Raw genomic sequence first — 288,358 nt, 5'->3', positions numbered from 1 at the left:
GTTCTTGTCATGGTGCTTTTCTGCGTGTAGTTAGTTGTTAAAATTTGGTGTTCTTGCAGGGGGCATAAATGGTGTAGGCTTCTATTCTGCCTCCTTGCTCTGCCTGAAAACATTTTTAAATATCCTTTTCAAAATGCTCTTTTTGTAACATGAGTTTGTGGGGGAGCTTTCTTTTGTTTTTGTTTTGTTTTACAAAGCAGTTATTTTCTAATTATTTAGAACAACTTTTAACTTGAAGGTACAGATTAAGCATGTTTATCTCCTGAAAAGAGTGTACTTGATAAACACTTGTCTTCTTTCAATAAAAAGAAGTAAATTTGGAGCATTTGTCTCCTTTATAAAAGAAAAATGCCTAATATCATTAAGGTTAGTTTTTAATATTAAGTTTTTATTTTAAGTTGTTACAAGATAACGAAAAAAAATCTATGTTACAAAAAGTGTTCAAAGTCACTCCTCACCTCACTACATTTAAAGGCATTGTTTTTATAATGCTAACCCTACTGATGATTTGTAGCCAACAAAAAAATGCAATTAGGTACCGTACTCCAAAATCTGGCAAAGAGCTAATGTTGAGAATCTACAAGGAACTTAAACAAATTTACAAGAAAAAAACAACCCCATCAAAAAGTGGACAAGGGATATGAACAGATACTTCTCAAAAGAAGACATTTATGCATATGAAAAAAACTTCATCATCACTAGTCATTAGAGAAATGCAAATCAAAACCACAATGAGATACCCTCTCATGCCAGTTAAAATGGCAACCTTTAAAAAGTCAGGAAACAACAGATGCTGGAGAGGATGTGGAGAAATAGGAATGCTTTTACACTGTTGGTGGGAATGTAAATTAGTTCAACCATTGTGGAAGACAGTGTGGCGATTCCTCAAGGATCTAGAACCAGAAATACCGTTTGACCCAGTCATTCCATTACTGGGTATATACCCAAAGGATTATAAATCATGCTGCTATAAAGACACATGCACATGTATGTTTATTGCAGCCCTGTTCACAATAGCAAAGACTTGGAACAACCCAAATGCCCATCAATGATAGACTGGATAAAGAAAATGTGGCACATATACACCATGGAATACTATGCAGCCATAAAATGGATTAGTTCATGTCCTTTGCAGGGACATGGATGCAGCTGGAAACCATCATTCTCAGCAAACTAACACAGGAACAGAAAACCAAACACCACATATTCTCACTCATAAATAGTATTTGAACAATGAGAACACATGGACACACGGAGGAGAACATCGCACACCGGGGCCTGTGGCAGGGCAGTTTCAGCTGGGGAGGGATAGCATTAGGAGAAATATCTAACGTAGATGACAGGTTGATGGATGCAGCAAACCACAATGGCACGTGTATACCTGTGTAATAAACCTGCACATTCTGCACGTGTATCCCAGAACTTAAAGTAAAATTAAAGTGAAATTTAATTTTTTTTTTTAAAAAGCAAATGAAAATGAAGACACCATGCTCTCAACACCTCTGTGCTGGGGAATTACCCCCAACCTGTCAGAATTGTTCTCTGTTCTACAGATTATTATTAATACATATAATAAACTTATTTACTATATTGTATATAGACATTTTCTTCCCAGTATTTAAAGATCTCTTTAGAGACTACAGCACTAGCTTGTGATTAACTTAAGAGCAGAGACCAGGCGTTTTTCTTCTTTGTACTGCCTCTGTCACTAGCTCCTAAGGCAGGGTTTAGAGCATTGTAGGTATCTTAGGAAGGCTTATTAAGCAAAAATTTTAAGACTTTACTTAGAAGGCTTTAACTTTTTAGTCTTTGCTTTGGATGCTGTGACCATTAACATCTTGGCAACAGCAAAAATTTACTCCAGATGTTTTAAATTTAAAAAAAAAAAAAAAGATTAAGAAAAGGACTTGTCATAGAGGTGAGAGAGGGATTTAGGAAACAAGGGATGGTAAGCCACCACAGGCTAGCAATAGTGAGAAACTGATACCACCCACAAGACTTGGGAGAGCTGAACCAGCTACGGAGAAGGCACCCAGCAGATGCCGTCATTGTTGAGGAACCCAGCTGTTGCCAGTGATGTAGTGTAAAGACAGGGAAGCAATATCCCAACATCTTTCTCCTGTCCTGCTGGTATCTTCTGTTGGCCAAACCCACCTGGAAGACAGCCATCAGGTAAACAAGGAAGATATGGTAAGAAAAGATCAGCCTCTTGGGCACAGAGCAGGCAGAGCAGACAATGGATGGAAGAGACAAAGCAAGTGGGGAAATAGAGAACAACCAACATAGCTGAGAAAGTCAACGTTTTGATGTTGGTTTGAAGTCTTAAGACCAGCCCTTATCCACACTATAGATAACATACTTCCCTTCTTGGGGGGAAAATGGAATTATCTGTCTAATGCTGATAATTTCTATCAAACTACTTATTTCCTATGTCCACTGTGAATTCTTCATGCCTCATCCAACCTACTTTATCAATGGAAATTGAAAACCTAAACATTATAAAGCTGATGAACTTTTTTTTTTCTCTTTGTCCAGTTCCTTTATTGGGGGCAGGGCACCCAGAAGAGGCCCTCCGTTCCCCAAACCCAGAGCCAAAAGGGGTTGGCACGCTCCCTCCCAGCCTAGTCCTTGCGTCACTGTCCATGGGCAACTCCTCTGCCTTGCATCTTCAGGCCATGTCAAGTAGAGGTGTCCATCTCAGGGACCTCAGTGGACACTTCTGTGGGCACTGCTAGCCGCCTGGGAGGCACATAGGATCCCATACCCGCTGCCCTCTCCGCCTCTGCCTGACTGTAGGGCTTGACGCTCAGCTGCTTCCGCCTTTTCTTGTGGTCTTTGGATCGGAAGTGGGTCTTCAGATTGGCGGAATCGATGAAGTACCTCACGCAGGCCAGACAGCGGTGCAGGCCGCCCCCTGGCAGGTCGAGGTCGGGCTCAGCGTCTGGGTCAGGCTGGGGCCGTGCGGGTCCCAGAGGCCGCAGCTCGCGGTGAATCTCATCCAGGTCCGGCCGCCGCCGCTTCACCTTCATCTGCCGGGCTAGAGAGTGCGCTCGGTGTGCACCTGTCCGGCGGGAGCGACCCACGGCCAGAAACAGCCCGGCCGGCCAAGGGGCCAGGAGCAGGGGAGTGAGTATACGTGTGAGCGCTTCCGGGCCGATCCGAACTTTTTTAATGTCTATTTTTTCATATTTGAATTTCATCTATTTTAGGGAAAGCAACTCAGGTTGGTTTGCAAAGATGAATATTTTTCAATATTGTTAAAGCATGCGTCGTGTGTAGTGACACTGAAGTCCTATCAAGTGCTCAGGTGTCTTCAGCTCGATGCCACAAATATTTATTGAGCCGTCTACTATCTGCAAGGAAGGCATCATGAGGAATTCAAAATTGAATTACAGATGGTATTTGCCTCCCTCACACCAGCATCTGAAGACAGAGGATGATAAATGTTCTTATAAACATTAATTCTGGCAGTACTCTGAGAGGGCTGCAGGAAGTGGGACTTACTAGAATTTGAAAAGATGCATAAACTTTGGTGTCATTTTGTGAGGATGAGGAGTTGGAAAAATACTTGAATGACGGTCCCTTCCAAAACTCATGTTGAAATTTGATTGCCATTGTAACATTGAGGAGGTGGGACCTTTGAGAGGTGATTGGGTTGTGAGAAATGGATGAATTCCCTTATTGTGGGAGTGGGTTCATTATTAAGAAAGAAAATTTGTTATCAACAAGTGAGTTCCACCCCCTTTTTGTTCCACCCCCTCTCTCTCTGTCTTGCTTTCTCTCCCCCTACCTTCCATCATGTGAAAACACAGCAAGATGGCCCTCATCTGATGCCACAGAAGGGCCCTAATATGGAACTTCACAGCCTCCAGAATTGTGAGTCCAAAAATTTATGTCCATTATAAATTACCCAGTGTATGGTATTCTGTTATAGCTGCACAAAACATAGCTAGACACTTCAAGTGAAGGAGACATAATTTTAGTTGAGCTACTTTCTCAGACCAAAGACTTGTAAAGTCAACACAAGTCAATAACTTTAGTAAAGAATCTGATGGGGAAAATAATGATGGCAAATACTAACCTCTGACAAATTTGAAATACGGTATCTGGGTTAAATTAATACATAAACATCTCCCCTGTCAAAGCTGCAGTTACACCTCAGATTCATAGTTCCTCATGTAAAACATTCTCAGTGCCAAACACCTATATTTGAGAAACAGTTTTGAACAGTTTTGAAAGTAATAAAAAAACTCTTCAGACAAAGGAGGAAATGGCAATTTCGTTTCAGTTTCAACTCCAGCTCCGCACTGCTCCAGTAAGGAAAATTGCAGAAATAGAGAGTGAGGATTGAGTTTTCCTTGATGGTTATCAATCCTGTCATAAGAATTTATGGGAGAGTAAAAACCATTGAAGCCAAAAGGAGCTATTATAAGAATGGAGTCTCTTTTTATTTTAGTTTGAGATTGCATTTTTAAAGACAATTCCAAATGAAATGCTAAATGCAATAACAGGGAAACATAATTTTTAAAATTTCTCTCGAGTTGTAATAGATGTGAATTACCACCAGCAACTCACATTAACCAGACACAACCCCAACTGAATGGTAACAATTATTATAATACATAGAGCATTACTATGATTCAGTCATGGTTCTAAGTGTTTTCAATAACCCATTTAACAGATGAAGAAAGTGAGGTACAGAAAAATTAAGTAACTTGCCTAAGGTCCACAGCTACTAGGCTATTAGGGTTGCCAGACAAAATACAGAATTTGCAGCTGAATTTGAATTTCAGATAAAACACAAAATGTTTTAATATAAGTGTGTCCCATGCAATATTTAGGACATATTTACACTAAAAATATTGACTGCTTACCTGAAATTCAAATTTAACTGGGTATCCCGTATTTTTATTTGCTAAATCTAGCATTCCTGATAGTTAGTAATGGAGGAACTCAAAGAACAATTAAATAATGTTGCATCAATGAGTTTCTGACCCAAAGAACTACCAGTAGATTTATGTCATTGATTCTTTCTTGACTGTAATGATGACACTAAATGCACTGAGCTCTGTAGTTAGCACTTAACATAGATGATCTCATTCAGTCGTCACAAGGATTATAGCATTATTGGGCCCATTGTACAGATAAGGAGGCTCAAAATAAATTGAACTACTGCATGTCTAGTTTCATGAAACTAGTAAGCAATGGATCTTGATTAAATCTGGGATGTGCAGAGCCCAGTCCATAATGACTACTCTCTGCCACCTCATTAATACAAACTCATCTGCTCTGTGCTACATTGTTGGAATCATGGTATGTCCAAAGATCTGTCTTTCAGAGTTTCAAAAGATAATGAAATGTTTAATCTTAGTCTCTTTGATTCTAAACCACAAGCTTCTACTAAAAGAATTTATTGAAACCAAGGAAGTCATATTCATTCTCTGTACCCCCTACAGGGTCTAACATTGTTCTCAAAATGCAATAGGAGTTCTATGCATATTGTGAAATATGGCAAAGTTACCTTTCTCAGCATGCATAATTCACCAGGGTGTCTGGGTTTTATTTTTGGTCAATGACTACCAAGCTCTTCACTTTCTAGGTCCATGACCTTTTCTGTGAGGACGTTGGTGAAGAGAACTAAAAGTAGCATCAAAAAAAAGGTCTGGAAAATCCTTTCAGTAGTGCTCATTTAATTTCCATGTAGCTGAATTTACTAAATTGAATCTCAGTCTAGGTCCTCTGAGAATGCATTCTATAGATGCTGTGCAACTTCAAAATTCTGAAACCACTTATATTACAGGAACTTATTGCCTATTAGTAAACATGCCTTCCAAAGGAAAATCATCATTTATCAGGTGTTCACTGTAATTCAGACTTGATTAATTTAAGAGTCTTGAGATGGGGCTCAGAACAGGCTCTGTTCTGTTTTCTCACCCCAGTGTCATTCACTCTCCCCAAGTACTAACACAGCCTGACTACTCAATCTTCTTCAAACTCTAACTTCTGTTTGTTCCATGATATTGTGCTGTCTAGATTTAGCATCTTCTTTTGCCTTTTTCCAGCTTTTTCTCTCCTCAGTGACCAGTCTATGGGTTGATCCTTGGCTCAGTCCACGGACTTCTGCCTTTTTTTTTTTTTTTTTTGATACAGAAAAACAGGGTCTCACTCTGTTGCCCAGGCTGGAGTGCAGTGATGCGATCACAGCTCACTGCATTTTCTGCTTCCTGGGCTCAAGTGATCTTCCTGCCTCAGCCTTCAAAGTAGCTGGGACTAAAGGAGCATGCTACCACACCCAGCTAATTTTTTTGTTTTTAGTAGGGATGGGGTTTCACTGTGTTTCCCAGGCTGGTCTCAAACTCCTGAGCTCAAGAGATCCTCCAACCTCAGCCTCCCAAAGTGCTGGGATTACAGGCATGAGCCACCATGCCCAGCTTTACCTTTCTTTTTTCATAGTCCTTCTATTGATTCTTTCCCTTAATGACGTTATCTTTACAACCCTTACCTCTATATCTTCAGCTCTTACGTGTTCATGAGTCCTCTCAAATTCAACATGAGCAAAGCAAAACTGTCCCTGCATCCACATTCTCCTCAGTTATCCACCATTCTTTTGATTCTCTACAGATAAGAGACCTCAGAACTTATTTCTGGCTCTACTCTGTCATCCTTGGACTAAATCTGCACTGTAATCCTAGTGTTTCTTTAGATATCTCTCAGATTTATTCTATCCTCCCCATTCCCACTGCCATTATCTTCATCCTGGCATAAATTACTTCCACAGACTCTTCACTGGCCTCCTTGCTTTCCACATTCTTTTCATTTTATCCATTCTGTCCATCACTCCAAAATCTCCCCTGCCTTCTTGCACTGGATATGTAATTCCCCTAACCAGAACCAGCAGTGGCCTCATCATCACTACCATCCACAAATATTTACTGACTACTTACTCTGGATGCTTAATGTATAGATACAAAACTTCCTCCAGGAGCCTCTGATCCAATTGCTGCAATTATATAGAACATAAACTTTTAAAGATGCAAAACTATACACAAGGCAATGTAAGGTATCAAATTAACAATGCAAATCACAAGAGCCAGGAAAATTCTATGGAGGATGTAGTCACAAGGCTAGCGGTAGTTATAGGAAGGGAAGAAATAAGCACAGAGGCAAGGGAGAAAAGTAGTCTATAGAGGGTCCAGCATGAACAAAGATCCGAAATTCTAATGGCATTTTCAGGAAACATGGGGCAGCCAGGCTGGTGAAGACAGAGGGGAGGATATGCCATATGGACAAAATAGAAGGCAGAAAGGAACTTACCTAGTGTGCTTGGGGAAGAGTAACAAATAGTCACATTAGTCTAGAACCTGGAGTGTGGAAAAGAGAGCCAGAAGATGGGGTTGGAAATTAGGATAAGGAATTCATTGAAAGCTTTGGAACAAATGAGGAAGGCCATCAAAGAGGTGTTTTAGGGCCCAGACTGAGCTTGCTAACAGTGCTGAGGACATCAGAGATACTGAATCATGTTCATGGACTGATTAACATGATACTTGTCAAGGAGGAAAGTGATCCTTAGGGCAAGAGCTAAAATAAGGTTAAGGAGGATCATGATAGAAACATAAAACTGCATAGGACATGCCACCAACAAAACGCAGCTGTGCTGGACTGCATTTCTTATTTATACCCGTATACTTCAGGCATGTAACAGTGAGAGCAAAAGCTTATGGATGGGAATACATACAGCCATCATCAAACAATAACAATAATATTCAACTTTTAAAATAATAACAGGAACAGTAACTTACATTTATTGAGTAATTACTATATGCCAGACACTGTGCTATGTGCTTTCCTCCAAACAAAATGCTGATTATTAAAATATCGAAATGCTGTCATACACATTAGCAAATAATTGAAGCTCTGAGCATCCTTAGGGAGCCCCTAGTTCCCTGGTTATCTGAGCTTCTTTACTAGAACCCCCTGTGTCCCCTTCCCTGAGGAACTGAAAGCATGAAAAGGAGCCTCTGAGTACTCCTTCCAGCATTATGATCTGTGCCTCTTCTGACTGGTCGACCCCACTAAATATTTCTTAAATCACTCTAATATTACAAGCATTAAGCAACTTAATTCTTACATTATTGTTACATCCTGGGAGAAGAAACAAAGGCTCAAAGAGGTAGGAGTTTTGGCCAAGGTCACAGCATAAATGGCTGAGCATGAATTCTATTTTACTTTAGAACCCGAGTTTTTGTTTGCCTGGAAGGGCAGATTTTATGCTGGGTGTATTAGTCCATTCTCACACTGCTATAAAGAACTGCCTGAATCTGGGTAATTTACAAAGGAAAGAGGTTTAATTGACTCACAGTTCCACATGGTTGGGGAGGCCTCAGGGAATTTGCAATCATGGCGGAAGGGGAAGCAAACACATCCTTCTTCACAGGGCAGCAGGAGAGAGAAGTGCCCCTCTAAGGGGGAAAACCCCCTGTGAAACCATCAGATCTTGTGAGAACTCACTCACTATCATGAAAACAGCATGAGGATAACCACCCCCATGATTCAATGACCTCCCCCCAGGTCCCTTGCATGACAGATGAGGATTATGGGAACTACAATTCAAGATGAGATTTGGGTGGGGACACAGCCAAACCATATCACTGGGGATTGTGGGACTGAAGTTTAAGTAGGCTGGCCACACTAAGTAAATCAACAGGGGAAATGTGATTCCCAGAAACTTCCTGTTTTAATGGGTCAGATAAATTACCAAACTCAGGCCCTTTGGTCCCCAATCCATACTAAATGCTAAGCCTGCTGGGTGAGCCCAAACCCCCGGATTTATGCAGAGAGTAACATTTCCTTCAGTGGAGACATTTAGAATGGACTGTTACATCTTCATCTAGCAAAAAAAAAATCTCTAATTCTCTTCTTCCCTCCTGAAGTTTAACTGATCTCATCCCAGATGTTATGGTTATTTGCCTCTAGCTTCCAAAACAAAAGTAAATGGCAATACCATCTGTGACAGCCACTGTGTGGAAAGGTCTCCAGGTTCTTCCATTGTCTCTTTACTCCAAGCTAAGAGTTAACAAAACAGAAAGCTGTTTATTTAGTATAAACTCTGGAGTTTCTTTTGGTGGAAAAAGGAAGGTCAGAAGACAGGATTCGATTTGCATTCCCATGATATATAACTAAGAATTTAACCAAGATGTTAGAAAATGAACCACAAAAGCCTGAGGAAAAAGAAGGACTTAATATAGACCAAAAAAAAACCGAAATTAAGAAATTCAAAAACCAGACTGATAAATAAATCCAAAAGCAGTTTTTAAAGGGAAAAATATGCAGATAGATAAGTAATAGAAAAATACTCTTTTTCATTATTTCATTAGGTCAATATGAAAAATGCTTACTAGGTCATGTGAGAATTTTTTTTTTTTTTTTTTTTTTTGAGGCAGAGTCTCACTCTGTTGCCCAAGCTGGAGTGCAGTGGAGCGATCTTGGCTCACTACAACCTCTGCCTCCCGGGTTCAAGGGATTCTCTGGCCTCAGCCTCCTAAGTAGCTGAGACTACAGATGTGTGCCACCACGCCTAATTTTTGTAGTTTTAGTAGAGACAGGGATTTTGCCATGCTGGCCAGGCTGATCTCGAACTCCTGACCTCAGGTGATCTGCCTGCCTTGGCCTCCCAAAGTGCTGGGGTTATAGGCATCAGCCAGCACACCCAGCCTCATGTGAGAATTTTAAAAGACTCCAAAGGCGCTGGAGAAAAGGCAGCATTCATTCTTGCTCTTTTAGACAGATACATAGACATAGAAAAACATCCAAGACATTCATCAAAATGTTAACAGTATTTATCCCTGGATGACAGAATTTGGAGCACTTTTTTTTCTTTTTTACACTTCTCTATATTTTTTGAATCATTTACAATGAGCACTTATCATTTTTATAGTTAGAATAAATACTCAAACCATTTTCATTTTTCTGTCTCAAATATGATTGAATGTGAAATATGATAATACACGAGAAAAGCTATATAAAATGTGAAACAAATGATAGTCATATTTGCTTTATGACAATGTATCACATACTTTGTATCACAGTAGTTAGTGAAAACACAAATCTCATGAAATTACCTACTACTCTCCTATCAGATGCTGCTCAACATGTGGTCATTGTTATCCCACAATGGGTCCATTTCAATGAGTGAGTGAGTCCAGCGATATGGGAAAACCAATCTGGAAATCCAGTCCATGAGTTGACCTCACCTCAAAGGCTGGGCTACCCCAGCAACAATCCCCAACCTTTTTGGCACCAGAGACCAGTTTTGTGAAAGACAATTTTTCTATAAAGGGGTGGGAATGGGATGACTTTGGGATGATTTAAGTGCATTACACTTGTTATACACTAGATTTCTATTATTATTACATTGCAATATATAATGAAATAATTATACAACTCACCATAATGTAGAACTAGTGGGAACCTTGAGCTTGTTTCTCTGCAACTAGATGGTCCCATCTGGGGGTGATGGGAGACAGTGACAGATCATCAGGCATTAGAGTCTCACAAGGATTGTTCAACCTAGATCCCTCACATGCACTGGTCACAATAGGGTTCGCACTCCTATGAGAATCTAATGCACTACTAATCTGACAGGAGGTGGAGCTCAGGCAAGTGATCAAGAGTGGCTATAAATACATATGAAGCTTCACTTGCTTACCTGCTGCTCACCTCCTGCTGTGCAGCCCAGTTCCTAACACGGACTGACACCAGTCCATGGCCCAAGGGTTGGGGACTCCAGTACTAGAGCTCCTGGCGGACCTTGGCTTTCATGGCACCAGGCTAGCACCTTAAAAAAATGCCTCATGAGGTGGAGGTTGCAGTGAGCCGAGATCATGCCATTACACTCCAGTCTGGGCAACAGAGCAAGACTCTGTCTCAAAAAAAAAAAAAAGTCTCCTGATTGCCATTAACTTTATCTAGAACAAGTTCTATAGAATTGAAGAACAGTGGGTAAATTTGAAGAAGTCTAAACTACTTTTAAATTAACATGCAAATTTGGGAAAAACACTGCATCTCAGGTTTTTAAATGTATGTTTTGTTTTGTTTTGTCGTTTTGTTTTGTGAGACAGGGTCTCATTTTGTGGCCTAGGCTAGACTGCAGTGGCACCATCTTGGCTCACTGTACCCTTGACTTCCCAGGGCTCAAGCAATCCTCCCACCTCAGCACCCCCAGTAGCTGGGACTACAGGCTTGTGCCACTACACCAGGCTAACTTTTGTTTTGTTTTTTTTGTTTTTTGTTTTTTTTGGTAGAGGTGGTGTTTTACTACATTGCCCAGGCTAGTCTCGAACTCCTGGGCTCAAGTCTTTCACCTATCTCAGCCTCCCTTAAATGTATCTTTCTACTCACTAATGGAAAGTGCTCGAGGTAGGCATCTGTGAATTTGTATACATAAATTCATTCCTTAGGTGGGGGTCATGAAAATGGACACATGACCCAGACCTCACGTGAAAATAGTCATGGCACCCAATACAGGGATTAGTGCAAGAAGCAGACACACATCTAAAACAGGTCCAATCCAGGTCCCACCCAGAGACTGGAAATGTGGTGACGGAGGGACTCTGGGTTCACAAGCTTGAAGGAGCATGGACACCAGTAGCTGCTGGAGCCCATCTTGCCACCACTTAGAGAGCAAGTATTCACCACTGAGAATGAAGCAAAGGGAAACCAAGCAGGCTTGAGAAACACAAAAGACAGAGTCCCAATGATCCCAAGGATGTTTTAACCTCTAATTCCAGTGCTACCTGACTGAGTTGTGCTTCCTTCATTTGAAACAGATAGTGGTTAATAACTATTGGCTATTAATTTAGCCATCCTCAAATGTTCTCTTGAATTTAGACTGAAAGGGTGTCTACGTGACACTAGATTCTTCATTCCTGGAAGGTTGGCATCATATCTCTTCATCTCTATATTTTTGGTGCCTGTCACACTATATGTGTTTTGAATGAATGAATGAATTTTACAAAAATGCTTTTTAAAATTTAGCTCTATTTGATCAGTTATGACAATGTTTGTTGTTGTTGTTGTTGTTGTTGTTTTTGTTGTTTGAGATAGAGCCCCCACTGTTACCTAGGCTGGAGTGCATTGGCGCAATTTCGGCTCACTGCAACCTCCATCTCTCGGGTTCAAGTGATTCTCCTGCCTCACCCTCCCTAGTAGCTGGGATTACAGGCATCACCATGCCCGACTAATATTTGTAGTTTTAGTAGAGACAGCTTTTCACTATGTTGGCCAGGCTGGTCTCAAACTCCTGACCTCAGCAATTAAACTTAAAAAAGCACAAATGATCATTCCTTGAAGACACAGCATAGGTAAAGAAAAAAAAAAAGCTTTGTGAAACTAATATGTGGAAACAGCCAAATGGCTTCCCAAACTCTTGGTTTTCAAGAATCTTCAGATGTAGATGTGAGGAGGAGGAGGAGGAAGTGGAGGAAGAGGAGGAGGAGGAGGAGGATGTGGGATCAAGGTCCAAGGTTCCACTAAAGCCAGAGGAAGCACACTTAGAAGCAAATTCTGAGTGGGAGACTTGACAAAGTTCTCTGGTTTTAGTTTAGGCATTGCAAACTGGCAGTCCCAGAACTGAATTTGGCCCATAGAAATATGTTGTTTGGTCTGCACTCTGTTTCTTTAGAACTTTTTTAGAACTTTGCATTTGAATGTCATGAGCTGGGAATAATACTGACTGCAGCAGGTACTGTTCTGAGTACTTTGCATATTTGAATCCATTTAATCCTCTAGAGAACATTTGTTGAGGACTTGCGATATGCCGAGCACTATTTCAAGCACTTTATGTGCATTAACTCATGAGTTGCTTTCACAACCCTATCCGCATATTACCTAAGAGAAAACTGAGGCAGAGATAATTGAATAATTTGCCTGAAGTCCTACAAGTGATAAATAGCACAGTCAGGATTTAGATGTGGGCAAGCTGGCCGCAGAGTTTGGGAAGCTAGCTACACACTGCAGTTGCCTCCCTAATCCAATTTTACACTCTGCAAAACTCACACTTTGATATTTCCGACTTGGCTTGTCAGTATTGGGGCCTGTGGCTCCTGATCTGCACAGTGGCATAACTGGGTTACTGATCTGAGAGTAGCACAACTGCCTTCTACCAGATTTTAAGAAACTTCCTTAGAGTGGGCAAGTAAGAGGCCCTACCCACAGTGAAAAGAATTCAGAATATTCATGGCTAGTGATTACAGCAGTAGAGGCAGAGGCATCATTGTCACTGACTGTATGACACCTCACAGTTCTAAGAGAGTCACCATCCTACCTGAAACACAAAATGTATTAAGCCTTGCACAAGCCACAAAAGAAAAAACAAATCAGATTTCATCAAAATTTAAAACTTTCATGAATCACAAGGATATTATAAAAAAGAGCTTAAAAAATTAGCTTGGCATGGTGGCATGCACCTGTCATTTCAGGTACTTGGGAGGCTAAGACAGGAGGATCACTTGAACCTTGAAGTTTAATGTCACAGTGAACTGTGACCACACCTGTGAATAGCCACTGCATTCCAGCCACACCTGTGAATAGGCACTGCATTGCAGCCTGGACAACATAGCCAGACCCCATTTCTAAAAAAAAAAAAAAAAGCAAAAACAACTCAGAGAAAGAAAAAGAAACATATTTTCAAATCTTGTATCTGATAAGGAATTAATATCAAGAATGTGTAAAGAATTCTTAGAACTCAACAACAACAAAAAAACCATAACCAAATTAAAAATGAGCAAAGGACTTGAATAGACATTTCTCCAAAGGAGATATACAAATGGCCAATAAGCACATGAAATTATGTTCAACATCACTAGTCATTAGAGAAATGCCAATCAAAACTTTACCGTGACATACCACTCCACACATACTAGTATGGCAATTACAAAAAAGTGGAAAATAACAAGTATAAGTAAGGATGTGGAGAAATTGGAACCCTTGTGCATTGCTGGTGGGAATGTAAAATGGTGCAGGGGAGGAAAACAGTTTGACAATTCCTCAAAAAGTTAAAATAGAATGATCATATGACCTAGCAATTCCACTTCTAGGTATACAAAAGCTGAAACTCAAATGCATACGCCAATGTTCATAGTGGCATTATTCACAATGGCCAAAAGGCAGAAAAGACTTCAATGTCTACTAACAGATGCATGGAAAAATGAAATACAATATATACATACAATCAAGTATTACTCAGCCTTAAAAAAGAATAAAATTCTGAAATACACTATAACGTGGCCAAACATTGAAAACATTGTGTTAAGTGGAATAAACCAGACACAAAAGGAAAAATGTTGTATGACTCCACCTATATGAAGCACCTGGAATAGTCAAAATCATAGAGACAGAAAGTTAAATGAAGGTTAAATGGGGGAGGGAATGGGGAGTTATAATTTAATAGGAACAGAGTTTCTGTTTGAGATGACAAAAAGTTCTGGAAATGATTAATGAAATGATGGTTGCACAACATTGTGAATAATTCAATGTCACTGAATTGTACACATAAAAATGGTTAAAATAGTAAATAGTGTGATAAGTATATCTTGCCACAATTTTTTAATTGCCTCCAAGAGGTAATAAAGTTATATAGAAAACTAGATCCTTGTCCATTCAAAACCAAATAGTAAAGTTGAGAAAAAGTCAGGGCATTGGGAAGATGAGAAACTGTCTAGTTAGACAAAAAGGTAGGAAAAAATAAAATCAAGCAACAAATGGCCAGCAAAGATTGGTAAATCCACAGGAGGCATGAACAAAGCTTTCTTAAAAAGAAGCAAAATACTTTTTTAAAAAACTTTCAAAAAGAAGTAAAAATAACCATGTTTACCAGTTAGAAACATATTCACAAAGATATGTGCCAGGATAATAAAATGTCCAAATTCTCAGCTACTGAACAGTGGAATAGTGAAGTTAAAGTGTCTTCCTTCTGTGTGGGTATGAATGAAGAATAGAGCCCCAAAACATTAATTACAGCAAAGGTCTATCAGGGGTACCTGCAATGTCATTGGGAGTTTGCAATCCTCTCCAAAGGAATGATACAAAAAATTAAATACAAAAGTCTGCCAGAAAACTATCCACTGGAGACTAGCATATTTTAAATAAAATGAACCGCAAACTCCACAATTACAAAGCAGGGTCATGGGATTTTAAATTGCTCCATAGGTCTCTGTGTGCTCAACTGGAGCATTTTGCATTCTCCCAAAAGCTTAACGTGCTCCACGTTAGGGACACAGGGGCCACAGGAGTCATAACACCACAGGAATACTGGTTTATTAAAGAGGAAATTAGATTCAATTCCAGGATATGCTATTAAGTGTCTGGGTGACCTTGGGCAAGTCACTCAACCTTCCTGAACACCAGTTTCCTTTGTGTGAAATAAAAAGATTGGACAAAATAACCACTGAGGTCTCTTTAACGTACTATAAGTCACGTTTTGTTCCGTCTTTTCTTTTGATGACATCTTTTTGCTTCTCTTTTCCAAAATGTTGGTGCCCAAATTAAAAGGTGCAAAGTTTCATAAACTTCTCATAAATGACATTCATTCAATCCCTCCAAGGTTATTCCCTCTTATGTCCCACACCCTAGGATGGTTAGAGATACTCTGATCTCTGTTATATTTATTTCTACACTCACTTCAGTCCATAAAGGATTTGAGCCTGTCTAATTTCAGTTCTAAAAATTTCAAATTCTCTTGCGTGCATACTGTGCACAATATTATTTTAAGACTAAACCCTTTTTCACAATGTGCTTAACAATGTTTACTTGGGTTTTTTCTCCATTAAATGAGGAGAGTGACATATGTATAAAGAAGGATGCAAAACGAATGCAGACTGGATACGGGTGAGTTCCAGCCAACTGCCGCCCTTTCTCCTGGCTTGATGGCTAATCACCAAAATACATTCCTGAGCTGTTCTGTCTCCTCATACATTCATTTAAGAATGAATTCACTTCTGTTTCAAGTGGTCCCATTTGGGAAAACCTAGATTTCATCAACAACAGCTTGAAAAAAGAATTGAGAGGAGTAGAAAGGCAAGAAAGAAGTCCTACAAATTAAAATAATCTTTCTAAGGTCTAAGTCAAGAAAGGAAGCTCTGGCTGTCAGTGTACAGTCGGTCTATGCAAGGAAGATCCTATTCTTTTTTGTATTTAGTAACCAAGCATTTTAATAACACTGATTTGTCATTAGTATGGAGTGCAACATCAAACTCCACAGTTGACATCTTTCTTCTGACACAACCACAAATCCTGGCTGGATTGTTAGCACAGTCCTGGACTGACATGTGCCTCATAGACCTACCATGTTTTAGCTGGAATTCTCTCAATACAGATGAAACTTGTGTTTTGCAGAATTTTAAAAATAGAAGGACCCCAGGTTTTAATGGGTCTCCATTATACCAGCATCAATATTTTACATGATATTTCTTAAATATATATTCTTACAACATTTTAAATAATGAAGACTGCAAAGCTAGATATTTGGAAAAACAATATTGGACCAATCAGGGCCTGAACCAAAGTGGAACCCAAGTGTCAAAATGAATCCCACTGATTTGATTCATTCATTTTTTCAACAAACACATATCAAGTAACATCTCTTGGCAACTATTCTAGGCACTGTAGGGGATCTATAAAGCTTACAATGGTCACACCCCAGGCCAAGCATGAGCCTATAATCCCAGGGTTTTAGGAGGCTGAGGTGGGAGGATCACTTGAGGCCGAGAGTTTGAGATCAGCCTGAGCAACACGGCAAGACCTTGTCTCTAAAGAAATTTTACATTAGCCAGGTGTAGTGGCATACTGCTGTAGTCCCAGCTACCCAGAAGGCTGAGGTGGGAGGATTGCTTGAGCCCAGGAGTTCAAGACTGCAGTGAGCAGTGAGCCATGATCATACCACTACACTCTAGCCAGGGCAACAGAGAGAGACTCTATCTAAAAAAAAAAAAAAAAAAATATATATATATATATATATATATATATATATATATATATATTATACCCCAGAGCAGAGTGAAAAGTGGTACTACTGGAGAGGCATAAAGAGAGTGCTCTATTCCCTCTGACAAGCCTATTAAAAAAGGACCTGATAACCTGTGAAATAGAAGTAAGTTCTAACTCCTTCTGCCTCCTACTAAGGTCAGGACAGAGCAGGACATATGTAAGCTTTGACCCAAAAACATACAATAGTACAGGGCACTGGTATCCTCCCAGAGGGATGCCAATGTAGGTATGTGGCTAGAGGGGAAAGCTGAGCCTGCCTTAGGAAACAGGGCCTCTGGAGGTGGGGCCAGCCTCTCAGCTGTTCAGCCTTCACCTACCATGGAATCCCAGACACCAGGAAAAAATACCTCAGAGAAGAAGCCATTTTAGACTAGAGGGGAATAGAAAAACAAGAATGAAGACCAATAAATTAAAACAATCTTTCATCAACCCAAGACAGGAAAGGCTGATCTGGAGGAGAAAGTCTCTCTGATGGGTAGGAAAAGAAAGAGAAGTATCAAAGTGAGCCCACTCACTAGAACATTCTGCTTTGAACTGTGGGAAGAGATAAAGATAGAGAGAAGAATAGCTCAAGTGCTGATGAGTGACCAAGAGATTACACAGCCTGAGGAACTGATGACAGGAAGTGGATTTTAAAGTAAAGACAATATAATTGAGCACACAGGCTCACTTGCCCTCAAACACTAGAAAAAAGTCAATTCAGTCTGAAGCCAAGTCTACCCAAGAACCCACTAGTTGCTCTTATGAAAAATTCTGCCCCAGAGTTTCTTCTCCAGGCAGATCAAATGTGTGCCTCACAGCCAGGCAGCAGGAACAAGGAGTTTCAATAGGTAATGAGGGGTGGTTCAAAAATCCAGCCTCTAGAACCTGTAAGTACAGAAGTCTCACACAAGAAAGGAAGATTAGAAGAAATCAGGAATGAATAGATTCACCAGCTGGGCATTGTGAACATCAGATGCTGAAGAACTGGAAGAGAATAGAGAAGTCACAGGTGGAGGCCCAAAGCTACTGGACGTTGGGCAGAATTAACATTGAAAATGAAGGCAACGCTTTGAAATACCATAAAATCATAGACCTACAGTAAGGGCCAATGTCCCAGGGAATCTTCAGTGTTCAGCTGAAACCACCAAATGGATCCATGACTATCTTGTCTAGCAAAGCAAATGACATCAGCCCCATAGGACATAATCCCTGCACTGATGCTAGCTTTGATTCAATCCCATCCTCCCCGGTGTCTACTAGAATCATCTGAAACCCTTGTCAAAATAAAATTCTCAAAAAGTTAAAAACGTGATTCTCATACAAATATAAAATGAATATGAGTCAAGGATGTTATTTAATTCATTAATTAATGAGGAAACAAGATGACAAAGCTTCTTCAAAGAGCATTTTGAGATTGTAGGTTTTCATAAGTATTTGGAACAGTGTTAGAGCATGATTACTAGGTTAGACACAAAACTGGCTAATGACATACAAAGCAATAAACCATAACTTTTGGGGTTCTTTTCCACTAAATAGAAATGATATGAAAAATCTACATGTTAACGTGTAACTTCATTAAATCTGGAAACTAATTAATGGTAATGAGTGGGCTAAACAAACTTTATTCTTCTGCCTGGATAATTAAAAACTCTTTGGACAGGTCTGCTAAACCATGCTCCCATATGATCATAAAAGAACATATTACCAATCTTTCTGTCTCATTTCTGAGTTTCAAGTACTTTTTCTTAACTCCTCAATGCTTAATTTTGTAATAGAAGGTGGGTAAATCTTATTATTCCCAGAAGCTAGAGAAACATCACCCATAAATTTTTGAAAACTGGACTGTCCTTACAAAATTTTGACTTTGGCTTCACCTCTTAGCAAGAGGAATGGTGTGTGAGGAAAGAGAAGAAATTCTGGATAAGAAGGGTCAGCTAGGTGGCAAGAACAACTAACTCCTGCTGGCCTCAGCCATATGCCAGCCTGCCAGACTTTGCTGACTATGTCACACTGAAATCTGGAGTTCACCTCTCTCTGAGCCAGATGAACCACCTAAGTGTGGTTTCCTGGAGATGAAACCACTGCAGTTAGAAATCCAAAAGCATCCGCCGCAGAAATAGAAGTTCCTCAGGAGAGTGAGGACAAAGACTACCCTTTAACTGTGACACTAGCTTCAAGGTCCCCTGAAGAAAGCACTGCCTGAAGCAGGTGGCATGGCCCTTCAGGTGTGGCCTGTACAAGAAAATGCAGTTGACACAACCAACTCCACACAAGACCAAGAGTAATTAACAACCCCATCTAGAACCTACCCTGGAAGGAAGAATCAGTGTCTTACAGTGCATATTCACTGAAACCAAAATATTTCCCCCTTTATTCTTGGATTTCATACCCTGTTTTTGCATATGAGAGAAAAAAAGAAAAATGTCTATTATCTGTTAAGAAGGAGCAAAAGGGCTGGGCACAATGGCTTATGCCTGTAATCCTAACACTTTGGGAGGCCGCCACAGGCGAATTTAGCTCAAGAGTTCAAGACCAGCCTGGGCAACATGGTGAAACCTCATCTCTATAAAAAATACAAAAATTAGCTGGACATGGTGGTGCATGCCTGTAGTCCCAGCTACTTGGGGGACTGAGTTAAAAGGATCACTTGAGCCTGGGAGGTCAAGGCTTCAGTGAGCCATGAGTGTGCCACTTCACCCCAGCCTGGGCAATGGATCAAGACTCTGTCTCAAAAAAATAAAATGAGCAAAAGTAAGACATTTTCACACAAAGGCACAGAACTGTATCCTGGGAACAGGGTTGACACAAGCATGAAAGTAAGGCCCAGGTATATAAAACAGGGGAATAAGATCAGATTGGTGGTTCAAATGAATTTTACCAAAGGATTTGCCTGGTATCTATCTGCTCTTGTGCTGGGCTGAGGTGGTGGGAGTATGAAAGATACTCTGTGACCTCCTAAAGGTAAGAATCAAAACCACAATGAGACATCATTTCATACCTACTAGGAGGACTCTAAGCAAAAGGAGAAAATGGAAAATCACAAGAGTTGGCAAAGATGTGGAGAAATTGGAACTCTCACACATTGGTGGAAATACAAAATGGTGCAGCCGCTGTGGAAAATAGTTTGGCAGTTTCTCAAGAAGTTAAACATAGAATTACCATATGACTAAGCAATTGCACTCCTGGGTATATACCCAAAAGAATTGAAATCAAATACAAGTATATGAATGTTCACCTCAGCACTATCCATGATAGCCAGAGGTGGAAGCCAAATATTCATCAACAGATGAAAGGATAGACAATGTGATATGCACATAAGATGAAATAGAATATTATTTAGCCATTAAAAGGAATGAAGTGATGACACATGCTACAACATGATGAACCTCGAGAACATGATGCTAAGTGAAGGAAACCAGACACACGAGGTCACATTTTGTATGATTTCATTCACATGAAATATCAGAAAAGATAAATCCATCAATACAGATATCAGAATGATAGCTGCCAGAGCTGAAAGGAAAAGAGATTAGGGGAAAGCCGATTAATGGGTACAGGGTTTCACTTTGGGATGATGAAAATATTTTGGAACCAGATAGAACTGTTAGTTGCACAATACTCTGAACGTGCTAAATGTCACTGAATTGTACACTTGAAATGGCTAATTTTCTAGTTCTGTGAATTCCAACTCAATTTTTAAAAGTGAAACAGGAAATATCAGCAATGACAATAATAGCAAAGGTTGCAAACAGTAAAGTCCCAAGTTTGTACAATGACCTTCAAAATGTGAAAATATCCAGAGTAAACCAAAGTTTGGACAGAAGGGGGAGCAAGAAACACACAGAAATATAGAATTTATGTGGGGAAAAAAAAGATTCAGAAAATACATTGATTTTTTTTCCAGGATCATGTCACCACCACGCTTCTCCTTATATGAGTTATCTTCTGTAAAAATAGAAAAGAATAAGAAACCAAAGCCCTCAATACCAAAAAAGAAATATTGAAGTATGATAGAATTTACAGCAGGAAGGGTTGACCAGAGAGATCATTCAGTCCAAACACCCTTATTTTGCAGATGGAAAAACCAAGACTCAGAGAGATGAAATGCCTTTCCCAACATCACATGACAGAGCTGGACTAGCAACAAGGGTTGGTTGGGGACTGTGCTTTCCGTGATGGAAGCTCTAACTGTGTTCTCTGTGGTTTTACGGTATTTTTTTTTTCTCTTGAATCACATAACTAAAATGTTTCCAGGCCTGTCAAGTCAATGTCTGCCACCCCCTCCTCAGCTTTGCAGCATTCACAGCCAAGGAAAATCAGATTAAAATTAACATCTCTGGAGCAACCATAAATGGAAAAGTCCCAAATATGCAGCCCAGTGTGTCTAATAAGTCAGCAAAGTAAGGAGTACACTCTGCTTTGGTCCTGGGTAAGGGAATGAGTGACTGAAGAGACTGTATGTGTGTGCAACCTGAATGTCAACAGGGGCCACCACATCCTTTAAGAGTTAAACCACAGGGCCTGATCTCCTAACCCAGAGGCCTGTCTTCTAGATCATTTCTTCCAGCCCTTGCTTTCTGTAATCAAGGACTTAAACAAAGACCACTTCTCCTAAGGCCAGCTGTCAAAATAACATTTTCTCTTTCCCAACTGCATGTATGTTCTGGGAGTCCTTTTGAACTTGCAGGCACATTCCTTTCTTCCCCTGCTCCCTACACCAGTAACCAGTGTCGAAGAAAAGAGTCAAACTTCATAAAATATTTTAAGAGTCTTATTCTGAGCCAAATATGAGTGACCATGGCCGTGACACAGCCCTCAGGAGGTCCTGAGAACATGTGCCCCAGGTGTTCGGGGTGCAGCTTTGTTTTATCTATTTAAGGAGGCATGAGACATCAATCAAATACATTTAAGAAATACATTGGTTTTGTCCAGAAAGGTGGGGCAACTCAAAGCGGGGGCTTCCAGGGTATAGGTAACTTTAAACATTTTCTGGTTGATAACTGGTTATCTGAAGACCTGGGATCAAAGGAAACGTTCAGGTTGAGATAAAGGATTGTGGAGACCAAGTTTTATTGTGTACAGGAAGCTTTCAGATAGCAGACTTTACAGAGAGCAGGTTGTAAAATGTTTCCTATCTGACTTAAAAGGGTGTCTGCCTCTTAGTTGATTATCTCCTGGATCTGGAAAGGAAGGAAGGAAAACAAAGGGGAAAGGGGATTCTCTACAGAATGTGGATTTTTCCCACAAAAGACTTTGCAGGGCAATTTCAAGGTATGGCAAGAAAATGTATTTTGGGGTAAAACATTTTTATTTTTTCCCTTGTTATGCCAGAATCAGGTTGGAAAGTAAGTCACGATATACAGAGTAAAATAAAACTCATCTGATGAGAATTTATGGCTTGTAGGGCATGACTCCCCAGACACTTTAGTAAGGAATTTGGGCAAGATAAAAAAAAATCAGAGCTTAGTCCACACCAGAATGGGTCACTTCCTTGTGGGGCCTCCTCAAATAGTGGGGCCAGGAGTAGAGGCCCTAAAGGTGTCTGAATTCAAGATTATAATGCAGGTAAGTGGCAGTCACAGCTAGAACTAAACGAAAAGCTTCCTGCTCTGAGAGGATTACCACAAACTGAATGCCAGAACCAAACACATCATTATTTAATTTTGCTAAAAAGGGTTATTTGTCTTCATTAAATTTTCAAACTTTTAGTTCCTGAAATACAATTTTCTTATTAAATGTGGATTACATCAATGTTTTAGCCATTAGGAGCACCAATATACCACAATGTTATGCCAAAAAGGCTTCTCTCTCCTAATTATTTAATTTTGAATAAAATTCGGATTAACAGTGTGGGCTCTGGAATTTGAATATTTAACGTTCAGATCTTGGCATCACTTATTATCTGCGCAGTCTTAGGCATGGTATTTAACCTCCCTGGACCCAGTTTACTCATCTGTAAAATGAACATAACAATGAGCACCAACCTCTTAAAGTCGTTGTGAGGAAAAAAAATGAAAACATTTAAAGTACACAAATGAGTTCCTGGCACATTGGAAGAGCTCAATAAATGTTACCTATCATTACCTTTCCCCAAAATGGGGCATTCTCCAATTATAGAGAAGAATCTGTTCCCAGTCAGGAGTAGACTACTGCTGGTATGTTTGGGTAACTGATCTTCAGGAACACCTCATGCCCTGACCTGTCTCTTCTGAACTTCCGCAAACTCAAAAGGGATTCATGAGTCAGAAGAGCCTGACTAGAGCCCTATTAAGCCTTTATTCCCTCTCCAACATCCTAGAAACCCTCTGCTTGACTATCCCTAGCAACAGGAAATTCATCCCTTCTGCACGCTGTCCATGTCATTTTTGGATGGCTTATGGCTTCCATGCCCACTGGTTCTACCTCCATCCTGTGGGGCTATTCGGCAGAAGTCCCCCCAATTCCATATGTTTAACCCTTCAGACAAGTGAAGATGAGATAGGAGGTGGGATTGACTCCAGGTGTGGGGCCAAGACACTGGACCAGATTGAGGGCTAGCTAAAGCAGGGCAGGGTGCCAGGGGAGGTGGCGAAGCAGCTTTCAATCATGCCCACCAGTGTGTCATGTCGCCATGGCAACACCTGGGAGTTACCATCCCTTTCCATGGCAAGGACCCAATGATTACTACCCCTTCCCTAGACATTTCTGCATAAACTGTCCCTTAATCTGCATGCAATTAAAAGTGGATATAAATATGACTACAAAACTGCCCTGAGCTGCTACTTTCTGCCCACACAATAGCCTTGCTCTGCAGGAGCAGTCACAGAGCTGTAACACTCTCTCTTAGATAAAGCTGTTTCCTTCTACCTCTGGCTTGCCCTTGAGTTCTTTCCTGGACAAAGCCAAGAACCCAGTGGGCTAAACTCCACTTTGGGGCCTGCCTGCCCTGCATCAAAGACACTATCATATTCTGGGCTGAATACTTTTACATTTCCAACTTATTACCCCAAGGGCCTGATTTAAAGTTCCCTCCACAGGAACTCCTGCTTGTGAATATGCCTCAGAACTGCCCATACCTCACAGGGAGTCTGTCAAGAGAGGAGGTCAGGGTTGGAGAGAAACGTAAAGACAGGGAGACAAGGTCTTTTCCTCATCCTTCTAAGGCCACCCCTTCACCTTCATTTTCATCATTCTGTACTCCTGAGAATCTTCAAAAACACGGTATTGGCTTTTTTCAGACATTTCCCAAGTTGAATGAAATGTCAGCGATCTTTCAATGAAGACCTGTTGAAGCAATGTATGCTTACCATGTGACTTTAGGAAGGGAGGAAAGAGAAGAAACAAAATGTGTGCTCTAAGTACTATGCATCAAGCTCCATGCTGTCTATTTTTCATAAACAACAAACATAAGGGGCATTCTAATTATATTTTCCACTTTAAAGATGAGGAAACTGAGGCTCTGGGAGCTCTAGCAGCCCTTAATCACAGAGCAGTTGGACCAGGATGAACTCAGCAATCCCAGGTCAAGTATCGTGAGCTTTCTTCTGTTCTAGACATGCCTTCCAGGGCCCATCACCAATGTGCTCAGACTCAGCTACTGGGCAAACTGATGACTCACATTGAGCCTACAATTGCTGCCTTGACTGGGCTCCACCAAACTACCATAGCAATAAAGTATCTCCCTAGACCAAGGCTCAACAAGGTACAGCCATGGGCCACACCTCACCACCACCTATTTTTGTAAATAAAGTTTTATTGGGCCACAGCCACCCCCATTTGTTTACATATTGTCTGACTGTTCCACACTACAATGGCAGAGTTGAGTAGTCGCAACAGAGACTATATGGTCTACAAAACCTAAAACATTTACTATGTGGCCCTTACAGAAAAAGTTTGTCAGCTCCTGCCCAAGACCCACATTGGGCTGGCAAATATCTCATCACACCATAGACAATCCTAAAACCACTCTAAGAGGAACAGTAGAATCTTAATCCTTTCAAATAATGTTTCTCTCAATGAATATTTCTCCAATACATGTCTATGTGTCAGTACTTTTTCCACATTAACCATAATCACCTTTTCTAGGATAGGCTACCCTGCCTCAAAACTACCATATTACCTGCTTCAATCTTTATTTTCATGTGGTAACTTCCTGGCTGCCATTAAGAGTTGGTGTGTGGACAGTGGTTTCCATTTTTCCAGTATTCAGGGATATTACCTCTCCCACTGTGTGTAGGTTTGGTTGGACTCTCAGTCAAGGTCCCTGCCCTTCCCCAACCAAAGATAGGCTTGAGACTCAAAGAGCCTGTTAGAACTCCTTCCTCACAATTTCACATTTTGAGTACAGTGACTCATAGACAGAAATTTCATTAGAGCTGCTTTATACCTCCAGCCATCCCCTTCCAAGATGCTTGGCTTCTACTGCTCTGCAAATTGCCCATTCCAAGCCTGCTTCTTCAGATTTTTCTTCAGTCCTGTCAATTCTTTTTTAAAGTAAGTTGGCCAGATCACTGTCTGTCACTTATACCCAGATCCAGCTGATACAGTAGGTCCAGAAAACCCTGCAGGGTAGGAGAATTTGTCTCTAAGGAGTTTGATTCCTTCTGAATAAATTAGAATTAGGAAAGGAAGTTCATAATTGAACCTATAAAACTTTAGAAGGCTTTTTAAATTCAATTTCTTAAATGGAAAAACATATAATAAAAAGAATAGCAATGTCATGTTACAGATTTTTTTGTTCGTCTCAATGGTTAAAGTTCAGCAATTTCTGGTTGCTAATGTAATTTTACTTATCTGGGAGTAGCAGTTTACTTCTTTGTGACATTTAGTGATGAGCACCATTAGATTGCTCCCTATGGCTTCTACCCAGGTACATTTCCCAGTCTATGTAGGCAAAGGGGCACATGAAGTCTTTTAATGTATCCAACATGCCACTGACAAGATACCAAAGAACAGCTCACCACTTCTGATTTATGACCCTCACAACAGAGGGTGTGGGGGAAGAGAGGAACCAGAAGACCTAGGTAATCAATGCAAGCAATACAAAGGCTCCAGGCCTCAGCAGATGCACCCAAAGCCTCTGGTTCCAACATCAAATATCCACCAAGCAGTGAGAAAGTAATGGGCCAGAGGAAATGAAAAATATTCCTGCCTGAATAGAACTCTAGGAAGGGACTCTCAAGGTAATTTAATTCACCTACTATCTGATGAAGGAATCCCCTTCACAAAAACCCTTGACAAGTGGATGTCACTAAAGATGTCCAGCTGAATACCTTCAGTGATGGTGGACTCATTACCTTTTGGGCAGCTTGCTTCATTTTTAGACAGCACTATTTGTTGGAAACCTAACAATTCTGATTTGAAAGAAGCCACACAAAACCATGCTGCTCTCTCTTCCCTGTGGCCACCCTTTGCATTGATTTTCAATACAGTCAACATGCCTCACCTAAATCTTCTCAACTCCTGAGCTAACACTCCGAGATGATCCGAATCATTTTTCACTTGACATGAATGTGACTTTTACTTCTCTGCTTATAAAGGGTATATCATTCAGGTCGTGGCAGGAGTTAGATGATGCACTCCTATTTGGGAACTTGAGTTTAATAAAGGGATCATTTATAAAAGTGTGAGCAGAGTGTAGAAAAACTAAAAGGGATTGTGCCAAACCCCAGGGGTGTTACCATTCTGTCTTGAAAAAGCAAGGAAAGCAGCACCTGGAGACGGCGCAAACTGTGTAAAGAAGGTTGCCTTGTGGGCACTGTGAACTTTATTTACAAGTAGGGCCCTTTCTGGAAAGGGGCTGGTGGAATAAACACCCCTCCCTCACACTTCTGCTTGACTCTAATCTGCCAGATTCTAATCTGGCCAATCTCAATTGGCCAAATGCACTTGGAAGCTTGAGGGAAAGAAAGCTTATCGATGTAATATACATGAGTTAGACCCCAGAGGCACAGAGACGGGTGGTGAGTAGAACTGAGGGGCAAATGAGAAATATCCAGCACCGAGGGCATCTCAGGTCTTTGTCTGCCCGACAGGCATTACTTTTGTCCACAATTTTCTTCTGAGAAACCACTTTTCCCCGATTCTCCTGCCATGGAATTTAAGCCTGGTTGATTACACCTGTGGCTCCCTAGAGGGCATATGCCTCAGACCCTCCCAATTAGAGCATCCCAAGCCTCTGACCACAGTGATTGGTTCAGAGGCAAACATATAACCCAATTGGAGACAATGAGAAGCAAGTTCTGTCCTTCTGCCAGAAGGGGCATGTTCTCCTTTCCTCTGAATTGAAGGTTATTGGCCTAGAGCTGTTAGAAGCCATACTGCCCTTCAAGGGAAGAGCCTGGATAAAGGGAAAATCAACTCAGAGGAAGGCAGAGCCAAAAGAGAAGGAAGACTAGGCCCTGACAGCATTGTTTGAGTTCCTGGATTCAATTGCTCCTGCAACCTACAGTGTCCTTCCCAGCCTGAAATTGAAATGATATTAAAAAGACAGAATTCTGTAGCATGAAGAGCACTGGTGGGACATGAGTTCAAACCCTTTCTCCATCACCTTCTATCTGGGCAACATTGGGAAAATACTTAACTTTATGATCTCAAGTTCCTTGACTTTAAAACAGGCATATAATGCCCTGCCACCCTCATAGGCTTATTGTAAGCACTAAGAAAGACCACGTACTTAAAGGTCCTCTGTAACTTGTAAGGCACTGTACAAATGTCACAGATTCTTCTTCAGGTCATCTCCACATCCTTCAGATGCACCACCCTTGGGACACAGTGTTCCAGAGGCAGGGGTACAAGACATTCTAAAATTACTTCCAAGTCTGAGTAATGACATACTGAATAGCAGCTGTCAAGAGCAGTGGCAATCTCAACATTGCCAAATAGAAAAAAGAAAGAAATGGACAAAATTGGCTTTATTTTAAAGAGACAGACTGGAATCAGCATCTAAGAATTACAAGAAAAACTCTGTTGAATTAAAAACTATGTCTGAAACAATGTCAAGGCAGAGGAAGATGAGAAGCAGACACAGCTAAAGAAAAATAACCCACACTGTGATTCAAGTGGCAACTGTCACAGCTGGCTAGCAACAGAGTCAAAATCAAAAACCATGAAACAGACAAGACAGAGTGCTTCCCCGAGGACAGAGAACTGTTGAAAGAAAAAGTTCACAGGTTACAACCATGAAATATTGGGAGAGAATAAAGGCAAAGAAGCCAGTGAGGTGGGACAGTGAAGGCAGGTTCAAAGAACCAGAAAAATACCAACAATCTTATGGCTGAAGCTGACTCTGATAGTATGCAGGGGATCTGGGAGCAGTTCACCAAGTGGCTAAATCTCATGTGGAAATTTCAAAACTGGAATGGGAAAAATCCAAAGCACAGCTAGGAAAATGCCTTACCACAGAGGCAAAAGAGAAAAACAGATGTGCGAAATGTTTCAGTGTGCTCGTCAGTAGTTCTCGCCTCACAGATATGAATACCAGATTTGGATGAGGCACTGGGCTTTTTACTGGTCCAACAACTTGATTCTACTATACACTAAAATCAAAGAGCAAAGGAAAAATTCACTTGAATGTATAACCAATATGCCAAATGCACTGTAGTTTACCAGTAGGCTAAAAACTGAAAGACTAAAGGAAAATAAAATTTTTCTTGTGCAGCTGAAGAAAAATATATTTCTTACAAAGCACTCAAAATAAATGTATTTCAGAAATGATTTTCAGCATCTGCTTTGAGCAAAGCACTGTGCTAGGTGCTATGTAGGACAGGAGATGAAAGCAACACAGTTCTCTCCCTCACACAATTTAACAATCCAATTGGAAAGGAAAATTCCACTAGCCCAAGATAGAATGCAGAATGGAATACTTCAGGTGGGACAACCAGGTTTAGGTGGCTGTATGGTAGGTGCTTGCTCAAAGAAAATCACAAAAGAAAGACCCATGAGACCATTTTCCTCCTTCATTTAAGTGGGCGAAGGAAATGAATAAATCAGTTTAAGAAGGATTTGTTGCCACCTTCCCCTCCTCCACCACCCCTCCTCCACCACCCCTCCTCCACCACCCCTCCTCCACCACCCCTCCTCCAGACATGGTGTTTCCAAGTCCTGCTACTTCCACCTCCAGACTGCATCTTGAGTCCCTCCTCTTCCCTCTCTCCCCATGGCTACCACGCTGTTCCAGGCCAGTCATTTCTTGCCAGGGCTGCTTCCAGTTATCGGTTTATTCCCATTCTCTCTCCCTTATAATCAGTCCTTTGCCCGGAATCCAGAGAAATGTTTTTAAGTGCAAACTAAATCAAAATCCCTTAGTGGCTGCCAAAACTAGAATGAGATATCAGATCTTTCAAGACGCTGTATCTTTGGGCCTCTGACAACTCCTCCAGGCTCATTTCACACCAGTTTCCACTTCACTCACCACACTCAACCTAACTGACCTTCACTTAGTTCTGTGAACGCACCATGCTCTTTGCCGCTGATTTTAGCCTATGCTGTTCCATGTCTGCAGTGGTCTTCCCTTCCACTCTTCACCTAACTCCTATTCAGCCATCAAGTCTCAGCCGAAAAATCACTTCCTCAGAGAAGTCTTTCTGAGGTCCCAATATAAATTAAGTCTCAGAGTGCCCTGTACTTTTCTTTATCATAATTACATATTTATTCTGTTTGTTTGATGTCCAGCTCCCCACAATACTAAAGAGTGGGAAACTTTTCTGCTCGTTCCCCACTATGCACTTACTTCCTAGTACAGTTCCTGGCACCCACTAGGGGCTCAGAAAATAATTGTTCAAAGAGAAAATATGCTCAGCACTAACATGGTGTACAAAAGTAGAAGTCATGTCCTCTTTCTTCAAGGGACTTTCAGTCTAATAGATACAAATCAATAGGAAACAGAATAAAATAGATGGAAATCCTGTGTATAACATGTTATATGGTAAGTGCCACGGGGCAAGACAAGATTACTATAACAAAAAGACCCAGCCTGGGTGACATAGGGAGACCCTGTCTCTACAAAAAAAATAATTTAAAAAATTAGCTGGACATGGTGGTTTGTGTCTGTAGTCCCAGCTACTTGGAAGGCTGAAGTGAGAGGATCACCTGAGCCCAAAGGGTGGAGGATGCAGTGAGCGATGATTGCACTACTCCACTCCAGTCTGGGTGATGAAGTGAGATCTTGTCTCAAATAAAAAGTAAAAAGATCCAACAATAATCTAATGGCTTAAAGAATACAATACAGCAGAAGTCAGTGCTCTAAATCAATGGGCAACTCAGTTACACAGTCCATCCAGAGATCCAACTTCTTTCCATTTCACTTGCCTACCATCCTTCACAGTGTTGTCCTCATCTGCATACTTGAAGATACGAAAATGCATATCTAAGTTCTGACTCAAAAGGCATACAAGCAAAGCCAGCAAATGCAGATATCACCTCTACTCAAATTTCACTGGCAACAACTTAGAATTCAAGCTGCAAAAGGAGGCTGGGAAATGTAACTCCTCATTGGATAGCAACAGCCCAGTTACAATTTTATTACTGTAGAAGAATAGAAAAATAGATTTTGGTGGATAAGAAACAGTTTCCAAGCCTGGCACAGTGGCTCACTCTTGTAATCCCAGCACTTTGGGAAGCCAAAGTGGGAAGATGGCCACATAGGAAGATGCTGTATCTTTGGGCCTCTGACAACTCCTCCAGGCTCATTTCACACCAGTTTCCACTTCACTCACCACACTCAACCTAACTGACCTTCACTTAGTTCTGTGAACACACCACACTCTTTGCCACTGATTTTAGCCTATGCTGTTCCATGCCTGCAGTGGTCTTCCCTTCCACTCTTCACCTAACTCCTATTCAGCCATCAAGTCTCAACTGAAAAATCACTTCCTCAGAGAAGTATTTCTGAGCTCCCAATATAAATTAGGTCTCAGAGTGCCCGGTACTTTTCTTTATCATAATTACATATTTATTCTGTTTATCTGTTTACATATTTATTCTGTTTATCCTCTATCTACAAAAAAATACAAAAATTAGCTAGTATGGTGGCATGGCATGCCCCTGTCGTTCTAGCTACTCCAGGAGGCTGAGGTGGGAGGATCACTTAAGCCCAGGAAATCAGGGCGGCAGCGAATTATGATCAGACCACTGCAGTCCAGCTTGGGTGATAGAGACCCTGTCCCTTAAAAAGAAGAAAGAAAAGAAAAAAGAGAAGACAAGAGAAGAGGAGAGGAGAGGAGAGGAAGGATTTCCAAACCTTTGAATTAGATGAAAAAATAAAACCCAGCTATATAATATTTATCTCGAAGGTTGAAAATAAAAAGTAGGAAAATGATATAAAGTATAAAATAAATGTTAATCAAAAATGATTTAATGTAGGAATATTAATATCAGATATATAAGAAGGTGAAGAGCTTAAGAAGAGATGTGACACATTGTTATGAAAACAATTCGTACTTTAAAAAATGTCTCTGATGATCCTTGTAATTGGATTAGTTCGTCACATTGTTTATGTAAAATACCAGTGCTCTCTTATATGAAATTTATAACTTATTTTCAGTTATTTCTGATTTGAATTCAACCCCAACAAAAGGAAAATCAGGAATAACTGAAAACGAGTTATACAGGCTAATGTATTTCTAAATGTGGCAACACATCTGAGCAATCAATTAGACAGTGCCCTCCCTTAAAGACCTCTAGTTTGGGTATTTTCTAAGCATTCTGCCTATAAAACAGCGCCATCATGTCATTCTATAGCACACACTTTATCTTGGTGACTAATAGTGATGTCACAGCACAGTAAAATGTCCAAGGATTTTTTTTTTTTTTTTTTTGAGACAGGGTCTCATGCTGCCACCCAGCCTGGAGTGCAGTGGCACAATCATAGCTCACTGAAACCTTGAACTCCTGGGCTCAAGCATTCCTCCCACCTCAGCCTCCTGAGTAACTGGAACTACAGGTATATGTCACCATGACTGACTAATTTTTTAATTTTTTGTAGAGACTGGGTCTTGCTTTGTTGCCCAGGATCGTCCTGAACTCCCCTGGGTTCAAGAGATCCTCCTGCCTCAGCCTCCTGAAGTGTTGGGATTACAGGCATGAGCCACTGTGTCTAGCCCCAGTGATTTTTGAAAGATTGCTTTACAGTGTTTCACTGATAATTAACCTCCTACATCTGCACAAAGTTTTCTCATCTTCATTTTCAATTCACTTATTTACTGTCAGTATGGGCATGGGTGGACCAAGCCATCGCCCTATTTTTCTGGTGGATTTTCACTTTCAATACTTCCATATCATGAGAATGGAAGTTCATTTTTTGCCCCTAGACTTTTTCTTTTTTTTTTTTTTTAGACGGAGTCTGGCTCTGTCGCCCGGGCTGGAGTGTGGTGGCACGAACTCGGCTCACTGCAAGCTCCACCTCCTGAGTTCACACCATTCTCCTGCCTCAGCCTCCCGAGTTGCTGGGACTGCAGGTGCCCGCCACCATGCCCGGCTAATTTTTTTTATTTTTAGTAGAAATGGGGTTTCACTGTGTTAGCCAGGATGGTCTCGATCTCCTGACGTCGTGATTCGCCCACCTCAGACTCCCAAAGTGCTGGGATTACAGGCATGAGCCACTGCGCCCAGCCGCTCCTAGACTCTTTCTACTCAAACATTTTTTTAAATGAACATTTTTGCTACAAATACTTGTTTGCAAAATGCCTGCATATTGATAAGAAGCACTGGTGTTTTAGATAATTTCAGTTGTTTCCTTATAACTGATTTTAAAACTTTTTTTAAAGAATAGAGTTAATATTTTTATCTTAAAAAATTAACTGATAATTATGTCTGTAATTCTCTCAGAAATATCAGAAATATGAGTGAAATGGCAAAAGTTAAATTGCACAATATTCAGCATTTAGAGGTAATGCATATTTGTCAGACTAATGGCTATATTATCTTCTTTAAGGAAGGCTATGTTATCTTCTTCATTTTTAAAATAGAAATTTTATTTTTAGTTAAATTGGACATCCACAGTTATTTAAAAAATTGTCTTTGCAACTTTTTCCATATGATTCTAAAATGTCTTTTATTTAAAACACAAGCAGTCACAATAAGAACCAGGTTCCAGTATTTGTCTCTGCAAACAGACAGTTTTTAAAAGACTATGGTTAGGACAAAGAAAAACCCCAGCTAGGGACCGGGCGCGGTGGCTCACACCTGTAATCCCAACACTTTGGGAGGCCGAGGCGGGCGGATCACAAGATCAGGAGATCAAGACCATCCTGGCTAACATGGTGAAACCCCGTCTCTACTAAAAATATAAAAAATTAGCCGGGCATAGTGGCGGGCGCCTGTAGTCCCAGCTACTCCGGAGGCTTAGGGAGGAGAATGGCATGAACCCGGGAGGCAGAGCTTGCAGTGAGCCGAGATCGCACCACTGCACTCCAGCCTGGGTGACAGAGGGAGACTCTGTCTCAAAAACAAAAAAAGAAAAAAAGAAAAATCCCAGCTAGATTCTGTAACTGTTTCCACTCTGGGATTTAACAAGTTTTTCTATTTGTAGACAGGTGAGGTTCGGAAATACTTTTTTTTTTTTTTTTTGAAATGGAATCTCACTCTGTCACCCAGGCTGGAGTGCAGTGGCACGGTCGGCTCACTGCAACCTCCATTTCCGGGGTTCAAGCAATTCTCCTGCCTCAGCCTCCCAAGTAGCTGGGATTATAGGCGCGTGCCACCACGCCCAGCTCATTTTTTTTATTTTTAGTAGAGACGGGGTTTTGCATGTTGGCCAGGCTCAGCCTCCCAAAGTACTGGGATTACAGGTGTGAGCCACCACGCCTGGTCCCTGAAAGACTTTTAAGTCAATCTGTAGGTAAACCTAAGGAACAGCAGATTGCTGGGAATGGGTAGAGTGAGCATGCTTTCGCTCCGGTGTTGTTTGTTGTTCCTGTCTCTGAATGTTCATAAATACGGAAGCTTCTGTGCAAGAAATTAATCATGTCACTCTCAACCTGCCTTCCAAGCAAAGACCTTGTGATCAGCTATGCATTCTATTTCATTACAGCTGCCTAACTCTGGGAGAAGTCCACACCAGTTCCCAAACTACTCTCCCAACTCCGGTGTTAAAGGCAGCTGAGCTATATGAGCAGACAAATGACTTATAAGAAAGTCAGTGTGATCCAGGAGAGCCCCATGAGCACTTCATACTTGCTAGTCCCTGTTCTAAGCACTTAATATGAATTAACTAATTTAATCCTTAGAATGACCTTTAATTTCAGCATCTGTTTTATAAAGCAAGAAACTAGGGCCCAGGGAAGTTATTAACTCTCTCTTTGCAGGAAGGAAAAGTCCAAGATCACAGAGCTAGAAAGTAGTAAGGGCTGAGATTTGAACCCAGGCTGGCTGACTTCAGGGGCCACGTTAGACAAATCAGCTATATTGCCTTTCAAGGCTGAGCAATGAACTAGCAAGAGCAATGGTCTGAAAATCAGGCAATTTGGGTGCTAGTTTTAATTCTTCTAATAATTTGTTGGGTGTCCTTGAGCCCTTCATCTTTTTTTTTTTTTAAAGGGGGTTGTGAGTTAATAAAGAATTGCAAATTAAAGCGAGCACCATTTTCATCTATCAGGCTAGAAATGCTTTTTTTGTCACTATTATCAAAGGCAGAGGAAAATGGGCACTTTTCTGTACTGCTAAGAAGAATGTGATAATGACAACAGTAATAGTAATAATAGTTGAACTTTACTGAATGCTTAATGTGTGTTAGCACTGTAATAAATTCTTTGCAGAGATTATCCATTGTAATCCTAACGGCCACTCCATGGTACAGGCATGATAGATGATGACCCAAAGCTGAGATTCTCCATTGCCAATAAAAAGCAAAAGCTTAGAAAGATACAGGATCTGCCAACTGGCGAGAATTAGTAATGGTGGACAGTAGCAAAAACTCGGCAATCTACTCCAGAGCTTAGGCTTTCAAATATAAACACAATCTTTCCATCTTTGTTAACATTAGTCAAAGCCCTTAAAATAATCATTTTCTTTAAATTTGCATTCTCATCTTGGAGTTTATTCTAATCTACTTCAAAGAAATAATCATGAGCATTTGCAAGAATTTAGTTACAAAATATTCATGACAGTTTAGAATAGGATTAAAGGTGAATTTTTTCCTTCTTTTGCTTATCTAAATGTTCTACATTAAATATGTATTACCTTGGTATTTTTAAAAGGTTTTTCATATTGGAAATAAACTAAAAAGATGCTAAATGTCCTTTTATGTTCCAGAATTCTGACTCTACAGAAGGCAAATATTGGATTTTAAAATAAGCCTGTTGAAAACATTAGCGATTGAAAATTTTTAATTATTAGATATTACAGTCATGATTATCATATTGTACTGTGGTGATTACAAACATTGACAAATTGCTGCTGATCTTACTCCCCTACCCCCACTTCCTGCTTGCTTTTGCTCTGCAAACTTTCCCTATCTCTCAAATTTCACATCCTTCAAGAAGTATTCCCTGGCCCTTGGTCTGGTTTTTTGAGGGAGGCCTGGGAATTTCAGTTTTTTAAACAATTTTTTACTGATGCATAACAGATGTACGGTGAAGATCTCATCAGTGTAGTTGGAATATTAATCACCTTAAATATTTGTCTTTAAGCTAGAGACTTGAATTATTCTCTCCTAGCTATCTTTTTGTTTGTTTGTTTTGCGGTGGCTGGGGGTGTTTTTTGTTTTGTTTTTTGAGATGGAGTCTCTCTCTGTCACCCAGGCTGGAGTACAGTGGCTCCATCTTGGCTGAGTGCAACCTCCACCTCCAGGTTCAAGCAATTCTCCTGCCTCAGCCTTCTGAGTAGCTGGGATTACAGGCACGCAGCACCACGCCTGGCTAATTTTTGTATTAGAAGCAGAGTTTCACCATGTTGGTCAGGCTCATCTCAAACTCCTGACCTCAAGTGATCCTCCCACCTCGGCCTCCCAAAGTGCTGGGATTACAGGTATAAACCACCATGCCTGGCCTCTCCTAGCTATTTGAAATGTACAATAGGTTGTTGTAAACTATAGTCACCTACTGATCTATCAAAAACTGGTCTTCCTTATTCTATCAAATCATATGTTTATACCCATTGGTCTGATTGTTATGATTGTTTCTGGGGGGGCTTCCCTAGGATCTGAGGCATACCTGAATCTTAGCCCTGGATAACACTATCTATATTCGTTTACCTGTTTATCTATGATACTGAAAGATCCCTGAGGGCAGAAGCTAATTCTCAATAGACCTTTTATTTCCCAGTCCCTAACACAGTACATCTGTGAATAAAAGAGAATAAAATACTCTTTAACAATCAACAGGCTGGACGCAGTGGCTCAGGTCCGTAATCCCAGCACTTTGGAAGGCCTAGGCAGGAGGATCACTTAGCACAGGAGTTGGAGGCCAGCCTAGGCAATATAGTGAGACCCCATCTCTATAAAAAATTTAAAAATTAGCCAGGCATGGGGGTACACACCTGTATTCCCAGCTACTTGCGAGGCTGAGGCAGAAGGATTGATTGAGCCAGGGAGATCGAGGCTGTAGTGAGCTGTGATTGTGCCACTACAAAAGCCCGGGCAACAGAGTAAGACCCTGTCTCAAAAATAAATAAACAAATAAATAAATAAATAGAAGATATGTCATAACAATTACCATCACTTTTACCTGATGGACGGTCTTAACTGAGTTGTCCAGGTTCTTGGTGTGTTGAGCAAAGAGTGGAACAAAACGCACAAACAAAGCAACAAGAGAATGAAGCAACAAGGGAACAAAGCAACAAAAGGCAAACAAAGCAACTAAAGAATAGAGTAACGAAGGCACAAATTTATGAAGAGGCAGAAGTACAATTACCAAATGGGAGCGAGCTCAAGCAAGTGACTGGAGAGCCACTTCTGTTGCAATGCTCCTCAGGATTTGTATAAAGCCAAAAGAATTTGGTAACACACCTAAGTGCCCTTTAGGGGCCTCCAATTGGTGATATCCTATAAAGGACTGGCCTGAAACCAATCAGAGGCTGAAGTGGAGACTTCTGTCTTATCACAGGAGTGAAGATGAGGCCTGTGTGCTGCCCAGTCTTGCCTAGAACTGGCTGCACCTGCTGTTCTCTTGTTTATGCCCCAGCCCGTGGCTACCCTAATTCCCCATTCTCCTGCCTCATTACCATGAACAATATGAATTAAATGTTTTTAAGCTTTCATGGTCAAGGTTTTAAAATATTTTGCATTTCAGATCATTTCTAAATTAATCTGCTTTAAATTAAGAGAGAGTTTATTGACACTTCCTGAGGTCTCTGAACAAATTATAAGAATGGGTGCAGTCACCATGGTTTTTTTACCTGACTGTAATAAGGCTTAATATTGTTTTGAAAAATGTATCTGCATTTGTCCTACTTACATTCATTGTGCTAACAGAAATACCCTACATGAATTCTGTTTCCAAAGTTAATTTGGCAAACATCTGCTGCAAGAAAATGGTCCAGATGGTTTCTGACATGTAGTGATAATAAATAAGTGGTCCTTTTCACATATTGCATGGTATTTGCTGTAGTTTTCTATTAAAAGGATGTGGTTTTTAAGGGACAAAAAAAAAATCACTTAATTTCATGGCAACTCAAGGCACATGGAAACATATGTGACTCGTGTGTCTAAATGCCAGGCCACTCATTATAGATTCCCGTGGGGTCACATTGCCAGGAATATGTCATATGTTACTGACCCATGTCGCTTTCTGATATTTTAATATCACTTGCCACATGCTTTACATGTATTATCTTACTTAATCTTTTCAACTGTCCTACGTAGTAGGTACTATCATTATATCTATTTTCTTTTTTTTTTTTTTTTTTTTTTTTTTTTTTTTTTTGAGATGGAGTTTCACTCTTGTTGCCCAGGCTGGAGTGCAATGGCACGATCTCAGCTCACTGCAACCTCTGCCTCCCTGGTTCAAGCAACTCTCCTGCCTCAGCGTCTGGAGTAGCTGGGATTACAGGTGCCTGCCACCACACCCAGCTAATTTTTTGTATTTTCAGTAGAGATGGAGTTTCACCATGGCGGCCAGGCTGGTTGAAAAATCCTGACCTCAGGTGATCCACCCGCCTGGCCTCCCAAAGTTCTGGGATTACAGGTGTGAGCCACCACGCCCAGCCCATTGTCTCTATAATATAGATGAAGAAATAGTCCAAGGGTTTTAGTAAGCCAGAGAGCACCAGACACCAAAGCCCCATGTTCCTAATATCCACACACTCTCCACCTCAATAGTTTCGGGGCTGTGCTACCTTGTTGCATTCCCACTGGACAAACTCCTGGGTGAGGTTTATTGGCCGAGTCTTCTTCACCTGCAAAATTGCACAAAGACACCTTGCCACACCTCTGAAGCCCATTGTCAGTCCCTTTCCCTCAAAGTGGCACATTTGTTGCCCACCCTCCAAGTTGCCAAACACCGAAGCCACAGGGAGAATGACATAGCTGGGGAAAGGCCTCTCTCACCCCACAAGCTGTCCCTCATTAACATCCAAAGGACAGTTTATCACGTATCTCACAGAGCGCCTTCTGAAATACCTTCATCTCTGCTTGCCATCCCTCTCTCCATAGGCTGGACCAGAGGACCAAATCTGAGACAGACTCTCTGCATTGCCCTCTCCAAGGGGATAAGGCTTTTATTCTCCTTTTGTCAAAACCTACTAGCAACTTGATTTCTACAAACTGAGTGGGGTTATGAGGGAGGTGAGCACTAAGATATCACAGGAAATGTAACCAGGTAAGAGAATAGGGCTGTGTTTACTGAAATTCCTTGCATGAAGAGTATGTCTTGTGGTTGGAAGGAATACATTAGTAAGTCACTTGGAGATTGATATGGTTTGGCTGTGTGTCCTCACCCAAATCTCATCTCGAATTGTAATCCCCACGTGTCGAGGGAGGCAGGTAATTCGATCATGGGGGCAGTTTTCCCCATGCTGTTCTCATGATAGGAGTTCTCACAAGAGCTGATGGTTTTATAAGCATTTGGAAGTTCCTCCTTTGCACCTGTCTCTCACCTGCCATCGTGTAAGATGTGCCTGCTTCCCCTTCTGCCATAATTGTAAGTTTCCTGAGGCTTTCCTATCTAGGCAGAATTATGAGTCAATTAAACCTATTTCCTTTATAAATGACCTACTCTTGGGTATATCTTTATAGCAGTGTGAAAATGGACTAATACAGAGATGTTTAGTAAGATCCCATGTGGGTGTGTAAAGGTAGAAGCAGGTGGTCACTAAACTGCCTATTAAGTAGAGTAAGTCTAGTTCACGTCTAAATTCAATTTGTTGGGAGAGTTGAACAAGTTTGAGGCAAGAGTGGAAATACTCTTGATAACAGAGAAGAGTCTGAGTGGGTGGCTCTGCCTCTCCCACAAAGAGTGTTTAATCTTTCCCCTACTGAAGAGATCTTAAAATACTTAAATACAAATACTTAATACAAATACTTAAAAGAATAGGGCTGTGAAGAAGCACTAAATTGAGAGCCTGAAACTGCCTTACAACCCTGCCCTATCAGTTTCAGCACTTGGTACAGCCTGGCTGCTGCTACAATTCCTGCCTCCCACATAACTGTTTGTAGACATTTTTAATTTTTCTTTCTTTTTTCTGAGATATTGCCCAGACTGGTCCTGAACTCCTGGGATCAGGCAATCCTCCCTCCTTGGCCTCCCAAAGTTCTGGGATTACAGGCATCAGCTACCGCATCCAAGCTGATTTTCTTAAATGTAACTAATTTTTGATGTCAATATTTATAGCACCTGCTTTAGGTAGAGCCCTAGGCTATTGGTGTTGTGAGAACATAAGAAAAATATCAGAGGAAGGTTTAAATGAACAAGCAAAACTATTATAAAGCAGTTAAATAATATTCACTATCTTAAATAACATCAGTGAGCAGTTAAAGTAAGTCTGGCACTGTGCTAAGTGCTTTACATGCACTATCTCATGTAGTGCACATAGACACACCATACCTTGAGGTCAGTACTAGTATTATCCCCATCTTCCAAGTGAGAAGCAATTGCCCAAGGTCTCTCAGCTAACAAAGGGCAGAACTACCATAAGTCATCATGGGAAGGAGATCTACCTAGAGTGTTTGAGCAAAACTCAGTGAGGAGATGAGAGTAGAAGATCTTTTAAAAAGAGGAGGCCAGCCGCAATGGCTCACGCCTGTAATCCCAACACTTTGTGGGGGAGGATCACTTGAGGTCAGGAGTTCAGGACCAGCCTGGCCAACATGGCAAAACTTCATCTCTACTAAAAATACAAAAATTAGCCGGGCATGGTAGAGGGTGCCTGTAACCCAACTACCAGGGAGGCTAAGGCAGGAGAACCGCTTGAACCAGAGAGGTGGAGGTTGCAGTGAGCAGAGATTGCGCCACTGCACTCCAGCCTGGGAAACAGAACAAGACTCTGTCTCAAAATAAATAAATAAATAAATAAATAAAATAAAGAAGAGAAAGAGTCAGAAGCATGCGAAAGGGCCAGGAGGCCAGGACATGCAATGAAAACTGCTTGAGACAGAACAAAGAAAGCCATGGAACTCAAACTGTGACCTGTGGAATAAACCCTGCCCACCTGTTTCTGTACAGCTTGCTTTCGCAATCTGTTAAGAATGATTTTTACCTTTTTAAATGTTTGGGGTGGGGGGGAATCAAAACAAGAATAATATTTTTCGACCCAATAAATCATATGAATTCATTTAATCTTTTTTTTTCCACTTTTATTTTAGATTCAAAGGGTACATGTGCAGGTTTGTTATCAGAGTACATTGCCTGATGCCGAGGTTTGGGGTACAATTGAACCTGTCACCCAGGTAGTGAGCATGGTACCCAATAGGTAGTTTTTCAATCCTTGCCCCGCTCCTTCCGTCACCCATCTTGTAGTCCCCAGTCCCCATTGTTCCCATCTTCATGTCCATGAGCACCCAACGTTTAACTCCCACCTATAAGTAAGAATGTGCAATATTTGGCTTTCTGTTTCTGCATTCATTCACTTAAGATAATGGCCTCCAGCTGCTTCCATGTTGCTGCAAAGGACATGATTGATTTCATTCTTTTGTATGACTACATAGTATTCTGTGGTGTATATGTACCACATTTTCCTTACTCAATCCATTGTTGACGGGCACCTAGGTTGATTCCCTGTCTTTGTTATTGTGAATAGTGCTGCAATGAACGTATGTTTCTTTTTGGTAGGACAGTTTATTTTCTTTTGGGTATATACCCAGTACTGAGATCAAATGGGTCAAATGGTAGTTCCGTTTTTAATTCTTGTCTTCTTTCTTTTTTTAGAGACAGGGTCTCACTCTGTCACCCAGGCTGCAGTGCAGTGATGCAGTTATAGCTCACTGCCACCTTGAATTCCTGAGTTCAAGGGATCCTCCTAACTCAGCCTCCCAAGTAGTCGAACAACAGACACACACTACCAGCACCCAGCTAATTTTTAAATTTTTTGTAGAGATAGGGTCCCACCATCTTCCCCAGGCTAATCTTGAGCTCCTGGGCTCAAGCAAGCCTCCTGCCTCAGCCTCTCGAGATGCTGGAATTACAGGCATAAGCCACTATGCTCAGCCTGTTTTTAGTTCTTTGAGAAATCTTCAAAGTGCTTTCCACAGTGGCTTAACTAATTTACATTCTAATTAAATAAGCATTTCCTTTTCTCTGTAGCCTTGCCAACATCTATTATTTTTTTGACTTTGTTTTTGAAACGGAATCTCTCTCTGTTGCCCAGGCTGGAGCACAGTAGCCCAATCTCAGCTCACTACAAACCTCTGCCTCCCGAGTTCAAACAGTTCTCTGCCTCAGCCTCCCAAGTAGCTGGGATTACCAGTGCCTACCACCACGCCTGGCTAATTTTCGTACTTTTGGTAGAGATGGGGTCTCTACTAAATCTTGGCCAGGCTGGTCTTGAACTCCTGACCTCGTGATCCACCCGCCTAGGCCTCTCAAGGTGCTGGGATTACAGGCGTGAGCCACCGTGCCTGTCATTTTTTGACTTTTTAATAATAGCCATCCTGACAAGTGTGAGGTGGTATCTCATGGGTCTGGTTTGCATTGCTCTGATAATTAGTGATGATGAGAACTTTTTCATATGTTTTTGACTGCCTGTATGTCTTCTTTTGAGAAGTGTCTGTTCATGTCCTTTGCTCATTTTTTAATCGGGTTATTTGGGTTTTTTCTCGTTGATTTGTTTAATTTCCATATAGATTTCGGATATTAGACCTCTGCAGGATGCATAGTTTGTGAATGTTTTCTCCTATTCTATAGGTTGTCTGTTTAATTTGTTGGTAGTTTATTTTGCTATGGAGAAACTCCTTAGTTTAATTGGGTCCTGTCAATTTCTGTTTTTGTTGCAATTGCTTTTGAGGATTTAGTCATAAATTATTTGCCAAAGCTGATGTTGAAAAGGGTATTTCCTAGGTTTTATTCTAGGATATTTATAGTTTGAGGTCTTACATTTAAATATTTGATCCATCTCGAGTTAATTTTTATATATGGTGATAGCAAGGGGTCCAGGTTCATTCTTTGGCATATGGATAGCCAGTTATCCCAGCACCATTTATTGAGTAAGGAGTCCTTTCTCCATTGCTTATTTTTGTCAACTTTGTTGAACATCAGATGGTTATAGGTGTGTAACTTTATTTCTGAGTTCTCTATTCTGTTCCATTTGTCTATGACTGCTTTTACTGTGCTGTTTTGGTTACTAAAGCCTTGTAGTATACTTTGAAGTTGGGTAAGGTGATGCCTCCAACTTTATTCTTTTTGTTTAGGATTGCCCTGGCTATTCAGGCCCATTTTTGGTTGCATACAATTTTAGGATAGTTTTTCTAATCCTGTGAAAAATGAGGCCAGGCACAGTGGCTCACACCTGTAATATCAGCCCTTTGGGAGGCCAAGGTAGGCAGAGCTTGAAGTCAGGAGTTCAGGACCAGCCTGGCTAACATGGCAAAACCCCATCTCTACTAAAAAATACAAAAATCAGCCAGGCGTGGTGGTGTGCGTCTGTAATTCCAGATACTTGGGAGACTGAGGCAGGGGAATGCCTTGAACCTGGGAGGCAGAGGTTGCAGTAGGCCAAGATCACATCACTGCACTCCAGCCTGGGCAACAGAGCAAAACTCTGTCTCAAAAAAAAAAAAAGAAAGAAAGAAAGAAAGAAAAATGACTGGTAGTTTGATATGAAGAGTATTTAATCTATAGATTGCTTCGGGTAGTATGGCCATGTTAACAATATTGATTTTTCCAACCCATGAGTGTGGAATGGTTTTTCATTTGTTCGTGTCGTCTATGATTTCTTTCAGCAGTGTTTTGTAGTTCTCCTTACAGAAATATTTCATCTCCTTGGTTAGATATACTCCTAGGTATTTTTGTGTGTAACTATTGTAAATGAGATTGTATTCTTAATTTGACTCTCAGCTTGAAAGTTATCGATGTATAGAAATGCTACTGGTTTTCGTACATGGATTTTTGTATCCTGAAACTTTACCGATGTCATTTATCAGTTCTAGGAGACTTTTCACAGAGTCCTCAGGATTTTCTAGGTGTAGAATCATTTCATCAGTGAAGAGAGATAATTTGACTTCCTCTTTTCCTATCTGGATGACTTTTATTTCTTTCTCTTGCCTGATTGCTCTAGCTAGGACTTCCAGTATTACGTTAAATAGAAGTGGTGAGAGCAGATATCCTTGTTTGTTTCAGTTCTTGGAGAAATGCTTCCAACTTTTTCCTGATGAATATGATGTTGGCTCTGGGTAGTCATGGATAGCTCTTATTATTTCGAGGTAATTTCCTGTAATGCCTTATTTGTTGAGGATTTTTATCATGAAGGGATGTTGGATTTTATCAAATGCTTTTTCTGCATCTGATCATATGGTTTTTGTTTTTAATTCTGTTTATGTGGTGAATCACATTTATTGATTTGTGTATGTTCAGTCAACCTTGCATCCCAGGAATGAAGCCTACTTGATCATGGTGAACTAACTTTTTGATGTGCTGTTGAATTCCCTTTGCTAGTATTTTGTTGAGGATTTTTGTGTCTGTGTTCATCAGAAATATTTGCCTATAGTTTTCTTTTTTCATTATGTCTTTGTGAAATTTTTGTATCAAGATGATGCTGTTTATGTAGAATGTGTTAGGGAGGAGTCTCTCCTCCTTGATATTTTGGAATAGTTGGATTGCTACCAGTTCTTTTTTGTACGTCTCACAAAATTTGGCTGTGAGTCCATCTGGTTCAAGGCTTTTTTTGGTTGGTAGGTTTTTTATTACTGATTCAATTTCAGAGTTCATTATTGGTGTGTTCAGGGTTTAATGAATTCTGATTCAATCTGGGGAAGTTTTGTGTTTCCAGGACTTTATCTATTTCCTCTAGATTTTTTAGTTTGTGTGCATAAATGTTCATAATGGTCTTGATAATCTAGGGGTAATGTCACCTTTGTCATTTCTAATTGTTCTTATTTGGAACATCTTTCCTTTTTTCTTTGTTAATCTAGGTAGTGGTCTATCAATCTTGTTTATCCTTTCAAATAACCAACTTTTCCTTTCATCGATATTTTTTATAAATTTTTGGGTCTCAATTTTGTTCAATTTTGCTCAATCATTGCAATTTTAGTGTCCTCAAATAAGGTTTTAGTGGAACACAGCCATTCTCATTCATTTGCATTTTTTCCATAGCTGCTTTCATGCTACAATGGCAGAATTGAGTAGTTGCAACAGAAAACATGGCCCCCAAAGCTTAAGACATTTATTTTCTTACCCTTTATGGAAAAAGCCAACCTCTGGACTAGAACAGTAGTCCCTCTCAACATCAGACAGTGATGAATTTTGTTTTTACCAATTCACAGAAAAATCCCCAAAAAAAGTATTTAAAAAGTGGCTTTTTCATAAAGTTAAACTTACTCAGTTTAAAGAAGAGTCCTTTATCCTCAGTTAACATCCTTCCTACTTTTTGTTGAAGTGAAGAGATGTCCTTTCTCTTATTCAGTGATGGTGAATGATGGTTTGGTTCTATTTTATTCCTTTATCCACTCTGGTTGATGGGGATAGAAGGAGCAGTGACCTTTTTCCTCTCTCTGGCCTTTTTCTCAGCTTCTTTCTTTGGTTTTCATCTGCTCCACCCACCCACCTTCATTCTTCCCAACTCAAGTTCTGTCCCTCTCCTGCAAAGTTACTGACCTCAAAAGGAATTCACACTCATAGCAGAAGAGAAATACTGCAGGTTATCTGCTATCTGTGTTTAAAGGTAAATGCCTTGTTTCACGTAATTAAGTCCCAAGCAGTTTGACTGCTTTAAGTCAGCTTTAAGAGACGGCTCTTCTTTCTTACCATCAAACCATGATGCTCAGTATTTCTCCCACATGGCAGGTACTCAATAACTGCCTGTGTTGAATTTTTAGGGATTGATTCTCAAACTATTGGTTATAAGCAATTACGATGGAAATTTCCATTGAGGCAGACAGAAGTTTTTTTTTTTTTCTTCCTAAAATCAAGCCAGAAATACATTCCTGGGCAAAACTGTAATTCTTAACTATATCTACATTCTTTAATGTGTAATAACTTTCTTAAAAACTTTATGTTGGTGCCAGGAGCAGCGGCTCACGCCTGTAATCCCAACACTTTGGGAGGCCAGGGTGGGCAGACCACTTGAGGTCAGGAGTTCAAGACCAGCCTGCCCAACATGGTGAAATCCCATCTCTACTAAAAGTACAAAAATTAGCCGGGCATGGTGGCATATGCCTGTAATCCCAGCTACTCTACTCAGGAGGCTGAGGCAGGAGAATCTCTTGAACCCAGGAGGTGGAGGTTGCAGTAGCCGAGATTGTGCCATTGCACTCCAGCCTGGGCAACAGAGCCAGAATCCTCAAAAAAAAAAAAAAAAAAAAAAAAAACTTTATGTTGGAATATAACATACAAGAAGTGCACAGATAATAAGGGTACAATTCAGTGAATTTTAACACATTTAACACGCCCTTATAACCAATATCCAGGGCATTTCCAGCTTCTAGAATCCCTTCATGCTTCATTCCAGTCAACATCTCAAAGCCTTAAAAAGCTATCCTGAATGCTAACAGCATAGATTAGTTTTGCCTGGTTTTGTACTTTAAAATGAAATCATGTAGTATGTAAACAATTTTTTTTTTTTTTTTTTTTTTTTTTTTTTGGAGATGGAGTCTCACTCTGTCACCAGGCTGGAGTACAGTGGCACTTTTTCAGCTCACTGCAACCTCCGCCTCCTGGGTTCAGGCAATTCTCCTGCCACAGCCTCCTGAGTAGCTGAGACTACAGGCATGCACCACCACACCCAGCTAATTTTTGTATTTTTAGTAGAGACGGGGTTTCACCATGTTGGCCAGGATGGTCTCGATCTCTTGACCTCATGATCTACCCATTTCAGCCTCCCAAAGTGCTGGGATTACAGGTGTGAGCCACCACACCTGGCCATAGTATGTACACTATTATGGCAAGCTTCTTTCACTCCAATGATGGGGTAGGGGTCAGGAATGGGAAAGGGTGCTCTGCCCCAGCAGGAAGAAATATTTTATCACTCATTGAATCAACAGCACATGGAACTCAAAAAGAAGAAAAATGACTGGGCACAGTGGCTCACACCTGTAATCCCAGCACTTTAGGAGGCCAAAACAGACAGATTGCATTGCTTTAGTTCAGGAGTTTGAGACCAGGCTGGGCAACATGGTGAAACCCTGTCTCTACTAACAATACAAAAATTAGCCAGATGTGGTGGCTTGTGCCTATAGTCCCAGCTACTCAGAAGGCTGCAGGTGGGAGGATCACTTGAGCCTGGGAGGCAGAGGTTACAGTGAGCCAAGATCATGCCACTGCACTGCAGCCTGGGTGACAGAGCAAGACCTTGTCTCAAAAAAGATAAAAGAAAAGAAAAAGAAAAAAAAAAAAAAGAAGAGAAACTAGTTTTAGTCCGTTTTACAATTATTTTTAAATTGTCTACAGCCAATGCACACTCATTGCCTACACCTGGGGTGGACAGTTCTCACCACCCACTGGTATCAGTACACTCCTCTTTCATTTAACATATATTTAGAAGATTCATCCATATGGTTGCAGATAGATGTAGATCATTCCTTTTCATTGCTGTGTAGGGTGTTGATATGGTTTGGATCTGTTCCCACCCAAATCTTATGTCAAATTGCAATCCCCAATGTTGGAGGTGGGGCCTGATGGGACGTCATTGGATCATGGGGACAGTTTCTCATGGTTTAACACCATCCCCCTTGGTGCTGTCATGGCAATAGTGAGTTTGGATGATATCTGCTTATTTAAAAGCATGTAGTACCTTCTCCCTCTCTCTATTCCTCCTGCTCCAGCCATGTAAGATGTGCCTGCTTCCCCTTTGCCTTCTGCCATAATTGTAAGTTTCCTGAGGCTTCCCCAAAAGCAGAAGCTGCTATGCTTCCTGTGCAGCCTGCAGAACTCTGGGCCAATTAAACCTCTTCTCTTTATAAGTTACTCAGTCTGGGGGGGGGGGTTGTTTTCTTGTTTGTTTGTTTGTTTGTTTGAGACAAGGTCTCACTCTGTCACCCAGGCTGTAGTTCAGTGGCACAATCACAGCTCACTGCAGCCTCAGCCTCCACAGGCTCAGGTGATCTCCCACCTCAGCCTCCTGAGTAGCTGGGGCTACAGGCACTCACCATCATGTCTGGCTAATTTTTGTATTTTAGTAGAGACAGGTTTTTGACATGTTGCCCAGGCTGGTCTTGAACTCCTGGGCTCAAGAGATCCACCTGCCTTGGCCTCCCAAAGTGCTAGGATTACAGGTGTGAACCACTGCACCCAGCCAAGTATTTCTTTACAGCAGTGTAAGAAGGGACTAATACAGATGTCACTGAATGAAATACCACAAACTGATTTATTCATCTATATTTTTTTGATGAACATTTCTCTGGGCTGGGGCCATAATCCTGAGAGACACAATCCCAAACACCATAATCCCAAATGTTGAAATACCAAAAGATGAAAATCCAGAAAACCTAATTCTGGAAAAAGTAGTTTTTTTAAATTCCTTTTTAAATATTTACTTATGTGCCGGGTGACTCATGCCTGTAATCCCAGCACTTTAGGAGGCCGAGGTGGGCAGATCACAAGGTCAGGAGATCGAGACCATCCTGGTTAATATGGTAAAACCCCGTCTCTACTAAAGATACAAAAAATTAGCCAGGCGTGGTGGCACGCACCTGTAGTCCCAGCTACTTAGGAGGCTGAGGCAGGAGAATCACTTGAACCCGGGAGGCGGAGGTTGCAGTGAACTGAGTTCATGCCACTGCACTCCAGCCTGGTGACAGAGCGAGACTCCATCTTAAAATTAAAAAAATTTTTAAATTAAAAAAAAATAATAAATAAATATTTACTTATATTTTTAAAAGGAGATTTATTTGAGAAACATAAAAACATTACAGGGCTGGGCACAGTGGCTCACACCTGTAATCCCAACACTTCGAGAAGCCAAGGGGGATGGATCACTTGAGGTCAGAAATTCAGGACCAGCCTAACCAACATGGTGAAACCCTGTCTCTACTAAAAATACAAAAAAATTAGCCAGGCGTAGTGGCATACGCCTGTAATCCCAGCTACTTGGGAGGCTGATGAAACATGAGAATTGCTTGAACCCAGGAGGTGGAGGTTACAGTGAACCAAGATTGTGTCACTGCACTCCAGCCTGGGCAACAAGAGTGAAACTCTATCTCAAAAAAAAAAAAAAGACATAATATTTCATAGACCACTTTATATACTATACTAATAATACAAAAATAACATATATATATTTGCAAGTATAAACACAGGTATACCAATGACAGTCACATGACTATAAGTCATGAGCAGACAAATCATATTCCTAAAGAAATGGGTCCAAAAGTGAAATGTATCAATGCATAGCACTATAGTCAGTAACTGTGTGTACTCAGCTTTATAACTGCAATCATCTGAAATACCATGACAGACAGCCTATGTTTTTTGACAATATCAATCTAAAACTTCAATGGGTCACCAACGCATATGCTATCACTGCAAAGCTGAGATCTTGAGAAATTTATCATTCACAAATGCAGATGTGCAAAAAGCATGTCTTTTTATTTACTGAGAAAGTCTCGACATTTTTATGTATATGCACAATTCTTACACACAGTTAACATCGTGATAATGCACTTTTGTGGAGCCAAATTTGCAAAAAACAAAAATGCATAAAACAAACTAGAACACTGTAAAAGTCTTTGCACAACTTTTACTTCCAGTATTGGAAATAATGTGAAGATGAAATACATAGTATAGTAAATTGGTGCTGTGTGTGAAGGGGCAGAAGTTGCACATGATTGAGTAACTTGGCAGGGGAGATTTCTCGTGTTTTTCGCCTGCATTTTCAATTATTCTGTGATCTTTAAAATACTCACTGCACTTGTGTTTGGAGAGTGGTTGCATTCTACAAATTTTGAAGTTATATATTGTCCATTTGAAAGTCTGATCATTGCTCAACCCTTGCAATTAAATGATTTTTCTGCTTTCTCAGCACCAATAATAATTCGCTTTTAAACTTTTATCTTTCACTATTGATTAGCTTTCCACACTTAACTTATCACAGCCTATTTATGAGGGAACAATTTCACAGATCTCTTTCAGTGCGTTGTAAAGAATACAATAAGAAGGAATGATATTCAGTTTCCCCAATAACAAATCTGCATTAGTCAAGGTTCTTCAGAGAGACAGAACTAATAGAATATACTGGTATATCATATATACACACACATATATATACATATATGACATATATGTATATATATACACACACATATATATGACAAGGTGATATTTCCTCTAACATGATACAACTATCATGGTATATCATATAAGTGTGTGTGTGTATATATATATATATGATATATGAGGGTATTTATTAGAGTCATTGGGAACTAGCTTACATGATTACGGTGGCTGAGAAGTCCATGACAAGCCATCTGCAAGCTGCAGACCATGGAATGCCGATAGCATGATTCAGTCCACGTCCAAAGGCCTCAGCACCAGGAAAGCCAATGGTGTAATTCTGAGTCCAAGGCCTCAGGCTCTGGGGGGCCACTGGTGTAAGTCCTGGAGTACAAAGGTCAAAGGGCCTAGAGTTCAGCTGTCCAAGGCCTTAGAAGAAAAATCTATTCCAGCCTTCAGGGAGAGACCAATTTACCTTCTGCAGTTGTTCTCTCAGGGCCCTTGGCCAACTGGATGGTGCCTGCCAGCATTCAGGGCAGATCTTCCTCAGCTAGTCCACTCTGACTCACACACACATCTCCTCTGAAAACACCCTCATAGACATATCCAAAATCATGTGTTACCAGGTTTCTAGGTATTCTTCAATCCAGTCAAGATGACATCTAAAATTAAGTCCACAAGTCTACCCCTTGTCAACTTGGCAGCTATAAGCATCTCCTTAAATTATGCTTAATTTCCAAATAAAGACAATGACAAGGTAATATTTTCTCTAACATGATACAGTTAACATGTTGCAACTGCCTTGCATGCAACCAAAAATGCACTAATCCCTCCCCCACAATTCAACTTTCAGGATTTCAACATTCAGGATTTCAACATTCAGGATTTTAGTATTTCGAGATTGTGAATTTTGGAATTTGGGGATGTTACAAATTTTACACTTTAGGGATTTTGACCTTTTGAGATTTCAACATTCAGGATTATGACATTTAGGACTGTGTCTTTAAGGATTATGATTGGCATCACATCTCCCAAACCCCTCTTTCTTCTAACCACCCCAGCTTCTGGTAACCACTATTCTACACTCTATGTCTATGAGATCAACTTTTTTAGATTGCATGTATGAATGAAATCACGCAGTATTTGTCTTTCTCTTCCTGGCTTATTTCTTTTGAATATAATGTCCTCCAGGTTCATCCATGTTGTCACAAATGACAGGATATTCACCTATTTTTGATGGGCATTTAGGCAGCTTCTCGTTTAGTGCTATTATGAATAGTGCTGCTCCGAATATTTTTCTCTGTGTCTTTGGTGAACATATGGATGAATTTCTGTTGGATAAATACCTAGGAGTAGACTATCTGGGTCATATGTATATATAGCATGGGGTATGCATATATTTAGCTTTGACATGCTGTCAAGGAGTTTGCCAGATGGTTGTACCAGCTTATACTCCCACCAACAGTGTATGAGCACTCCAGCTGCTTCACATCCTCGCCACCACTCAGTATTTTCTATCTATTCATTTTGGCTATTCTGGCAGGTGTATTGTATATATCTGTCTTAGTCTATTTTGTGTTGCTTTAAAGGAACACCTGAGGCTGGGTAATTTACTAAGAGAGATTTAGTTGGCTTACAGTTCTGCAGACTGTACAAGAAGCATGATGCCAGCATCTGCACCTGGTTAGGGTCTCACACTGCTTCCACTCATCGCAGAAGGCAAAGGAGAGATGGTATGTGCAGAGATTACATAACAGGAAAGGAAGCAGGGATATAAGAGGTGCCAGGCTGTTTTTAACAAACAGCTTTCACACAAGAGCTAAGAGCCTGAGAACTCACTCACACACACTCCAGGGAGGGCATATCTATTCAAATAAAGTCACCCTAAGGGTTAGGGCTTCAACATATCCATTGTTTTTGTTGGGGAGGACAAAATTCACTCATTATGCCCCCATAACCCGAACACTTCCCATTAGACCCCACCTTCAACACCAGGAATCAAATTTCAATATAAGATTTGGTAGGGACAAACAAACCATATCCAAGCTATAGCAATGTCCATAATCTTCTAGGTATTCTGAAGACCAGGGATGTCAATTTCTTCAGAAGGGACCCACAAAGGAAAGAAAAAGTCGAATTCAGACAGGCACAGGTCAACCTAAAAGATCAGCTCTAGATTATGTGAAGGGAATATGACCATCAGAAATAGGGGCACTCATGAAATAAAAGTGATATTAATGGAACATATATCTATTGAAGACCTGCTGTATGAGTGAATTTTGTCCTCCCCAACAAAAACAATGGATATGTTGAAGCCCTAACCCTTAGGGTGACTTTGTTTGAAAATGGGGCCTTTAAGGAGGTAATTAAGGTTAAATGAGGTTGTGAGGGTGGGGGCCTAATCTGATCAGACCGGTGTCCTTATAAGGAAAAGAAGAGCCACAAAGCTCTCTCACTCTCTGCCACGTGAGGACCCAGTGAGAACGTGAATGATTGTCTGCAAGTCAGGAAAAGAGGCCTCACCAGAAACCAACCTCGCTGATACCTTGATCTTGGGCTTCTAGCCTCCAGAACTGTGAGAAAATAGATTTCTGTTGTTTAAGCCACCCAGTCTATGGTATCTCGATATGGCAGCCTGAGCAGACAAATGGGCATGCTCTATACCAACCCCTATGCCAGGAACTGGGACACTGTGGTAAACAACATTTAGCCCTGAATTTCCAGAAGCTTGAGCTAGCCATGAGGCCACTGGGACATGTAAGAGTGTGAGCTTTTGCAAAGGGCACTGCTCCTGCACTTGTAGTGTGGACAGAGAGGGGATGAAGGACTCCTCGTCTATAGTTTGCATTTGCTTCCATCAATGCTGTCTCCTTCTTTTGTTTTCTACCTAGATATAGTTTTTTAAGCCTAGAGGCTTAATTTTAAGGCACATTGATCTGTTCTTCCCCAGGCAGTAATTGTATTTCTTGATTTCTATGTTGCATATTTTTTTCATATTTTAGTATCACTGAAAGTGAGATGTGGTTAGAGCCCATGAAGTCTTGTTAGTTGCTGTCAGCTTGGATCAAAGTCAAGTTTTTCTAAAGAGGATTTGAATTTGCTTCTGCCTGTCACATGGGTCCATACCAAACTGAGACCACTTTAAATTAAATTATCTCCTTGAAGTTTGTGGAGCCGCGTTGGTAAATTCAGATCACAAATAGCATGAGAACCTATGTGTGGTTCCAATTTTCAGGGGAAATTTACATGCCCTCCACCCAGGGCCAGGCTGAACCATCCAAAGTTTCTTCCTGAACTTCTATGCACAGAGGGTTTTTTTCTCACTTACATTTACACTGAGAATATAACTGTTTGGCATTTCTAATTTTTTCTCTTGAGGGTGATGACACCTGGAGACTCTCCATCCTAAATGTTTTCCCTTTCTTGAGAGTGCATAAAATGTGATGTCTTTCACATAGAAGGAATTCAATAGCAATAAAACAGGGTAGTTTCTCCCTCCTTTCTGTTTCCCTAATGTTTTATTACTTATCTGCTAACATACCTGTCTCTATCAATAACCTCTGGGGATGAGAATGAAGACAGAGAAAACGAGAAAACTCTGACTCAGATTTGTAACCCTAGATCTTAGCAATGTTCCTGAAACATAACTGACAATTTAAATAAGTGCAGCCAGGTGTGGTAGCTCCCACTTATAATTGCAGCACTTTGAGAGGCTGAGGCAGGCTGATTGCTTGAGGCTAGGAGTTTGAGACCAGTCTGAGCAACATAGCAAAACCCGGTCTCTATAAAAATTAAAATTAGGAGCCAGCGTGGTGGCTCATGCCTGTAATCCCAGCATTTTGGGAGGCCAAGGCGGGAGGATCATCTGAGGTCGGGAGTTCGAGACCAGCCTGACCAACATGGAGAAACCCCCCAACTCTGCTAAAAATACAAAATTAGCCAGGCATGGTGGTGCATGCCTGTAATACCAGCTACTTGGGAGGCTGAGGCAGGAGAACCTGGGAGGAGGAGGTTGCGGTGGGCCAAGATCACGCCATTGCTCTCCAGCCTGGGCAACAAAAGAGAAACTCCATCTCAAAAAAAAAAATTAAATTAAATTAAATTTTTAAAAAATTCCTGGGCATGGTAGTGCATTCCTGTAGTCCCAGCTCCTTGGGAGGCTGAGTGGGGAGGATGACTTGACCCCAGGAGTTCAAGGCTACGGTGAGCTAATCATGTCACTGCACTGCAGACCAGGAAACAGAGCAAGATCCTGCTTCAAAAAAAAAAAAAAAGAAGAAAGAAATGAATAAAGACACATATGACTCAGTCCTCTCCATCAATCTTCAGTGCAACTGAGGGAAGAGGGCTAAGATATTCTTAAATCCACACATGCTAGAGTTGACACTTAAAAACATGTTTTATTAAAAATACTTGTTGGGGCCGGGCGCGGTGGCTCAAGCCTGTAATCCCAGCACTTTGGGAGGCCGAGGCGGGCGGATCACAAGGTCAGGAGATCGAGACCACAGTGAAACCCCGTCTCTACTAAAAATACAAAAAAAAAAATTAGCCGGGCGCGGTGGCGGGCGCCTGTAGTCCCAGCTACTCAGGAGGCTGAGGCAGGAGAATGGCGGCAACCCGGGAGGCGGAGCTTGCAGTGAGCCGAGATCGCGCCACTGCACTCCAGAACAGCGTGAGACTCCGTCTCAAAAAAAAAAAAAAAAAAAAAAAAAAAAAAAATACTTGTTGGTATATGAAATATTCAAATTATATTACTAGTGAAAATGTAGGCCAAAACAGTATGTAGTAAATATACAACTTTTAAACAATTTCTACATATTAAAATGTACCAAAATATTAAGAGTTACTTCTAAGTTATAGGTTTCCGGGTAACTTCGTTTTCTTATTTCTGCTTTCCCAGACTTCTAAAATATCCTCAGTGATTATGTAATAAGCACACATGTGCATGATACATGTCATATTTTTAAAACTACAAGTGTGAGGAAAAGATGAGAAAGGAATCTTGTGTTCTTTCTGTCATGTGAAAGGAAAATCACCTTTCTTAATAAATCTCTGATGCACCAATATTAGTAATATTATTGGTGGATCAATAATATTGAGACCCCATAGGGGAAGAGGCAGCTAGACCTCATTTCCACTCAGTCATTCACAAATGACAGGGAGCAAAAATGTGTCATTATCTCCAGATGGGTAAGTATAGATTTAAAGTTTTTTCATATTATAGTTTAATATTATATGGGGATGGGGAGGGCATGACATTTGTTTTCATAATAGAAACTACAGAAAGTAAGGCCGGGCGCGGTGGCTCAAGCCTGTAATCCCAGCACTTTGGGAGGCCGAGGCGGGCGGATCACAAGGTCAGGAGATCGAGACCACAGTGAAACCCCGTCTCTACTAAAAATACAAAAAATTAGCGGGGCGCGGTGGCGGGCGCCTGTAGTCCCAGCTACTCAGGAGGCTGAGGCAGGAGAATGGCGGGAACTCGGGAGGCGGAGCTTGCAGTGAGCCGAGATCGCGCCACTGCACTCCAGCCTGGGCAACAGCGTGAGACTCCGTCTCAAAAAAAAAAAAAAAAAAAAAAGAAACTACAGAAAGTAAAGATTGACCAACTCTTAGCTGACATCAGGAACTTGATTTTAAAAGTTGAGAAAGTCAACACTTGTTTCCCAAGACTCACCTTCCCCTTCGAGATCTCACATGAATTACTGCAGCTACTACTTATACAGTCCTTATCCACCCCTTAACACTCAAGCCCAAATACAGATATGTGTCACTTCCATGATTTCTGTAGATCTCTGTAGACCAACTGTAGGTGAGTAGGTCAGCAAAAATCAAATACTCAGAGTAACTACAGGGGAAGAAACAATTTACTTGGGGAAAGAATAAAAGGTATCTAACAAGGCAAGGTATATACATATATACATAAAGAGAAAGAAGGTATGGATCTCTGATGCCTTCTTTATTTCTCACAATAGCCTGCCCTAGGTTGATGGAATTATGTGTCCGGCAGAGACTCCCAAGTTCCCTCCAGAACAAGAAGTACTGAATCTCATAGTATCTGGAATTTTATTCCCTAAAATCCCTGAAGGCTGCATCATTAATGTCTAGTTCAACCTTTATTACAAAATGATGAGTGTGGAATTGCCACATGCAGCCCTAACGTCTGAATTTTATGTTTAGAATTTCTAACTATGCCATAGAGACTGGGGGTTTCAACTTGATGAAAGGACTTCTCCATAGCTTAGGAGTTTTCAGGCTGAAAGGATTCCTGAGTGGCCCAGCCATAACCTATCCCAAAAGATACAGAAGATCAGAGTAAATGGAGAGTCATATTCATAAACAGAAAAACTCAATTTTAAAAAGATGTAACTTCCCCCCAATTAATCTATACATACAATACAATCTCAATAAAAATTTTGACAGCTGTTTTAAGATCTTATAAGCTGAATTTTTTTTTTTTTTTTTGAGATGGAGTCTCGCTCTGTAGCCCAGGCTGGAGTGCAGTGGCACAATCTCGGCTCACTGCAACCTCTGACTCCCACGTTCAATCGATTCTCCTGCCTCAGCCTCCCAAGTAGCTGGGATTACAGGCACCTGCCACTATACCCAGCTAATTTTTAGTATTTTTAGTAGAGACGAGTTTTCACCATGTTGGCCAGGCTGGCCTTAAACTCCTGACCTCATGATTCACCCGTCTCGGCCTCCCAAAGTGCTGAGATTACAGGCGTGAGCCACTGCACCCGGCCTATAAGCTTGATTTTAAAATGTATATGGACATGCAATGGATGAAGAACAGCCAAGTCAATTCTGGAGAAAAAAGAAGATGATGCAGAAAAGGAGGAGAGATTTATTCTACTATATATTATGACTTATTAAAAATCTATAGCAATTAAGACTGGTATTGACTGGGGAATAGAAAAATAGAGCAATAAACAGAATAGAAAGCCCAGATAGAGACTTATGCATCCATAAAAATTTCATATATGACAAAGGTTTCATTATAAATCAGTGAAAGAAATATAGATTATTTTGTAAACAGTACTGGAACAATTGCTTTAACTGTACATACAAAAAGGAGTGAATATTCCTTCCTCTTACCGCACATAAAAATAAATTAAAGATAGATTAAAGACCTAAGTCTAAAAAGAAAATCCTTTAACCTTTAGGAAGAAATGTAAAATAATATGGCTATGATCTTCAGGTTGGGGAAGATTTTTTTCAAAGGCACAAATCAAAAGGAAAAGATGGATAAATATGACTATATTTATATAAAAGCTTGTTATACAAAACACAATAAACGAAACTAAAAGACAAATCACACACTGTGGTAAAGTGTTCGCAATGTGTGCACATGAAAAAAAAGTCTTAGAAATCAATGAGGGGGGAAAAACAGAATAACAGAAAAACTGGCAAGATTTATGAAGAGGTAATTCACAGAATAGGAAACTCAAATGGCCAAAGAATAGATGAAAAGAAGCTCACTCACACTTACAGCCATGAAAGTGCAAATACAACTTAAAACTAGGATAAGATCATTGGAAAAAAATATATATATTGAATTCTACTACACTAAGTGTTGTTGAAAATTTGGATTTACTTGTACTAGTATAAAATAACGTGAGTGGGAAATCTGACAACATCTAGTAAAGACGTAAATTAGCATATCTTTCAAGCCAGCAATATTTCTATACCTCTTTTAAGTAGATATATTATAATCTATAAAGAGACAAGTACAAGGGTGTTCACTGTTGTATCATTTGCAGTTGCAAAAAAGAAGGAAAGGAAATCATTTAAATGTACAAGAGGGGAAATTTTTAAATAAAGCATATCATATTTATAAAATGAAATCCTATACAGTGGTTCAAATGAATAATTAGAAATTCAGGTTTTAACATGGATAAATGTCAAAAAACACACACACACACACACACACATAATATTGAGCCAAGCAAGCAAGTTCCAGAGTGACCCGTGTGGTAAAATACCATTTCCACATAGCTTAAAAGAATTCATACAGTATATCCTTTGTAGAGAAATGCATATATATACATCAGTATTTAAACATCCATGACATTGAAAAACACAAAATTCAATATGATAATTACTCTCTGAATAGATAAGAAGAAGAATGGAATTGAGAAATAGTGCACAGGGAGCTTCAAATAAATCTGTAAACTTCTAAATTTTAAAAATTTTTTAATTTTTTTTTTTTTTTTTTGAGACGAAGTCTCACTCTGCTGCCCAGTGGTGCAATCTCGGTTCACTGCAACCCCTGCCTCCCAGGTTCAAGCAATTCTCTGCCTCAGCCTCCTGGGATTACAGGCGCCCGCCACCACACCTGGGCAATTTTTGTATTTTTAGTAGAGACGGGGTTTCACCATCTTGTCCAGGCTACTCTTGAATTCCTGACCTCGTGATCCACCCGCCTCGGCCTCCCAAAGTTCTGGGATTACAGGCGTGAGCCACCACACCTGGCCAATTTTTAAATTTTTAATTGAGTGAAATTTAATAGTATGTTAAAAGGTATTTTCTCTTTTACTTTAGATTCAGGGTACATGAGTACAGGTTCAATATAAGGGTATATTGGGTGGTGCTGAGGTTTGGACTTCTAATGAACTGATTGCCTAACTAGTGAATATAGTACCCAATAGGTAGTTTTTGAACCCTTGCCCTTGCCTCTCACCTTCTCGAATTCCCAGTGTCTATTGTTCCCACCTTTGTGTCCATGTGTGCCCAGTGTTTAGCTCCCACTTGTATGTAAGAACATGTGATATTTTTGGTTTTCTGTTTCTATTTTAATCTGCTTAGGATTATGGCCATCAGCTGCATCTATGTGCTGCAAAGGATATTATTTTATTCCTTTTTATGGTTGTGTAGTATTCCATGGTGTATATGTACCACATTTTCTTTATCCAGTCCACCATTGATAGGTACCTAGGCTGACTCCATATCTTTGCTATTGTTAATAGCACTGTGATGAATATATGAGTCTTTTTAGTATAATGGTCTATATTCCTTTGGACATATACCCAGTAATGAGATTGCTGGGTTGAATGAATGGTAATTCCATTTTTAATTCTTTGGGAAATCTCCAAACTGCTTTTCACAGAGGCTCAATTTGCATTCCCACCAACAGTGTATTAGCATTTCCTTTTCTTTGCAAACTTACCAGTATGTTGCTTTTTGACTTTTTAACGATAGCCATTCTGACTAGTGTGAGATGATGTCTCATTGTGGCTTTGATTTGCATTTCTCTGATGGTTAGTGATAATGGGTATTTTTTCATATATTTGTTGGCTGCTTGTCTTCTTTTCGGAAGTGTCTGTTCATGTCGTTTGCCAACTTTTTAATGGGGCTATTTGGTTTTTGTTTGTTGATTCGTTTAAGTTCCTCATAGATTCTGGATATTAGACCTTTGTTAGATAGCTTGCAAAATATTTTCTCCCATTCTGTAGGTTTTCTGTTTACTCTGTTGGAAGTTTCTTTTGCTGTGCAGAAGCTCTTTAGTTTAATTAGGTCCCAACTGTCAATTTTTATTTTCGTTAAATTTGCTTTTAAGGACCTAATCACAAATTATTTGCCTAGACCAATGTCTAGAACAGTATTTCCTATGTTTTCTTCTAGTATTTTTATGGCTTGAGGTCTTACATTTAAATCTTTGATCCATCTTGAGTTAATATTTGTATATGGTGATAGGAAGGGTCCAGGTTCATTCTTTGGCATATGGATAGCCAGTTATCCCAGCACCACTTATTGAATAAGAAGTCCTTTCTCCATTGCATATTTTCGTCAACTTTGTCAAACATCAGATGGTTGTAGGTATGTGACTTTATTTCTAAGTCTGCTATTCCGTTCCATTGGTCTATGTGTCTGTTTGTTTTTTGTTGTTGTTGTTTTGTTTTGTTCTGTTTTGAGATGGAGTCTCGCTCTATCGCTCAGGCTGGAGTGCAGTGGCACAATCTCGGCTCACTGCAACCTCCACTTGCTGGGTTCAAGAGATTCTCGTGCTTCAGCCTCCCTGAATAGCTGGGATTACAGGTATCCGCCACCACACCTGGCTAATTTTTGTATTTTTAGTAGAGACGGGGTTTCGCCATGTTGACTAGGCTGGTTTCAAACTCCTGACCTCAGGTGATCCGCCCGCCTCAGCCTCCCAAAGTGCTGGGATTACTGGCGTGAGTACTGCACCTGGCCTGTGTCTGTTTTTAACACCAGTATCATGTTGTTTTGGTTAGTACAGCCTTGCAGTATAGCTTGAAGTTGGGTAAGGAGATGCTTCCAGATGTATTCTTTTTGCCTAGGATTGCCCTGGCTATTTGGGCTCTTTTTTTGGTTCCATATGAATTTTAGGATAGTTTTTCTAATCCTGTGAAAAATGACATTAGTAATTTCATAGGAATAGTGATGCATCTGTAGATTGCTTTGGGCAGTATGGCAATGTTAACAATATTGATTCTTCTAATCCATGAGTATGGAATGCTATTCCATTTGTTTGTGTCATGTATGGTTAATTTCAGCAGTGTGTTGTAGTTTTCCTTATAGAGATCTTTCACCTCTTTGGTTAGATGTATTCCTAGGTATATTATTTTTTGTGTGTCTATTGTAAATGGGACTTTTTTAATTTATTTTGTTCTCAGCTGGACCATTATTGGTGTATAGAAATGCTACGGCTTTCGTGCATTGATTTTGTATCCTGAGACTTTGTTGAAGTTGCTCATCAGATCTAGGAGTCTTTTGTGGAATCTTTAGGGTTTTCTAGATATAGAATATTATCATGGCTGGGCGCAGTGGCTCACACCTGTAATTCCAGCCCTTTGGGAGGCTGAGGCGGGCAGATCACCTGAGGTCAGGACTTGACTAGCCTGGCCAACATGGTGAAACCCCATCTCTACTAAAAATACAAAAATTAGCCGGGCATGGTGGCAGGCACCTGTAATGCCAGCTACTCGGGAGGGTGAGGCAGGAGAATTGCTTGAACCCAGGAGACAGAGGTTGCAGTGAGCTGAGATTCCGCCACTGGACTCCAGCCTGGGCGATTAGAGCGAAACTCCGTCTAAAAAAAAAAAAAGGAAGAAAGAAAGAATCTTATCATCAGTGAAGAGGAATAATTTGACTTCTTTGTTTCCTATTTGGATGTTTTCTATTTCTTTCTCTTGCCTGATTAATCTAGCTAGGACATTCAGTACTATGTTGAATAAGAGTGGTGAGAGTAGATATCCTGGTCTGATTCCAGCTCTTAGAGAGAATGCTTCCGATTTTTGCCTGTTAAATATGATGTTGGCTGTGGGTTGTTATAGATGGCTCCTATTTTGACACATGTTCCTTCAATGCCTAGTTTGTTGAGAATTTTTAATTATGAAGGGATGTTGGATTTTATCAAATGCTTTTTCTGAATCTATTAATATATGTTTTTTGTTTTTAATTGTTTGTGTAGTGAATCACATTTACTAATTTGCATGTATTAAACCATCCTTACATCATAGAAATAAAGCCCACTTGATCATTGTGAATTCACATTTTGATGTGCTGCTGGATTTGGTTTGTTAGTATTTTGTCAAGGATTTTTGCAACTATGTTAATCAGGGATATTAGCCTATAGTTTTTTGTTTTTTGGTTTTTTTTGGGGGGGGTGTGTGTCTTTGTGAGATTTTTGTATCACAAAATGATTTTGTATCAAAATTCTATCGAAATCATTTTGTGATACAAAAATCTGATGATGATGCTGGCTTTGTGGAATGAATTAGGGAGAAGTCTCTCCTTGATGTTTTGGAATAGTTTCAGTAGGACTGAGATCAGCTCTTCTTTGTACAGCTGATAGAGTTCGGCTGTGAATCCATCTGGTTCAAAGCTTTTTTTTTGGCTGGTAGGTTTTTTTATTACAATTCTATTTCAGAACTCAGTACTGGTCTGTTCAGGATTTCTGTTTCTTCCTGGTTCAATCTGGGGAAGTTGCATGTTTCCAGGAATTTATCTATTCCCTCTAGATTTTCTAATTTGTGTGCCTAGAGATGTTTGCAGTGGTCTCTGATTATCTTTTGTACTTCTGTGAGATCTGTTATAATGTGACCTTTGTCATTTCTGATTGTGCTTATTTGGATCTTCTCTCTGCTTTTCTTCATTAATCTAGCTAGCAGTCTATCACTCTTGTTTATCCTTTCAAAGAAGCAATGTTTTGTTTCACTGGACCTTTATATGTTTTTGGGGGGTCTCAATTTCAGTTAGTTCTGCTCTAATTTTAGTTATTTCTTTTCTTCTGCTACCTTTCAGTTTAGCTCATTCTTGTTTGTCTAGTTCCTTCAGGGGCGCAAAGTTAGCTTGTTAATTTGGAATCTTTCTGTCTTCTCGATGTAAGCATTTTGCTCTATAAACTTTCCACTTAACACTGCTTTTGCCTTATCCCAGAGATTTTGGTATATTGTGTCTCTGTCTTCATTTGCTTCTAATAATTTTTTTATTTCATCCTTGATTTAGTTGTTTGTCCAAAAGTTATTCGGGAGCAAGTTATTTAGTTTCCATGTGTTTGTGTGGTTTTGAGAGTTACTCCTGGTATTGATTTCTAATTTTATTCTACTATAGTTCATCAATATGCTGGTTATGACATCAATTTTTTAAAATTTATCTAGACTTACTTTATGACCAAGCATGTGGTCAGTCTTAGAGTATGTTCTATGTGGAGATGAGAATGTATATTCTGTGGTTGTTGGGTGAAGTATCCTGCAGATATCAAAAGTCAAATTTAGGTCAAAAATTTCTTTGTTAATTGTCTACCTTGATGATCTGTCTACTGATGTCAGTGGGGTGTGGAAGTGCCCCACTATTAGTGTGTGGCTATCAAAGTCTTTTCTTAGGTCTAGAAGTAATTGTTTTATCAATCTGGATGCTCCAATGTTGGGTATGTATATATTTAGGCTAGTTAAGTCTTCTTGTTGAATTGAACCCTTTATCATTATGTAATACCTTTCCTTGTCCTTTTGTACTGCTGTTAGATTAAAGTATATTTTATCTAATATGTAAATAGCAACCACTGCTCTTTTTTGTCTTCTATTTTCATTAAAGGCTCATCCCTTTACTTGGAGCCTATGGGTGTCATTGCATGTGAGAGAAGTCTCTTGAAGGCAACAGAAGTTTGAGTCTTTTTTAATCCAATCTGTGACTATGCCTTTTGTGGAACATTCTGGCTGTTTACATTAAAGGTTAATATTATGTGAGGTTTTGTTCCTGTCATAGTGTTGTCAGCTAGTTGCTTTGTAGTCTTCATTGTGTAGTTTCTGTATGGGTACACGGGCTATGTGCTTGCATGTGCTTTTACGGTAGTAAGTATCATTCTTTCATGTCTATGTTTAGATCTCCCTTGAGCATCTCTCATAGGTCCAGTCTGGTAGTGATGAATTCCCTTAGCAACTTTTTATTTGGGAAAAACTTTATTTTTCTTTTGTTTATGATCTGAGTTTGGCAGGATATGTAATTGGTTGGGATTTCTTTAAGAATGCCAGAAATGGGCTCTCAATTTCTTCTGTTTGTAAGGTTTCTGCTGAGAAGTCTCCTGTTAGTCTGATGGGTTTCTCTTTATAGGTAATATGACCTGTTCCTCTAGCTGCCTTTAAGATTTTTTCTTTTACATTGACTTTGGATAGTCTGATGACTATGTGCCTTACAAATAGTCATCTTATATGGTGTCTCAAAGGAGTCCTCTGGATTTCTTGTATCAGCATATCAACCTCTAGCAAGATTGGGGAAACTTTCCTGAATTATATCTTCAAAGATGTTTGCCAAGTTGCTTACTTTCTCTTCCTCTCTCAGGAACGCCAGTAAGTCATAGATTTGATCACTTTACATAATTCCATATTTCTCAAAGTCTTTGTTCTTTTTTTATTCTTTTTTCTTTATTTTTGTCTGACTGGGTTGATTCAAAAGACCAGTCTTTGAGCTCTGAAATTCTTTCTTCTACTTGCTCTAGACTATTGCTAAAACTTCTGACTGTATTTTGAAATTCCTGTAGTGAATTTTTCAATTCCAGAAGTTCTGTTTGGTTCTTTCTTAATATAGCTGTGTCATCTTTCAAATCTTGGATTGTTTTTCTGGCCTCTTTGTGTTGGATTTCAACTTTTTCTTGGATCTTGTTGAGTTTCTTTGCCATCTATATTCTAAGTTCTATATTTGTCATCTCAAACATTTCATTCTGGTTAGATCCATTGCTTAAGAGCTAGCGGGATCCTTTGGAGGTGATACAACACTGGCTTTTTGTATTTCTGGAGTTCTCATGCTGGTTTCTTCTCATATGAAAGAGCTGACACCTCTTTTTAAAAAAAAAAAATCCTATTGTTTAGATAGGGGTTCTTGTTTTTTCTTTTTTCCTCTGAGGGAGTATAACTGTAGTATATATTGTGTATGCCTGATTGGCTTCATTTCTGAGTGTTTTCATGATACCAAGGCTCTGTACAAGTTCCTTGTCTGCAGATAGGTTCATGCAGTGGTTATCTCAGACTGTTGCTTGTGGTAATCTAATTTTGTTTGGTGGTGTAGTTCAGACTGCAGGCCAGTAGGTGACACATAAGAGTAACAGCCAGCAGGTAGGAGAAGGGGTGAAAGCAATGGAGAACAGTGAAAAGCGTCCTCCCCCAATGCATATTTGCCTTCAGTTGGGGTGAAGCCATCGGAGAAACCGAGTAAGTGAACTTTTTCAGCCCACATTCCCCAGGCCTCAGTGACAATGCACTGAGAGGGGCCGGGGTGAGACAGAGAACCCCTTCTCCACATCTATTCCCAGGCTTCAGTGGTGCCACCTTCAGTGGCTGGCACCACACTCACATTTCCTTTGGGCTTTGGGAGGCTGTGCTTCCCCCTCCCATAGAGGCAGTCCGTGCTGAGGGTTGGATCTCTTGGGGAGTGGGGTTCGTCACCCTTCTGCTCCTCAGCGCTGGTGAGGCACTGTCTCCTAAGTGACCAAGGGAGCAAACTGGGGCACCCAGCAATGACATGCACAGACCAGTTCCAGGTCACAAAGCTGACCCTGGCTGCAAGTCTCACCACCTGGGAGAAACCTTGGCTTCAGCAACTCTCCTCCCACTGCAGTCCTGCGACAGGAGAGAGCCTAACTCCAGCGCCTACTGCTGGGGCACTCTTGACACTTGCTGCTCAGTGCTGGCTACAGAGTACCATCTCCCATTCCAGAGCAAGCGTTCCAGTCTCTGACCTGAGACTACAATGCCTGCTGTGGCCACTGTTGCCAGGTTGCCAAACAATGCCTCTAAACTCTCAAAATGGTGCCAGCTGTGGGCTTGTGACAGGAGAGGGTGGGGCCTCTTTGGTGGGCAGTGGCTGCAGCTATGGCTGCCCAGGCTCAGGCCAAGGGTGAGGGGCTGCCCAGTGTTAAACTCTCAAAATGTCACCTTGGACCTGGAACCAGAGAGGGCGTGGCACCACCCAGGCAAGCAGTATGGGCAAGAAGCTGTGGGGAGTGCAGTGTGATCACGTCTCAGTCTCACAGCAGCTCATTACAGGGCAGTGGGTATTGTCCTAGATAGGCGTAGGATGGCCTGATTTCCCTGTCAGTCCCTGCCCAGGCTAGCAGCATGGGGGAAGGCAGTTCACTCAGGTCTCAGTCTCCACAGCAGCTTACAGCAGAGTGGCAAGTACCTTCCCAAGGGTACATGGGAGCGCCCAGTCTTGCCTCTTCCTCTTTGGAGCAGCTGCAGCTGTGTTTGTAGATCCCTGGTATCCGGGCTGTCAAAGTGGCTCCCAGCTGAGGCTGCTCCAGGCTCAGATGCCCGTGGGATTCTGTGTGGGTTCCCTTTCTGGAGCAAGATTCCTGTGCAATCTTTAGGCAGCTCCATATGTCAGGCATGAGGCCTCAGTGAGTCAGGGGTTTCTCCCATAGCTAAGATCATAAAAGCCCATTCTGGAGCTCTGGGGATTTCTCTCTCACTGTTTCCCCAAGGCCAGAAACCTCTCAGCTCTCAGTCAGCTCTCAGCTGAGCAAGCTGCCTTGAACCCTCTCCTCAATTACTTCTGGCACTTATCATCTCTTCTCCGATGAATTCAAGTGTTCCTTACACACAATTATTCTGGGGGCTGAGAAGTCTAGGACTAAGGTGCTGGCAGATCTGGTGTCTGATGACAGCCTGCATCCTGGTTTGCAGATGACTATCTTCTTGTATCCTAACATGATTAAGAACAGAGAGAATGGGATTCTCTTATTATCTTTGAAATTCAGCTAAGACTCTGAAGCCAAAAGAGACCTACTAGGTACATTTCTGCAGAATTTTATTTTAAAATGCCCAAGCTGATCCTTAAAATACCAAACTTCAAAACAAAACACAGAAAATAACAAGTGTTGGCGAGGATGTGGAGAAAATGCCAAAAGACAGGCAATAACAAATAAATACATAAAAGTTCAATAATTACCTTCAGCCAATTTAAGAGAAGGCTATACATTCATTTACGGGGTGCTTTCGTTTTTGTTTTTTGGTTTTTTTTTTGAGACGGAGTCTTGCTCTGTTGCCCAGGCTGGAGTGCAGTGGCACGATCTTGGCTCACTGCAACCTCCGCCTCCTAGGTTCAAGTGATTCTCCTGCCTCAGCCTCCCGAGTAGCTGGGATTACAGGCGCCTACCTCCACACCTGGCTAATTTTTTATTTTTAGTAGACACAGGGTTTCACCATGTTGGCCAGGTTGGTCTCAAACTCCTGATCTCAGGTGATCCACCCACCTTGGTCTCCCAAAGTGCTGCGATTCCAGGTGTGAGCCTCTGTGCCCGGCCTATGGGGTGCTTTGAAAGGCATTTTTAGAACTAGAAAAGCTTTGGCTTTTTCCCTCCCTCCCCACTGCTGAGCCAAGTGAAGAGCTCCAAGCAAATCAGTCACAAGGACCAGGAGTGCCTACCAGAAAGGAGATTTGTATCTCACTTCCTGGCTGGATGTTTACAGAGCCCTGACATCACAGGCCCTGGTGCTGCTTCCAGACCATAGAGAACAACAAGTGTTCTTAGGAGAGCCAAAGAGCATCCACAGGCATTTGCTGGCATCTCTGCCTGGTTTCTACCCATCTCAAGAACACTGAAGGCAAGAGACTAGCTGGAGCAGCATGCAATTACAGGGTGGGAGAGAGGGTTTGTTAGATGGTTAAGCTTTGGGGAGGAAAAGGATGGTGTTTTCCCATTGACCAAGAGAACCTGAACACAGTAACAAGACATGCATCATCTGGAACAGACCCTGACCAAAAGAACTACTGCCTGAAGCCAGGGGTCCCCAGCAAGAAGAAGCTGTGTAGAGTGAAGCCCAGAACATGTGGGGCAAAAGCTGAGAAAGGATTTTCAGAAGCAACTGGAGAACGACCAGAATAGGAGGAAGCCCCTGCATCCCCACAGGGAGCCCTGGAGAAGCTGTATGTGAATTCTCAGATTAACAGAGGGAATGAGTCCCAGTCAATATTATCCAAGAGAGAACCACATACAATACTAGCTAAGTACAATGACATTTTGCTCCTCTTTCTCTGATCTGCATGCTGGATTTTATACTAGAGGAATTAAAAAGCAGGAAAGAGATGAGAAATAGTCAGAAAAACACTGAAAGAACAGTCGTGCTCTCCTTCCTCAGAGTCAGAAGTAAGAAGAGTTAAGGAGAGAAGATTCGAGCTACATATGAGACTGGACTAAGCTTTTATTTTTGGCAGGGGGGGATGGTTTTGTTTTGTTTTTTAATACAGGGTCTCACTCTGTCACCCAGGCTGGAGGACAGTGTGCACTCATAGCTCACTGTAACCTCAATCTCCTGAGCTCAAGTGATCCTCCCACCTCAGCCTCCTAAGTAGCTGGAACTACAGGCATGCACTACTGCACCCAGCTAATTTTTTTTTTAATACAGACAGGGTCTTGCTAGGTTGCTCAGGCTGGTCTCGAACTCCTGGCCTCAAGTGATCCTCCCACTCAGCCTCCCAAAAAGTGGAGTTACAGGTGTGAGCCACCATGCCCAGCCTGGACTAAGATTTTTAATATCTGAAAACAGGGACTAGGCACAGTGGCTCATGCCTGTAATCTCAGCGCTTTGGGAGGCCAAGGCAGGAGGATCATTTGAGCCCAGGAGTTCAAGACCAGCGTGGGCAACATAGTGGGACCTCATGTGTACCAAATACACACACACACACACACACACACACACACACACACACACACACAAAATTAGCTAGGCGTGGTGCATATTCCTATAGTCCCAGTTACCCGGGAGGCTGAGATTGGAGGATCACTTCAGCCCATGAGGTTAAGGCTGCAGTGAGGCAACAGAGTGAAACCATGTATTAAAAATAAGAAACAAACAAAAAAACAGGACCCTTCTTACAGCTGAATGTGAGCCAAAAGCTATGAGATCTACCAGAGATTCAAGTTACAGAGCACAGAAGGGAGATTTAGCATAGCATGGTTGAAAGCAACCATGGGAGAAAAAGTTGTTTCTCATTTGTACCTCTCAGAATTTAGCCTTGGGCTAAACTCATTTTATGAAGCAGTTACCCAAATTGGGCAAAACGTTACTATTTAATAAAGCTTGATGGTGGGTGTAGTCACCAGACTTCAAGATGGCCCCAAGGATCCCCACGTACTGTTATTCACAAGCTTGTGTAATTCTCTGCCACACAAGGGGACCAGGGCTGGTTTGGTTGATCAATAACGTATGAGAGTAAGATTAGATTATTTTAAAAGACTGGCTTCTTCTCTGTCTCTCACTCTCTTCCCCTCTCCTCTTGCTCTAGGGGGCACGTCCTATGAAGAGGCCCACATGTCAAGGAACTGAGCTGCTGGCCGACAGCAAGCAAGAAACCAAAACCTGCTAACGTGGGTGAAGCAGATTCTCCAGCCCCAGTTGAGCTTTGAGATGACTGCAGCTTCATCCCACACTTGACTTACCTTGCCAGATACACTTAGCCAGAACCACCCAGCTAAGCCACTCTCTGCTTCCTGACCCTCAGAAACAGTGTGAGATAAATTTTTGCTGTTTAAGCTGCTACATTTTGAGGCATTTTGATTTGTCACACAGCAGTAGATAACTATTATAGTGTACACATAAATACTTGATATATAAAAAGTATCTGGGCCAGGCACGGTGGCTCACGCCTATAATCCCAGCACTTGGGAGGCCGAGGTGGGCGGATCATGAGGTCAGGAAATCGAGATCATCCTGGCTAATACAGTGAAACCCCGTCTCTATTATAAATACAAAAAAATTAGCCGGGCATGGTGGTGGGTGCTGGTAGTACCAGTTACTCGGGAGACTGAGGCGGGAGATTGGCATGAACCCAGGAGGCGGAGCTTGCAATGAGCCGAGATTGTGCCACTGCACTCCAGCCTGGGCCACAGAGCGACACTCTGTCTCAAAAAAATAAATAAAAATAAAAATAAAATAAACTCATAATAATTTAAATATATAGCACGAAGTTTTCCCCCCACGTTTACCATCTCGAAGCTAAGGTAACAAGAGCTCTTAGAGGTGTGAGCACATTCAGAGAATTTAGAAACTATCCCTGACTTGGATGAAAAATTCTTATATTCCCCTGAGAGCACACTCATAAAATAAACCAGGATTTGGAAATGAGAAATGCCATGAAATTAGTTACTCTGAACTCAAATTATTGAAATAATCTATAAAATCAAAGGTCGCTGTTATAGGGATCAAACAGTGCCACCTGGGAGTGCTGCTTAATATTGCCATAGATACAGCAGGTAGCTACCAAAACAGATTGAAAAAGCAACAATCCTGCAATGCTCAAGACTAACACTAGATGGCGGTAAAGTTTTATCATGCAGTTAAATTTCAATTACTCAGTTTGGCCAGGGTTAAAATAATGAGCATAACGCGAAAAAACTAAAAGAACCCTTACTTAATTACTTAGTTAATACTATTTTTGAATTATTATTTCTAAGTTGGAATTAAAATTGAGTTGTTTATACTGATTTGTGACCTGAATACATTTTTGAAAGGTGGGTTAAAGTATATTTATTATTCATTTTATAAAAATGAATAGTTTAATAATTTTAATCACTGCAGTATTAGCATCCATTCAGCTATTCCTCATCTGAAATTTGAGATGATTTCAGCAGAACTGAGTCGCAGTTTACTTTTGAAAGATTGGTATTTATAAATAAAACTAGGAAAGTACTCCAATAATTGCAGGACATTTTTCATTTCTTTCCTTCAAATTATTCCCTATTATAAGAGGTTGTCTAGGCCAGGCGCGGTGGCTCAAGCCTGTAATCCCAGCACTTTGGGAGGCCGAGACGGGCGGATCACTAGGTCAGGAGATCGAGACCATCCTGGCTAACACGGTGAAACCCCGTCTCTACTAAAAAATACAAAAAAAACTAGCCGGGCGAGGTGGCGGGCGCCTGTAGTCCCAGCTACTCAGGAGGCTGAGACAGGAGAATGGCCCGAACCCGGGAGGCGGAGCTTGCAGTGAGCTGAGATCCGGCCACTGCACTCCAGCCTGGGCGACAGAGTGAGACTCCGTCTCAAAAAAAAAAAAAAAAAGGTTGTCTAGCTTAATAATTAATAGCACAGACCGAGGAACCAGACTGTGTAAGCTTAAATCCTAGCCCTACTTTAGATTATACCTCATTATCTACCTTATAAATGAGTCACAAATGAATTCATATACATAAAGTACTAGAAACAATACTTTTCCTTTAGAGATTTTGTTTAAATATTAACCATTATTATCACTTCACATAAGTTCCCTGAATCTGAGATAGAGCATGCTAAGGAAATATACAGTAAAAACTGAAGCATGAAATCTAGGTCAATTTCCCAATGTCACACAATCAGCAGAATCAAAGTCCACAGATAAAAAGAGACAAACACTACCACTTGGAATTGCCCTTTGCTATTGACATAGAGGGTCTGCTTCCAAAAACGACGAGTAAACTAGGAGTAGAACACAAACCTTCCCAATCACAAGCCAGTGACCTGACCGCTGCACATGACAAACCAGGCTGGCTGACTGACTGAAGAAACTCCTAAAAGACAAGTATTTGACAATATTGGCTGCTAGTTAAATGGCAGGTGAAATTCTAAAGTATTAACAGACACTTCAGACCATCTACTTCATTCTATTTATCACTTCATGAGGTTCTGACTTAATTGACTCAGAGAAGGGAGGATACAACAGAATCCAGAAAACAGAATCTTCTAAAGCTTAGGCCCCCGCAGTGAGGTAAAAGGTGTAGAAGGAAACCTGCCCTGTTAGGACAGAGCTCCCAAGACGCAGATTTATCTGATGGAGCGAACAGGGAAATTTGAAAGAAAAGTGAAGACACCAGTGGGCTCCTGAAAAGGGACCCTGGGTCTAACCTACTTTTATCTTAAGCTGAGCCTATGTTTGGGGTCACAGGGAGGAATAATAAAATGCCCAAACACGTTTGGGGATTCTAGAACTGAGTATCCTGCTCCCGTTTGGGTGGAATATGGGAGCTCCAGTTCCCCATATCCGGCTTGTGCAGAAGTGGAAGGAAAATCTGTAAGACATGTCTAGGCAGATGGTCCTCTAAGGGCCTCACCAAAGTTCCAAAGCCACAAAGTGGTGTGGTGGCAGAGAATGGTGCCAGAAATGCAAGATGAGCACAGACCAGAGTTCCTCACAGTGCAGCTGGCGAAGAAGCATTCGAATACCACCAACATGCAGAGCGCAGCACAAGCAAAGCTCCCAGAAGCCACAGACCGGAAGAGGCTTGGCCATCAGAAACAAGGGAGGAGTCAGGCGCGGTGGCTCACGCCTGTAATCCCAGCATTTTGGGAGGCAGAGGCAGGCGGATCACCTGAGGTCCGGAGTTCGAGAGCAGCCTGGGCAACACGGTGAAACCCCGTCTCTACTAAAAATACAAAATTAGCCGGGCCTGGTGGCACATTCCTGTAATCCTAGCTACTCGGGAGGCTGAGGCAGGAGAATCGCTTGAACCTGGAAGGCGGAGGATGCCGTGAGCCGAGATCGTGCCATTGCACTCCACCCTGGGCAACAAGAGTATATCTCCGTCTCACCAAAAAAGAAAAAGAAAAAAGAAACAAGGGAGGGTCCAGCAGGGACCCTCCTAGAAAATGGGGGTATCCTTTAGGATATCGGTTCAGCTGCTTTCAAAGAGACCAGAATGACTGAGCCTTAAAAAAGACAGAATGCTCATTTCTATGACATACAAGTTCAAGGTAGTACTGGTCAGGGGGCTAGAGCTGCTCTGCACCGCCAGATCACCCAGGAGCCCAGGTTCCTTTCAATATTTTTGTTTTGCCACCCCGCAGAACGCTGTCCTCGTGCCCGCACAGAAACAAAGCCAACTCATCATCACCACATCCTCATTCCAGCCTGGGAGAAAGAGAAAAAGGGATGTGCAAAGCTGAGGACTAAGAGATGCCATTTAAGGGCCTCAGCCAGAAGGAGACACGCCATTCCCACCCACTGCTGACCTGCCAGCCTTAAACACATGTCCACACCTCACTTCAGAGAGGCTGGGAAGTGGGCAGCCTGTGCCTAGGTAAAAATAAGATAGTTCTTTGACCAAAGAAAGAGTATATGGGTATCTGCAGATAAATGGTGATCTCTGCTATGATCAGTGTCACATGAAGGCCAAGGTGGATATATACACGGTACATACAGGGTAAGATTGTATTTTTTCCAATGCCTTAATGCTACATACACCACTTGAATCTTAGATACAACTCTGGGCAGGTGGGGGCAGGGGAGTGCCTGAAATTTAGCTGGTCAGTATTTATCATATGATTTAAAACAAAAACTCTGGCCAGATATGGTGGCTCATGCCTGTAACCCCAGCACTTTGGGAGGCTGAGGCGGTTGGATTGCTTGAGCTCAGGAGTTTAAGATCAGCCTGAACAATATGGTGAAACTCCATTTCTACTACAAATAGAAGAAAATTAACTGGGCGTGATGGCATGTGCCCGTAGTCCCAGCTCCTTGGGGGGTGCTGAGGCAGAAGGATAGCATGAAACCAGGATGTCAAGGCTGCAGTGAGCCATGACTGCACGACTGCACTCCAGCCTGGGTGACAAAGCAAGACACTGTCTGAATAAAAAGCTCTGTCCAAATGAGACTATGTTAATAAATAAACAAGCCAGGGCCGGGCGCGGTGGCTCAAGCCTGTAATCCCAGCACTTTGGGAGGCCGAGACAGGTGGATCACAAGGTCAGGAGATCGAGACCATCCTGGCTAACACGGTGAAGCCCCGTCTCTACTAAAAAATACAAAAAACTAGCCAGGCGAGGTGGCGGGCGCCTGTAGTTCCAGCTACTCGGGAGGCTGAGGCAGGAGAATGGCGTGAACCTGGGAGGCGGAGCTTGCAGTGAGCTGAGATCCGGCCACTGCCCCCCAGCCTGGGCCACAGAGCGAGACTCCGTCTCAAAAAATAAATAAATAAAAATAAAAAATAAACAAGCCAATCAGATTGTCTCTTTTGAGCATCTGAACCAGAAATAGATTGAAGAATGTGGTATGATAGAGCCATAAGAGAAGGAGATGCAAAGAAGTCATGGAATCAGGCCGTGAGTCAGCAGCAAAGGTTGCAAGTTGCCTTGAGTTAAATAAATTCATGATGTGAGATAGAAATCATCACCAGGGCTGTGCCTGCAAACTCACAAAATAATTGATGCTCTCCTACATTTTCAGTCCTCCCTTGCGGTGAGATTAGAGCAATGTATCTAGCTCTGGCCAGTGAAAGGTAAGCAGAAGCATCAAATGTCACTTCCAAGTCAAGCTCACTGAGAGCCAGGGAAATCCTCCAGCTCTCCCATCTCTTGTGCAGTGATTTTGGAAACCATGTGTTAATATGGCAGCATTACACACAGATGGAGAGGCATGGGGTCTCTGGGTAGAGGGGAATCCCTGCTGACTACATCATTTTATGTGAGCAAAAAATCAATTTTTGTTGTATAAAGCCCCTGAGATTTCAGAGTTGATCTATTGTGGCAGCTAATGGTTAATCTGACTGATACAATAACCAAAATGTTTTAGTACTTCCCCTACTGTAATTATTCTAGTGATCATAATTGCACAGTTGCACAGTTGCAACTTGTTGAGAACCATAAGTCTGAAACAGTTGTTTACAGCTGTTGTTTGTCTAGACTATGGCAGTGTCCATTCTGATTGTGCCTATGACATCTAACGTGGTAAAGATTTCTTCACACTTTGCCTTGCTCGTAGGAAAGCTATATGCATGTGCCCTTCAACATATTCTAAAGTGAAAGCGTAAAAGCATAAAATGTGTTTTAAAATTATCAGTTAATATTAGAAAGGAAAGATTTCTTTCCCTCACCTATTGCTGGTGTCATGGCTAAGGTACCTACAAAAGACATATTAACAAGAGAAAAGCATATGAATGTATTTAATATAAGTTTTATATGCCACAGGAGGCTTCAGAAAGAAAGACTCAAAGAAAAGGGAAATCCGTGTATTTTTATGCTAAGTTTGATGAGGAGGTGGATAGTCATGAAGTACGATTGGGCAAAGGGGGTATGATCTATTGAGGATTAACTGGGAGAACTTAGCAAGAACTGTTTGTTTAGATTCTTTGTGTTTCTGTGTCTTCAGAGGTAAGGATACCGCTTTCCTCTGGGTATAGGGTGGACACCTCTCACATGACACTACTATGATCTGCTTCCGAGGAAGGTCAGAGAATTCTTTTATGATCTGCTTCAAAGGAGAAGAGAGGGAGAAGGTCAGAGTCCTTCCTGCTTTTGTTTTCTCAAATGCTAAGATGCTCTATGTTGAGGCAGCGTGTTCTAAACTCCATCATCAGAAACTATACATTAATGAATCAAATCTATGAGACTATATACACGAGGCAAAAAGATAAAAAGCTTAAATACAAGGGAAGAAAATGAGAAAAACTCCAGAAAAAAAGATAAAGAAATGAAATATTTATGTCTTAAGTTGCTAAGATCAAGAAAAAAATTGAAAACAGAATTGTTATCTATCCATGTAAAAGCCAAAGCTTTATATTTAGGTACCATTTCCATTATTTTATTCTGAAATTATGGCATTTCAATATGGGAATCACTTTATCTTGTTTCCTAAATTATCACCTGTGCCTATTACTTGCACATCACTTAAATATATTGAAAACAACTGCAGTGTATATCATACACATTCCTGAAATTAAAATTTGTATTTCTTATACAGTTAAAAAAAGAAAAGTAATCTAGCTACTACCATGTATTTGTTGTTGTTGTTGTTGTTGTTTTTGAGATGGAGTCTCACTGCGTCACCCAGGCTGGAGTGCAGTGGCGCAATCTTGGCTCACTGCAAGCTCCGCCTCCTGGATTCACACCATTCTCCTGCCTCAGCCTCCCAAGTAGCTGGGACTACAGGCTCCCGCCACCACGCCCGGCTAATTTTTTGTATTTTTAGTAGAGACAGGGTTTCACCATGATAGCCAGGATGGTCTTGATCTCCTGACCTTGTGATCTGCCCACCTTGACCTCCCAAAGTGCTGGGATTACAGGTGTGAGCCACCCCGTCCAGCTACCATATATGTTTTAAAAGACTAAATTCATCTTTCATTTGATTCTTTCTCTCTCTGTTCTTCTGTCTGTCTTTCTGCAGATAAGGTTTAATAGTTTAGTATAAAGAAAATAGAACTTCTCTCATATTGCTTTTGTACTTTGCACACTTATTTTTGCAATTATTATAGTATTGTAGAAGATATACATTATATTCATGTGAATTCTAATGGCAGAAATATTGACTAAAATGGATATTACTCATATCACTTTTCCATATTCAATTTTATACTAAAATGATCCTTTCATTTAATCTGTTAATCATAACATAAAAAGCTGCACTTCCCACAGAATATAGAAATATGAAGTTCAAATATACATTATATTATAGCCTGCTTTTCCCCACAAGGCTAATAGTATGAAATCAATTTTTGATATGGAGGTAGAAATTATAAATTATTTTTAATCAACAAAAGAACAGAATCATTAACTCCCAGGCCATGACTTGATTTGGAAGTTGATTAGGGATCAAGTTATCTTCCTGAAACCTACCCTCCAGTGTAAAATTTCTATATTGAAAAATATGATGAACAACCTTTTAAGGTTCTGCTTTTTATGTCTCTAGTACTTTGCTGCAGCTTACAACACACTTTTAAATACATAGGTTTTCTGAGTAATTCTGAGACAGAAAAGACCTTATCTTCTTAAGGTCCATGAAGACCTGGCATACTGATCTTCAAGTTGAATTCAGCCCACAGATCTATTTATCTATTTTGTGAAGCACACACAGTTTTTCTTAATTCATTGCCAATATTTAAAAGTTTAGCACTTTGACGCTATAAAAAAGAACTGGGCAAGGCATGGTGGCTAATGCCTGTAATGCCAGCACTCTGGGAGGCTGAGGTGCATGGATCACTTGAGGTCAGGATTTCGAGAACAGCCTGGCTAACGTGGTGAAACCCCATCTCTACTAAAAATACAAAAAAGTAGCCAGGCATGGTGGCACATGTCTGTAATACTAGTTACTCGGGAGGCTGAGGCAGGAGAATAACTTGAACCCAGGAGGTGGAGGTTGCAGTGAGCCGAGATAGCACCAGTGCATTCCAGCCTGGGAGAAAGTGTGAGACTCCATCTCAAAAATAAGTAAATAAATAAAAATAAAAAACACCACACGAAGAACTGGCTGTCCCAGTGACCCACATTCCCAGTGGCAACAACTGACTTGAGTCAACTTGGGTAGAGGATGCCCCTTTTGGGGAAGACTGTTTCTCTTCAGTTTGCCACAATCCCCACCATTCTCTTATACCCCCTAAAACTGAGATACAAGGTCAGTTGCCACTTACCATGTTCTACTGGTCCTCCCTCTCTTATAATGTGACTGCTTGGCCCATGAGGTATATGGGAAAAGAGGCCAGGTCCTTCCAGTAACCCCAGGAATGGTGAGGATGCATTACTCATAGATGAGGCTTAGGGTATTTGCTGGAAAAGCATGCAGCTGAGTTTGGAGATAACTTGGAGGGTTAAATACGGAAAAGACTTTCAAAGATCATCTCATTCAAACTCTGAGGTCCCAGAGGCTGAGTGACTTGTATCACATCACACAGTGAATTTACAGAAAATCCCAGCTTAAAGCCCAGGTCTCTTAACTGCTGGCTCCTATCACTGTAATAACAGAAATAGGAAAAAGAAACAACTACAGAGAAAGGAAGGAGAGTGGGGACACAATCTCCCTTCCCCCTCTCCCAGGCTGTGGCAGGCAGCCAACTGGAGCTTTCTGCATATTTAATTTAAACCTTTGTCTGCCCTGGCAAGGACAAAGTACAATCTGTTTTATGTAAAAAGTCTTCCCTGAGGAAAGCCTCAGCCTCCAGCTGCGAAACTGATTGATGTTCTTCAAGTCCCCAGGAACCTCTGCTGGGATCCGAGGTTGTGGTTTCCAAAAAAAGAGTCTGTGAAAAGGGAAGCGCTGAAAACAACAACAAAAATTTTCCTTTATTGTGTTTTCTCTCAACCTGGGAGAATTAGACTAAAACAAGGAGGGGGGTGTTGGGACATGCAAATAAAGACTATATTTTAAAAGCAGATTTCAGAGTCCCAGATGGGAGGGGTTTGGGATGGCAAGCTGCTGCCAGAGGGAGACTGGAGCCTTGTCTAGAAGCTTTATTTGCATAGCAAGCACTTTGCTTTTACTTAGATTGCCTGTTCCAATCAATAAAGCTACTAAAATGTTCTGAAGATGCTTTATCCACACTTGAGGAAAGACTGAAAGCATCAATATCCAATAGTGTCACTAGTGATGTTTTATTTGGAATGTTTGGGAAATGTTCTAATAGAGATTAAAATCCATCTTATTTTGCGGGTTTCCTGATACTATGTTTTGGAGAACCAGATTTGGGGTGGCATTTCTTGCAAAACCAAAGCCAGGTTTGAAATCCAGTCTCGGAGTCATCTCTGAATGTTTCTGGATTGGTTAGAGCCAGGGGATCTCCTGCCAGATTTCTGCTCCATCCCGTCTGACTTCTACTTTAACCTGAGGCCCTATGCACAGATAGCAACACTGATGTGCCCCCAGATGACCCAGAGAGGGCAAAACCACTACAAAAGTTCTGAGGATGATGGAAGTTTCACCCTGGAGGACTGGTCTCTCCCACTGATCCCTGGCCCTGCCTGGGGCAGCCTGTGTATCAGGCTGGAAGGAGGCCATGGGTGACAGTGCAAGGTTCTGCCTTCATCTTCTGGCTCAGCAGCCAAACTTAAGCGTGGAGTTAGAACAAAGCTATTGCCAGGTCAGGGCTAAGGAGCTCGAGCCTGTCTTGGGGTAGAACCAGGACCCAGAAACCATTGCCATGAGCCACCAGCTGGCTCTGATCCCAGGAACATGTGCAGCTGCTGCACAGGCCAGACTAGTCCTGCAGACTGTCACTGTGCCAGCCCCTCCATTAGGCCTCCCGGTCTCTGCTCTCATCAGGCTCACACCCAGTGCCCCATGTGTACTTTGGCATCTGCCTGCCTTTAGATGTCCTGGGATGACTGAATAAACCTTCAGAAAAGCCATGTGACCTGCTGATTCTTATCTTTCTGGACATCACACCTTTGTTCTAAAACTCCATAGAGGCCAAAGTGTATAGATTCAAATCTCTGAAGTTCCTTGGTATGATGAAAACGAAGGAATAAACAATTTCCCTTAACTCTGTGTGGTCTAATTTAAAGGCCTTTCATTAGTACTCACAGGAAAAACACGGGCACCATAGCAGCGGAAACAGAAATCCCTCCCCACATGCCCTGATGGCGGGGGGAAATACCCATGAATGGCCACATTCACAGCTGTTTCTAGAAGTGCTTCCTGGTATCGTGGGCATTAAAGCTTCAGTAATAAAGTTAATAGCAATACAATCATACTGGAAAAAGGTCAAAAGGAGGAAACCCTTTTTTAAAAATATTATGCTGTTCTTTTTACAAACTAGGTCATCTTCTGTACCAGTAGCATTCCTCAAGGCATTGGGTCCCACTGACCCTTTAAGAACTTACTCTAAAAAATCGGGCTGCTTCTTACCCCAATTTTGTTTCTTCCCAAATGTGTTAGGCCCTCTCCAACCTGGATACAAATTCCAGCATTTTGACAAGCTGTACCTAGTCCTCTATAGATTCTCTTATCACCAGGGAAAGGCCTATACAACTGCTCAGTAAGCCTTGGCCATAAGGCATGCTCCCTAATACAGAATAAAGGGCAGAATGCCACAGTGCGGCCAGCAGGCTCAGTCCCATGGAGAGCAGCCCAGTAGGGCTTAAGCTGTAAAGACAAGTAAGACAAGGTCTCTGTGCTCAGGAAACTGGTAATCTAGGGGAGGCCATGGATGTGTTGCTTAACAAGGTGATAAGTGCATGCTAGCAGTGTGAACCAAGTGCCATGGGAACTCCAAGGAAGCAATGATTAATTATGCAGGGTATGGGGATTAAAGATCTGGGAATGTTTCCCAGAGGGAGAAACAGTGGAGCTGAAACATAGAGGATAAGCAGGCTTTGATCATGACAAAATTTGGGGGGCAGAGTTCTCAGCAAGATACTTTCCAGGAAGATGCATGGTGCAAAAGTCTTCCAGACACTGAGAGGTTTTATTACATGAAATGCTTGGAGCATAGCAGGTCATCCAAGACAGTTGGAGTTTACAGTATAAGGTGGAGGGTGACACAAAAAGACTAACTAGTTGGGTTGAGCCAGATGGTGACTCTCGGAAAACGAACTCCTTGGATTTTATCCTGAAGGCAATGGTGAAGTGGATGAAGGATTTTAAACAACCGGCTGGGTCAAGGGTTTAGTTTGGTGTATGACAAGCAAAGTTGTCTAAAAGTGACTCTGGGAGGTCACCTGGGGTGGCTTGGACAAGCCAACTGGAACAGGGGCTTCCCCCCTTCTCCCAGTGGGATGGGCTGTCCTAAATTCAGCTTGCCACAGAACTGGAAGCTTCTTTCCCACCCTACACATATGAGCTACCACTCCCCACAGGCCTCAAATCTCCAGAACTGGAAAGCTGGCTTTCCCAGACAACCTCTCAGAACATCTAACACATAACTCAGACTGCCTAGTGCCTCAGTACCTATTTGCACCCCCACTGATAAGTTCTGACCCTCTTTCCACATGGAAAGCAATAAGAAGGTAGAGTGCTTCCCCAAAAACGTAACTTGCCATATTCCAAAAGATTCATTTTTCTTGGATTCATGAAAGGCTGGGAGATTGTAGATGACTCTTTTTCCTGCTGACACTTGCTTTGTATGTTTCTATAATAAAGCCTGTTTCTAAATTCATACCAAGGGGTATTTTGGAATGCCTTTTAATCCTGGTGTTTTCTGACCAGGGTCACCTATGAAGGCACCCACATTGTACCAAAGTGGGATGGCCTAGAAATGGAATAAGGCATTTCCCCATTGTTGATTAAAACTCTTTGTGTTGTAACAGAAAATCCAACTAAAACTGGCTTTAAAATTGAAGGAAATTTATTGTTTCACATAATTGTTAGGGTGGGCATAGAGTAGTTAATCCAATGTTTTAATGATGCTATCAATGGCCCATTTTTCTCTCTCTGTCCTACCTTCACTAGTGTCAGCATTTTTTTCTTTTTTTTTTTTTTTTGAGACAGAGTTTCACTCTTGTTGCCCAGGCTGGAGTGCAATGGCACTATCTCAGTTCACAACAACCTCTGCCTCCTGGGTTCAAGCGATTCTCCTGCCTTAGCCTCCCAAGGAGCTGGGATTACAGGCGCCCGCCACCAAGCCCAGTTAATTTTTCTTGTATTTTTAGTAGAGATGAGATTTTGCCATGTCAGTCAGGCTGGTCTCAAACTCCTTACCTCAGGTGATCCACCTGCCGCAGCCTCCCAATGTGCTGGGATTACAGGCATGAGCCACTGCACCAGCCGTGTCAGCTTTTCTCTGTTTTCTTTTTTGTTTTTGTTTTTGAGATGGAGTCTCACTCTGTTGCCCAGGCTATAGTGCAGTGGCATGATCTCGGCTCACTGCAACCTCCACCTCCTGGGTTCAAGTAATTCTCTGCCTCAGCCTCCCTAGTAGTTGAGATTATAGGCACCCGCCACCACACCTGGCTAATTTTTGTATTTTTAGTAGAGACAGGGTTTCACCATCTTGCCCAGGCTGGTCTTGAACTCCTGACCTCGTGATCCACCCACCTTGGCCTCCCAAAGTGCTAGGATTACAGGCATGAGCCACCATGCCCAACTATGTCAGCCTTTTTTTAAGGCTGACTCTCCTAATGGTTGTAGAAATGCAGCCAGTCACAATTAAGTCTCTAATAATTTACATCCGATGGCAAAGAGGGCTTCTAGACCAGCATTCCAGCCAGTGTCCTGAGATTCACCTAAACCAAATAAGTTTAATTAACATATTTGTTGTTGTTGTTGTTGTTGTTTTGAGACAGGGTCTCACTCTGTCACCCAGGCTGGAGTGTAGTGGTATGATCTCGGCTCACTGTAACCTTCACCTCCCAGATTCAAGCAATCCTCCCACCTCAGCCTCCCAAGTAGCTGGGACCACAGTCACCCGCCACGATGCCTGGCTAATCTTTGTAATTTTTGTAGAGACAAGGTTTCACCATGTTGCCCAGGTTGGTCTTGAACTCCTGAGCTCAAGTGATCTGCCCACCTCAACTTCCCAAAGTTCTGTGATTACAGGTGTAAACCACCATGCCTGGCCCTTAATTCATGTATTTATGCTCACATCAACTCATGCATTTACTGAACAAATATTTTTGGAATACCTACTACATACTAGCCACTGTTTCAGGTTCTGGGACATTGAAATAACCTTGAATGACTGATTGGCTTAAAGCAATTGGTACCCATCACGAGCTCTAGGAGTGTGTTTAATTTTCCCAAAGCACATGGACTGTATAGGGATGGAAGTAGATCCTTAGATAAAAACTTCTCTGCTAGTAGGAAAGGGGCAGGAGAGAATAGATACTAGTTAGGCATCAAGAACATCTAATACAGGCTTGCTCCTGAAAATGCAGTTCCAGAACCGGCATCACCTGGTAATTTACTATAAATGCAGAATCTCAGGTAGCGCCCCAATTCTACTGGATGAAAATCTGCACTTTAACAAGATCCCCAGGTGACCCCTATAAATGTAGAACTTTGAATGCACTCATCTACAGGATAGATTAAAAACAGTGTTATGACTGGGGCTGGAAGAGAAGGAAGTTGGAGAACAAAACAGTCTCTGTACAGACACAAGTTGAGATGTGCTGCTCATAACAGTTCTCCAGAGGGAATTGTGCAGCTAACCCCTCAGTCAGGGATGATTGTTCCAAAGAGAGATGTACCTACTGAGTGCGGCCAATTAGTGGATCATCCTCTGGGAGTTTGAAACATAAATTATGAGAAACAGATACAGAAGGTTGTTGGAGCAGGGTTAGCAGTCAACAGAGCCATAGAAGGTCTAGAAGTATCTAATGAGGGGCCCCCAAAGTGTTCTGAGGCTTAGTTATTCTGCACCTCCTTTTATTCAACCATCCAATATTCCCTTTTTAGCTTATGTTAGCTAAAAGGGGTTTCTACTGCTTGCCATTAAAACAAATCTTATCTTATATAGCTTTGGCTTTCTTGGTATAGTTATCTACTGATGATGAGATTGGTCTGCCTTGAGGGGGTCACCAAAGTTAATCCATGTCACCGAATAATGTCTGAGATGCTTTAATTGCTTTTCTCCTCAGCCTCCAAACTTGATCGCCAACACAAGCCATGAACACTGAACTGCATTCACAGCTGACAAAGCCATTTTTATATAACAAAGCCATTTTTATACAGTATATTTTAAAATTCTACATATTTTGAAAATGCTTGTGGTTTTCATAAGAAACATTCCATTGTTGGTTACCTTCTGTGTGTAAATGAATGTATCTTTCTAGAAAGATCAATTTATGTGTTCTCTTTAATCTGACCATCTATTGTCAACTTTTTTCAAATGCAGCTGTCTTTTATAAATATATCTACCAAATAATTGAATTGTTGTGATAGCAATTCTTTTTCCTTTTACATGTGAAATGTTTTCAATCAAATGTTGGCTAATAGCTAGGCTGTTTGGAAATTAATAATCCGAATAGATGGGAACAACAATATAGGCGTTTAAAGTTTAATTATCCCTTCAGGCTCATTGAGAGAATATCAAGGCTTTATTTATTAGTCTGATTCTGTATTCCTTGGAGTATTTCATCTTATTCTACAACACTCTCCTTTTCTTCTTTTTAAAAAATACAACAAAACAATGAGGAGGTCGAATCTTATAAGGAACAAACATGACATCACATAGGGAAGTGAGTCACTGTGCATCATACTGGGAACTGAGTCAGGACTAAACTGACTCACATCTTTCTGGGCCAAGTACCAATTCTAGTTATATCATGCTGGAAAATGACTCATTTACTACCTTTATTAGCTCCCCTCAAGATCAAATCAACTGCAAATTGGAGTAGGTCTTATGAAACTCAAATGGCTCTGCTTGAGCCATTACTCTCTGCTGGTATAGAGAGGATTTCTGTGTCTGAAATTAACTGGTGGTTTTGCCACAAGAACTCAAGCCCAGCCTTGCCAACGGTGTATTGCACTTATCTGAGCTAACCACATCTAAACATTAGCATATCCACAATCTTTGTAGTCTGTACATGTAAGCACATTTTTAGATAATCAATTGGTTGATTGAAAGCCTATCATTACTCATATAATAATCGTTGTAAAAAATCATCTGAGAAAAACAACTACCCAGTCAGTGCTTTCATCAACAGAAAGTCAAAGCACAGTAATAGCTAACAGCTCTCTTTTTTGCCTTATGGTTACGCCACCTCTGCAAGTAAACTGAATGCAACAGAGAGCTGCACTGATAAAGTATTCCAGTGAAAACCGGAAAGGAAGACAGGGAAAATTAAAGCTCCAAAATCACATCGTAATTTCCAAAGCATCTTAAATGGGTGCCTTTATAAGAAATACTAACATTAACACCTGGGAGTATACAAGGGATTATTTTTTAATGCATGCATTGATATTAGCAGAATCTCCTAACTGGCTAATCTAGCCACAAACACAGATAAATTTTATGCATATCCTGAAGTTCAGGCCAGGCACGGTGGCTCACACCTGTAATCCCAGCACTTTAGGAGGCCGAGGTGGGCAGATAACCGGAGGTCAGGCGTTCCAGACCAGCCTGGCCAACATGGCAAAACCCCGTCTCTATTAAAAATACAAAATTTAGCCAGGTGTGCTGGCGGGCGCCTGTAATCCCAGCTGCTCAGAAGACTGAGGCAGGAGAATCACTTGAACCCGGGAGGTGGAGGTTGCAGTGAGCCAAGATGACGCCACTGCACTCCAACCTGCGCCACAGAGCAAGACTCCATCGCAAAACAAACAAACATATCCTGAAGTTCTGACAACATTGGAGCCATTCTTCCATATGACAATAATTGGTTAGGACAGAATGTCCGCTGCTCTTTAGTCAGGACATTTAATGTTCTCTTCAATAATCTCCAGTTCGCCACAGCCCCCATTACAGTCTTTCCTTGGTGTCCATAGGAGATTGGTTCCAGGACCTTTGTGGATACCAAAGTCCATAGCTGCTCAAGTCCCTTATTTAAAATAGTGTAGTATTTTCATGTAACCTATATACATCCTTCACACACTTTACCCGTAGATTTCTTGTAGTATTTAATACAAATGCAATGTAAATATTTGTTATATTGTATTTTTAAATGTGTTTTGCTGTATCACTATTTTTTATGGAGTTTTTTTTTCTGAATTATTTTTAATCCATGGTTGCTTGTATCTGTGGATGCAGAACCCGATAATACGGAGAGCCAACTATACTCCCTTTTGTCTTAACCAGCTCCGTTTCACATTACTTACTTGATTCTGATAGGCATTTGAGTTTGCAACCCCTGATAAGTAGATTCCTAAGTTACTCTTGCTGTTTAAATATAATAAACAAAAATAGAAAAACAGTTGTTTTTTGAGACGGAGTTTCACTCTTGTTGCCCAGGCTGGAGTGCAGTGGCGCCATCTTGGCTCACCGCAACCTCCGCCTCCCGGGTTCAAGTGATTCTCCTGCCTCAGCCTCCTAAGTAGTTTAAATTACAGGCGCCACCACCATGCCTGGCTAATTTTGTATTTTTAGTAGAGACGGGGTTTCTCCATGTTGGTCAGACTGGTCTTGAACTCCCGACCTCAGGTGATTCACCCACCTCGGCCTCTCAAAGTGCTGGGATTACAGGCGTGAGTCACTGCACCCGGCTCCAATCTATATGTTCTTCAAGGAAGAGCTGACCTCAACAGGTTGCCTTTCCTGAGCTCCAATGTCACTGGCTGCGCTCTGTGATTGGACAATGGGAGGCGCAGGCTTGGGAGTGTAAAGGAGACGAGGAGTGGGAAGAAACCTGAAGCCACAGCTCCGCCACACTGGATGGCTTCTCAGGTGACAGACAGGTCCCTTCTCTGGCTTCAGCTCCTGCTGGGCAGGCCTGCCATGGTTCTAGCCACTGCCAGCTGATCCCGGCTCCTGGGGCCTTACCTCCTTCACTTCTTTTTCTCTTGATAAACCCCTGTTTGGCTCCCAGCTTCTCCAGCACCTGTGTAAACAATTACCGTACCCAGACTGAGTAACTTCTCTTGTAAATACTTAAAGTGGTTTCTGATTTCTTTGCTAGATCCTAATTGATACATATATACATGAAGAATTGATGTATTAAATAGTGACTTGCCAAGTAGGGCAGTTACGATATTCGAAACTAGAACACAAACACTGTCTCCTCCTCGCCCCCAATATGCAGGAATTGCTTAGATGACTATTCAAGATTTCCCTCACTGAGCTTCAGGAAGAACTGGGCCACTGTCCGAGCAAGAGCAATCGTAATATGAATCCACTGTCCTTGAAGTGTGTTATAAGCAACCAAACACCCCGTGGTTGTCATGCCATTGGCTCAACTATGAAAAACATACGAGTATGTGATGGACATGCGGTGCAGCCCACAAACTCAGTGTGCCAAGAGCTCTTGCAGTTCTTGAGTTCATTTATATTAGCAGAAGGTTTTAAAGAGGTAGTGGGAGAAGATGAAAGCAGAAATGTTTATATTTTTTAAAAAGAGGAAGGCAGAGGTGAAAATCAGAAAGAGAAGGGGCGAGAGGAGCTAACTCATGGGACTACTGGTGTGAGGATGATGCAATCAATTCCCAACCCAGAGCAAGGCACAGAAAGGGAATGAACTAGTAGCCCAAAGAGGAAGTGGGACAAGCACTAGTTCCTCCTTCATCAGTCACTCTCGAGGCTTCATAGTCTAGTGGAAATGCTCACATTTTGGAAAGGCAGATATTCTTAGACAAATGCAAATTGAAAACTGCATTTCACATAAACAAAGAATGATTTGCAGGTTGACTTCCTTGTTACCAGTTCAAATATAAAAAGCTACTCTCCTTTAGCATATATAGTAAAGGATGGCTTACATACTAGATTTCTTCTGCTGCCTGGATTATAAATTATGAAAAATTACACAAGTGTTATTATTTTATATATATATTACACACACCATGTAAACATATATACAAAGTATCTATATATACAAAAATTATACAAATTCTAGAATTACACAATTTCTGAGCCATTAAACCAAATGTTCTATGCCCCATCTTCCAGGACCTGTTGTTTTTTTAAACAAGCCTAAATACACATACACCCTCCAAACACTTCTTGAGATATTTCAAATAAACTCATTTTATTAAATCAAGCTGAGTTTTATTTTTTTTAGAGATGGGGTTTTGCTATGTTGTCAACACTGGTCTCAAACATCTGGGCTCAAAGGATCCTTGGGCTTCACCCTCCTGAGTAGTTGGGACTACAGGCACACACTGCTGCACCCAATGTGGTTTTTTATATTCTATATTCACCTGCATTGTTCCATGAAAAATGTAATATAAATGCAAGCACATGCTGCAAATGATAAATTAGAAAAACATCTGTGCTTTTTACATCATCCTGCCCTGGAAAGAAGGCACCCAGGACAATCCTGGCAGCTGGCACACTCTACATGGTGTGCTCATTACCACAAGTAAATAAAGTCAGTAAATTACTGGCAGAGCACAGGGGGGCATGATGAGTCTAGGAAATAACCCTTTCATCAAACTCTCTGCACATTGTATATTGCCTGGGCAAAAAGCAAATAATGATGATCAATGGGGAATAAATATTTTAGTCAAAGAGGAATGGAGATGAATATATACTATAAATTATTAACCAGCACTTGTACTCTATCCCCTTGGCACAGCATGAAATAGGCTTCTAAAGAAACAGGATACATATCTTCTACTTACTTAGCAATGTTTTCTTCAACCAATGAATACTACTCATAAAGATGCACATCTCTAAGACATTCAAGAGAAAAAATACATACCTGAATTTCTCTACCTTTCTGAAACAGAATGTAAATCAAACATAAATATTCTTATGCTTATATAAATATATACGTTTTATGTGATATGTCCATAAATATTACTGTGCTACAGCAGAGAAACCGTCATTGGACTGGAAACTGAGACCCATCAGTTCTAGCTTGCCCTTGGCTATGACGGGTAGTGACATTTTAAACTCTCTGGGCCTTCGTTTTCTCAACATAAAATAAGGGGTTAAATCAGAGATGACTTTGAAGAACGCTTTCAGCTTTAAAATTCTTCATAAGGGCCTTATAATGAGCAACATGTAAGAAGGATTCGGAAAAAGTGAGGCGGGCTTCAGCATAAAAATGAAAAACATTATGTAAAAATTGCCAGGGAGGTGTGGTGGCCCATGCCTGTAATCCCAGCACTTTGGGAGGCCAAGGCAGGTGGAACACTTGAGGACAGGCGTTCAAGACCAGCCTGGCCAACATGGGGAAACCTCGTCTCTACTAAAAATGCAAAAATTAGCCAGGTGTGGTGGTGGGCACCTGTAATCCCGGCTACCTTGGGAAGCTGAGGCAAAAGAATTGCTTGAACCCAGGAGGCGGAGGTTGCAGTGAGCCGAGATTGTGCCACTGCACTCCAGCCTGGGTGACAGGGTGAGACTCCATCTCAAGAAAAACAAAATTGCCAATTCTTTAAGCCAAGGAAATATATACCGGTACAGGAGAAAAAACATATCTCTCTCCCTCTCTATACACACACACACACACACACACACACACAATCATATATATATATATAAGTTGCTGCTCTCTTAATAAAAAAATTATGAACCAATAATTGTACACATAAGCAAAGGAGTTCTGTATTTGCATAGTATCATGAAAGTTACACAGGGAATTATTCAATCATTTGCATTGAAAATTTGAGAAACAGTAATACTTGAAACATTGAGCAATCATAGACTTGTAATTTCCTGAATATGCAATTCTAATAAACAAAGGGGAAGGCAGCATTCACTACATGCTTTAGAAGAGCCTAAAATTAATTACTGGGTTACTGTTTGCCAAGAGCCCACAACAGGGAAACATAATATTCTTTATAATACAAAGCAGGCTGTGATGAGGCTACTTATAGGAAGGTATTCATAAGCTCAAGAGAACACAGAGGAGGGGCGAGGGGAACCATGAGAAGAGAAATCGTTCTAATTGTTTAGGAGTTGTTTTGAAAAATAAAGAGAAGCCTCTGAATGACCTCTGTGGCACAGGAAACAGTTTGTGCTTTTGGAAGAAATCCAGTAGATGTCAGAGCTTAAAGAAGTTCGGAGATCATCTAGTCTTATCTTCCCATTTTAGAGATAAAGAAATGAAGGCCAGAAAGGGTATCTAGTTTGCCCTGTGCTAAATATTTGGCAGTTAGACTAGAAATAAAGTCTTCTAACTCCCAATCCAGCTTGCTTTTCCTTACTGCCTCCCTTTTCTCTGTGTAGGTCCAAAACAAATCCTTTCCTCAGTGATTTATGGCAATGGTCCTCCTGGGATGAATAGAATATACTGTTACTTCTCCCTCCCTGAGAAGTTCTTCCCAACCCATGAAGTTTTTCCCAAGCTGACTAATGCTTTGCTTGGTCAGAATTGTTTTTGAGCCATCGTTCTAAATATCATCTCCCAGCTGAGTGATCTGAGACTCAAACTATTCATACTCACTGACATTACTGTGTTACTCCCGGGACTGGAAGAGCCAGCCTGGCCTGTGTGATGGAGGTTGGTGACTCACTGACCAAGTGTCATACAAGGGAATATGATCTCTCAGAAGGACTCGGGTTTTGATGTTAGGTGGCATATAAATCTCTCTGTATCTCAGTTTTCTTGTCTGTTACCTAGAGACAAATATTTATTTAAATTTTCTAAGACTGCAGAAATAAAAAATAATTGTTAATGGTTTTAATCTGGTTTCATAGACACAACTTTGATTCTTCAAGCAGGAAGCAGATCTTGAAAACTACCTAGTTTATTTCCTCTTTTCACCAGAGAGGGGAAAAAAAAGATAAGAAACATTTTGATTTCTTCAACATTATCCAGCTAGATGGTTTTAGAGTTGAAAAAACTGAGCTTTTTGACATGCAATTCACTGCTTTTGGCTCTATGCCACATTGCTCACCCTATTCAGAGTCCTTTATAAATGTGACTATCTAGAATATGTAAAATAATATACTCATATTGAGTCTTGGTGAGATACAAGATGGTGGTCTCCTATGCTATTAAAACAGTTATCCATCTCCCCCCAAATTAATGTTGATTTTTGTAAATTTTGTGGTAAGCCATACCATATAATTTCAGATATAGAAACATATTGGGGGTCATCTCCTACAACCTAACAATTCTGAGATGATCAAGCTGGGTCATGATGAACAAGGAAGTGAGGAAGAGGAGGAGCTCACTGTACTAAAATTGTGCTTTATAAAGCTGGAGCTTCACCGACACATAGAGGCAGTGCTAACTCTTCCTTTCCAATTTCTCCTTCTACAAGGGAAGTTAGTAGACTCTCTCCTCCCCACTTCCACACATAGCACTCAAACTTCAGGTTACTTTTTGGTGATTTGCTTCAGGCTCCTCATCACCTGACAATACCTGGATGAAAGTGACAGGTGTGGAGAAATTAGACCTAAGGCCTCAAGGGTCTAACTCGCCACTGGCTCTGGTCATTCTTTGGTACTTGCTCACTCAACTCTAATATTCTCTCGAGGTATAAATTCTACTTTACCAGCCTCTGCTGTGCTGTGCAGGAAAACAGCTTAAAATAACACAACTGGAAATGGATTCTGAAGGACCCAGAGGTCTGCAACTGGGGTGAGAGGAAGAAGGAAGCCAGGAAGAGAGCAGGACAGTTGCTAGCTGTCCATGGAGACTTGGGAAGAGCAGGGTAGTATAGAGTGGAAGCGCCTTGGAGGAGACAGGAGGAATTACACTGTTTCCCCATTGTTACACTGGGCTCAGAGACCAGCACTGCTTCTTAAACCATTCTCTGGACAAAACAATAACAACATTTCAAAATAAGAAAAGAAGGATTCTTCTCCAAGACAGGAGTCATTTCGCAGACTTGAAGCCAGACCACACTGAAGCTGCATCTGCAAAACTAATGGTTTTTCCTGACATTTTAAAGAGCACAGTTTAATGGCTCAGTGTTTCATTTGACATTTAAGAAGTCATCCATCTCCAAGAAGCTTATTGGCAAATCTCCATTTCAATTAGCAAATATGGTGTGCATATGAACACATCTACAAGAGGGGTCCAAAAAGCGTCTTTACAAAGGAAGCCCAGGACACGGTGAATGAATTGTTATTCATGCAGAGCAAGAACAACCCCTTACCTCAGGTCCTGCCAGTGCACCTTTGTGAAGCACTTCCCCTTTCTGTTAACCAGCCTCCTCACGACAAGAATGAAGAAAAATCAAAGTCCCTGCCTTAGTAAACTGTTGTAGTTAAGAAGATGGAGAGAGAGGGGATTAAATGACTTGATTCAGGCAGTGAAGAAGCAGGTATTCAGGAGCAAGACTGGCTGTGTTAGAACTGTGGCTACTCTGCGGCTTACAAGCTGTGTAACCTTGGGCACATTGCATAACCTCTCTTTGGCTGGGTTTTCTCATTTCCAAAATGGGGATAACAATAATACCTAACTCAATGAGTTGTTAAGATGATTAAATGAGTTAATATTTATAAAGTTCTTAGAACAAGCTGACATATAAGTGCTATAAAAGTTTTTGTTAGAAAATCATAAATAATATATATTTATTAACTTTTTTCAGACCATTTGTGTACTCATTCTCACTATATGTGACTCAGGCCAAAGCCAATCAATGTATCGCATTTCTCCTGGCCCCGGTGATTGCTTTGCAGATGGCACCATGGTCTCAATCAGAGCCAGCAGGATGATGTGAGTCTACTTTTGGGATTTCTGGGAAGGAGATATTGGTTCTTTTTTACTGGACTTACATCTTAGAGGATACAGAGCCTAGAGCAGCTTGCAACCATCTTTTAACTATGAGGGAAGAACCTATCTGAGAATAGGAGAGTGGAACAGATCCATGACAGAGAAATCATGCTCTGTTGATATTATTTGGGCTGTTGGACCACGGGATGCCTGAAGCCAAACCTTCTAGGTTTCTCAATTACATAATTACTTCATTTACATTTTTCCTTTTCCTTAAATGAATGTCTGCCGGGCTTTTCTTGACGTTGTTGTTTGTTTGTCTGTCTTTTTTGTTTTTTTTTTTTTTTTTTTTTGAGACGGAGTCTCGCTGTGTCACCCAGGCTGGAGTGCAGTGGCGCGATCTCGGCTCACTGCAAGCTCCGCCTCCCGGGTTTACGCCATTCTCCTGTCTCAGCCTCCGAGTAGCTGGGACTACAGGCGCCCGCCACCACGCCCGGCTAGTTTTTTTTTGTATTTTTAGTAGAGACGGGGTTTCACCATGTTAGCCAGGATGGTCTCGATCTCCTGACCTCGTGATCCACCCGCCTCGGCCTCCCAAAGTGCTGGGATTACAGGCTTGAGCCACCGCGCCCGGCCTGTTTGTCTTTTAATCACTTGCAACTGAGAGACAACAAACTGGTGCAATTTACAACATGTCTCCAGCCCGCAGTAAGTATTGTGGCCAAGGCAGAGGTGATATGATGGTCTCCGCACTCAGGGAGCACAGACCTTCCATCTTAGAAATACAAAAAATAGTACCCTCATCAGCACTGAAAATATCAAGTTCTGGCTTTGTGATTTTTTAAGATCAGGTCAATTCACTTTTCCCAGTCTGTTTCCTCACCTGAAAATATGGAAACTGGACTAAGTAATCCTTATGAACTCTTTCAGCTTAAAATTTTATAACTGTGTCTTAAATTAAGTTCTCCTTGGCTACTTTCAAGATTTCTCTGAAGCTCAGTTTTTCCATTAGCTACAAGGCCAAGGAGAATAATTTCAAAAGAACAGTTTATTTGTTTTCTGGTTATTGGACATTTTTAAGGTGGAAAGTGGAAAGGAATGGAGTGGAGTCAACCTGGTGATGATTTCTATGAGTTTTTGTTTGTTTGTTTGTTTGTTTGTTTGTTTTGAGACGCAGTCTTGTTCTGTCACCCAGGCTGGGGTGCTGTGGCACAATCTCAGCTCACTGCAACCTCCGCCTCCTTCAAGCGAGTCTCCTGTCTCAGCCTCTTGAGGAGCTGGGACTACAGACGGGCTCAACCACGCCAGGCTAATTTTTGTATTTTTAGCAGAGACAGGGTTTCACCATGTTGGCCAGGCTGGTGTCGAACTCCTGACCTCAGGTGATTTGCCTGCCTCGGCCTCCCAGAGTGCTACGATTATAGGCGTGAGCCACTGCACCCGGCCAATATGTGTGAGTTTTTAACAGCTTGTCTCGTTTCACACATCACAATTGGAGTCCGGCACCTCCTTTCATGTAGAAAAGATGCAGATTAGGTTAAAAAATACTTAGGAAGCATTGCCAGTCCAGAAGTGAGCAGAACTTTATGGCAGTTCTCTACAGTCAGCATAGAGAGCCGAATATAGAGAGGATCATCTAGCCATTATCCACCATGATAGCTGTTTCTCTTCCTCTTAGCCCAACATATTCCATGCTATCCCAGAATGATTTCTGCTGCATAGAAGCGTTTGTATAAATGGGGAGGAAAGGACAGGGAACTCTGATACTCAATGCAGAATGTATTTACAGAATAAAAGATGTGATAAACCCTGTTACCTAGAGAGCAGTTAGCAATTGACCTTAGTTATTTAGAACATTGGAAGAAGAGGAAAACTGACTATTTTTGATCAAGCCAGATAGAAGCCTCCTCATCCAAGGACTAAAGAACATATGCATGATTCATAAGAAAGCTCTTCAAACTATTCAATTCAAATTTAGACATGACTCAAATAATTGATTTTCTCATTACCCAGACCATCACAAAGTAGAAACAGTAGCTTAATTAAAATGTGAGGCTACGGCTGGGTGCAATAGCTCATGTCTGTAATTCTAGCACTTTGGGAGACTGAGATGTGTGGATCACTTGAGGTCAGGAGTTCAAGAGCAGCCTGAGCAACACAGCAAAACCCCTGTCTGTCCCTACAAAAAAATACAAAAATTAGCCGGGCATGGTGGCACACGCCTGTAGTCCCAGCTGCTCAGAAGGCTGAGGCACAAGCATCGTTTGACCCAGGGAGATGGAGGTTGCAATGAGCTGATATTGTACCACTGCACTCCAGCCTGGGTCACAGAATGAGACTCCTTCTCAAAAACAACAACAACAACAAAACCGTGAGGCTAAGTACTAGAAATGAACTTAACTGGCAGCCAATAGAAGAGAGAAGGCAGAAAAAGTATTAAAAGAAATCAACATAAGTTAAAATAAGAGCCACGCTATGGTCATTTATATATATATTTCAGTAACACTTGCTGAAGTACATTACTTTTATTTTTATTTAATTGACACAAAATGTTTACTATATGTCAGGTGGTTTTGTTGTTATTGTTGCTTTACAAAAACTACCTCATTCAGTCCTTATAAATAACTGTATAAAGTACAGGTCGGGTGCAGTGACTTACACCTGTAATCCCAGCACTTTGGGAGGCCAAGGCAGGCAGATCACTTGAGGTCAGGAGTTCGAGACCAGCCTGGCCAACATGGCGAAACCCTGTTTCTACTAAAAATACAAAAATTAGCCAAGAGTGATGGGGTGTGCCTGTAATCCCAGCTACTTGAGAGGCTGAGGCAGGAGAATCGCTTGAACCTGGGAAGTGGAGGTTGCAATGAGCCAAGATCAGGCCACTGCACTCCAGCCTGGGTGACAGAGCAAAGCCCTGTCTCAAAAAATAAAAAATAACTGTCTAAAGTACAAAGAGGCTAAATAACTTGCCCAAGACCATACTACGCATTACTGGCAGAGCCAGGATTCAACCCAGGTGGTCTAGTTCCAGAGTCTGTTTGCTGTACCACCAGGCCAGTCTGCTTCACCTTATAGTCCTTACAGCATGAAGGCCAGTTACCATTCGCTATTCATGATGACTGCCATCAACAAATGGAGAAGGGATACCAACATATTCTGTTCAATAATGCCAGGAAATAAAAAGTATCTTCTTCCAAGGTAATGATGTCAATACTACCAATGTCATAGTAGTGTAATAACATTATTAATATGTGGCCTTTGGGATAACTGGATTGACTTCTCATTCCCTATTAATAAAAGATAACTAAAAATAGCATTTTATAATTCAATTTTTTTCCATTCTAAGCAATAAACATTATCTTGGACTACTATATTGAAATTTGCTTACTGCATCAGTTTGTTCTCATGCTGCTGATAAAGACATACCAAAACTGGGCAATTTACAAAGGAAAGAGGTTTAATGGAGAACTCATAGTTCCATGTGGCTGGGGAAGCCTCACAATCATGGCAGAAGGCAAGAAGGAGCAAGTCACATGTTAAGTGGGTGGCAGCAGGCAAAAAGAGAGCTTGTGCAGAGAAACTCCCATCTTTGAAACCATCAGATCTTGTGAGACTCATTCACTATCATGATAACAGCACAAGAAAGATTCACTCCCATAATTCAATCACCCCCCACTGAGTTCCTCCCATGACATGTGGGAATTGTGGGAGTTACAATTCAAGATGAGATTTGGGTGCGGTCACAGCCAAACCATATTATTCCACCCGTGACCCCTCCCAAATCTCATATCCTCACCATTTCGAAACTAATCATGCCTTCCCAACAGTCCCCCAAAGTCTTAACTCATTTCGGCATGAACTCAAGAGTCCACAGTCCAATGTCTCATCTGAGACAAGGCAAGTCCCTTCCACCTATGAGCCTGTAAAATCAAAAGCAAGTTAGTTACTTCCTAGATACAATGGGGGTTACAGGCATTGGGTAAATACAGCTATTCCAAATGGGAGAAATTGGCCAAAACAAAAAGGCTACAGGGCCCATGCAGTCCAAAATCCAGCAGGGCAGTCAAATCTTAAAGCTCCAAAATGATCCCCCTTGACTCCATGTCTCACATCCAGGTCATGTGATGCAAGAGGTGTGTTCCCATGGCCTTGTGCACCTCTGCCCTTGTGGCTTTGCAGGGTACAGCCTCCCTCCCGGCTGCTTTCATGGACTGGCATTGAGTGTCTGTGGCTTTTCCAGACACATGGTGCAAGCTGTCAGTAGATCTACCATTCTAGGGTCTGGAGGATGGTGACCCTCTTCTCACAGATCCACTAGGTAGTGCCCCAGGAGGGACTGTGTGTGGGGGCTTCAACCCCACATTTCCCTTCTACACTGCCCGAGCAGAGGTTCTCCATGAGGGCCCTGCCTCTTCAGCAAACTTCTTCCTAGACATCCAGGTATTTCCATACATCCTCTGAAATCTAGGCAGAGGTTCCCAAACCCTAATTCTTGACTTCTGTGCACTGGCAGGCTCAACATCATATGGAAGCTGCCAAGGCTTGAGGTTTGCAACCTCTGAAGCCATGGCCTGAGCCCTGCATTGGCCCCTTTCAGCCATGGCTGGAGTGACTGGGATGCAGAACACCAAGTCCCTAGGCTGCATACAGCATGGGGACCCTGGGCCTGGCCCATGAAACCACTTTTTCCTCCTAGGCCTCTGGGCCTGTGATGGGAGGGGCTGTCATGAAGACCTCTGACATACCGTGGATACATTTTCCCCATTGTCTTGGGGATTAACATTCAGCTACTCATTACATATGCAAATTTCTGCAGCAGGCTTAAATATTGCCTCAGAAAATGGGATTTCCTTTTCTATCGAACTGTCCGGCTGCAAATTTTCTGAACTTTTACATTCTGCTTCCCTTATAAAACTGAATGCCTTTAACAGCACCCAAGTCACCTCTTGAATGCTTTGCTGCTTAGAAATTTCTTCCGCTAGATACCCTAAATCACCTCTCTCAAGTTCAAAGTTCCGTAGATCTTTAGGGCAGGGGCAAAATGCCACCAGTCTCTTTGCTAAAACATAACAAGAGTCACATTTGCTCCAGTTCCCAACAAGTTCCTCATCTCCATCTGAGACCACCTCAGCCTGGACTTTATTGTCCTTATCACTATCAGCATTTTGGGAAAAGCCATTCAACAAGTCTCTAAGAAGTTCCAAACTTCCCCACCCTTTCCTGTCTTCTTCTGAGCCCTTCAAACTGTTGCAACCTTTGCCTGTTACCCAGTTCCAAAGTTGCTTCCACATTTTCAGGTATCTTTTCAGTCTCTAAACATCAAGGCAAAAATCCCACAACCAAAAAAAAAAAATCATTAAGTTGTAGCCACAGAAAAAGTTGCTTGAAACTCAATCCCCTCCTTGTAATGAGATTTATGATTATCAGATAAAATATTAAATCCACCCTATATAGCAATATAATTTAAATGCTTAGATTTGAGCTATGGGAGTAGAGAATTGATAAAGAATAAGAAAAAAAGTTTGGTCCTTGCCATCTCTTTATTTATGAAACAAATAACTACTTGAAATTCTCTGGAACATTTTGTTCACATCATCAGATTTACACCACCCTTTCCACCCCTGTATGAAATGTCATTCCTAAACCACTAATTGTAGGGTTGGCTTTATTTGAAGTTTTAGGAGTAGCTCTGTGTGTGTGTGTGTGTGTGTGTGTGTGTGTGTGTGTGTGTAAGAGAGAGAGAAAGAGAGACAGAAAGAAAGAGAGAGAGAAAGATGGAGAGAGAGTTGAGTTTATACTGTGTGTGGCCAAAGAAGGAATTATTTACTTCTTTAAAAGAAATATCAATAATGTGCAGCCAAGACAGCAGCCAAAGGAAGAGGAAGCCCAGTCCTGGGCCAGAGAAAGTAGAGCCAAAGATAATCTGGCTGGAGGAAGGAAAGACTACAGAAATGATGAAGCTAGTGAGTATTCAATGCTGAGAACATTTAACCTTTCATTATTATCACATGCGGATTTCCTGTAAACTCTTCAAGACTCAAATGTGACCCATGTTCACACATGTGAATTGAGGAACTGGTTCTAGCACATATGTTCTAATTGCTTCCTTAAATTTATGTCTCTTTATTTTATCAGTAATTTTTATTTAATTTATTTATTTTTTTATTTTTATTTTTTATTTTTTTGAGACGTAGTCTCGCTCTGTCACCCAGGCTGGAGTGCAGTGGCGCAATCTCCACTCGCTGCAACCTCCACCTCCTGGGTTCAAGTGATTCTCATGCCTCAGCCTCCCAAGTAGCTGGGATTACAGGCATATGCCACCACAGCCTGGCTAATTTTTGTATTTTTAGTAGAGATGGGGTTTCACCATGTTTACCAGGGTGGTCTTGAACCACTGGCCTCAAGCAATCTGCCCACCTCAGCCTCTCAAAGTGCTGGGATTACAGGCATGAGCCACTGTGCCCAGCCATTTTGTCAGTAATTTTGAAGTGATGTGAAATCTGCCTCCTCTTATTGTATTAATTTTTAAAAATTGTTTCATACTTCATTTATTTCTTAGTTTATATTTCATACTATTCTCAGTCTACATTTTTCATTTTGACTCAATACAAGCCCATAGTCTTTTTTTTTTTTTTTTTTTTGAGACAGGGTCTCGCTCTGTCACCCAGGCTGAAGTACAGTGGCACAATCACAGCTCACTGCAGCCTCGACCTCCCAGGCTCAAGAGATCCTCCTACCTCAGCCTCCCAAGTAGCTGGGACTATAGGCACTCGTGCCACCACACCCGGCTAATTTTTGTATTTTTTGTAGAGACAGTTTTGACACGTTGCCCAGACTGGTCTTGAACTCCTGGACTCAAGTGATTCGCCTCCTCAACCTTCCAAAGCGCTTTGATTACAGGCATACGCCACCACGCCTGGCCTATGGTCATTCTTGAGTGAGCAAGCAACTTTGAAATTTTAACCTCAGGCCAGGCGCAGTGGCTCACACCTGTAATTCCAGCACTTTGGGAGGCCCAGGCAGGCAGATCATGAAGTCAAGAGATCGAGACCATCCTGGCCAACATGGTGAAACCCCGTCTCTACTAAAACTACAAAAATTAGCTGGGCATGGTGGCACATACCTGTAGTCCCAGCTACTCGGGAGGCTGAGGCAGGAGAATCGCTTGAACCTGGGAGGTGGAATTTTCAGTAAGCCAAGATTGTCCCACTGCACTCCAGCTTGGTGACAGAGTGAGACTCCGTCTCAAAAAAAAAAAAAAGAAATTTTAACCTCAAGTGCACAGAATGGAATTGGTCATATCTTTTATTTTATGACACCCTATATTTATTGGTTCATGCAAGGTCCTTCTCTTCACCACCATCCCCTTTCTTCCTTGATCTCCAGCCCCAACTGTAGTACTTGATATCTTTGATATATGTATTTAAATAATACATGTGAAGTGCATACTGTTGCTTTGTCTTAAAAAGCATGTTCTAAATTTATATTAATGACATTATACCATAGAACCAATATGTACCATAGAATCATATGTTTTTAAGATCTATCTACTTTGCAATATTTGCATCCAGTTTGGTGCTTCTAATAGTTGAATGACATCCCATGGTAACCATCCAACACAAATTATTTAGCCATTCTCCTGCTATGGTTCCCCAGGCTGCTTCCACCACCAGCACCCCTACCACCGCTATGAATAATACTGTGATAAACATTCCCATATATTAGTTCTCTGCAAAAATAAAATAAAATAAAAGTCACGGACTGTTTCAGAGTCCTAGGTGTAACACTTTCATTTCACAGCCAATGATCCTACATTGCAAGGAGCTAAGAATTTTGTAGCCTGCAGCCAAAGGAGAAAAATGATCAAATTTCAGAACATTAGTAATAGGGACATGACCAGGATTAGTTTTCTCCACTCTGAGCATGCTCTGGATCACTCAACATACTCACCAGGCTTATAAGATGCAATCTCTTTAAATTAAATAATTTTCATCACACAGGTATTGAAAATGGGCATTGATATGGCTTCAGATAATCCAATGTGCTAGATCTTAGAAATCAAAGTTCCGAATATGTTACTAAATTCTACTAGCTGATAAAAAAGGATAAAATCGCAAACTAAGAGGAAATATACTGGCATCAGTGCACACAGGTACATAGCAGGCTGCCATTATACAATGTATTTATAACGAAAATGTTGGGGAATTACCCAAACTCTACCTCCAACCACCTGTGGGGTCTGCTATTTTTGTTAGGAAATCTCCTAAGGGATACGAGGCTCGTGTCTTTGGGGAGCTACTCTGTGCTTCTGAGCTCACCCCTGGGACCTCATTTGTCATTGTGAACCTTCTGCACTAGGCGGTGAAAAGAGTCATTTTTGGAACCATTGGTGGGAGGTGGGGGTGATAGAGCGCAAATACCTGGGTCCCCTTGGACAGGCTGCTTAACTTTTATGAACCTTCGTTTCCTCATTTAAAATCTGAAATTTGGTACAAAACTGACAATGAATAAAACGTATCATTTTTCTTCATACTTATTTTTAGCCGACATCTATGTGTTCCATTATACGTTATAACAAATGTGAGTTTAGTTTTTAGTTATGATATAAAAATGAAATACAGATTTCTTCATTTTCTGCATTACACAGATTCTCACTTTGTTGATCAGTCTTAAAATTACTGAAATAGTGTGCATGATGTGTGCAGAGGCAGATTTACCTTAAAGCTGATGAAGTCATGAGTTCTGGAAGTTGTTGGGAGTTAAGAGTATTCTAGGTGGGGAGAGGAAGGCAGACTGTGCTTGGAAACATTACTATATGTGTTTCTGATAAATTGCCTAAAAAGAACTCAGAAGAAAGGGACTGGAATTCTAAATCTTCTTAATATGTTGTGATATTTTTTCTATTCTCTCTTTTTTTTTTTTTTGAGACAGAGTCTCACTCTGTCGCCCAGGCTAGAGTGTAATGGTGCAATCTTGGCTCACTGCAACCTCCACCTCCTGGATTCAAGCGATTCTCCCGCCTCAGCTTCCCAAGTAGCTGGGATTATGGACACCCACCATCATGCCCGGCTAATTTTTATATTTTTCTAGAGACAGTGTTTCACCCTGTTGGCCAGGCTGGTCCTGAACTCCTGACCTCAGGTGAGCCACCCACCTCAGCCTCTCAAAGTGCTGGGATTACAGGCGTGAGCCACTATATCATATGTTTTTAAGATTTTAAGGCCTATTTTTTCTATTCTAAATATATACATATATTTTTTACTTTATACTTAATTTTATGTTTGTAATTTGGAGTCCTTTTTATCCCCAAACTTCAGACTTTACAAAACCTAGTTTTGCCCTTCAATGTATATAACATTGTAATTTAACATTATGAACAAAAACACATAGATAAATTTCAACTTATCACACAGAAAAGTCTTCTAAATTAAATCCTTGGATAAGTCACTCTTCTATCTGGGCCTTAGCTTTCTCATCTTAAAACATGTAGATTTGACTGGCCCCATAAGATCCTTTCCAACTGAGAAAATCCTAACTTCATCATACCTGTCTTGCCATACTTTCAACAATATAATAAATAATATTTTAAACGAACTGCATAGTGAATCCTCATTTTAAAAAAATTTAAGCCTTCGGTAGTGTAAATAATTATATCGACCCTCCAATTAAGTATTCATTTTGTAAATGTAAATGAATGAAAATGGTTCTTTTTTTTTTTTTTTTTTTTTTTTTTTTTTTTTTTTTTTGAGACAGAGTCTTGCTCTGTCGCCCAGGCTGGGGTGCAGTGGCCGGATCTCAGCTCACTGCAAGCTCCGCCTCCCGGGTTTAGACCATTCTCCTGCCTCAGCCTCCCGAGTAGCTGCGACTACAGGCGCCCGCCACCTCGCCCGGCTAGTTTTTTTTTGTATTGTTTAGTAGAGACGGGGTTTCACCGTGTTAGCCAGGATGGTCTCGATCTCCTGACCTCGTGATCCGCCCGTCTCGGCCTCCCAAAGTGCTGGGATTACAGGCTTGAGCCACCGCGCCCGGCCTGGTTCTTTTTTTTTTTTTTTTGAGACGGAGTCTTGCCTTTTTGCCCAGGCTGGAGTACAGTGGTGCAATCTCAGCTAACTGCAACCTCTGCCTCCCGGATTCAAGCAATTCTCCTGCCTCAGCCTCCCGAGCAGCTGGGACTACAGGCACACGCCACCATGCCCGGCTAAATTTTGTATTTTTTTAGTGGAGACGGCATTTCACCAAGTTGGCCAGGCTGGTCTCGAACTCCTGACCTTGTGATCCACCCACCTCACCCTCCTAAAGTGCTGGGATTACAAGCATGAACTACAGTGCCTGGCCGAAAATTGTTCTTAACTTAAAGCATGCTAGTTATAGCATGTCACTGTACAACTCATTTGCTTTATAAGGATGGAAATGTTTCTTCTACTAAGTCTAGTTCAAACTGACCTTGATAAAACTACATGCTGATTTTCATTTAAATCACTACTCGAAATAATCCATTCTGAAAGAGGAAGAGGTATTTTTACAGTCCCAATGAGACCAACTAAAATCTCTGTGTAAATCAAATTGTTTTAGAAAGTATGAACAAAATAGACGAGACATTGTCATTGATGAAAAGTCAATGACAGTTGTTTCTCTTCTGAACTTAGATATTTGACAAGATCTGAGAAGACTTTAAAAGGAAAAAAAAAATGATAATGTAGTTCAGTTCTCAAGAACAAAAAAGAAATCGGCTTATTGGGCAATAGGGGTAGATTGTTAGAAATAAGACAAAATTGGTATGTTAGAGTCAGGATTTTCCGAGTTGGAAGGGACCCTATGGAGCCATTCAGATTTACACGTTCTTCCGAGTTGGAAGGGACCCTATGGAGCCATTCAGATTTACATGTTCTAAGACAAAAAAGCTGAGGCCCAGACAGAAGAATGACCTGCTCAAAGTCACATAACCAGATAGGCCAGAACTGGGCTGGATGCTGTGACTACAAATCGGGTACATTTTCTCCTTCATCGACCTGAGTTCATAGAACCATTTGAATGATTTCATGCTTCTGTGCACAACTGAGAATTTATGGCACAAAACAGGGAACAAATTTTGCTCTACCCAGTATTGAATTTTATGATGAAGTTACAGCAACTAAGGCCATGGGTATTAGTGCTGATGGGTTCAGAACATTCTACCTTAAAATGTGGCACCTTGGCATTTGAGGAAACAGCAGAAGCAGGAAGGTCATTCTCACCTTTCCCTCACCCTTCTCTCTTGAAGTAGCTCATAAAACCTTCATTCCAGAAGTATCCTCCCCTATACCCAGAGAAAAGAACAATCTTTACCCTTGAAGACACAGTCGCCAAGAAGAATCTGGACAGGCTTTGCTAAGTTCCTCCCAGTTTATTACCATTAGATCATACCCCTTTTGTCCAATCAGACTTCTGCAAGACTGACCACTCTTCATCAGACCTAAGCATAAAAATACGCAGGTTTCTCTGGTTTCTTTGGTTGGGTGGTGGCGGAGGGGGGGGTGCGGCGGCGGGGAGTTGGGGGCTTCATTTCCAAAGACAATTCTGTAAAACTTATATTAAGTAAATCTGTATGCTTTTCTCTTGTTAATCTATTTTTTATTATAGGTGTCACAACAATGAACTTTTTGATAGGTGAGAAAAAGATATTCCTGTAATTTTTGACAAGATCTGAGAAGACTTTAAAAGGAAAAAAAATAATAATAATCTAGTTCAGTTCTCAAGAACAAAAAAAATATCGGCTTATTGGGCCGATATTCCTGGAGTACCTTTTTCTCCCTCACAGCACAAAGCCAAAGAGATCCATGCAACACAATGGAGTGACCAGAAATTAGACCCACACACATATGGAATCTTCATGCACGAAAGTGGTCATTTGTAGATCAGAGGGTAATGATGGCTAATAAATAGTGCTTGAATAAATTCCATATTAAAAAACTGGATCACTACTTCAAATTGTACCCACATGTGCACATGCACACACACATATATACCAATTCCATATCCATGCAGTGAAATAAAATCAAAACTATTTAAAGTGTTTAGAAGAAAAGTAAGAGAACAGGTCTATGACATTAGGATAAAGGAGAATTTCTTAAACAAAACACAAACTCACAAAACATAAATGGAAAGGTTCTTTCATTCAACTACATTGTTAAAAATACATCAAAAGGGCTGAGCGTGGTGGTGCACACCTGTAATCCCAATAAGTTGGGGCTGAAGCAAGAGGACCACTTGAGCCCAGGAGTTCAAGGCCAACTTGGGTAAAATAGCAAGACTCAATCTAAAAAAAAATCATCAAAGGACACATAATATTTTTACATAGGTAGATTCATTTGTAAACATTTATAGAACTATACCCTTAAGACTTCTACCCTCTATGTCTATTATATATTAATTTTTTAAAAGTTTACCCAAAATAAGACACTATAATAAAAATCAAGGAGACAACTATACTCTGGGACAAGATATCTGCAACACTATAACCAACAAAGGATTATAATTCAAAATATATAAATTTTGAATATATAACTTTCTCAAATCTAGAGAAAAACATTGAATAACAAAATAGAAAAGTGTACCAAAAATGTGAATAGGCAAGTCATATAATAGGACACCTGAATGGCCAATAGACATTTAAAAAAAGTTCAATCTCATTGGTCATGTATAAATGAAAATAACAATGAGGAAACATTTTACACACATTTAACTAGCAAACTTCTTTTTTTTTTTTTTTGAGACGGAGTCTCGCTCTGTCGCCCAGGCTGGGGTGCAGTGGCGCGATCTCAGCTCACTGCAACCTCTGCCTCCTGGGTTCACGCCATTCTCCTGGCTCAGCCTCCCAAGTAGCTGGGACTACAGGCACCCACCACCGCGCCGGCTAATTTTTTGTATTTTTAGTAGAGACAGGGTTTCACTGTGTTAGCCAGGATGGTCTCAATCTCCTGACCTTGTGATCCGCCCACCTCAGCCTCCCAAAGTGCTGGGATTACAGGCGTGAGCCACCGTACCCGGCCACAAACTTCAATTAAAGTCTGGCAAGACCAAGTATTGGTGAGAATGCAGAGCATGAGAGGCTTTTATACATTGCTGGTGGGAGTAAAAATTGGTAAAAGTATTCAGGAAAATTTGGAAATATTCATTGTTACGAACAAATATTACAATCCAGCAGTACCCCTCTAAGTAAATACCAGAGAGAATATTACATGTTCACGGGGAGATATGTGGAAAGAGATTCCTAAAAGCATTGCCTGCTAATAACATAAAAAAACAAGCAACCTAAAAGTACAGCCAACAAAAGGCAGATTCGTAAGTTGTAGTGTAGTCAACCAATAGAATACTATATGGCTGAGAAAATCAATGAACTGGACCTAAATGTATAAACATGGATAAATTTCATTAAAATAATGTTAAGTGGAAAAGAGGAATTTACAGAAAAAGACTATGATTCTGGTTCATCGTCTGACTTTATCTTGACTGACAGTTTACCAAAACCTTTTGGAGGAGTCAGTGGACAGGGAATGAGCGAGTTCTGAGAAACACTGGGCTCACCACAATTGGGACATTTGGCAGGGGACAGTATAGGCCAGGTGCTGGACATCAGGCAGGAATCTTCCTCATATTTCCTACTTCTATTCTTACCTTGACCAACCTCCAGCTCTTAGGAATAGGTCCAAGCAGAACATCCCTATGGAGGGAATGAGTGTCCTCAGCTGACCCAAGAAAGAGAAGAAGAGATCGGTACTTCATCTATGTGTGACTCAGGAAAGCCAAGTACAGATAAGCACTGTGCCAGGTTCACACAGCCATTTTTAGTTCAAAAAGATGATTCCATATATATCTCTTGGGTCACGTGCTCCAATCTGGGTTTTAAGAGTGATGCACAGTTGTTATCCTAGCAACTCTCTTCACCACCATCCTGGGGAGTCCTTTTCATCTTTCCCCTGTGTTGTGCATCCTGTTACTTTGTCTCCCCTGGCTTACTCCTTCTTCATTCACTCATTTTTTTCAGCTGCCAGTATTTGGGGAGCTAAGTAGGAGGAGAGTGTTGAGGGGATTCAACAATCAATACATATGTTTATGTAATCGCCTTCTTTTATGTATGGTATTCATGCTCTCAATCGATTGTGTCTGGTTTCCTCCAGAGCAGAGGCTCTTGTTGGGAGCAGGCCCCCCAAAATCTGGCCATAAACTGGCCCCAAAACTGGCCATAAACAAAATCTCTGCAGCACTGTGACATGTTCATAATGGCCCTAACGCCCACGCTGGAAGGTTGTGGGTTTACGGGAATGAGGGCAAGGAACACCTGGCCAGCCCAGGGCAGAAAACTGCTTAAAGGTATTCTTAAGCCACAAACAATAGCACGAGCAATCTGTCTCAAGGACATGCTCCTGCTGCAGTTAACTAGCCCAACCTATTCCTTTAATTCGGCCCATCCTTCGTTTCCCATAAGGGATACTTTTAGTTAATTTAATATCTATAGAAACAATGCTAACGAGTGGCTTGCTGTTAATAAATACATGGGTAAATCTCTGTTCAGGGCTCTCAGCTTTGAAGGCTGTGAGACCCCTGATTTCCCACTTCACATCTCTATATTTCTGTGTGTGTGTCTTTAATTCCTCTAGTGCCACTGGGTTAAGGTCTCCCTGACCGAGCTGGTCTCGGCAGGCTCTTGTTTACCATTCGCAAAAAGCCAGCACGCAGACTTCAATTGGGTGGTAATGAGACTCCTTCCTAGGGTATGCAGTGCTAGGGGAACCTAGAGATCTGTATGCCTCTTACCAATTGACTTTAGCTCTCTATCAGTCTTCTTTATTTACTTATTTATTTATTTGAGATAGGGTCTCACTCTGTCACCCAGGCTATAGAGTGCAGTAGCATGAACATGTCTCACTGCAGCCTGCACCTCCTGGGCTCAAGCAATCTTCCCATCTCAGCTTCACGAGTAGCAGGGACTATGGGTGCAAGCCACCACGCCTGGCTTTATTTATCTATTTAGTAGAGACAGGGTCTCACTTTGTTGCCCAGGCTGATCTCAAATTCCTGGGTTCAAGTGTTCTGCTAGCCTCAGCCTCCCAAAGTGCTAGGGTTACAGGTGTGAGCCACTGCTGCTAGGCCTCTTTTTTTTTTGGAGACAGAATCTCACTCTGTCACCCAGGCTGAAATGCAGCAGCAAGATCTCGGCTCACTGCAACCTCCGCCTCCTGGGTTCAAGCAATTCTCCCGCCTCAGCCTCCCAAGTAGCTGGGACTACAGGCACCCGCCACCATGCCAGCTAATTTTTTGTATTTTATTAGAGTTGAGGTTTCACCATGTTGCCCAGGCTGGTCTCGAACTCCTGAACTCAGGCAATCTGCCCACCTCAGCCTCCCAAAGTGTTAGGATTACAGGTGTGAGCCATCATGCCCGGACTTAGTCCTCTTTATTTTAACCTCACTTCCCTTCTACTCCTGCAGCCCTGACGCCACCAATTTTGAGGCTTTTCAGGGTTGTGTGGCATAAATCCAGTTGGTTCTCATCTTCATAGTGTCAGTTTAGGATTTGGCGTCCTCAGGTTTACTAAGTCAGTTTCCACTACTGCATCGGCTTTCCAGCTTCTAAAATGCTGCTGCTGTGGATTCCCATTGGCAACAAATGGATTCCCATTTGTGCAACAAAACACAAACTAAGCCTAGGTGTTAAAAGAAAAATCAACTAGGAAGTGTCTGTTTTGTGTAATTTCTAGGTAGGTTCCTACAGTTCAGTTGGGGAGGCAATCACAGTGTTCTTGTTGCCGCAGGTTTATGCATTTAATTAAAGATTCCTCTATGTGTAACTGAAGTGGGCATGCAGGAGGAATTGAAATTATATCTGTGTATTCAAAGCACCATCTTTTTTTTTTTTAAATACTTTAAGTTCTAGGGTACATGTGCACAACTTGCAGGTTTGTTACATATGTATACATGTGCCATGTTGGTGTGCTGCACCCGTTAACTCGTCATTTACATTAGGTATATCTCCTAATGCTATTCCTACCCCCTCCCCCCACCCCACAACAGGCCCCGGTGTGTGATGTTCCCCACCCTGTGTTCAAGTGTTCTCATTGTTCAATTCCTATCTATAAGTGAGAACTTGCAGTGTTTGATTTTCTGTCCTTGCAATAGTTTGCTCAGAATTGTGGTTTCTAGCTTCATCCATGTCCCTACAGAGGACATGAACTCATCCTTTTTTATGGCTGCATAGTATTCCATGGTGTATATGTCAAAGCACCATCTTTACCTAACAGTTTATATAACTACAGTTTAATTCCGTATATCTTTTATAGATCTTAAATATGACATAATTAGTTAATGAAAAGGTTGAGAAACCACAGTATAGTTATGAAGGCATCATCCTGCCTCCCTATACAGAGAGATCTTGAAAACTTCATCTATGTTTAGACAGGACAGAATCATAGAGTTTGAGACCACAAAGTCAAACCCTCTCCTTCTTATTTTCAAGAAAAGGAAACTGTTCAGAGATTTGACACGATTTATTCATAAATGTTAGTAGCAGAACTCAAATTATCTGCAAAATCTCCTGATTGTGGGTTAAAGTTTTTTTGTTAAGGGTCCAAAGCCTGGAGCTAGCGTTTTTTTCATAGTTGACTAAACGGTTTCCTTATATATTCAATTATTATTTAGTTTAGGTTTTTCTCTACTGATAACATTTGCATTTCCTTTTTTTTTTTTTTTTTTTTTTTGAGACAAGGTCTCACTGTCACCCAGGCTGGAGTGTAGTGATGCGATATCAGCTAACCGCAACCTCTGTCTCCTGAGTTCAAGTGATTCTCATATCTCAGCCTCCCCAGTAACTGGGATTACAGGCACACACCACCACACCCAGCTCATTTCTTTGTATTTTTAGTAGAGACAGGGTTTCACCATGTTGGCCAGGCTGGTCTTGAACTCTTGACCTCAAATGATCCGCCTACCTCAGCCTCCCACAGTGCTGGGATTACAGATGTGAACCACCACGCCCGGCCAACATTCACATTTCTTAGAGGTCTCAGCAATCACACCACAAGCAAGAAAAACTAAATTTACAAATGTTACTTGAAACAGTTATCTCATCAAATATTTTTATGTGAAAAATCTATTCTTAAGTAAGTGACAAATAAGAAAATATTAATCAGTTTCTCATGTTTGGTTAATCTGAACTAGCTCAGGCCTTCTCCTTCACATTATCACTTAACCAGAGAGATAAAGATCAGATGACTGTACTCCAAGAAAGACCTGGGTGTTTCATTTGGTTTAGGGCACTTGTTGAGTTACTCATTGTTCCTACAGATGGATGTCTTCAATTTTATACTCAGACTTACATTTCCATTCCCTTGGGTGATGTGTTGCAACATCCCCTCTGATTTTCCATGTTGTCTTAGGAACACAGCCTTCTAAGGGATTCAGGAAGCACACACACCAAAAAGGATTCAATCATGAACATTCATTCCATTTGAGCAAAGTTGACTCCCTGCCTTTTCTCCTTTGCAAACCAATGTGCACAATAGCTTATAGGTAATTACGCATTCATTTGAAGACTTTAAGAATAGGGGACTCAGGCAGAATTTGTCAAAGCAAAGAAAATAATCAGATAGTTTTCACATCCCAGAGTTTTTAAACTCTGCCAAATAACTCCATAAAAATGTCCAATAAACACACACACACACACACACACACACACACACCCCCCCACCGCTGAGCTACTGATAAAGTATTTCTGAATAAGTGAGTCTTCCAGAATGTTTTTCACTTATTCTTCTTTTTTTCCCCACAGAAAAACTTTGTGAAATTAATTGATTTATTTTGACTTCAGAAATCTAAACTAAATTTATAAATGCTTGAGTAAGAAGCAGATAGGACAAATGGAGGGAAAGTTCCATTCTTCAGACACATTCTTTTTTTTTTTTTTTTTTTTTTTTTTGAGACGGAGTCTCGCTCTGTCACCCAGGCTGGAGTGCAGTGGCCGGATCTCAGCTCACTGCAAGCTCCGCCTCCCGGGTTCACGCCATTCTCCTGCCTCAGCCTCCCGAGTAGCTGGGACTACAGGCGCCGGCCACCTCGCCCAGCTAAGTTTTTGTATTTTTAGTAGAGATGGGGTTTCACTGTGTTAGCCAGGATGGTCTCGATCTCCTGACCTCGTGATCCGCCCGTCTCGGCCTCCCAAAGTGCTGGGATTACAGGCTTGAGCCACCGTGCCCGGCCTCAGACACATTCTTTAACTTAGCAGTAGCAACACTACCCTCAAACATACACTATTCTCTACTGATTGTGATAAAGGATCTTAAATACTGGATAGTTTGACATTAAATCTAATGTTAGAATCTGAAGTAACCAGATTGCAAGATGATTCACAGATCCTTGATTTGTGATTTTATTTTTTGATTTGTGATTTTAAAAGTGAGCATGACATAATATTTCCATGGGGCTTTATATTTACCTGTGCCTGATGTGGCCCAGAATTACCTGCCACAGTGAAGACAGGAAGGTAAATGGTTGCAGATCAGCTGCCTGCCATTAAAGTCATCTGCTTCTCAAAATCATTAGGACAAGTTGGGAATGCAGTACTGCTCAGCCCTGCGCTTCCCTTAGTCCAGTGTCTCAGGTTCAGTCCAACATCCCCAGTCTCCATTCTTCTGGGAATGGAGGACAACATTCCTTTCACGAGAGCCTTCTATTCGGCATGAAGGAAAAATGGAAACCAAGGAATAAACAGATGTATATCTGCATACACTCCTCCTTCCTGTATTCTTTCTTCTTTTTATCTCCATGTTGTTGTGAGAGGTGAAATCAGAAATAATAGCTCATATAGATGAAGCATTTTATATATATCCTGAGCTCTTTACATAGGCTGTCTAGTTTAATCTTTGTACACACTGTAACATTGAGACCATTGTTATCCCTATTTTCTACCTGACAAAATGGATGCTTAGAGAAGTTAAGTAACTTTCCCAAGGTCACTCAGCCAGCAGATGGTGAGCTAAATGAAAATCCTGACATCCTAAATCCAGCCATCACCCTTACCCAGTGCCTGACTGGGAATCGCCTCATTTGTTAGATTGTTAGAGCAGCTCCTCCCAGCATCAGTGGCCTACTTTTCGTTAAACTATAAAATGTTACCTAGTTTTCTGCCTGGCACTATGTTGAGGCCAATTTTGAACCTCTATGAAACAGTTATCTTGTGAAATAATTTTAGTGCAGAAATCATAATAAACACATGAATATTTTTCTTTTTAAATCAACTTGATTGAGGTATAATTTTTATACATGCACCATTTTCTGTGTATAGGTTGATGAGACAAATGCACATACTCATATACCCTCCACCCCACTCGAGATATACAATATTTCCATCACTCAAGAAATGCCCATCAATGATAGACTGGATAAGGAAAATGTGGCCCATATACACCATGGAATATTATGCAGCCACAAAAAAAGGATGCGTTCATGTCATTTGCAGGGACATAGATGAAGCTGGAAACCATCATTCTCAGCAAACTAACACAGCAACAGAAAACCAAACACCACATGTTCTCACTCCTAAGCGGGAGTTGAACAATGAGAACACATGGACACAGGGAGGGGAACATCACACACCGGGGCCTGTTGGTGCAGTGGGGGGCGAGGGGAGGGATAGCATTAGGAGAAATACCTAATGTAGATGATGGGTTGATGGGTGCAGCAAACCACCGCGGCACGTGTATACCTATGTAACAAGCCTGCACATTCTGCACATATATTCCAGAACTTAAGGTATAATAAAAAAAAGAAAAGAAAAAAAAGAAAAAGAAATTCCCTTGCTGTCTTTTGCAGTCAATCCCCCAACAACCCCCCATTTGCCAGCCTCACGAAACCACTCATCTGCTTCTTGACATTACTTGACTGTACTTGTTACTTTAGACTGATAGAATCATACAATATATACTCTTTTGGTCTAACTTTATTAGACCAATTTTATCTTTTTTAATATTCATCCATTTTTTGCATGCATCAATAATCAATTTTTATTACTATTAGTTTTCCGTTGAATGAACATGTTCCAAAATTTTTCATCCATATCATTCATTCAGTGATAAACATTTGGGTTGTTTACAGTTTGGGCTATCATGAATAAAGCTGCTAGGATCATTCAAGCGTAAGTCTTGCAGTAGAATTGGCTTAGTTATATGATATACATGAGCATTGCAGTTGCCCTACATCCTCACCAACACAGTATTATCAGCGTTTTTAATTTTCACCATTCTAGTGGATGAGTAGTGATCTTTTTGTTACTTACATTTGATTTCCTGATGATAATAATGTTGAGCATCTTTTCTCATGTTTATTGACTATACATATGCCTTGTTCTTTTAAAACTATTTTCATGTATACTACCAAGGTAGCAAACAGAGGCAATATTTTCTTTACAAACTACAGAAAACCAAAGAAATGTTATCCCTATATGTTGTGTCTCTCTCTGGAAGAGGCTGCTCATAGTCTTTCAAGTTACCATCTGTTTTAGAAGATGCTGGGCTTCTCTTCCATGTTGGGCCAATAGCTCTTGCTTCCTATCTCTGAAGCAAGCACAAAGTGAACATCCCCAAAATGTTTGAAATGAATTGAATTGAACTGAATTAAAGCAGCTACATGTATGCTCTTCAGGTAGAGCAAAAGACGCTTCACTGAGGTGGGGGTGAGGAGAATGGGACTCTGTTTTACCAAGGTTTACTTACAATTATCCATTCTAATCAAAACACCATTTTCTATGCCTTGTGTTGTTTCATATTTCACCATTGACTTTTTCTTTTAAGAGACTAGGTCTCTTGATGTTGCCCAGGCTGGTCTGGAACTCCTGGCCTCATGTGATCCCCCTGCCTTAGCCTCCCAAAGTGCTAGAATTACAAGAACGTGCCACCATGCCCAGCCTCATCATTGACTATTTAATGTTCTTGCACATCACGATGACAAAGACTAATAGATTATACTTGCTTCAAAATAAAATTAGTTACAATTTACCAGCTTCTGTTAGGTTGAAAAAATATATATACTTTAACTTTTCATGCTAGCTTCTATTAGACTCATTTCTCATATCACAGATTGTTTGACCTTCTGGGACTCATGCAGGGTGGGCTACCGTGGGAGTGTTTGTCTGTGACTTGTGCCTGACTTTTTGTTTTCCTTCCCATCTTCTAAACTACCAGGTGCCCTGTGAGTTCACACTGCTTCTCAGCTACATAAGCGTCTTGTCTGTAGATCTCTCTTTTTTTTTTTTTTTTCCTGAGACGGAGTCTCGCTCTGTCGCCCAGGCTGGAGTGCAGTGGCCGGATCTCAGCTCACTGCAAGCTCCACCTCCCGGGTTTACGCCATTCTCCTAGCTCAGCCTCCCAAGTAGCTGGGACTACAGGCGCCCACCACCTCGCCCGCTAGTTTTTTTGTATTTTTTTTTTTTTTAGTAGAGACGGGGTTTCACCGTGTTAGCCAGGATGGTCTCGATCTCCTGACCTCGTGATCCGCCCATCTCGGCCTCCCAAAGTGCTGGGATTACAGGCTTGAGCCACTGCGCCCGGCCTGTAGATCTCATTTTATTCAACCTTCTCAACCACAGAACTCACCCATGAGATAAAATTTAATATGATAAATTAATACAAAAATCTTAACTATTATTTTTATCCATCATCCTTAGTGGATAACATTTGAGCAATAGATGTCTTGTTTCAAAGAAATCATGATTGAAATTCATAGGCCCTGTGGGAGGACAGGATCATGAGTAGGAAAGTTATTGACTTGGACCACATTTTTCCATGCTTTGAATGTAACTGTGACTGACTATCCACAATAAGCCATGTTCAAACCTTCCTCCTAACTCCTTGTTTTTAAAAAGACAACAGCCAACCCTAGGAAAACTCATATGTGTGAGCCTTAGTTTACTCCATATGAATATTTCAATAACCTGAAAAGAAGTAGGAAGGAAAACACTCCAGAGGTTGTTTGACACATCTGCCAGGGTAGGCTGGTCATGATGCTATAACCTACCACTGCACAGAATTCCATATCATCTGCAATTTTCTAAGTAAATCTAAATATACAACAAAATTCATTTGAAATTGTTGGAAAAAGCCTACATAAAGCTTCTGCAAATAATAAAACACAATCTACAACCAGTACTAGGACCAATGTTTCTTTGAAATGTCTATTATTATGTTATAAAAGCATCTTCTTGCAATTACAGCAACAAAATGTACTACAAAGAACACTAAGATGAGCAACAAGAAGTCCTCATCTTAGTAAATCCTTACAAAATCCTTTTGTCTCACCTCCACCACTCATTAACTCTGAAACTCTGGACAAATCATTCATTCTCCACCTACAAAATTAGGACTGTAATAAATATTTCTCCCTCCTGAAAATAATAGAAAGATAAATATCTGCAACAGTGCCTTGAGTTATAGCATAAACTCAAGGTATTATTTAGTACAGAAAGACTAGAAATAAATACCATATTGTCCTAACATTTTTATTATTTTAATTAGTGCACATTGTATGTTTTTTGTGGGCTTTTATTTGGATCTTCATGCAAGAGGTAGGCAAAGAAAAAAGTCATGTGAAAAGAGAGAAATAAGAAGAGGAAATAAATGAGACAACTTTGATTAATGTATTATGCTAAAAATTACTGGTAGAAATGAAAGGGCAATTCTAAATTAGATAGCTACAAGACATGAAATCCCCTTCCTAAGCTATTTCAAACCAAAACCCTATGAGAAAGAATGAAGCTAAACAAAGAACACGTGGCATTGTAAAAATGAAGTATTGGAAAGCTCAAATAGCTAAATGGTCTCTGTGATTAGAAAGAGAGAAAGAATATTAGCTAATAAGTGGACCCCATTGTCGAGAAAGAATGTATGAATCTCCCAAAGGTTCCGGATGTTCTCTTCTGATTCTCTTTCAAAGTAAAAGACTAAGCATCAGAAGTTTCTGGTCCTTGATCTAATTTTGAAACCTTTTGGGGCCTGGGGCTAACCATGGAACCTCAACAGTCAGTTTCATCTTCTATCACTAAGAACAACTGTCTCCACAGGCAAATAATATCAATCTTAAGATTTTTATATCTAGTTAGTTGAAAACTCATTTAGCACATTTTAGGACTGTGAATAGCAGCCGATTGTTTATTTTCATGTTTAAAAATATGAAAAGATCTAGCACCTTTCATCTTAAAAAGATAAAGGCTAACAAGACACAAAGTTAATGAATTGTAAGGACAAATTTAAAAATCCCTTTCTTTAACATACTAGGATATTCTCTTTAGAAACTTGAGCAACCTGCACTTAGGACAAACAAAAGCAAGTTCTGTGTTAAGCCATGGGATTCATAGGCAGCAGGTATCATATCACTATCATACAAGTAGTACAATTTTCTTTTCTTTGTTGCTTTTTTGAGACAGATCCCATTTCGTTACCCAGTCTGGAGTGCAGTGGCGCCATCTTGGCTCACTGCAACCTCCACCTCCCGGGTTCAAGCGATCCTCTCAGCTCAGCCTCCCATGTAGCTGGGACTACAGGTACAGGCCACCATGCCCAGCTAACTTTTGTATTTTTTTGTAGAGATGAGTTTTCACCGTGTCGCCCAGGCCGGTCTTGAACTCCTGGACTCAAGCAATCCTCCTGCCTTGGCCTCCCAGAGTGCTGGGATTACAGTTGTAAGCCACTGTGCCCAGCCCACACGTAGTACAATTTTCTGATTTATTTGTCTAAATTATCAGTTTCTTGAGGGCTGGGCCTTAGTCATTGTTGTGTCCCTAGCAGTTGGAGAGTTCTTGATGAATTCTTTTACATCACCCTTCTTAGGCCCACTTCCCTGTTGGAGAGTCTGTGATCTACAACCCAAATATGAAGATTTCTTCCAGCATGGGAAGATTGTCCAATTACTTTCAAGTTCCAGGGGTAGCTGGAATAAAATAGGAAGAAATAAGCAATGCATATTCCAGTCACTTCTGCTTTATTTGTTCTCTGTTTCCATGACAATGAAACTTCACCCTGAGGCTTTATGATGGAGACAGACTGATAAGCAACAGTCCTGAGCGATATAGTGTGCAATTTGGGGTGCGTACCTCACATGTTATTTTCTTCATTTCTGAAGACAAATCGAAGTGTTTAGCTTACATTTTTTTTTATCAACAATGATAACTATAAACACTATTCATACCCAAAATAATTTTCATATTAGTGACATTATTCATAATTCCAACATAAAAGCACAACATAGGAAAGATTTAATTTGGGGAAAGTCTGAAACAGTTAAAAATGACATTAAAAGGCCAGGTGCAGTGGCTCAAGCTTGTGGGAGGCTAAGATAGGAGAATTGCTTGAGGCCAGGAGTTTGAGGCTGACCTGAGCAACATGGTGAGACCCTATCTCTACAAAAGATTTTTTTTTTTTTTTAAAGAAAATTAGCTGGGCATGGTGACATGCACCTGTGGTCCCAGTTACTTAGGAGGCTGAGGCAGGGGGATCCCCTGAGCCCAGGAGGTTGAGCTATGCTTGTGCCACTGCATTCCAGCCTGGACAACAGATGAGACTCTCTCTCAAAACAAAAAAAAAAAAAAAAAAAGACATAAAAAGAAATCCACAGCCACAGAAAATATATGAACAATTTATAATCTAAGTTGTGATTTGAATGCCACGGATATATTAAAAAACAAACAAACAAACAAACCTCTCGGTAGAAGCAAAAGTTAATATACCCTAGGCCACTGGTTCTCAAAGTATTGTCCTTAGACCAGCAACATTAGCATGACCAGAGAACTTGTAAAAAACACACATTCTCAGATTTCATTCCAGACCTACTGGTTCAGAAATCTTGGAGATGGGGCCCAAGAATCTGTGCTTTAACAGGCTCTCCAAGGGAATCCTATGCATCCTACAGTTTGGGAACAACTGCCCTAATATTATCAGCCTTATTTTACCAATAAGGGAACATGGGCTCATGCATAACCCAGCTAAGAGAGCCTGGGACAACAGCCAAGCCATGTAACTCCAAATCTCATGCCTAGTATTGAAAGGGAAAAAAAAAATGAGCTTAAGAATCAGAAAAATCTCTGATTCTTAAGATAGAAGCTTTTTTAGCTAAGGTTAGAAAAAATTATTTAAAACTTGTTAGCTCTCAGAGATTTCATCTGTGATACAGGGGTAGTAATAACATAACCCCAAAGAGTTTTTGGTGAGAAACAAATTGGATAAGGTATAAAACTGTGATTTTAGACCATAAAGAGTCATAAAATTTTGATCATCACTTCTATGTCTTTTTGATCTTCTGAGAAAACATGCTCTCGGTTGCTATATCATGTTTCTAGCTACAGGATATACAACGAACGTTTTAAACACAATCTACTTCCATTTTTGTTTCCTGCTCTGATAAGTTTGTCCTCCAAACTGCAAAATTACATGAGCTACAACTTTACTCAAGACAAAGTTATGATGACCCATTTTTTTTATAGGGAAAAGGGATAATGCTACATGGCATTTTTCTAGAAAATAATCAAGTGATGGCCGTGCGCGGGTGGCTCAAGCCTGTAATCCCAGCACTTTGGGAGGCCGAGATGGGCGGATCACGGGGTCAGGAGATGGAGACCATCCTGGCTAACACGGTGAAACCCCATCTCTACTAAAAAATACAGAAAACTAGCCTGGCGAGGTGGCGGGCGCCTGTAGTCCCAGCTACGTGGCAGGCTGAGGCAGGAGAATGGCGTAAACCCGGGAGGTGGAGCTTGCAGTGAGCTGAGATCCGGCCACTGCACTCCAGCCCAGGCTACAGAGCGAGACTCCGTCTCAAAAAAAAAAAAAGAAAAGAAAAGAAAAGAAAAGAATCAAGTGATTTTCATTTAACGAAGTATTTATTTAAGATAAGATGATGTGTATCTTATGCTTTCAGTTTATAGGGGTGACTTTCACAAGTAAATTATCATTCTACATTTATTTTATACAAATAATTTTTTTTTTTTTGAAACAGGATCTCACTCTGTGACCCAGGCTAGAATGCAGTGGCGTGATCATGGCTCACTGCAGCCTCGACCTCTCAGGCTCAAGTAATCCTTCTACCTCAGCCTCCGGAGTAGCTGGGACCACAGGTGTGTGCCAGCATGCTTGACTAATTGTTATTTTTTTGTAGAGATAGGGTCTCACCATGTTACCCAGGCTGGCCTCAAACTCCTGGCCTCAAGCAGTCTACCCAACTCAGCCTCCCAAAGTGTTGGGATTACAGGTGTGAGCCACCGCGCACAGCCTGGCATTTTTAATGTAACATTGCATCCTAAGTGACCTTTATATAGAAACCTCATAAACTATATATGCTTTCTTTAATACTATTACAAATAGTTCTGAAATTACAAAAAGACATAAAAAAAATTTTAAATACCTGTATTTCTACTGATCAGCAATAGCTGCCTTTAGCATTTTGGTTTTTGTCTTTCCAGAATTTTTCACATATGCATAACACACTCATATATATTGAAACAAAATAGAGCATTTGATGCTTCCACTTATCAGTATATTGTGAAAATATTTCCAGGTAATCACTTCTGCTGAATCAGCTTAAATACCTGCATTATATTCCATTGGATGGATGGATTAGATGGATGAATGAGGGATTAACCAATTACTTATTATTAAACATTTAGATTTTTCTAGTTATTTGTCTTTTTTAACGTGATCAGTGAACACTGCAGACTTGCCTAATTATCCTCTCGGAATACATTCTTAGAAGCAGACTTTCTGGATCTAAGAGAAGCACAATTTTAAGGGTTTTGATTCATATTCCAAATTGTCTTTACAGAAAGATTGTACTTTTACTCTTGCCAGCAGTATATAAGTGCCAGTTTTCCAACATTCTCCCCTTTGGAAAGAAAATCTTTTCCATTCAAATATGTCAAAATTATGTCAAAATATGTCAAAAATATTTCATTGTTATTTTAATATGCATGTATTTGATTACTAGTGAGACTGATCATCTTTTAATAGGAATAGCAGGCACTGTCAGGCCTTCCATATCCTCCAGCTTTCACCTCTGTAGCCACTGGCTGCTTACTCAGAGGACCTGTTGAAACGGGAAAGTTCCCTGACTCCCACCACACAGGATGTGCAACAGAGGTGTGGTTCCACTGTGTGTGCTCAAATGCCTTATGGGAGAGGGAGCACACATATGGGCAGGTGCAGGAGCCAGGGCAAGCGCCCCTGGGCTCTGGCCCCACAGCAGTGTCCAGGGGTGGGAGCCTGTGACTCCCAAAGCCCAAGGGTGCGTGTGTTACAGTGCGCTCCTTTAGCCTTGCTGCTCATGGATGACTTAAGTGTTAACCAGGTCAGTGCCCTCTTGGTACCCAGGTCATTGTCCGGAGTCCAGGAAGAATCCGGTGGCACATGGACTTGAAGGATGAATGCGGGGATTTTATTGAGTGGGGGAGATGGCTTTCAGCAGGATGGATGGGGAGCTGGAAGCAGAATGGACTGGAAAGATGATCTTCTTCCGAAGACTGACTGTCCAGTGGCCCATCTCCTCTCCAACCATCCCCAGCCAAAATTTTCTCGGCGTTCAGATGCCCCTTCTCTTCTCTCTGCCATGCCATGCTGCCATTCTTCTGCTCTTCTGTTCGCCTCCTTGTGGAGCCAGGGGTTTGAGGTATGGGTACACGATAGGGGGTGTGGTGGGCCAAAAGTCAACTTTTGGGTGTGAAAACAGGAATGCCTGTTCCCATTTAGGGTTGCAGGTTTCCAGGCTTGAGGGAGAGGCCTTTGCTGGGGAACTGCCCTCTTCTATCCAGCATTTCCCTGTCTCCTGTTCAGATCACTGTGACTGCTGAGAGTGTTTCTTTGGTTTAATAGCAGGAAGAAGCTGTGCAAGACTAGCAGGAAGTGCCAGAGAATTAACACCCCAAGGAGCAACCAAGTTGAGGAATAGGTGCCCAGTGGCACCCTGTCGAGGAGTAAATATCCTGCTTGTGAGCTGCAGTAACTCTGGGGAATGTTTTACACTGTCTCCCAGAGCTGCCTGGCAGGACTGAATCCCAGTTGCCCACAGAGAAAATGGCTTGAGGTACTCTTTGCTGGCTTCTTTCCTTTCCCTATTTCACTTCCCCACTTCCTATCAGTATTTTCTAGGATCATCTCCCAAGTAAACAACTTGAACCTGAATCCTTATCTCAGGGTCTCTTTCTGGGCTGGGGAACCCAAACCAAGACAATATGTTTTTTCTTTGTTTCCCTTATTTAGTCAATCACCTGATCATTCATGTATTTTTCCCATTTTGATATTGGAATTAGAATTACCTATTTCAAAATACTAAGGAAGGAAATATTAAGAAGGAAAAGATATTTGTGAAGGGCGACACTGATAGGTCACAAATCAGGAGCTTGCCAGATAATCAGTTAGCATCAAATTCAAACTGTCTTGACATAGGCTAAGATGTAAAGTATGATAAGTTATTAAAAACAACTATTATATTCCAAGTTAATTGTCCCCTTTTAATCTTAGATGTGCCTTTAGTGCCTATTGAACTAAAGATTTCTTGGAAATAAAAATGAACTAAAATGTAGGAAAAGGGAAAAAACTAGAAAACTATGGTGAGGAGAATATTTTAGCCAAGGTGTACTAAAATGTGTTGATTGAGTGCTATAAGCAAGCTACATTCAAAAGTGTAAATATGCTCAAAATAGACTCATTATTTTTAGGGAGTGATTACAGTTCAGTGAGAAAACTGTTGAGGAGGTTTAACATGGAGAGATATTTTGGGTCAGATGACATTTTCTAGTATCTAAAATCAATATGTTCTTAATTAAAGCACCAGTCTCCCAAGAAGGCTCTGAAAGGCATAAACAATGTTAAACTAAGCTGGATCAGAGCCCAGAAAGTCAGCCAGACTAGGAGTGCATACAAGGAGGCAGGCAAGAAAAAAAAAAGAAAGAAAAAACAACTTTCAAATGCAGCTAACGATTTGGAGTTGGGGGATGGAGAGAGAGGAGGGGGTAGAGACAACAAAAGAAAATTGCCAGTTTGCATCTTGCTCTGGGCCAGGAATCAATCACTCCAGAAGAATCTGTTCAGAGGCCATTCTTCCAGCTGCACAGTTGAAGCATTTGCAAAGGTAAAACAAGGACAGTCAGACAACCTAGCTAGCCTTGTATGGGCAATGAAAGCTTTTAAGGAGGACACACAGAATACAAATCCACAGGAGTTTAACTTAAAAGCCTCTGCAGGTCTGTGACTGCCCCCAGCTTCCATGCTACCTCTAGCAGAGTTAAATGAAAAAATGTGACTCAGTCATTTTAATGTGTTTTATCAGGACAGATCCCAATGTTTTTCTGAACTTACAAGGTATACTAAGGTTATGTGTCTACACAACAGAGACTATCCAGAAGAAATGTGGAAAATTCAGCACAGGTTAGAGTTAGTGCAAATGGTGACTGCTGGATCCCAAATCTGGTTGAGATTTATTAAAAGATAAATGCTCAATAATCCATCAGCTTTGTGTTAGATTCAAAGAGCTCACAGTCTAATTGGTCAGGAAGAGATTCCGCTGAACATATATGTCTCAAACTAAAGATTTATCTACTTAAGTACATTTATTAGGTGCCCCTCCAACCATTACCATTAAATAAAGACAATTTATTACATTGCCTGCCTTACCATATACAGAATTATTTAAGGCAGTCAGCAGCCATCAACTAAATAAGCAAGGATAGAGGTAACTTAGGGGAAACTCCATTAAAGTACATTACCAATGCATATTAGTCAGAATAGACTTTGGTTTTCTGTGATAGCAAACTACCCCTAAATCTCAGTGGATTCATCCAGCACAGTTTCTTTCTTGCTCACACTACGTGTTCCAGGTAAATCAAGAAAAATTGCTCCACATAGTCTCTGCAGGACTTGGGCTGATGAAGGCTCCACCAGCTCATCAGCTCATCGCTGCACCATCTGGAACACGTGGCCAGGAAGCGGAGGTGGAAGAAGAGAAACTAAAGGGAATCCCACACATGTCACTTCTGCTCATATTTCATTAGCCAGGATTAATCCCACGACTCCTTCCAAGCACTCGCAGTTGACAAGTGCTGTGTCATTTGTGCCTGAAAGAGGAAGGGGAAGGAGCTGGATATGGAAGTAATTTCCACATACGCATCTTAGTGATCTGGAATTCTGGAGGTTTTCCTAGCACAGTGTGATTTCCTAGCATAATTGAGGTCGAGAGGCAAAGCTAAGGATACATAACAAAAGGCATGAGCCCTGCTCAGACACCCCAAACCAAGGCCCGGAGCAAAAGTGGGAGGGAGGTTTGGACAGCCACGAACAAAGGAGGGAGCATCAAAATCCTGATAATGTCTTATGGCAAAACCAACCTGTCATAAAGCTATTTTAATTGACCTTGTTTTCGTGCAAAGTGACTTTTCCCTCAGGCATCTTAAATATGTCACTTGGTATCTGACATCACTCCATCTGCATTTTTCAAAGTATGGTCCTTGTATCATTGGGAACAGATGTATCTGAGGGGCTTCAGAGAAATACAGATTTCTAGGATCCAACTAAGATTTTATGGATTAGAATCTCCGAAGGAGGTTCCAGGAATCTGCTTTTTTTTTTTTTTTTTTTTTTTTTTTGAGATAGAATCTTGCTCTGTCATCCAGGTTGCTGGAATGCAGTGGCGCTGTCTCGGCTCACTGCAACCTCCGCCTCCTGCGTTCAAGCGATTCTCTGCCTCAGCCTCCTGAGTAGCTGGGACTATAGGCACCCGCCCCCACGCCTGGCTAATTTTTTGTATTCTTAGTAGAGACAGTGTTTCACCATCTTGGCCAGGCTGGTCTTGAACTCCTGGCCTCGTGATCTGAAAGGACACAAAGATAGATGTGTACCCACCCCCCACCCGCTACACCCTTGTTCTGCTCTCTAATCTTTGCACATACCAGAGATTTCGTAAGTTCTGTGAGTACCTGGTTTTCTGCACGTACCAGAGATTTTGTTTTGCACATACCAGAGATTTTGTAAGTTCTGAGGCAAGGTCACAAGACATGTTTAAGTAAGATAAACTCTTGCTGCCATAAACCTGCTCTCCCGCCTCAAAGTTTGAACCAAAATATCAGAAATGGCGGGAACCAATCATAGTTAGCCAAATCGCCTTGTTCAAACACTAGCCAATCATATATCTGATTTGTATAATAACTCTATGCCCACTTTTCTTAGACTATATAACACTGCTCGGAGCTCAGTGGGGGAGCTCTCCTGCCCGTCTCGTTTCACGAGCGAGGGAGAGTTCCAGGTTCGAACCTGTAATAAAGATCCTTGCTGCTTAGCTTTGACTCTGGACTCTGGTGGTCTTCTTCAGGGAATAAACGGTCTGGGCATAACAAATGGGGGCTCGTCTGGGATTTCCCCCAAGCCCACCAGACCCCCAAGTCAATGGATCTTAATCTGTAGGTAAGCCGGCTTTGTCACTGTCTCTGTCTTTGTCTCTGTCTCCCTGAAATTTCGCGAAATCCGTAATCTGTAATCTGTATTGGTCTGTTTTATAAGTGGCATGGTCTTGGCGGACGCGCTAAAAGACAGCCACTCGGGACTGGTGGGAGACGTCCCCCAGTGCCCATCTGGGGGCCTCCATCCTTGGTTGCCCCGTCTGACTCAGGTCGGAAGTCCGACACGCGCTCGCGAAGGCTCATCGTTTCTCACTGTCTGTCCGTTATTGTTAAGTGTTAAGTGTAAGTCCAAAACGAAACATAAAACCTTTTCTTCCCCTTCCAGGACCGGACCTGTCGGATACTCCCCTCTGCTTCCCACTCATTTTTGTCCCTCCTTCTCTTTGTAGGAGCAGTCCAAAGATGGGCAACAACCAGAGCATGCCGCTCTCACTCCTTGTTACCAATTTTAAGGATGTGAAGGCTCGGGGGCGTAACTTAAGCGTAGAACTAAAGAAGGGAAAGCTAGTTACTTTCTGCCGTTCGGAGTGGCCCTCTTTCGGCGTAGGGTGGCCCTCCGAAGGAACTTTCTGTCTCTATTATTACTAAGGTAAAAACTAAGATTTTCCTGCCAGGGCAGTCAGGACATCCTGATCAAATTCCTTATATTCTAGTGTGGCAAAATCTTGTGGAAGACCCACCGCCCTGGATAACTCCATTCATCCTTGAGCCTTGCAAGGTCCTAGTAATGCGACCTACAAGACAAAGGACTCCCTCTGCTCCCTCGGCCCCTGTGCTGCCAGACAGCCAGGACCCCCTAACGTTAGAACCCACACTTCCCCCACCATATCCGCACCTTATCCCACAGGACCCAGTCCCCCAGGGTGGTGCTTCCGTAGAGGGAAACCGAGAAGCGGAAGCAGCCGAGAGCGAAAGTAACCCGGGGGGGCCGGCCGGCCGAACGCGAGGCAGCGTACTGCGGGACCAAGCTTCCCGACTCCCTGACTACACCGTAGCCCTGCCTCTCAGAGAAATAGGATCGCTTGATGATACCGGGCTCTCCCGTCTCATGTATTGGCCTTTTTCCACTAGTGATTTATACAATTGGAAGTCCCAAAATGCTCGGTTCTCCGATAATCCCAAAGATCTAACCTCGTTGTTAGACAGTGTCATGTTTACTCACCAGCCAACCTGGGATGACTGTCAACAGCTCCTCCAAATCCTGTTCACAACGGAGGAGCGGTAAAGAATCCAAGTTGAGGCCAGAAAGCTGGTTCCAGGAGATGACGGCCAGCCAACTGCAAATCCTGACCTCATTAACGCGGCTTTTCCTTTGACCCGGCCCAGATGGGACTACAACACGGCAGAAGGTAGGGGACGACTGCTCATTTATCGCCAGACTCTAATGGCGGGTCTCCGGGCTGCAGCTCGCAAGCCCACCAATTTGGCTAAAGTATATTCTGTGTTACAAGGTAAGACAGAAAGCCCCGCTGTGTATTTAGAGAGATTAATGGAAGCTTTCAGACAGTATACCCCTATGGACCCGGAAGCACCGGAAAATCAGGCTGCGGTAGTAATGTCCTTTGTAAACCAGGCAGCATCAGATATTAGAAGAAAACTCCAGAAATTAGAAGGTTTAGAGGGAAAGCAGATTCAGGACCTCCTTCAGATGGCCCAGCGAGTTTATAATAATAGGGATACTCCAGAAGAAAAACAGTTCAAGGCAACCAAAGAAATGACCAAAGTTTTAGTAGCAGCTTTCCCCCAGGCAGGGAATGGCCAAAGCAGAAAGCAGACAAAGCAAGGCTCTAGGCAAGGATTAGAAAAGGATCAGTGTGCTTATTGCAAGGAACGTGGTCACTGGATTAAAGACTGCCCAAAGAAACGGAGACCAGCTAACCTTACCTCCGTACTCGTTACCCAGGACTCTGACTAGGGAAGACGGGGTTCGGACCCCCTCCCCGAACCCAGGGTAACTTTGCAAGTGGAGGGGTCCCCAGTTCGCTTCTTGGTCGATACTGGGGCGGAACACTCAGTCCTAACCAAACCAATTGGAAAAATGTCTAAGAAAACATCCTGGGTGCACGGGGCCACAGGCATCAAAAAATACCCCTGGACAACCCAGAGGACTGTAGACTTAGGAACGGGAAAAGTCTCCCATTCCTTCCTAGTCATCCCAGAGAGCCCCTGCCCTCTACTAGGGAGGGACTTGCTGACAAAAATGGGGGCCCAAATCCACTTTGAGCCAGAAGGGCCCAAGATAACTGATTCCCAAAACAGGCCAATATCTATCCTGACTGTCACCTTAGAAGATGAGTACAGACTCCATCAAGAGCAAAAGCCCCCCGATCAGGAAATTGACTCTTGGCTCCAGCGTTTCCCTGAAGCGTGGGCAGAAACTGGGGGCTTAGGGCTAGCTAAACATCGACCTGCCATATTTGTGGAAGTTAAGCCAGGGACGGACCCGGTTCGGGTTCGGCAATATCCTATGCCCCTGGAGGCAAAAGAAGGAATTACGCCCCATATCCGCCAACTCCTAGACCAGGGAGTCCTACGGGCTTGCCACTCATCCTGGAATACTCCACTGTTACCTGTTCGTAAACCCAACAGTACGGACTACAGGCCAGTACAGGATTTAAGAGAAGTTAATAAAAGGGTCATGGACATACATCCCACTGTGCCCAATCCATACACCCTTCTGAGTGCTTTACATCCCGAAAAACAGTGGTATACCGTTCTTGATCTAAAAGATGCTTTCTTCAGCCTTCCTCTGGCTCCCAAAAGTCAAGGACTCTTTGCATTTCAATGGACGGATCCTGAGAGGGGCATCAACGGTCAGCTAACATGGACCAGGCTGCCACAAGGGTTCAAGAACTCGCCAACCCTGTTCGATGAAGCCCTTCATGAAGATCTGGGTGAGTACCGGCGGCAACACCCTGAAATAACTCTTTTGCAATATGTTGATGATCTCTTAATAGCAGCCAGATCCCCGGAAACTTGTGTTCAAGGGACTGAGGACCTCTTGAAGACTCTGGGGGAGCTAGGCTACCGAGCCTCAGCAACAAAGGCTCAGATCTGCAAGTCGGAGGTAACTTATCTGGGGTACCTATTAAAAGGGGGGCAACGCTGGCTAACCAAAGCCCGAAAGGAAACAGTCCTATGCATCCCTAGACCCCAGTCGACACGGCAAGTGAGAGAATTCCTGGGATCGGCAGGGTTCTGTAGGTTATGGATACCTGGATTTGCTGAGTTAGCCAAGCCCCTATACCAGGCAACAAAGGAATGGCAGCCCTTCAATTGGACGGAAGAGGCTGAGCTGGCCTTTCAACAAATCAAAACTGCCTTGTTATCAGCCCCCGCGCTGGGGCTCCCTGATGTCTCCAAGCCCTTCCACTTATACGTAGATGAAAATAAGGGTGTTGCAAAAGCCGTGTTAACACAGTACCTAGGCCCCTGGCAGAGGCCAGTTGCCTATTTGTCAAAAAAATTAGATTCAGTGGCTGCTGGCTGGCCACCCTGCCTGCGGATAATCGCGGCGACCGCCCTAATGGTCCGAGACGCTGATAAACTTATCATGGGGCAAGAGTTGCGTGTTATAACCCCGCATGCCATTGAAGGCGTCCTCCGGCAGCCGCCGGACCGATGGATGAGTAACGCCCGGCTCACCCACTATCAAGGACTGCTGTTAAACCCCCTCAGAATAACTTTTCTGCCCCCAACCTCTTTAAACCCTGCTTCACTGCTGCCAAATCCAGACTTGGACGCCCTGTTCCATGAGTGCACTGAGATACTGGCTCTGGTGCATGGGGTGCGGGAGGACCTGCAAGATCGTCCGCTCCCCGACACAGAACTCACCTGGTTCACTGATGGCAGCAGCTACGTCCACCAAGGCCAGCGGTATGCAGGAGCGGCTGTAACGTCAGAGACTGAGATACTTTTTCAGGATGGACAGAAGCATTCCCAACTAAGAGAGAAACTGCTCAGGTTGTAGCAAAGAAAATTTTGGAAGAAATCCTCCCCAGGTATGGCTTTCCCGTCCAAATAGGGTCAGACAATGGACCAGCCTTCGTTGCTAAGGTAAGTCAGGATTTGGCTTCCATTCTTGGGGCAAATTGGAAATTACATTGTGCTTATAGGCCCCAAAGCTCAGGACAGGTAGAAAGGATGAATCGGACTCTGAAGGAGACCTTAACTAAATTGACCATGGAGACTGGCGCTAATTGGGTAGTACTTCTCCCCTACGCTCTGTTCCGGGCCCGAAATACCCCTTACAGACTGGGCCTCACACCATATGAAATCATGTATGGCAGACCCCCACCCCTGGTCCCCAGTCTAAAAGATGACTTACTCAAACCTGAAACTGAAAATGTCTCTGAGCTCCTGTTCTCCTTACAAGCCTTACAGAAAATTCACCAGGAAATTTGGCCCAGACTACGAGAACTGTACGAGGCAGGACCTCCGCCGACGCCTCATCCGTTCCAGCCGGGAGACTGGGTCCTAGTCAAGCGCCACCGGCAAGAAACTCTTCAACCCAGGTGGAAAGGACCACTGCAAGTACTCCTGACTACTCCCACTGCTCTCAAAGTAGAAGGCATCGCTTCGTGGATCCACTACACACACGTCAAACCAGTGGACCCAACATCCGACCTTCTCGAGCCGTCTGGAGCACCGGTTACATGGACTGTAGACAAAGCTAAGAACAATCCCTTAAAGCTAACCCTGCGCCGTCACCCACATAGCCGTAACCATGTCTAGCTTGCCTATGCTTTTATGCCTTATACATCTGACTCTCCTAACTGCTGCGCCGTCTAATCCCTATGTCTGGAGGTTCTGGCTCTATGAGAACAAAACTCACCCCGGGGAAACCCCCCAAGTGGGTAAACTGCTAGCTAGTGCAGACTGCCCCCCCTCCGGGTGCAATACTGCAATTTACCTCAATTTCACTAATTTCCAAATTGCCCAACTGGGGATACCCATGATTTGTTTTGAATATGATCAGACTGAATATAATTGTAAGAATTATTGGTGGCACCAGAATGCAGGTTGCCCATACCACTATTGTCAAATGCACTCAGCCAGGGTATGGGACGAATACCCGAGAAAGTCTAACCTCCTCAGGACTCGCTACCCGTCAGGGACTCCCAACATATTCACTTGGATAATAACAGATCCAGGGCACTCCCGGTGGACATCACCCCAACATGGGGCAGTCTACTACGATGCCAGTAGTAGCTGGCCTAGTAGCCACCTGTACTTGTGGCGGAGTCTAGTCCAGATTCGACCCTTAATCCATACACAAATCCACAGACAGGAAACCAAGCTATCACAAGACTTGCAGCTCTTCTCCTGGCTAACCCTATTACAAGAAGGGCTAGCATTCGCCAACCTCACCGGTTTAGGCGACCTGTCCTCTTGCTTTATGTGTGCAACCTTAGGAAGACCACCATTAACCGCTGTTCCCCTTTCCTCCCCACCCACAAACTATATGCCAGATTCTAATTCATCAACAGTTGCAATACCTGATGTAGCCCTGTACCGTGACCCATACCAAGAGAAATACCCCTACTGTTATTCAGCATTTAGTAGCAGCCTCTGCAACCAGACGGCTACATACCCTAATAGCCCCATACGTGCTCCCCCTGGTGTGTTCTTCTGTGTAATATGACTCTGTTAAAAACTGTCCAAAAGCATCTCTGACGGACAGTTGTGCATCCCTGTTACACTAGTTCCCCGACTGACCCTGCTGACCCCGGCAGAGTTCATAGGCTGGGCAGGGACTGCCCCAACTGAAACCGCGTGACATAGACGAGCAGTTTTTCTACCACTAATTGCCGGAATATCCTTAACCACCTCTGTCGTCGCAGTGGGGTTAGCAGGAGGGGCCCTACAACACTCCATGATAGAAAACGACAAGCTGTTACAACAGTTCTCTGTTGCTATGGAAGACTCCGCCTATTCCCTAGCCTCCCTTCAGCGGCAGCTCACCTCCCTAGCACAGGTCACCCTTCAAAACCGCAGAGCCTTAGACTTACTCACGGCTGAGAAAGGAGGTACCTGTATGTTCCTCAAAGAAGAATGCTGTTTCTATATAAATGAGTCAGGGTTAGTTGAGGAAAGAGTCCAATGCCTACACGAACTAAGCTTAGAAATGAAAAAGCAACAATTCACTACAGCCGCTAACAATTGGTGGAGCTCTTCAATGTTTTCCCTTCTGGCACCCCTTTTAGGCCCCCTAATGTCTTTACTACTTCTATTCACTATAGGCCCCTGTGTGGTAAATAAAATTTTACAATTTGTCAGAGAAAGGTTTGATACCATCCAACTAATGGTCCTCCGTAGCCATCACCAGCCTCTCCTGCACCCAGAAAGTGAGGCTATATTATAAGACTCTGGAAATCCAAGATTGGACATCCAGTTACTTATGAGAAGGGGGAAATGAAAGGACACAAAGATAGATGTGTACCCACCCCCACCCGCTACACCCTTGTTCTGCTCTCTAATCTTTGCACATACCAGAGATTTCGTAAGTTCTGTGAGTACCTGGTTTTCTGCACGTACCAGAGATTTTGTTTTGCACATACCAGAGATTTTGTAAGTTCTGAGGCAAGGTCACAAGACGTGTTTAAGTAAGATAAACTCTTGCTGCCATAAACCTGCTCTCCCGCCTCAAAGTTTGAACCAAAATATCAGAAATGGCGGGAACCAATCATAGTTAGCCAAATCGCCTTGTTCAAACACTAGCCAATCATATATCTGATTTGTATAATAACTCTATGCCCACTTTTCTTAGACTATATAACACTGCTCGGAGCTCAGTGGGGGAGCTCTCCTGCCCGTCTCGTTTCACGAGCGAGGGAGAGTTCCAGGTTCGAACCTGTAATAAAGATCCTTGCTGCTTAGCTTTGACTCTGGACTCTGGTGGTCTTCTTCGGGGAATAAACGGTCTGGGCATAACAGATCCACCTGCCTCAGCCTCCCGAAGTGCTGGGATTACAGGCGTAAACCACCATGCCTGGCCAGGAATCTACTTTTTAACAAGTATCCCCTAAGTAATTCTATGTATTCTAAGCCTTGGGATTCTATTTTTGACTTGTGCCAGTATCTAGGGCAAGTCTGAGATCTGGGTTGGGTTTAGGCCCTGGGAGAATGCCCTGCATAGTCCTGGTCACCAAGTAGGGCCTGCCCTACCACCAGAAGGCATTTGGTAAAGTCAACACCATGCATTTACGTTAAATGGGGGACTTTTCTGAAGGAGGAAGATTTAAGAGCATGTAAACTAGGCTGATTCTGAGATCCTGAAAAACTGGGTTTGAGAAGGACTGGTTAAACACAGAGTAGCTTCAAGGACAACAGAACTCGTAGGTAGGTATCCAGCGAATTGACAATGGTGGGGTTAAAGAAGGGTCCAGTTTCCGAGGTTGAGTTTTGGAAATGGTCAGGTGGGCCTTTGGATTTCTCTGGCACATGCTACAAGTGCTGCTCCTTAAACAGGCTGGGCTGGGCAGAGAGGGAACAGCTGGTGAATCCTGAACCCTTTTTGCTGAGATTATGGGAGGTGGGGTGTGGAAGGAGGGGAGACAAACTGTAAGAAACACTGTCATGGCTATTTTAGAATAGAGAGAAAAGTACCTACCAGACAATTCGAAAACAGGATATTACACACATTACAGGAGGGAGGAGTGAAAGCAAAATGGATGCACCACAAAGTTTTGCGACATCCACAACTCACAAAAATTAATGGGCATTTGTGGGTTGAACACCGAGGAGAAATTCAGATATCCAAACAAAAGTAAGAGTATGAATCTTGGGCTGGAAATTAAGAATATGGAAAGAAAGCAGAATGTATATATATATGGAGAACTCTCTCCAAAATGTCAACTGTCTAACCCTAAAAAGTTATTTCACAGTTGCAGAAGAAACCATTTTGCTTAAATGGAAACATTTATTACCTGCAAAATGTACAAGTCCCTGTGAGCTCTTCAAACATACGATCAGAAAGTGAGCTGTCTTTGGAAGTATAACATCATGCCCTACATGCTGTGGGGCTAAGGTCAACATCAGAGGTCTAAGAGTGGCTTAGTGGAATGTGCTCAGGATCTTGTGTGCATTCTGTTCAGATACCAGCATTTTATCTTTATATTCTAGGACAAGGAATTCCAACCAATGTTATTCACCACTAAATTTTGTGAGTTGCAGATGTCTCAAAACTTTCTGATGTGTGCATTTTGCTTTCATCCCTCTCCTTCCCTTTCTCTTCTTCCTCCTATCTGGTATGCAAAAGCTCTGATTTATAATTATCTGACATGTACTTTTCTTTTACTTTTAATAATCTTCCAAAAGCCATGACAGCATTTTAAAGCTTACACTGAGGGAGGCTATCTAAATGTGAAACAGATGAAAATATATATCTTGGGCAAAATAACTTGCAGATACGAGAGAGAAAATTAGAGTAGGCATATGTTTGTGGTTGAGAAAGCATATCTGTCCAAATATATGGTAGAGGATTAGTATGGAGACTGGACCTCTGCAGAGAAGGGTATTGTCTAGTTGTGATATAAGCAACTAAGGATTCTGGGATAACCCTCAACCTCTTTGGCTGACAAATCATCCTCAGCTAGATGCTTGGAGTTGGAAACAATTGATGCCAGGTGGGTAAAAGAGAAAGCTGATTCCATTTACTTTACCACCTCATTTATTTCTGGGGCAAGACAAGTAAAAACAGCCCATATGTCTTACCACCAAACGATTATTGCTTTTCACTTGTTTGCGAGGGTATTGGTATTGAAAACTCAAAATCTAAGTGTGAGCAGCCCTTTATACAAGAAATTAATGTAAACCATAGATTAGAACCAGTGTAGAAAGTATTAATATTATATTTCATATAAAAAACAAGAAAACCGTGAAAAAAATAGTTATAGAGACCCAACTATGAGATCTTACATGAAAGTGAAAAACAGTCCTACTATTTTGAGTCAATTATATGGTTACTTACAAAACTTTGGTCTGTAACAGCCTTTCATATAAAGCATTTTTATTTTTTCTCTGTGAAGATTTTCATTTTACATTTGTCATCTAATGCATTGTATTGATAGTTATTTAAAAGCTGATTTTTTTTTTTTTTTTTTTAAACAGAGTAGTGAGTCATCTTCATGCAGATGGCAGAGCCCTCCTTGGCTAGAACTGCTGCATTCTAAGTCATAATGTGGATTTCGACCTCTAACCACTTTTGGAGAGTAACCAAATCAAGACAGAAAAATCTGATCTTGCTGAAGACCACATAGGAAGTCCTTGGCAAAGTCAGATGAGAAAACAGAGTTCATGAACTCCCAGTACCAGTATTTTAACCACTGCCTTTGTCGCTTGTTTGGGAACCCCATTAAAATAAAAAAGTAGAAAATTCTGGAATTTTGGTTGCTGTTTTCCATGACCAATTTAATGGAGTGGTGGAAAGAGTTCTGCACTAAGAATCAGAGACTGTTTTTCAAAAATAACCAACTTTATGTAATGGAAACTTTCAGTGAACCCTTTTGACCCATCTCTCAGCTTCAAGAACGTTACTTATAACCTATCTCATTTTTCTATATTTCACTAAATTTATTTATCCCATATAATTTTGAGGCAAATACCACACATCATACCATATCATTTCCTCAATAAATATTTCAGGATATACCTCTAAAAGATGAATCTCAAAAAAAACTCATAATACCATTATTATATCTAAAACATTTGATAATAATTACTTAATGCCATCAAATATATACTGTTCAAAATTCCAACTGACTCATAAATATAATTTTTTTTGAGATAAGATTTCACTCTGTCACCCAGGCTGGAGGGCAGTGGTGTGATCATGGTTTACTATAGCCTCAACCTCCTGGGCCCAAGCCATCCTCCCATCTCAGCTTCCCAAGCAGCTGGAACTACATGCTACCATGCCTGGCTAATTTTTAATTTTGTTTTTGTAGAGACAAAGTCTTACTATGTTGCTCAGCTATGTTGCTCAGGCTGGTCTTGAACTCCTGGGCTCAAGCAATCCTCCCACTTCGGCCTCCCGAAGTACTGGGATTACAGACATGAGCCATCGCAGCCAGCGAATATAATTTTTAAGTTTGTTTGAATCGAGATCCAAGTAAAGTCTACTTGTTGTGATTCATCACGTTTCTTAGTTCTTTCTAAATTTCTGGGCTTTCCCTCCATCTCTTCTTTTTTTTCTTTCCTTTTCTTTTTTTTTTTTTTTTTTCTTTTTTGAGATAAGATCTCACACTCTGTCACTCAGGCTGAAGGGAAGTGGTGCAATTATGGCTCACTGCAGTCTTGAACTCCTGGGCTCAAGCAATCCTCCCACCTCAGACTCCTGAGTAACTGGGACTACAGGGTCACACCACCACACCTGGCTCTTTTTTTCCTTTGTAATTTATTTGTTGAAGGAGCAGGTAATTTGTCCTCTAGACACATACTGGCTTTTGCCGACGGCAACCTTGTGGTATTCTTTAACACATTCTTCAAGTCTCTGTTCTTAAATTGGTAACTGAATCTAAGAGGTTTGAAGGGATTCAGATTTGGTTGTCTTTGGCGAGGGTACTTGATGGATGTGGTGTGATTTTGTCAGAAGGCCCTAATGTCTGTTTATCTCTTGTTGTATTATGTTAGCAGATGTTGGTGCTTAATTTCTAAATGCATTAATTTGTTAAAGATTGTGAAATTGGTGACATTATAATTCTATTAGTCCTTCTTTTATCAGCTAGAATAAAAAGAAAGTTCCCCCTGCCTGCTATATAGCTCCCGGGAGTACAGTTCAAAAGCAAAGGCAGGATAAGTGCTTACATCTTCCTTTTTATTAACAGCTTTCAAAATACTAAGTTGGTTTTCTAGTACCCTACCATGATGACCAACTAGTCGCTGTTGTGTCTTAGTAACATTATGAACTAACAGAGTTAAACATATTTTGTATGTTTCAATCCATTGTAGTTATCATCTTTACTGATACTCAAATCATTCTGAGAGACAGGACTAACTGGATTTCCTAGGCCAACTAAGAATCCCTAAGCCTAGCTAGGAAGGTGACTAAATCCACCTTTAAACAGGGGGCTTGCAACTTAGCTCACACTCGACCAATCAGGTAGTAAAGTGAGCTCACTAAAATGCTAAATAGGCAAAAACAGGAGGTAAAGAAATAGCCAATCTTCTATCACCTGAGAGCACTGGGGGAGGGATAATGATCAGAATATAAACCCAGGCAGTCCAGCTGGCAATTGTTACCCTCTTTGGGTCCCCTCTCTTTGTATGGGAGCTCTGTTTTCACTCTTTTTTCACTTAAATCTTGCAACTGCACACTCTTCTGGTCCGTGTTTGTTACAGCTAGGGCTGAGCTTTCTCTCACCATCCACCACTGCTGTTTGCTTCCGTCACAGACCCAGGGCTGACTTCCACCCCTCTGGATCTGGCAGGGTGTCCACTGTGCTCCTGATTCAGTGAGGCGCCCATTGCAGCTCCCGATGAGGCTAAAGGTTTGCCATTGTTCCTGCACAGCTAGGTGTCCAGGTTCGTCCTAATCAAGCTGAACACTAGTTGCTGGGTTCCACGGTTCTCTTCTGTGACCCACAGCTTCTAATAGAGCTATAACACTCACTACATGGCCTCAGATGCCATTCCTTGGAATCCGCAAGGCTGAGAACCCCGGGTCAGAGAACAAGAGGCTTGCCACCATCTTGGAAGTGGCCGCCATCTTGAAAGCTCTGGGAGCAAGGACCCTGGGTAACAATCCCAGTAGGATGTAGTAAAACATGTTACTAATTCATACTGTTACTTTAAATTCAAATTTATGACTCCAGAGAAACGGAATCAATAGAATGTATGTTTACAGAGGTGTGTGTATGTGTGTGTGTATATTTGTCCTCAGGGTACATTCCATTATATAAAAGATTACTAGATTATAACGTCACATGGAATCGTTCCTCTCTGTGTGATCATGAGACCAATTAGATACACATTTTTATTTATTTATTTATTTTTATTTTAGGGGAATTTTTTTTTTTTTTTTTTTTTTTTTTTTTTTGAGACAGAGTCTCGGAGTCTCGCTCTGTCGCCCGGGCTGGAGTGCAGTGGCCGGATCTCAGCTCACTGCAAGCTCTGCCTCCCGGGTTTACGCCATTCTCCTGCCTCAGCCTCCCGAATAGCTGGGACTACAGGCGCCCGCCACCTCGTCCGGCTAGTTTTTTGTATTTTTTTTAGTAGAGACGGGGTTTCACCGTGTTAGCCAGGATGGTCTCGATCTCCTGACCTCGTGATCCGCCCGCCTCGGCCTCCCAGAGTGCTGGGATTACAGGCTTGAGCCACCGCGCCCGGCCAGGGGAAATTTTTTTAAAAAGTGATTTTGTTTTATAATTATGTAACATTCTTCATGATTTTTTTTTTTTTTTTTTTTTTTTTTTTTTGAGACGGAGTCTCGCTCTGTAGCCCAGGCTGGAGTGCAGTGGCCGGATCTCAGCTCACTGCAAGCTCCGCCTCCCGGGTTCACGCCATTCTCCGGCCTCAGCCTCCCGAGTAGCTAGGACTACAGGCGCCCGCCACCTCGCCCAGCTATTTTTTTGTATTTCTTAGTAGAGACGGGGTTTCACCGTGTTAGCCAGGATGGCATTCTTCATGATTCTTAACATCAAACCTATACATTTAGATTTTTATAAATTTAGATTTAGGCCGGGTGTGGTGGCTCATGCCTGTAATCCTAACACTTTAGAAGGCTGAGGCAGGTGATCACTTGAGGCCAGGAGTTTGAGACCTGAGACCAGCCTGGCCGAAATGGAGAAACTCTTGTCTCTACTAAAACACAAAAATTGGCCAGGCACAGCGGTGCATGCCTATAATCCCAGCTACTGGGGAGGCTAAGGCACAAGAATCTCTTGAACCCAGGAGGCGGAGGTTGCAGTGAGCTGACATCGTGCTACTGCACTCCGGTCTGGGCGAGAGAATGAGATTCTGTCTCCAAAAAAAAAAAAAAAGAAAGAAATCAGAATATGTGATTATGGAGGCAGGCAAGTCCCAAGATCCGCAGGGTGAGTCTGCAAGCTACAGACCTAGGAAAGCCAAAGATGCAGTTCCAGTCAGAAGGCTGGAAAAAAGCCGATATCCTGGTTCAAAGTATGTCAGGCAGGAAGAATTCTCTATTATTCAGGGAAGGGTCTGCTTTTTTGTTCTGGCCTTCAACTAATTGGATGAGACCCACTCACATTAAGAAAGGCAAGCTGGTTTACTCAGTCTACTGATTTTAATGTTAATCTCATTCAAAAACACCCTCACAGAAACACCCAGAATAATGTTTGACCAAATATCTGGGTCCCCTGTCGCTCAGTTGACACATAAAATTAACTATCACAATAACCGTAGGGTTTTTAATTAACCTTTCTTTCTTTTTTTCTTTTTTTTCTTTTTCTTTTTCTTTCTTTCTTTTTTTTTTTTTTTGAGGTGGAGTTTGGCTCTTTCACGCATGCTGGAAAGAAGTGGCGAGATCTTGGCTCACTGCAACCTCCACATCCCAGTTTCAAGCGGTTCTCCTGCCTCAGCCTCCCGAGTAGCTGGGATTACAGGCGTGCACCACCATACCTGGCTAATTTTTGTATTTTTAGTAGAGACAGAGTTTCGCCATGTTGGCCAGGATGGTCTCAAACTCCTGACCTCAGGTGATCTGCCCGCCTCGGCCTCCCCAAGTGCTGTTATTACAGGTGTAAGCCACTATGCCTGGCCAGTTATGTGTTATTTTGAGTCTGCCATTCTTGATGTTATTGAGAACTGAGATTCTGAGCATGGAAGGAAAGAAAATACAACAGTAATGTACAAAAGGTAATATAAGAAAGGAGATAATATAAGTAATATAAGAAAGGAGATACAACCGTAATATAGAAAGGTTGTATCTCCTTAGCCTCCCAAGTAGCTGGAACTGCAAGTGCTTGCCACCATGCCCAGCTAATGTTTTGTATTTTTAGTCGAGATGGGGTTTCGCTATGTTGGCCAGGATGGTCACGAACTCCTGACCTCAGGTGATCCGCTGAGTAGCTGGGACTACAGGCGCTGGGACTACAGGCGCACACCACGACACCCAGCTATTTTTTTTTTTTCTTTTGAGACAGGATTTTGCTCTTGTGGCCCAGACTGGAGTGCAATGGTGCAATCTTGGCTCACCGCAACCTCCACCTCCCGGGTTCAAGCAATTCTTCCGCCTCAGCCTCCCAAGTAGCTGGGATTGCAGGCATTGCACCACCATGTCCAGCTAATTTTGTATTTTTAGTAGAGACAGGGTTTCTCCTTGTTGGTCAGGCTGATCTCGAACTCCCGACCTCAGGTGATCTGCCCGCCTCAGCCTCCCAAAGTGCTGGGATTACAGGCGTGAGCCACCATGCCTGGCATGCCCAGCTAATTTTTGTATTTTATTTATTTTTTTAGGAGAGACGGGATTTCACCATATTGGCCAGGCTGGTCTTGAACTCCTGACTTCATGATCCACCTGCCTCAGCCTCCCAAAGTGCTGGGATTACAGGCATGAGCCACGACGCCCAGCCTCTTCTTGATGTTTTAATCCTTCCTGAGTTTGGTCAGTTCACTCTTAAGTTATTCTAATTCTAATCTATGTAATTACTTCATATATTTTAATTTTTTCCTGAATTTAAAAAGTCATTTTGAAATATTCACTTACCTCTTTTACCTGCCTTGTGGGCATGTTTATTTGGTGTGCTCTCATCTGTAAGAAAATTACTTTGTTCCTCATTATCTTTTTATGATAAAAAGTTTGTACAGAATTCAAATCCGTGTTTTTCTGTTGCTCACTTTTAGGTGAAGGCAGACTTTGTGAACTTTTAGGAAGGAACCGTGGGTCAGAACAGCTTTTCTACCTCATGACTCTAGAGCAGGTATTGGCAAACCATGGCTCATGGACTAAATTCAGCCCATCGTCTGCTTTTCTAAGTCGTATTGAAACATAGTCTTGAGGGCCGGGCATGGTGGCTCACGCCTGTAATCCCAGAACTTTTGCGGGGCTGAGGTAGGTGGATCGCCTGAGGTCCAGGAGTTCAAGACCGGCCTGGCCAACATGGTGAAACCCCGAGTCTACAAAAATACAAAAAGTAGCCAGGTGTGGTGACACACACCTGTAATCCCAGCTACTCAGGAGGCTGAGTTGGAGAATTGTTTGAACTCCGGAGACGGAGGTTGCAGTGAGCTGAGATCGTGCCACTACACTCCAGCCTAGGAGACGAAAAAAAAAGAAATATTGTCATGATTATTTGTTTACATATTATCTATGGTCACTTTTATGCTAAAATGGGAGAGTTGAGTCATTGTGACAGAGATCATGTAGGTCTCAAAGCTTAAAATACTTACTATTGGATCTCTGCTCTCCTTTGCTCAAAATTTTGACTTCTTATTTCTAATGTCTCCTGGCTCTGTTCTTCTCCCTTACTTCTATCTGAATCTTTTTCCTTTGCCCCTCCCAGGTCTGTCTGTCCTGCTCAATTTGGTCTACTCCCAGAAGTTTTTCCTCAATATGGAACATTGTCTTGAAAGGAAGCTTCTGCTGGTTAAGTTCTTTCTTTTTGTTGTCGATGTTGTTCATTTGTTTGTTTATTTTTTTGAGACAGAGTCTCACTTTTTCGCCCAGATTGGAGTACAGTGGCATGATCCCGGCTGACTGCAACCTCTACCTCCCGGGTTCAAGCAATTCTCTTGCTTCAGCCTCCCAAGTAGCTGGGATTACAGGTGCCCACCACCACACCCAGCTAGTTTTTGTATTTTTAGTAGAGGTAGGGTTTCACCATGTTGTCCAGGCTGGTCTCGAACTCTTGACCTCAAATGATGCGCCCACCTCGGCCTCCCAAAGTGCTGGGATTACAGGCCTGAGCCACCACGCTGGGCCCTGCTGGTTAATTTCAAGAGTTCACAAGGCCAAGACTACTCCATCCCTTTCAGAACTTATCACTGTATTGTCCTTTTACTAACCCACAAATTGAAGTTTGTACAAACTCCTCTCAGGTTAAGCTGTTTTTATCAAGTTGCCAACTATGCTTTCCAGTGAGTATCTCTCTAGTCGTTATTTTGAGATTCTGCTTTGCTTGGATCTGTCAGATGCCCAGTGCTTCCCATGCAAATGCTGATACCATACAGGTCTTATTGCTGGTATTTTGTCCCTATCTGCTTATACTTAGGGGTTGATGGCAGGACTTTTTCACTCAGCTTGTTTTGAGTTTGTTAATAGGTTTTGGCTTAGCTATCCTAGTTTTGTTTATTTTTGTGGGAGAGGGGTGTAGTTATGGGGCATTTAAGAACTAAAGAACTATTTCACTACTACTGCCATCTTGCCAGAATTCCTAAGATTTGTATTTTAGACCTAGATGAAGTACTAACTAGCTGGATGAAAAGCTATGCAGGGAATGAATTAGATTGTCAATAATCTCTCCCAGCTCTAAAACATTGTGATTCTAATTTTCACTCTTGCCAGTAACCAATCTGTTCATTCCAGAAACTAGCATTTATTGAGCTTCTATTATTTTTCAGTGTTTGGTTTAGGTTTTTATTAGTATAATGATGAACAATTCATATGCCTTGCTCCTAAGGAGTTCACAGTCCAGTGTAGGAAACAGATGTACACAGACAATTATAATGCAACATAATTTTGTGTGGTAGTGAGAGTAATGAAACATTTCTATGGGCATCTAGAGGTGAAAGTATCAAACTCTTGCTTTCTGGAATATGACAAAGGCTTTGGAAAAGAGACAATGCTTGAGATGAGTGCTGAAGGATAAAGGTCACGAAGCAGAGGAAATTGGCCTTTATTACCTTTTAAAAATAATACATTAAATATATGTGCATAATTTTAGAAAAGCAGGGAAACGTATGCTATTAAAAAAGAAATATAGGCCAGGCACGGTTGCTCATGTCTGTAATCCCAGCACTTTGGGAGGCCAAGGCGAGTGGATCACGAGGTTAAGAGATCGAGACCATCCTGGCCAACATGGTGAAACTCCATCTCTACCAAAAATACAAAAATTAGCTAGGTGTGGTGGCACGCACCTGTAGTCCCAGCTACTGGGGAGGCTGAGGCAGGAGAATCACTTGAACCCGGGAGGCAGAAGTTGTAGTGAGCCGAGATCACGCCACTGCACCCCAGCCTGGGTGAAAGAGTGAAACTGCATCTCAAAAAAAAAAAAAAATATAAAGTAAATCTGATGCATGAAACAAAAACAGTTCTGTGAATGAATATATTTAGAAGCCTTTAGATTAGGAATACAGCACAAGACTTTAGTATCTATTCATTATAAAAGATCAGGTTCCGTCCCTCTGAATATGGGAAGGATAATCACATTATCTTACTAGCCATAGGTAGATGAGTATGGATTCAGTACAGTATATTACAATAAGTGAATTCAACAAAATCAGCAATAGCCATTGCCATCCTAACTTCCAATGTGGAGGTCTCCTCCTCAGCCTTTTCTGCCCTCCCTTAACCTTCAACGAAGACTTTTCACATAGAACAAAAGTACACTCATAGTTTTAGAAATGGTTTTTCACTCTCCTGCTTTTCAGCAGCTTTCTCATCAGAGGCTACTTCAGATTGAAGTAGAGAATAAAAGTGACCACCAAAAAGACCATCGGGTTACGTAAGTGCTCTCTTTCGGCAGGATCCTGACCTGTGAGGAGTCTTTTCTTTTGCTGTCTCTCATGACTGCACTTTGAAATCCAGGAACCAGGTCTCAACACAGGCAAAGAAAAATGAAATGATGGGAGCACAGAGCCAAAAAGATACACGGTATATCTACATAAGAGGAGGAATAGTTGGAGGACACCACCTCTTCTCTACAGAGAGAATGTGTCTATTTACGTTTAATTCTATTATCTACAGTAGGGTTACAAATAAGAGGCCGAAGGTGATAAACAAGCAGAAAGACCTTAAGCAACACTGGCTACACCTGGCTTTTTCTTTCCTTGCTCCTGCTCGAGTGCTGCACCTCCCACAGGGACTGTTTGTTCTCCATGTGTTCTGGCAGGCGGTTCACACCAGGTGGAGGGTTAGGGGAGCCTTTTCCCTGGTCCTCATTCCCTAGATGGTTCTCAGATTGACCTCCATCAGTGGTCCATGGCCAGTGACTGCACTCTGACCAGAGAGTGGGCCTTCTTGGGCAGCAGGATGGGCCCAAATAAGCCTTTCAAATATATCAGGTGCAATGAACTGCAGGCCCATTCGTGAATTATATAATAATGTTCTTTCCTCTTGTGCCTGAGATCAGATGGTTAAGTAAATAAATAAGTTACAACCATGTCTGTTTTCCAATGTTATGACTGTGGAATTTCAGATGATTCCTTTAATCAGCCATCTAAACAGTTGAGTCTCCTTTGTGACCTGACCTAGAAGTGGATCTCATTCACCATGCCTTTCAGAATCCTCCAGTGATAAGAGATTTTCCATATCATTGATTAAAAATTTAAGTTCTACTGCTGAATTTCCTGGAGATTAATTAATGAAAATCTCTGGGTCCCATTTCACTGTGGAGGTAACTTCTGACATTTAGGAACTGAAGAATTTGGGAGAAAAATGTAAAGTTATGTCATTGTTTTACTTTTAAAATAAAGATATAAAAATAAACCAATATAGAATTCAAAAGGGAGCTTCAAAACTCAAACCCTCAACCCACACCTTTTTTGTTTGTTTGTTTTTTGAGACAGAGTCTTGCTCCATCGCCCAGGCTGGAGTGCAGTGGTGCAATCTTGGCTCACTGCAATCCCCGCCTCCCGGGTTCAAGCAATTCTCCTGTCTCAGCCTCTTGAGTAGCTGGGATTATAGGCACCCACCACCATGCCCAGCTAATTTTTGTATTTTTAGTGGAGACAGGGTTTCACCTTGTTAGTCAGGCTGGTGTCGAACTCCTGACCTCAGGTGATCCTCCCGCCTCAGCCTCCCAAAGTGCTGGGATTACCCCAGCTTTTTTTCAGACTGTCAGATGCTGCTTATCTTCCTTTCACATTACAAATATCTAGTACTCAGGGAACCATTCTACTTCTATAATTATTAAGGACTCAGAGATGAATATAGTCATTAAACAAATTATAATGGCTGACTTGAAATTGTTATTGAACAAGAAATATTTTGAACCTAACTTGTACTATTAGAATAAGGAACTATTGTTTGGGATTAATAATTGATGGTACATTAGATTCCTGTATTAGTTGACTCTTGAGAAGGCAGTTGAGCAATTATCAGAGATCATAGTGCAATAAACAATAATCTATTCTAGATGAGCAGTTATTAGGCTGGTGCAAAAGTACTTGCAGTGTATAACTATAATATAAACTTCAGCTACATATTAAAATAACGGGAGAGAGGGGCATGTTAAAAATATTGATGTCCAGTCCCCACTCCTGAGACTCTGATAAAATTGGTCTATTGCTCCAAGACCATTTTTTTGTTTGTCTGTTTTGAGATAGAGTCTTGCTCTGTCACCCAGGCTGGAGTACAGTGGAACAATCTTGGCTCACTGCAGCCTCTGCCTCCTGGGTTCGAGCAATTCTCCCACCTCAGCCTCCCAAGTAGCTGGGATTACAGGCACACATCACTACGCCCATTTAATTTTTATATTTTTAGTAGAGATGGGCTTTCACCATGTTGGCCAGGCTGGTCTCGAGCTCCTGGCCTCAAGTGATCCACCAGCCTCGGTCTCCCAAAGTGCTGGGATTACAGGCATGAGCCACCGTGCCTGGCCAAAGACCGTATTTTTTCAAAATTACCCCCATCTACCCCCACCATCCCCATCCAGGTGTTTATAATGTGCAGTCAAATTAAAAACTCCCGTCTTAGTCTGTTTGGGTTGCTGTTACAAAGTATTGTAAACTGAGTGGCTTCCAAACAATAGAAATTTATTTCTCATAGTCTGGAGGCTGGGAAGCCTTAGCTGGAGGAGCTGGTAGATTCTGTGCCTGGGGAGGGCGTGCTTGCTTTATAGATGGCCATCTTTTGCTGAGTCCTCACATGGCAGAAGGAGCAAAGGAACTCTCTGGCGTGTCTTATAAAGGCACAAATCCCATTCATGAGGGCTCTGCCTTCATGTCCCAATTTCCTCCCAAGGCCCCACCTCCTAATGCCATCATCTTGGGGGTTAAATTTTAGATGGACACAAAAATTCAGGCCATAGCACTGTTTATCTACATTAGTTCTTTTTTATGATAATTTATTCTAAATCACTATTCTCTGAAAATTACAAAACAAGTACAAAATAGCACTGACACAGTGATTACAACAAATTTTAAAAAGGTATGTGTACAGACAGGGTACAGATGAACCACTACATGACTTTTTAATTTTTCTGTAAAGTTGTTTGTAAGAGCCTTGGAATAAAATAATAAAATTTTTATCTAGATACCTAATTGAGAATAGAAATTAAGTAATTTCCAGGTTTCCCCTTATTCATGATAGGTGGTGGTTAGAACTCATGTTCCCAGATTCTTGTCAACATTATTTTAAATATTACCTTCATTTTATTTTTTTTAATGTAAAGGTAACTCTTCAAAAATAATTTTAAAAGCCACCACCAATTATTGTAAACTTTAATAAACATTAGAGGCAGTTTATAGTATATTTATCAAGACCACTGACTCTGGAATTAGATAAATTACAGTGTAAGCCTGACTTAAACATTTACTACCCATGGGACCTTAACTTCTTTGAACCTCAACTTCTTCATCAGGAAAATAAGGATATTATAATATGTATTAGTCCATTCTCAAACTACTATGAAGAAATTACAGAGACTAGGTTATTTATTTATTTATTTATTTATTCATTTATTTATTTATTTTTGAGATGGAGTCTGGCTCTGTAGCCCAGGCTGGAGTACAGCGGTGTGATCTTGGCTCACTGCAACCTCCACCTCCCTGGTTCAAGCAATTCCCCTGCCTCAGCCTCCCAAGTATCTGGGATTACAGGTGCACACCATCATGCCTGGCTAATTTTGTATTTTTAGTAGAGACGGGATTTCACCATGTTAGTCAGACTGGTCTGGAACTCCTGACCTCAGGCAATCCGCCCACCTCAGCCTCCCCAAGTGCTGGGATTACAGGTGTGAGCCACTGTGCCTGGCCTGAGACTGGGTAATTTATAAAGGAAAAAGGTTTAATTGACCCACAGTTCTGCGTGGCTTGGGAGGCCTCAGGAAATTTACAATCAGGGCAGAAGGAGAAGCAAACATGTCCTTCTTTACATGGTGGCAGGAGAGAGAAGTGCAGAGCAAAGTGGGGGAAAACCACTTATAAAACCATTCAGATCTCATGAGAACTCACTCAGTAACATGAGAACAGTATCGGGGTACCACTCCCATAATTTAATTACCTCCCATAAGGTCTCACCCATGACACATGGGGATTATGGGGACTACAGTTCAAGATGAGATGTGGGTGGGGGCACAGCCAAACCATATCATAATATAGGAGCATGAGATAGGAAAAGGGATGAAAGCAATTTCTATTCTGCTCACATGGCATTGTTTCCAACCCTAAGAAGTAAAGAAAAGGAAGGTGAAGATAGACTTCTCTGTTAAATGTGCTAATAAACAAACAATAAAATTATTTAACACAGTCCATTCACTACATTAGTTCTTCTATATACATTTCAATGGCTGGCATGCTACGGTAGAATAATAAGAGACTATACTGAATTATTTAGAGCAATGCCTAGCATAGACTATGCACTCAGCAATATCTTATTGGTTGTAATTATCATGCTTACTTAGTGTTTCTCAATGAAGAAGATGGGAATTTTTGTCTTTTGGGTTAAGAAAATTGTGTTTGCATCCTAAAGAATTTATATTACCTAAAATAGTCTTCCATAAAGTCCAAACCACTCCACAAGTATATAGTTAGTAATATTATCAATCAGCCAGGCAGTTGGCTTATATGTTTGCAAAACTGCAAAGGCAGAAGACAACATCCTTATTCCTGTAAAACCTATAACTTAGTGAAGCAGGGGAAGGAAAACAAGCTCTGCTGGCCAAGTTCAGTTCCAGGCTGATCAACTTACTGAGCTGATGTCATACTGGATGCTAACCTCCCCTGTGTTATTCATTCAATTCCTCAGACATGAGCAAGGGGAGCATTGAGGGAATTAGGAAAAACAGCATCTGCAGGTTTGACACATCAGATCCATTTATATTGTATTTCTGGTGAAGGGGAATCAATTTTACCAAGAAAAGAGACATGTTGATGTCCTTACCTATCAAATAAGCTGACTTTCTGCCAAATGGATGTGATCATAAGCCAAGGGTGAGCCTTCCAATCAGGAAACCAGTAAAGGACAAGATGACCCCAAATTCACTTCATGGGCCTTGTGTTTGATTAATAGCACTGTTAGAGATTAAAAAAAAAAAGATTGTAATAAGATGACGTCATCTACTTAAGAGGAGAAAGCTACACTGCAGCATACCTGTAGTAATTACAGTTGACAAAACAGATATTCCAGCCCTAAAAAAGAAAATGTATCATCTTCATTCTTTTCCTCAATTACCATACTTTAGCAATTGAAGTTTGAAGCCATTCTATTTTATTTCTGTGAAAAATTCCTGCAAATTGTAATTGTCCATAATTTCACTTGAGGCAAATAAAACTTTCAAGTAAAAAAAAAAATGACTTTACTGTATTAATTAATTCATTCAACAAATATTTATTGTCACGCTACTGAGTGCTAGGCACTGTGCTACGGAAAATAAGACAGGGTCTCTGCCCTCACAGACATACAACCCAGTAGGAAAAAAGAGACAGTAAACAAGTTAAAAAAAAAAAAAAAGAAAGAAAGAAAGAAAAGAAAGAAAACCACCGAGATGATTAATGAAGTACCGTGAAGGAAGTAAACATACGACTTTGGGAGAGAATAATAGGCCACCTGCTTTAGATGGGATGAGGGGGCTCCAGGAATTGGGCTAGGGGTGGATCACAAAAGTCCTTGCTAAAATTATTTATGCTAATGGCAGAAATCAGAGATGTTCCAGCAGAAGAGGCCACATTCTGGTGTGTGTGTGTGTGTGTGTGTGTGTGTGTGTAGTTGATTTAATCTTTAAGGAAAACCAAAGTTTCCTACAATATGTGAAAAATATCTGAGAGGTATTGAAATTGACTCAGATGTAAATAAGATTTTCCTTCTTGCTTGATTTGATCATTAACTATTTGTGGAATCTAAAAGTTAGGCAGATAGTGGACTAGTGAAGGGAAACTAGAGATGTAGCACTGAGGCTGCTAATAGAATAATCTAGGAAAAAGACATTAGATGTCTTAAGACTTTTTCAGACCATCCTGGAAACTTAGGTCTAAATTAAGGTGACTTCTTGAGAATCTGGCCCCTTGTTGAGAAGACACTCCACAGCTGTAAGCCTCATAAAGCCACTTACTTCTTCCAGGATCTTTCATTATTGGCATGGAAGGATATAGAGTCACAGAAAAATGTAATATTGGGTTTAGAAAGAAACCTAGAACAGTGTTTTTAAAACACAAAACCACCCTGAGATTTTGTTAGAAATGTAGATTTTGATTCAGGTGGACCAGAAATTCTGTACTTCTAACAAGCTCACAGGTGAAGCCCTATAATACTTTGAGGAGTAAAACAGGACATCGTGTTTAGGCCCTTCTTTGCCTCTTCCCTACCATCATCCAAACCTCTGTCTTCCAGACTAAGCTCCATGAATTTATATCCCCTTGTAAATGACACCATGCAGTGCCCCATTGTATTAACTACATATTGAGGATATAGTTAGTGCTCAATACACTTCTGATGAATAGGTCAATGAATAGGTGAGTAGAGGCCGGGCGCGGTGGCTCAAGCCTGTAATCCCAGCACTTTGGGAGGCCGAGATGGGCGGATCACGAGGTCAGGAGATCGAGACCATCCTGGCTAACATGGTGAAACCCCGTCTCTACTAAAAAATACAAAAACCTAGCTGGGCGAGGTGGTGGGCACCTGTAGTCCCAGCTACTCGGGAGGCTGAGGCAGGAGAATGGCGTAAACCCGGGAGGTGGAGCTTGCAGTGAGCCGAGATCGCGCCACTGCACTCCAGCCTGGGCGACAGAGCGAGACCCCGTCTCAAAAAAAAAAAAAAAAAAAAAAAAAGAATAGGTGAGTAGATGGATGAACATCACTAACATGTATCTATCCGCCTCTGACAAAAACCTCCTGACCTCAGGATTATCAACCAAGGAAGTATTTTTTGGACAGCTCTGACCATCAGAAATTTATACTGAGCCAGCATCTGTCTATGATTCAACTAATCAGTCCTAGATCTGCCATCTGTGGAAACAGATGGCAGTATTCTTTATTTTTATTTTTATTTTTTTTAAGACAGAGTCTTGCTCTGTCACTCAGACTGGAGTTCAGTGGCACAAACACGGCTCACTGCAGACTCAACCTCTTGGGCTCAAGCAACCCTCCTGCCTCAGCCTCCAAAGTAGCTGAGACTACAGGCATGACCCCCATGCCTGGCTCATTTTTAAAAATTTTTGTGCGGTGGCTTACACCTGTAATCCCAGCACTTTGGGAGGCCGAGGCAAGTGGATCACCTGAGGTCGGGAGTTCAAGACCAGCCTGACCAACATGGAGAAACCCCATCTCTACTAAAAATACAAAATTAACCAGGCGTGGTGGCACATGCCTGTAATCTGAGCTCCTCAGGAGGCTGAGGCAGGAGAATCGCTTGAATCCAGGAGGCAGAGGTTGTGGTGAGCCGAGATCGTGCCATTGCACTCCAGCCTGGGCGACAAAAGTGAAATTCTGTCTGAAAAAAAAAAAAATTGTAGAGACAGGGTCTCACTGTGTTGCCCAGGCTGGAGCAGCCTTCTTTATTGACACAATCAGGACTGGGAGTTGCTCAATTACCAAAAATAATTCACTTAACGTAAAGGGTCATGTTTTACAATGGCATATACATCCAACATTTTATCTTATCTTAAATGAATGCACCAATCCGTGTAGATGTGTTCATCCAACATTTTATCTTTAACTTAAATCAATGCACCAATCTGTGTAGATGCAAGCATGGGAACATAAGTTCTTTGATAAATTTCATCAGTTTATATTGTCTGTCAGCATAAACCACACCTCTAATAACACGTCACACGCATGTGAATTGATGCTGGAATGGGGAAAAGGTGCATCAGTGGGAAGAAATAGAAACTGGTTTGGGCCAGTCTGTGATGATATGGCTCATTCCAAGCAAAGGCACTGTGTTGTACAAAGCAGAGGAAAAGCTACAGAGAGCAAGAAAACCTGGAAGTGTGGCCATAGAGCCACTTTACTTACATTTAATCAAGTTCATTACCTGCATTAGATGATGAAAGTACTCACATTGTTTTCAGAGTGTCCTACCCATATCATAAGAACTAATAAAAAAATAAAAATAATCCTGGGCAGGTATGGTGGTTCACGCCTGTAATCCCAGCACTTTGGGAGGCCAAGGCAGGTGGATCACGGTGTCAAGAGATCGAGACCATCTTGGCCAACATGATGAAACCCCTTCTCTACTAAAAATACAAAAATTAGCTGGGCTTGGTGGTGCGCATCTATAGCCCCAGCTACTCAGGAGGCTGAGGCAGAAGAATTGCTTGAACCTGGGAAGTGGAGGTTGCAGTGAGCCGAGATCACACCACTGCACTCCAGCCTGGTGACAGTGAGATTCTGTCTAAAAAAAAAAAAAAAATCAGGCCAATATAAAGTATATGGTTGCTGGTTTTTCTGTGATTTAATAAGACACTCCAAGATTTATCAATTCACAGCATGCTCAGACTCTTCTTTGATTTTCATTTTGAGAATAATTTTCATCTTTGTCTAATAAATTATCATTTAGTATATACACTTCATATATTCTTTAATAAATTAATCTGTCCTAAAAAGTCATTTTTCCATGATCCATGATTTTTAGATCATGTTTCCCCTCTATAATTCTATTCCACAGAGTTCCTCTATTAATGCTCAACTTAAAATGTAAAGACAAAAAGGATATTTTCAAGTATGTATTTATTCTTAAAATGTAGTAAAGTATTTTATTTAACAGGTAGCACCAATCCCAAAACACGCATCCTTTCACAAAGGTTTTAAAAATGTTTTATGTTTGTGCATTCACAGGGTGCACTCACATTCATTCTCTCTCTTAAGTCTCAAAGCAACTTTGGGAGGTCAGTGGTGTCTTTTCCATTTTGAAGACAAAAGGAAACTCAGAGGTAGTCAGGGACTTGTAGTATATATAGGTCACCCAATGGGAAAGTGGCGGAACTAGGGCTAAAAGAAACCTAGCCTTTTGATTCTTTGGTCCTTCCTTTAAATCTCACAATAGTTTCATTTAAGGTCAAGAACAGTAAATGGGGTTTCTACCATTTTACCCCATGGCTCTGTGATGCCCAAACCTATTTAAACGATATTATTATTTGAGTTAAAAATGCCCTTCCTCCTTCTAAGAGTGTGTTAAAGGCTCCAAGATTAAAGTGAAATCAAATTAATTGGAAGGTTTCTGTTTTCATATTTACTTATTAATTAATTAATTAATTAATTTTTTGAGACAGGGTCTCGCTATGTTGACCAAGTTGGTCTTGAACTCCTGGCCTCAAGCAATCCTCCTGCTTCAGCCTCCCAAAGTGCTAGGATTACAGGTGTTAGCCACTGTGTCCGGCCTAAGTTTTTTTTTTTTAATTTGGTTAATTTGTTTTAGGATTTCATAACATATCTGGAAGTAGTTCTAGACAACATCAGAGAGTGTTTTGAAACTAGCATAGCTGGGTGCACTGACTCACGCCTGTAATCCCAGCACTTTGGGAGGGTGGGGTAGGAGTATTGGTGAATGTGAAGATACACCTATGTGGGTAGATCTTATGTCAAAGGATCTGAGTGCGTGCTGAGAGGTCTGCATGCTCAATATATGTGACCCTTCAGCCCCAAATTCTAACTCTAATCTCCATCTTCAGTTGGATGGCTAATAGGTATACTAAATATGTTGTGTCTAAAATATAACTCTAATATCCACCTCTCTAATACTCAAAGTCTGTTCCTCTCACTTTTTTTTCTTTCTTTTTTTTTGGGGGGGATGGAGTTTTGCTCTTAGTTGCCCAGACTGGAGTGCAATGGCACGATCTCGGCTCACCGCAACCTCTGCCTCCTAGGTTCAAGCAGTTCTCCTGCCTCAGCCTCCAGAGTAGCTGGGATTATAGGCATGCACCACCAGGCCTGGCTAATTTTGTGTTTCTAATAGAGACAGGGTTTCTCCATGTTGGTCAGGCTGGTCTCGAACTCCCGACCTCAGGTGATCTGCCCACCTTGGCCTCCCAAAGTGCTGCAATTACAGGCATGAGACACCATGCCTGGCCTCTCACTTTTAATAAATGTTACCGCTGGCTACTCACCTAACAGCTAGGCAAATAGCCTAAAGAATGTCCTTGATTCCTTCTTTTCCTCAACCCCTAGATCTAATTCATCAGAACTTTTTTTTTTTTTTTTTTCTGAGACAGAGACTCGCTCTGTCGCCCAGGCTGGAGTGCAGTGGCATGATTTCAGCTCACTGCAACCTCCACCTCCCTGGTTCAAGCGATTCTCCTCCCTCAGCCTCCTGAGTAACTTGGATTACAGGCGTCCCCCCACCATGCCCAGCTAATTTTTTTGTATTTTTAGTAGAGACAGGATTTCTCCATGTTGGCCAGGTTGGTCTTGAACTCCTGAGCTACAAGTGTACACCACCATGCCCTGCTAATATATATATATATTTTTTTTGTAGAAATGGTGTTTCACCATATTGGCCAGGGCTGGTCTCGAACTCCTGACCTCATGATCCACCCTCCTCGGCCTCCCAAAGTGCTGGGACTACAGGTACATGGCGCCACACCTGGCTAATTTTTTGTATTTTTAGTAGAGATGGGGTTTCACTGTGTTAGCCAGGACGGTCTTGATCTCCTGACCTTGTGATCTGCCCGCCTCAGCCTCCCAAAGTGCTGAGATTACAGGCGTGAGCCACCACGCCCAGCCTTCATCAGAACATTTTATCCATTCTACTCTAAACTCCATCCCAAGTCCTTCTACTCTTCTCCATCTCTACCACCATTATCACCACCATTACCACCACCATGCTAATCTAGGCCACTATAATCTCTACCTGAATGATGCAAAAGTCTGCTAACTGGGGTCCTCATTTAGAAATGAACTACCCCTGGATGGCCGGGCGTGGTGGCTCACGCCTGTAATCCCAACTGCAGCTACTCTGGAGGCTGAGGCAGGAGAATTGTTTGAACCTGGGAGGCAGAGGTTGCGGTGAGCCGAGATCACACCATTACACTCCAGCCTGGGCAATAAGAGTAAAACTCTGTCTCAAAAAAAAAAAAAAAAACGAAAAAGAAAAAAAAAAAAAAGAAAAAAAAGAAATGAACTGCCCCTGGATGTATCTACCTAGAGGAAAATAAGTCAGTATATGAAAAAGATACTTGCACATGCATGTTTATAGAAGCACAATTCGCAATTGTAAAAATGTGGAACCAACCCAAATGCCCATCAATCAATGGGTGGACAAAGAAACTGTGGTATATATATAAAATAGAATACTACTGAGCCATAAAAAGGAATTAATGACATTTGCAGCAACCTGGATGAAATTGGAGACTACTAACCTAAGTGAAGTAACTCAGGAATGGAAAACCAAACATCGTATGTCCTCACTCATAGGCGGGAGCTAAGCTATGAAGATGCAAAGGCATAAGAATAACACAACAGACTTTGGGGACTCAGGGCGAAAGGGTGGGAAGGGGGTGAGGGATGAAAGACTACAAATCGGGTTCAGCGTATACTGCTCGGGTGATGGGTGCACCAAAATCTTACAAATCACCACTAAATAACTTACTCATGGAACCAATTACCACCTGTTCCCCAAAAACCTATGGAAATAAAAACAAATTTTTTAAAAATGAACTACGCTTGGAGTTCTCTTCATTCAATTTTCCATTCAACAGGCAATTCAGTATCCCAGGAAGCCAGCAGACAATGTCACTGAACACCTGAGGTGTGGGTATTGGAGAGAATTCACCTCTTCCCAGTTTGAACCAAAGAACCCTAAACAGCACGCCACTAACGTCTACATCATCTTTTTACTTGTACTCTCATGTGTACTTGTAAATGGGCATCTAGATATATTGTGTTTAGTTGTGATCACTTGTAATGCAAATCTGTGATCTTGAAAAACTGAAGTAAATTTAATTATAGTTTACATATTACATATTCATAATAATTTTTATTGTCCTACAGTTAGCAGTGTATATAGTGAGAAGACATACGTGGATACATTTTGCAGGGCAACCTTTTAAACAAGTCAAACCTCAATTCCCTAGGTGAGAGAAACCATTGGTGGGGAGAGAGCTACGGGTGGAATCAGTCTGTAGTATGCATGACAAATAAAGAAGTCAAATAAAAACAATAAGAAATGTAGATCTTTAGTCAAACATAAATGGTGTATTCTTTTTCAAAAAGACTAAGGGTCTTATCAGTTTATGCTTATTACTTTGAGAGGTGTAGGACCAGGTGATCTTGACCATGAAGGAAGTTGTGCAAGTCATGAAAAGTTCACCAAGTATGTCCATGTTACAGAGGAAATGACATGTATAGTTAGTGAGAGGGGAACCTAAATGTTTCTGGCAAAATATGATTTTCTCAGACCTTTCTTATTTCGATCTTTATGTGGCGTTCCAAAAAAGTTACTGATGGTTGAATCTGGAAAGATCAGGCATACAATTAGAGATTACATTTTTCATACAAATAGGAATATGAGGAATATTCTTTATAAACAGAAAAGATCTGAAGCTAGGACATGCTCTTTTGACTATATTAATAATGAAACTTCTCTGACGTGGAATAAATTTAAACCAAATTCACACTAAATGATTTATAGGATTGCTCTTACATTTTTCCCTCTGAATTTTGAATTTCCCACCTTGAGTGTCAAGTGGGAATTTCCCACCTTGAGTGTCAAGAAAGGTCACTTGGATCAGAGAATGCTCCAGAGTTGCTGAATATGCTTTCCCCCTGCCCTCTCCACCCGCCGTTTGTAGGCTTCTATATTTATCCACTGACCTGGATAAAAAAAAAATTTACTGTTTTTAAATAGTCCTTTAGGGCCAGACGTGGTATCTGATGTCTGTAATCCCATCACTTTGGGAGGTTGAGGTGGGAGGATCGCTCGAGCCCAGGAGTTTGACATCGGCCTGGACAATCAAGCGAGACCCTGTCTCTACAAAAAATAAAAAAATAAAAAAATTTAGCCAGGCTAAGTGACATGCATCTGTATTCCCAGCTACTCAGGAGGCTGAGGTGTGAGGATCACTTGAGCCCAGGAGTTCGAGGCTGCAGTAAGCTATGATTGCACCACTGCACTCTGGCCCAGGTGACAGAGTGAGACTTTGTCTAAGAAACCAAAAAAGATACACTTATAGCGTCATGACTCTGGCAGAGTTGAGATATGAAGTAAGAGGGAAGAGTTTCTCCCACGGGTGCATGGGACACAGTATTTCCCATTTCTGGCTGTGCCTACATTGCCTTTAAATCACAGAACCATTTGGGAACATGGCTCAGAATTCTGAGAGTTGACCTGCCTGGTTTCAGAGGATGAAGGAGGCACCCAGATGGACCACTCAGCCCTCTCTGAGTGCTATGTAAATGTCCTGGAGGGTTTGGATTTTCCATGATAAATCTCTTTTAGCTTCACGACATTTCTCCTCCTTCAGGGGAAGGCAGGGAGTGCTGTCAGATGTCTCTCTATGTACATACTTGATTCATGAACACTGAAATTAGTAAAATTCACACATCAGCCTACTCCTCCTCCTTTAAGTTGGTCCCTAATGATCCTCACCTCCTTGTACTTATCTCTTTGCGTACTCTCCTCCCACAATGAATTAGGGCTGAGAACTGTTCTGAGCTACCAATAGAGTTATCAATGGGTGGCTTCTAAGGCTAGACCATAAGGGCATTGCAGCTTCCGTCTTGTCTTGGATTGCTCACCCTGGGTGAAGCCAGTTGCCGTACTCTGAGAACACTCAGGCAGCCCTGGAGAATTCATGTGGAAAGGAACAGAGATCTCCCACCAACAGCCAGCACCATCCTAACAGCCATGTGAGTGAGCCCCCTTGGACGTGGTTCCTCTAGCCTTGGTCAAGCATTCAAAAGGCTTTAGCTGACATCTGACTACAACCTTGCAAGTGACCCCCAACCACAAGCACCCATCCAAACTACACCAGACCCAGAGAAACTGTGAAAGAGAATTATTATTGTTTTAAGTTTGGGGTGATTTGTCATGCAACAAAGATGACTAATTCATCCTTTGAAAAGATAGTGGCAGTGGTGGTGGTGTTATGAACAACAAATTGGCTAGAGCTTTCTATTTTGTGATGTTAAAAGCATGGAATATAGGGCCGGGCGCGGTGGCTCAAGCCTGTAATCCCAGCACTTTGGGAGGCCGAGACGGGCGGATCACGAGGTCAGGAGATCGAGACCATCCTGGCTAACACAGTGAAACCCCGTCTCTACTAAAAATACAAAAACTTAGCCGGGCGAGGTGGCAGGCGCCTGTAGTCCCAGCTACTCGGGAGGCTGAGGCAGGAGAATGGCGTGAACCCGGGAGGCGGAGCTTGCAGTGAGCTGAGATCCGGCCACTGCACTCCAGCCTGGGTGACAGAGCGAGACTCTGTCTCAAAAAAAAAAAAAAAAAAAAAAAGCATGGAATATAAATTTACTCATAGTTTTCCAGAAGAGAAACATCCAAACAACCAGTCTATAGACCCTCTTAAAACCCAAACTCTGTGCTAAGGACTCAATACAGCAGAAGTTGTGATGTTGGTAGAAAAAGAAAGCAAATACTTTAACTCTGTTAAATTATTATGTTTTAGGAACTCAGCCTGCATGACAAAGGAAAGGACAAAAGTATTTTGGACCTTTTGTTTTTATGTCACAAACAGTTCTGAAGTTCAGAGGAAGGAACTTCAGTGTTTCCTTTACACCAAAGTAGGCTGAGCTGTGTTATTTTATTTATCAGAGAATAGGAAGTTACGTGATTATGAATTCTGAGTATCAGTCAGAATTATTCACAGCAAAAGCCTCTTAGGCTCTAACCGCTAATCCAAACTTTTCAGAAAGCAAGTTTTGTGTTCCCCCACAAACCCCGTGGAAACTTGTTTACCTTTCATAGGAATCTGAATTTAATAAAATCATTTATTAAATCAAAAACATTTTCTGTGCAAGCACCCCCAAAACTTAAAACGTAACACTGTGGCGTACAAGCCTGACCCTGCTGTTGTTAACAGCTGGAAGTCCTTCTTACTCCGAACATAGTGTCTAAATGGCAAAATACTGACCATTCTGTACCATTTAAATAAGTTTCAAGTTTATGTTGCATTTATTATCTCATTAGAGTCTTAAAACCCCTCTGTAGGTGGGCGGCTCATCCCATTTTAACTGATAAGAAAACTGAGGCACAGAGGTTATTAGTAGCCTCATTTCCTTGAACAATTTACCAAGTTACTTTATTTCTTTGAATAGTAAGTGGGTTGGACTGTTTTCGGAGGTCTCTTCCAGTCCTAAAATTTCTTTAATCCAAGCGATTTAGGCAAGATCAACTCAGTGTGTGAGTTACAAAAAGCACAGACGTGCAATTGGCAGATATGGATCTTACCTCCACCACTGGCTGGCCTTGAATACCTGCAGAAATCATTTAAGCTTTTTGAATCTCAGTGGTCTTGTCTTTAAAAGAAAGTTATTAAGCTATACCTGATCGAATTATTTGGAAGGCCAAATGACATAAAATACATACATCAGGTATTTGATCTGGAACTTTGATCTAATTAATCTCCCTGAGCCCTGGGTCCCCGTGCATAAAGTGCAATGACAGGCAGGAAGCAACTTCACTTTTGGTAATGTACAGTGGATTCTGTGGTGTGTCCCCTAGGTCCCCCTTCAGGACTGCGACACTCATTCTCCAGCTACCTGGGGTTTTCAGCTAAGGGTTCTCGGCTTAATCCCTCTAGAGAATTACTTGCAGCTGAAGGCAACTTATCCAATGTCACAGGCCCTTCCCAGTAAGCGACCCATATCCAATGCAGGGCTATGAAGGGCAGGCCCTCTTCCCTCAATCTGGGGAAAATATGAAAACTATCTCAGTCCAGAGCTCCTTTTGAGATGGGCTGAGTCTTTTGATATAACAGTCCTACCTCTCCCTCTGCCCCGTCTTGTTTCTTTCCCTTCCTCATAGATGCTGTTCCTGAGAACACTCGCTCCCAGGAACTTCTAGTGTGCAAATTTCCATCATCTCAGCATCTGTTTCCTGGAAACTCAACCATCATGTTGTAACATGATGACAGGGAGATAACAGACAAGGTAGTGCTTTGAACTGTAATGTTATCAGCAACATTAGATACTGTTTATCATAGCATAATGAAAATTATCTAGAAAATCCAGAACAATGTGTTTTTTATTCCTCCCATAAATTGTGCTTCTCTGCCACCATTCTACCATTATGGCCCCAAGGAAGAGAAAGGGCAAATGCCAGCTTGCACAGAAGTAGAAGACAATGTAGGAACAGCCTTCTAGTTAAAAAAGGAAAGTATAGGGAAACTTTCAGTTTAGGGAGAGAAAAGGAGAGATATGATGTTAGAGAAAGGAGTTCAGATGCTGGTGTCCACACCTTACCCCTCTTGGTGGTGGAAATCTGTGTGGGGAAGTGATAGAAATATCCAGATAGGCTGGGCATGGTGGCTCACACCTGTAATTCCAACACTTTGGGAGGCCGAGGCTGGCGGATCACCTGAAGTCGGGAATTCGAGACCAGCCTGACCAACATGGAGAAACCCAGTCTCTACTAAAAATACAAAAAAATTAGCTGGGCATGGTGGCACATGCCTGTAATCCCAGCTACTGAGGAGGCTGAGGCAGGAGAATCGCTTGAACCCGGGACGCGGAGGTTGAAGTGAGACAAGATTGCCCCACTGCACTCCAGCCTGAGCAATAACAGTGTCTCAAAAAAAAAAAAAAAAAAAAAAAAAGAAAAGAGAAAAGAAAGAAAGAAAAAAACCCAGATAGGTTCAGGCAAGACTGAGCTAGTGGCTGGATTCTCTGGAAACAGGCAGAGCAGAAAAGTTGTAAGAGAGGAGACACTCCATTAGCGCAGTACAGTTAGAAGCAATGGCTGAGCATTGGCAGAAAGAAGTCCAGATACACAAGCCCAGTGCTCCATACCTTTGTGCAACTGGTGTTTAACAGGCAATGCAGAAACTCAAGCAGGCCTTCCCTTTCTTCCACCCAGGGTGAGGACAGGAAACTGAGGATAGGAGCAGAAGCCTGGGTTAGGAGGAAGAGGAAAGAACTTTGTAAGACTCCAAAGCACTAAAGCCTGCTGAAAATATGACAAGTTGACTTCAGAGAGAAATCTTGATGAAAGAACGCCAGTCTGGGAGAGGGTTTGAAGACTGCATGGTAATCAGGGAGACATAAAAAAAATCACTGCATGCCACAGTGTAGAAATGTTTTCATCTTAAAAATAATTATTAAAAACATAGAGTTATAAACAAATATAAAGTGACTTACATGTTTTGGTTTGTGGTCTGTTTATATGTTCCAGAGATGTTTACTTCATATCTTAATCACTTTAACAGCCTTAAAGCTTTGACCTTGATAAAGTTTAGTATATAATATATTCCTCACTTATAGCTCTGATAGCTTTAATTTTCTGGAAATTATCACATTTTGCCATCTGATGCATTTCATGGGAAGTTTAGTGAAAACCTTCATTAGTAATCTAGTAGTTATGACTTGTTGACATTTCCGTTGTAAATTCTAATTTTGAATTATTTATGTATAACTGAGGTTTTATTTTACATTGGGCTGAAAGCTAAAATAATTTCAGATAGCCTTTGTGAATGCTGACTTAGATTCATTACATACAGCAGAAACATATTTTATAAAAACATGGGAAAAATTTGTAATTTGCTTTTACAATGAAAAGAACTTAGTATTTTAAGTATGAAGTTTAGCTAGTAATTAACGTGAATCAGATTATTTTGCTTTAAAAAATAAACTTTGGGGCTGGGCACAGTGGCTCACACTTGTAATCCCAGTACTTTGGGAGGCCAAGTTGGAGGATCACTTGAGGTCAGGAGTTCAAGATCAGCTTGGGCAACATGGTGAAACCCATTCTCTACAAAAATTAGCCAGGTGTGCCTGGCACCTTGGCTCACGCCTGTAATTCCAGCACTTTGGGAGGCTGAGGTGGGTGGATCAACTGAGGTTGGGAGTTCCAGACCAGCCTGACCAACATGGAGAAACCCCACCTCTACCAAAAATACAAAATTAGCTGGGTGTGGTGGCACATGCCTGTAATCTCAGCTACTTGGGAGGCTGAGGCAGGAGAATCCCTTGAATCTGGGAGATAGAGGTTGTGGTGAGCTGAGATTGTGCCACTACACTCCAGCCTGGGCAAAAAGAATGAAACTCCATCTCAAAAAAAGCCCAAAAAACAAAAATTAGCCAGGTGTGGTGGTGCACACCTGGAGTCCCAGCCACTTGGGAGACTGAGGTGGGAGAATCACTTGAGCCTCAGAGATTGAAGCTGCAGTGAGCTGAGATCACACCACTGCACTCCAGCCTGTGCGACTGAGTGAAACCCTGTTTCAAAAAATACATATATATCTAATATATGTGTGTATATATTTATGATTTTTAGATTGTTATCTAAGTTTATTTATTATTAATTATATTTAAAACAAAGCAGTAAAATATGTGTGTGTATATATATAAACTTTTGAAAACAGATTTTAAAAATAACTGCAATTTGAATATAATTGGAATTTTAGTATTTTCATTAAGAGTGTTATGCTTTGCTTTCTATGATTTAATACCTTTAATTGAAGGTCTAAGATAATAATATAATGTATAAAATAAAACATGACTAACAGCAATGTTTTTTCTAATTGTATTAAGTATTAATATGAATAAAATAACTTGAGTGCTTATCTAATGAACCTTAAGTAGTTCTGTAATAAATCACTAAACAAGAGATGTCTTTCATTTATAAATGTGTTAATATTTTCTCAAGGGTTTCCAGTTATTAAAAAGTTTAATGTCCCAAAATCAGAATCATAACCGTCTTTCTAAGGTCATTTTTGTATGATGCCATTTGTACCCTAAAAGTTTATATTCAAAATAATTCTTCAAAAAGTTAGGATAGTGTAGATTCTGTTCCTCTAATAGAAACTTGATGTGTTTTCATAATATTAATATAGGTTTGTTCTAATTTCATTATGTCTATACAAGCATTCATTTTTTAGTGGCTTAATTTTTTTTGTTTAAAGATGCTGTTGTAGTTTTAATAGGGTTTGGTGATTTTAAATATCAACTTCTGCTATTATTTTCAAATTCTAGTCTTGACTGTGTGATTTTTTTTTTTAACACATGGTATTTTTATCAACTACCATGGAAAGTTCATATTTCATAGGCTGACTGGGAGAAAAGAGTAATTTGTGATGCTAATACATCAATTTATTTATAATACAGTAAAAATATTATATTGGTATTTACAGAATCACAAACAATTTTTGTTAAGCTCAATTAATATAGGGCAAATTTTGTCTAGTTTTGGGCTATGAGGTAGCAAACAGTTTATTATAACTGCTTTAAATTTTCTCTTCCAATATAACAAAGCAAACATTAACAGTTGCATTTACAAATTTTAGATTGTTATCTAAGTTTATTTATTATTAAGTAATTGTATTTAAAACAAAGCAGTATTTGGGAAATATGTTGGGAAATAATTGGGAAAATATATTGGCAAAGGGTTATGTTTGTAGAGGGCTTCTTAATGTGTTATATTTCTAAAATGTAAACTTACCCTTTTTCATGCTTAAGTAGGGAAGACATAAAATAAAAAAAGTTAAAAATTGTAGTAAAATGCATTTATCAAATTGAACCATTTGGGTGGTCTTGACATACTTTTGGTTGAGTATTAACTTCAGTGCAGCAACTGTTAAAGTACAATTTTTATTTAAGATATGCCTCTGAGATTTCAAAAAAATGTACATATGTTCATAGAAAAAAATATGGCCAGGATATACTCCAAAATGTTAATAGAAGTTTCTTCCTCAAGGAAAGTGATTTTTATTTCCTTTTTCATATTTTCTGTATTTTCCAATTTTCCTATAATAAGTATATTACTTTAGAGTCATAAAATAAACCAATAGGCCGGGAGCGGTGGCTCAAGCTTATAATCCCAACACTTTGGGAGGCTGAGGTGGAAGGATCACCTGAGGTCAGGAGTTCGAGACCAGCCTGGCCAACGTGGCAAAACCCCGTCTCCACTAAAAATACAAAAAATAGGGTGTGGTGGTGAGTGCCTGTAATCCCAGCTACTTGGGAGGCTGAGGCACAAGAATCACTTGAACCCGGGAGGCAGAGGTTGCAGTGAGCCGAAATTGTGCCACTGCGCTCCAGCTTGGGTGACAGAGCAAGACTCTGTATCAAAAATAAAAATAAACCAATAAATGCTAACAAAGAGCTTGAGAGGAATGACCATCTGACTCAATTGGTAAAAATTCTCTGTAATAAGAGGACTGGAAAGCAGGCAAGGAGAGATCATAGAATGTATCCTAGAGTTTAAGGAGAGCTAGTGAAAGATTTGAGTCTGGCAAAGATCATCGTAGGTGCAGTGTAACAAATGGGTTAGAAGGGAGTAAGTGAGAGGTATAAAGTCCTCTTAGTAGATGTCTGCAAGAATCTGAAGGAAAAAACTCTGAGGTCTTTGTTTATATTGAGAAACAAACCTTGTGTACTTTCTGAGATCTCCAGAGTGCCTGTTGCTTTATTTTTGAAGTTGGAACAAGTACCACACCTTGGGCTTGGGATCGGCCTTCCTGAGAGCCACCAAGCGGCCAGATGACACAATCCAGTGCAGGGGTGTTTATCTCTACATGAGGTAAACCTTCACCAATGGCAAATGGATCCAGGAGAGAGACAGGAACACACACTCGCTCTTTTTTCTCATGTGGAATAGTCCAAGATGGAGTTCTTCCTTGTTAACCCTTCCAGGGATGTCCCATGCCTGCTGAGTGACTTGGTGTATGACTGCACAACAGTAAACAGTATAACAGTGCATCTCATTGCGTCCCATCTACCCCTCTTCCTCCCCCTCCTTAGCAGACTGCTTCCTGCCCTGCTTTCAGCAGTAGCTGGGCTTACACCACCTTTACCAACATAGTGGCACCAGAAGCGAGTGAAGAGGAGAACAAAACTTCAAGAGATATTTAGAAGGTAGTATTGGTGCCAGTTTGGTGGCTGATCTAACATGTGGGGAGTGAGTGAGGGGGGTATATTTAAGATGACTCCTAGGTTTCTTTTTTTTTGAGACAGAGTCATTCTGTTGCCCAGGCTGGAGTACAGTGGCATGATCTCGGCTCACTGCAGCCTCTGCCTCCCAGGTTTAAGTGATTCTCCTGCCTCAGCCTCCTGAGTAGCTGGGATTACAGGTACATACCACCACGTCTGGCTAATTTTTGTATTTTTACTAGAGACGGGGTTTCACCATGTTGGCCAGGCTGGTCTCGAACTCCTGACCTCAGGTGATTTTCCCACCTCGGCCTCCCAAAGTGCTGGGATTACAGGCATGAGCCACTGTGCCTGGCCCGACTCCTAGGTTTCTAACTTGGACAACTAAGTGACCAGCACCAGCACAATTCCTAGCACATATTAAGCCCTCAGTGAATATTTACTGATGAATAAATGCCTGACTTATGGGATCATAACTAAGGTAAAGACTGCAGAAGGTGTTTATTAATGAATCATATGTAGAATAACCTCAAGGAGGTTTTAACAAAACTAGTTGGGGGTGTTTGCAGTTCTTTCTAAAGAGGCATTCATACAGTTATATATGAATGAGTCAAGGCCCTAGAAAGAGAAGTGAAAAGCTGAGCCGGGAAGGGTGCTGATAGCCTGTTCACAGTTCAAACAGGTTTCACTCTTGTTAAACTTGAATATGGACCTAATCTGTTCCAAATAATATAGCTGAGTTTAAACTATTCCAATTGTCCATGATTCACAAAGCATCCAGGTCCAGTTCACATAGTGCAAAATCTAGAACCTCTCATTTCTGAGTTATTTTCATTTTATGAAAACCACAGAAAAACAGAGCTAAAAAGCCTTCCAAAGGTTATCTGGCCCACTCCCTTAGTTCAGGAATGATTTAGTACACAGGTTTAGCAAGATCACTGGTATTTATTTTTCTGTAGAGCTGACTGACAGTCAACTACCAAATAACAATATTATGTTATGGAAATGCCGGCCAAGAAAAGCCTACAGAATTAAAAAGGAAGAAACTTTTTTTTTTTTTTTTGAGACAGAGTCTTGCTCTGTTGCCCAGGCTGGAGTGCAGTGGCACGATCTTGGCTCACTGCAAGCTCCGCCTCCCAGGTTCACGCCATTCTGCTACCTCAGCCTCCCAAGTAGCTGAGACTACAGGCGCCTGCCACCACACCCGGCTAATTTTTGTATTTTTGGTAGAGACAGGGTTTCACCATATTGGCCAGGGTGGTCTTGAACTCCTGACCTTGTGATCCACCAGCCTTGGCCTCCCAAAGTGCTGGGATTACAGGCGTGAGCCACCACGCCCAGCCAGAAACATCTTTTGTTCAACTATAATTGGGTGGTGACCCCTGATGGTACAGTTTTTTGCAAAGTTAGGGGTATTTTGGCTTAAATGGAATCTATGGCTAAGCAAAAATGCTAGACTAGAAATGGTTATAAAGTAATTACTGCACTTGGTGCTAAAATTAATATTACTGGTCTAAAAGCATAATGAAAATTCCAGTGCCAGTCACTTCAGGGTAGTTTTTTTTGTTTTTTGTTTTGTTTTGTTTTTTGTTTTTTGAGACAGAGTCTTGCTCTGTCGCCCAGGCTGGAGTGCAGTGGTGCCATCTTGGCTCACTGCAAGCTCCACCTCCCAGGCTCACGCCATTCTGCTGCCTCAGCCTCCCCAGTAGCTGGGACTACAGGTGCCCGTCACCACACCCGGCTAATTTTTTTGTATTTTTAGTAGAGACGGGGTTTCACCATGTTAGCCAGGATGGTCTCAATCTGCTGACTTTATGATCCACCCGCCTCAGCCTCCCAAAGTGTTGGGCAGAGTAGTATCTTACAAGTACTCAAGTTATTAAGTCCCCAAGAAAGGGGAGAACCAAGTACAGCCAAATAGGTTTGCTTTAAAAATACTCAGACACCGCTTATTATGCTCCAGGCACTGTTCTAAGAAGTTTATATTATTAATTTAATCCTTATAACAATCCTACAGAGGTTGTACTATTATTGGCCCCATTTCACGGATGAAGAAACTGAGGCATTGAAAGGGTAAATAACTTCCCCAAGGTCACACACTAACGTGGTGAATCCAGGATTCAAACTCATTATGGAACTTCTCTGCATGTAAGGACCATGCTGTTCAAACTATCAGCATCTTTAAACACCCAGCATGGCACACTGATCATACTGTGAATAGCATAGGTGAACTAAGAGAGAAAGTAGATTCACATCTCCCATCTCATACCTGTTCTAGTGCATACACTTACTGAGCAAAAATAAACACACTTCCTCATACTATTTAAATTGTTCTCATTCTTTTTCTCTCTGTCACTGAGTGACCGTAGTTTGATTTGCATATTTACTGGCTGCCTTTTCCATGACAGGCACAGTTTTGGACTGGAGGTTCCTTGTTGAACAAGATTGACCAAGACCCTACACTCATAGAACGTGCATTCTAGAGGTAAAGCAAACAATCATCAAGTAAACAGGTAAACAGGATATTTGATAAGAGATGTGAAAGTGAATAAAGTAGGGCAATTGGTTAGGGAATGGCTATGGCTATGGTGCTTCATTTATTTTAGGTGTGGTGATGAGGGAAGTCCTCTCTGAGGCAACATTTGAGCAGAGACCTGAGTGAGGTAAGAGAGAAAGCCATGTGATGGTCTGGGGGTTGAAAACGGAGGAAACAGCAAATGCAAGACCCTAAAGTAGTAGCCCGCTTCATATTTCTGAGGAACAGTGACAAGGCCAGTTCCCGGAGATGAGTGAACAGGGAAGAAAGTGATAGAGGATGAGGTGAGAAGATTAGGCAAGAGTCCAGTCATATAGGCTGTGGTGAGGGAGTGTGGATTTTATCCAAGTGTGAAAAGAAACTACTAAAGGATTTTGAATAGGAGAGTGAGCACGTTTCATTTGTATTTTTTTAAAAAACCACTTTGGCTGCTGTGTGGAGAATGAAATATATGGTGAAGGAGTGGAAGCAGGGAAAATAATTAGGAGGTGATTGTAGCAGGTTGGCCAAGAAATGATGGTGGTTTGGACTAGTTGCTAGTGCAGGAGGTAGTAAGAAGGGATGGGGTTTGGGATACATCCATATCCATAAATTAGAGCTGAGAGGGATGGCTGCCTCTGCCTTTGCTGGTGCGGTGAGGGCAGCTTTAGGAATCCAATGGCCTTTGAATGTTTTGGCATCTTCAGCCTACCGAAACTGTGTCAAGAATGCCTCTCTTATTTCTGCATTGTCCACAGGACGTTTTAGTCATATTCAGACACCAGTTGTTTCCTCCACTCCGACTTATCACATCTGAGAGATACCTGACATGTGGGCATACTTCAGTGATCCTTAATAGAGTGGCCCCCTTGCTTCCAAGTGTCCTGAAGCTGCCAGTCAGATCTCTAACATACTTCAATACACGAAAAGGCAAGAGAAAGACTGTGAAAGCTGTCATCTACAGGTTTCTTCGACTTCATTGTGGCCTTTGGGTGAGGAGAAAGTCTGGTTATAAGAAAAAAATTATGGAAAAAGGCACCTGCAGGAAAAAAGCGATTGAGGGAATTTGTATTCTGCAATAAAACCCAGAGTAAACTCCAATGGCGACATCCTCTGAGAGAGGCGAAACTGGTATGTTGATGATCCTTATCAGAAGTAACAGGATTGAACAAACCGGAAAGTATAGATCAGAAGTTTCACTTGTTTCTCAGTTATTGAATATGTATCTTTGTGTACATGATATATTTGCAAAAAAGGATAAGTATAAAACTTGATGTAAATTGTACCAATGAATATGTAAACATACAGTGACAACATTAAACTTATAAAAGTTTAAAAAAAAAATTAGACCTGAGAGGAGGGGCTGATCCACTGGATGTGGAGTGTGAGAGAGATAATTTAGGGAGCTGAGGGAGCTGTGTTATTATTTGGGAAATATTTTTCAGGGAAGATGATGAGAAAAAAATTGCGGAGACATCTGAAGGTAAAATGGGACTAGAGCCCTGACCACAAAGGCCACAGTTCTATCTTGAGGAACTTTCTGAGAACATGACAGGCGACCCACAAGAGGGCACACTTCTCTCTTCCAGCCAAAATCATGGACACCTTCCATTCCAGTCCCTTCTGCTGCTGAAAAGTCATCCTTCAGGCCACAATCATAGACAGAAGAAGAAAATTCTACCTTTTTTGTAGGTAAGGTATTAGGAAAACTTACCGGGTGATTTGTGTGTATACAGAATCTCTACTATAGATATGCTAGAAATAAATACATATGTACCTCTTATTTTTAAAAAATATATAACGTATATATTAATATATCCACTATATATATAGAAATACGTTGGCCGGGCACTGTGGCTCATGCCTGTCATCCCAGCACTTTAGGAAGCTGAGCAAGCAGATCACAAGGTCAGGAGTTCCAGACAAGCCTGGCCAACATGGTGAAATCTCATCTCTACTAAAAATACAAAATTTAGCCTGGCGTGGTGGCATGCGCCTGCAGTCCCAGCCACTTGGGAGGCTGAGGCAGGAGAATCGCTTGAACTTGGGAGGTGGAAGTTGCACTGAGCCGAGATCGTGCCATTGCACTCCAGCCTGGGCGACAGAGTGAGACTTCATCTCAAAAAAAAAAAAAAGAAAAAAACTGAAGAAAGAAATACGGCCAGCGCGGTGGCTCATGCCTGTAATCCCAGCACTTTGCGAGACTGAGGTGGGTGGATCATGAGGTCAAGAGATCGAAACCATCCTGGCCAACATGGTGAAACCCTATCTCTACTAAAAATAAATTTTAAAAAATCTAGCTGGCATGGTGGCATGCACCTGTAGCCCCAGCTACTCAGGAGGCCAAGGCAGGAGAATCGCTTGAACCCCGGAGGTGGAGGTTGCAGTGAGCCGAGATTGTGCCACTGCACTCCAGTCTGGTGACAGGGCGTGACTCTGTCTCAAAACAAAAACAAACAAACAAAAAGAAATACGTTAGTACATACACCTGGTTATAATTCAGTACTGGTCTGAGTTCCTTAGCTTCTCTCATCACTCCACGATTTTTTTTTTCTCTTTCTTTTTTTTTTTTTTTTTTGGTTAAGAGACAGGGTCTCACTATGTTGCCCACTAATCTCAAACTCCTGGGCTCAAACGATCCTCTTGTGTCAGTCTCCCAAAGTCTGGGATTTCAGGTGTGAGCCATCACACTTGGCCATGATATTTTGTCAAGCCCAAAGCCTCTCAAAGTCCTTCCCTTCCTGGTCAGGGCTCTGGAATACACAGAAAATACCCCTTGGACACAGCTACCTTTGAAACCAAAGAGTTTGAGTGTAGGAAGGAAGAACTAGTCCAACCCTTCTTTAACTTTAAAGCAAAGGAAGCTGAGCCTGAAAAATTTAAAAGACTCCTATAGTTTCAGCAGCTCCCCTCTATACACAATAGCCCTGACCTTTTCAGAATTGCACTTTCTGTGCATCTAATATATTTTTGAGTTCCCAAATTTTCACTTAATACAGAGGTTGCCTTGATCAGATTCTTCTAAAATTCCAAAGGAAGAAGGGGCTATGCAGAAAAAGAGATGTTTTCAACATACATCTGTAATACCTTATCATCACCCTAGTGAAATATTCTGAAAGAACGAATAATCTTCTTTGGGAAGAGGTTATAATGGGAAACCCAGAAGTCAAATCCATGTTTTAAAAGGCTTTCACAGTATGATGAAAGACCATGTGTGCATCACTATCATTTCATCCAATTTCCTCTAGTTAGACTGAAAATTCTGCCAGGGGAAGGACTGGAGATGTGCCTAGAGTGTTGTGGGTTTTATTCATTCAACCAGTGTATTAAAACTCATACTCCTTTTAAAAAAGGATCTCTGGAGGCTACCTAGTTACCATTGCCCACACCTTTCATTTTGGTGGTAAACAGTCTAATTACATTGATAATGACAATTATGTCCTTCCTATGCATCAAACTTTGTGTTAAGCACTTGATTTGTACTATCATTAATCCTTAACCCTTACACCACCCCTATGCTACTCTAAAATGTACAGTTACATTTTAGAAATAATGAAGCTTGCCAGGCATGGTGGCTCACGCCTGTAATCCCAACACTTTGGGAGGCTGAGCTGGGAGGAATGCTTGAGGCTAGGAGTTTCAGGCGAGCCTGGGCAACACAGTGAGACTCCCTATCTCTAAAAAACAAAAATAAAAAATTAACCAGGTGTGGTGGCATGCGACTGTAACCCTAGCTCGTTGGAAGGCTGAGGCCAGAGGATAGTCTGAGCCCAGGAGTTTGAGACTGCAACGAGCTAGGATCGTGCCATTGTACTTTAGCCTGGGCAACACAGTGAGACCCTGTCTCTAAGCAGCACCAGGGGCATAAGAGATTGAGTAATTTGCCACGAGTCACAGAAGTAGGCAATGGAAGAGTTCATATTTGAAAACTAACCGCAGGCATTTAATACCCTATTTTCTTTTGATTCTCAGTGAAGCCTGGCAGTCTTTGGGAGAGGAAACCCCAAGGCTTGTTCACAGTTTCAGCTGGTGAATAAGGTGGGACCCATTCATGCACTTTGCCCCCAACGGGAGATTTGCCATAAATTGAAGACTCTGAATAGTCACTGGGTTTGAAAGAGAGTATGCGTCAACTGGGACCATCCAATGAAAAAGGACCAACATCATTTAACATAATTTTCTTGTTGGTTATGATTTTTTTCTCTAAGGATATTTTCCCCCCTCTGGTTTTCTAAATTGTCACAAAACATTTGCGCAACGACCTGGGGTGTTATGACACCCTTAAATGAAAATCTGAGGACAGCTTGGATGAAGGACAGCTTTTAAGTAAGAACACAGTCCGCCCTCGCCTTGGTTAAACAAATCGAATGGAAACGATTTGTTCAAGATGGGAGCATCCAATAAACGCAAGCTCTTCGAAACAGCCCTGATTCCCTGGCAAACGCTGTTGCTTAGCGAAACGTCAAAACCCCTACGTGCAAACAAACGTCTGAGGGGCGCCCCCGCCCTGCGCAGGCTTCTCCAGGCAGCTCGGGCTTTGGAGAACGTCTGGAGGACATTGGTAGCTTCTCCCTCTCCGGTTAAAGACTTGGGTAGGGGATCGAGGATCTCCGAGTCGGGTCATCTGGGCTGACCCGCATCCCGACTCCCAGGACTATGCAGGGGAGCTGGGGGGCGAGTCGCTCCGCGCCAGGAAACGCCTGCGTCTCAGCTCAGGAACAGAGGCGAGAAGCAGAGGGGAGCCCCGCCCTCGTTCCAGACCTGGAGCAGTGCGCCCCTCCCCCGCCCCGGAAACATCCCCGCCGCCCCTCCCTCCACCACCACCTCCCGGGGACCTAGGTTATAAAATCCCACGCAGTGGGGCGGGCACGGTGACGGCGGTTGGGGGGATGGCGCAAGCCGCCACCGCCCACTGGCACGGCACCAGCGCCCTCCAGCACCCAACCGCCGCCTTCCTCTCCCCGGCGAGGCTCCAGCTTCCCTCCCACCAGCCCAGCCCCCCAGCGCGGCTCCTGCCTCACTGCACCCACCCGCCCTGCACCACAACCTCCCAGCTCGGCCCTGGAGAGCGCCCCCCCCGCATCTGGACTCCCGCTGTCCGAGGGAGGAGCCGCAGCCGCGGCCGCCCCGCCCTTGGCGTTCTTTGATTCTCCCGGCCTCTGGGACATCTGGGTGCCGAGGGTTACGTGCATCAGATGTGGCTCCTGGGCCGCCAGATGTGCGCGTTCCCTGCCCGGGGCAGGCGGCCGGCGAGTCTGGGCGGACGCGTGGGAGGGGCTGGGAGTTTTCCCTCCTAGCTGACTTAAAAGCCCGCAGAACCTCAAGCCCCCTAGGCTCCCGGGGGGGGAGCCTGGGCCTCCTGGCTCTCCGGGACTCACTGCCCAAAGGAAAAGTTTCCAGCCCAGTCTGTGCCTCGCCGCCGAGCAGCCCTTGGGGCTTCTCAAAGTGGTAGAGAAAATAGGGCAGTTCTACAGGATGCCCCAAAGAAAACCCTCATATGTCGACCAGCCGACCTTAGTGCTGGCGTGGGACTACAGCTGCGTAGCCAGCAAACCCCAGGTGGGGGAGGGGGAGAAGTGGCGGTAGAGTTCGCATCTGGGGCTTGCTCTAAAGCGCTCTTTGACCGCTTTTGGATTCCATATTTGAAGTTGAGAGTCGTATTCCACCTGGTACAGGCAGTTCAGGGCACGAGAAAAGCCAAGTGAACTCTGTGACTCAATCCCCTTGGAATGTGCCTGGAATAATAATAGGGACTTGAAAGGGTTTTATGGCCGAGGTGGCTAGTGGAGACCAGGCTCCTATGCCTTGCAGTTGGCGGACGGCCGAGGGGGGCAGTATTGCCTTATGCAGAGCTTCTGCGCCTGCAAACGGGACAAAAATAGTCGGAGCATCTGGTTTAAATCAACCAAAAAGCATTTCTATCAGCTTAATCCACCGGCCTGCAGAACCGACAGAACAGGACAAGCCAAATATATTCCCGGTACTCTTTTAACACTCCTATAATAGCTGAGCCCAATCACACTTTACCGCTGGGATTTCTGTGTCCTACCATACAACTGTCGTTATTTTATAGATGTTGCAAATTAAACTTCCTTTTCTGGGGTTGTGTGTGGGCATGTGCTTAAGCAGTTACATTTGCAAGCAACGCTCGACTACGCTGCCCTTTTCGTTTTCCTTTTTCTTTCTCTCTTTTGGTATGAGATCTTAGAATAGTAAAAAGTATCTGAGGCCAACATATGGGTTGCTTACACCACTAAATATATAGCTGCATTACCCTCCCTTAACGCCCTAATCAGAATTCCAAAGGCAAGTTGGAACAAAAGAAAAACGTGTCTGAGTGTAAAGGGAGAACTTGTGCCAAGAATTACAGTCGCAGGGTAAATAACCTTGTTTTCTCCTTCATCAGTGGCCGCTACCAAGCCCCGTTCTTGGAAAGTGGCCAACAGTCTGTCTGGTGGAGGGTGCTGCTAATTAGAGAGAACCCATAAACCTCTCTGTCAAAGAGGGCATGTGACCTTCCCTTCAAGTCTGAACAATAAAGCTGGCGAACTGCAGACTGCACTCAACACTGGCTGCCCCGCGGATTCCCTAAATAGGAACAGGATGAAGGCTAGGCTCAAGAGGTTACCATAGCTCTGCTCCCACACTTTGAGGAATCGGTCACTCCACTTCCCCGTATAACTTGTTTCAATTACTCTCTACAGTCTATTTAGAGGAGAGAAGCTTGCAGAGAGCACTCATTGTCTAATCTAAATGAGGAAGCAATTATTACTTGCTGCAGTCTAATGTGTTTTGAGACTGGTGGGTCAAAGAGCAACCTGATTTCTTGTAACGTGTCTTTGCACTTTGGAAGATACACCTTTTTAATTACATTTATTTACTCCTGCTTTTATGAAACATTTGTCTATTAAGATTACAAAATTAAGGTGTTTTTCCCCTTCTCAGTCTTCAATGTCCTTTTTAATTTTAGAATTTAAGCTATTGTAAACACCCCAACTACTTTTGCATATTGCTTAATGTTAAATTTTTTTTAGTGCTATCTTATAGGCATGTTCTCTGATTATAGCAAAATAGAGTTCTCTAAGTCTTCCCTTCTTTGTTTAATTTACCTCTCTAGGAGCCCCCTTGCTAGCTTTAATTTTATACAACATGTTGTAAACTATAAATAATACAGCTCCACTTTCCTAGAACATATGGAAACTGTCGCCTGCTATATATCCTAACTGTACTTGCTTTCAGCTTAAAGACTGAATAAAGTTAATCTCCTGTGTAAAAAGGCATTTGGCCTTTTGTGTGTGTGTGCATTTTATCAGTTAAAACCCAGTATGGAACAGCACAAGAAATTCTTCTTGTTGTGAACAGAGCACATAAAAGGGTTTACAAGGTGTGGTTTGAAGAGAGGAAGCCATGGAACAAATGTTGGTGGAAAGGAGAGGAAGGAAGGAAAGTACTTCCTGAGAGGATACTCCTCCTGTTTCAGCATCCACTTTTCAGACTCTTCCTGTTTTAGTCCTTAACTGATTGTAAATTATTTGTCTTTATTTTTTCTATTCACTTTAAAAGCATCCTTTCTCTCTGTGCTAAACCAAATCCATTAACTTCCAATGACTTAACAACTTTACTTCATTTAACGTTCTCATAATCTGAAACTTTTTAAATTATATAATACATATATGGAAGGAATCATTTCCATGTTAACTTTCCAAGTATTCTTTGATCTCTAAGATAACCAACTGACGGAATTAACAACAGAGTCCACAGTCACAAACATTGCGGTTGCTTGGGTCGTAGGTTGGTCACTGTTTTTGTTTTTGAGACAGCATCTCACTGTGTCACCTAGGCTGAAGTGCAGTGGTGCGATCACAGCTCATTGCAGCCTCAATTTCCCGGGCTCAAGAGATCCTCTTGCCTTAGCCCCGCAAATAGCTGGGACTACAGGCGTGAGCCAGCCACCACGTTCAGCTAATTTTTGTATTTTTTGTAGAGACAGGGTTTTGCCATGTTGCCTAGGCTGGTCTCCAGCTGTGCTCAAGTGATTCACCCGCCTCAGCCTCCCAAACCGTTGGGATTACAGGCATGAGCCACTGCACCCGGTCACAGGTTGGTCAGTGATGAGTCTTTTGTGTATTTGTAAAATCGGGATGATGCCTCCTCGCAAAGTGTGAAAACAAACATATACTAATGTTGGTTATCACAGCTGAATATAAGGGGCATCACAAGCCTTATAAAGTATTAATTCTTCTTCCAAATACATCACGTGCTACATCCCCTTTACAAGATAAATTAATAAAATATTTATAATTTCTACATACTGAATTTATGACTTTATATTTTGAAGTTGAGTTTCTTTTGAATTTTTTTTTTTTTGAGACAAGGTCTCACTTTGTCACCCAGGCTGTAGTGCAGTGGCACAATCTCAGCTCACTGTAGCCTTAACCTCCTGAGGTTTAAGCAATCCTCCTGCCTCAGCCCCCCAATTAGCTGGGAATATGGGCATGCGCCATGACACCCAGCTAATTTTTGTATTTTTTCACAGAGATGGGGTTTTGCCATGTTGCCCAGGCTGGTATTGAACTCCTGGCCTCAAGCGACCCACCCACCTTGGCCTCCCAAAGTGCTAGGATTACAGCTGTGGGCCACCACTCCCAGCTTTTGGAATTTAGTTTTAAGGATACTGTGATAGTTAATTTTATGTGTCAAGTTTGGCTAGGCCATGGTACCCAGGCGTTTGATCAAACAGTAGTCTATGTTGCTGTGAAGGTATTTTCTACATGCAATTAGCAGTAGACTTTGAGTAAAACAGATTACTCTCCATAATGTGGATGCGCCTCATCCAACAGGTGAAGGGAGAATTCTACCAGCAGAATTGCCTTTGTACTTGAAACATCAGCTCTTCCTTGGGTCTCTGGTGTATTGGCCCACCCTGTAGATTTTGAACTTGTCAGTCTCCACAATCACCAGTCAATTCCTTGAAATAAATCTTTCTCTACATATCTTACTTGTTCTTTTTCTTTGGAGAACCCTAATTCAGATACTATTGACTCTTGGCACTACCATATCTATTTGTAGCCCTCAAATTGAGAGCATCGCAATGGGGGAAATGCCCACATATATCCCATGTTTCCTAGTAGTTTGAGATAACATCCTGTCAAAACACGTTAGAATTCAGCCAGATATTCTAACCTGGCTTCATTAACTCTCCTCACACATCTTTTCCAAATCTCAGCATTAAACAGTGATTGGAAGAGAAAAACACAAGACTGACGTGCAAAAGCATCTGATCCTGTTCTCTCCCTTCACAACTTTCTTCTTATGAGTATTCCCCAAGGCACCAGTTGAAAATATAAGAAACTGTGGCAGTCCTAAGGGACTCAAGGTTAAAAGACACCTTGAAAAATTTGCAAGGCTACTGAAAATGTAGTAAGGTGTCAAGAGTGGGATGGTCAGATTCAGGATGTATTTTGGAGATGAGGCAGCCAAAACAACTTACCAATGTCTTGGATGTAAGAGGTAGGACAAGGGGGCCCAGCGCAGTGGCTCACGCCTGTAATCACAGCACTTTGGGAGGCCGAGGCGGGAGGATCACGAGGTCAGGAGATTGAGACCATCCTGGCAAACACTGTCAAATCCCGTCTCTATTAAAAATACAAAAAATTAGCCGGGCGTGGTGGCGGCACCTGTAGTCCCAGCTACTCGGGAGGCTGAGGCAGGAGAATGGTGTGAACCCGGGAGGCGGAGCTTGCAGTGAGCCGAGATTGCACCACCGCACTCCAGCCTGGGAGACACAGCCAGACTCCGTCTCAAAAAAAAAAAAAAAAAAAAAAAAGAGGTAGGAGAAGGGAACCAATAATTAAAAATCAAAAACTGCTGCTCTGAGAGAACCACATGAATTATTCAGTATCCAAGAAGAAATTCTAGAACAAATACTACTCAAATAATCCAAACATTGATTTGGTTGGTAATGGTGAATTCATTTTATTAACAGCAAGAATTATTTCCCTTAAATTAATTCTATGCTACTTTACAGTGCTCTCATAAGAAATAGGTAATCAATGGATATTTCTGAATTAAAAAAAATAGAGGCTGATTTGATTTGCACATAACGGCAAAATAACATGCTTGCCTTTTTCTCTCTTAATCTGGGATTGTAAGGTAAACAGAGTACACATGGTTGACTTTCCTGCTTTTGTTGAGCACGGTCCTTTAGTAATTTACACTAACAATTATCAATCCTGTGCTTTAAAATTTCAATTCAAAGCATTCCCTTATAAAAAGCAGTTTAAAAAACATTACCAAAGACAGACCATAAGGAGAGTGTTTTAAGACTAAAATACTGATGGGTAGGTAAAGGGGTAATATGTTTTCCCAGGGAACAATTCATCAGCCTCTGACATGATGTTTGTTTTGTGAATCTCTTTTTTAAGAACAGTGAACGATTTAAAGGGAGACTAAAACACTGAAAAAAAAATGCTGTTCATATATTGTGTTCTTTTGAATTTTTATTTATATTTTTAACCTCTTTAGAACATTACAAGTATATACCTCATAATAAAAATGAAAATAATTCCATTTAAAATGCTATCTAGAAAGACCTTAACACATATTATGTGTCATAATGAAGTAACACAAAGAAACTTCTTAAAACATAGGATTTCTCTCTAAAGCTTAAATGTGAGGCAGACAGACGTCTAACTTTAAAACAGATGGAACCCCAGAACATTTCCAGGATACATAAATCTGAATTTTGTGTCACATTTTATGCCTGAGACAGCTAACCAATCCAAATTGATGGTGAGGATTTCTGTACTCATTGTTTTTCCTATCTTCCCTTTCTAACATCCAAATTTAACAATTCAGTATTTCTTTTTCATAATCCTATGGATGACCATACCAGAATGTTTATGATTTTCATAATTTGCTCTGTGATTTGTAATCCTAAGTGTGTGCATATATTTAATCAACACATAGTAATAAGTAATACCAATTCATATGTACTGTGACATAAAAAAAGAAACATGAATTGCCACAAATAAACTGAGTTTATTTTATATTAAAGTTATCAAAAAACACACCTATAAAATTACCCACATACTAGGTTTAGAGATAGCCTTTACAAAGAGATTATTAAAAATTGGAAAACTTATTTTCTCTTAACTATTAATGTACATAGATTTAAAAGGTGTTAGAAGACAAAAGGTTAAGTCATGGTCAATAGCTTAAAAAAGAGTTAATACACATTAAATCTGTAGCATACTACAAAAAGATTAAATCTTAAAAATATTTTGAGAAAAAAGCTATAATTTTCTTTCTGAAAAATTTAATCTTAAGTGATATTTACTAAGAAATATATACTACAAACCACAATAACAATGATCTCAAAATTTACCTAATTGCTTCACAAATGAGTCAACTTACAAAGAAAACACAGAAAATTGCTTTTAAATATATAACTCCTTAATTTTCCTGATAATCAAATGAAAATTTAGTCCATTCCAATTAAAAATACAAATTAGACTCATGCTTAATGTAAGATATCATTATATATTTCTTAACAACATAAAAGTTCAAGCATTTTTGTAAAGCACAGACTAGGTTATTCTAAAAAAGGAAAAAAAAGAAAAAATATTTAACCACAGAAATTTGGAATATTTATATACTTTATAACACTGTAGAAATCTTTGGTGGTAACATATGGAATACGATCCCTGAAAATACTTTAATCATTTTGTCCCATCAATCAGTGTAGTCAAGTATTTATAATCAGTAATATTGGCAGTATAATTTTTTAGCCAAATACACACACACACACACATATATATATTGTGATGTGAGGGGGATCTTATGCAGGACCTAGGTGGGCTTACATAATTAATTATTTAGCAATAAGGCTTATTTCTGGCTCCTTTTTATACCAGGAAAAATATGGTAAACTAAAGAATGGGTCAATTCTTACTTCTAAACAAACTCTGGAAATAGTTAAATACTAATGGACAAGTTGAGTAAATGTACGGCAAAATAAAATACCAGCTGCAATTTCTGGATAAACTCAAACAGCTACCAAAATAGTTCCCTAAATAGATTTGTGCATCTAATGCCCGTGCTCCATGTGCTGGCAGAGGAAAAAGCAAGGCACTGTGGTCTATGGATACATTTACCTCTTTAAAAACCAATAGACTTAAAAGGAGAAACAAAAAAAGATCTGTTCTATTTTAAAATAAACAAAAATGTATAGGCTAATTAGACAAAGTTCGAAGAAAAGGGCCCGCTAAAACACATGTAAGGGAAAAGAACCAAAATTTAAGAAATGTAAAAGAGAAAGAAGAGTAAAATGATATTAACTGTATAATGATGTGAGGAAGGATATCAGAGGAAGCACTGTGAATGTGAAAGAGTACAGTTAAACAGGACTTGTACTTCTTCTTTGAGACTATCTTTGATAAAGCATTTTGAGTCTAGAAGTACAGAGGAATAAATAATTTCTTCAGTTTAGAACAGTAATACGAGTTTACTAAAGAATAGGTTTAATACTGAGACTAGACTTTAAAGAGATAAAATGGCTGGGTGTGGTGGCTCATGCCTGTAATCCCAGCACTTTGGGAGGCCGAGGCGGGCAGATCACGAGGTCAAGAGATGGAGACCATCCTGGGCAACATGGTTAAACCCCCTCTCTACGAAAAAGACAAAAATTAGCTGGGCATGGTAGCACATGCCTATAGTCCCAGCTACTCGGGCGGCTGAGGCAGGAGAATCGCTGGAACCCGTGAGGCGGAGGTTGCAGTGAGCCAAGATCGCGCCACTGTACTCCAGCCTGGCGACAGAGCAAGATTCCGTCTCAAAAAAAAAAAAAAAAAAGGTGCAAATCAGCTCCCACAGATAAAGTTCTTGACTCACATGACCTTATTAGGAAACTTCAGATGATACTGCCTCTGAGTAGGAAACACAAGGAGAGTGTAACAGTTATATTAAGAAGTCTAGTACCAGGTCATATAAATAAAACTCTCTTCAGATAATTTACAATTAGGATTCATAGGAATTTGGAATACAAATTAGAGTCCTTCCAGAAACGAAGAGGCTAAAAATTAGTTAGGGTAAAGTAGATAGAGTTATTCAGAATTAAACTTTGGGGGAAAAAAAACTGAATTTTACTTATTGCTATATATGAAGAATGTGAAATTATCCATAAAATATTTTATGACTATTATCATGAGACAATGTATGCATTATACCAAGGTACTCCTGTGTAAACATTATATTCTTGGCCAATACTCTGAGGAGGTCCTGAATATACATTACCAGCTGGCTTCATTTCTTAAAAGGGAGACAGATCAAAGATCTCTCAAATCTCTCTCATCATTTTATCTTTTGGACAAACAAATAGAACAGTCAAATAAATTACCTGAACAAGCATAATAAGTACAAATTTGATTATTGATCACTACCACCAAAAATATATTGACTTAGGGTTCATAATGCATAGTTATCAGTTCAAGCTAAAAAAGCCTTAAGAGTTCGATAACTCAAAATCTCTTTGAGATTTACAGTTAAAAAGTAATATGTTTCTAATAATTTTTAATGTGTAGGATTAATGACAACTGTATTTTGCATTGGCAAATTATCTCAGCCAGAAGAGATTCAAATGATTTTCGTCAAAGCCAATTTATAAACTAGCAGCACATATCAATGCCAAGCTTGTGAATGGACTGGCTGAGAAAAATTGCATGAGTTAGAAGGGATATAAGTGCTATACTGGTCACTGATTCTATTTCACAAAAGCTACCATTTTTAAAAGCTGAAAACATAATTGGTGTTGACAAAAACATGTTAAATTCAACTACTCTGTATAGCTAAATATAGGTTAATTAAAGTAACTTCTTATTTGTTAAGAAGATAATTAAAAAGTTAAAACTGAACAATTAGGTATGCTTTTATATTATTAAAATCCAATGAATTTAACAAATGAAACCCACAGGAAAACAGATGATATAATTCAAGGCATAGATTTGACATGTCAGAATACGGCAAACAACAATAAAGATAGCATCAGTAAAACAGTTGTAAAATAAGTAAACAATTTTCAAGTGTGCAAAACTAGTCAGGAATAAAAGTGCTATGTGTGGATACCTGGTTTTCAAATATTTGTTTCAAAAACTTTCAGCTGATGGTGGAAAAACTAGAAAGTATTATACAAGTAAAAATTTAAAGAATATATAAAACATACTTTATTATATTACATTATGTCCTTATTATGTCACTGCTGGATCTGGGGCCTATTTAATTACCAGATATAACACAAAAGGAAGTAAACACAGTACATCACAAAGGCTGATTTATCCTGAACCATAAAAAGACTCCTTTCAAGTATACTGTGAATTTGTGTTTCATCTTATATCTCAGGCACTCTATGCTGTTGATGAATTTGAAAATGGACAACATGATTTTCTATAATTTCTAATATACATATTAGTACATCTTGCAGAACTGCCTTTAGTAGTCAATATTTGGAAGCAATTGTTAAAGAAATAAAAACGATTTAAATTCATGAAAGTAAATCCCATCACTGCCACAATTTAAATAATCATTTTAATGTGTAAATCCTGAATATATCATGTTAGAAGATGAAGTCGATGTATTTAGCATAATCTGTCTTAGGATATTTGAAGTGTAGATGACTAAAAATACACTTGTGGTCGCTTCTTCACTTTATATTTCAGTGACCCGTACCGTACCTGAAGAGACAAATGTTTTATTGTTAAGAATTAGATCAAAAAAAAAAAAAAAAGAATTAGGTGATTACTTTAAAAATTACATCAGATTTAATAGTTCATAGTGATTTTTTTACCTTTTTGATATAAAGAATAAATTATCCTAATAAATAAGCACTACTTATCAGCTCATAAAAATGTAGTTGGCACTAGATATATGTTACAGATTATTATTACTAATAACATGTTACATATATGTTACAGATTATTATTACTAATAACATAAAAACACTAATGTAACATAAAAACATTAATCCTATTATTTATGTTTTGCTTAGTACAATGTCAATGAACATTGATTATAATGATCAGAGGCCATTTGCAGTTCTCCACTGCTTTCTCGGTACAAAGACAGTATGTTATGGTTAACTGTTTACTATTTAATCTTCATGTAGCATTAGTTGAAAGCAAAACTGTGTGGTTAATTTTGTTCGTTGCTTTCTTTGTTTATGCATAGTTCTGGGACTGGGTATTTGAACTATGTGATTTGCTAAATGAGAATGCCATTTTCTACTTATAGCGGAAGATCAAGAGCTTACTATTTTCAAAATTTCCTGATATCCTGAAACATCGATCTGAATAAAGAATTTTAAATATAGCCTGGGCGCAGTGGCTCAAGCCTGTAATCCCAGCCCTTTGGGAGGCCGAGACAGGCGGATCACGAGGTCAGAAGATTGAGACCATCCTGGCTACCACGGTGAACCCCGTCTCTACTAAAAAATACAAAAAACGTTGCCGGGCGAGGTGGCGGGCGCCTGTAGTCCCAGCTACTCGGGAGGTTGAGGCAGGAGAATGGCGTAAACCCAGGAGGCGGAGCTTGCAGTAAGCTGAGATCAGGACACTGCACTCCAGCCTGGGCGACAGAGCAAGACTCTGTCTCAAAAAAAAAAAAATTAAATTAAATAAATAAATAAATAAAATAAACTGCTGGCCGGGTGAGATGGCTCACGCCTGGAATCCCAGCACTTCGAGAGGCAGAAGCGAGAGGATTGCTTGAGGCCAGGTGTTGGGAGACCAGCCTGGGCAACATGGTGAAACCCCATCTACAAACAATGAAAAAATGAGCCAGGTGTGGTGGCGTGTGCCTGTAGTTCCAGCTACTTGGGAGACTGAGGTGGGAGGACTGCTTGAGCCTAGGAATTTGAGGCTGCAGTAAACTGTGATTACACCACAATGCACTCCAATTTGGTTGACAGAGCAAAAAAGCTCTATCCCCAAAAAAGTTAAAAAAAAAAAAAAATCATCCAACTGCTGTTCTACCATTCCAATCCTTCATTTATGGATCATTAATACTCTAAATGATAATGCAGCAGAGAAATCATTTAATCATTAGGAAAACAGCTCTACACTTAACTAACCTCTTTGCGGCCTTTGGTGGTTTTCACAGATTTCATGCTTTGTGATCTTCGAAGTCCTTTGTGTGTTAACATCTCATCATCTGAATATGGCCCGTCTGCTTCCTCATCTGTTTTCTCATCTCCATCTTTCAGTGGAATTCCATAACCTAAACAAGTTGTCAAAAACAGCATGTTTTGGTAAAAGGACACCAGTCAGTGCTGGCTCTTTGCCCCATCTGTGTACAGTTCTTTGTATGGTTTGCATTTCCCCCAGTTACTCTTTTTGCATCTGGAATGTGCTGCATACCCTTTATCATTAAGCTTTGCCTCTTGCACTATTCCAGGTGAAACTCATAACTCATTTCCTCCAGGAAAATTTCCCTGATCATTCTTATTTTTACTATGCATTTTTAAAAATAATTATAAAATAATTTATTTTTGAGTAGGTAACACATCATCTTGTTAAAAAGTTCGAGACTATAAATAGATGTAGAGGAAAAAGTCTCTTCCCACCTTTTCTCCTCTTCATGAATTCAACCCAAGCATTTGTGTTTTAGTCTGTCATTTGCACTTTTGCCTTGAATTAGGAATTAAGGCTTTTCCCTTCTACGTGTCATCTTTTGTCAAGACTGGGAATGGTAGGGTTTACTTAAGGTGTTGAGGAAGACCCCAGGGCGCTAGAACTTTGGGCAAAATAAGGTCACCGGGGGCAGGTGATGAGGATGAGGATGTTAGCTGCTGTTGCAGTTGTTGAGAAAAAACTCAGCCAGGTAGGCTGCAGTAATTAGAAGTACCACAGACTATGTGACAGATATTAGTCAAACAAAATAGAATCAGGCAGAGCAATGAGAGATCATGCGAGTATGCTAGAAGGCTGTTATGTGTAGCTATAAAGACTTACTACGGGCCAATATGCAAACATCCACACAGTCAGGATGGTTATTGTCAGGAAGTATGAGAGCATCTTGAGGCTTGGCCTCAAGGACAAAAACTCTTTCAACCCTCAAGCTAAGGTTCTCAAACTTGAGCACGCTAGAATACCTAGAGAACCTGTTAATACAAGTTCTGACATCCCCAGAACTTCTGATTCAGCAGATTTGAGGTGGGGCTGAGAATCTGCATTTCTGACAAGTTCCCAGGTAATGCTTGTGCTCATGGTCTCTGGTCCATACTTTGAGAACCACCGCCTGAGGATGCTGGAGACAGCAAGACAGGGGCCCAAGTCTCAGGCAACCAGAGTACTAAGTAGGTTATAAAGAAAGGGGTGAGATTAGAAATCCCCATGAAGTGGCCAGGCGCGGTGGCTCACGCCTGCAATACCAGTACTTTGGGAGGCCAAGGCGGGCAGATCATGAGGTCAGGAGATCGAGACCATCCTGGCTAACATGGTGAAACCCCACCTCTACTAAAAATACAAAAAAAATAGCCAGGCGTGGTAGCAGGCAGCTGTAGTCCCAGCTGCTCGGGAGGCTGAGGCAGGATAATGGCGTGAATCCGGGAGGCAGAGTTTGCAGTGAGCTGAGATCGCGCCACTGCACTCCAGTCTGGATGACAGAGCGAGTCTCCATCTCAAAAAAAAAAAAAAAAAAAAAAAAAGAAAAGAAATCTCCATGAAGTTATAAATTCTCCTTTAACAAAGATAAGGAGCATAAATACTTAAATCTTCAGGTGAGGAGAAAGTGGAAGGACTTCCAGCCAGGTGCAGTGGCTCACACCTGTAATTCCAGCACTTTGGGAGGCCAAGGTGGGCAGATCACCTGAGGTCAGGAATTCGAGACCAGCCTGGCCAACATGGTGAAACACCCGAGTCTATTAAAAATACAGAAATTAGCTGGGTGTGGTGGCAGGAGCCTGTAATCCCAGCTACTTGGGAGGCTCACTTGAGCCCAGGAAGTGGAGGTTGCAGTGAATGGAGATTGTGTCACTGCACTCCAGCTTGGGTGACAGAGCAAGACTTCATCTCCACAAAAAAAAAAAAAAAAAAAAAAAAAAAAAAAAAAAAAAAGGAGAAGGATTTCCAGGCTCAGGAGAAGGCATGGGATAGATTCCATGCATGTGATAAAAAATAAAACTGGGCTGGGCTTGGTGGTGGCTCATGCCTGTAATGCCAGCACTATGGGAAGTCAGGCGGATCGCTTAAGCTTAGGAGTTCTTCAGCCTGGGCAACATGGTGAAAAAATACAAAAATTAGCTGGGCATGGTGTTGTGCACCTGTAGTCCTAGCTACTCCAAAGGCTGAGGTGGGAGGATCACCTGAGCCTGGGGAGTCAAGGCTGCAGTGAGCTGTGATCATGCCACTGCATTATAGCCTGTTTCAAAAAACACACATATTTAAAAAAATTGAATACATGTTTATTGGTCTGCTCTTCTAAGACATGAATAATTTGAGAATCACTAAGAAAACTACAAAGAGTCATGAATAAGCTTGTTACTCTCATAATAAGCAACTTGAATTGTATATTAGTCAAGTATAATTTTATGCTCTTAGACTTCTAGGCTAGAAGTCAGAGGAGATTTGGAAGTGGAATCAGTCATTATTTAGGCCAAGATCCTTTGTTTTCTTGCACTGGTCCAAGGAAGTGTGTGTGTTCTGGGTAGAAGAGACAGCATGCACAGAGGCACTGAGGAGAGTAGCTAGGGCTTGGGGATTGCTTAGAAGAACTGCAAGGAGGCCAGTGTGACCAGAAAGGGGATGGGTCAGTGGTCCTGGGAAAAAGCTCCTGAAATAATATTAAGTGTGGAAAAAAAATGTACGTAGAGAAACAAACAAAGGAAAAACATAAATGAAACGATTATATCTCATGGAAGTGAGCTTTTAGGTGTTTCTAAATTTTTTCATTTTTTCTTTTTTTACTTGCCAAATTCTTATTTTTAAAAAATGTTCATTTTATAATTGAGAAAAAACAAACGAGGTTTAAAGTTTAGGTTGTCATTTCTAGAGTTTTTTTTTTCTATTGATGTTGCTTATATAGTATTCCTGATCCCAATATGGTAAAACAGAATGAGGAATCAAGGAAAAAGTCAGAAAGGAAGTAACTGTGATAAACAATTTCTCTAAGGCCACAAATGTAGCATAAGAGCACAGTTCAACAAACACAGTCCTTGCTATTTTAATTGCCTCTTATTTTGTATGATTAGGAATTGGAATTTCGTTCAAAGGCTGATTATACATCTTATTTTTTTCTTTTTTCCTAATTCCGGCTAAAAAAAAATCTTATTAGCTTTCTAATTACAGCTTCAGGAAAAGTGATGGATTGATTCATTACTCCAAGTATTTTTAAAATTATATTATGAATAAGGCAGTGTACTGAATTATGAGGATACAAAGATGAAAAAGACATAGCTGTCTTTTTCTACCCTCAAAAAATTTAGGGTCCAATAGGGGAAACAGAATGCAATGGGCATTATGATACTGTAATAAATGCTATAAGCTAATGATAAGGTGCTGGGGGGGCATACAGTAAGAGAATGTAATCAGCATGGGGTGGGTTGGAAAGGGTGGGTTATGAGAGAAGGCCTTGTAGGAGGTGGTGGCTAAGCTAAATCCTCAAAGAGTCATGATTCTGTATGACTAGCACTCGATGGAGTAGGAGAACAAGGCTGGGGAGTTAATATACCATGCTATCTAGTTTGGACTTCATCAGAGAGCAGTGAAGCCTCTGGAGGCTCGGGGAAAGTACTGAAATGTTTTAAGCAGAAGAGTAACATGATTAGACTTGGGCTGTGTAAAATATTCTTCTTGCACTTTGGAAAATGAATCACAAATGGATAAGGCTGAGGGCAGGGAGCCTAACTGGGGAGGTTACTTAGTATAGCAGGTCAGAAATGACAGAGTCCACAGAGAGTGAGGACAGAGCAAGGAGCCAAAATTAGAATTTATTGGGAAATGAAATTAACAAGTTTAGGCCAGGTGCGGTGGCTCACGCCTGTAATCCCAGCACTTTGGGAGGCTGAGGCGGGTGGATGACTTGAGGCCAGTAGTTTGAGACTAGCCTGGCCAATATGGCAAAACCCCATCTCTACTAAAAAATACAAAAATTAGCTGGGTGTGATGGCACGTGCCTGTAATCCCAGCTACTCGGGAGGCTGGGGCAGAGAATCGCTTGAACCTGGGAGGTGGAGGCTGCAGTGAGCTGAGATCGCGCCACTGCACTCCAGCCTGGGGCGACAGAGTGAGACTCCACCTCAGAAAAAAAAAAAAAAAAAGTTTAATTTAGCAATTTATTAACCAATCTTTGAATCGAAGAGAGTGGAGACACTAGAATCAAGTCAAATATTTTCATTAAAATATACATTTTCTGGCTGGGCTTGGTTACTCATGCCTGTAATCCTAGCACTTTGGGAAGCAGAGGTGGGAAGATCACTTGAACTGAGGAATTTGAGACCAGCTTGGGCAACATACTGAGATCCCATCTCCATTAATATATTTAAAAAAAAAAAACATTTTCTGTTTAACTTAAAACCTGAAAATGAATAACTTATTTTTTTTAAAGGAGAGTACGGCTGATTTACTTCTGATTTTAAGATTAATAGGTTAATTTAAAAAACAATAACAAATGAAAAAGCTCACTACTCAGGGCTAAACACTGTTACTATTTTAGTAATACCCTTCCAAACTTTCTCTTATGTATATACATTAAACAAATTAGGTATATTAATCCATTTCATCATCTACTTATTATTGTTTTTTCCCTACAATCTGGATATATTTTCATATCATTAAGTATAGATTGACATTGTTATGTTTCACAGCTAATAAACCACCTTTTGCTTAATCATTTCTCCTAGGCATTTCGTTCATTCCAATATTTGTTATTATAAACAACGAGATGAACATTGTTGTACATGCATATTTGAACACTTGTCTGATTATTTCCTTATGACATATTCTTAAAAGTTTCTTGCTGAGCTAAAGGGAATAAATTATGATGATTACTGCCAGATTGTCATCCAAAAGGATTATTCCATTTTAAACTCATAAAAAGTGCCTAAGAGTGTTTCTCAACAGGCTTGCTGTAGTGGTTTTAAAACATGTCTACAGATTCTCTGACATTCCTCTTCCCTTCCCTTAACATTTCAGAGGCCTTTGTACTTGCCTCAACAAATCGCCACAAAACATGTGACGGAAGTGATGCTGCTTCTAGGACTTCTGCAAGTTTCTCTCGGCACACTGGCCTGGGAGGCTTCAGCTGCCAGGTAAGAAATCCAACCACCCTTAGAGACCACATGGAGAGAACATAGAGGGAGATGGCTGAGAGGCTCCAACCATTCTAGCCAGCAGCTGCTTGACTCTTTTCAGCTCAGACAGCAGATGTGTGAGCTCTCTTTGAGATTGTAACTCTAGCCCAGCTGCTGTCAGACCACAGCTGCAGGAGACCCTGAGCAAGAACTGCTTTGCCAAGTCAAGTCACCCCCAGATCTGTGGGCAAGATAAATGACCATGATTGTTTCAAGCTGCTGTTTTGGGGTGGCTTATTATGCAGCAATAGATAACTAGATAACTGAAACAGTTCCCAACACAGAGCACTGTGTTAAAAACATTTTTTTTTTTTGCCAATCTGGCAAATGACAATTATTATTATTACTACTTTTTGATTATCTGAGGCTGAGAATCTCTTTCATATATTTCTTGACCAATTGTATTCTTTGGTAGCATTGACAATAATTGGTTTGTGAGGGTTACTGGATTGTTGAATCTGAACTCTTTGCCTGTAACATATGATGGGAATACTTCTGACAGTTTGTAGTTTGTCATTTTTATGTTTTCCCCCCATATTATAATTTTATATATTTTTTATGTAGGAAAATCTTAAAAACTATTCCATTATGGTTTCTGGTTTTGATATCATGCTTAAGAAATTTTATCTATCTTAAGATTATAAAAAAATTCACAGGGACTTCCTACTACATAGTTTAATTTTTTTATACTTAAATCTTAATTTTTTAAGAATTTATTTTGATCTAAGATTTGAGGCAGAGATATAACTTCATTCTCTACTCCATCTTCTAGCAGTCTAACAGTTATCCCAGCATAACTTATTAAATAATCTGTCTTTCCTCCACTAATTTGAAAGATTGTCGTTCTCATTTGATAGATTTCCATGTACACCTGGGTTTGTGTCTATCTAGATGATCTATTATTAACTTCTCTTCACCTATTCCGGTCCTAGAACCATACTGCTTTGTTAAAAATATGGTCAAGAGAGAAAGTTTTGATGAAAGTGTTTCCTTAGGGAAGAAAGGCTCAGAATATATACCATTCTGTAGAAAAATTGGAAACTGCGCAGAGTTTATAACTCTGAACAAGTACCTTTCATAACTGAACAAGTATCTTTCTCATACTGCTACCACATACTTCATATTTTTATAAAACTTATTTAAATTCATGATTTGAAATTTAAGAACTAAACAGCAAGTCAATATTTTAAAATATTTTAGTCATAGATATAAAATTTGGTAGGTGGCCGGGTGCGATGGCTCATGCCTGTAATCCCAGCACTTTGGGAAGCTGAAGTGGGCGGATCACAAGGTCAGGAGTTCGAGACCAGCCTGACCAACATGGTGAAACCCTGTCTCTACTAAAAATATAAAAATTAACCAGGCGTGGTGGCGCACACCTGTAATCCCAGATACTCAGGAGGCTAAGGCAGGAGAATCTCATGAACCTGGGAGGCGGAGGTTGCAGTGAGTCGAGATCGTGCCACTGCACACCAGCCTGAGTCACAGAGATAGATTCCATCTCAAAAAAAAAAAAAAAAAAAAAGGTGAGCACCATAAAAATAGTATTATGAATTTTCACACTTATAAACCTGTTTTTATTTACCTACTTAGAACATAATTCTTAGCCAATCCTTGGGTATGATTATGAATAAACTGCTAAAAAAGGACTCTGGTCTAAGATACTGGGTCTAAATCAGCAAAATATAATACATACAGCAGATTCCATAATCAAAATCAATATACCTATTTTTTTTTTTTTTGAGGTAGAGTGTCTCTCTGTCACTCAGGCTGGAGTGCAGTGGCGTGATCTCAGCTCATAGCAACCTTTGTCTCCTGGGTTCAAGCAATTCTCCTGCCTCAGCCTCCCTGATAGCTGGGACTCCAGGCATACACAACCACATCTGGCTAATTTTTGTATTTTTGGTGGAGACAGGGTTTCGCCATGTTGGCCAGGCTGGTCTCGAACGCCTAACCTCAGGGAATCCACCCACCTTGGCCTCCCAAAGCTCTGGCATTACAGGTGTGAGCCACTGTGCCTGACCACCTAATTTTAAATGCATATTAAGAAATACCAAGGCCAGGTGGTGTGGCACATGCCTGCAATCCCACCCAGCACTCTGGGAGGCCGAGACATGCAGACTGCTTGAGCCCAGGAGTTTGAGGCCAGTCTGGGTAACGTGGTGAAGCCCCGTCTCTACAAAAAATGGAAAAATTAGCAGGGAATGGTGGTGCATACCTGTAGTCTCAGCTTCCTGGGAGGCTGAGACAGGCTCACTTGAACCTGGGAAGTCAAAGCTGCAGTGAGTAGAGATTGTACCACTGCACTCCAGCCTGAGTGACAGAGTGAGATCCTATTTCAAAATATATAAACAACAAAAACAAAAACAAAAAAAATAAAAAAAGGAAATGTCTACATTAGGAACTACTTTTACATTATTAATGTACTAATAAGACTGATGGTTCCTTGCTCTCAAAGGCATCGCTACCTTAATCAATGGCCAATGCTTGATCACTACCTCTTAGATAATAGTCAAAACTTTGTAAAGGTATTCATTTTTGGAAGAAAGCTCATTATTTTTTCTTTTTTCCTGAGAAAGGGTCTTGCTCTGTCACCTAGTCTGGAGTGCAGTGCTGTGATCATGGCTCACTGTAGCCTCGACTTCTGGGCTGAAGTGATTTTCCCATCTACCTCCCAAGTAGCTGGGTGAGTACCACCATGCTCGGCTAATAAAAAAAAAATTGTTTTTTGCAGAGGTATTTTTCCTTTTTAAGGAGGAACAGGTTTTTTTTTTTTTAATTTTTCAAATTGGTTTTAAAGATGATTTTCAATCTCTCTCAAAAGAAAACTTCTTTTTTAAATAAAAAGTCAAATAGCCCTGTACCTTATGGACTTAACACATTAATAAGGAATGTCTTGAAAATCTTAGTTCTCAGCCTTGCCTTTGAATTCAAACTTTCTTATTATATGTGATAAAATGACTAAGGAACCGTGTCTAATTTATATGTATGTTTCTAAGATCATGATAGTTTTTTAAAGTTTTAGAATATATTAACTATGACATGTTCATAATTTATACTAGAATATGCCTACAAGTTAGCTCTTGAACTAGAATATGTAATTTTAACACATTTTCCATGGGAGTAATCTTATTTTTAAATTGAGTCATCTTTTATCACGTGCTTAAAACTTTTAATCTGTGAGTCAATATCCTTATTTGTCCACAGCACTTACAGTGAAGAGTGTTCAACTATAAAACTCCTTAGATGTCAGTGCACAGTTTGAGTAGAAAGAGTATTTATTACAGGTTAGAACTAGTGCTGGTGGTAAGAAGGTATTGGTAACCACACCTACAGCTTCTAAAAATTAATGGCAGCAAAAAAGCCTACTTTGTTAGGTAGATGATCTCCAGAGTCAGCAAAAGGCAAGTACTAATCTTTTTTTTTTTTTTTTTCCTGAGACAAAGTCTCACTCTGTTGCCCAGGCTGGAGTGCAGTGGCACCATCTCAGCTCACTGCAACCTCCACCTCCAGGGTTCAAGCAATTCTCCTGCCTCAGCCTCCCAAGTAGCTGGGATTACAGGCATGTGCCACCATGCCCGGCTAATTTTTTTTGTATTGTTAGTAGAGACGGAGTTTCATCATGTTAGCCAGGCTGGTCTTGAACTCCTAACCTCATGATCCACCCGTCTCAGCCTCCCAAAATGCTGGGATTTATGGTGTGAGCCACTGCACCCAGCCTGAGCCACTGCGCCTGGCCTAGCAAGTACTAATTTAGAAAAAATTCAGAGGAAAAGAACTATGATTAAATGTAAAAGTAAAAAATACAAGCTTAGAAGTAAATTTTTTCTACCTAAATTCAGATAGTTATCATGTATCATTTTAGTATCTACAAGCCCAATTATGGAAGAATCATATATATATATACACTTTATATATAATTTTACTGTAAGTTCCAGGATCCATGTGCAGAATGTGCAGGTTTGTTACACAGGTATACATGTGCCATGGTGGTTTGTTGCACCCATCAACCCATCATCCAGGTTTTAAGCCCTGCATGCATTAGGTATTTGTCCTAATGCTCTCCCTCCTCTCCTTGTCCCCCACCCCCTGACAGGCCCCAGTGTGTGTTGTTCCCCTCCCTGTGTCCATGTAAAAGAACCATATATTAAAACAAACAAGCACACCTGCTGATTCACCGGGGGCTGGTTTACTTTTCTTTTTTGCTTCTGGTAGAGGTTGGTATGGTCTTTGTCCCACAGGCTCATCACCTTGGATAGCTGTTAAATCATGCATACTGAAGCTTCTTAAACGTTCAGTTATTGCTCCTTGGCTCTATTTAATACAGAAGTGATAGATCCAAGAAAAAAATACTTTAAAAATATTTAGTATGCTTACATTTAACTATCCCTGAACATTTTATTAAGATAACTTCAGAAAAGCTGAAAGAATTGTACAATGAACACCCAATATTGTTTACATTTTGCGGTATCTCCTTTCTCACATATCTACCATCTATCCATCCATGAATTCATTTTATTTTTTCATGCATTTCAAAGTAACTTGTAGACATCAGTACATTTCACCCCAAACATTTCAGCATCATATTTAATTTTAAAATGTAAAAAGATGTATGATGGGCTTACCCTCAGAGTAAACAGCATCCATAATGTTGCTGTCTCCTAAAACTAGCACTTTGGGGCTTAAACTTTAAGATTTAGCGCAACTTTTAATTAATTAATTAATTAATATTTATTTATTTATTTAGAGACAGAGTCTCACTCTGTTGCCCAGTCTGGAGTGCAGTGGCGCGATCTCGGCTACTGCAACCTCTGCCTCCCAGGTTCAAGCGTTTCTCCTGCCTCAGCCTCCTGAGTAGCTGGGATTACAGGCATGTGGCACCACATCCAGCTAATTTTTGTATTTTTAACAGAGATGGGGTTTCGTCATGTTGGCCAGGCTGGTCTTGAGCTCCTGACCTCAGGGGATCCTCCTGCCTTGGCCTCCCAAAGTGCTGAGATTACAGATGTGAGCCACTACGCCTGGCCAAGGGCAACTTTTTAAAGTAAAAGAGACATGACATTGTTTTAAAGCTAAGGTAAGTCAGGACTGGTAATGGCTCTTTCTAGAACAAGTTAGAAACATGTAAGAGCCAAAGAATGTGGAATACAAAATGATAGTCAATTAGTGAATTAACTATCTGGCAAGACATACCTACTACTCTACATTTGACTTTAAGTCCTTTCCCTTAACAATATGGCAGATACTAGGCACAGGTGGGTATTTAAATTGAAATTAAGTAAAGTTAAATAAAATACAATATTCACTTCTTTTAATTGCACTAGCCACTTTTCAAATGTTCAATAGCTGCATGTGGCTAGTGGCTACTGTATTGGATGGTGCAGATACAGAACATTTCCACCACGGCAGCTCTGAAAGAGACATTTTCTGAACTGTTCATATATAACTACACTTCCCCTCCTAAAGTATAAAGCTTTGTAAAAGCAAAAAAAGAAAAAAAAATTCTAAATTTACCTACTTTAAATTTGCATAGCATATAGATGAGTCACTTCTTATTTATAGCTAGATTAAAAATATTCTTCTAAGGGGGTTTTTATACTTATTATTTCTTCTTTTCACACATAGGAATTTATGATTTCCTCTAGTTACAGTGTTACCATAGAAACTAATCCATAATGCTTCATCTCTAAATTTCAAAGTCAAAGGTGCTACAAACATTTGGACATTACTATTAACTTGTATTTTACACTCAAGAAAAAGGTCTTAATGTCTGAGTCTTGATTCAGTTACTTTGGGTTAATAATACATTATGTCAAAACCAAATGCCATTTCCATATCCCACTTGAGCTGTTTATTTCTACCATATTTTTGAATTGTGATATGAAATCATTAAAGGTCTTTATTCTCAATAAAAATAATTGGATTTCACACATTTAAAAAACATTTGTGGCATGGTCTAATTTATTATACTTGCTTCCTCCTTATTAGATATCATTTACTTATCAAATAGATAGTTGACAGAAGACTCCAGAGACATACTACAAGGAAGTGACCAGTGTTCATCTGAAACAGATGCCTTGTTTCTCAGAAATGTCATTCTCTTTATTTCATCTTCGTAGTTATGTGCCCTCTCTCAGCAATTCCTGATTTCTTTTCTTCTTTTTTTTTTTTTTGAGACGGAGTCTCGCTCTGCCGCCCAGGCTGGAGTGCAGTGGCTGGATCTTAGCTCACTGCAAGCTCTGTCTCCCGGGTTCACACCATTCTCCTGCCTCAGCCTCCTGAGTAGCTGGGACTACAGGCGCCCGCCACCTCGCCCGGCTAGTTTTTTGTATTTTTTAGTAGAGACAGGGTTTCACCATATTAGCCAGGATGGTCTCGATCTCCTGACCTCGTGATCCGCCCGCCTCGGCCTCCCAAAGTGCTGGGATTACAGGCGTGAGCCACCGCACCCGGCCCCCTGATTTCTTTATCTACTGCCACACAGATGACAAACGACATGCATGTCCATGATACCCTTTACTCAATTCACATGCGATTTCCAAGGCTGGCTGTAATTCCCAAACCCTCCCACTCAAGAAGGTACATTTCAGGATACAAATGACTTAAAGTGTAACAGAATCAGTCTAATTTTATAATTATATCATCCCCAAACTTTGGTATGTTTAACAAGCATAATCAACAAATCTCTTGGGATAGACCTCACAAATGAATGCACATAATACTGTTACTTCTACTGTTGTGATAGGTATATTTTGCCTCCAGAGCAAGACTTTTAAGACACTAGAGGAGAGGGACAAATCTTAGGCTTCTTCTATTCTCCTGGTGCACCTGGTATGCTACTGATGTTGAATATGTAATAAGTAAACTAAATACTTTTTTATGTCCCTTCTTTTTCATTACTCTTGACTGTTAAAGAGTCCTCCATAGATGGCAGCATGTTTTAATGTAAACACTGTAGGTTTTATGCAGAGGTTCGGCAGCAAACTAGAGGTATGGCCACAGGCTTCTCCATGGGTAGACTACACCACCCACCAAGGGTTGCTTCAGGTTTAGATTAAACATGAGCAAGGCAAGGCCCAACCTTGAGGTATCTGGGTGATCTCTCTACAGGCTGGATTTAAATTTAGCTCTTGAGTAACCAATGCTACCATTATCAATACCCAAGTATTATCAACCTCTTCAAGGCTTTCCAGAAAGCCAGGTACTGTAGGGAAAAGCAAAAAGAGAATATGAGCCCTCTTTGAGAACCTCCAACACTTTAACAGCCATTATCACCTTGGAAAATTGGACTTTCCACTGTATATATATATATTTTTTTGAGACGGAGTCTCGCTCTGTAGCCCAGGCTGGAGTGCAGCGGCCGGATCTCAGCTCACTGCAAGCTCCGCCTCCCGGGTTCACGCCATTCTGGCCTCAGCCTCCCGAGTAGCTGGGACTACAGGCGCTGCCACCTCACCCGGCTATTTTTTGTATTTCTTAGTAGAGACGGGGTTTCACCGTGTTAGCCAGGATGGTCTCGATCTCCTGACCTCGTGATCCGCCCATCTCGGCCTCCCAAAGTGCTGGGATTACAGGCTTGAGCCACCGCGCCCGGCCATCCACTGTATATTTTTTATGGGCCTAGAATAAAACTAATATAAGAGAGAAATTGGTGCAGTATTATGGACTTTGAAAACATTATATAAATTACAAGTATCCAATGTAACCAGTTTAAAGGAAGGGTATAATTATAAAGTAATCACTTCTGAAGGCCACCATATTCCTTCCAGTTTTTACATCTTCAACACAAAAACTCCAGTAATAAAGGAACTATGTTTGCTATAATAATGGTAAGTGGAGATATCTTCCCTCTACCCCAGAATTCTATATCACATGCATAATATGGTTGCAAGTGTGCAGTATGGCTATAAGTAGGCAGGGAAAAATGCAAAACTAACAACAGTACAATGTTTAGGCAGATGGGATGGGTGACTTTTTTTCTTTTTAAAAATATTGTCTTTAATATTACAAAATTAGTCAATATGTGGTATACTCTAAGAATTTCTGATCCATTTCTCACCCATGTTTCCTGTATCTAATGCTTTAATCCCATCAGTAAAAGAAAAATGGTCTATTTTTGAGGTCACAAATAGAACGTTACAGTCACTTGTAAATAACAATGTTAAAAGGTATTGGTTTTGTTAAAATAAATAATGCTTTGTGTATCTATTTTCTTCTATTTAATTTATATAATGTTAAGACAAAAGTATAAAAAAATGAGAAAAGGACCCGGTGCAGTGGCTCACGCCTGCAATTCCAACACTTCGGGAGGCCAAGGTGGGAGGATCACGTGAGGCCAGGAGTTTGAGGCTTTAGTTAGCTGTGATCACAACTCTGCACTCCAGTCTGGGTGATAAAGCGAGACCCTGTTTCTAAAAAAGGAAAGAAGAAAGACAGACAGAAAGAAAGAAAGAGAGAGAGAAAGAGAGAAAGAAAAAGAGAAAGAGAAAGGAAGAGAGAGAAAGAATGAAAGAAAGACAGAAAGAGAAAAAGAAAGAAAGAAGGAAGAAAAGTTCTAGTCTAGTCTGCTGTATGGAAACAGTGGTCTTAGTCAATAAAGAGGAAAGGCAGGATTACCATTCACAAGATAATTTCATATTTCAGCACTTTAGTTCCTATTCTCTGCAGAATTGTCTGTACTCTGTGTATGTTAAAATTGATCCTAACAAAGTAACAGAGATTATGATGAAAATGTAAAAGTCAAAGTAATTAAGTATTCTGTAGAATATTTTACACATTGAAACTGATCATCATGAGCAGAATTGTTCCTGAACCATCTGAACTTCAGGTGGCACTGAATTCTCAGGGTTTGGATTTAGATGGGCCCAAATATGCGTCGGTAAGAAACTGAGAATACTGCAGGGACTGACTGGGCAGGAGGGCTGGGTCCAGAGCTAGCACACTCAGGCTCTGGAAGGGATTCTTCAGCTGAGAAGCAGCTCCCCACACTGGCTCCACAGAGAGCTCATTTACATCCAAGGGCACTAGGACATCTGAATGTCTACTCAAGTATCTAAGCACATGGTTGGCATCCATAAAAAGGGACCCTGCATGTATGAGTAATTCCAATTTCTTCACACTCAAATAATGCTGTCTTTGTTTAAATACTTCATTTCCTGGTTAAACACTACATTAAAATTACTATATTTTGTTTTAAATAAGGAGAATTTATTATGTTTATCAGCACCTTTGTATAAAACCTTCAATTTATTTTCTTCACATTTTAAATCACAGATTTAAAAACATATAACCAGCAATGCTTTATAATCTTACAAGCACAAAACATTCTTTTACAGAATAATTCTTATTATACTATTCAGTAAACAATAGTCACTAAGCTCTATTTCTTGTTGATCCTTGACATTACATTATAATTGCAGATAAGGTTAGTTCCTAGTTTTTAAGGAAATCTCATTTCCCTATGCACATTCAGCAATTGATCTGACCAAGCCCAGAATGGAACTGACTGCATTTACATTAGGTGAATAAAATATTTTAGTGTGTTTAAGATGAAAGCAATACATATTTATTGAAGAACACTGATAACATGGAGAAAAATTTTAAAAAGGAAGTAAAAATTATTTGTAACCTATCACTAAAACTACTTATATATATTTATATGTTCTCTTCAGTTTTTTCTGACTCATCATACTTTTAGAGCAGTTTCTCAACTTAACACTCCTGCTATTTTTCGTTAGATAATTTTTTGTTGTGGGGAACGTTCTGTGCTTTGTAGAATATTAAGCAGCATCCCTGACCTTTCTTTACCGACTAGATACCAGTAGCAGCCCCCTCTCAGTGGTGAAAACCTAAAATGTCCCATGGTAAGGGCAGGGGCACAAAATTGCCTCTAGTTGAGAACCACTGTTTTAGAGATATAAGGGGTTTTAGAAATCACGTTTCACCGCTTCGTTTTACAAGTGAGAAAAATTAATACTTAGATCAATGCAGATGATTTGTCCAAAATCTCACGGCTAATTTGTAGTGGAATCAACACTAAAAAAAATGCAGATTAACTCAATTGCTGTAGCATTCAATTTTTATTATACCATTCTGCTTCCTTAGATTGTAGGAAAAATAGTACAACCTTCTTTTTCCATTGTCTGGACAAAGGTTCTTTCCTTTTTTTTTTTTTTAAGTGTATAATACTAAGTTGTATATTCTCAAAGTCATTCACAAACAGAAAGTCATAAAAAAGACAGTAAGATGTTAGGATTTTTGACCTAATCGGGATCATTTAAAGTCAATTAGATTTCAACAATTTTACCTATAGAGCTCAAAAGTCTGTGGTAATTGAGTTCTTATATCTGCTAAAGAAATTCACCAAGAAAAGGCTGCCAGAGAAGTTCAAAGACATGGTTAATACAACGGACAGTACTTTTCTTCATCTGTCCTTCATCTGGCAGTAGTGTTGTTCATCTGCACGAAACCACCTACGTTTCTCATGTGGAAAGCTATGGAATGCTAAAAATCCTCAGCAAAATCCTTGAAGGTCCTTCAAATGTTTATGCTTTGCTCAGCCAAAATAAACTTGTACAGTGACCTTGTGAACAGATGCCTGGTAATGAGGTCATAGAACTGAGTAACATTTTCAGAAAATTGCTTTATGGTGTAATAAATGTTCTGATTAGATTCCTATTTTCACCTTTAACATGCTCAGGTGGTTCAACCTGGGAAACCTAGTCAGGTTATTACCCATTCTTCAAAGGTCACACCAAGAATCCAAGAATGTTTAGCCTCAAAGATACTTTAAACAAACTATATATTGTAAAAATTTTAAATAATTTTCAAATCTTACTGTTGGCTTTCTTGCAGCTTCTCCTTAAACCTGACCTATTTCCTATTTCACTTTCAATTTACTCTTCGGTATGAAGTGTCTGGTTCAGTGATTCTTCTATGACAATGCCCTTGTTTGACATCTGCAGAGATGAAACTAATTTCGTGTACTTTAAAATAAGTACAGTATAACTTGAGGCAAACAGGGTTAACATTATGCTATGTTCAGCATATTTAATGACCATTTCTAGTGAATAATATAGACTCCAGGATGGGATCTCCAACATTCCTGTACTCATGAGAATAGTGAAGGTTACCTCATATCCAGGGATGTTATGGATAAAAGAATCACAGCATTGCAAACAAATGGGGACGGTTCCAAATCCAGTATCCGATTTCATTTAAGGGATATGGGCTTCTATTTGTTTTGCAGGAGTGACTTAGATGATTTTTATCAATATTACTGCCTTTGGGGTGGACAGGTGATTTTAAGGTGTTAAACATATAAATTAAAAGAAACAAATCATAAGAGAGCCAGAAAAATAGCTATATGAAATAGATACATTTTTGTTTTCATGGCATTTTTACAGAAAAGTATTCCTGTGAGATAATGCTTATTTTAATAATGAAGAGTAATGGGTGGGGTCTTATCAACTAGAGGTGAAATACAATTTTCAGTTAGAAATAAAATTTTTGTGGGCTATTCCCTAGCTAATATAGACATTAGCTCCAGACAGACAGTAGATTGTGCAGGTGAGGGCTGTATCTATCTTGCTAATTGCTACATTCCCAGTACCTACTATGCAGAGGGCATTAAATAAACAGATGCTGAATAAATAGTATGTAGAATGCTAAACATCAATGGAGGCGAAGTGTAAGATAAAAATAAATGGGAAGGGAATGAGGATAAGATAATACAGTGGGGACTGCTGATTCCCTATGTGGGAGTAGTAAATACAAGTCAAAATAAAACAAGTACCGCACAAAATAGTCACAATATGTACAAAGGCATCTCACAAAATAGGAGAATAATATATTGTTGTATGCAAATACTAAAAATGAGGAGGAAAAATGGGATTTGTATGCTTGTTTTTTAAGACAATATTCTAAAATGTGTTCTCTAAATAATTTTTCAACTTGAAATTTAATTTCCAGTTTTTCTCCACAGAACCATGTTGAAGAATGCTTTTTTTTTTTTTTTTTTGAGACGGAGTCTCGCTCTGTCGCCCAGGCTGGGGTGCAGTGGCCAGATCTCAGCTCACTGCAAGCTCCGCCTCCCGGGTTCCCGCCATTCTCCTGCCTCAGCCTCCTGAGTAGCTGGGACTACAGGCGCCCGCCACCTCGCCCGGCTAGTTTTTTGTACTTTTTAGTAGAGACGGGGTTTCACCGTGTTAGCCAGGATGGTCTTGATCTCCTGACCTTGTGATCCGCCCGTCTCGGCCTCCCAAAGTGCTGGGATTACAGGCTTGAGCCACCGCGCCCGGCCAAGAATGCTTTTAAATAGGAAAAATTCAGACAGCATCTTCATTGGGTGTAAATAAATACATGTACTTGATTTGCAAAGTCAAAAATGCTAAATTTTGTAGCAAAAAGCAACAAGCTTAGTCCCCTTCTCCTCTTCATCCCCTGCTGATGCAGCCCCTTTAAACCCTCTACTTTCCTATTGTAACAGATGAGGATTTTAGTTCTCTTCTACTTTCCTTCTCTTTCCCCGATACCCTCAATATGGCAAAACCACAGTTGTTAAATCCTTAGTCTGTGTTCATTATTATAATGTAAATGCAGTCATACTCCATTATTTCCTTTCTTATGTAACTTTTGTTTTTTTTTGCCAGAGTTAATGATCATGCCTTTTTTTTCTTTTTCATCGTCTTACCTTCTTTCTCTTTACATTGCCGCCAATATATTTTTTCATGGTGCTCAGGGATCATGGGCAGCTGCATGGGCACCAGTGGCCTAGAGCCAATGTGTCATCTGGTTGAAGCATGCCCTCTCCCTGGTTTTATTACTTATTTATTTATTTATTTATTTTATTATTAGTATTTTTTGAGACAGAGTTTCACTCTTGTCACCTAGGCTGGAGTGCAATGGTGTGATCTTGGCTCACTGCAACTTCCACCTCCCAGGTTCAAGCAATTCTCCATGCCCAGCTAATTTTTTTGTATTTTAGTAGAAACGGGGATTCACCATGTTGGCCAGGCTGGTCTTGAACTCCTGACCTCAGATGATCCACCTACCACGGCCTCCCAAAGTGCTGGGATTACAGGTGTGAGCCACCACGCCCGGCCTCTCACCGGTTTTAGTATCATCTCTGTGCAGCACGAAAGATCCTCTTGGCTTTGTAGGTCTACCAGAGCCATCCCTCCTGGCACCTTTCATCCACCACATCCAGTTTCGGCTGGCTGCACTTTGGGCTTGCTGTGTGGTGTTCTCTCTGGGAATTTTTGTCATCTCCTTTCTGTGCTGAATAACTTGGTTCCCAGATCCCGTGGGTTTCCCATTTTATGGACCATTCCCTAGCTCTGGTGAACAAATCTGCCCTGACAAAAGATAACCAGGAGGTAAATCTTGTGACTCTGCATGCCTAGAATTAAGAAATTTCTTAATTCTAAGCTCACACAACCGAGAGCTTGACTGTTATAGTACTTGAGGGTGAAAATCATGATGGTATCATGGATGGTATTACTGTCTTCAAGCTTTCCTTGTCACTGTTTAGAAATTTAATGTCATTCTGATTCTACATCATTTGAATGTGGAATGCTTTTTTTTTTTGAGACAGAGTCTTGCTCTGTGACCCAGGCTGGAGTGTAGTGGCGCGATCTCAGCTCACTGCAGCCTCCGCCTTCTGGGTTCAAGCAATTCTCCTGCCTTAGCCTCCCAAGTAGCTGGGATTACAGGCGTCCGCTACCACGCCCAGCTAATCTTTGTGTTTTTAGTACAGACGGGGTTTCACCATGTTGGCCAGGCTGGTCTTGAACTCCTGACCTTAAGTGATCCGCCCGCCTTGGCCTCCCAAAATGCTGGGATTACAGGCGTGAGCCACTGTGCCCGGCCAAATGTGACATGCTTTTTATATTTGGAATCTTTATGAATTCTTTCCTTATCACTGGTGTTTTGGGATACCCAATAACTTCACTTAGAGTCAGTCATTCTTTTCATTCATTGTGCTAAGTACTTGGTGGGACCTTTCAATCTGAAGATTCATATCCTTCAGTTCTGGGAAATATTATTATATTATTTCTTTGATAATTGCATCTATTCCCTCTTTTTAGAATTCCCAGTGGCTGGATTATCTCCTGGATAATCTTTTTTTAGCAGATATGGAAATCAGGAATGCATTTTCACTAAGCAAGAAATAAAAAGCAAAATGAACTTCTAAAATAAAACGTAGCCCTTTAAGCTGAAAACTTTGCTATTTCTGTATTCATTTATAAACCTATCCTAATAAAAGAAAAAGCCTTTAGAGGCCAAATAACAGGAAAACTATGCTATATTAAAGTGCTGATCATTAATAATCATTAATAATATAGTTGTCTTAATAATATAGTGTATAGGCCGGGCGCGGTGGCTCAAGCCTGTAATCCTAGCACTTTGGGAGGCCGAGACAGGCGGATCACGAGGTCAGGAGATCGAGACCATCCTGGCTAACACGGTGAAACCCTGTCTCTACTAAAAAAAAAATACAAAAAACTAGCCGGGCGAGGTGGCGGGCGCCTGTAGTCTCAGTTACTCGGGAGGCTGAGGCAGGAGAATGGTCTAAACCCGGGAGGCGGAGCTTGCAGTGAGCTGAGATCCGGCCACTGCACCCCAGCCTGGGCGACAGAGCAAGACTCTGTCTCAAAAAAAAAAAAAAAAAAAAAAAAAATAGTAATATAGTGTATAGTGCTGCACAGTTAATAAATTTCCATTTAACCCTCAATGTAATGCTAATTTGAATTTTCCTTCTTATTCATTATATTCAGTTTGATACTTGAGCCAAAAACCTCTCTGAAAAGTGAAAGTGCCCTCATTTCATATCCCTTCGCCATTACAGTTATATAAAATCACCACTTAACTAGAATATTTGTTTCCATAGCATTGTTGTTTTAGTTCAAGATAACTAAGAGACTAACTTGAAAGCAGAATACTATTCAGTCTCAATTTAATTTAATAGCAAAAACCTTAAATTTTCACTTGAATCTTGAATGGAGATAGACACATGATATTTATGTTTATTGGGCTCCTACTATACGCAAGCAAGCACTGTGCTTTTATATATTCTCACAGGTATATTACCCCCATTTTATACATGAAGCAACTAAGGAACACAGAAGGCTATTTTCTTTCCATACCAAACACACCAAAATCAATTATGCTAAAGTATTTAAAATAAACCACACAAATTACAACATGCAAAGAAATCCAAAACCATAATGCAAATTTTTACGGAACACATTCATTTGATAACTTGGCTTGCAAACATAACAAATGACATTAGTAATTGGCTAAGTACCAAGTTTTAAGAACAGACTTTTTCATGCTTTATTTTGAATAATCAGTTACCTCAAATTGATTGAAGTAGAGGTGCAGAAGTAAGCCAGAAATCCTACCAAGATATTGCCATTGAGAAAGACACAGAAAAAAAGAGAGAGAAAGAACACCAAAGACAGAGAAAGAAACAATGGTCATCTTTACTTCAGGTGCTTTACTCAAACTACTTTAAGGTCATTAAGTGGGAACATTATGACTACATGACATTTTCAGGCATGTATTATTTATTAACTACCTCTCATTTTGTGATCAATTAAGAGATTCAAAATATCAAGTATAGAAAATATAAAATTAAAATATCTTTAAAATTATTTACTTGTTTTCCAGTATTAGAAAAATAAACATACAGCAAAATGCCAAAATTTTATAATGGTTTGAAATAAAAAGTCACTTTTCTTTATTTGTTAACTTAATGTGATACTGGATTAAAAAGGTAAATGAACAATTACCTTTACTGCTGCAGTAACAGCAGCAGTAGCCGCAAGGTTTAAACCTTGCCGTCCAAAGTTTACCATGGTTTCATAGCCTCGTTCCTTTGCTTGTACAATATAATCATCAATCTCCTGGGGGAAAAAGCCACAGATGTTAGTTTTACTTAAAAATAGTGTTAAGAAGCCCCAAAATAGAACATTCTCCCTATAATAGTTTCACAAATTTTATAGCATTAAGCATGTGTTGATAGGCATTTCTTTCTTTTCTTTTCTTTTTTTTGAGAGAGGGTCTCTTCCTTTTGCCTAAACTGGAATGCAGTGGCATGGGACAATAAGCGTGCACCACCGTGACCAAATAATTTTTAATTTTTTTGTAGAGATGGGGGTCTCACTATGTTGCCTAGGCTAGTCTCAAACTCCTGGGCTCAAGCAATCCTCCCACCTTGGCTTCCCAAAGTGTTGGGATTACAGGCATGAGCCACTGCACCCAGCCTAGGAGCTTCTTTTTTTTTTATTTATTTATTTTTTTTTGAGACAGTCTCGCTCTCTCACCCAGGATGGAGTGCAGTGGCACAATCTCAGCTCACTGCAAACTCCGCCTCCTGGGTTCACGCCATTCTCCTGCCTCAGGCTCCTGAGTAGCTGGGACTACGGGCGCCCGCCACCACGCCCAGCTAATTTTTTGTATTTTTAGTAGACACAGGGCTTCACCGTGTTAGCCAGGATGGTCTCGATCTCCGGACCTCGTGATCTGCCTGCCTCAGCCTCCCGAAGCGCTGGGATTACAGGCGTGAGCCACCGCGCCTGGCCTGTTTTTTTTTTTTTTTTTTTTTTGAGATGGAGTCTCGTTCTGTCGCTCAGACTAGAGTGCAGTGGTGAGATCTCAGCTCACTGCAATCTCCATCTCCTGGGTTCAAGCGATTCTCCTGCCTCAGCCTCCTAACTAACTGGTATTATAGGCATGCACCACCATACCTGGCTAACGTTTTTTTGTATTTTTAGTAGAGGTAGGGTTTCACCAAGTTGGTCAGGCTGGTCTCATATTCCTGGCCTCAAGTGATCCACCCACCTCAGCCTCCTAAAGTGCTGAGATTACAGGTATGAGCCACCATACCTGGCCTTGGCTTAGGCATTTCTTAAAAATTTATGGAAGTAATTTATATATCTTACCCTTTCCTTTGAAGAAAGAAGTGGATGAAGGAATTTTCTATATATTAAACTTGCTCCTTTGGTATAGGGAGAAAGCAGCCATACGACAAAAGCAATCTTCAGCTCATAGTACAGGGGAAACCTAATAAGAAAAACATTTGGAAATAAACTGCCAGTGAAAAATAAACCACTCTAGAAATCACAAAAACACCTTTTAAAAAGTTCAGTCGCTATGCTTTTTTTTTTTTTTTTTTTTTTTTCAGACAGAGTTTTGCTCTTGTCATCCAGGTTGGAGTGCAATGGCACCATCTAGGCTCACTGCAACCTCCGCCTCCTGGGTTCCAGTGATTCTCCTGCCTCAGCCTCCCCAGTAGTTAGGATTACAGGTGCGTGTCACCACTCCCGGCTAGTTTTTGTATTTTTAGTAGAGACAGGGTTTCACCATGTTGTCCAGGTCTGGTCTCGAACTCCTGACCTCATGTGATCTACCTGCCTTGGCCTCCCAAAGTGGTGGGATTACAGGCATGAGCCACCGTGCCTGGCCTATGCTAAGTTTTTAAATGTAAGAGTGATCAGAAGACAACTGTGTTTGAATAATATTGTTTCAACTACAGATCAGTTCATGAAAGTGTGACCTGAGAGATTCCCCCCTCCTTCTAATACAAGAATCTTCCTTTATAGTAAGCATAGGAAAGCTGCCAAACAATGCAGCAGTTAAAAGAAGGCACTAATACCATTTATCCACTGCACAAGGTATGGCCACCCTATCTGCAGAGCCAAACTGCCATGGAAGTACGTGACCTACCTCATATGATAGTTGTGCCTATCAGAGCATGACTTCATATGCTCCAAGTGTACAATGTCTACCCCATACACACATCTTCATCTTTTTCAGAACTCCCAAAAAATATCCCTTCCAATTTCATTTGGCCAGAATTGCAGCACTCTGCAGACCTAAATTGTTCACTTCCAAGGAACATACAAAGTGTTACAGTGGGCCTCCCCTGTTGGCCCAGTACACTTCCTCAACTGTGGCTTTAACCATGTGACTTGCTTGCTTTGGCCAGCAGAAAATGAACATGATACATGTCACACGCAAGCAGAAGCTTTAGAACACCCCTTGACTCCTTCACTCCATCACCCTCAACCTCTTGCTTTAAGCTTTTGCCCTCTGGCATGAGAATAGCTGCTTCTTCAGCCTTGGTTTAAGAGGCCAGGTGAGGTCCTCACACCTGTAATCCCAGCACTTTGGGAGGCCAAGTTGGGAGGATTGCCTTACTCCAGGAGTTCAAGGGTGTGGTGAGCTATCATCATGCCATTGCACTCCAGCTTGGGCAACAGAGCAAGGCCCTGTCTCTAAAACAACAACAAAAACAACAGCAAAAGTAACCTGACCCCAGTAAAAATGCAGTCAACCATTTGCCCTCATGTAGCTTGAGCAAGAAATAAGTTTGTTTTTCTAAGCCATTGTACTTTCATGGTTGTTTTTTTGTCACAGCGAAAGTTTGCTAATATATAATGGGAGGCTCAGTATCTTGTTGTGAGAACCACATAAATGTAGTCCATTTATTACTAGGATAAATGATAGCTGAGCAAATCTGAGTTCTTCTGGCAAGGCAGGCAGGTAGAGGGCAGTGAGGATGACTTACTGTGTCGTCAACAAAGAGGTCTCTGCCACACTGCAATTACAGGAGTTTCTGGATTCAGTTGTTCATGTTAGACATTTTCTACATCGTTCATTTTTAAATAACATATATAGGCTACATTTGCAATCAGAAAAAAATGAAATCTTACAAAAAGAACTTGGAAACTTAGAGGTAGCATGGTTTAGGATTTGTGCTCTGTCACTTAAAAACAAAGAGACCCCCGCACCAAACCCCTGTACCAAAAATGTAACAGAAAAATGAATGAGCTTTGGGGCACAGGAAGGGACATTTTTACGGTATTTCAAATCAGAAGAGAGATAGAGTGACATTTGCAAATAAAGGAAGGTTGCTAAAAATATTTTAGTTTGATGACTTCTATTTTTTTTCTAGCAAATCCAATAGGTCCTCAAGTGCTACATGAATAGGAGAATAGCAAAATGGGAAAGACAGCTTAAGGAGAGAATAGTAAAGGTTTGAAACAGACCCAGGCAAAATGTAAGTAGACACTGATCAGGAGCAAGTAAAAGGAATGAGGTTCAAACTGATACCTATGTGAGCAGTTGATTAATTTTTTCAGCTGAATTTAGCAGTTCAGTTAAAGAAGTAAAAAAGAGTCATTTTGGCTGGTTGCAGTGGCTAATGCCTGCAATCCCTGCACTTCGGGAGGCCGAGGTGGGCAGATAACCTGAGGCTGGGAGTTTGAGACAAGCCTGGCCAACATGGTGAAACCCCGTCTCTACTAAAAATACAAAAATTAGCCAGGCCATGGTGGCATGTGCCTATAATCCCAGCTACTGAGGAGGCTGAGGCAGGAGAATCGCTTGAACTCAGGAGTTAGAGGCTGCAGTGAGCCAAGATCGCGCCACTGCATTCCAGCCTAGGCAACAGAGCAAGACCCTATGTAAAAAAAAAAAAAAAAAGAAAAAAAAAAGACGAGTAATTGTTAGGCTAATTTAGACAGAAGGTTTGTGTGTCAAGGGCAGATGAAGATATCAGCAAGGTAGTAAACCAAAATGCTTTGAAAGGAGAAGTTCTCAGAGTGATGGCAGGGTTTAGATGGAAATGCACTACTGAAATACACCACAGGGAGATTCGAGTTGTCCAGTTAAGTACTGCTCCTTGGTAAAATGTCAAATCCCTGAGGATATAAACACACTTTAATTTTTGCCTCCTCTATTTGGAACAGAGCAGCCAGGAAGCTGGTGCTGAGTGGGTGTCCACGTGGGTGCTGACGTTTTCCAGTTCAAATGTTTGTAGATGAGAGTTTTAAGGATAGGACAGGGAGGGGGTGCTAAAACCAGATGCTGTGGGCTTCAAAAGCAGAGTCATTTAGGAAGTGATACAGGAAAATGTTCTGAAGTCATCAGTGCAGAAAAGGATGATGACAATCAACTTTCCCTATTCCAAGATACTGGGGGAAGGTGTGTGGGAGGTGAGCAGGGAGTGGCGTATGGGGAGGAAAATGAGCTGCCTTTATTTAATGGGGACTCAAAGGAAAGTAGTGTTCTATGGGAAAGCAGATGACAAAAACAAATGGCTGAATAATTAGGTAACTTGATGAAAATCACTTAGTTAATAGCAAGAGCAAGGATAAGAGCTCAGGACGCCTGATTATGAGTCTGCAATCTGGCCCCTTCTCAACAGCAAAACTTACCAAGCAACTGTTTGATCTGCTACTGTTTCAATCACAGTATAGAGAGCAAAAACAATCCAGTACATCATCCATCGAACCTGGAAATAATAAAAATACTCATGAAACAACAGAAGAAAATTATTTGCAACTCTGAATAATTACATGTATGTATGTATGTATGTATGTGTTTCTGTATACATAGTATGTTGGGTCAAATGCAGAAAGTGATGGTTTAATTTTCAACAGGTTTTATGTTTGAGTTCTTTACTACATCAACAGTCTTGGGATAGAAGGAGCAAAGATTAATAAATCTCTGGGGCTTGATACGATATAATCTAGGAATCTAAATCAAGGAATTGGGAAAACAGGAACTATTTTTCTTAATTGGAAGAAAGTTCTTTAAAAGATGTTATCTACTTGCTTCTTTATGAATACTGTAAGTTATTTATTTATTTTTATTTTTTGCAGAGATAGGGTCTCGCTCTGTTGCCCATGCTGAAGTGCAGTGGTACAATTACGATCATGGCTTACTGCAGCCTCGACCTTCAAGGCGCAAGTGATCCTCTTGCCTCAGCTGCCCGAGTAGCTGGGACTACAGGTGTGCACCACTACACTTGGCTAAACTTTTTTTTGTTTTTTTGTAGAGACGGGGTTTTGCCATGTTGCCCTGCTGGTATCGGACTCCTTGGGCTCAAGCTATCTGCCCGCCTTGGGCTCCCGACGTGCTGGGATTGCAGGCATGAGCCACCATGCCTGGCCTTAGGTATTTAATTGTTACATAGGTAATATAGTACAATATGATAAGACTACATTTAATCTTTATTAGTCTTTAAAACTGTATATTCCTTATTTCTCAATATATAGAAATTGTTCAGAAAGCAAAGAAGTTCTGGGCTTCTTACTTCTATTAATGATGCATCCATAATGCTAGTTACCCAGGTGGAGAGCGTAAGGTTGGTCTTCTTCCTCTTCCCCTGATATAAGTCTGTAATCTCCCACACATCTTTCTCCTTCCACTCTAATTCCACAATGGTAGTTCAGGATGTTTTAATCCCTGGTCCGAATCAGGGCATGCTGAATGGTCCCTGGCACTCTGCCTTCTCTTGGGACCTATCCTTCTCATAGAAGCATGCAAGATTAATGTTTTCTGAGTTGATTCTCCCAAATTTATACTTTTTCATTGACCTCAGTATATAGAGTTTCTTGTCTCTCAAGTGCACTGGAGTTTCACTTACGATTAAAATCTCTGCTTTTCTGTGCAATAATAATAGCAAATACACAATGCCATGCCAACCAGGGGGTGAGGAATCACGTTGATAAACATATAACATAAATTAATTCATTTAATCCCTGTAACAACCTTTACAAAGTAGGAAATGTAATTACTTCCATCATAGGTAAGAAAACAGTGGCACAGAGAGGTAAAAGAGAAGTCATTTGGCTAGGATTTGGGTCCAGGCTGCCTGACTCTGGAATTGGTTAACCCATTATACCAGGCAGAGAGAGAGGATGTAAGAAACTGCCCAACGTGGGGTCCAAGGATGACTACCACTTTCCTTGTTCTCACCTCATGAGTGACAAAAAAATCTAGGTCCTTATATATAACTGGGAAACTGACCTATTAGTTTTACTACAGATGCTTGTTTGGTTATTTCGTAGGCAATATAAAACGATAACTCAAGTAGCTTTTTCAATTGTCTATTTACATGAACAAACCAACAGAAAATAGCCATGAATAACTTCTGAAACAATTGTATTGTGAAATATGAATGCTACCAATTTGTTCTAATTTATAGAGAATCCTGAAAGCTTAAAAAATTTCCCAAAGCAAATAATAGGGTACACTATCTATATTTGAAATATGAGAAAATTGATTTATAAAATTATTATCTTAAATGTTAAAAAAGTTAAGACTAATGTTCTCTTTAGTTTTCCACTTTTCATGAGTTCTTTTCAATCTCTCACTGCTCCCAATCCCAAGCTTTTGTCCAAGTAGGGGGATTTTCTTCCAGGGCTAAAATCCTATGCGGGTCTCTGCGTGTGTTATCTTTTCTTTCCTCCCCTCTCCCTACCCATTTTTTTTTTTTTGAGACGGAGTGTCGCTCTGTCGCCCAGGCTGCAGTGCAGTGGCGCCATCTCGGCTCACTGCAAGCTCCGCCTCCTGGGTTCACGCCATTCTCCTGCCTCAGCCTCCCGAGTAGCTGGGACTACAGGCGCCCGCCACCACGACTGGCTAATTTTTTTTTGTATTTTTGGTAGAGACGGGGTGTCACCGTGTTAGCCAGGATGGTCTCGATCTCCTGACCTCGTGATCCGCCCGCCTTGGGCTCCCAAAGTGCTGGGATTACAGGCGTGAGCCACCGTGCCCAGCCCCTCCCTACCCATTTCTAAAAGAGGAAATGATGCTCTTGTATGGGTTCATTCCCTCAGTCTTTCCAAATCCAAACACTAATTCAGTACTTTCACTTCTCAGCTGTATTCATAAGGTAATCTTTTTTTTTTTTTCTGAGACAGAGTCTCACTCTGTCACCCAGGGTAGAGTGCAGTGGCACAATCTCGGTTTACTGCAACCTCCATCTTCCTGGTTCAAGCAATTCTCCTGCCTCAGCCTCCTGAGTAGTTGGGATTACAGGCGCGCGCCACCACGCCTGGCTAATTTTTTTTTTTTTGGGTAGAGATGGGGTTTCACCATGTTGGCCAGACTGGTCTCGAACTCCTGACCTCAGGCAATCTGCCCGCCTCAGCCTCTCAAAGTGTTGGGATTACACGCGTGAGCCACCGCACCCGGCCCATAAGGTTATCTTTTAGAGTCAGTCATGACTATAGGCCTCCCTCCCAAAAAGAAATGAAGGAAAAAATGACTACAAACTGAACAATGTGCTTTTGTTAAGCTAGCAGGGATGTGGGGAGTCATCATGCTTTTTTAAGTTAAACAACCCTTTACTGAAAAAAAAAAAAAAAAAAAAAAAAAAAAAAACCTGTAAATACATTACAAGAGAAACTGTTCTGGCTCAGTCTCCCATTCAACCTACCCTAGGACTCTTGGGGAGACTCCAAGAAACCCTTGTGCTCTATGAGAAAGGTTTGAAAATAAGTAATATGGTGAACTCCTCTCATTTTACGGAGGGCCAAAATCAATAAGTTGCTCAAGATCACTGCACTAGGAAATGGCTGAAGGAGGCACAGTCCACCTTGAAGCCCAAAGGATGCAGCTTTTTAAACAAGCGGCTGCCACCAGACCAGTCTCTCCAGTTCTCTAGGATTTCCTGGCTCTCTCCCTCTCCAGTACTCAGCACAGAGACCTCAGTGTAAATATTATCACCTCCTTTCCCAGGAAAGTGGAGGCTTAAGTGTGAAATACAGCTCTCTTCACAAAAAATTTAATACATTCTCAGAAAAATAAAAGCATTTAAGTAGCTGCTTGTTATTTTTCATTATTTCATGTTTTCATTATTTTACAACTGTCTTGATGGTTGTGATTTTCCAAGGGGATAACAACTATAAGTAATGCTCCACAAATTGTTTTAATTTATTTGTTAATAGGGTCGAGTAGAGGCAAAAGGACTGTACAGATAGTAGCCGTTTGCTGATATTCCCTGAATGACGAGTTATGGAATGAATTAGAGCTGCTGCACATTCCGAAGGTTTCAAAAGTAGCTGTGCTTCAGTTAAGTGCTTATTCAATTTTCAGATGAAGTCATCAAATTAATTTTAAAATTCACAAAGTAAATACGTGCTTTAAAATATATGGTTTTTTCTAACAAAGCAAAAATTATATCTGTTTAGGTTGTGAGAATATTTAATAATGTCAAAAATAAAAGAGGGAGAAAAGCCTTCAATTTTTTAGTGAAACACCCAACAGCAAACTCTCTCTCTGATCAATAGGGTATTTCTAGGCATGTTCCTGCTGAATTGACTACAGTTCTACATATGCAAACCCCATGGTTTATAAATTCTTTGACAATTTGGTCTCTTGAACCTATGAATTTTTTGTTCTCATCAGAAATATGAACCTTAAATATAGTTGAATACAGGCAAAAATTAAATAAATTCAATGACCATGTGTTATTCATGGAAGCAACCATAAAGAAAGTTAACCTTGAAAATATATTGCTTTCTTTTTTTTCCATTAATGTATCTGGTTGGGAGTTTATACCAAATGATTACTCAGTGAGCTTTTATTAAAACTACACCTCAAGGCCATTCAGCCTGCTGTTTAAGGTTTTGCTCAAAAGAAATAGCAGAAAGAAGTCAAGGTCAAAAAAAACCCAGAAAAACCTAAATGTATGTGAAGATAAAGGAAATATTCTTTAGATCAACAAAAAACTGATAACAAAATGCAGTATTAATACCAAAAAATTGAAAGGAAACCAATACACAAATTATCTTCTGAACGTATGTAACCAAATATAATAGAAAGAATTACTATTAAAATATGTAAATAAAAGTCAGTAATTTAACAGGTGACTTTAATAAATCACAATCCACCTTTTAAGCTACTTGGAAAAAAGGTAACTAACCTTATTGATAGAAATCTATCTATCTATCTATCTATCTATCTATCTATCTATCTATCTATCTATTTTTTTTCCCGAGATGGAGTCTTGCTCTGTCACCCAGGCTGGAGTGCAGTGGCGCGATCTCGGCTCACTGCAAGCTCTGCCTCCCGGGTTTACGCCATTCTCCTGCCTCAGCCTCCCGAGTAGCTGGGACTACAGGCGCCTGCCACCACGCCCGGCTAGTTGTTTTGTATTTTTTAGTAGAGACGGGGTTTCACCGTGTTAGCCAGGATGGTTTCGATCTCCTGATCTCGTGATCCGCCCGTCTCGGCCTCCCAAAGTGCCGGGATTACAGGCTTGAGCCACCGCGCCTGGCCTGATAGAAATATATTATCGGGGAAGTGAGAACAAACCTTATTTCTTTCCCATTTGGAAATAATTGGTAAAATCAATAAACTGTTGTTTAGATATCGTCACAAGAACAATGAATAATGAGAAAGCTACATCCAATATTTCCTTAAAAGTTCCTTTGGCCCTTGTCAGTCTACAAATCCCCCATTCCCAGTGGTGCTCAATTTCGACCCAGATGACAGTTCATTTTCAGAAAGGGTGCTTGTATTATAGGAGGCTCACATAACATAGGAATTGCCTGAATACTCTGCAACTCCCTTCTGTGTAGCCTAGTCGATAACTATACAAAACTCAAGGAAAGAAAAAAAATTTCCTTGATTTCAGAGAACTTAATTATCCAACAAGGTGAAGTTTACACCTAGAAGCACTAAGATGGGGACACATACACATATATCCTCCCTTTCGTTAATCTTTCATGTAAAACATAATTTAGTCAATTCTTGAGGACTCAGGTGGCAACATTAAAAATAACACTCATTGATTCAACTGTAAGCAAATCCTACCTGCCTCATGGCATGGGAATAGAAACATAAACATGACAGTTCCATCCTCAAGGATTCAATACTGGGCAGAAAAACAAGTAAATAACTGTGATTTTTAAAATGCTATGTGTGTGCACCTGTAGTTCAAGCTACATGGGAAGCTGAGGTGGGAGAATTGCTTTGGCCCAGGAATTCAAGACCAGCCTGGGCAATATAATGAGATCCTGTCCCTAATTTAAAAAGATGTTCTGGGCCAGGTGCGGTGGCTCGCGCCTGTAATCCTGGTGCTTTGGGAGGCTGAGGTGGGCGGATCACTTGAAGTCAGGAGTTTGACACCTGCCTGGCCAACATGGTGAAACTCCCTCTCCACTAAAAATATAAAAATTAGCTGGGCATGGTAGCACATGCCTGTAATCCCAGCTACTTGGGAAGCTGAGGCAGGAGAATCGCTTGAACCCAGGAGGTGGAGGTTGCAGTGAGGTGAGATCATGACACTATACTCCAACCTGGGCAACAGAGCAAGACTCTGTTTACAAAAAAAAAAAAAAAAAGTTCTGCTGTTTGTAGTACATTAGACATCCTAGCTCCCAGTATGGGTCAAAATCTCAATATTTGGAGGAAAGCTTACTAAAGGGATTATTTAGAAATCTGTGTGCAAGGTTCAAGAACACCAATCAAGGATAGTGGCGCATCCCTGAGCAAGCAACTGCAGGAACTGGTATTATACCTAGGTGAGAAGGAGGGAGGGGAGGAAAAGGCTTCCTGGAACCCAGAGATGGTAAGCAGGTGAAAGCTACAGTCACAGCTAACTGGTGGTGGCAGGGAGGGAGCTGGGAGAACATATATTGTGACCTCATGCTTTTCCTGTCTTCTGATCTTGTTCAGGGCCTCTCATGGGCAAAACCCAAAGGAGGCCAGAGATGGTCCAGCCTGTATAGATCAGTCTCCTGGGCCATAAGCAGCAGGGCAGAGACTTGTGGAGAGTAGAGGGGAAGCTCCACTGGAGGGGCAAATAGAAGGTTCCAGCACTACTAAACCTGTTAGCCCTTTGAAACACCCAGAATAGAAGTCATTTTTCACTACCTCCTCAGCCCAGATGACCATCACCTCCTGTCTGGATTATTTCAGTAGCATCCTAACTGGTCACTCCATTTTTTTGACTCTATCCTGCACACAGCAGTCAGGATGCCTACTTAAAACAGAAGCCAAATCATGTCATTCCTCTGCTCAAACCCCTCCCATGGTTCCCTATCATTGCTTACTACAGCCTGGAAAGCCCTGTGTATCTATGTGGCTCCAGCAATCTCTCTGGCCTCACCTGCTACTGCACCTCCTGTTCTGTTCTGCTCCAGCCACACCTGCTCTTTTACTGGCCCTGGTATGTGCTGATATGCTCCTGCCTCGAGCCCTTTTGCATGCTGTTTCCTTGTCTAAAATGCATTTCCCCCAGTTATCCATGTGAAGAGCTTGCTCACTTGCTTCAGGTCTGTGTTTGAGTATTTCCTATCAGAGAGGCCTTTTCTGACTACCCTGTTTGGCTTAATGTTCTCCTTTTTGTAAGAACTGCAAAAGGCTAGAAAGTAGATAGGAGGTAAAACCATGATGAGTACATATAAGTTAATCTTTTAAGAGATCTGGTTTTTTTTTTTTTTTTTTTTTTTTTTTTTTTTTTTAGAGGAGAAAGAATAAAAAATAGCATGAGGCAACACGAAAGCGTGTTTATATTCTCAAGGATTTAACATTATACTGGAGAGATAATGAGATTCAAATTATGAGAAAGCAGGAATATTTAATGGAACAAGATCCTGGATGAGATAGACAAGAATAAGATTAGGAACACAGAGGGAAAAAGAGTGGGCTCAAGAAAGAAGCAGTTGCTTGCTCAGGGGTGCTCAAGAAATAAGCAGGAATACATCTTCCTCTGGAACAGACAGAAAGGAAGAAGAGAGTGAAGGGGAAGGAGGGAAAGCAAATATTTTTTAGGTGTGCTTATGATATGTGATACATGCTAAAGAGAAAAATAAAGCAGAATAAAGGAGTTAGGATTTTGATATTTTAAACAGGGTAGTCAGGAAAGGCCTCTCTGATAGGAAATACTCAAACACAGACCTGAAGCAAGTGAGCAAGCTCTTCACATGGATAACTGGGGGAAATGCATTTTAGACAAGGAAACAGCATGCAAAAGGGCTCGAGGCAGGAGCATATCAGCACATACCAGGGCCAGTAAAAGAGCAGGTGTGGCTGGAGCAGAACAGAACAGGAGGTGCAGTAGCAGGTGAGGCCAGAGAGATTGCTGGAGCCACATAGATACACAGGGCTTTCCAGGCTGTAGTAAGCAATGATAGGGAACCATGGGAGGGGTTTGAGCAGAAAGGAAGAAGAGAGTAGCTGTGTCCAGAAGAGAGTTGAAGGGTTCACGGGTTAGGCCCTCTACCTTCACTCTGCAGTCGGGGGCACGTTAGCTGTTAAGGCTGGGCATGAGTGGGAAGGTGAGTGGATTTCAGAACAGCAGTAAATGTTTAGAAAAGATGTTTCTAAGGATGGGAAGGGGTGCTATCTAGGGAAGAGCTGGGACAGACTATGACCAATGGTGCCTTCACCAGTTCTGGGTGCTGGTGCAAGGGCTATAATGAAAGGTCTAGGACAATGAAACAAGAATGAAAAGTCTATGACGATGAAACAAGAGAAGTATGGATGTGATGTACTCCTGTCCATAAAAGGCAGAATGACAGAGCATGACTAGAAAATGGCTGAGCCAGGACCTGGGTTCCTCAGCCCCTCTTTGCAGGTAGATGAGGAATCTGTTGAGGTCTCACCAAAAGAATAAAAGGTGAGGCTTTTGAGAAGTGGGGGTGTCTCTTCCACTTGCTCTTCCTCCCTTCCTGCTGGTGGGATGGCAGGGAGCAGAGCGCCCTTGGAAGCTATGTGTTGAAGATGGGTAGAATCTGAGTTTTCAAATATTAATAGTTGCATGGGGAGAACTTCTTGATGAAATGAGCACCTAACCAGGACTTTTATGTGAAAAAGAAATGGATTTCTATAGTTCTTCAGTCATTGCATTATTGTTACATACTACGATCATAGTGGCTTAGCCTACCCCAGTATAAGAGGTTGCACTAATCTCTGTAATGAGAGAGCAAGGCCACAGCAGCAGTGGTTCCAGAATTAGGTAGGCACTGGTCATAGTACCATTAGCTTCCATCTGTGGCAGGGCTAACGCCCGGACTGGTCGTGACAGTACTACAATGATTGAGAAATGGAGAAGGGGATCACATTTTAAGCAACTGTGGTTGAGATATCCTCGGGGAAGTATTTTGGAAGGAAATGAAGGGTAGGAAGGATTGATGTTCTCATGCAGCAGACTAAGGCAGAGCCAGAGGAATACTATTTTAAATTATTATTGTGATCCCTTGGCAAGTGAGTCTGTGTGAATTTGTTAGCTATCATCTGAATTCAGTCTACATGGCTTCAGCAGCAATCCTCTTCTACTTTCAATAGGCCAAGAAATCAGATAAATGAACTTCTTAGAAATAGGCACAATATTTCAAGTAAATATATTCTGAGTGGGAGGCCAATAAATAAAATGCAAAAAATAACATGCATAAACTTCAGTAAGAAAACTCTATAAACAAAGATGTTTGATGTTTTATTTTGCTTACTTTGTTTCCTTTGCCAAGAGTGTATCTAATGCCTCATATAGTACCTGGCACAAAACAGATGCTCAAAAATACTTATTAAAAGAATTAATAAGCCGGGCACCGTGGCTCATGCCTTTAATCCCAGCACTTTGGGAAGTTTAGGTGGGAGGACTGCTTGAGCCCAGGAGTTCCAGACCAGCCTGGGCAACACAGCAAGACCCCATCTCTAACCCCACCATAAAAAATTAATTTTTTAAAAAAAAGAACGAATGAACTGGGTTAACTTAACAAGTGAGATTATTATTCCCATTTTTTCTAATTATTTGGTAATAAACTTCTCTAGAAAGTGGTCACAATGAAATGGCAATCATCTTCACTTCTGGAGCACTTTACCTACTATATTTTTTGTGACTAAAGAAATGTGATGAATATTTTCATTTAAAATAAATATATATAAATAAAATAATCCTCAAATGGAATCTTAAAATCATTTAAACATCAAAAGAAATCAATTTTCCAAGGAAATATACTCTTATAATTAGGCAAGTTCTTTTGAAGAATATGGAGTCATCTGCGACATAAAGTCATAGTACTTAAATTACATTCTGATTTATATAGTGCATGGATCAGATTATCCTACTTAACAAGCTAGCACTTGCTTTATTATTACTCAAATCCATAAGGCTTTTATAAAGACTTAGCATTTCAGAAATCCAGACGGTCATGTGATAGAGTTCTCAGCTTCACCCTCTCAAAGGAATTAGAGGATATTTAAAGCTGGAGTGAATACTGTAAAATGAACATACTCCTAGGCTAAATTTACTATCAAGAAAACCATGCTTCATTTAATAGGTATGCATTTACCTACCCTAATGCCAAATGAACAGCTAGCTTCATTTTATGATCTCAACGTTTTCAACAAAAGAAGATTCTATGATTTACATTCTTACAGAAAACTTTTATGAAATTATGATTTAGATTCCAGGATGGAATTATTATCGTAATTTTAAATTATGATTTAGATTCCAGGATGAACAAATAAAGCAAACAAAAAGTAAGCTGCAATTGTAAAATGATCCTCATGTTTTCCATCACAGAAACTGAGAGCAAAACACAGGCCCCAAGTATACAGGGAAATATGGTATGGTTGGAGGTACACTGCTGTAGATTTATAGGAGCCATAGATAATAGCGGTAATGCCATATTAACTTCAAAGTATTTTTCTTAAATGATACCTTTATATAACTTGTTATGCTATGACCAGTGAGATATTATGATAGCAATGATAATGTTAAATGTTATAATTGTAATAATTTACACTGGTATGATAAAAAGAAAAAAATTAATGTGATATATTAATTTGAAAAACACTACTTAGGGCCTACTACAAACAAAGCCTTTGACATGAGATAATCATAAACCTTGATGTCAAGGTTTTCCTACACCCACAAAGCTTTCATGGGGGGATTAGTATAACATAGAAGGATAAGAATAGGTGATTACCAGCACAATGTCTGATTCAACATATAAATACTAGTATTTTATTACATATTACATTACATATTATTCACTGCCTTGTATGAATAAAATTTCTTTACTTCCAAAAGAAAGCCTTTCCTAATTACCCCGACTCCCTCCAAAGATCATATATAATCTCTGTGTACTGTACTTTTCCTTTGTAACATATCCATATGGTTGGTTTATGTAACAACCACCCCTGCCATTTGACTGTAACAACAAATTGGGATCAAAAGTGTCTTGTTCATCTACATATTATCAGTACCTAGCACCCTGTGCCTGGAAAGCAAGCACAGAGGTTGGCTTCCACTTCTTACATTTTAAGGTCTGAATTGACACACGATCCTAGCAAGTAACTCTGAACTGCAAGCAGCAGTTTATCACATACAAAACAGTCTATTTTTTCAAAGTTAACAGAGATTAAACAACTCTTCAAACTCTCTTAATTACAGACTCTTTGAATCATAAAGCTATTCATGCTGGTCTTTAAGAAAAAATGAAAAAATCACACATGACTAATGATTCACTTAAAACCATACTAAGTAAATCCAGAGCATAACATGTTAAAATATGCTTCACTGGAAAAAAAAAAAAAATCTCTGCTGAGTCTAAAAAGAAATAAACACTGCTGAATTTCAGACCACCCAATGAGAACTTTATTTTCTGACCATTACTTGTTACCCACTCAAGTCAATTCACCCCAAACATTCATTCTACACCACATTTCAGAGACAACAGAGAGATCCTCTGATACAGATTTCTTCAGAGACAGTATGAGTTGAAAAAATCTATTCTTGATTCACTAACTTATCCAATAATCTGGTTACTTCATAATGATTCCCTCCCTCCGCCCCCCCCCATTAAAAACAAAGAGGAACAAAATGTGAGAAATCAAATAGAAAAGCTCCCTGTTTTATCCAACCCAGATGGCTTGGTTATGGGATTTTTCTCAGAGCTGTGCCAAGTTAGAAGCATGGTTGAAAAAAAGCTATTTGAAGTTAAATCCAAAGCAACTAGAGACTGTGGCTGAAAATAGTTTTTTTTTGTTTTTGTTTTTTTAAAGATGGGGCAATGTGTTGGGGGTGAGTATGTTAGCTTAGGATTGGTTTGAGCTCCCTCAACTTTGGGGTACTTCTTCCCCCACGCCCATCTAAGTAGGTTTTAACTGTCAGCGCCTCCTCAGTACTCCAATGACTGGGAGTTCTACTTTCAGATGCAGAACTGGCAGCAACATTGTTTACCTGCAGTTTCTAATTATCACTGCCAAAGACCTCACAGAATATCCTGTTGCTCTGAAGGAGAAAGCCTCACATTATATAAATGTATTTGGTGTTACAGTGAGTTAAAATGGGGCAGACTGTATGATACCTCTGTCCCAATATTGCACTGGTCTTCCCCAGTGCTGTTGAATCACAGCAGCCCTATATATCTCAACCCTGAACTCAGCAGAGTCTAAGAAACTTGAGAGATGGGAAAGTACAGATATGTTTAAAAATTAGATGATAATTAATTTAAAAGAAGTGTTGAAGCTGCAAAAATCAGGAACTGCTTAAGGGAACTGTTCCCAGGAGCAGAATTTAGGAAGGAATGACTTCTCAGTCCCAAAATAACTCTCTCCATCCACACTGGCTGAGAATTCACACTTCACTTTTTATATTATTTAAAGTTCTATTGATTTATTTGGGATAATAAGCATTTGTAAGAGACACAGTTCCCTTTTAACAGGACCACACAGAATTTCTCAGGATTTTAGTATGGGAAAATAGACTATTCAAATATAGACTGGGCTACACAGCCATCCTACTGGTTATCTTAGTTCCCATCCCAAACTGTCATCCTACTTTCTTCTTTCTCTTGGTCTTGGTCCCACTTCTTAGGCACCTAGGCCGTATCTAACTTCACATAGTTGACTCCATCTGGATCCTTCCACAAGGGACCTTAACCTAGCCACCAAAAGAAATGCTTCATTCTCTAGGTGTCTGGCAAGGCTATGGCTGACTTAGTAAATGAAAAATTCCATTCTCTAGGGAAGATAACACTCCCTATATACTACTGTCGCTTTATAGTAGATTTGACAGCATACTTTAAACCTACAGTAAATATTTAAATGTCAAGAACTGGCCCTTATAATAGTAGGACCACATGGTCTTCCTGAGAAAGCAAAGACTGACAGAAAAAAAACTCCAGGGGCTGGGCACCATGGCTCACGCCTGTAGTCCCAGTACTTTGGGAGGCCGAGGTGGGCGAATCACGAGGTCAGGAGATTGAGACCATCCTGGCTAACATGGTGAAAACCTGTCTCTACTAAAAATACAAAAAATTAGCCGGGCGTGGTGGCGGGTGCCTGAAGCCCCAGCTACTTGGGAGGCGGAGGCTGAGGCAGGAGAATGGTGTGAACCCAGGAGGTGGAGCTTGCAGTGAGCTGAGATCACACCACTGCGCTCCAGCCTGGGCAACAGAGCGAGACTCCATCTCAAAATAAACAAAAAAACAAAACAACGACGACAACAAAAAAACAAAAGCAAAAAGAAAAAAAACTCCGGGAAGACAAAATCTCCATCATGACTGAGAACAAACCTGTGTTATCAACTTACTTCTCTTCAAAGGTATGTGCAATCAACCACACAGAAAGAAAGTTCACATTTAGATGAGTGGGAAATAGGAGGAGGGCAGCAAATACAGAGCAGAGAATACGGGATACATGGGTAAAGAGGGGCTGCCTGAGTGCCACGGTGGAGGCCCTAAGGAAACAGAGGTGTACAGAGGCTGCAGAGAACTATGAAAGAAGGGTGGGTGATTATAAAGGGAAACTTCACTGACGGAGACATTTGGTCTAGAGCTAGCCACAAAAAATGGAAACTAGGAGGAAGTCCTACTTAATAGCCTTATTCCCCTAATTGTATCTTATAGTTAATTTTGCTAAAATATTATTTTTCTATAATATATTCCAAGTTGTTAATCAATCAATTTACATAAGATGTTTCTAAAATCAACTATTTGCTTACATAAACATATATGTTTTTAAAAGCACACAGCCTAGTGAACGTGTGGTGAAGGGCTGCCCGAGTGCCACAATAAAATAAGATACTGCTTAATGAGTGGTTTTCAACTTGGCTGTGGATAGGAATCACATGGTGATTACAAAGAGATTACATAGATTCTGAGTCCTCATCATCACAAGGTGCAGTAAAAGACAAGCTCCACCAGTGGTTTTGATGTGTCACCAGAGTTGAGGACATGCACAGAATCCTCACGATGTGAACTGTGATCTACAGACTAGCAGCACTGGCATCACCTGGAAGCCTGTTGGAAATGCAGAATCTCAAGCCCAGGCCAGAACTATTAAATCAGAATCTGCATTTTAGCAGAATCCCAGGGGATTGGCATGATCATTAAATTTTGAGAAGCACTGCAGTGAGAGGCTGCGCTGTGCATGTTCTGACAGTATCAACTAGAGGAAGGCGGTGCCATTTCCGAAGAGAATGTAAGAGCCTAGGGTTTAGAGAAAAGACGAACTCGGTATTGTGAGATAATTTGTTCAGTGTAAACATTTAAAATGTACCCTTACTTTCATAATACTGTTTGGGCACATCATCATTTAAAAGAAAAATACCAATAAGCTAAAAAAAAAAAAAAAAAGGAGCTGAGCCTTTAGCATACTTCTCAAGGCACTGTTCATAGCTATCAATTGAGCAGATAAAAGAATTTTAAAAGATACAATTTAAAAACTCTATTCTGATAGCAGAGAGAGAATTTTTTTTTTTTTTTTTTTTTTTGATACAGGGTCTTGCTCTGTCACCCAGGCTAGAGTGCAGCAGCATAATCATAGCTCACAGCAGCATGGAACTCTCGGGCTCAAGCAGACTTCCTCCCTCAGCCTCCTGAGTAGCTGGGACTACAGGCACATGCCACCACATCCAGCTAATTTTTCCTTTTTATTTTCTATAGAGACAGAGTCTTGCTATGTTGCCCAGGCTAGTCTCAAACTCCTGGGTTCAAGCAATCCTCCTACCTCAGCTTCCCAAAGTGCTGGGATTATAGGCATGAGTTGCCACACACAGCCAAGAGAAAAAATTTAAGGTAAATATTTGTATAATACATTTCAATGCATTTTAATTTTTTTATAGTTTTTCAAAAAATCTTTATCATTTTACATTTCCATTATATATCGGGTGCTTTTAAAGTTATGATGTTTTGGAGAGTGATTTTATTTCATGTATTTAGCTACAATCTTCAGGAATAGCTCTAGCTTTTATATTTTTAGGAGGACCTTTCACGGTGTGATGGCAGTCTGGTTGACAATCTGATTATTACAGCTGTAGTTGGTAAAGCACTATATTTTTAAAATTACATAATGGAAAGATGATGTACATGTCTGGGTATTCCAAAGACAGATCCTAGTATTGTGTGAAAGAGGAAACATCATTGCATAAATAATATAACCTTCAGCTGAAAAGGAAAAAATAGGTCTATCTGATGTTATTAGAAAACACTCTTTTTGTTTAGAGGCAGGATCTCACTCTGTCCCCCAGGCTGGAGTGCAGTGGCATAATTCGAGCTCACTGCAGCCTCAGCCTCCTGGGCTCAGGTGATTCTCTTGTCTTAGTCTCCCAAGCAGCTGGCACTATAGGTACATGTCTCTATGCCCGGCTATTTTTATTTTTTTTTGTAGAGATAGGGTCTTGCTATGTTACCCAGGCTGGTCTGCTGGGCTCAGGTGATCCTCCTGCCTTGGCCTCCAAAAGTGCTGGGATTACGGGCATGAGCCATTATGCCTGGCCCATTTTTTAATAAAAATTATAGGTAGTTTAATATTTTCTGTGTCACTTAAATTTAGTATTGCTTGATTAAACTCTTTTCTTGTTTTTCAGTTTTTTTCAGTCCTTTTCTACCTCATCTTATATCTTAGTTATTTCAAGTGTTTATTTTATTAAACTTATTCAAAGAAACTCCTAGATACACTAATTTACCTGATTTTGTTTTTATTGTTTGCTTTTATATTGCTTTATTCATCCTACATTTCTTACAGATTCTTTTAATTTTGATTTTTCTTCCTTCCTTTTCAAAATAGTCTTTAAAAGCTATCATAGCTGGATGCAGTGGCTCACACCTGTAATCCCAGCACTCTCAGAAGCTGAAGTGGGATGGATGGTCACTTAAGTCTAGGAGTTGAAACCTGCCGAGGCAACACAGTGAGATCCCCGTCTCTAGAAAAAAATCAAAAATTAGCTGGGCGTGGTGGCACACATCTGGAGTCCCAGCTACTGAGGAGGCTGAAATTGGAGGATAGCTGAAGCCCAGAGCATTGAGGCTGTGGTGAGCTTTGATCACACCACTGCACTCCAGCCTGGGTGACAAAGCAATACCACCCCCCACCTCAGAAAAAACAACAACAAAAACTCAGCTATTATAGTAAAGCATATAAATTATGATATATATTACTATCATTTCAATTTTTTATAATTTATTACTACATTGTTGATTTCTCTTATAGTCAATGATTATTTCTCCTGTGTGGAAATTACTGGTATTTTCTTCAAAGTAGTGAGCTTATGTTTTCTGAACAAGGGAAGGCAAACACTGGCTGCCTCTGAATTCAGGTCTCCCCGCAGTGAGGGTGATACCAGTTGAGTTTGCTGGTTATTGTAGCTTTTATGGTTTTAAACTATTCCATCACTAGGGATTAGGGTGGGGGTGGCTAGGCCTCCCTCCAACTTACTTCTTAGCAGCATTTCCTTTAATGGAAACAACTGTTTCGGTCCGGTTTAAAAAATCCATTTCCATTGGCACTACAGTTGGTAACATTCTTCCTAGATTTTAGCAAAAGCCTGATTGCGTAGCCTCTTAGGTTTAAGAATTACTGTGAGAATTTCTTTTTCTATGTGTATGTTTTCCAAAGCATTTTCATTGGAAGCTAAAAGAGGACAGGCAGCTGTGAGTTGGCTAGCTACATCCTAGTGTGAACACTGTGGAAATGCTTTCAATTTACTTCAGAAGGGTCAAGGGTTCCTTGAATTCACATTCTAAAATTTTGGATGAAACCCTGTTAGGCATTTATTTTAAATCCTCCTATTACATAATCTTATTCAAATGTAATACTTACTTTCCTAAAGTTAGATCTGTTGTAATAATCCCAAGGTGATCATAAAGAAATTGTTTTTAGAAAACACAATGAAGGGCCTGGTGTGGTGGCTCAGGCCTGTAATCCCAGCACTTTGGGAGGCTGAGGTGGGCAGATCACTTGAGGTGAGGAGTTTGAGATCAGCCTTGCCAACATGGTGAAACCCCATCTCTACTAAGAATATAAAATTGGCTGGGTGCGGTAGCTCAGCCTGTAATCCCAGCACTTTGGGAGGCCGAGGTGGGTGGATCACCTGAGGTCAGACGTTCAAGACCAGCCTGGCCAACATGGTGAAACTTCGTCTCTACTAAAAATACAAAAATTAGCCGGGTGTGGTGGCAGGCACCTGTAATCCCAGCTACTCGGGAGGCTGAGGCAGGATAATTGCTTGAACCCAGGAATTGGAGGGTGCGGTGAGCCGAGATCACACCACTGCACTCTAGCCTGGGCGACAGAGTGAGACTCCATCTCACGGAAAAAAAAAAAAAAAAAAGAAAAGAATATAAAATTATCCAGGCATGGTGGCGGGTGCCTGTAAACCTAGCTACTCGGGAGGCTGAGGCAGGATAACTGCTTGAACCAGGGAGACGGAGGTTGCAGTGAGCTGAGATGTGCCACTGCACTCTAGCCTGAGTGACAGAGCGAGACTCCATCTCCCAAAAAACAAAACAAAACAAAAAAAAAACCACATAATGAAGAATATAAAACACTTGATGATTATAACAGTACCAGTTATTTTACCAGTGAAGTGATATGCTGTATATATTATATATAAAATAGTAAACATATGAAAAATTAGGTTTATAAAGAAATAATAACCTAATTTAAGTAAGCACACATGAATTCAGTGTATGTCAGCTAAAATTAAATGTTAAAGTTATTTTCAAGCATTGAAAAAACAATAGTATATATTACTTTATTTTTATTTTTATGTTTCGAGATAGGGTCTTGCTCTCTTGCCCATGGTGGAGTGCAGTGGCATGATCTTGGGCTCACTGCAGCCTTGAACTGCTACACTTGAGTGATCCTCCCACATCAACCTCTCGAGTGGCTGGGACTACAGGCATGTACCATCACACCTGGCTAATTTTTGTATCCTTTTGGTAGAGACGGGGTTTCACCATGTTTTCCTAGGTGGTCTCAAACTCCTGGACTCAAGCAATTGATCCACCCACCTCGGCCTCCCAAAGTGCTGAGATATAGGTGTGAGCTACCATACCCGGCCATATATTACTTTAAATCTATTTTCTAAGTGAACACATTTAAAAACCAATGTTAATGGTATAATAAGTCTTACTTAATATCATAGAGTAACTTGGCTAGGCACAGTGGCCTAAGCCTGTAATCCCAGCACTTCGGGAGGCCGAGGCAGGTGGATCATGAGGTCAGGGGTTTGAGACCAGCCTTGCCAATATGGTGAAACCCTGTCTCTACAAAAAATATAAAAATTAGCTGGGCGTGGTGGCAGGTGCCTGTAATCCCAGCTACTCAGGAGGCTGAGGCCGGAGAATCACTTGAACCTGGGAGGTGGAGGTTGCAGTGAGCTGAGATTGTGCCACTGCACTCCAGCCTGGGTGACAGAGCAAGACTCTGTCTCTAAATAAAGAAATAAATATCGTAGAGTAAGTCAACTGCAAGTATCCCACTCACAAAGTCAATTTGGAAATTTGGGTAAAGATGGTAAACTGAATATACATATTCAGTTTCACTCCCTCTACAAATATTAAAACAACAGTAAAGTGATTTTTAAAGACGGCATAAGCTCAGAAGAATATAGAAGAGAACATAAGAATTTTGGAGCCATGAAGGAAATGGATAAGTAGTAACTGAGTTAGGAGACCTGAGAAAACTGAGCAGCAAGCTGGCAGGGGGAAAAACTGAGAAGCAACCTAACTCTACACTACAGAGCTTGCCAAAAAAAATGGTGGCAAAATTCCTGGTCAAAAGGGGTACAGAGGCTGGGTGCAGTGGTTCATGCCTAATAATCCTGGCAATTTCTGAGGCCCAGGTGGATGGATAGCTTGGACCCAGGAGCTCAAGAACAGCTTGGGCAACATAGCGAGATCTCATCTTTACTTAAAAGAAAAAAAAAGGTAAAAAAACCAAAAGAAAAATAGCCAGATACGGTGCCATGTGCCTGTAGTTGCAGCTACGGGGGAAGCCAAGGAGGGAGGATCGCATGAGCCCAGGAGTTGGAGCTTGCAGTGAGCTACGATGGCACCACTGCACTCCATCCTGGGCAACAGAGTAAGATCCTGTCTAACAAAACAAAAAGGACGGGGGTACTAAAGGTAGGAAGGATGGCTGTACATCTGCTCAAGGAGAAGGGAGACCCCAAGATACCTTCTCACTCCAGAAGCCTGTCAATGTCCCTTCTTCCCCAGGGAAACCCTTATGTTTATTCTCTGGAAAGGGTGAATCAGGGGGTTTATGGATTTGCAAATCTCCAGCACAACTGAGAGTGGGGCTAACAGGGATCTAGTAAAAGTTTATAAACTGAATGTTGAGCACCCCCAAGTCTTATTCTCCCAGTAGGACACTGGTAACCAAGTACCTTTCATAATGGAAGAGTCTTCTCTGAAGAATCTGACTGGCACAAGAGAAAATACCTAAAGATATAGACATTGATAACTTTCCAAGAAATGGTTGTTATGGGTTGAATGGTGTTCCCAAAACAGATGTGTTAAGGTCCACTCTAGACTGAATTAGGTCTTCCCAAAATTCATAGGTTGAAGTCCTAACTTCAAATGTGTCTATATTTGGAGTTAGGGCCTTTATGGTGGTAATTAAGGTTAAATGAGGTCACACTGTGAAGCTCTACTGTAGGGCTAGTGTCCTTACATGAAAAGGAAAAAGAGGAATATTTCTCGCCATGTGCACACATCAGAAAGACCATGTGATGACATATGGGAGGGTGGCTGCCTTACAAGCCAGGAAAAGAGCCCTCACAGGAAACCAACCCTGGCAGCAACTTGATGTTGGCCTTCCAGTCTCCAGAACTGTGAGAAAATAATTCCTGTTGTTCCAGTCAATCAGTCCAGGGTTTTTGTTATGGTAACACAAGCTGACTAACACACAGTCCTAAACCCCAATCCCTCAGAATGTGACCTTATTTGGAAATAGGGTCATTGAAGATGTAGTTAAATGAAGTTATGTGACTGGTGTCTTTTTAAGATGAAGAGACAAAACAGACACACAGAGACATGAGGGGCGAGTCCTATGTGACGATGGAGGTAGACTGTGGAGGTAGACTGAAGTGCTGGCAACAATCAGCAGCTAGGAATTCACAAGGAATGATTCTCCTCAACAGGTTTCTGAGGGAGTGTGGCCCTGTCAATATCTTATGAAATTAATGACTTCGAGCCTCCAGAAATTGTGAGACAATACATTTCTGTTGTTTTAATCCACACTGCTTGTGGTACGTCCTTATGGCAGCCATAGGAACATATACGATGGTCTAGTCAGATCACTCTACAGTGAAGATCACATTCAACAAGCCCTTTCATGGGCACAGAGCTCCAGGCAGATTTTCATTATTATCCTAAAAACTGAGCAGAAACCAGAGATCATCCAACATTTGAGGAAATTATACATGAAAGACAGAGGCTGAAACAAACGTAAAACGAATTCAAAGGAAAGACGATGTAGAAAGAAGAAAATGTCCGGCTGGGTGCAGTGGCTCAAGCCTGTAATTCCAGCACTTTGGGAGGCCGAGACAGGCGGATTACCTGAGGTCAGTAGTTAAAGACCAGCCTGACCAACATGGAGAAACCCCATCTCTACTGAAAACACAAAATTAGCTGGGTGTGGTGGCACATCCCTGTAATCCCAGTTACTTGGGAGGCTGAAACAGGAGAATAGCTTGAACCCTGGAGGCAGAGGTGGCGGTGAGCCGAGATTGCACTATTGCACTCCAGCCTGGGCAACAAGAGCAAAACTCCGCCTCAATAAATAAATAAATAAATAAATAAATAAATAAATAAGAACATGTCAGTCATATTCTCAGGAATTAAGCACATAGGTGCAGAAATTAAAAGATCAATTGAAGAGTTAGAAGGTAAAACTGAGAAACTCAATCAGAAAGTAGAACAAAAAGAGACAGGAAAGAGAAGGGAAAAGATTAAAAAAAAATTGGAGAATTAGTCCAAGTGCCTTATAAATGAATAAAAGGAATTCCAGACAGAACAACAGTGAAAATGGAGTACAGAACAGTATTAAAGAGATAATTTTAACCAAATTTCTCAGAGCTGAAGCAAAAAGGATTCCCAGATTAAAAGGGACTACTGAGGATTTAGCAAAATTGATTATAACGGATTCATGCACCAAAGCATATCATCATGAAATTTTAAAACAACAGGAAAATAGAAAATATCCCACAAGCTTCCTGAATGGGGAGAAAAACAGGTAAGAATCATAATGGCTTCAGCCTTCTCAAGAGCAATACCAGAAGTTAAAGACAATGAAGAAATGCTCCCAAAATTCTGAAAGAAAATGATTTCCAACCTAGCATCTCAAGCAATTGACCTCTTGGGGGCCAGGTGCGGTGGCTAACGCCTGTAATCCCAGCACTGTGGGAGGCTGAGGCGGGCAGATCACGAGGTCAGGAGTTCAAGACCAGACTAGCCAATATGGTGAAACCTCATCTCTACTAAAAATACAAAATTAGCCACGCATGGTGGCACATGCCTGTAATCTCAGCTACTTGGGAGGCTGAGGCAGAAGAATTGCTTGAATCCGGGAGGCAGAGGTTCCAGTGAGCCAAGTCACCCACTGCACTCTAGCCTGGGCGACAGAGCGAGGCTGTCTCAGAAAAAAAAAAAAAAGAAATTGACTCTCATTATAGACTTCTCAGGAAGGATGCATTTTATCAAAATGAAGAAATTAAGTAATTAAGAAATCAGAGAATCCAAAACAAGAACCAATCTGGAATGTCTAATGGAGGGGAATGCACTGAGAAGAAATGCACAGAACTCTAGGAAAGTGTGGGTCTGGATACACAGTAAGAACAGAGAATACCACACAAATGAAACAAGATAGCGAATAACACCAGAGTAAAGAATGGTAATGGCAGGACACTGTAGAGATCAGCTGTGAATAGTGTTTACATAATGAAAATGATTGTATGACAGGTACTATTATGTTTAAGGTACTGATATAAATGCTTTATGTGCATTCATATAATATAATGAAATAATATATTCATTATTTACTACTACTTACTGATTAGAAAATTGAGGCACAGAAAGGTCAAATAACTTGTCCAAAGGCACAGCTAGTAATGGGTAGGGCTAGGATGAAACCTAGGGAGCCTGTTTCCAGACATTGTGCACTTTAGCTCTATATTCGATTGCTTCTAATTTTGTCTAAATAATATAAATATTGAATATTGAGCTAACCAAATTATACTGCAATGATTCTGGGAAGCTATAAGAACAGAGAAATATGCATGTGTATAGTGGCATTGGGTAACTGCTAAATCATCTTTCATAGAAGGAAGTTAACTCATGACGTCCATCTGAAAAATTAAGAAACAGCAGAGTAAGCATGTTATTTGGAATATGGCAATAAATGCTAAAAGATTCAGATAAAAGAATTTGAAGTAATTGCCTCTAGAGAGTTAGACATAGGGACGGGAGCCTGGGGAACTATTGTTTTCCATAATAAGTCTTGTAACTAATTGACTTTTTACATTATAAGTAAATACTGCTTTGATAAAAATAAAAACTAAATTAGAATAGAAAATACACAGACAAGCAAGCAGCCTGACAAAACGAATTTTCAGTAAAAATCCCATCATAATTAGTAGACTAATCTCTAAACTTTCTAAATTATTAAAACCCTTAAATGAAATGAATACTTTTTATCAAAAATATCAAAAGATACCTAGGAAACACTTCTTGAGAACAAATAAAAGTTCTTTAGTATGTTTTTCCCCTTCTATTTCTACTCTAAAGTTAGTAGACAACATCAGATTTCATTATCAATAAGATCTGCAGAACTGGCATATTTGTTCTATATTTGTGGTAAATTTGTTCATTTTCATATCACCTAAATTGTCGAAATTAGGTCACTTTCAAAAACCAAGTCAGCAGACTTTTAGAGGGCCATTTCTAGGCCTTTTAAAGAGTAATCTCCCAGTTTTTCCTGTTCTTTGTTCTTGCTCACAGTAAATCTCAGAACCAAATGTCTGATTTTGATTTGTAAGTGCTGTTAGCCAATCTTTTCATTGCTGCTTTCTCCAGCATTCTTAGAATAAGAACACTGGTTTCCTAGAAAAGCTACAGCAATTACACATGACTTGGAAGTAAACACTCTATTTTCAAGTCATGAGATGGAATGAGCCTGAAAAAATTTGCAAAACCATACTAATTCTTCAGTAAGTTTACATTTCAATTACTGCAAGACTGAAAGTCTTTAAGTAGGCCATATCAGCCACACTATGCAGGAAATTATATCCTAGGAAAGCTCTGTTTTAAAAATAGGCAAAGGAAGAAAGGAAGGTTGCCAAAATACACAGTACTTTCCATTTGTTTTGATTTGAACACAGCATCTGTTTTATCAGGTGCAATCTACCATTTGCAGGCTTAAGGGGAATGGTAGTAGTTAGGGTGGGAAGAAGTAAATTAACTGAAAATGTTTGCTTTCTGAAAATAATTTTGAAGTAGAGAGCAGTGGAATTTAGGTCATAACCAAATACCACAAAGAAACTAGGTTTTGGGATAAATGTTAAGACTGGATTGTATTCTCCCTAACCCAGCAGAATCAAAGCTGGTAAACTACATCAATCCACTTAAGAAATGTACATGCTATTAAGCACAATATTTGATGTCTACTTAAAAGTCAACTTTTCTCATTTATTTATTCAAGAAATATTGAGTACCTATTATCAGCAGGTACTGTTCTAAGTACAGGCATATAGCAATTAATAAAACAACAAAACACTTCCCCATGGAGTTCATTCTGGTGGGAACACAAACATATACAAATAAAGAATATAACATCTGATACTATAAGGTGCTATTAAAAACATAACAGGGCAATTTAAGAAGGTTAATTTTACTAAGAAAATACCATGTATAAAACAAAGCAAATTTGGATAGGATTACTGTATAGGAAAACTTTATGAGGACAGAGTTCTGATAAAACTGTTAAGAGTCAGTTTAACAATGAGAACACATGGACACAGGGAGGGGAACATTACATACCAGGGCCTGTGGGAGGGTCGGGGGCAAGGAGAGGGAGAGCATTAGGACAAATACCTAATGCATGCAGGGCTTAAAACCTAGGTGACGGGTTGATGGGTGCAAACCACCATGGCACATGTATACCTATGTAACAAACCTGCACGTTCTGCACATGTATCCCAGAACTTAAAATATAATAAAAAAAAAAAAGTCAATTTAAATCAGATGGCTAAGTTTAGGACTTAGCCTTGCACTGGGTGCAAGCAAATAATGTTCAAAATTTTTGTCAGAGTAAAACTAGATTGGAAATACTTAGAAGACTGTCAAGATTTAAGGGATTTTCTTTATTTTTTTTTTCAAAGGAGGAACTTTACAGAATTTTCAAAAACTTGTATTTCATTTTGAACCTCTTTGTTCACACGTGATTTCAACGCTGGTGGGTCCTGCCCTGGTAAGCTGCCTGATTGTCCTTCTTGGAAAATATCTACATGGCTGTGGCCCATGAACGTCCAGCTTTGAATTAATCAGGTGCACATTCACTGGCTGGTTGTGAAGGTTGTTTCAACTTTTACATGAAGCTAGAATCTTCACCTGTGTTTCCAAAGGTAGCATGGTAGAATAGAATGAATAAAATACTAGAAACAGAAGATCTCTGATCTGGTACCAATTCTGTCTTTATAATCCATGTGACTCCAGGTAAATTCACTTCTCTAAGCCTGTAATACTGGAATATTTTCTATGCCAACTTCATAGGACTGCAGTAATAATCAGTGAGATATTATTGGAGTAGGCAGAAAAATGCCCTCTCTCCCCTGAAGATGTCTGTGTCTTAATCTCCGGAAACTGTAAATATGTTAGGTTACACTGTAAAGGAGAAATAAGGTTGCAGATGAAATTAGGGTTGCTTATCAGCTGACCTTGAAATGGGAAGTTTATCCTGGATTAATCAGGTGGGCCCAATGTAATCACAAAAGTCCTCATAAGTGGAAAAGAAGGCAGAAGAGAGAACCAGAGAGAGAGCATCATGAAAAGGTCTCAGTCCAACATTGCTGGGTTTGAGGATGGAAGAATAAAGCCGTAAGCCAAGGGATGTGGGCAGCCTGCAGAAACTGGAGGAGACAGGGAAACAGACTTTCCTCTAAACCCTCCAGAAGGTGCGAGGCTGTGAACTCATTTTAGGTTTCTGACCTCTAGGACTGTAAGAGAATAAATTTATGTTGTTCTAAGCCAGTAAGAGTGTGATAATTTGTTTCAAAAAATTATCTTATCCAGGGTAGCAAATGAAAACAATAGACAAAAGTACTTTGAAACTGGTAGGAAATCATATAAATGGAAAATATTATTATTCCAAGGTGACATCTCAACTTAGTCTCTCTAGCAGCCTCCCCGGGATCCCACCACCCCACCCGAGGGTCTCACTCTGTCTGTCATCCAGGCTGGAGTGCAGTGGTGCAATCAGGACTCACTGCAGCCTGGACCTCCCAGGCTCAGGTGATCCTCCCACCTCAGCCTCCTGAGTGGCTGGAACTACAGGCACACACCACCACCATGCCCTGCTAATTTTTGTGTTTTTTGTAGATACGGGGTTTCACCATGTTGCCCAGGTTGGTCTCAAACTCCTGGGCTCAAGAGATCTGCCTGCTTCAGCCTCCCAAAGGGCTGGGATTACAGGTGTAAGCCACTGCACGAGGCTTCTCTAGCAGCCTTGATAGCAGGCAGTATGGTTGCTGGGAGGTCTTTCCCTGTCAAAGGCAGATGCCCTGTCCTTGTTTCAGTGCCTGACCATTTATTTTGCTTTTAGTTCTCATTTTATTTGTGAAGTAGAGTTGATTACCATGTAATTATCAAACCAGTTCTAGCCACCTGCCTTTCACCTTCCCTAGTTTCTCCTCAATTACTCATTATTCTGGTCTTCTCAAACGGATGGTTAAGAAAACCTTTTTTCAGGGTACTAGGCTTAATACCTGGGTGATGAAAGAGTCTGTACCACACACCCCCATTACACAAATTTACCTATATAACAACCTGCCCAAACCCTAAACTTACAATCAAAGTTACATAAAAACAAATGCTTTTCAGAATCATAGTATTACTGCAAAATTATGTACAGATAATTCCAGCTTTATTAATGAGAATTCTCTAAAAACAACTGTGCAAAGCTGTATGCTCACTATGTAACTAAATATACACATATACATATATCTCAATACATATCATGTTTATAGTTTTCTCATCAGTTTGAATGCAATGGATTCTCTTTCATGGCTTAAATTATCTTCACACTTGATCTTAGCCAAAGTGCCAAGAAGCAATTAAATTATCTTTATGAAGTTGAATAAAAATTTCAGGGTTAGACCATCCTTACTAATCCCCAATTTACAAAATAATCTAGTAATGAAAATCTGAGTGTTGTATCAAGGGTAATAAGACACACAAATTCTTGTTTTTAAGTCTTTTTGTTGTTGTTGTTTTTAAGTCTTTAAAAATTAACATTCACAAAGTTGAATTGATGCACAACATTTATAAATGGATTAATCTTTCTGATTTTTATTTTATTATTATTGTATTTTTTTTTTTTTGACACAGGGTTTCATTCTGTTGTCCAGGTTGGAGTACAGTGGTGGGATCATGGCTCACTGCAGTCTCCATTCCTGGGCTCAGGTGATTCTCCCACTTCAGCCTCTCCAGTAGCTGGGACTACAGGCATGCGCCACCATACCCAGCTAATTTTTATATTTTTTGTAGAGACAGGGTTTCACCATGTTGGTCAGGCTGGTCTCAAACTCCTGGTCTCCAGTGATCCACCCGCCTTGGCCTCCCAAAGCGTTAGGATTACAGTTGCGAGCCACTGCACATGGCCAAACCTATTTTTTATTACAGTTTATTTACTATTTTTATATTTCTTATTGCTATCCCTTTACCTTTGACTTTTAGGGATGGTATTTCTGTGCTTACTGATAATATCCTCAAGTTATTAGAGCTTCGCATCTAAACATTTTAAATTTGTGCTTAGCTTTTTTCCTAAAAGAAAAAAAAAAAAGCAGATTTGGGAGAAAAGATGGGAGAATACCGTAAGCACAAATATATATACAATGCACACACACACAGCAGCACACCAAATTATTATATATCCTGGGCTTCTGGAATGCTTTCTAGGTGAAGTGGGCCCAATGTTGAGAGACATAATAATCTGTACTTCAACTGTACATTGAATTAGATTAAAAAAAAATCTAATTTAGTAACAATATAAAAAAGATTCCAAATAGGGAGATGGTTCCCATTTATTAAGCACTGGCCAGAAGTAGATTCTTCAACTCATATTTTCATGGTGTTTGGAAATTATGGCCAACTCTTACTTTTATCTTCCAAAAGATAATTCCAATTAAAATATCACACAGTAGGGCAGTGTTGTCTATGGGATTTTACAAGGCTGTAAAAGCACTACTATGTTACTGTAAGTATATTAATAATACAATAATGAAAACAATAGGCAAAAGTACATTATTTGACAGTAATTTCATGTCACTGAAGATAGTAAAAAAAAATTTGGGAGTTGGGCACCGTGGCTCATGCCTGTAATCCCAGCACTTTGAGAGGCTGAAGTAGGTGGATAACCTGGGGCCAGGAGTCCAAGACCAACCTGGGCAACATAGTTAAGACCCCGTCTCTATGAAAAATAATAAAAAAAAATTAGCTAGGCATGGTGTACAGGGCTGCAGTCCCAGCTACTCAGGAGGCTGAAGTGGGAGGATCGCTTGAGCCCATGAGGTCCAGGCTACAGTGAACTATGATGGTGCTACTGCATTCCAGCTTGGGTGATAACAGCAGGACCCTGTCTCAAAAAAAAAAAAAAAAAAAAAAAAAAAAAAAAAATTCTGGGTTGTATTTCAGGGTTAGGGGCTTTTCTCATTTCTTTATTTCTAGTGATTAGTATTTCATTTTATAAAAGTATTAGTTGGCTGGGCATGGTGGCTCACGCCTGTAATCCCAGCACTTTGGGAGGCCGAGGCGGGTGGATCCAGACGAGTGGATCCAGACGAGGTCAGGAGATCCAGACCATCCTGGCTAACACAGTGAAACCCCATCTTTACTAAAAATACAAAAAAATTAGCCGGGCGTGGTGGCGGGTGCCTGCAGTCCCACCTACTCAGGAGGCTGAGGCAAGAGAATGGCGTGAACTCGGGAGGCGGAGCTTCCAGTGAGCCAAGATCGCGCCACTGCACTCCAGCCTGGGTGACAGAGTGAGACTCCGTCTCAAAAAAAAAAAAAAAAAAAAAAAAAATTATTAGTCTATGACTTATTGGAAAAACAAAAGTGGTCTTGTACCACAGGCAGCTTGAGAAGCACTGTTAACAGACGCGCTGGCATCTAGAAACTAATGTGTGCCAGCACTGTAAAACAACATGCAAAGTATTTACTCCAACTTATATTAAAATATGAACCTTCAAGCCATGTATAAAATGAACTTAAATTACCAGGACTTAATATGGTTCCATCTCTTAAGATTAATTTCACCAATCCTAGGTCCAAAAGATACATATAATAAAAGGATAGAAAAATTTCAGAGCCCAACTACGTAACTTATTTACCTCTGCCAGATATATTCCACCATTTTGACTTGTATTAATATATACTTCACTTTAGAAGTTAGTTTTATATACAAGAGAAAAAAATAACTGTAAAAGTTTAATAAAATGAGTTAGTTATAAAAGTTTCAGAGTCTATCCCTTCCTCCCACCCCCAAAAACCCTGAAAATATAAAGAATCATGATCTAATCCCTGATCATTTGACCAACTGGATGACAAGACTATCATCCAAGATTCCTTACAAAGAACCACAGCTATACATCCCAAAGAATCAAACGCAGGTGCTCAAACAAATCCTTGTATGTGAATGCTTGTAGCAATACTATTCATAATAGCCAAAAGACAGAACAATTCATATGTCTGTCAACAGATGAATGGATAAGCAAAATGTCACATATCCATATAGTAGAATGTTACTCAGCCATAAAAAGGAATGTAAAACATTCGAAATAAAATACATACTAAGATATGTATGAACCTTAAAAACACGCTGAGTGAAAGAAGACAGACATAAAAGGTCACATATTATATGATTCTATTTGTATGAAATATCCAGGATATGTAAACACATACAGACAGCAGATTGGTGGTTGTCAGTGACTTGGGCACAGGGTTTTATTTGGAGTGATGAAAATATTTTGGAACTAGAGTTGTATTATATTGTATTATATATACGTGTAATATTGTGAATGCATCAAATGCCTCTGAAATGGTTAATTTTATGTTATGTGAATGTCACCTCAATTTTAAAGAAAGAGTCATAGTTATTGATGTGCTGTTATCTCAGTATTGACTGCTTATCCTGTTGATTACCACCACCAATACAATATGCTTTTGCTATTCTCTAAAAATTCACTCCATCACACATACCAAACTATATCAGGATTTATAGGTGGGGAAGGCCATTTACTATTACATAGTATGAATAAAATGGGAAATGAGGAGAACTTCAGAAATGATAAAAAATAAATATTAGTGACAGAAAAAGAAAATTAGGGAATAAGGAAGAGGAAACTAAAAACAAAGAAATACTGAGGACTCATCGCAAATCAGAACGAAACCATTACAAATGAAGTCTGACTCCAGAAGGAAAAAAGATGGCAGTTGTCAATGGTGATGGAGTATCTGTATATTTATATAGATTAGAAAGTGATGAAATACCTAAAAAAGAAGAAAAAGGCTTTGGGGCCAGAGAGATATTCTCAATGTACCTATAAATTTATAAGGCAAAAAGTCCCACAACTCTCCTCCCCAAGTCAAAGAAACAAAAGTTCTCCAACCCCTTATTACACGGGAATTTATAGACTAAATCAAGACCTATTCAGTTACTCATCTTGGGAACCATATACTTATTTTTATTGAAACTCCACTTTGGGGTTATCTTCAAAGATTTTTTTTTTTTTTTTTTTTTTTTTTTTTTTTGAGACGGAGTCTCGCTCTGTCGCCCAGGCTAGAGTGCAGTGGCGCGATCTCGGCTCACTGCAAGCTCCGCCTCCCGGGTTCACGCCATTCTCCTGCCTCAGCCTCCCGAGTAGCTGGGACTACAGGCGCCCACAACCGCGCCCGGCTAATTTTTTGTATTTTTAGTAGAGACGGGGTTTCACCGTGGTCTCGATCTCCTGACCTTGTGATCCGCCCGCCTCGGCCTCCCAAAGTGCTGGGATTACAGGCGTGAGCCACCGCGCCCGGCCAAAGATTTTTAAAAAGATTAGTTTTGTTACTTCACATTCATAACACCTTTTAACCCAAAACGTTACTCCAGCCGTTTCTCTTAATAGCAGTTTTTCAGTGTGTATCATTAAAATATTAAACTCAGATTAATCACTCATAAAACTATACTTACATATTCCTTCACGTTTTTTGTTTTCACAGCTTTGTATGAATAATATGCAGGATAAAGCATTCCAAACACCAGCCTAAAAGTAAAAAAAAATGAGAATACTGTTTAAACACAACAATGCCCTGCAGAAAGGCTGATCCATTTTACATTCCTATACATTGCCGATCATCAGCACCATCCTTAGGGAAAAAAACAAAACAAAACAACAACAACAGAAAAAACTTTTGCGAGCTAAATAGGAGAAAAACAATAACTTTATAGCTATTTTAATGTGCATTTCTCTTTTTTTTTTTTTTTTCTGAGACAGGGTCTCCTGTCGCCCAGACTGGAGTGCAGTGGTGTGGTATCAGCTCACTGCAGCCTCCGTCTCCCAGGTTCAAGCGATTCTCATGCCTCAGCCTCCCGAGTAGCTGGGATTACAGGCGTGTGCTACCATGTCTGGCTAATTTTTGTATTTTCAGTAGAGACAGGGTTTTGCCATGTTGCCCAGGCTGTCTCAAACTCCTGAGCTCAAGCAATCTGCCTGCCTCCGCCTCCCAAAGTGCTGGGATTATAGGCACAAGCCACAGCACCCGGCCTAATGTGTGTTTCTGAATACCAGTAAATTTGAAATTTTTCAAGTGCTGACTGGCCTTTTGATGAGTATATGATAACTTTTTGTCTATTTGTTTTCTGTTGTTTTAAATGGCCATTTTTGGAGAATATTTTACAGAAAAGTTGGAAAGACAGTACAGATAGTTCCCATATACTCCATATCCAGTTTCCCCTATTATTAACATCTTATATTGGCATGGTACACTCATTGCAATTAATGTACCAGTGCTGACTTTTGTTTATGAATTAAACTTTATTTAGGTTTCCTTAGTTTTTACCTAGTCTCCTTTCTCTGTTCTAGGATAGCACATTACACTCAGCTGCTCTCTTAGCTTTTTTGGCTGTAAATTTCTCAGACTTTGTTTTTTTTCACCTTGACAGTTTTCAGGCATGCTGGTCAAGTATGTTGTAGGATGCTTCTCTATTCATTCTAATCATGATTAGAGTGAGATATGGGTTTTTGGGAGGAAAACCACAGAGGTCAAATGCAATTCTTATCACATTATATCAAGGACACAGTCTATCAACCTGACTTATCAGTGCTGTTAGTCTTGACCACCACACTGAAGTAGGGCTTTGTCAGATTTTGCTGCTACTCTTTTTTGTTCACTTTTTAGTACTGTATTATTTGGAAAGAAGTCACCATGCACAGCCCATGCTTGAGTGGGGAGTTATTCTGTACACCTTGAGAGTGGAGTGTCTACATAAATTCCAGATAATTTAGTTGGAATTCTGCATGGGAGACTTGTGTATTCTTCCCCAGTATCAGTATGGATTAATGGATATTTATTTTATACACTGGGTTATAATCTAGTGTTACTTTATTTTGTTGCTCAAAGTTTTGGCCATTGGGAGATATTTCAGTTAGCTCCTGTGTCCCTTTGACATATCTCCATTGTTGTGAGGGTTTTTGAGTACTTTGTTACTTTTTGGTACTAAGTGATGCTCCAGGCTCATCTTGTATACAGTAGTCCCCTGTTATCTGCAATTTTGCTTTCTGCAGTCTCAGTTACCTGCTGTCAACTTCAGTTTGAAAATATTAACTGGAAAATTTTGGAAATAACTCATAGGTTTTAAATTGCATGCTATTCAGAGTACCATAATGAATTCATGCGTGATCTTGCTCTATTCTGCCGAGAATGCAAATCATCCCTTTGTTCAGTGTATTCATGCTGTATACATTACCTTCCCTGTAGTCGCTTATTCTTAGTAGCTGTTTTGGTTATCAGATTAAAAAAATACGGTATACATAGGCTTTGGTGCTATCCATGGTTTCAGGCATCTACCAGGAATCTTGGAACATATTTCCCTCTGATAAAGGGGAATTCCTGCCCCATTCCTGGAATCAGCCATTTCTACAAGGAGCCCCAGTTCCTTTTATTGGAGAACAGTATTTGAAACCAAGATCTGGGAGTTAAGTGTGCTCATTGCTACTGGAATGTTGTTGATTCTAGGTCCTTGTCTATTTTACATGTTAATCAATATTTTTGTAGGTTATGATCTTTTGATTTAATTTACGAATTTTGCAGAAATGCATGCATATTGTATTAGTGTGCTAGGGCTACCCTGACAAAATACCACAGACTGGGTGGCTTCAACAACAAAAATTTGCTTTCTCACAGTCCTGGAGGCTACAAGCCCAAGACCAAAATGTTGGCAGATCTGGTTTCTTCTGAGGCCTCTTTCCTTGGCTTGTAGCCTTCTAGCTGTGTCCTCACATAATGGCCCCTCAGTTTGTGTGTGTGGCCTAATCTCTTCTTAGAAGGAAGCCAATCATACTGGATTAAGGCCTTTCCTAAAGACCATACCTGATCTTAATCACACCTTTAAAGAACTTAACTCCAAATGTCATCACATTCTGATGCACAGGGCTTAGGACTTCAATATATGAATTTTGGGGAGACAGAATTCAGCCCATAACACATATATATTTGTGAACCTTTAAAGTAAGTGTTTGCATTTACGTAAGTCTTTCTTACACTGCAGCAAATATTTACATCTCTCCATATTTTTAGTTCATTTATAGTTAGTTTGTTTACTGACTGATTGACTGATTGGTGCAGAGGGTAGTACATGCCTGGTAGCTTCCTTATCCATCGGTTTGGGGCTTATGTCAACAAGTCACAGGAAGAATACCAAGTCTTCTCTTGCTTGGGATTTTATACTTACCAACTAGAGGCCACATCATTAACAATCTCTGCCTTAAGGCCGAGAGCAGTGGCTCATGCCTGTAATCCTAGCACCTTGGGAGGCCGAGGGGGACGGACTACCTGAAGTCAGGAGTTCGAGACCAGCTTGGCCAACATGGGAAAACCCTGTCTCCACTAAAATACAAAAATTAGTGGGTATGGTGATGTGTGCCTGTAATCCCAGCTACCCGGGAGGCTGAGGCAGGAGAATCGCTGGAACCTGGGAGGCGGAGGCTGCAGTGAGCTAAGATCGTGCCTGGGCTACAGAGTAAGACTCTATCTCTAAAAAAAAAAAAAAAAAAAATCTCTGCCTTATTTAACAATATTACCTGTGAAAGCGACTTCACTAAAGTGCCAACCCCCAGACTCTGGATACAGGATTTTTAGCTGTGCCACAAAGCTTGGGGCTTTTCAGTTTAACTTAGCATCCCCACTACCCCTCCATTGCACAGGAGCTTTTCAGTTTAGAGACATCTAAGAAAACAACTAACTAGGTGTAAACAAGAACAAAATTCCCAGTCTACTGTGTGTTCATCCACACTGCTTACACTAGATATAAACCCAAAGTTATGTTTTACATATTCAAGCTAATTATTTTAATTCACTTTATATTTCCCTTTAGAACTTGGATACAATCAAAGTATTATCTTCTGTATTCCCATACAATCTAGTACCATCAGATTTACATTCAATGTGGGATTCTTCACTTCTATCACTGAATGGGGCTTTGATACCTCCTTCCCCCAGTACAACATTCTTCCCAGTCTGTAACCTACTCCTGGTGGTTCTCCCTTGGTGAGAGTACATGCATCCATTCTCTTGTTTTATTTTCAAACTCGTGGCCAATAATACATTTGGGCTCATGCCATCTCATCGGACTTACTGAATAGTTTCCCAACACATTCCTCTATGTCCATTGTCAGATCAGTCTTTCTAATATACCTGCAGCACTGCCTCACTTAAAGACTTCACTAGCGGGCCTCCTCACCCCTTGCTGGCCAGCCCGTCTGGGGGCGGCATCAGAACATAATTTGAAAAGCACTGCCTTATATAAACCATCTGTTTCAACATGGTTTCCTCAATATGCCTCTTTATTTCTACTTCAATCTTGGAGCGTCTGCTTCATGCCTGGATTGCCTCCCTCCCTATCTTTCTTCCTCTTCTTTCTTCCCATTCTTTATTTCCTTCCTTAATTAAAACACATATTTTTCTTCAAGATCTACCCTTCCTCCATAAACTTCTAAATTACCGCTATTTTGCATGTTAGAAGAATTTGTCAGGAATTTGTCAGGACTAGTCATTTTCCATTTAATATATTCATTTTAGATTGCTTGACATATTTCTTAAATGTATGTAACTGGCTTCCAAAGCAGATCATTTTCTCTCACATAGGAAGGATTTGGTGCTAGTTGATACTGTTCATATATGTGCTTTGCCTTTATTTTTTAACTTCTGTATTAAAGAGAGTAAGTCAAACAAATAAACAGAATACCCTTAACACCTCTTTCTTGTAAGAGTAGAAAGTAGAAAACAATAATGCATTTCATTTGGAACATGGTTAAGATTGAATGTCTTAGTGACCAGTGGGACAATTTTTAAGGACTGCTACTATTAATATTTTATTACTGCTCCAACTGAATATTACAGAGAATTTATTATTAATAACTGTAATATTTTCTAGGGTTTTGGGGGGCTTGTTTTCTTTAACACTGGGGTCTACTGTAGATGTCTGCAGCCTGGGAGGTTGGGCATAAAGCCAAAGCATGAGCACAGTGTGTAAAATCAAATAAAGTATATTTTACAAGGCCACCTACAAGATAAATGGAGGGCTTATAAAGGAAATATTTGCTACAAGTAAAATTCACTTCTATTGAATATTGCTTCAGTTATAGAGACAGGAAGAAATAGTTACTCCTTTCCTCTTTGCCTCATTCCCATCTAAAGAGGGGGAATTTTGTCAAAATAAGATTCTGTTCACCCCCACTAATGTAAAGTTGACTTTTGAAACGTACGAATGCTGACTATGTTGAAAAACCTGCACTATTTTAAAAGATGAAAAATAAAACCACTTACGGGAATGCAGTAGTGGGAGATGGTCCTCATATCATTTTCAGATACGGAAAATACTTAAAACAGCTATTTTCTAGACAGATATTCAGACATAATTCATCCTTAACCAAACAAGTCTGATATATATCTCCCAAATGCTTTAAGAAACCATTAAAAAGTATAAATAATGGTTTAATAACAAAACTGGTCAAGAGTTAATTTACATCTAAACAGGTTACAAAGCACTAATATTAAGGATTTAATCTGTTTTTAATCTATTCTTCTTGTCATTCTTTTAAAAAAGTATTATGAAAAACAAAAATATATAGAAATAGAATAATATGAATATAATAAATCTCCATATGCCTATTACCTAGTTTTAAGAATTATTAACAGTGAGCCCCTCTTTTCCAGATTTTTTCTATATTTTTAAGAATCATTACTTGTAAACATAATTAACATATTTTAAAAACAATATTTTATAACATCATTAGAAGATAATTTAAAACATAATTAATACCTTAGAGCATATAGAGATTTTTATCCTGCTGTTTCACGCAATGCTACATTATCAGCATAACTGATTTCACAGATGCAAAGACTGAGGCTTAAAAAGGTAAGAAACTAACCCAAGGTCATACAATTTGTAAGTCTGTCAGCTGCATTCAAAGCCAGGCACTCTCACCCCAGAATCCACACTTCAAATCTCTACTTCCTAATGATATTTTCCTAGAAGTGAAATAACTGGGTCAAAGGTCTGAAATTTTGAAGGTCCTCTGCCAACGTGCTCTTTAGAAGGGTAACACCTATACATATTCTTACCAAGAATGTATGAAAATATCAATTTAAGGACTATTTAAAAAAATAAGATAAGAAAAAAGTCAACAGATGAATTAAGTAAAAGAGTAGCGAACAGACATTCTTTTCAAAAGATGAATTGTATTTCTAAGGTAATAAGGTATGGATTAGAACAATTATGCAGTGTATAAATCACTACTAAAATGGAAAAAAATCCATAAATATCATAGTTAGTAGTGTTAATAATTAATTTCTGAACTAGCTAAATTTTCCCCTGAAATTTTCTTTAGATTATAAATTCCCTCTCTAATATGATAAAAGAATTTAAATTGTACCTTGTTAAAAATAAATATAACAAATAATTTATTGCTGATAATCTACATATTACTAAATGTAATATGACCACACTTACACAGGAATTACTTGGCCAAATTCTCCTTATTTCATGGCTTTCAGAATCATGCTTCCAAACAACAAAAAAATGTAATTACAGTGTTCTATTAGATGAAGGGACAACAAACAACTCAATGAGACTAGAGATAAACTAAAATAGGATAGCTAATATTAAACAAAATAAACTAGAGGATCAAAAATGGGAATGATGGAAGACACGTCCCAAGCTCAATAGAATGAATTAGTCGCAATTCACACACACACACACACACACACACACACACACACACACACACACACTAAATACACTCTCAAAAATCAATACAAAATACAGCACTCCAGCCTCTTTTTAAAAACTATTTTTTATTTTTTTTTTTGAGACAGTCTTGCTCTGTCGCCTAGGCTGGAGTGTAGTGGCATGATCTTGGCTCATTGCAACCTCTGCCTCCTGGGTTCAAGCGCCACCATGCCTGGCTAATTTTTGTATTTTTTTTTTTTGGCGGGGGGGTCTTGCCATCTTGGCCAGGCTGGCCTTGAACTCCTGGCCTCAAGCGATCTGCCTGCCTCAGCCTCCCAAAGTGCTGGGATTGCAGGTGTGAACCACTGTGCCTGGCCTCCAGCCTCTTATTGAAGAGTATAAACTCCGTTAGTAATCCAGTTTATACTAGAGATGCCATCTAAGACCAATAAAATTTACATAAGATGTGAAGTAAGGATGGCAAAGATGCAGAGGTAACTGTGCTACTCCCCATTCTTGTGATCAAGTCAGAGATTGCTAGGCATTCCCTACGTTTGTTTCTGCTGACCCTGGTCTCAGAATCCTTGTCAACACAGCACCATAACCTCACGCTAACCAAGAACAGGAGCTAGGTAAACCTATCTGTCATCTTTTGCCAACATTGTTCTAAATCTTTATTCCTTTAGGTGATGTTATTCTAACTTGATTACTAGGTTATAATCCTGAACTATTACACCTGTCCCCTTTGGCAGGAAAGTCATACTACATTCTTGATTTTTTGGAAGTATATTATAATAATCTGCTCTATAAAATCCATAAGAAGTAAGAGAAATACGGCACTATTTTATTAGTCAGTATTCCTATATATGAAATTTCATGTGAGAGATTTACTCTGAAATTCAGTACAATGCAATGCTTAGCTTTCTTTGAGAAACTGATGTCTTCCTTCCATCTGAAAAGAATTATACTATTTCTTGTTTCCCTCCACGGGTTGCCAGGAAACTCAGAATCAAATCTGTTGTTCTACTATACCAACACTTGCGGTCCTCAGAATTGGCATATTTATATTTGTAATTCAGAGATTTTAATTTTCTTTGATTGCTATTTTCTAGTCTCAATTCTCTTATTTTTCTTTATAATTTAAAATATCAATTTGGTTAAAAAATTCTCAAATCATTTGAAAGAACATAACAGAGCATAAATAGTTAAAATGTAGTAGTCAGTGCAATTAAGCACAAAATGCAGCTCTAAGGTGTCAGGCAAACCAAGAAAAGGTCCCCAACCCTGTAACACATCAAAATCACCTGGATAGCTGCTTCTTTGTTGTTCATAAATTTAACATAGGTAATTAATTTAAACAATAGAATAAGGAAGAAAACGCTAAGCAAAAGCCCCCCATTTTGAAACAGTGGCATTTCCCAAAGATAAGCATGGAAACAGTTTATTTGGTATCCTAACAATAAGTCATACATATAAAATTTATTAAAGACAAAGGTAAATAGTGAAAAATTCATTATTTTCTAATTGTATTTATTCCTAATTATTTTACTCCTAATTATTTATTTATTCCTAATAATTTTACTATGCTCTTCAAGTTATGTACATCTATCTGTATGGCGGAAATACTAGAAATACTAAGTGTGCTGTGTGCATTTCTTTCCAGCTCCACATTTAGTGAGGTCACACTGGGAGTTTGAACTAGGCTATTGTAGGGAGTATTTTACATCATAGAAATTAGCAAATGGTATGAATCAGTCCTCTTTCCCTCAGTTGTCAAGCATTACCAGCACACCACTGCCTACATGGGTTTTGGCCAAGGGAAACTATAGTATGTTTTTATTGGGAGGACAATGGAACACTATACATAGGGAGAATTCACAGAATTTAGTGAAATCAAAAAGGCAGCCCATTATAACAACCAAGTTTTCTGGCTTGACCCTGGGATCAAAAACAAGCAAACAGAAAACAAAACAAAACCAAACCCCCACCAATTTTAAAAATGGTTTCATGTAAAATTAAGAAAGAGGGCAAATTTTTCTGTCATTTATAGTAGTTCACTCCAATTCTCTTTGAGTATTAGTTCTCTAATATTAATATAGACTGTAGTGAATTTAAAACACAGAATCATAGGCCAGGCATGGTGGCTCACGCCTGTAATCCCAGCACTTTGGGAGGCCAAGATGGGCAGATCCCTTGAGGTCAGGAGTTCGAGACCAGCCTGACCAACATGGTGAAACCCTGTCTCTACTAAAAATACAAAAAAATTAGTCAGGCATGGTGGCCCGCGCCCGTAATCCCAACTACTTGGGAGGGTGAGGCAGGAGAATCACCTAAACCTGGGAAGCAGAGGTTGCAGTGAGCTCTGTTGCAGTGGGCGACAGAGCGAGACTCTGTCTCAAATAAATAAATAAAAAATAAAATAAAATCAGAATCTTAATCTCAATGAGGAATCCCAGAAATAGTCTATAAACAATGGTTTTCTGAGTTTTTTGCAAGGTAATATTTTTCCCCCAGGGGAAATGTTTCTTAGGAACTTCATAAATAAAGAGATAAATGCAATTAACAGGTTCCTAAGACAACTTAATTTCATTGACTGTAGAGTCCTCTGACGAATTCTAAACCCTTGAGAATTATTTGAAAAGCACCCCTTACAAATGGTTCAATAGTTCCCAAACCTGTCTATGTATAAGAATCAACTGGGAAGGAGGATTTTTGGCAGTAGGGCTCAAGGATCTGAATTTCTAAATTTTGCATCTTCAACAAACCAATGTGTGACAATATTACGCTTATTTTGATGTTGGATTAAAACTGATTATGATTAAGCAAAATGTTGTCAGTATAGTATGCTGGTTTCAGTCTAACTAGATTTTTTAAAGTAATGTGAAAGTGATTATAGGTTATCTTGAGTTTTGCCACACTCTATCCTTCACTTAGATGCAAAAATAAATGTAAGACATCATGATAAAAGAGAGAGTTACAAAGAGTAAACTAAAATGACAACAACTTAATACATCTTTCAAAATAATAAATTTGTTCCTGCTTAAGACCAAATGATCACAAGTAGTGCAAAGTCTACTGATAACCAAGGTACCTGTGTATATTCTCCCTGTGATAAACTTCCTACTTGAGTTATTCTGCCACTGCAGCCATCAGGAAGCAAAAGTTCATGCATGATCACTACCAAAATAATATGTAACTTTGGTCTTACAGAAATTTTAAGAAAAAGAAATTTGTTGCTAAAAATCCCTGCTAGCAGAGAATTCCCATTTAGCAAAACAATGGCTAAGTGACTAAACCTTAAAGAAAAATATGAAAATTACATACAAGGAGAAAGAGTCAAACTCATGGGGAAAACAACAACAACCACCCCAAATTCTGAATTCTATAACCAAAGGTCCACGTTTAAAACCACGAAGGAGAGAAAAAGACAGTGGAAATTCCTTTGAAAGACTTTGTTTTTCATAATAGTCATCAAAAGCTATGAAGCTTGGAATTTTCATGTTACAGCTAAACTTAGCTAAATTGGAGCTACACTTCTAATTTTACTCCAGAGCCTATAATTTCTACTCGAAAAGGAAAGGTAAAGATGAAACTAGAGGGGAAAATAAATCAAGCTACAGCAACTCAGACTTGAACTTCCTCATCTCCTCACTCTCTCCCCACTAGCCACACCCCACTACAACCACAAGGGTCTACGATGTGGTAGACCCCAACAAAAAAATGTTTAGAAGAATGCTGAACTTGGAACACAGTACACTGTAGAACCAAGGGCTATAAACCCTTGAAGCACTCCAGTAACTCAGCATCCTGTGGGTAGAGTACCACAGAATGGCTCATACAGCTGAAAGAAGACAATGGTCCCTACAATCTACAGCACTCCACAGTTTTCCAGCTGCAATTTTTCCATCCTGATTGTCATTACACACAGAAAATTCATAGGCGAGGTAGGTGTTATTGTTCTAGTTCTACAGATGATGATAAAAGGCTCAGAGAGATTAATGATCTTATGAATTAAGTACCTAGCAAGTGTTAAAGCCAAAACATAGAGCTTCTAATTTGAAGACCTGTGCTGTTTCCTCTATACCAAAAAACTCTCCTCCAAACAAAACTTGTATTGCAAACAATGTATAGCTCATAGCAGATCCCCAATATTAACAGTTCAATGATGTCAATATTCCAAAGTTCTCTAAGCAATTGTAATTCCACAGGCGTAATACTGTCATATATAAAAAAGATATCTGAGACCCATTTGCTGATTGTATACTAAGTCTACATAAAGGAATATCCATGTCTTTAATCAACAACCACCATACCCTTTAATTCCTATCAAATGATTACTCATCATCTGACCAACTCCTGATTCCTGAGTAACTCTTGACTCAGAGGAATTGTTTATGTAGCCCCTTCAGCACAGGATGTGTAAAACCCGAACTTACCATTAGCCTCACTGACTTAACGAGAAAGTTCAATTGCAAGCTAAGGTTTTTTGTTTGTTTTTTGTTTTTTTTTTTGAGACGGAGTCTTGCTCTGTCGCCCAGGCTGGAGTGCAGTGGCGCGATCTCGGCTCACTGCAAGCTCCACTTCCCAGGTTCATGCCATTCTCCTGCCTCAGTCTCCTGAGTAGCTGGGACTACAGTCACCCGCCATCACGCCTGGCTAATTTTTTTTGTATTTTTAGTAGAGACGGGGTTTCACTGTGTTAGCCAGGATGGTCTCGATCTCCTGACCTCGTGATCTGCCCACCTTGGCCTCCCAAAGTGCTGGGATTACAAATAGGCATGAGCCACCGCGCCCGGCCAATCTAAGGTTTTTAAAGAAAGCTTCTGGTGAAGAAAAAACATGTACAAACAATTGTGAAAACGTTGCAAAAAAAATTTCCTCTCTTGAAATACACTCCTCTCTACAAATTAAAGGAAGATGAGTAAGGAAAGCCATAAACACAAATTCTACCCTATTCTGTGCAACTCTTTCAGTATCACATGACCACAAAGTGAACTTCTCTAAACTGAACTCAGATATAAAATTCTGGCCAAGCCTTCCCACAGAACATTCATACCTAACGTACAGTCTAAACTACAGTCACCTCCAGGCACTTCACCAATGAGCACGAAAATGCTTCACTAGGTGAATTTAATATTTCACTTTCAAACAATCTTTTAACTCTCCATTAAACAGTAACAGGTATCACTGATGGCATACTACATGTCAAGGTGCTGTGTTTTTCTATCACTAGGGACACATCAGTGAACTTGCTATCGCTTTTTAATTAAAATTAAATTTGTGATGATTTGGAAAGCAAAACATTCTATTTTCAAATTTCTTAAACCACTTCCTTCATTCCATTTATTCAAATCACTCTAATACCTCCAGGATCTCCAACACAGTAATTTTTTCCCATGCCACTCCCTGTAGCTAGAACAATCTTGCTCTTCATGTTGTGAGCTCTCCCTCCTCTCAGAGCCATACTGCCTATTTACTGTTTTTCATTAACAAGGGTTTAAAAAAAGGTTTGGTCTTCTTATTTTGTAAAGTAAGTGAACAGTAACAGAAATTTTATTACAGAAGTAACAATCAGAACATAAAAATTAAGCCATTCTAAAAGCATTTATGAGTATTCTCCATGTTCTCTTGAGATAGTCAACTGACAGAGAGAATGTCTAAGTACTTTCTTACTACAAGAAAATCAGAGAGGTGGGAACTTTATTTCTATCTAGGACAACCTGATAAAAAAGAAACAAACATGTGCCACAAGAACTACACTACCATCTAATTTAATTCTGACATCACTAATTACAGCACAAAACCAGCAGGCTGGCTGCTTGGCACTAGCAAGCCCCCTGCATCTAATGAAACGTCACTCAAGGGCAGTCTGGGATGATCCTACTTGAGAAATGGTATAATCTCCACCAATCCTAACTTTACTACTTTTTTCCTCCCTAAAGAAACATATACAAGTGATTACATGAAGGGCAGTCTGGTATATCAACTGAAAAGAAGGGGTGTTAAAATTCCTCATCATGAGGGCACTGTTCTGCTAGGGAGATAAAAGAGAAATGACAGTAAGATGCAATGCTATTTGATTGGATTCTGCATTAAAAACAATAAGCACGTAGCTACACAAGGCACTACCTGGGCAACCTGGGTATTCTGGATATGAACTACTTTAGTAGGTATTAATAGTTTATCAACGTTTTTTCTCTCTCTTTCTCTCTCTCTCTCTTTTAGATGGGAGTCTCGCTCTGTGGCCCAGGCTGGAGTGCAGTGCCGCAATCTCGGCTCACTGCAAGCTCCGCCTCTTGGGTTCACGCCATTCTCCTGCCTCAGCCTCCCGAGTAGCTGGGACCACGGCCGCGCGCCACCACGCCCAGCTAATTTTTGTGTGTGTTTTTTTGTATTTTTAGTAAACACGGGGTTTCACCGTGTTAGTCAGAATGGTCTCGATCTCCTGACCTCGTGATCTGCCCGCCTCGACTTCCCAAAGTGCTGGGATTACAGGCATGAGCCACCGTGTCCCGCTCCAATGTTATATTTCTTAAGTGGTATTTGTCTTGTGACTATATAAAATAATGCCTTATTTAGGAGATATAATAAGACAGAAATGCCATAATGTTGGCCACTTACTCCTTTAAAATAAAATTTTAATTTTAGAACAGTTCTGCAGAAACATTGTGAAGATAGTACAGATCCCATAAACTCCACACCCAATTTCTCTTATTCTTAAAATTTTACTCTGGTATGATACATTTGCCACAATTAAAAAACTAATAATAATATATCATTATTAATTGAAGTCCATACTTTATTCAAATTTGCCTGGTTTTTCCTAAGGTCTTGTTTCTTTTCCAGGATCCCATCTGGGATCCCATCCATTTACCATATTATGTTTACTCATCATGTTTCCCCAGGCTCCTCACAAAGTTTCTCAAGCCTGACTTTTGATAACCATGATAGTTTTGAGGAGTGCTACTTAGGTATTTTTTAGAATGTCCCTCAATTAGGGACATTTGTCTGAAATTTTTCTTAAGATTAGACTCAGGACATGGGTTTTTGGGAGAAATATCATGAAGATGATGTGTCATCTTCGTGATATTCTCTTTTTCTCATGTGAAAAACACAAGAAATACCGTATTTCATTATATATCAAGACGTACATAGTATTAACATAACTTATCACTGATGATGAACTGGGTCACCTGGCTGAGGTAGTACATGTTAGGTGAAGTTACTGATGCCCCTCCCCAGATTTACATACCACATTTTTTGGCAGAAAGTCACTTATGTACAGCCTATACTTAAGGAGTGGGGAGTGATGCTCTATTTCCTTGAGGGCGGAGTATCTACATAAATTATATGGATTCCTTTGCAGAAGAGATTTACCTATTCTCCTGTATTCATTTATTTATGTGAGTATGGACTCATGATATTTATTTTATGCTTTGGGTGGTATAATCCAATACTACTTTATTTTGCTGCTCAAATTGTTCCAGATCTCCTTGGGTCATTGGGATCTTTCTCAATTGGCTCCTGTGTCCCTACGACATACCTACATTGGTTTTATTTTGTTTGAGCACTTCTTTACTTTCTGGCGCTACAAGATGTTGCAGGCTCATCATGTGTATTTCCTGCCCATTCCTAGAATCAACATGTCTCTAAGGAGCCATTATTCCTGATGTTGGAAAATGGTATTTGAAACCAAGATCTGGACACTAGCTGTTCTTGTGCTACTGGAGTGTTGCTGATTCTAGCATCAGTTTTATATGTTAATTGTCTGTTTTATATGTTGTTATTTTTATAGATTGTTACCTTTTGATTTTGTTTATAAATTTTGCTGAAGTGTATATATTGTATATTTGTGAACCTTTATATTAAATAACTTTGCATTGACTTTTCTACATTGAGAGCCAGCAAATACCTGTATATTTTTAGTTCATTTATAGTTTATTTATTTTCTTTTGATGGAGAGGACAGTAGATACTACCTGAGGTCCTTACCCCTCACATCCTTATCCTTCCTTAACCTGTAGCTCTAGGTTTGTGGCTTATTGGGCCCGAGGAGGAATACCAACTCTTCCTCTGTTGGGGATTCGATCCTACCAAATCTCTGCCATCCTTAACAATACTACCTTGTGAATGCTACCTTACCAGAAGTGCCAACTCCTAGACTCTGGATATGGGATTTTTAGCTGTGCCACAGTGCTTGGGGCTTTTCAATTTAACTTATCCCCACCCCTACCTAAACTCAGAAATTTAGAGACTTCTAAGAAAAGAATTAACCTTAAGAACTGAATTGTAAATAAGAATTCCCAGGTCTGCTGTGTGTCCACCCACACTGCTGACACTAGATATAATCCCACAGTTAGCCATCTAGTTATATTTGATATATTCAAGCTAATTATTATAATTCACTTTGTAATTCCCTTTAGAACTTGGATACAATCAAAATATGAATTTCCATATTCCCAAACAATCTAGTACATCAGATTTACATCCAACATAAGATTCTTCACTTCTCTCACTGGATGGAGCTTTGATACCTCCTTCCCGTGGTATAATATTTCTCCCATCTGTAACCCAGTCCTGGTGGTTCTCCCTTGGTGAGAATACATGCATCCATCCTCTTGTTTTACTTTCAAACTCGTGGCCAATAACACATTTGGGCTCATGCCACCTCATCGGATTTACCGAACAGTTTCCCTTTCCCAAAACATTCCTCTGTGTCTACTGTCAGATCAATCTTTCTAATATACCTGCAGCACTGCCTCACTTAGAGACTTCACTAGTGGGCCTCCTCACCCCTTGCTGGCCAGCCCCCTGTGGGAGTGCATCAGAATATAATTTGAAAAGCACTGCCTTATATAAACCATCTGTTCCAACATGGTTTCCTCAATATGCCTCTTATATTTCAACTTCAATCCTGGGTTATGATTCTTAGCTGGAATGCCTCCTTCCCTCCTCATCTTTCCTCTTCCCCACATGGATCATTCTAGCTTCCTCCCCTTTCTTATCTGTAAACTAACATTCCAACAATGAGAAACATTTACTTAACTGGTCAATTCCAGTAAACATATATGGTGGTTTCAGAATTGCTAACCATATACATTCATGGTATACAACTTTATCAACTACAGTAGTATCATGTACGGGTCTTTTTGAGTTTAGTCTTACAGATTCCAATCATTTCCAAAGTTACTTAGATCAGTAGCTTTTCTCTCTATTCTCCTTGACAATGTCACCCAAACTGGAGTGAAGTGGTGTCATCATAGCTTATTGCGGCCTCAAAATCTGGGCTCAAGGGATCCTCCTGCCTCAGCCTCCTGAGCAGCTAGGATGACAGGCGAGCGCCACCATGGCTAGCTAACTTTTAACATTTTTGTAAAGATGGGGTCTCACTATGTTGTCTGGGCTGGTTTCCAACTCCTGGGCTCAAGTCATCCACTAGCCTTGGCCTCCAAAAGTGTTGGGATTACAGGCGTGAGCCACCACACCTGGCTGTTCTTTCTTTATCTCTCTCCCCACTCCACACCCCTGCCTTCTATGGGATAAATGAGACATAGTTTTTTATTTCTTTGGTTTCTAGCTTTATGCTATTAGACTACCTACACTGGGTCAGTCCTTGGTGTTGCTTTTTGCCCCACATGCCCCATGAGAACATGAAAACCAAAATGTCAAGGTCATCAGGTTTCAGGAAATGTCCTTAGATGAAAGGTGGCTTTAGTGCTCTGTTTACCTTTCTTGGCCTTTGGTCTCTGAGTAAGCGTACTTTTTAATAAACTCAATGGTGCATTAAAACAAAACAAAACAAAACAAAACAAAAAAACAACTCGAAAGGCATTTATTTTGACTCTTACAAGAGATCACCATCAAACATTTCCAGTTCTGAGAACTTACATGTAACAGTAGCATATTTATTATACAATATTCATTAGTTCTAAAGTTTTTGGTTGACCATGTAATCAAGTAGTATTTGATTCTCATTTTGTTTATACAAAAACTCGTGGTCTGAATGGCTTCCCTGACTGGTGCACTGAAAAAGTATAATTAAATAAATATTTTAGCTAGCATTTTTTTTTTCAATGGGAGGGCCCATCGCAGTTACATTTTTGTTAATTTTGCTGCAAATAAACCCCTAAAACCTGTTCTTTAAATTTTCAGCAGCTTTGTTCTAAAAAAGGACAATCAGAAATATCCATAAGGTAAAAGAAAATCAGTTTCTCATTAGGCATTTCTGGGAACAGAGGAAATAAAACAGAGGTATAGGAGTTCCCTATACTTGATGTGAATTATGTAAATTAATCACCTAAACTACTGCTTAGGAAGGGGAGTGTCTAATGTTCTTTGATGCTTATGGTAAAAAGGCTTTTCTTTAAATGGTAATTGCATGTTCAAGAATAGATTTTTTTTCTCTTTAAATGTACCATAGTTCAATTTTTAGGCCAAATTTGAACAATCTCAATCTCTATTCAATTCTAAAGATTTAATAGTACAAAATAAAAACTCAGGAAGCTCTAATTCTTTCCCCAAAGATATATAAAGAGAATGGAAATGTGGTTCAGCATTACATAATGTTGCCACCCACTCCAGAAACAGAAATGAGTGCCTAGCAACAGTAAAGGGTCATCTCAGGAGAGTGCAGATTGCTCATTGGAGCATTCTAAACACAGATGCTTTTCTATCCTTATCACTTCCAGTCCCCGCTGAACACAGGCTGGTACCTTGGATCCCAGTGCCATCTCATGAAAATCTTCATCTTATGACAATCAATAAGTGACACTCAGGGCAGCCTCTACCTTTAGATTACATCCTTGGGAAAAAAGTCAAAATAGATTTTGAAACATTAGAAGAAAATAGGCATTCTTTGTACAGAATTGTCTCAGTGTCCTTCTTCCCTGGTGATATTTATTTTAAAACATGAGTTGTTAGTTTTTGTAGTGGTATTTTTCTGACCTCATTCTCTATTCCACAGGTTTTAGCTGCAAGGCTGAGGCATCCAATTTTTAATAAAGAGGTCATGCATGAGCGTGAGTGTGCCCAATATTATTTGATGCATATGGTAGAAGAGCTTTTCTTAAAATAGTAATCTCATCTTCAAGAATAAATTTTTATTCTCTTTAAATGTACAACCATTCACATTTTAGGCTAAATTTGAACAATCTTGATTCCTATGCAATCCTAAAGGTGTGGTGGTACAAATAAAGGCCCAGGAAACTCTAGTTCTTTCCCCGAAGATATAAAAAGAGGATAGAAATGTGGTCCAGCATTACATAATGTTGCCACACTCCAGTAAAAGAAGTGAGAGCACCTTTTCCTATGTTTCTTGGCTATTTGTATGCACCCCACCCCTTTTTGGGTGTGAAGCATCTTGTCCATTTTTCTTTCTATATTTTGAATATGAGCCATTTCTTGCACTTACATGTTATTTTCTCCCATTCTGGCTTCTTTTTTCACTCTCAATGGTGTCTTTGATGAAGAGAAGTGCTTAATTTTAGTGTTTTCCAATTTGTCATTATCAGTCTTTTCCTTTATGATTAATGCTTTTCTGTGTCATGTTTAAGGTTGTTTTTGGTTATCTTAAAGTCGTGAAGAATTGGCCAGGTGTGGTGACTCATGCCTGTAATCCCCGCACTTTGGGAGGCCGAGGCGGGCAGGTCACGAGGTCAGGAGTTTGAGACCAGCCTGGCCAACAATGGTGAAACCCCGTCTCTACTAAAAGTACAAAAATTAGCTAGGCATGGTGGTGGGAGCCTGTAATCCCAGCTACTTGGGAGGCTGACACAGGAGAATCACTTGAAACTGGGAGGCGGACGTGGCAGTGAGCTGAGATCGCACCACTGCGCTCCAGCCTGGGTGAAAGAGCGAAACTCTGTCTCAAAAAAAAAAAAAAAAAAAGTCATGAAGAAATTTTCTATATTATCTTTGAGAAGTTTTATTGTTTTATTTTTATCTGTGATCTGATTAGAATTTATTTTTTGTGTTTGGTCTGAGATAGGTGACTATGATTCTGCAAGTGATGGATATCCAATTGACACACAATCATAATTGCGAACAGCAATCTTCCCCCAATGCTATGTAGTGCTACCTTTGTGATAAGACAAATGACTGTATATGATTGTATATGTATGGGTCACTTTCTAGACTCTATGTTTTTTATTGATTATGTGTCCATCCTTGACCCAATACCATGTTGTCGTAATTACTGTAGTTTTACAATAAATCTTGATATAAGTAACTTATCCCACTACTAATACCTGTATGGCATCCTAGAATTTTGTTCTTTGCTCTTCTACTTCAAGATTGTCTTGACTATTCTTGGCCCTCTGCATTTCCATATACATTTTATAAATAACTTGTCCATTTTCTTCTCTTCTCTAGGTATACTTACTCCCAACTTCATGAACTCAATGAGGTTTCTTCACTTTGAATATTCACAGCCAATCTGTCAAACAATCTTATGGGTTCTATCTTTAAAATGAATCTAGCATCTGACCACTGCTACCAGCCTGGTCCAAGTCACCACTCACTACTCACCACTACTCGCTGGTTTATTAATATAGCCTCTTAACTGGTTTCCAAGCTTCCATCTTTGCTTTGATACAGGCTGTTCCCCATAATAGAGCTTTTAAAACATAAAATCTGATAATGTCACTTCTCTGCTCAGAACACTGCAACAGCTTCCCACCTCACTCAGAGTCAGTTCCAGTGTCTTTAACAATGGCTTGCACCTCTGGTCACACTACTCTGCTCCAGCCACAATGAACTCTATGTGATAAGTACAGACCTGTCTTAGGGTTTACACTAGGCTGGCTTCCTTCCTGGGATGCTCTTCCCCAGAATCCGTGTGGCTAATGTCTTCACCTTTAATTCTCTGTTCAAATCTCCAGTTCTCAGAAGCTTTCCCCAACTACCTTATTTAAAATTACAAGTTACCCCCGAGACTAAATGAAAATTTGATTCCAAACAAAATGCTTTACCTTCAACAGAAATGTAACACCATAAAGTTGAGGCCGGGCGCAGTGGCTCATGCCTGTAATCCCAGCACTTTGGGAGGCCAACGTGGGCGGATCACGAGGTCAGGAGTTCAAGACCTGCCTGGCCAATATGGTGAAACCCTGTCTCTACCAAAAATACAAAAATTTACTGGGTGTGGTGGCTCATGCCTATAGTCCCAGCTACTTGGGAGGCTGAGGCAGAAGAATCACTTGAACCCAGGAGGCAGAGGTTGCAGTGAACCGAGATCATGCCACTGCACTCCAGCCTGGGCAAGAGAGCAAGACTCCATCTCAAAAAAAAAAAAAAAAAAAAAGAAGTTGGCCGGGCGCAGTGGCTCACGCCTGTAATCCCAGCACTTTGGGAGGCCAAGGCGGGTGGATCATAAGGTCAAGAGATCGAGATCATCCTGGCCAACATGGTGAAACCCTGTCTCTATTAAAAATACAAAAATTAGCTGAGCGTGCTGGCGGGTGCCTGTAGTACCAGCGAGGCTGAGGCAGAAGAATCGCTTGAACCCGGGAGGCGGAGATTGCAGTGAGCCAAGACTGCACCACTGCACTCCAGTCTGGCGATAGAGCGAGATTCCATCAAAAAAAAAAAAAAAAAAAAAAAGAAAAAGAAAAAGAAAAAGAAGTTCAAGTGTTCTATAATGCTGTAGGATGACTATAGTTAACAGTAATATATAGTTTCAAATAGGCAGAACTAAAATATTGAATATTCCCAGCACAAAGAAATGGTAAACATTTGAGATGATGGGTATGCTAATTACATTAATCTGTTCACTCTGTGTTATATGTATTAAAACATAAAAATACATTATGTAAATTTAAAAAATTAAATTTAAAACAAAGAAACAAGTATCCATAATCACCACAAACAATTTAAAAAGCAAAGTTTTTCATTTGCTTCACATAGCTAATTCTGTCTTCTCTGTATTTATTAAAAAATAAGATAGCCACAGAAATTAATCTAACCACAATAAATACCACAGAGTCGCAGACAATAACTTTTTTTGCTGGTCACAGAAACCACTGTTCCTTTGTTTTTTATTTTTCATTTTTAATGCATGAAGAAGAGCTATATAAATCAAATAGTCTTTGCTTTGGTGACATTTAATCCCTAATGCATATACATACGGGAGAACTGGGTCATCTTCTCAAAATCTTAACATAGGATATTTTTTTCCAATAGCAGTGTTACCAAATGTTACTTTAAAAACTTACTGCATATTATCCATACTAGAAAATATCTGTACTATATGTGCAAGTTATGAAGTCTAACAACAAAATGAACATATGTGAACCCAGTATCCAAATTAAAATGAAAGCAATGCCCTAATATCCCATCTACTTCTGTGTGTCTTCCTTATCTAAAGTGCTCTGTTCACCCTTTCCCCAACAACACACTTGCTGTTGTTTAAGCTCATCGTTCCTTCTCTAAACCTTTTCTTCCTCTCATGTTTGACACCTCCCACTCAAGGATCCAAGCCAGAAATCTGAAATTCCTTCCTCCTCCTCACACCCAATCATCAAGTTTTGTCAAATTCTCCCACCTCCCCTAAATCTCTTTCATATCTGTTCCCATGTCCCAAATACTTACTTCAGCCTTAATTCTGACCTTTCTTATTTTTCATGGGAACTGTCTGCCCTCATTCACTTTTCTTACACCCTCTGTTATATCAATCATCACTTAAAATATTTCAACGACCTTTCCTTGCTTTCTCATTAAAGAAAAATCCCCTCGTCAGGCTATGCACGTTAGACCAAATTGATCTAACTCCTCTGACTTCTCCAATTTTATCTTTTGCATCTCTGTGCTCCATTGATATTGAACTGCTTGATTTCTGAAAAGAGTCATATTATTTTTCTCTGCCTTGGCATATTTTGTTCCCTCCGACTGGGGACTTTTCACGAGGAAGATAATTTCAAAGATGAAATTGAAAGATCATTTTCTCTGGGAAAATATCTTTGCCTCCTCTAGGTGAGGAACCCTTTCTCCATGTTCTCGTAACATTTTGTACATACTTGAAGTAGCAGTGTGACTTTGGGCAAGTTGTTAACCTTTCTGTGTCTGTTTGCTTTTCTGTAAAAACGTAACAATAATAGTACGCATCTTTCTGTGAATATTAAATGTGTTAAACCATATAATAATGCCAGGCACATGGTACACATTTCACAAGTATTACTAGTATTATTGTCGTCAGACAATATTATGTTCACTGACTTTTCCATTTGTGGTCTTTCTACTGAGTATTCCTTTAAAACGGAAACTGTGCCATGCTTAGCTCTGCATCCCTGGGCCTGATACGTAGTAGGTATTCAATAAATATTTGCAGAAAGAAAAAAAGAAAAAAAAAATCCCTTTCTTTAGTGTGGATAGGAAGGCAGAACTGAATCTTTTGTACACACAATTTACCTGAGACTAGAAAATGAAAATGCGACAAAAGAAATGGACAAACTGCTAAATATTCTGACAGTTCTTTGACTTTCTTTTATGGTTTTAAAACAGAATAGCGAGACCTTGTCTCTAAAAAAAAAAAAAAATTGTGGGGCATGGTGGTGCATGTCTGTGATCCCAGCTATTCAGCAGTTTGAGTCAGAAGGATGGCTTGAGCCCAGGAGATGGCGGCTGTAGTGAGTCATAACTGTGCCACTGTACTTTAGCCTGGGCAACACAGCAAGACCTCCATGTCATAAAATAAATAAATAATTCCAAACAATACAAGTTTTCCATGTTATTAAAACATGAGAAAGATTAAAGAAAGTCAATGTAGAACAGAATTTGCATGTGAACAGATTTGTGAGAAATAATAAAATCATTATTATTTTAAGCCACTAAGTTATGGGGTGATTGTTACACAGCAATAGATAACTGAAAGCAGCAAGGAACTCCAGGTGGCCTTGGTGGTAGTGAGCACAGACTCCTGAGTTCACGGAAAGCTAGGGGTGAATCATTACTGCTGGATGAATGGCTGGGGAGGAGCACTGGGGTATAATAAAACGTAGAGAAACGTGGCAGCAATATGGCACGAGGAGTAGCCAGAGAACAGAACTGCAGGGCTGCAGGATGCTACTCTGATGATACTTGTGGCATCCTGTACCTTGAACATGCCCAGACAGACATAGTAAAGAGCTGAGGTCTTACCTAAGTTAGACGTGTTAGAATTATTAATCTGTTAGACTTAGGGTCAAACTATTAAAGTCACCTTACTTAAGGTCCACAAATTGGTATCTACATGATGTTAAGATGTGAAAAAACTCCAAAATATAAAAATTCCAGAAGTTTATTTTTCATCATATTTCATTTCTTTGTAATTCTAATAATGTTCTTACAAAAGGATTGCAAGTCTGCAATACTGATTAGTGCCTTGCTGTAATGCAAACTGACTGTTTTAAAGGAACAAGGAGTGATAATATAATGCTGTATTTGTATACTTAATACAGAATTTATATAGATAATATACTTCTTTGTAGATAATATACTTCTTTGTATCATAAGGATATAAAGGATATTTATACAGAATATCACATTTGTGCCTTTCAGCAATGTCTGTGAGTTAATCAAGAACAGATGTGTCCTCATTTTAGAGATACAGTAAAGTCATACAACTACTTAGAATTAGTGATGTTGGGCGGGCGTGGTGGCTCACACCTGTAATCCCAGCACTTTGGGAGACAGAGGCAGGTGGATCACCTGAGCTCTGGGGTTCGAGACCAGCCGGCTGACATGGTGAAACTCTGTCTCTACTAAAAATACAAAAATTAGCCAAGCATGGTGTGTGTGCCTGTAATCCCAGCTACTAGAGGGGCTGAGGCAGGAGGATCGCTTGACCCTGGGAGGTGGAGGTTGCAGTGAGCTGAAATCATGCCACTGCACCCCAGCCTGGGCAACAGGTTCTGTCTCAGAAAAAACAAAAACAAAACCAAAAAGAAGTAGTGATGTCATTTATAGCAACTCTAATTAGGATAATGATGTGTTTTGCATTTTACGAAGCTCTAAATTCTGTAAACTAGAATATAACATAGAAATATTAGTAAGTTTTACCTTATGCATAAAAATGGAAATAATGTGAATTCTAAAAGTTGTTATAATTTCATAAAAACAATTTCAAAGTTGGCTGGAAGAAGGAATTGAATATTGCTTTCATCTCATTGCTATGGGCAGTGCCACTTTAACTGGAAAAAAGAAATATCGCCTATCCTTTGTTGAGGTATCTTTATTATCAGATCTTGAAGAATTTCAACTGCACGTAAAATGCTACTGGCTGACCTCTGAATAACAAACTAAGTACTCAGTTATTTCCTTAATATAACTGGAGAGTTTATTAACCTTAAAAAAAAACTTCTCTGGATAGAATAAGTATGTTAGAACAAAGGTCATCAATTTCTGTTCAGTGAATTGTATACTGGTTGATGCTTATACTTCTGTAGCTAATAAACACTGCTTATTTGGGTTTAAATGCTACCACTTTGTTTTTGTCCTAATATAGAATAGACGGAAACTTTATGCTTTTGTACTGTCTCATTTTCATCTGATTGTTCAAGAAAAATGAATTGTACCTAGTAAGCAAATTCTAGGGTTCTGTGGAAAATTTAGAATTATATGAACTATCTGAAAAGAGTCAATCACCCTTCTCTCCTCTTAAAAATAACTTTTAAAGGTTAAAGTCATATGGTTAGACACATGCTCATATTTCAGCTTGTTTTGTACACATACGCCATTCTAAGGCCAGCACTTAAAGATTTTAATCATGGTTGGTATGAAAGGTTGCGACTATAAAATAAAGGTACTGATAATTCTGAGGGAAGATGAATTAGAACTAGTCTTTATTTTATTTAGTTAAAAAATAACATGTTTTATGGCTTAAAATAAATGCTTTTAGTAGAAATGATTCATATTTATTACAGAAACACTATCGGAAAGAATAAAGAAATCTAAAACTCTCCCCTAGATCCACTGCCCAGAAATAATCAATGATAACATTTCATTATTCAATTTCATATTATTAGTAGAGAAAGATGATTGATAGACTACACAGAAATGGGATCTTAAAAATATATGTCACTTAAAATAATAATCCTTAAGCTGGGCATGGCGGTGTATGCCTGTTGTCTGAGCACTATGGGAGGCTGAGGTGGGAGGATGGCTTGAGACCAGGAGTTTGCCATCAGCCTAGGAGACAGAGTGAGACCTTGTCTATTTAAAAAAACAAAACAAAACAAAAAACCTTTAAATTACATTTTGCTTAAATTTAATAGACGATAAGTAAAACTGAAGGAATAAATAAATTGTACTTAATCAGTAAAAATGTCAGGGTCTAACATAATCTTTTAAGAAAAGGATTATGAAAGGTTGGTGTTCCAACTCTGAACAGCATCTGTCTTTCCGCTATGGAAGATAAAATTTGCCCTCAAGCATCCTTCCTCCCTTCTCCCTTCCCCCTCTTCTCCAGATTTTTATTACATATTATTTTTTAACCAAGATGTAGAACACATTCTAGTTTACAGTCTTAATACTATGGATACATTAAAAGGCATGAAATGATTTCAATTAAAAACAAACATAAAGCTCCACACTGACAAATTTTACAAATGATCTTTTCAAGGCAGCTTAAATGTGTACTGCTACAAATGTGCTGTACAGCCATCTCACAAATATGCTATTTTGCTGTTTGCTAGACTTTGTTCTCATACTAACTGGAAATATAAAATGCATTTCCAAGTTGAATTTCATGAGGTACTGTAGGGAATGTTGCAATAAAATCCAGACAGTCCATCTACTATATTCTTTTCTCCTAATACTTCTGTAATTCAATCTTAAAAGACCAACCAAGTTTGTCTGGAAAGATCACTTCCTTATAGGCCACTAATGTTGCTTATTGTTAAGCTTCAGATAATTTTTAGATGCTCAAATTTTCTTGTTTTAATATCATCAAGTCACTGAAAATCGAACCGAGAATATTTTACAATTTTTGTTGCCTTGTTTTAAAATGGTAACAATATTTGGCAGCTCAGCTCTGTGACTGTTTCCTGACACTACACTACTATTTCTCAAAAAATCATTACCAGGTTTTCACTCATATCCTCTAGTGTAATGTTTTTCAACCCAATCACCTGGGGAATTTTTTTAGCAAAAAACCATGTCCAGGTGCCATCCCAGATCAATTAAATCAGAATCTTCGGCAGTGAAGTCTGAGAAAGGATTTTTAAAGCTTTTAAATATTGTATAACACTTTGTAAGCTCTAATTCTACATGAAGAACCCAAAGCATCTCTATGACAATGGATAGTCTTAATTTATCATGTGTTCAGTAACAGTGAATATAATTTAACATTTTTTTTAAAGAGATGGGGTCTTGCTAGCCTTGCCCAGGCTGATCTCGAACTGCTAGACTCAAGAAAGCCTCCCGCCTCAGCCTCCCGAGTAGCTGGGACCATAGGTACACACCACTGTACCTGGATTCTTAAGATTTTCTAAGAGCTTAAAGTTACATGAAAAATATATGGTCTATCAACCATGTTTTTGAAATTAAATGACAGCATCAATTTTCAACATTGGTAAAGCTATAAAACTGTTCTGGCTCAAAGCTGTAATTGTAAATTATCCTATCTTACAAAATTCAAAGGGTCAATATGGTTAGAAAATTTTGCCTGTTTATCAGAAAGTTTTAGGATTGGCTTGAGAAATTAAATGTTAGTAAAACATAAGACCCTAATAAACCTATAATAAACCCATAAGACCCTAGTAAAACAAGAACCTGGTTAGGACTAAAAGAAGTAAATGGTCACTGATTTCAGGGCCCATTTGTAGACTAGCATTCTTCACACACACAAAAAGGTGTTATTTAACCTAAAGTTGGCAATCTGTCGGTATTTCTGGGCAACTGTAGGAGTGCAGTACAGGTATAGATAACTTTTCAAGTGAAATCTAGTAAATTTAGTTACTCTGAATTCTTGAACTAGAAATCTTTATGAACAGATCTGCAAATCTACTAGTTAATGTCTCATGATTATGTTCTTGAGGGGCAGTGAGGCTGTGAATGTCCTCTACTGATAAAGTGAGTACAGCACATGGAATGACAAAGAAGCAAGGGGACAGTCTCACAAGCCAAATAAATCCTGGCTATCAGTAGGTGACAGATGTCTTAGCCAGATCACCCCCACAGCAATGTTGACCACATGGAAAACACACATGGAAAACTCACCATTTAATAATGTTCATTTTCCTCATCTTTTTTTTTTTTTTGAGATGGAGTCTTGCTCTCTCGCCCAGGCTGGAGTGCTGTGGCTTGATCTTGGCTCACTGCAACCTCTGCCTCCTGGGTTCAAGCAATTCTCCTGCCTCAGCCTCCCAAGTAGCTGGGATTACAGGCATGTGCCACCACACCCAGCCAATTTTTGCATTTTTAGTAGAGACGGGGTTTTGCCACGTTGGCCAGGCTGATCTCAAACTCCTGACCTCAGGTGTTCCACCCACCTTGGCCTCCCAAAGTGCCAGGATTACAGGTGTGAGCCACTGCACCCGGCCGATTTTCCTCATCTTATATAAATGACAGTCTGTGTGCATAAAGAATCAGAGCTACACATCAAGTATAAAATGTTAATATTAGATGTTATCTCCCACTGATAGGTTTAGAACCATCTAGATTCTGGGCTAATGTTATATTCTTTCTAATTGTGGGGAATTGCTCTGAAATAGAACTCAAAAATTTAAATTACTCTTATGTATGTATTACGGAGTTTCAAGCAATGTGACATTTTTTTGATCAGCTAAACTAACAAAATAGGCAAGAAATATCATTAAAAATATGAAGCAGAAGCTGTTGAGTGAAGAATATTATTCTACATTTCAATATCAACACTATCTCTTAGGCCTGTCTTAAACTGGAAGGAGCTATAGTGCAGGCACATTAATTTACACATTTTTTAGACATTGAGTTTCTTTTTATAGCAATATCCCATATATCAAATGAATAGACAAGAAAACAACTGTTACCTGAATAGACAAAAAAATCGGGGGGGGGGGGGGCGGGAAGAAAGCTTTTAAGTGGCTATCTACGTATTTACTTCCAGAACCTCAAAAATCCCTTGGGTAAATAAGAAATTGGACATTCTTCTTTGGATTCATACCAGCTTTGAGAAAAAGAAAGGACAAGAGACAGCCTGCCTGGCGATTTCATAGAGGTTTTGGCCTTCTGTTCACATACTCATCATGACAGGTGCAGCCCCTTCCCTGCCTCCATCTGTGGCCTGGCTCAGCACTGAAACTGGCCTCTACACCAGCAAGAAGCATATGGGCTGGGACAGGATCAGCCTCTCCTTTCCGTTGCTATCTGCTCCCTGCTTGTCTAAGCTCGCCCCTTTAGTTACTGTAGATATCTTGGTCCTGACGCACTGCAAGTGTGAAACATGTTTTTAATGTAATCATTGATCAAAGGAAAAGAATATATGACACACACTTCTAAGTTATGAAGCATAGTAAAATGAGCCCAGTGAATCCAGTATCCAACTTAAGAAGCAGAATATCAATTACCATTGTTCCAGATCCCTTTCCTCTCCCAGACTCCCAGAGCTAACCCCATCCTAAAATTTCTCATTATTGTCTTTTCCGAAAAATAGATTTGCTAAATATATATATGTATATATACATTATTAAAGTACACATTGTTCAGTTTTGCCTATGATAGGGCCTTTAAAATGCTTTCATACCAAGGAGGTAATCATATCTGGCTTGCTTTTTTTTTTCTTTTTTTAAAAAACCACACACTATAACTTTCCTAACGGTCGTCTAAGTTGAGGTTTCTAAGTGGTAGTTCCTGTTGTATAATATTCCATTTTGTACATAAACCAATGTTTACTTACCAATTCTTCTGTCCGCGTAAACTATTATTTTTCATAGACTTTTGCTTTAAGAATTTTCCTATAAATATCCTTGCAAATGTCTCTTGATGCATATGCCAAATTTCTTTGATGGTATATAGCTAGTTGTGGAATTACTGGGTTATAGGGTATGTGAATGATTAACACTGTAAGTTAAGGCCAAATTGTTTTCCAAAGCAGTTCCAGCATCTTACTCTCCTACTGGCATCATGAAAAGAATCCTGTTGCTCTACACATCTTTGCCAACACTTGGTATTTTCAGACTTCTTAATTTTTGCAATCTAGTAAGTGTGAAATGGAATTTCAATGTGGTTATAATTTACATTTTCTTGAAAACTAATGAGTTTTGTCTATCTTTTTATATGTCTAGTTGCCATTGGCTTCCTCTTCTATGAGATACCAGTTCATTCGTCCACTTTTCTTTTTAGGTTATCTTTTTTTCTTACTGATTTTAAATAATTCTTTTTCTCTTCTGATTATTATCCTTTGTTAGTTATCTAACTATTGACAGTATGTAATATGTAACTATTGACAGTTTTTACTCTCATTGGGCAACAATTCTAGTGCTGGCTTCTCCCATTGCACCCTCCTTCCTTGCCCCAAGTTAGAAAGGAATTGAGAAAGCAGCAATATGAGTTTCTAATTAGCTTTTAAAATTCCATATCCTGAGGATATTTTAAATAATTTAGATACTTTTCACACAGACAGAGATAAAATTTTTATCAGGAATGGTGAATCTAATGGAAATGGACATTCAACCACCATTGTGGACAATGTAAACTGAATCTTGATAGGGTGATGATATGGGAGTGTACACATTTGATGAAACACTTAGAAATTATTGTATATAAATTCTATCTCAACAAGGAGGACTTAAAATAACAGGTGTAAATTATAGCACATTAGGGTCTATGTCTGCAGCTAGACTGCCACATAGCTTTGCTACTTGGCAGCTGTGTGACCACTTTGGGCAAGTTATTTCACATTTCTAAGCCTGAGGTTTCTCATTGGTGAAATGAACACAACAGCAGTACCTGTATCATGATGATGGTTGTGAGACAGAAACAAATTAGTTTGAAACTGCTTAGAATAATGCTTGACACAGAATGAGCATCGGATACATGGTAGGCTATAAAACATGTAGACAAATATATCTGTTGCTTCCTCCATGGTTTGTTGTAGGGTCTAAAAAATTCTTCTCTACCAAGTTGTGATATTCTCTTACCTTTTCTTCCAAAAGTTTAAGTGCTGTAGTTTTTACACTTGGGCAGATAATACACTTACGATTTATTTTTGAGTCTGCTGTGTAGTAAAGATCTTTATTTTATTTTATTTTTTTCTGAGAGATAACCAATTATCCCAACGCTATTTATTAAGTTAGCTATACTTTCCCATTGATTTTGAATTCTACCACTGTCATATCAGATTCCTTGCAAGCTTGGGTTAATTTCTGGATTTGTTATATGTTCTATTAAGTCTACTGTCAATCACAGCAACAATACTACACTGTCATTAATTCCTACATTATAATAAATCACGATATGTAATAGTAGAAGTCTTTATTCCTTGTTCTTCACAGTTGTCTTATTGATTCTGGGGCTTTTACTCTTTCGTATGAACTTTATAGGTAATTAGCCTATCAGGTTCCATGAAAACAACAATAAAAATCCTGTTGGAATTCCATTAAATTTAAAGACGTTTTAGGAGGACTGATAATCATTAATTAATATTGACCAATTAACATAAACTATACATTTATTCAGATATATCCTTTTATATTTCAATCATGTTTTATACTTTATAGTTCTTTTCCCTCCAGTATTTTAGTCTGTCTTTTAACAGGAAGATATAATCTGTTGACATTTATTGTTATTATTGATATATTTGAACCCATTTCTACCATCTTTTTTTCCCGTTATATCTCTCTCACCTACTTGACCCCTTTATTTTGGCCTTCAGTATCTCTTTAGCCTCCTTTCCTCTCTTCTGTTAGTTTGGAAACAATAGATTATATTTCTAATCCGTAAAAATTGTTATTTTTCTTCACATGACAGAGACCATACCATTCTCTTCCTACTTTTATTGAGAATGAAGGAAAAAGAAAAACCCAGAGATAAAGGTGAGGAAAGAATAAAAGAGAGGCGAAGTGACAGTGATGGCATACTTTGAAGTGGGAGAGCATAATTGAAGTCCTCAAAGGAAAAAACTGACTGCTTTCCTTTCTCATACAGTTCCTGCCCTCATCACACACTTAAAAAGTGTGTCTAGGCAGTGTCACTTGCAGGGTTATAGGTCATTTCATTTTCAGTATTTCCTTTATATTTCTCAGTCATTCAGGAACTCAAGGTCTCTGTTGTAACCATTACTCTTAAAATGGTTTACTAGCCTATATTTTTCTGATCCCAGTTTTAAGTGAGCTATTTTAGTTAAAGCACTGTAAGAATTGGTCACCAGCAAAAATCTGAGGCAACTGGGTACAGATTTACAGAAAGACAATACAGCGGTATCTTAAAGTTATAGGAAACCAATTGAAACAAGGCAGTATTTGCATCCCATTTACTACATAAAATATTCAAAACTGGTTGTAGTCGCTGATGCCTGTAATTCCATCACTTTGGGAGACCAAGGAAGGAGGATCACTTGAGGCCAGGAGTTCAAGAACAGTCTGGGTCACATAGCAAGGCCCTATCTCTACAAAAAATAAAAAATTAGCTGTGTGTGGTGGTGTGTGCCTACAATTCTAGCTACTTAGGAGGCGGAAGCAGGAGGATAGCTGGAGTCCAGGGATTTGAGGTTACAGTGAACTATGATTGTGCCACTGCACTCCAGCCTGAGCAACAGAGGGAGACCCTGTCTCTAAAAAACAAATAATAATAATAAAAAATAATACTTCAAGACATAAGATCTAGAAATTCTTAGGAATTATTTTGTCATAATAAGCATAATCTTTGCGGACAAAAAAGGTTTATTTCCAATGTAAATTTCTCATTTTTACTTGCAAGGAAAGATCAGATTTTTTTTAGAATATCTCTACACAGAACTTTCAGACTATTTTTCTCATATAACTTTATTTCACACCTTAATATTTTCAGGTTCTTTAAGTTCCAGGGCAGGCTCGGTGGGTCATGTCTGTAATCCCAGCACTTTGAGAGGCCGAGGTGGGCAGATCACCTTGAGGTCAGGAGTTTGAGACCAGCCTGGCCAACATGGTGAAACCCTTTCTCTACTAATGATACAAAAAATTAGCTGGCATGGTGGTGGGCGTCTGTAATCCCATCTACTCGGGAGGCTGAGGCAGGAGAGCTTCCTGAACCCGGGAGGCAGAGGTTGCAGTGAGCCGAGATCACGCCACTGCACTCCAGCCTGGGAGACAGAGCAAGACTCTGTCTCAAAAAAAAAACAAAAAACAAAAAAGAGATTTACATACTTCTAAGGCTCTCTCATGTGGACTTACAGGTAGGTATATCTTTATAGAGTACTTTCATTCACTCACGATCCATTAAACATCCTAAAATCATTATCATTTCTATTTGCAAAATTAACTTAGGTACACAAAGTTAAAACAGAAAGTCTCTGTATTTCAGAAAACCAGAAAAATATATGGTTGATGAAAATTAATAGCTAAAAATATAATGCAAATAAAAAATACTGAATGAACAACTTGGAAGCATGTTCAGCAATACTGATACTGATCAGCTCCCTAAGCAGAAAATAAAGACCACAGCCACAAAGCAGTGAAGAACTGATCATGACAATAATGGTATCCATTAGGCAAGTATCACCAAATATTCTATTTTATTCCCATATCTGCACTTTCTTTATGTCAACTCTCAAGAATGACTAGGCTTGTGGTTCCTGTGGGCCTCTTCAAGGTTAAACAGAGTCAGTTTGCCCACTTCACAGTTTTGGTGAAAGTGCATTCCAAATTTTATCTCTGATCCACCATGGGAAACATAAAAGAAGTATAGTTTAAGATCTTCAACTAGGGTTCTACCCTACCTTTATGCCTCTAGTGATGTTTCTACCCTACCTTATGCCACTGCAATCATGAGGTTGGCAGTCTCAAAGTTGAACAATTTTAGATGTTATAAAGTTTTCCTCAATATATTGAATAAAACTGGCTTCCTTATAAGATCTACCTTTAACCTTGGTTTCACAGTAACAGAAAAATCTGCCCCCTTCCCCATGTGATGACTCTAAAATTATATTAAGACAATTAGTTTGTCAGACTTTTTTTCTCCTTTTCTTTTTTATGAGACAGGGTCTCCCTCTGTTGCCCAGGCTGGAGTATAGTGGCACGATCCTAGCTCACTGCAGCCTTTACCTCCTGGGCTCAACGGATCCTTCCACCTCAACCTTCTGAGTAGCTGGGACTACAGGCGCATGCCATCATGCCCGGCTAATTTTTGTACTTTTTGTAGAGACAGGGTTTCACCATGTTGCCCAGGCTGGTCTGGAACTCCAGATTTTTTTTTTTTTTTTTTTCCTGAGACGGAGCCTCCCTCCCCAGGCTGGGCACGATCTCGGCTCACTGCAAGCTCCGCCTCCCGGGTTCACGCCATTCTCCTGCCTCAGCCTCCCGAGTAGCTGGGATTATAGGCGCCGGTCACCATGCCCGGCTAATGTTTTGTATTTTTAGTAGAGATGGGGTTTCACGGTGTTAGCCAGGATGGTCTCAATCTCCTGACCTCGTGATCCACCCGCCTCGGCCTCCCAGAGTGCTGGGATTACAGGTGTGTGCTACTGCGTTCGGCCTTTTTTCTCCTTTTCTAATCCAATCCCTAAAACTGTTCCTTGGCACGTTAATTTTCTCAGGATATGAAAAAGAGATTGTTAGGGATTGAATTGTGCCCCCCTCCTCATCATGTATGTTGGGGACCTTACCCATTACAAGGTCAGGATGTGACCTTGTATTTGGAGATAGGGTCTTTACAGAGATAGTAATCAAGTTAAAATGAGCTAATTAGGGTGTCCAATATGACTAATTCAATATGACTTGTTCCCTCATAACAAGAGAAAATTTGGACACAGAGACATGCACAAAGGGAGGACACCACGTGAAGATGAAAGGAGAGATCACGGTGATGCATCTACAACTCAAAGATGGCCAGCAAACCACCCGAGGCTCAGGGAGACCCACGAGCAGATTCTGCCCCACAGCCCTCAGGTTCAGAAGAAACCAATCCTGTCCACACCTTGGTCTTGGTTTCTAGACTCCAGAACTGTGAGACAATAAAAATCAGTTGTTTAAGCGACCCAGTTTGTCGTACTTGGCTGTATCAGCCCCACAACTCATACATTTCCTAGAAATGTGACATTATAAAAAGTTAATGAGGAGCTGGGCGCGGTGGCTCACGCCTGTAATCCTAGCACTTTGGGAGGCCAAGGCGGGTGGATGGCAAGGTTAGGAGTTCAAGACCAGCCTGGCCAACATGGTGAAATCCTGTCTCTACTAAAAATACAAAAATTAGCTGGGCATGGTGGCACAACCTGTAGTCCCAGCTACTCGGGAGGCTGCGGCAAAAGAATTGCTTGAACCCGGGAGGCAGGTGCCACTGCTCTCCAGCCTGGGCAAAAGAGCGAGACTCTGTCTCAAAAATAAATAAATAAAAATAAAAGGTTAATGAAATTTCCATAGCAGAATGCTTTGTTTGTGAAAATAATTCTTTCCTAAAATGAACACATCATTACTTGAAAGTGCTAATGCTCTCCGTATTAATATATCTGAATATTTCCTAAGATTATGTTTTGAATTATTGGTTAGCATAAACCTATTATGGTTATATTTGTCCTATGACTTTTACTTTTATGACTTGCTTGATAGTTTTGATTCTGCAGAGTCAATTACGCTGTTGTTAAGAAAAGCAACATAGTGATAACCTTCAGCTCTGTATTTCAATCCTAATGTCTTAATAAATTCTAAGACCAGGAAAACTATAACTTGTAAGTCATACTTCATTTACAGGCTAAAAAGTATAGAATATAGTACCTGATGTGCAGAATATATGAGTATAAAAAAAATTTTCAAAGTACTATATCAGTAGTTTTCATTAATTTTTAGAAATTCTCTGTAAACATGAAAATAGGAATTTTGAAATAATAAAAAAGATTGTGACAGATTGATCAGCAACAGTAATTTATTTTCTTCAAGTAGCAACAGTATTTTTATATAGAAAATTCTGAAGCCACAGCTATCCTAAGATACTTGTGAATTTCCAAATATCATTATAGAATTTCTCTCATAAAATACATAGAAGCAGCAAATAGAAAATAACAGCCATTTTCAGGTGGAGATGCTGGGCGGACTATATCTTGTAAGGGATCACTTCAACAGAACTCTGTGATGATGAAAATGTTCTATTTTTATTCTGCCCAGCAAGGTAGCACAGAATAAGATAAGCATTCACATAGCTACTGAGCACTTGAAATGTGGCTAGTGTATTGAGAAATTTAATTTTTTTAAATTTACATTTAAACAGCCACAAGTAACCATATGGGACAGTACAGTTTTAAGCCTCATGCCCTCTCCATATATTTATTTTCTTCCCTTTTTACTCAACACAGTGGTTCCCAACCAGTGGCAGTTTTGCCCACTAGGTGACATATGTCAATTCCATATCTGGAGCCATTTTTGGCTGTCATAACTGGTGGATGCTGCTAAACATACCACAATGCATAGGACAGTCTCTCACAACAGAGAATTATCCACTCAAAAATATGAATAATGCTGAGGTCAAGAAACTGTGACATATTAAAAGGATCTTCAATGAAATGAAAAGTACTTTGAAAATAATTATGAATGGCTATATAACATTCTAACGTTAGCTGGTCTACTCATTACATAAAATAATCTCTAACCACTGTTGGATAATTCCATCCTGATTGCTACTGTTTTCCTTGTTCACAGTATTTTAGTGAGTATGCCATCTCGTCTGACTTTCAGTCATAGTGGCCTCTGTAAATATAACAACATGACCGAAACTGGTAAATTTACTTCAGTAATAGGGATAAGTATGCATAAACCCTTAACAGTTAAGTTTTGTAAACATGAAAAATTTTATAACAAAAATTTTTATCTTTAACCTCATTTATCTCAAAAGTTGTATGAAAGGATTAGTTTAGTGCAAATGTGTAATCAATGACATAAAAGTAAGCTCATGTTCTGTTATGAATCAACAGTAATCTTTTTCCATGAAATGATCAAAACAATAATATACTTCTTTTAAGATATTTAAAATACTCATTTATGCCACTGTTGTTGTAATATACCATTTATTTGAACAGTTTCATCTATACCAAAAGTAAAGAATATAAAAATCTCCATCCTAAAAGGGTTTAAAATACAGTGGAAAAAGAAATAGCTAACAGAGCAGCAGTAACAAAAAATGGACAAAAGTAAATTGTTTCTGAAATGCAGGCTAATAAAGGAATCTTGTTGGAAGTTCTAGCCCATGCAGTGAAAACAAGACCCAATAGTTTAGAACGTGTTTTCTTTCTTAATGAAAGAAGACAGAAAAGATGACCTCTTACAGGACATTTCCTACATATATTTTTTAAATGTCAACTTTTCAATTTTCTTAAAAACATCATTGTTCCTATTTACCTTATTTCTCATTGTCTAACAGCAATGTAAATATCTTATTCCTAGATACAACTCATGAACACATAAGCTATTCACATATGGATCTCATAAAAAATGGTAAAGACAAAATCTACCTTAACCTAATTGAAAGAAAATATTTTAGATATCATTGAGATTTTATAACCAGTTAAAAAATTTAAAGCACATATAAAGGAAGAAAAATATCACTCATATAATTGTGACTGCCCTCAAACTTCCATAAAGATTTAAAAATTAGGATGTTTTTCATTAATCCTATCATAAACTTAACAAACATATACCCTAACAAATGGTATATTCTCTTGCTATATTATAGCAAAGATGAATATAAAAATGACATTCGTCAGGGTGCGATGGCTCACGCCTGTAATCCCAGCACTTTGGGAGGCCAACGCAGGTGGATCACCTGAGGTCAGGAGTTCGAGACCAGCCTGGCCAACATGGTGAAACTCCGTCTCTACTAAAAATACAAAAATTAGCTGGGCATGGTGGTGGCCACCTGTAATCCCAGCTACTTGGGAGGCTGAGGTAGGAGAATTGCTTGAACCCAGGAGGTGGAGGTTGCATTGAGCCAAGATCGCACCATTGCATGCCAGCCTGGGCAACAAGAGCGAAACTCAGTCTCAAAAAAAAAAGACATTCATGGCTGGGGCAGTGGCTCAAACCTATAATCCCAGCACTTTGGGAGGCCAAGGTGGTAGGAATGCTTGAGGTCAGGAGTTAGAGACCAGCCTGGGTAATATAGCAAGATGCCCATCTCTACAAAAGTAAAACAAAAAAATTAGCTGGGTGTGGTAGCGCATGCCTCTAGTCCTGGCTACCTGGGAGGCTGAGGTAGGAGGATTGCTTGAGCTCAGGAGTTTGAGGCTCCAGTGAACTAGGATCATGTCACTGCACTGAACTCCAGCCTGGGTGACAGAGTGAAACCCTGTCTCTAAAATCAATAAATTAAATAAATACAAGAATGACATTCACTTCCAGTCATATTATTCTATTTTCTTTCCTATATTTGTTAAGGTATCCAATCCTACTTCCCTATCCATCTCCAAAACAATTTTAGCTAGGTTACCAAGGCTGAAAGAGGTTGTTTTTAGTAACAGTACAAATGCAGAGGCTTTTCTCTTTTCCCTATCTGGAATAAGTGTGTCTGGAAAGAGGCTCATTAGTGAAAAAAACTTTTATTCAATGCTGCAATCCTTTCAGTCTCTCTTTCCAAATAATTCATTCACTGCAGCTTTCATGAGAAAAATTAATTGTGAAATAAGCTCTGGAGGAGGGAGAAAAGGCAGTCCCCAAATTCATGAGGCATAATATTTACTATCAATAGTTCTGTAATTTATAGTTCACATTCATTATTTTCATTCTCTTACTGCAGAAAATATTCATTGAGCTTCTTTTGTGTGCAATGAACATATCAGAGAAAAGGCCTCCCTCATGGAGACTATTTTCTAGTTGGAGAAGACAGATGATACATTAAAGAAGTGAAGTACCAAATACTACAGACAACGGAGCAGGGAAGGAAAGCAGGAGTGCTGGTGTCACTGAGAAAGCGAACACCTGAAGGAAGCGAGGGAATGAGGCAGGACGCTATCAGTGGGAAGTGTACTGAGGCAGGGGCCATCAAGTGCCCAGGCTCTCAGGTAAGAAGTGTGTTAGAGGAGTCCAGAGACCACTGTGGCTGGAGTTAACGGCAGCGGGCAGGTGGAGACAAAGGTTTGAGATGGAAAAAAAGTCCAGATCATTTCCTGTTTGTAGACTATCATAAGGACTTGGCTTCCCTGAGTGAGGAAGGAAGTCATCAGAGGGTTGTAAGCAGATGAGTCACGTGACTTGACCTGGGTTTCAACAGGACTATTTTGGCTGCTGTGGAGGAGGGACAAGGGCAGACACAGGAAGCTATGCTACTACAACATATTTCAGAGATGATGTTGGCTTGGACTAGAATGGTATATGTAAAAGTGGTGAGTACAGGATCTATTTTGAAAGCAGAGTCAACAAGATTTGTGGATTCAATGCAGGGAACTAGAGAAAGAGAGGAATCAAGGATGGTATGATCCCAAGGTCTTTGGCCTGAGCTGCTAGAAGGTGGAGCTGCCATTAACAGAGTAGGGGAAGGCTGCCAGAGGAGCCAGATGGGGAAGGAAGCTCAAGAGCCTAGTTTTGGATGTCTTAAGTTCGGCCTGACTTTCAGGTGTTTCCAAGTGGAATGAAGAACGCAGCTGAAAATATGATCACAGAGTTCAGCAGAGAGATCTGGGTTGGAAATGTAAATTAATGGGAATCCTTAAAGGACTACAAATAGAAAAGAGAAAATGGTCTAAGGACTGATCCCCTTGACATGCCAACTTTAACAACTTCAAGAAGTCAGGGAACGTGGAGAAATGTGCCAGGTAGGCTGAGAAGGGAGTGGCCGGTGAGTTACAAAGAAAACAACAAAAAAGCAAGGTTTCTTGGAAACCAAGTGAAGAAAATACTTCAAGGAGAAAGTGAGCAATTGTATCAAAAGCTGCTGCTAAGTCAGATGAGGACTAAACAATTTGGCCAAGTGGCAGTCACTGTTGATCTGAGAAGGGCAATTTCAGTGAAGTGGAAGGAGAGAGAAGTCTAAACATATGGGTTCCAGAGTACCCTGAAGGAAAGAAACTGAAGATGGTGTATAGACTATCTTTTTTTTTTTTAATTCTTTTTTTTTTTTTGAGACAAGGTCTCATTCTTTTGCCCAGGCTGGAGTGCAGTGGCATGCTCATGGCTCACTGCAGCCTCAACATCCCAGGCTCAAGTGATTCTACCACTTCAGCATCCATTGTAGTCCGGATTACAGGCATGTACCACCACACCCAGCTAATTTTTATTTTTTATTTATTTTTGTATTTTTTTGTAGAGATGGGGTTTCACCAGGTTGCCTGGGTTGGGCTCGAACTCCTGGGCTCAGGCGATCTGCACGCTTCAGCCTCCCAAAGTGCTGGGATTACAAGCGTGAGCCACTGTGCCTGGCTTGGACTATTCTTTTGAGGAAGTTTTGCTTTAAAGATACAGAGAGAAATGGGGTGAAAAGATGAAAAGTATAGTAGGTTAAAAGATTTTTTTTAAGGTGAGAGAAATAATAGCACGTTGGTATGCTGTTGAGAAAGATCTAGTAGAGGAGGAAAAGAGATGAAGCTGAAAAGAAGGGGGGAAACTGCTGAAGTATGGTTTTTAAGGTGTGTAATTTAGTTTCTGAAGATATCCATTATAGCATCCAATATAAATGAAGACGATCAATTAGAGAAAAGTAATTGCGGGTTTTACGAGTACTGCCAGACAATTAAATTAAGGTAAAAAAAATGTATTATCATTGTAAAAAGGGAAATATAGATATATAGAATTAAAAAGGAAGTCTCCAAATTAACCCAATTCTACATAAGAAAGTACTTATCAAATATCTGTAGTACCTAATTTTACATTTAGAAATGATCAAGAAATCACAAAATGAAAAACAAACAAGGCGAACTATATTGAAACTATAAACTCTCTATGCAACCAAGAATAAAATACCTAAAAGAAAACTGAAATTAGATTGAGAAACACATTTGCATGAAATATCACATGCAATAAAGATTAATTCCTGCCGGGCGCGGTGGCTCACGCCTGTAATCCCAGCATTTTGGGAGGCCGAGGTGGGCGGATCACAAGGTCAGGAGATGGAGACCACGGTGAAACCCCGTCTCTACTAAAAATACAAACAATTAGCCGGGCGCGGTGGCGGGCGCCTGTAGTCCCAGCTACTCGGGAGGCTGAGGCAGGAGAATGGCGTGAACCCGGGAGGCGGAGCTTGCAGTGAGCCGAGATCGCGCCACTGCACTTCAGCCTGGGAGACAGAGCGAGACTCCGTCTCAAAAAAAAAAAAAAAAAAAAAAGAAAAGGTTAATTCCTTTATTATCTAAAAAGCTCAGACAAAACAAGTAAATTATCAAGTAACCAAGAGATAAAAGGGCAAAGTATATACATACTATATGCACAATATATATAGTTAATAAAAATCTGGACAAGCATTCAACCGTGCTGATAAAATACAAAAGAAAACAATGAGATATGTTATATTTATTGGTAAAGTATTAAAAAATTAAAACTTCTGATTCTGGCTACATTGTGATAAAGAAAGTACTCATACATTGCTGCTAGCAATGTAAAATATTAATATTCTTTTAGAAAGCAATTTGGCAATTTGTATCAATGATCATAGAAATATTCAGTGTTTGACTCAGAAATATTCCTCTTGTATTTTTATCCCAAAGAAATACGTACTTCAAAAGAAGTATATATAATGTCCATTATAGCATTATAATTGCATTGCAGCATTACTTACAATAATGAAATATTAGAAATTATCTAAATGTAAAATTAAATACAAGTAGATGAATGGCTAAGAAAACAATACTGGCCTGATCAAACAGAAGATATTAAATAAGATTTTAAAGCAACATAGAAGATGCTTATAAGATTTCAGAGCAACATAGAATATGCTTACAATATAATAAAGAATAGTATCACATTTTTACTATATTCTAATTAAAATTATGTTACCTACACACAAAGTGATTCAAACAAAAAATGTGTATTGAAGATACTTTAAACATTCAGCATGCTGGGATTTTAGGAGAGCATGTTTTTCATTTTTCTGATAACTACTACTAGCATTTACTGAATGCTTACTATGTGCCAGATGCTGGACTATGGACATTACATATATTAATGTATTTAAACGCGTGGGGTAGGTTATGACACATCAATGGCAGAGCTAATAGTTGAATTTGGCAATCTAGCTTTAATCTTGATCTTAATTACAATGCTACATCATAAAAACAAATTAAGAAAAGTTAGGGGAAAAACTGAATTTCCCTCAACTTATGAGAGTCATGTTTCAAAAGGTGAAGTGCGGATATCATATATGAATGGAACATCATTGGTAATCTCAAACTACCATCCCTTAAAAATTGGTAACTACTCATGCCTGTAATCCCAGAACTTTGGGAGGCCGAGGCAGGAGGATCACCTGAGGTCAGGAGTTCAAGTCCAGGCTGGCCAACACGGTGAAATCCCGTCTCTACTAAAAATACAAACATTAGCTGGGCGTGGTAGCACACGCCTGTAATCCCAGCTACTTGGGAGGCTGAGGCAGGAGAACTGCTTGAACCCGGGAGGCGGAAATTGCAGTGAGTCACGATCGTGCCACTGCACTCTAGCCTGGACACCAAGAGAAAAACTCCGTCTCAAAAAAAAAAAAAAAAAAAATTGGTAACTAACCTGTCAATCTTGCCTTGATGTTAAAGTAAGCTGAGTTTGAACAGACTGTGAGTAATGGAAAAATACTTTCATATCATCACAGAATGCTAAGGCTGGACAAAAGAGCTTGGAGGTTATCAGGTCTCTTTGCCTCTTCTGAGAAATAGGACCAAGGTCTATAATCAGTAAGAGACTGCCTCAGGGTCATTCAGCTCGTTAAGGTAACCAAAGCCAGTTCTGAATTCCAAGTTTCTTGATAACAATCCAGTGATATTTCTTCCTACACCATTTTACTCACTTCCCTCATGAAAAAGCTATCTATATATCTATTACGTTTTAAGTGCACACTCAATGCCAAGCACCACACTTGCACGTTTTAGTTAAACTAATTTAATCTTTACAACAGTCTTTTTTTTTTTGAGACAGAATCTTGCTCTGTTGCCCAGGCTGGAGTGCAGTGGCACGATAGCTCACTGCAACCTTTCCCTCCAGGGTTCAAGTGATTCTAGTGCCTCAGCTTCCCTACTAGTCAGGACTACAGCTGTGCGCCATCACGCCCGGCTAATTTTCTTTACAACAGTCTCGTGTGGTATTTATTATAATGACTTAAAGGCAAGAAGACTGACGCTCAGAAGGGTTTAGCATGCTGCCCAAGACCACACAGCTGTAAAGAGTGGTATCCAGGGCCAGGTGCGGTGGCTCATGGCTGTAATTCTAGCACTTAGAGAGGAAGGTGGGCGGATCATGAGGCCAGGAGATCGAGGCCAGCCTGACCAATACGGTGAAACCCTGTCTCTACTAAAAATACAAAAAAATTAGCCAGGCGTGGTGGCACGCACCTGTAGTCCCAGCTACTTGGGAGGGTGAGGCATGAGACATGAGAATTGCTTGAATTGGGAGGTGGAGGTTGCAGTGAGTTGAGATCACACCACTGCACTCCAGCATGGGCGACAGAGAGAGACTCTGTCTCAAGAAAAAAAAAAGAGTGGTGTCCAGGGCTAATTTCTCCGGTGTTAAAGTGCAGGATCTGGGGACAAAGTGCTTCTACATACAGGGTGCTCTGGTTATTGAGGTTCCCTGCCCATGCTACCAGAGGTTCATGTCGAGAGAAGGGTCTGATCTTGCTCAGGAGGAGGTGGTTGTCTCAGTAAGTTAGAAAGAATCAAGTAAATTCTACCTCCTGGTGTGAAAAAGGTTTCCAAGTTTGTGTAGATCCTGTGACTGCGCTTTCATTTTCAGAGAGAGAAACTGAGTAAATAAGAAAAATGGAATGATGTTTATATTCTCTGACAAGTGTGCTTTCTAATGTGCTAATGGCTCACAAAATAACAGTTCCTGACACTTGAGAAACACGTTTCTTTTCATGACATTTTCTTCCTCACATTACTGTTCCCTGTCTTTAGCCTCAAACCTTACATTCTGTAGCTAAAGCACTTTAACTGCAAAGAGGCTTTAATCCCCTTTCTCCAGTTAGGGAGTCTCCTAAGGAGTCTCCTTGTTTTCCAGGTCTCCATTGGAAAATTTCACAGAAGGGCAGAGAATCTTCCAAAGCAAAGCTGTTGCTGCCTTATAACATTTACCCCTTCTTTCTTGAAAACACACCCCAGGCTATCTTTCCAGCTTGCTTTTTCCCCACCCAAGTCCCTCACGCCCACTGTAACTAATCTGGGCTTTTCCTCCTCTGGGCTTTGGCTCACGCTGGTCCCTATATCTGGAATCCTTTCCTTTTTCATCTTTGGCCGCCTCGATTCTGTCCATTCTTTTTTGTTTTTTTGAGGCACAGTCTCACTCTGTGGCCCAGGTTGGAGTGCGGTGGCACGATCACGATCACGGCTCACTGCAGCCTTGACCTCTTGGATTTGAGCGATCCTCCTCAGTCCCTGAGTAGCTGGGATAACAGGTGTGAGCTACTGTGACCGGCTAATTAAATTTTTCATTTTTTGTGGAGACAAGGTCTTGCTCTGTTGCCTAGGCTGGTCTCTAACTCTTGCGATCAAACAATCTTCCCTCCTTGGCCTCCCAAAGTGCTAGGATTACAGGTGTGAGCCACTCTACTGGGCCTGTCTATTTTTTAAGGCCCATCTGAAACATAATCTCCCTTGCCTTTTCTTTTTCTCAACCAGATATCCCTTCCTTGTCCAACACTGGGTATTCAACTGGGTGTAACTTTTGTAAGAGTTGACATTTGGATCTGTACTGCAGATATCTGTGCACCCAAACTGTCAATGACCATGATCAACTACGTGTTACTGACCTTTGTGTTACAGGTAGCACCTAGAACAGACGTTCGTATTGTCAATTATGAAAAACAAAAGTCTAAAAGTGCTTCACAATTTTCTGTCAGTTGAAGAACTGGTCAAAGAAATCCAGAGGCTTTTTTTTTTTTTTTTTTTTTTGTAAAGTACAGCTTCTTAATAGGGCACTTGATTTTCTAGGTGTGGACACAACAGTTGATAGACATCTACTAGGTCAAGAAAGGTATGCCTGGATTAGGTAAATGACAGACTCAAAAGAGAGGCCAGGAAAAGGCTAAAAAACAATCTGAAGGCATCTGCGGTATCCTTTTGTTTATATCTTGATTTTTAGTTTTGTACAGGGGAACACAGTAAGCTCTGAGGCTTTAAAACTAGAAACTTTGCAATTTAATCAAATGAAAAATTTTGAATGCTGTGCTGCAAATCTGATTAAATAGGACTAGTAATTCACTTCCAAACAAAATAAACACCAAACTCAGAAAATTTAGCTCCTTTTAACAACAACAACAACAAAAAATCTGGTAATGTTATTTTTCCGAAATTCTAAAGCTAATCAGAGAAGCCTGCCCCCTCACATAAACATTTTTTCATATACCTTTATGAAACCTTCCGAGATAACACTACTACAGAGATGAATAATGAATTCACAGACCCTAGCTGTAACTACGTCATTGTTTACTTGGTGACTTTTTTTTTTTTTTAAATCGGGGAGAGGGGTAAAATGGGGAGGATGAGAGAAAATCAGTTTAAATTGTATTCAAATACATTTACACGATTAACACCACAACTCAAGGAATTTTTTTTCTTACAGACCTGTAGCACTTGTTGGTAGAACAATGAAATGAACCGATAGTTTGAACAAAGGCAACAGGCACCTACAGCCTTTCAATCACTTAGCAAATATTTCCGCCAAGACAGGGCCGAATTCGGGGATCTAGGCGAGCAGCCGGGTGTCACCTTTCTCGGTAAGCTGCAAATCTTGGGACAACTAGGACCCTTCCCAGGGATCCTGGACTGGGAGCGGTCTCGGGTTTTTAGACAAATCTCTCCTCCTACCACACGTGACCGAATGGCAATCAGCCGCCAAGAGAGACACCGCAACGCATCAGCCGCGGGATACAAAGGCTCGGCACTGCCACCGCATCCTCGGGAGGATCGCGGAGCCTCCCGCGCTCGGCGTCTGCGGAGCCTGCGCAGGGAGCAGCTGCGAGGCGCGCCGCTCCCGGGCCCGCAGGGCGGTGCCGCGCTGCGCGGGGAGCAGAAGCGGGGAGCGCGCGCCGCCTGCCCTGAGCGCCTGCCCACCCAGCGCCGCCGGAGCAGGGGCGCCGCGCCGCACGCAGCCGAGCAGCGCCACAGCTGCCGCCGCCGTCGCAGCCGCAGTCGCCGCAGCTAGGCCCTCGGCAGCCGCAGGGAGCCCCGCAGCGACGTGGACCAAGGTGAGGAGGCCGAGGGCTCCCCCGGCCCCACGGCAGGCCCCAGGCCGGGCCACCCCGTCCCCGCCCAGGCCCAGGCCTTCCCTTTCCTCTCGGCTCCTTCCCCTTCCCACAGCTCCCCTGGGCCTCGCGCCGGCTGCAGGGCGCCGTGAGCGGCACTTACACCACAGCTCTGGAGATCATCCAGGACACCATCTTCACGGGGGCTTGGGCCCCACGTCCGGGACGGGTGGGCGCAGAGCGCTGCGGACCAGGCCGCCAACGGCAGGCCGCGCGCTTCGCCGGCTCCTCGCGCTCCCCGGGGCCGCGCTGGCGCCCTCGGGAGCCGGGCCCGGTGTGTGCGCGCGGCGGCCTGGGCTGCGAGGCGGTCGGTCCCCCGCCCGTCCCCGCCCGCCCCCGCCCGCCGGCCTGGCCGCCGAGCCGGCCAGCCCCGCCCCTGCGCTCCGCTGATAGGCGGCGGCGGCGGCGCGTTGGCCCAGGCTAGGGCCGGGGCCAGGCGGCCGGGCTCCGGGGCTGGACCGGCAGGACCGTAGCCTGTTTTGGACGGCCTCGCGGCCGCGGCCTTGGCCCTTGCGCTCTAACCAACCTTACCCTCCTCCTTAGCTCTTTGGGACGCCCACCTCGCGGCAAGAGTGCGGCAGGAGGCTGAGGAAGGGTACTGGAGGGCAGGGATTGGCAGCGCCTGTGTGAAAAGTGAGATATTCGCAGGAACTCGGTGTCCAATAAAAGACTCTCGACCAGGCCCTGGTTTTGGAGAGCCAAGACTTTGAGGTGTGCCTGGCCACATCCGGTACCCTCAGTGTTTACGGAGGCCCAGCACCAAAGGCGTCCTTATAGTACCGCATTTTAAGGGAAATGTCGAGAGGTTCTTGCATAGGCCTCCTTGTGTGCCGCGAGTCTCGTGGTGCAAGGCAGGGAGGGACAGAGGAGGATTTCATGTTTGCAGTGGTGAGTGTAGTGATACCACTGTTCTGGGCCTCTTAGGGCACCTTTTCATTAGAGCATCTGCAAAGACTTTTACAGACACAAATCTCCATTATTTCCCTGAGGCCTGCCAGATGTTCAAAGTAAGGGCTGGGTCTAGGATTCCTGACCTGTCTTAAGATTTACAACTGTATTACAGCTATAAGATTTACAACTGTATTTTTTGGAGGTTGGGTTACTGCTTACCCTTGCTGTTCTTGCAAATATCATTTCAAGGGTAGACTTTTAAAACTTTTTTTTTTTTGGTGACTACCAAATTGAGAAAATGATCTTAAAGTTTAGATATTTTTCTTTTTTCCAATTAAGACGATAGTAAAAGATAATTCTAGTATTCAGATGGTGTGAAGAATAAAAGATGAAATGTAGGCTTGGAGCCTTTAATTAAAGTCCTAAAAAATATGATGGCTTTTGTGACCATACTATAATTTTGTCTTCTTGTTCCTCAGTTTCCCTGTGATAAAAAGGGGATAATAATACTGTAGTCTGTCTCTTGCCTTTCGGGGATGATGTGAGGCACTGCTAAATAATATGTTTAGGAAATAATGTGACTTGCGTGGAAGACAATCAAAGGACACAACAGATTATCCTAAATTTCTTTCAGTTCTCAGTCAATAAATTGGGTAATTTATTTAATAAATAAATTTATTTATTATTATAAATTTATTGGGTAATTTATTTAATAAATAATAAATCATTATTTAAGAAACAAGCTCAGAAGCTACTTTCTACTGTTGGGTTAGGTTCTTTTTGCTTATTAATTCATGTCAAGACTATTTTTATTTCAGGAATTTTAGTAGTAATTTGCATTTACTCTGAATCTTTTATTTTTGGTCATTATTCAGCATTGAGGATCAGGTGTGCTGCATAAGCACCAGCGTGTTGGCGAACTCTCTTGTTCAATAAAACTGAAATGAATTTGAATATCATTCATATCCCTTCATGAACAGGTCCTGAAATAGCTTTACAGCCTTTACTTTCACTACCTTCACCCCCAACTCCTAATGTACCCTTTCCCTACCTCTCTTCTCTGAACCAGTCTGTATTTTCATGCTCAGTGCTTTTGCCCAGATTTTGTTTTTCCCTTAACACTTTGCTCCCCATTCTGTACCTATCAGAACCCTCATTTTTCAGTGGCCTATGCCATGAAGACGTCCTTGTTTTTCCTCAGGGACAATTATTCCTAATTTTGTCTGTGCCCCCATAATTTATTACTTGAATTTCTATTTCTTATCTGTGTCATTCTGCCTCTACCATGTCTAATATACTGAATGGCAAAATGTTTGAGAACAGACGTGGTGTACTGGATTTCTTTGTGTTTTCCAACTATCTAGCCTAAGATAGAGTAAATGCCCAATAAAAATTTGAATAATATTTGTGAAATACAGTCACTAAGCATCAGATTTAAAAAAAAAATTCAGCCACGTACATTGGAAGTCCCTTTAAAATGTATGCCTTTCTTGCCTTTTTACTTTGGAGATCATCATTGTGAATATTAATTATTTCAGCTAATCCTAGCACATTAATGCCTTCAGGGGTTGCTGAGATAGGTAGGACTGCTGGCTGCTCTCTGAAATGTCCCTAGACTGCTGTGCGTTGAATTTTATTTTGTATGCTTATTATATCTTCTGCCTCTTACATTTAGGTTACTTTTTGCTGCTTGCTTTCTATTTACCTGGAACAGTGCCTTTTTTCACATCTCAATAGGCCATGGGTTGGAAACCACCTACCATGTGCTGCACACATGTCATTGAGTCATTCTGACAACTTAAAAAGCCAGGTAGTGTTTATTCCCTTTTGGTACGATGGAAAGTGAGGTTTAGAGAAGTTATCTCATTGGCCAGTGATCACACAGGTCATTGGTAACAGAACTGGAGATCTAATTCATGCTTCCCAAGCTTCTTTACATTATACTGGGATAGATAGCAGAATTGTGTTTAAGGCAATGGGTGCAGCTCGGTGTTGCCCTCCAAGGGGAAACTAGAAGGCATTTTTTAGATTGTTGTAATGATTGGAGCTAACAACTTGCGTTTGTTGAGTGGAGGCTAGAGAGTTGTGGGACAGTGCTGAACAAAGTCTCCCCATGTCCTGCATGATTTAAGAATATCTTGCTTGACATTCATGTAATATTTGTAATTATCAAAGCCTGGAACCTCCATCTTACATCATGATTTTAACTGAATTTTCCAGTGTCTTTGTTTCCACATGTAGCCGTTATGTGAACTGAAGGAAGATTGTTTTGTTCACAACTTGACTAAGAGTTGTTTACAGTTTTGGAAAATTGTATCACAAATAGCTCTGCATTCATAGATATATTCAGCTACTAGTTACTTCTTTAAGTCTTCTAGTGTAGTTTTGCCCCACATTGAAATATATGTTATTATAAATCATTTTCATTTCTCTTTTCCATTCTTATTTAGGGTATATGGATTTGTTTGAAATTGTAGGAATATTGTTATTTCAGGGTGGTAAAGCAGAAGTTGGAAAATATTTTATGCAGGGGGCACATTGAGTCTGATATGGTTGAGAATTGTTTATCTAAAGTAAGACTTCATCTGCGGAGAGTCTCTCATGAAAAGTGCCCAGATTTTAGTGGAGTGTGTTTGTAATTTCTGTGTATTGGACTGTGACTCAGATACACAGAAATCTGCTAAATTTATTAGCAGATAGTTGAGATCTGCTAAGAAATAAGTGGCCGTTAAACGCTGGTTGCGGTGGCTCATGCCTGTAATCCCAGCACTTTGGGAGCCAACAAGGGCAGATCACTTGGGGCCAAGAGTTTGAGGCCAGCCTGGCCAATGTGGCAAGACCTCATCTCTACTAAAAATACAAAAATTAGCTGGACATGGTGGTGCACACCTGTAATCCCAGCTACTCGGCAGACTGAGGCGGGAGAATCACCTGAACCCGGGAGGTGGAGGTTGCATTGAGCTGAGATTGCACCACTGCACTCCAGCTTGGGTGACAGAGTAAGACTCTGTCTGAAAAAAAAAAAAGTGGCCATTAGTACTTCACTGTATAAGATAAGGTGCTGGGGCACTGGGAGAAAAGGAAATATAGTACCTTCTGCCTAGAAGCTTTTATACTGTGGGTTCTTGGCGTGCTTGAAATCATTTCTTATATAGAAGATATTTCTTTAAGTACTGAACTTGATTTTGATTTTATACATATATCACTAATAGTTGTACATTGTGCTATATAAAGCACATCCTTCATTGTGTTCTACAAAGACACTTTTCTTCTCTGAGGAAGGCAGTGTATTTAGGGCAAAGGACATTCTCACAGGAGACCTAGTTCTACTACCAGTAATGTGATGTTTGGTAAATCACACTGTACGTTTCCTGTTGAATATGGGGATGATACTGTTACGAAGATCAAACGTAAGGGGTTTTAAAACCTAAGGGTAATTAGACTGTTAAAAGCATTGTTTTCTTTTTTTAAATATTAGTTTTCCTAGGAGATATGTGGAATGTGCATCTTCTGCATGTTAAAGGAGTTCATTTATTAGCAGAGCAGCAGAGAGTACGAAAGTACCTAGGAGAGCAGGTAGTGAGAGCAGAATTAGAGGGTACAAAGATAGTATCTGATCCTTGTAATTATTAATGAGAATGCTAATGAGACTGAATACTAGGTCACCTTCCCATTTCTATTGGGAGAGAGTTTTCAGTAGCTAAAAAGTACATTTATTTGGAGAAAGGCTAAAATTACTAAATGAGTCTGTCTTTCATAGTTGTTCAGAAAATAGTGGGAGAGAGAGAGGATCTTAAGAATACTGACCTAACAGAAGAAAGCTGTTCTTTTTCTATCTGCTGCTAGGTGAATACCTCTTTTCTCTCAGGCAGTCTGCTTATGGAATTATGGTTACAACAGAGGTTAAGTTTGACTTTAGAGATTGAAATTGAATGATAAGGAAATGATGTTGAAAATACAATGATCAGATAGCAATAGAATAAAAAGATTAGGTTCTGATTAAGTATTCACTGTAGGTATTGGTAGAAAAAGATGGTGACTAGCTGACAACACAAAAAGTAAAATACATCTGTGATGGCTGGATCTGGGAAACATACACAGTAAGAAATTGACCTTATCTGAGATTCTTATACATTTCCAGTAGCAGCCTTAATATAACAACTAAGGATTTAGACAGAAGCTTTTGTTTTCCCTTCATAGTAAAATGTGGTTTTGTGTTTGACCATGTTAAGTGGCAGAGAAACATCTAGTTTAAGACAGTTGAGGTACTTTTACTATTTATTTAAAATAGAATAGATTAAATCAGGATTTTAAGCTCTAGATAGACTTACGATTTCAGGTATTCAGGTGCATATGGGGTTGTGGTATAATTTGCCAAATCTGAAATATTTGATAATTCTATCATGTCTAGTAAGCAGAACTTCAACAAATTTGTATTGATGTTTTGAGTGATAATTCAAAGCACATGAAATAAATTTAAAAGGGAACAGTGAAAAGTTAAATCTTTTTTTCTTCCCTGTTTCCAGCTAGTCAGTTCATTTCACAGGCAGTCTCTGTTCCCAGTTTTTTTTTTTTTTCCTCAAAGTCAAGTCCAGAAACATACCCAATTATTAATAGATATTTAGTCTAAGATAAAGACAGCATTTTATGGTTTTTGGAGCACGATGGAATTATTTGGTAAATGATGTTGTGACAGCTAGCCAGCCATTTAATAAAAACTGAAGAAAAAAAATTCTGATGGGTAAGAAATGGAAATGGAAAAACTGAAAGTAACATAAAAGTACAAAAAAAAAAAAAGGATAAAGGTATTATATTCTTGATAGCAGGAAGACCTTTCTGTCATAAAATCAGAAACCGTAATCATAGATTTGAGTATATAAGCATTCAAACTCCTGTGCCTCCAAAACCAATATAAACAAGATTGAAAGATGACAAAGGAGGAGGAATATCTATAAAACCTGACAGAGGGTTTTTTGTTTGATTTTTGGGTATATATCTTCATATACAAAGCACTCTTAAAAACGATTAAGAAGTAATCTCTGAAGACTTCCAATTTCCAGTGTAGCATGTAAGGAACTCGGTAATTACCACTTGGTCCTGACAAAATAAATAACTGAACAAAATGAAGAATAGACAACACTTCTTAGATTCCTCAGAGAAGTGAAGTCACAGGGCAAACCACATCCTCCAAAACTGGAGAGACAGACAGGTGGATACAGAGAATCACAACTACTGAAGCAGAAACCGAGGATCAGAAAGCCCTGAGGGAACCAGTACCCGGGTAGGAAAACCTGAGCTGTAATTGAGGAGTTGCTGGAGGCTCAGCGTGGACAGCTCTGAGACCTAAAAACTCTAGGGAGAGCCAGTCATAAGGAAGCCCTCATAGTTTTGTGAGATTTACTTCCTGGAGCTCTACCAGGTCCTCACAGTAAATATTTGAGAAAAATCCTCTTACGCTGTCAGCAGGAGAAGGGGGAAGTGAAACATTTTTGTTGTTGTTGTTGTTGTTTTTGAGACGGAGTCTCGCTCTGTCGCCCAGGGTGGAGTGCAGTGGCCGGATCTCGGCTCACTGCAAGCTCCGCCTCCCGGGTTTACGCCATTCTCCTGCCTCAGCCTCCCGAGTAGCTGGGACTACAGGCGCCCGCCACGTCGCCCGGCTAGTTTTTTGTATTTTTTAGTAGAGACGGGGTTTCACTGTGTTAGCCAGGATGGTCTCGATTTCCTGACCTCGTGATCCGCCCGTCTCGGCCTCCCAAAGTGCTGGGATTACAGGCGTGAGCCACCGCGCCCGGCCGAAACATTTTGAAATACACCAAGGTATTCTGTCCTTAACAAGGCCTGCCCTCAGGAGAAATTATTTCTCTTAGAACCTAACGTAACTGGGGAATGGGAAAAATGCAGCTCCAGTCAACTCTAGCCCTCCACATGGAGAAAAGGAAATTCCTAACTCTAACTCCCTCTAGACTTCCACTTGGGGGAAGGGAAATAACTCCAGCCCTCTCCAGCCACCCTGTTCCATTTGAAGGGAGGAAAAAACCTGAGAAGCGCTGGTGGAAGTTCACAGTGTGGAGGCACAGGCTCGCCAGAGGACTGAGACCTAATCCTAGGCCTATAGAATGCCTCTCCTCCATCACCCTAGTGCTACATTACAAAACACCTGTTTACTGTAGGCTTTTTTTTTTTTAATACTTAGTATATTACCAACTTTAACAAGAAATTACAGGCATACTAAAAGGCAAAAACTGCAGTTTGAGGAGACCGAACCAAACATCAGAACCATAGCCAAATATGGCAGGAATGTTGGAAATACCAGACCAGAAATTTTTTTATTTATTTTTACTTTTTTTTTTTAAACTTTTATTTTAGATTCTGGGGTACGTGTGTGTGGTCTGTTACCTGGGTATGTTGCATGATGCTGAAGTTTGGGGTCTGAATGGTCCCATCACCCAGGTACTGACTTTAGTATCCCACAGTTTTTCATCCCTTCTGCCTCCTCCCTCCCTCCTCTAGTAGTCTCCAGTGTCTATTGTTGCCATCATTATGTCCGTGAGTACCCAGTGTTTAGCTCCCACTTATAAGTGAGGGCATGCAGTATTTGGTTTTCTGTTCCTACCTTAATTTGCTTAGGATAATGACCTCCAGCTCCTTCCATGTTGCTGCAAAAGGACATGATTTCATTCTTCGTTATATCTGCGTAGTATTCCATGGTGTGTGTGTGTACCACATTTTATTTATCCAGTCCCCTGTTGATGGGCACCTAGGTTAATTCCATGTGTTTGCTATTGTGAATAGTGCTGGGATGAATATGTGAGTGCGTGTGTCTTTTTGGTACAACAATTTGTTTTTTTATGGTTGTATACCCGGTAATGGGATTGCTGGGTCGAATGGCAGTTCTTTTAAAGTCCTTTCAGAAGTCTCCAGACTGCTTTCCACAGTGGCTGAACTAATTTACATTCCCACCAACAATGTATAAAGCTTCCCTTTCCTCTGTAGCCTTGCCAACATCTGTTGTTTTATACTAAAAAGTAATAACCACTCTGACTGATAGGATATGATAACTCATTGGGATTTTGATTTGCATTTCTCTGATAATTAGTGATGTTGAGCCTCTCTTTTCATATGTTGGTTGGCTGCTTGTATGTCTTCTTTTGAGAAGTGTCTGTTCTTGTGTTTTTGACCATTTTTAAATGGGGTTATTTTATTTTATTTTATTTTTTGAGATAGAGTCTTGCTCTGCCGCCCAGGCTGGAGTGCAGTGGCACTATCTTGGCTCACTGCAAGCTCCGCCTCCAGGGTTCACGCCATTCTCCTGCCTCAGCCTCCCGAGTAGCTGGGACTACAGTCTCCCGCTACCATGCCCAGCTAATTTTTTTTTATATTTTTAATAGAGACGGGGTTTCTCTGTGTTAACCAGGATGGTCTCGATCTCTTGACCTCGTGATCCACCTGCCTCGGCTTCCCAAAGTGCTGGGATTACAGACCTGAGCCACCGCACCCGGCCTAAATGGGGGTATTTTTTGCTTCAGTTGTTTAAGTTCATTATCAATTCTGGATA

The 288,358-nt window shown here is 40.5% G+C and overlaps 1 protein-coding gene, 1 long non-coding RNA gene and 2 pseudogenes across 2 annotated transcripts in view; 1 reads left to right on the top strand and 3 right to left on the bottom strand.

The window, feature by feature from the left end:
- The window catches only part of LOC139356241 (zinc finger protein 593 pseudogene), a 5,587-nt pseudogene extending 1,812 nt beyond the window's left edge, over positions 1-3,775 (bottom strand).
- The window catches only part of LOC139356242 (uncharacterized), a 132,756-nt gene extending 42,027 nt beyond the window's left edge, over positions 1-90,729 (bottom strand). The window contains exons 1-2 of the long non-coding RNA XR_011607794.1: positions 90,498-90,729; positions 85,270-85,327 (exon numbers count right to left, since the gene is read on the bottom strand). This is a non-coding gene — a long non-coding RNA (uncharacterized lncRNA). The remainder of the gene's footprint in view (positions 1-85,269; positions 85,328-90,497) is intronic.
- A 73,234-nt stretch (positions 90,730-163,963) lies between these two features.
- Positions 163,964-164,521, top strand: LOC105466155 (large ribosomal subunit protein bL35m pseudogene; annotated as a pseudogene).
- Positions 164,522-177,896: 13,375 nt separating this feature from the next.
- LOC105466227 (receptor accessory protein 3) lies at positions 177,897-280,193 on the bottom strand. Its single transcript, XM_071069620.1, has 8 exons — positions 280,016-280,193; positions 235,160-235,232; positions 204,898-204,974; positions 201,619-201,739; positions 200,467-200,580; positions 188,839-188,986; positions 179,456-179,601; positions 177,897-178,061 (listed from the first exon to the last, which is right to left on the bottom strand). The coding sequence occupies exons 1-8, from the start codon at positions 280,045-280,047 to the stop codon at positions 178,005-178,007; spliced, it is 768 nt and encodes a 255-aa protein (XP_070925721.1). The 5' UTR covers positions 280,048-280,193; the 3' UTR covers positions 177,897-178,004.
- Between the last annotated feature and the right edge of the window lie 8,165 nt (positions 280,194-288,358).

Source organism: Macaca nemestrina, chromosome 9 (genome assembly GCF_043159975.1).
Source record: "Macaca nemestrina isolate mMacNem1 chromosome 9, mMacNem.hap1, whole genome shotgun sequence".
Taxonomy (NCBI): Eukaryota; Metazoa; Chordata; class Mammalia; order Primates; family Cercopithecidae; genus Macaca; species Macaca nemestrina.
Note: the sequence above shows the minus strand (reverse complement) of the source record. Positions and strands in the feature narration are given on the sequence as shown.

Coding starts and splice junctions, on each gene's coding strand:
- LOC105466227 (XM_071069620.1), bottom strand. CDS start 280,047: ATGGTGTCCTGGATGATCTCCAGAGCTGTGGT. Junction 201,740..204,897: donor GCAGATCAAACAGTTGCTTG/GTAAGTTTTGCT, acceptor TTTTCTTATTAG/GTTTCCCCTGTACTATGAGC. Junction 188,987..200,466: donor CTGTTACTGCAGCAGTAAAG/GTAATTGTTCAT, acceptor TGTATTAAATAG/AGCCAAGGAGCAATAACTGA.